This window comes from Boleophthalmus pectinirostris, unplaced genomic scaffold, assembly GCF_026225935.1.
Source record: "Boleophthalmus pectinirostris isolate CB_2022bp ecotype Guang Dong unplaced genomic scaffold, ASM2622593v1 HiC_scaffold_4, whole genome shotgun sequence".
NCBI lineage: Eukaryota > Metazoa > Chordata > Actinopteri > Gobiiformes > Gobiidae > Boleophthalmus > Boleophthalmus pectinirostris.
In genome coordinates this window covers 16653391-16941748 of record NW_026571353.1, presented here as the reverse complement: position 1 = coordinate 16941748, position 288358 = coordinate 16653391, and the positions used below count along the sequence as shown (strand labels likewise).

Here is a 288358-nt window from a genome sequence, read left to right as displayed (position 1 = left end):
GTAATAGAAAAATGTAATATTCATAATTCCGCACATATAACTCAAAATAGATTATCTACATACATGATCTGCTTAGTAATTACTGTACATGAAATCGAGTCTTCAGCGGACACTATCCGGTCCAGCTACAGTATGTGTGTGGTGCTCCCCTATTGGTAAAGCCTCACCCTCCCACTGGGACAATGCAATCAAACGTCACCACAGGACTCTGATATAATGATCGCTGCCGAGTGGGCTAATTAAGACTGAATACTGCTCATAAGCCTGCTCTCTTTGCCAACAAATCACAGACAACTCTGCTTCCTCATCAATGAGCAGAGTGAGTACAGGGTCAGGCTCTACTCCTATTTTAGAGACAGCACACTGGCACCTATAGAGACAAGAGTAGGATATTTCAGGTGCAAACAGCATGACCACGCACAAGGCTTTGAGAGAATCGTGTCCTTATTCAAGCGCCCTTAGGCTGTTGTCACTGCACGCTGCAGTAAACAGTATTATTATTGATATCACCATAATTTATGAAGGCACACAGACGGAGGCGTGCACAGAGGTAACAGTTAGCCACACATTTTCAGAAGCACACCGGTCTCCTTAGAGATGTCAGTGATCTGCTCACGGTTTGGTGGAGCCTTTGTGCAGTGGGCTCATATTCTTTAACAGGGGGCCTTTTGTTGTTGTAAACAGCATGAATTTTTAATCCAGCCCAAGATTCTGGGCTGTAATGAATGTGCGGGTCTCTGGGGAGGGAGGCCCCTGGCTCCTGTTGCTAAGTTTCAGATGTGCCTGACTTCAGCACAGATCCATACTCATGCTGTAGACTACATGATGGCTTATAGGTTATACTATATCTACAATTATGCATTGCTTAAAGGGGGAATATATATGTCACCATCCATCAAAATGCCATTAGATTATCCAGTTTACTCACCCTTGTTTCCATTAGGCCCAAGCTTGAGCTGTGCTGATTTGCTCTATATGGACCCATGCTCTGCTTTTTTCAGCGTGCTTTTTCTTCTCTAACAATCTATATTTTCGATTCTGCACCCAGGGGCTGTCAGTCATTTTATTAGTCCAAAGCCTGCTTGTTCAATAGTGCCAATTCAAAGGCTTTGGACATTGACCAAAAGGTGTTCCTCACAGCATTTTCTCCAATCAACAGCTTTCTATGTGCTTTATTAAGGCAACGATATTTGCACGATGTATTTAGAATTTTTAGTTTTCTCCTGTCTCCACTACAACACTACAACCACATTAACCACGTCTTATCTAGGAATAAAAGAAACAGTAGTAGTGTGATCTTGTGTCTGAAAATAGCTCTCTTCCCATCAGACTTTCCTGTCATAGGAAAATGCTTTAATAAAGCTGAGAGATGTATACTGTGTGTCAAAGGGTTAAATCAAAGTGCTGCTTTTTTAAGTAAAAAAGCGCTGGAATTCTCTCTCGTCCTTTTTTTTCCGTCTTCTCTGCCGAAGCCATTAAATTGCTGATTGATTTTTGTATCTCAGCTCGATGCCTTGCCCCTCGCTCTGCGTCTCTTGCCATTGATCCTCACAAGGCTGCTGACTCCAGAGTCAGAGGAGCCATCCTCTCTGGCCTCCGGAAATGAACTTGTTAGATGGGCTGTGCGATTTATTGCTCTTGAGGCCGTGGTGTCTCCGTGTGAATGTGTGAGCATCTATAGGGACCATCAGAGTGTGCACCAAGGCTGCCTTCACACCACTGCGGATTTATGGCAGGTCCAAGTACATATCCGTGAGAGAGCTGAATTTAACATGATGTGTTGAAAATAATACAAAATCATGTTATTAGCTGTTAATATACTGATGTTTTAAAACCTCAAATTGTAACGTGCACATCTTAAGTACTGTACAGACACCACAGGCCAAACTGTAGAGCCTTTGAAGAATATGTTGGAGTCCAGATTTCTCAGTTTGGTGCACTGCTGTGCAGTGGTGGCTGCAGACACAGGCCTGTCCTCTGCCGCAGCCTCCTCTGACATATTGATTGGGCTCCATTTAAAAGCCCTGTTCTCCCGCCGTTATTTACTCCAATAGTAAATCTTTACAATGCCGTAAAAGACTGTTTTACACACTCAGGTTATGCAATCTCCCACTGCAGCACCCATACAGCGTGTGTCAGGCAGACGGAGGACACCTCATCTCTCCCCAGTAGCAGGCACTGGGACTAGCCTGAGCTTTAGCACCATTTACACTAAAGAGCACTCTAGAGAAATGAGTCTTCTCAACTTTACTAACCCCTTTGTGGTTAAATACATCCATTTTATACTTTAGTGAATAACAAAACACATGTCATTTGATCCACAGTCCTGCTCTAAATAGTTAAAAATGTATTCTCATGGTGGGTAAGAAATTGAGACATAATGTTTTTGGTGTAATTCGGAGAACTTCAGTCATAGAACTCAGACTCAGACTTGAGAGTTCCTCTGAGAAGCAGTGACTCCTGGTTTGAGGTTCTGGACCAGACATCAGTCTTGATTTTAACTGGACTAGACTTTCCTCAGACATTTAATAAATGTAGGACTCAACCCCGGACTGCAAGATTTGGACAGTACTACTAAATCAAATGACTAGTTTTCAGATCATTTATTTCACATTCAGTCAGAGTCTGAACCTAAACTGAGGATCTAGTTAAGGGGTAAATGCTGTATTCATCAAACCAGAATATTAATGAACAAGAACTAGTTATTGTTTCTTTATTGAGTGCTTGTGGTGCTATAGATACCATCCTCATGATTTCACATTAAGTCCAACATTTATCTGAATAAGAATAACAAACAACCAAACGCAACGCAATAAATATTTAGCTTGTTAAAATACATAACATATCGTACACATATGTTGGTGCAGCTTCTGTGGACTGCATGTTAACACCAGAGCTAATAATTAGTAAATTTAGGAGCAGCGAAGCAGCCCATATTTGGTGTTTATTGATATGATGGTAAACAGACTTCAGAAGACCACAGGAGCCTAGAATTGATTTGTCTCAGTGGGTTTGTGTGTTTCAGGAGCAGTGTGGACATCGAGGAGGGTAAATGAGTGTGAGAGAGGAAGAGAGGGCTCCGCTGGTGAGTGCTTAATGCTGCATGGCTGTAGACTTTGGAGCGTTTCATCTTTGAAGTCACTAACATTATCATCAAGTCCTCCCCAGCCCCCTGTATAGTAGTTCACACCACACTCTCCTCATAAACTTATTTAGCTTCAAGTGGGTTATCCAAATCATCAGCCACTGCAGAGCTCACATGGGATACCCAAGCTGAAAGTGTACACTTGAAAAAAGAACATTTGGAATAAACAATAAATAATTAATTGAAGTAGTTAAATAAGTAATAGTGTGATATCTGTTTCTTTGGTGGCACTATTGCCTTACTTTATTTATTCATGGACTTAATAGACACCATGTCTTGCCATGAAGAGCAAAGCCTAAGTAAGTCTAAGAAGTTTTTTTCTTGAAGTGGATCCTTTGGGGTAAAGAAAGTTACCGCTTTTTCTCTGGACATATTTGTGGCAGACAGACACTACAGTCTAGACTTCATGTTGTGGTGGGGGTTTAGAGGTCAGGTCATGGACTGACATGGGCCAGCTGTGCTGTCCTGATACAGAGGCTCCCCCAGTCTCACATCACACACAGATTCTCATTACCAGCCTCCTGTAATTGGCGTGATGCTCCCAAAATACCAGCTCTTGCACTGGGGGGATCCTCTCTTAAAGTGGGGTATAGGATGTCCCACTACATATGTGGCTAGGATGACCACATATCAGAAAAACCTCAGAATCTGAAAGCAAAAGAAGAACTTTTTGTTTCTCAGAATCACAGAAGAATGGAGGTGACTGTGTGCTAATCTGGGTGGCCCTAAGGGCTGTTGTTTGAGTGTTGACACCTTGTAATATGTTGACAAATGTGTGCTTCACTGGCCAGTCAACAACTTGCTAATATACGGCCGCAGCACTTAGCGCTGCTGCAGAGGCTGTAAGCATGGAGGCAGTAGAGGCAGTGTGGAGCAGTAAGTGTTTTAGCAGATAGGTGCACCAGAACACAGTGTCACTCTGAAACACGGCTGTCTGCGGCCAGACGCTGTAAATCTACTAGACCAGGGTTTCAGCACTGCCTCCGTTTGACCAGGCACCTGCTTATTCAGCACTTTCCCACTACTGCAGTGTTGTCAAAGCACCACAGGTTACTATGTGGTGTTGCCTTGTAAATTGTATGAATTAGATTTTTAAACTCATTTTCATAACTATGGAAATGTGGTGTGTGGTGATCTCTCCAATTTTAACAGTACATTAACACTATATGTACATAGTATTTTCGACGTGCATATGGATAAGTATTTCCTTCTGCCCCATGTGCTAATGGTCAGAATGAATGAGCCCACGTGTCCCTGCTGAGGACATAGTGACGGAGTATAAGAAAACAGAATAAATTTTAGCCCTTTGGTCTGTGGCGATTGAGTGGCGCTGATGCCTCTCTGCTCCCATTTCTTTGGTCCACAGGAGGCCCATCTCCGTACAGCCACTGACCCAACTGTCCCGCATGGCTAACTGGACTCCTGTGTATTCACTGCAGTGCAGAAACACACAGGGGTGGGGGATCCACAACATCTGGGAACCATCAAGCCAAAAGAGCCTTAGATCCAGAGATTCCAGCCCCGACCCTCTGTCCCCCTCCCTGCTCACAACCTCCAGCAGCACCTTTCCTCTCCATCTGTCTGCCCCAGTCTTCCTCTCCTCCCCTCAGACTGCCCATCATTTCGATGTCTCTTCGACTGTGGGTCTAATCCAAACAGATTGTCTAACTGTTTCGAAAACATACTCCCTTTCTCAGCCCCTCTGCCCCCTCTGTGCTGTGTTCATTCGAAAGAACAGATCCTCTCTTTCACAGTGGAGGAGGTGTGGTGTCAGTCTGGCCTGGGTTAGCAGGTTACTGCTGCAAAGAACTATTTCACAAGGAATGAGTGAGCGAGGCCCCAAAGCACTTTGGCAGATCCCCCTTTAATGCTCTATCTCCACACATTACACGCCACCATGCCTCTCCCCTCAGCCTCCTCCACCTCACCTCTGCCACATTTCTGCCTCCCTTCTGCCCCCCTCCTGCTTCCTCCTCCCCCTTTGCCCCATCTCTACCTCTCTCTGCCTCCTGCTCCCCTGTGCCTTCCCATCCCCCTTGCCCCATCTCTGCCCCATCTCTGTTTCTCCCCTTCCTCCCCTCTGCCTCAAGGCCTCTCCTCTTCCTCCTCTCTGCCTGTCCTGGCTGCTCTTTCCCTGTGTCTGCTGGGGCACAGCTGTGTGTGTGGCTGAGATCACATTGTCTCATATTGTCCAGCGCTGCCACCCTACTTGGAAGAGCCGTGCTGAGCCAGGCTGGTCTTTGCCGGGGCAGCCCCAGTAGGGGTTGGTGGAGCTGGGTGGTAACCCAGGAGACCAGGGGCCTCCCACAGTGTGGCGGCCTACATCTGAGGAGCCCCCACCAGTGCCAGCTCCCATCCCGCATGTGGGCTTTTGTTTTGAGGGATGCGCTGTCCCTCTTTATCATAATTGAATTAAAAGGATTAACATGGTGCAGTGCTACTCGCATCTGTGTTCTCTATGATTCCACCTCTTCCTTGTGCCTGGATTCCTGAGGGCGGGAGAGTTTCTGAGAACTGCTCTTTCACAAACAAATTCTACATTTAAATGGATGAACCATCTTTTATAAGACATTCTTGGTTTTAACATTCAGCTATTCAGTTTTTACTGCCGTTTTATGAACACACTGAAACTTTTGTCTCAGAACAAAATGTGTAAATTACAATGCAGTATTACAAGTGTGACAATTTAAAAATCTTGACACAAAACACAAACCATAAATGTGGCAATTATGAACCTATTATTTGACTTGAACACAATGAATCAATGTTATGTGCTTAGGCCTGTCTCCTCCTTTAACACAAAACAGGTGCACAATTAATGATTGGTAGCTAATTTTGGCTGATTCGTTCAATAACACTGGTTTTTATAACACTAGCTTAGTAGCTTTTTATTGTAGAATTTTGCTTTAATCTTGTTTTTTATTCAGTACAGAATTAGTATTCCGCTAATAAATGGCAACTCCCTGTTATATGGTGGTATCTAAATGACCATAGGAATCCCACTGCTGAAGCTGCCGTCCCAATTGGTTTGTGACACAGGTCAGAGGAGTGGTGGCCTACAGATCAGAGGCTGGGCTCACTGTTGACACGTCCCCAGTCCAAACAGAAGCCACACTGCCCTATAACTCACACACACTCTCTCCAACACAGAGGTCCTGACAGATGCTTTGATTTATGTCTGGCCACCAACAAAAAAAAAGAACAAAATCAATTGGCTATTACCACACTTAGCACTGGGCTGTCACCACCTGGGAGTAGGGTGTTGAAAATAAAAGACAGAGTCTATACAACGCTTCCATAGCACTTCATAAAGTCTGTGCCACAGGGGAGACACGATCAGGGCTCCATCTCCATATTCACGGCCAACATGGTGTGTGTGTGTCATTCTAAAATTCACTGGCATCCTGCTGTGATTGTTGTTATTAGTTAGTGCAATTTTAATGAATGTAACATCTGTTATGCAAAAATAATGTCATATGACTCATAATTTAGGTGAGTGTCATTTCAAATCAGCTGTTATTAACTGCATGTAATTCATCATATTTTTCACCAGCTCTTTCTCATTTCTGTACAAAAATCTGCATTTCCTATAAAACATGGTTGTTGGGAGGAAGCTATCATATAGTATACATAGTAACACAAAGAACCCCAAAAATATATAGAGCTTGAGAATGAATGTGAAAAAACTATCAGAAAATTGTTTGATGTCTGACATGATCATCTATTTATTGGTTGAAACTTAAACACCATAGCCCCTTCTCATGTGCCTCCTCACCTTCCTCTGACCCCTGTACCCTACTCGAAATCATCCTGCTGTATTTAGATCCCTTTATTCCCTTTGGAAGCTATTCCAAGCATGCATCATGTAAGAAACGGAGAGATATTTTTACTGAGCAGCGCTGGGGGTGGGGCTAGTGCAGGAGTGTTGCTGTGTGAAAAGGGCAGAGACGCTAAAGTTACTAAGACAAACCACTGAAAGGTAATTTTAGATTCTACTAATAACACAAAGTATAAGAAACTAGCAAAAATATCAAAAATCGAATACTATTTTTTTCCTTTTAGGATGGCACTATCTATAATGGGTAACATTGCATCATGGCCACCCAGTCACTCCTGTATCGTGTCCCCATCCCGCAATGGAACCCGGCCTGACCCAACAACTGTGTGTCTGCCAAGTGGAATGCAGGCCAGGGTCAGTGCTGGGGCCCATGGCCTCCTGCACTATTCTGAGAGGATCAGCTCATCCCCGTTCTAACCCTACACTGGCGTCTTGTGACTGGGGTTAAAAATGGACGAGTGTGCGCAATTGAACAACACAATTGCCACGACAGGCACAAGGTCCTATCCACTGGGGACCTGCTAACTAGAAATTAACTTTATGGTAACAGTGTTATCAAAATTGCATTGTTCAGCAGCTTTAATGTTTTGTAATAGACTAACATAGGAGCTTGAACTCAAACTGCATTTTGTTTCCACCCTTGAACAAATGAATATGAATCAGGAAGTATCCGAGGACAAATATACTTAATTTGAATGTATTTTAATCTCCTGTTGCACTCCAAGTGGTTGTTATATTTTGTTAGCATTATTATACATCATCATGACAAGTGATATCCTAAATATAGATTTAGATTGGACTTGATGTAAACTTCAAATTTGAATTAATTGTTATAAATTGTTTAATTCTTTGTTTTTAATTCATTTGTGGAAACGTAAAAATCAGCGTAGTAGTAGTACGGCATGCAATTAACAGTAAGGTGAAGGTTGGAAAAATATATATCACTGTAACCATCCACTGCCACAGTAGAAACTTGGGTTATTCCACTTCAAATGGTTGGCAGTAAATGTTTACATGTGATCTGTAAAATGTTATAACAACACAAATCATAATTTTCACCTGCACTACCTGGAGCGGAGACTGTAATCAGCATTGTGTATTCAGTGTTATCTTTAGATGCTCCTCTGTGAGTCCTCTCCATGACACTGTAAACTTTAACTGCCTGGTCTTAGTGCCTTAATTCTAGCCCCAGCCACCCATGGGACCCCCGAGCTTATACAGGGGGCTTATGGGATTGAATGGGAAAGAGCCAGTGTTGTCCATCTCAGCAGTAGCAGCAACCTGAGCAGCATGGCCCCAAACCAGCTGTTCTGAACCAGGGATAGTCTCACAATGTCATTTATAATATCAAGTTTTACCATAAATAGTTGTGGACTGTGTTCTATGAATTCTTAGACATTATTTTATTGGAAGCTGTGAAAAAGTTGTTGCTGTTAAACCTTGTATTTAGTTACTGGCACTGAAATATCTGAAGCCACTACACTGTCACTATATAGTGGTTGATTTGCACTAAGTCAGAAGAGTGAGGAAGAACTCTAGCACTTACCACTCAACCAATATATTTAGCATAACTTTTGCTATACAAAATTCTGATGCGTTTTAAGAAAGATTCGTGCATTAAATATTCACAACAGAACCTTAAAACTAACAAGTCTTAAAAAGAAAAGATCGATTTGCCCTAATCCAAAGATCTTTTTTAGGAGTAAAATCTCTTATTGCTCCAAAAACAGATAATCTCAAACCTTTTAGGTCAGGAAATAACCCCAAAATAACCATGTGAACTTGTAGACTTGTATATAATAACATTTATTTGAGTTGTTTATTATGCTGTTTGGCCATATTTTACTAATTAAAATACTGATTAAATAAAGGATAGTGATAAATTAAAATGATATGGTGACCACCATCTCACTGCTCGTCAACCCATGACCTATAAGTTAAACTTCCAATGGAAAAAAAAAAAAAACTCTTGTAATTTGTTCTTTTGGTCATATGATACCAAAATGCTACCTAATCCTGCTAAACAGTTCTGAACCTAAGCAGTAATCTAAAACATATGCAGTTTTGTTTTCCGTTGTATATTTCAGTAAACAGCTACCAGGTTACCCAACAGATAGCCTGCCTAATCTGCTGTACTGCTCACATTACTATGGACCTAACATGGAGGTTGGTTGTCGCTCACTTAAGTTCTTGGTGAGGGGTTGGAACAAAGCTTGTGTTGAAATACAAACAGGACTTTTATAGGCATGTTTACAAGCACGTAGTTTGTCAGCCTTGTTTTAGCTGTTGGTGGGGGGGTCAGAGAGGATTGATGCCTAGTCAGGACAGTGTCTGGACGTCTGGGTCACACTGCGCCCTCTGCTCTCTCTGGTTTCAGCTTCAGTGCTGTTTTTATGTGTGCTCCCTGCAGGGGACTCTCGCCACTGTGCACAGGACAGGCCTGAGCACATGTCAGGCTAACTCACTTACGCAGTCAACAAATGCATTTAGTTTTTATTGAAGATTGAAAAGGTCCAAATAAATAAATATTGATCTTTTATTTTAGTTGTATAAAGACATCTACTTTCAGTTTGAGCCCACGTTGGACCATAATATACTCAAAATTGAAGTATATAATTTTAGAGTATGTAGTTTGAATTGAATTGAATTTTAATACTGCATTATTTTTAGCCTTACTAATGACGTTTCTGAACTGCCCAAGTCATTACCTTTTACATCAGTTTTAGTAACAATTAAGTCGTTTTTATGAGTAAATATAGCAGCTTTCACCACGTGTCTATGCTTTAGCCTTCATTTTTGTGCACTGTTACCTCAGTGGTGGTGAGGGCCAGAGGAGGGCTGACCCTATGGGCTGGGGAATCATTATAGGCTCATAAAGGGCCCAGTGCCAAGCTCCCACTCAATAATCCAGGATCCACATAGAGCCAATGCAGCTGATTAATTAGTCAAGCAATCAATGGCTGCACCTTGCATCCACTGATTTCCTCTAGTATTTTGTCGAGCTACTGCAGCAATTACATGAAAACACCTATACAACAATAATATATGCAACCCGTTATAAAGAAACACAGCAACCACACAGAGCATTTGCCTCTTTCATACTTGTCTTCCTAATGGTAATAAGATACAAAAACACTTTGAATTGAGGATAAGAAGCAGCCGAGTAAATATATAGAGGGAATAACTAGGAAAGTTCTCACCTTCAGAGCGGTGGCTGTCAGTCAGAAGAGGGAGGATCAGTCATCCCTGACAGTGCTGTCATATAGAGCCTTAATTAGGCAGGATTACTTCCTCATTTAATGAAGCATGCACTCTCCCTCTCTCAGCCCCACTTCCCCTCTCCTCTCGTCTCTCTCCCACAGGTTCGCTCTGCTGTCTGCTGCTCTCACTGTGGGTTATTTCCCAAGCTGCTTCACTTCATTTTATATTCGACAAATTTAAACTGATATCGACCATCATAGAACTGCTCTGCATTGTAACAAGTCTCTCATTGACTTTGATTCATTGTTATTAAATAGCTGTTTTAAGTTTCTGTTACATAATATATTTGCACAGTGAATTTACATGTATTTTTGTTCATCATTAATTCTAAACTATTTTAAAATAAAATGAAGAAGTAAAGTTACTTCAGTTTTACTTTAGTTGTTCTGAAGGTGAAATTTGGGCTGACTTTAACGAAAAAGTGCCACTGCTTGCAACCACTTGGTTTCTATGACTTTGACTACTACTTTACCACCAAGATTTTTTTTTATTTTCCCTCAAAATTTCACTCATTATAAGTTAAGAATGTTCTGAATTTTGTTTTCCGAAAGTACACTGTATTCCAAAAGTGCACTTAACACTTGAATTACTGTAACTACTTACTTTTTACCAGCATTTTTCTTCCTTTAGCAAAGTTTCAGTATGTGAGAAATTTGACAAAACTGATACTAAGAACTAACTGTAAGCTAAGTCATTATTGATACTCTAGTGTGGTAATGTATTATTCAAATCTAGTAAAAGAAACATAAGTTTGTAGAAGGCAGCTGAAGTTGGAATAGTTGAGCAGGTGTGGAGAGCAGTTTGTTGGGCTGACTAATAAAGTGCTGCAGGATTGGCAGAGTTTGAAGACAAGGAGGTGCAGAAACTCTTGGAGAGCTATGGACTCAAAGGAGCAAGGAGAGCAATTTGCCGCCACAGCGCACACAATGTCCCCTGCATGCCTTTGGGCCATGTGAAGACTGCTCCTTCAATTACACTTGAGCCAGGACCACGGACACAGGCCTGGACAGACAGACACACAGAGAGGGGAGGTGGGGACCAGACCCAGAGAGTGACAGAGGTCTCAATGCACATGTACAGTATCAGTATTATGAGTTAGAGAAAGTTTGAATACTGGCAATTATCTGCACTGAAAATATGGTGAAATATACCCCTAAAATCATGAATTGCACATGCCAAAGTTGAACCAGGCTCCAGACCAGGGCCATGTTGTATATTTTTGTGTGAAGTTGGACGTTGTTATTCTGTGCTAACCACTTTGCCTTTATGCTACAATGTTAGTGAAATGTCTTCAAAAGCATTTTGTAAATTAATTTCTTGTTACATCTCTGTGCATCCTAAACTAAAACGTAGTAGAATGTCATCCAGCACACTTCTGTCAGGCAGGAGGCAGTGATGTTGCGGCCAACAAACACTACGATTTTTGCCTCCTTCACTATTTTCTCCTATAGCGTGCATGCCTGTTCCACAATCAGAACCTGTTGAATAAGGTGCCATGACAGAAAACACGTGAAGGTATTACCTCCTCCCCTACTTTTCTCCATGTCTCTCGCTAAACTTAAACCCACCTTTCCTCTCATTACACAGCCTTGTGCTATGTCTCTCATTTTGTTAGTATCCTGTAGTGAAAACTCTACAATTAGTGTAACTATAACACCAAAGATTTGTTAAAAGTTTTTAAAGAGTCATGACACACATTGTTCAGCGTGTGTTGATGTTTGATGCTTGTTTCATGACTTGCTAAAGCGTCTGTAGGAGCTAATAAGGCTAACATACTGTATTTGAAGTCAGTTTAGTGTCTGAACCAGGCTGACATGAGGCCATATACTGCAGACCACCAGCACTGCACAACATGCCCACCAGGCACAGATATCACAGGGGGTTTGGGATCATAGCTGGAGGTGTGGAGGGGTGTGTCTATCGTTCTCAGTCTGACAGCTGACTCCTGCCCGCTGTGGCCAAGGGCAACTGACCAGAACCACACCAGAGCACCACATCTGCTTTGTGGTTCCACATACACACCTCTGTACTTTTGGCTTTCCATTCTGCTTCGCCAAAGCCTTCTCTCTCCCTCACTGTCTGCCTGGCACATCTTACAAGTCTATCAGTCAGTTTCCAGTTTTGAGTTGGCACGAGATCACTGCGTTTATCCAGAGCACACCTTGCCTGTCATACTCACTGGAGTATTTGTATTTATACTGACCTTCAAAAAAATGGCTTTTGTCTTTGTGTTACCTCAGATATGTGCCACAACATGAGAGCCACCATAGATCCAAATTATGGAGGCTCTGCAAACATAAATGTCTGATATAATCTGCATCAACATCTCTCCAGTGTACCTCTTGGTCTTAGAAAACCTCTTAAAAAATAGTAGATGATGTAAAGCTAGTGCATTTGTTGGCTTGTTTGTGGAGATGTTTTAAGTTTTTTTCTAAAACCATATTCCAGTATTTCATAAATTTGTAATGATATTAACTGCCTGGGCTAACAAACAATGGTGCATGCCATGAACTAATAATACGTGTAGTAATAGAGGTAGTTAGGAACAGTCCACCTTTGAGTCCACCTTTTCAGCGTGTACTATTCCCCCTATCTACACACACACGCACGCACGCGCACACACATACACACACATACTCACACGCTTTTTTGGACCATAAGTACACTGACTTATATTCATTTTCTGGAGGACAACTCTTGCGCTGTACTTGCCTAACCTTAGTGTTAACTCTGACCTTAACCTATTTTAACTCATAACTATAATCAAGTTGTTGATTTCATATTGAAGGATTTACATGATTTTTCTTCCCATAAGGGAAGCAGGTCCCTATATGATGTGAATGTGTATACAGATTTAGTCTTCACAATGTGATGAATACCCGACCAGAAAAAGAGAAAAAGACAGAGGGACCTTGAGTTGTTCAGGTTTGTTTTTTTGGCCTGATTTTTACCCTCCTGTCCCTATTCTTCAGCTCTTGCCCCCCTTCCCCTCCAGCCCCCAGCCCCTGACAGTACCTCAGCAGGAGAGCACAGCCCTGATGGATGCCACAGATGGGCCTTTCCCTTGGAGCCCATAGCCACAGCGCAGTGTGTGCTCACCAGGGTCAGAAGCCAGGCCTCCCCATGAAATGCATGTAGTAACAGAAAACAAAAGGAGGGCCCCTGTCCCACCACAGCACCCCCTCAGCCTGCTCCTCCAGCCCAGAGACACAGGCGAGGGCCAGGGAGAGGGAGCTGGAAGAAGGGGTGCTCAGGGTTAAAAGTCAGAGGGGGAGGGGCAGTGAGGAGCCATACTTCAGATGAAAAAAGCAGGAGGGTGTCAGATGGACTCGCACAAGGCTTTGTCTTTTGCCTTTTGTTACATGTAATTGCATTTCTGCCTCTGTGGGTGCGGCGCTTTCATGCTAATGCACAGTGTGTACATAATTGGGTTGCTCAGAGCATGTTGGTCCCAGCTTGTCGTTTGTTGTATTGTGACATAGAGGCGCTGTTTTGTTTCATGTCCACCCACACTGCACCCAGTTCACAGCAGGCCCACTGAGCATCAGGGTGCTGAATAGATTAACTATTACTATCATGTGAAACCCTTTAAAAATTACTTCTCAGAACATGTCCATATAAAACAGCTTAAATGTGAGCATGAGTATATGGACAAAATTAACTGGCAAATAATGACTATTAGAAATAATCCAGGTGATGGAACAATCTATTGTTAGTGCTCTTGGTGTTATAATTGAATACCCAAAAATACATAATTTATTGTCAAAGTAAACACAATTTTTGGATTTGCTCATCTAAAATACATCATGATCTAATTAAGAGTTCAAACAACCAGTCTTCTTTCAAGAATCCCTGCTGCAATAAAAGCTTCTAGTGTTATTTCTCTCTCTCTCTCTCTCTCTCTCTCTCTCTCTCTCTCTCTCTCTCTCTCTCTCTCTCTCTCTCTCTCTCTCTCTCTCTCTCTCTCTCTCGCTCTCTCTCGCTCTCTCTCTGCACAGTCGTACAGTGCAGCGTGTGGGGCTGCATTAAGTTAAGCTAACCTGATCCTAGTTAGATTCCAGCCTGTTGGAGCTGCGACTCACACCAGGCAGCAGAGGCAGCCTCTGGCTATCCACTAAATTAAAGGCCTAATGCACAATCCTTCGAGCAGGCTGACAAACTAATGAAATGGAGAAGTGGGGGCCCCCGGGAGGATTGGGCAGCAGATGAAGACGCCTGGAATGGGGGATTCGACCCAGGAGCAACCTCCCCACCTCCTCTATGTCTGTCTATCTACAGTACTTTAGTCTAGTCGCTGCTTTTCTGGTAATATCAAGTCTCACTTATTTTGATATAATATATACTATAGTAAAAACAAATTATTGTAGTGAGATTCTTAGGCTTTAGATGTGTTTGTAGATTTTGTGTCACCCCTGACTCCTTTGGTTTCGGTCTGTTTATCACCAATCACACTGGTCCCAGTGAGGAGTGCACAGACTTAACCTACTAACCCTGAATACGCTGCTTTGTCTATAAATAGCTCTTACCAATTAAAACTGTTTTTCTGAGCCCTTCCCACTGAGCTGGCACCTAAGAGTCCCCAACGCCCTGCCTCTGGTGCAGAAGCCACCACCCGGCTAATTAGAGTGGCTATCATTCACCTGCCCCTGCCTCGCAGTCTGGTCCTCTGTGAAACGCACCATCACTTTAGCATCATGTGTCATGTGTAAAGACAAATAAACAAATTCTATTCACAAAATAGTCCTACATTAGCAAACACAAATGCCTTGCAATTTAATGTGTATTGTCAGAAAGCAAATATGGAGGATATGTATTATATGTTTATCAATGGAATTTTTACACTTTTGCTGTTGCTGTATGCTCTCTTGCTTTGTTGTGTCCCTTTTTTGCTCAAGTTTTGGCTTTACAAACCCATGTTTAAAATGTAGATGAAAAAAGCATTTCTCAAATGCCATTCCCATCCAGCCTTTCCGGTTTGTCATTGTCACAGGTGTGAAATTGGTCAGTCAGATACAATGATGAAGTGGGTAAAATATAATGAATTCTATCTCGCCTATAAGTGGTTGACCTGGGGTTGATCATAGGTTAATGCCACTTCACCCCTAAGACAGGTCCCATTAGCAATTATATTGTGCATTAACAAAGTGTGTGGGGGTCAGTGCCATAGTTTGTGCATTGTATTGGCCATGTGTGTGTGTTGTCCTTGTGTGCTTCATCACACCACAGTTATGTCAGAGTTGTGATTGAGCCTAGGCATTGCAAATGGCTTGTGTGTCATTGACTCTTACAGACAGGCCACAGCCGGCAACTGTCAGTCACATTCCATTTGACTATCAGTGTCTCCTAACAAGCCCACAGTCTGATGTAGTGCTAAATGGCATTTTTACACATTAATGCATTAGATTAGGCTCAAGGATGAATGAGAGGCGATGGCAGCTATACACAGAAGATGCTCTTCTCCCATCACCACACCTCCTAAACACACATTCATGCACTAATAACCTGCCGCTGACATTTAAAGTAACATTATTATAGGGCTCATTTGGAGTGCACCACCCCCGGGGAGGAGGCTGTGTGCGTCAGGTATAGGCCAGGGCGGCTGCAGACTGAGGGGTCAGGTGGGGCGGGGGCAGGGTGGGGGCAGGGGGGCCAGGCACGGACTGGAAGGGCAGTGGGTGCCACAGGCTTTGGGCTTGACATTCACAGCACAACAGACAGCAGAGATGGATGCTGGGTAGCACTCATGATGGAACCCCTCCCCTCAGCCAGCCACATCCAATCCCACATATGACCTTTGAAGAAAACTGAGGTCAAGCATGCCTCTTTTTTCTCCTGCCATAGCACTGACTCCAAAGGCTTCACAGTATTATCACAACTGTTGTTGATTCAACCTATTCTTTTTCAAGAGGACTTTTGGCCAGCACATTTCCAAAGTAGCTTGCATGATCTCAGGATTAGAGTCGAACTGCAAGCAATTACGAACATCTTTCACAAGTAGAACCATATGAGTGGTGCAAAGTGCTCTTTTGCTCTCCTTTACATCTCATGTTTTCAGACTAGAGCCACAGCTTGTATAAGACGTATGTGTAGGGAGTCTGCTATGCACATGCAAAAAGGAGAATTGTGTGCAAATTTTCAGAGTTGGATGGCCACAGTTCTTTGTTTTCACCAGAATCAGACTGATTCATTAGCTTGTTTCTATGGTTGTTTTATCTGGTAGCTACATATTTGTAATTGTTGTGTACTGTATTGTGTATTTGTTTATATTTGGATGAAAGGTTAGAGATGACCTTATGTAATGTGTGAACAATTTCATCTAATCACATAGAGCATGATAAACACAATATTCATGGTTTAACAAAGATTAATATGGCAGCTTTTCTGGTCTGAAGGCTGTACTTGACAGGACAGTAGTAGCATAAATAGGGTAGAGAGAGGGGAGAAACATTCGGCAAACAGCCAAACACCCAGAGACAAAGCAGATATCGTTAGCCCCATACCATTGCTTAAGTCATTTTTTTGAGGTTTGCAGTAAAATGCAAAAATATACTGCCTGTGTTCTCATTGGCCCAGGATGGAGCCAATGGCACCTACAATTTGTCACAAAATAGCTGGGAATATGTGATTAAATCCACAACACCACTAGCAAGCACCACCATTTGAATTTAATTTCAGAGTAAGTTGTGGCAATTAATATTAAAATACATTAAAGCCAGGCCTGATATAGTACCTGCCTTTTACCTATATACAGTGTCTATGCAAATATATTTGTGAGTTAGCAGGTGCAGACAGATGCGATGTTTACTCTGCTCTGTGTGTGTGTGTGTGTGTGTGCGCGTGTGTGTGTGTGTGCAGGTGAGATGGGGCCGCAGGGTCAGGAGATGCTGCAGGCCTGTGCTGACGGATGCAGGAAACCAATCAACCTTGTCTGTGTATTCCCCGACCCGCCGTCTTCTTAATGACCCGCCCTGACAGGTCCACTGCAGCAGCCCGGTCAGACCTCACCCCTCTCCAAACACACACACTCACACACACACCCACACCACACACACACACACACACACACACACACACACACCACACACCGCTCAATGGAGGACCGTCCCTCATCAGCAACATGCTAATGACCCAGAGAGAGCAATGGGAGGGAGGTAGAGAGACTGAGAGAAAGTAAAGCAGTGGAACTCCAGCAAAAGTTTCAAAAGTAAACATCTTATTTTTGCTAATGAGACTTTAGTGGATTGAATTTGGATCATCATTACAGTTAAAGCTCTTATCAATTGCAAAAATGTTGAAATGATCATTTTTAGATTTAAAAAAAAAAGATTCTATTGTGATTGACATGGATATTCATACTGTCCCATTCTGTGAAGTCATTCATCACACTTACAATGTCTATAGAAGTACTTGAACTGAGTGAAGTGTGTCACATTTAACATGTGCCCAAACCACAATGCTGGCTTGTGACTGGTCCAGTCACCATCCCACAGGTGGCTCAGGACCAGTCGCAACAGCAGGAGTGGGACAAGATCAATTCTTGTGAGTTTGTGAACTTACAACCATCACAGGAATTCATCTTGCTGTGCAGGGATAGTAATGAGGTGGTTAGTAGTACATTCAATTTGCTGTCCATGTGGTAATAGGATGGATGAGAGTGATTCTTGTGATACTGCGATAGTACTGTGGCTGATTTTGGTTTATGGTGCTGATGGAAAATATCCACTGAAAACAAAGAGTAGACTGGAACGATTCTGATGGTTCTTGGGGTGAGGAGGTGATGCGATGTGGATTTATTACAGGGTGGGTTGACTTTTCTATCTGACAAAATAGCTTTATAATGATTTAAAGAATATGGATAGAATTTCTGACAGACACAGGTTTCTTCATATTAAAGGGCACTGAGGTCATTACTTTGTATAAATTAAATCTTTTCTATAATAACTCTGTCACTTCTCCTATAAATAGTTGTACAAAACAATATTTAACTAATATCTCACTTTAGTCTTTACCACTACAGTGTCAAAAGTGTCCTAAACTCTCTATTTTCTGAAAGATTATTACACATAAAATGAAATGTCAGAGCAGTATTTGTCTCTATAAACATGCATCTTGTTGTTTGTTTCTCCACTTTCCATGCCTGCTCCGAGCGCCTGTCTGGTCATTAAGGGCATTGACCTGAAATCTGATAGCAGTCAATGAGCTAGCCAAATGAGCTACCTAATATCTGAATCGCATTGCAGCCGCAGATCGTTTTAATAATGCTGTGTACATTAACAACAATAACACAGATACAGAAAGAAGAAAGAATTGTTGTGTCCATATAAAACAAAGATATTCTATAATTGTGAACAAAGCCAAACCTATATGTTTTCATTATTAAATTGCAAATCAAAATCTTGTTTTTCCTCTGACAGAACTGAATTTCAATCCCAGTGGTTGTAATTCTGCCAAAATCCCCTGGCAGGCATAAGAAGGTTTAGGACTTTTAAACCATTTGTTTCATCCCAGGTATTAACCCCAATTTTATACCTACGTGGGGAGATAATCACGCTTTCAAGTTGTTGTGTTTGCAGCTCTCACCAAATCTGCCCACTTTTAATCCCCAGAAACTAATTAAGATTTATATAATCGTCACTTCCACCAGTCTTGTCTTGTGTATGTAGTGTATGTGTAGAAGGAGAAGCAATGGCTGGCAGTCTTCTGACAAAGAGCAGTGGACAAGGTGCCTTTTATTACAGGGGCTGCAGTGGTGTGGAGATTTGGGTGGGCACTGACTGAGCACCCTCCAGAACATCTTACACACTTCACAGGTCTGCACACTACTGTCAGAGGCTGCAAATACCTCACATTCCTTCCACTTCACTGGCTGCTTTATCGCCAAGACCAGATAACAAAGGAATGGACCAGCACTGAATACCAGCCTCCAGCCTGCAAGTATTTTTATATAAGAAATCACCAAGCACATATTGGCTAAATTTCAACATCTCTCGCTGTTGTCCAGTGGTGGCAGTGTGGATTATCTTTACTTTGCTTAAAGCAGCACCAAGTCAGATTACTGGTGGCAGGCACGAGAAGACACAAAAAATTCAATTCAGATTTTAGAGCATTCTCAATCGAGATTATGTCATTCGGTGGAATAATCCAGGCAAAGCAAGAACATCAACAGCAGGCATCCAACAGGCCAAGATACAAGTTAGGTCTGTGGAGAAGCAAGCCCTCTCACAGTTAGGACATGTGTTTTTTTAAGTTCATGAAAAGCATAATAAAAAGACCCACAATAAAATAAATGTTTTTTTTTTCTAGTTCATCTGAAATCCTACATGGTGAAGCTTTAACTTAACTGTTGTTTTAGTTATTTAAATCTACTTTCTAGCCAAAACTATAACTGTATGTTACTACAATTAGATGCACCAGCTACTAATAACATTTTTATTGTAATATAAAAAAAAAAACAAGGAAATACTTGGACATATTTGGAAAGTTGGAAAAGCAGGTAGTTGATTTTCTCCAGGTACCTCTTCCTTATCCCATTTCTGCATAATTGTTTTGTCGTTGACAGCTTGTCATTCACTGCCTAAGGCCTAAAGTGGTATAGACTCTTGTCACTCGTGATCCTGTACTGGCAGATAAGATAAATAAATACTTATTTTCCTCGTAAACATTTTTAGAAAGTTGATTCCTCCAAAATAACACAACATCCATTAAGTGAATTTTCTGCTAAACCAGAACAGAATCAGAAAAAGTTTTATTGCTATGGAACAAAATTCTAACTATAGGAACTTGCTTTGACGGTACAGTACAACATAATCATTAATAATAATAATAAAAATATGCCAAATAAATGCATGTTTAAAATAAGGTGTTAAATAAAAAATAAACAAAAGAAAGTTGTTGCTAGGATACCACTAACCTTTGTGTTAATGAGATGGCCTCTACTGTACATGAATGTAGCCGGACTCACCTATTAATTCCATAGAAATGTAACCCTATCTGCAGCCTGTACAGAGCTGCTCCCTGGCCCTCTCCAGTCCACACTCTCCCCTGGGATGAGGGCTTCTCTTTCTCCAGAGCTCCGGTTGCTTTCTCAGGTGTCCCGCATTCCCTGAGTCTGGCAGCTCCGATTTCACCTCCTATAATATGTCTCCTTCCCTTTCGCCATGCTCTGGTCATCCATACTATTCACTGCTGTGTCTTCATGAGTTTGACAAAGAAAGATGGCTAACAGATGCAGACCTACTCATTTAGCAGGCATGTTTTGGTCCGCCGATGCACAATTAAGATCAAAAAGATTATATTGCAGGCATAAGAGGTGGCATTTCAAAGGGCAGTTCATTACAGTTTACTTGTAAGGTGAGCACATCTTGGCCTTGTTCTCTTGCTGTTACTGAGGTGGTAATGGGGGCAGAGGGTGAGGTGCTGATTGGGGCAGAGATGGCTTCTTCTGCTTATGTGGTGATAAAAAAGCTCTAGATGATTTTGCTTGCTGGGTGAAGATAAAAGAAGATAATGGATCAGCTGCTGAAGAAGTAATTAAACAAGTTATGGGTAAATTTTTTTTCAGTTTTTTGCAATGAAGAAAAGAGAACTTGGTTTATAGCTGAAGTGGTTATGGGTTCCTGGGGTGCATTGTTTATAGGACTGATGAACAAAAGGGGTGACTTTATAAAATTAATACAGATTAACCTGTGTAATAGGTTTGTTTAAGACTGGAGTGGCTTGGTCAAGTCACTGCATTGGACAATCTGAAAACAGAAAAAAAAAAGCCTAAATACACCACCTTTTGTTTTTGCTGCACCTCTCAAACTAAAGGAATAGACAACTTTGACATGCTGCCCTCAAAACAAAGCTTTTTATTGGTTTTGCTATAAGTCAGGTTAAACCAGGTCTAAAAAGTAGAAGACAAATAAAAGTTGGAGTAGAAATATTTTGTCAAAAACACTTTTTTTTTTTCTTTTGTGATCTCAGACAGTTTAAGACAGTAGCCTCAGATGAATATGGGGAAATTATAAAGACATATCTTAAAATTGGGAGGGGGTTTAAAGGGGGTCCCAGCAGGCATCATGTCCTTTGGGAGGAAAGAGGAGGGGCATGTACAAGATGGTACACCCCAGGGGCATGACTGAGCCCCATGTGGACCATGTGATGGTAACACTGTCCGGCACCCTGCTCGCCTCCTCTCAGGATTGTGTCCTTGTACAGTGCCTGTCCTTTCGGGAGGGAGGTGGATTTGGTGGGTTTATGGAGGGAGGTTTTGGTGGTGCTAACATGAGCAACTGATAATGCCACTTGGCACGGGCACAGCCTGAGGTGCTATGTGTGGAGCAGTGCAGTGTCAGAGGAGCTGGGTCCAATGTGTCATCTGGGTGTTTCCCCAAAGCCTGCTCCCTGTCCCTGTAGCGGGACAGCCCTCAGCCACCACGGCCACTGAAGATGACATATGCCCACGCTGTACACCCACTCTCTGTGTGCTTGTGTCATTTGTGTAACAGCACAAACTACACACACTGTGTGTGTGTATGTGTGTCTGCTGTCAGCACATGTTTAAGCTACCATGAGTATTAGAGAAGTGTGTACATACGCTGGTGGGGGGCCGTTTTGATGTTGATGGAGTCCAGACATCTTTTTGAAGGCTGATGTGGTTAAAGTAGCCTCTTAAGCTTGTCTCTCCACGCCCTGTGGTCCGAGCCACTATGAAGAGGTGTACTAATCACTCTGCCGTGTCTGCATGCGTGTGGAGGGGGACATCCCTGCGGCCATGCACAGCTGATTAAGAGGTTCACCCCTAAGCCACAGTGTACACAGGTGAGGATCTGGTTATGGCACAGTGTACACAAGAGAAGGCCTAATTATGGCACAGCTACAATTGTGCCTAGAAAGGAGAAATGACTCCAAAATCAAAAATGAACTCCTTTACATGAATGAATTTCACCTAACCCTAACCATATTTAATGATAGATATGAATGTTGTTATCTTCAACTAAGTTAAGATGTTTTGCCCAGTATGTATCTATGTGGTCTTCTTGATTGTAAAAGCAGAAATATAAAGTGATCCCAGTGTACACCATCTGGGAGCGGCCTGCATAGCATAGGCAGAGCACAGAGGGGGGCCCCAGCAGCAGACCCATCCCGGCCCTGTCCCGACAGAGCTGCTGCCCCGGGCCTGTTGTGGCTGCACGCTGCTGTCCGAGTCTGCATGTCAGTGTGAGACAGGCAATCCCTGACCTCTCCAATGCTTGGGCCCCCCAGCCCCACGGAGGGTCCCCCGCTCCATCACATCCCTTCCAATTACTGACATCCTGCCGCCTTTGAACACACAGGAATCATAGTGAAGAATAGCAGAGGTCAGACTGCAGATGGAGAGGGCTGGAAGCAGCACAGTCGCAGTAAGAAGGGAAGAAAGAGAAAAGAAGAGTGAAAAGCTATTTGTGTCATTGATGCTTCCACAGCCCTGTGCAGAGCCGTCATCCTTCTCAAGGTTCTGACTGCAGCCTAATCAGGAGCAACTGTTTCAACAACAAAGAACCGACCTCAGGAAGAATGTCCATGTGATGCTTTCAGCAACCGAGTAACTATAAACTCCTCACCTTTGAAAACACACACAGGCCACTAACTTTTGTAATTGTGATTTTTCGCCATGCCCGCACAATATTCAACAATTCCCAATAAACATATGGTCAAACCAGAATTTCCCCTAAGAGTATAAAATTCCTCTAAGACCCCCCTCTTCAGTAAACGCCACATTGTAGTAGCCTTATCCAGTATTACCCTTTATGTATTTACATTGTAGCTCAAAAAGGACATAAAAAGGACATCATAATCATAACAATGTATCACCTGATTATTATAATTTGTGCTGATGGATACCTAAACTACACTTCCCTCTATTATATATTGTATTCTAATATTTCTGAATATAAAAGAACTTATAGAACCATTAAAATAGACTTCAGCTATATGTATTATTATTATTATTTGATTAATAGATTAACGGCACTGTGGGCCACTTGTTGCCTGTGCTTGTGTGTGTAGCAGAGTTTAACTGGTGTTGAAAAGTATTAGGCAGCTGTGGAGAGGCTCTGTGCAGAGAATGAGTGATGAATTATTGAAGTAGCTCTTTGGTGTGAATGAAGTGTTGAAAATGGCCATTGCCACAGAGCACTCTAGCATTCCTGTACACTATGTCTAAAAGCCTGTAGTTAGTTCCATTGACTAATGTATCTTATTACTGTGAAATAAACGTAAACAATGTAATTTCCCTCTTAAATGAGAGGAAACTCGTGTAATCATTAGTTGTATGAGGTGTTTGAATAAGCTGTTTAAAATGGGATTTTTGTTGAAAAGGTTGTATTATCTGGGTTTTAGCTGCTGGCACACTCCAATAAGGGAAGTAAGAAAGAGTTTCAATTTTACAGATACAGAGACATCCTGTTGTAATTATTAATATGTGCTAGTAAAATGTGTCATAGAGTAAGTATTCAAAAACAGAAATCAAATCCATCCATTTGAAGAGACAGAATAAGAAACAGAAATTCTTACTGTTAATTTTTTGTGAATGGTGGAATTGGAAACACTTGTTCCAGCAAATGGAATGAATAGAATCAGTTTAACAAATCCTAAAATGCTTCAAGTCAGAGTCAAGATAGTCGCTGCCATTTTCATCTCCCCGTCTTTTGCCCATCTAAAAAGGAGACTGTGGATTTCCCCTTGTTACAGCACAGTCAGTGATCAGTCACTGTGATCCGGCTCTTTCAAGTCTTCCTGTTTTCAAAGAGTAGTTGCCGTTGGGGGGAGTGTGAACAGGAATCTGAACCAATGCTTTTCGACAGCGGGGTCGCTCCTGCATGTTCCATGCCAACAGCACCAGCACAGGAGGGGAGAGAGGAGGAGGAGGGGGGCTCTCAAATACACATCAAACATGAAAGTCACCTCACTCCAACCGAGAGAAATAAGCACCACTGACGGAAAGGTAACAGCCGGCTGCGGGCGCTATGGTGAGTTGCTAGGAGACGGGGATGCGGTGTGTGCTGGAGAGGAGGGGATGGAGAGGGATGGGGAAGAGCAGATCGCTGGTGTGTGCTCTCAGATGGAGCTCACTGACACAGAAAGATACTCTGACGACATTCAGCTGCATGTAAACACACTCCCACGTCAGGGGAAAGGAAGCTGGGACATGTATACAGAATATAACAATACTCTGTTACTGTCACTACAACCAAAATGCAGAGAATGTAGAACTAGAAATTAAACATGTATAAAAAACTAAAGAAAGAAAGAAAAAGAAGTTCTGCTATGTAAGTATGTTATTGATTTGTTGCTCAGCGTGGTATTAAACATATAATGAATGATTTATTTCATTTTGGGTGTTGCTGAAAATCTTGAAAATATGTATTCTTGACTATGACCAGGCTTCACAGATCTGACCTATAACTTGGCCTAATGGTGTCACCTACAAGTACATGCATGCCACCAAATAGTGCTTACATTGTGCTTGTTTAACTGCTCTTTACACATTCTTTTTATTATTATTTTGTAAACACGTAAAGTAAGTATAACATATGTGTAAATATAATAACAAAAAGCAATAAGACTCTTGTTTAAAATCACAGCCTAATACAGAGACTACGGCTTTATCATTCTCCAGATGATCATTTAGATGTTTACTGCTTCTAAAAACATTACTATCAACTTACCAGTAATAGCTTTTATAGTTGCAATGACAAAAACCTCAAATCATATGTTGCTGTCGTGCATGTTGAGGCACAGTTAAGTTTGAGCGCTGCCTGGATGCTCACAACAGCCTCTCATCTCTCCACTGAGACTGTGTTTTATAGTTGTGAGTTATAAGAAGGCTGCGAGCCCGTCACCTTGACCTGCTGCTGAACCTGTTATGTTTGACATGAGCACACCAGAGCCAGCACCGGGCTACTTGTTCAGTCAACAAGAAACCTACTCAAGGCTCACTCAAGCTCCTAATTTTTCTACCCAGCGTTCACCATCCAGCAGGCTCACATCAGGATCATCGCGGGGATTGGGCATGACGTTATGTTGGCCGTGATTTACTTCCTGAGGTGTGGAGAGGGGAACAGTCTGGGGAACGATCCAACCTGCCCACTGATAGGCTTTAAATGGAGCAGTCGGGAGGAGGCTAACTTCCTTATCTAAAGTATTCAGTGGGGAGGACACAGACGCCATCTCTCCCATTATATCATTACATAAACATGAAGATATGCCAGGTTAATAGGCGGTATTTCGTAACTCTGACTTTCTAGAATTAAAACCAAAATACACTTGTCTAGATAAGATTATGTGCTGTGTGCTTTACCTATAATTGGTGTGTAATAGCAGAGTTGTTAGCCCAGCTAGATAGCTCAGTCTGCTTGACTGCATGGGGGCAACACCTTTGCTTGAATGAATGGTCCATATCCACCCCTGTGTTAGTTGGGATATCGTTTACCTACTGTCCCACAACATAAGCAGTATTTTTCAGTGAGTAAATGCATCCTGCTTAAGTCATTAGAGGCTGGCATAATCAAAAAGCATAATCATTGGTTTAGCCTGTAGTCTCAGCTCCCAACAATATGCTTAATGCCTCTCACCACTCTTTACTCCCATTTCACATTTATGTCACTCCTGTCAAATAAGCCTTTGTGCCCAAATAATATGCAAACTATGAATAGTACAGAATAAAATTGGATACTGTCATACTATGCTGTAATAGAGTACACTGTGACCTCCATAATGCACTATTAAAATATTTTTGGAGTAGTAACTTGGCCTTTGTAAAATATCCCTTTTTAGCACATCTGTCTCTGCACTGTTTCAGAGTCACATCCACCATTTTAACATTCACAACCAGTCCCAGCGAGCCACAATAACAAGTGGTCTATTCAAATTAAATCAGTAATGCCATTGTCCATATTTCAGGCAGGTCATGCATTTTTATTTATTCAAAGAATGAAGACAGGCCGGTTCCTCTCACAATTATCTCTTTTGGTTTAAAGAATGAATGTGCGTCAGGGCTTCTTTTGGCGTGGCTCTTTCTGCTGGGGGCTCTGGCGGATGCCCCTGCCATCAGCGGCCGACAGTAGAGGTCGTTAGTAGAAGAGGGATGATGCCAAACTTGACTGGAGTCTAGCCTTATCTCTATTCTTTACACTCTCGCTTTTGTTTCAAGGGCTTTGTTTACACACGCCCCATTAATCACCTTCTGCCTTCCCACAATCCCAAGCATTTAAAGTGGGTGCTCGTCCTGTGGGGACAAAGCAGAGCACAGGTGCCAGAGGAAATGTCTCTTCTCCTCCTCTTAGTGAGAGAAACCAGGATTCTGAGACTACTGGCCACCTTCTCCACTCAGGTTTCTCCTTTATCTCCTCTTTCCTCAGCCCTTGGCCTTGATCACTATCTGGACATATCAGTTTGGCTGGCCCCTTGGAGAGTTCTGATTACCAAACATTCACACTCTCCTGGCCACGAGTCTGTTGGCTCTGCTCAGGTATAATGTTGGCCTTGTCTAATCTCGATTTGGATTTAACGCTTCCTGGACAACGAACAACAGACCCAATATATTTGCAGATAGTTGTTTAAATTGTTCTATATCATCTATACCAATTGTCTTGTAGTTGTGTGTGGTCAAGAGCAGATAGTTGAGTATACTTTACAAGTGCAAATGTAAGTGGCTTGCCTCATGTCCAGACAACTCTGCATAAGCATATGCACACAGGATGTTGTTCGGCAAACATTAATCACTCCACAGGAAGGAGAAGATAGAGGAGACGAGGAACTGCCCACCGACCGCTGCAAGGACTCAAGGGGCACCTCTTCAAAGTCACCTCTCCAGAGACTATGGGACAAATCAAATGGACACATTCTACTATCTGCATAGGCTGATAAACTTATCATTTAATATATTTTAACATATATTTATTGCTTGTGGTTATGTAATAGCTGAGGCAGGAGTCATTATATTGTCACAAGCTCAGAGGTTAAAACAACCGCTTTTACTTCACTTATTTTGAAGTCTACTTAGAAAATACAATGTAACTCCCTAAAAGTTACTTCTAGTTACTCAAAAAGAATCAACTCTGTTTTCATGTGTGAGTTATTTTCATGTTCTTATAAAGAGAGATCAGCTATTGTGCACATACAGTGTTCATAAAGCCTCACTAGAGTGAATATCTATCATACAAAATGTGCCATACTCCTACAGTGACACCATAGAACATAGACAATAAAATATGTGGCGAGTTAGCTGATGCAGTGCAATCTTGAGATAATGAGTGAACTTGAGAATGGCTGTGTATTATCCATGCATTGGCTGTATTTGGTCTGGATGTGTAGTAGATATGTGCTTTATGTGGGAGCTCCTTAACACACAACCCCATTTAATTGCAGAGTCAATGCATTTATCATTCTGAATGCAAAGCCGGGCTAAAATGAATTGAATTATCTGGCGAGGAGAACAAAGAGATGTACAGAGGGTTTTGGTGTAATTTATTGTTGCAGAGAGAGCGGAAGATGTAGAGACTTGGAAGGGGGGAGAGACACACAAAATCTAAGAGGGAAGAGAGATAGGGAGGTCTGGGGGAGGAGAGGGCGAGTGAGGGGAGCCAAGAGCAGTGTAGGGGGAGAGAGGAGACAGGGAGGATGAGGAAGGACAGTGATAAAGCTGATGTCCGCAAGAGGAGAAAGACCAGAGACGGGCCAGACACCTCTCCACAGATCCATATAGAGATAAGACACACTGGATGTGCAAGTATCCATTTTCACAAGATGAACTGAGATAAGAGGATGATATCTATCAAACATGTAAAGGCAGGAGGAGCAGTCAACACCTGACCAACTGGACTAGAATTCCTGTTTGTTTATCACTACAAGCCACTTTTTTACAGGAATGCACTAGAAAATGGCTTCAGGATCATATGAAAAGTAACTAGTATTTTATGTTACTTTGAAATGCTCAATACATGTGCCTAACAGTCTTGAAATGAGTGCATAAGTGTTCAGAAGGCAAAAATAAGATTTACAGTAGATTTGTTTTTCTGCAATGACCCAAATTAACTTGACTTGCAATTGTCTCCACCTTATATTGTTGCCCAATTTGTTGTACAAAATGTATCTGTTTTTTTAAATGAAAAATAATTCTGCCTACGTCATCCTAACATGACAATTCTTCATAAATGTACAAATGAATGATACAAAACAGTACATAACAACCTGACAAAACTGTGTGGCAAAGGTGCCCAGTAGTTTCACTACAGGGATGCATGTTGTTTTTGGCAAATATAGTGTTTTCAAAACAAACCACAGTAACACATATGTTATGTGTTAAAATGTCCATATCTTGTTTTAGACTTGGTCATGACTACCTTGCTGTTGTGCATAGGCTGATGAAAGAAACTGGAATAACTCATTTGAGAATGCTGTAATTTTATAGTTTAATGTATGTTTTGTGATACTGTTTGTGATGATGTTATATAAATAAATGTGATTGATTTAATCTAACCCAAGATCTTTTTATTGTGAAGCAAAAAGGCTCTCAAAAAAAAACAAACAGGAAACACATGCCAAAATTCTTGTAGAGGTGCAAATGTAAGGAACAGCAAGACAAAAGTGAAAAAATGCATAGCACACTCAGATGGCCGATGTCCAAAAGTTTTTTGTTTTTTTTAAAATAACATTTCGACAAAAGAAAAAGCCTTGGTCAGATATTTTTTTCTTGCTTTGGACCACAGTACACACAAAAAACGCAAAAAGGCCAACCACTCAGCCACAGTATTTAGATGGCAATTATGACTTCTAACTTATGAGTATTATATCTACATCCATACTTGTAAGCATATTTATTTTTTAAATAAACAAACCAGAGAAATCAAATGCTTTAAAATAATTACACAATTATTGATGGCTGTGTAGCCTTTTGATTTGGGTACATCTCATTATATGTCATGCTTACAGGAACACCATATAGTTGATTCCAATGGTAAATAAATGAGCACAGCAAACAGGAGAAGGACTAATGGACTCCCACAGCATATAGAAGTTGGTTGTTGATTTGGTTAATTTTTAAATGTCATAGGTGCTTACCGCCTTTTAATCCCTCACTCACTGCTCTTTCACAACACACAAACCAGCACACACACTCTTCCCAAGTCTCCATCTCTCTCCGTTGACTGTGAAGTAATTGCGGTGAGTATTGAAGAGAAAGCTTGTGGAGCCGGTGGTGGAGGGAGGGGGGGCAGCGGACAGAAGAAAATCTATTTCCCAATACTATCTAACTGCAGCTTTCCTCCGATGGACTCGCATTCCTGGTAGTGACTGTGTCCCATTGATTCCTTTCCAACATCATCTGAAAATCTATGAGCATAAAGGGCAGCCCCAGCAAGTACAAAGCACATAAGTGTACATCATGTTCCTTACAGCTGCACGGTTGGGAGAAACTCTCACCTTCGCTCACTTTTGGAGATCTGTGCTCTTCCTATTATTTTTGCTGCGGCCTTCAGAACAGTGGGGAGTGAGGGAGATGGATTCAGACATGTGTAAGGAGGAAGAGGAGGAAGAGGAGGGAAAAATCATATGGATTATTGGGCTCAGGTCGGGACATCTCCTGACAGAGCATTACACTGTAGGGAACGGAGCAATGCAAGTCCACATCCTGTTGCTTTGGAATAACTCACTCCTGGAAACCGAATATGTGATTAGGCCAGAATACCTGCGGACAGAGTGCAGACATGCTGTTCTAACTTCCAAACTTGTTGAAATAGGTTGTTTGTTTGTTTTTTTTAAGGTAATTTTAAAGGGTTCATATTACACTATTCTGAGCTATTTTATAATGTTGTTTCCTCATTTAAAATATACCCAGAGTTGTGTTTTGTGTCATTCACACATTTAACACACAAACCTGGCATATTTAGAGTCATCTCAGACAGAAAACCTTTGTGATGTCATGTGGTAATAAAGGAGGTACTTCATTATGTTTTTAAACTCAGTACACCTTCACAAGAATCCTTTGCATAAAATTAGCCCTGGAATTGCCCGTCTCTACTAAGCAAGAGGTGAAAAGTAGCTGTTAACTTGAAAAATACAGCTACATGGCATCACAAGATGAGACAGAGCATTTTGACTTTGGAATAAAAATAAATTAAAGGGATACTCAAACATGTGAATGAAACAAAACACATATCTAGGTATGCTTTTAAGAAGGTAACATTTTAACGTTATTAAAAGCTCACATGAGTCAATTTTGCATAATATAGGACCATTAAGGAAGATGTGTGTTAGTGTTGTAGTTTATTTATAATCTTAATTTTTTATATATAATTTCATTACACTTCTTTTACTGAGTTACTGCAGAGAGCTGAACCAGAAGATTTTTGCATTAGGGTTCAGGGTACAAATGCTACACAGTGCACCAGTTGGTAGAGGTCTGTACTCTCCAAGTACCACAGATGTAGTCTTGCAGAGCCCCGTATTGCAGTGTTGCATTTTTTTCACTTCTTCCTATAAAAGTACTGTGTCTAATTGCTGTTAAAGTCTTGGTCTTGAATTTGGATGGGATTTTGCCTTTGGTACCAGATTCCATAGACTCATCCATATTGTCCTACACATTTCCAAGAGACGACGCGAGACTGTGCCAAGCTGCTCAGTCCTTAGAGTGGGAGTAGACTAGTCTGTTCCTCCCACTGCTAATGCTTGCCAGGGATTTACAAATTACACTGTGAAAAGATACACATTGTACTGTATGCTTAGGAGCCAGAGCAGCACAGCCCCAGATAACACGTTTTTACAGAAATATTTCCTACACATGCTCGAACGGGCAAGAGCGGAAGACGGGAAACGCTCCAAGGGACATTTGAAAACATTGCTATGTCAATCAGAGCTATTGATCAGCTTAGGGGTGAGGCTTCTAATGATGATTATTTCCTGACTGCAGGCTTCCTCAAAGGCGTTATTGAGAAATGTATTGGACATTGATTCATTTGGCCATGTATCTATGGACACCACGCGCACAGCCAGATCAAAACTATTGGTTTATCTGATAGACTTTCTTATATAACCTGATAGACACTTCCTCATGTGACATAACTAAGAATAATGATTCTGCATATTAACTTTCACAAACCAAAACATTATTTATTACTAAACAAGTCATAGCTCATTAGACTTAGACTTTATTTAAACTTTATTGATCCACAAGGGAAATTATTTGAACACAGTAGCTCACACATCATGATATATTATAATAACAAAGAGTAAAAATATACTGTAAATGGTCATAAAAAAATAAAATAATAAAAATAAGTAGCAAAACATAGAAATAGTAGCTCATTATATTAGTTGATAGTTTACCATTGATAATAGTTCTGGGCAGAAATTATCCAATTTTGTCTTGTTTTGTCATTTGTTTCAACATTGATACTTGAAATGAGCAAGTTAGTAAGCAGTAATAAATAAATCTATTTCTTTTACTTTTTTAAAAATGTATGTAACTTTTTAAGGTAAACATACCTTTTTGATTCCTTTGACCAGTAGTTAGTATCAGACTAAAGGGGAAATGAAAACTGCAGCTCGTCAGAGTTGATCAGAGCATGAGTCAGTGGAGCATAGCGTTTCAGGTGAGGTCATAGGAAGCCTATCCCTGTATGAGCCTGGGGTAAATCTGCAAGCCCAACATGTCTAACCATTCCTTTATTGACTTGACTGTATTTGGCTATACACGTGGACACTTGCATTATAGGCCTGGAAGAGATGTATTGTGACAAAGATTATGAAAGATTATGGGATTTCCGGCTGCATTTTTCTAACCAACATTAACATATAATTAATCTATTGTTTCTTCTATGCCAGGCCTATGTGTTTCAACAAAGGGAAAAAGAAATGAATTGTGCTTTTATTATGTCCAGACTACACATAAGCTTGTTAATTACAGAGTATCAATCTCAATTACAGAGTATCAATCTCAATTAAGAATTGCCAAAAATAAAACTTTTATTGTTATGCCCACCATCAAAGAAAGACTTGGGCCTTGTCTCTCTCCTTTTCTTTTCAGATTGACTTAACTAATGTTGACACACCCAGCATGCCCAAAAAATAAGTGCAATGCCCAGCAGAATACTTGCTACCATGCATTCCCATATTACACAGTGCCATAGATAGATAAACACAGTGAGACACGAGCAGATTGCCCCGTGGTGAGTTAACGCATTCGGACCACAGCTGTGGCCCACACATGCGAGCACCACCACAGGCCTTAAAGACATGTCTATATCTAAGAAATGACAAAGCACCACTATATGTGTCTACAAGCTCAAATTTAGGTTGGAGGGCTCATGAGGACTGGTAAAGCTTGATGGAAAAGACAACAAGTGAACCAAATAAAGTGAGAGGGTCATTGAGGGACATGACTACCACTGGCTCTGTCTTAGCTGTTCTTGGCTCCTTGCTAGTGGAACATATAGACACTTCGCTTGCATTTAGCTCAAAGTGTTTTTCAGAGGGGCTTGGATGAGAAGATGAATGGAAGAAAAGGGGGCCGGAGAGGATCTTCAGCCCAGAGGAGGAATGCAGAGAAAGTCCTTTGTAAGAAGATAGGGGGGAGGCCAGCGCCGGGTGCAAAAAGAGGATCCTGTTTGCGTCCCTTGATACAGTATACACTAAATAGTCTTTCTGCTGCAGATTTCAGAGACAGGCCCTCGTCTTTGTGCAGCTAATCGGCAGAGCGTTCTAATGGGCTGTTTTTCAACCCTGTGACACAAAAGCACTGTTTCATGACTGCGCAGGGCCATGGGCTTTCCTGCTCCTCTTCTTCAGATATTGGAACAGAGCGCTCACTGTGCTTCATGTGGCGCTCCCACACAGCTCACTATATTGGCCCACTCATGTCACCAGCCCAAACCTCACAGCACCGAGACCAAAGGCAGGCCAGTCCATCCAGCCTTGTAGACCATAAATATACCCAAAGTGGTCAGTCGTGATGCCCAATGGATGAAATCAAGGTTTTATGGCTGTGCATAAAGTTTTGGCTCATAAAAGTTGAATCGATGGTACAATGCGAAACCCAACGGCAGACTTATAAAGACTTGTCCCGTTTGCAGAAAGCTGCTAGACTAAATCATAACCATGTTCACTCCTGATATACATTTTAACGAGGTATGTTTTTGCCCTTCTCCAGGAGTGTCCAAACTTGTCAACTGCGCTGTATACCCAGGAGTTGTCGTTACTTGACTGCTCAGAAGGCCTGGGGCTGTTTGGCACCTACCGGAGGTGAACTCACTTCATTATCTAATAGCACTTTTACTGCTGGTTGTTAGTCAGTGCTGCATGCAAACAGGAAACTGCTGATAAACAGTAGCACATGAAAACAGGCAAGGGAAAAATGCATTATACAAGTGTGAAATAGAGAGTGCCAGCAGGTAGGCACAGCTCCCATGAAAAAAAGTACTTTTCATTTACAGTTTTATTCGTGCTCTTCTGAGAGTCATTCTTTGTTGATTTTGGTAATAGTTTGGACTGCTCTGCTCTTTTCCTTATAAATATATTTATATATATTTATATATATTTATAATATAATATGTTTAAATATTTATAGTATTAGCACATAATAAAACACTAATAGGCCATTAAAAATTCAGATCAAATTTAATCTTACCTTCAGTGATTGTGCTTTCTAACTTTATATTAGTGACCAGACTGGTTTCTTTAAAGCTACCATTTGTAATTAGATTAGATTTGTTACTGTCTGACAGTGTGTCCGCTTTGTCCTGACAGAAGAAGAGCAGAGAGCACAGGTGAGACTGAACAAAGACCAGGTGAGGGGAGGGGGGAATGGTTCCACCTCTGCCACCTACTGGTAAAAAATAAATAAATTAAATTAACTTACGTATGGTAGAAGTTCAAAAGACCTTAGGTCTGAGAATAGACCCTTTTTTTAATATAAAGTTTACAAAATACAAAGTTTTAGTTTTTACTTTTTTTACTTGGTCCACCTCAAGTTTGGACAATCAAATTTTAGCCTTCATCATTCCTCCCAGTGCCTAAGATATTGGATGCAAAAGTTATTGTTTTCTTAAATACGAATAAATAAAGAGCTTCCATTAAATCATCACTACTCGCACACTCTTCCTCTTTTTATTACATTTTTTCTCACAATGGCCATCATCCTCATCCTCTTTGAAACCATAAGATGCTCTCCCTGATTTTAAATATCTATGAATGCCATGTTATTTGTCCATATGCATCCCACTCTTCCCTGTGTAAATAATTTCCGACAGCGTCATTGTGTTGTTTTCATGAGTTTGGCATCAAATGTCACACAGACTTTGATGGATCCATCTCTCCCCCAGCAGCCATCCCCAGGGCTTTCATGTGCTTATCTCTGACCACTGTCTGTCTGCCTGACCGACCATTCATTCACACTCAGCCTCCAGAGCCCTACAGCCTCAAACCAACCAGCATACCAGAGCCACTGACCACAACCAGCACCACAGTGGACACAGCTCACCCTGTACTGGCCCTTTACCACTGCTGTGTATTTCATGTACAAGTACGTACACATGTGAATGCTTTTAAACCACTTAAGGATCAGGCTGCAAAATGAGAACCATTTTTATTCATCTTGTCTAATTTTTTGTCATTTTCTTTAGATCATGTCTAGATTATGTGAATCTCAGCGGCGAGTGCCCACCTCTTGTACTTCAAGTTTCCCATTTTAAAATAAATTATTGTCTGTATTATGGCTAAACTTTTTGGAACATTTTCAGCCTGGGTTAAGACACATTTAAAATACTTTCAGATTAAAATTATGATGAAAACTGCCTGAATCAAAATATGTAAAAAATAAATATGTAATGTACCATTTAGTCACCATCTTTCAAATTTCAGTAGTCATTGCCAAATGTGTTGCTAAAGATTTACAGTTGTGATCCTAAACTTATATAAATGACTTAACATCAGGAGCAGACAATTCTCTTGCATTCATCCGCATCAACAATTCGTGTCATTAAAGAAAAAAGTGTAAATCATTACAGATACTTGACTTTTCTCCCACTCCTCCAGGGGTCTTCTCAGCTTAAAAGGGGGCTGTGTTTGGTCCCAAGGCTGCTTTGATAGGATTAGAGCGGACCTGGATCATCTCACTGTCTCTCTCTCTCTCTCTCGCTGAAGTTGGTCAACACACTGCCCTGATGAGTCAGTGAGATCAGAGCTATGGTCCTGCATTGTAACAGTACTCTTCAGGTGTGGTCAGTCAGTCAGACGTTTCCCCAAACATTCCCAGGTGCAGTCATTTACAATATATCTACCATTTCTCTATCACGGGAATATTTTTCTAACCCCAGCTTTGATAACCTTTGTAAGTGTGAGTGGGGCGTTGAGGGAGGACAGTTATTTTGACTCCCCCCAAATGGCTGATTTACATCTCCACAGCTCCTCTATCAAAGTGCCCATTGTCAACTTTGTCCTATGAAAATGCAGAGGATCCTGGCTCTTTTCTGTTAAGGGAGGCTGACACATGCACACGCATCTACGCAAGTAAATATAAACATAATCCCACTACATTTGATTTGTATTCCACAGATGCACCGCAAAGAAAAATAACAGCCCTTTCTTGACTTCCCTAACGTCCCGGGACAGAGGAGGGGAGAAGAGGGAGGAGAGGAGAGGGGGTGGGTCATCCTCCAACCATTTGCACACGAATTGTTTTTCTCTCTCCTCAGGCCAGCCCTTCTCCCTCAGAGACCCCCTTTCTGTTCTTGCATCCTCTATGTGAAAACAGCGTGAATGGGGAGCCACATTGAGGACGTATGAATGGGATGGGGTTGGAAAACGGGTAGGGGGTCATTCTGAACAGTGCAAGCCTCCAATGCCCCAGCCACATGTTCGGGATATTACCATATGAAGCGCCGTGACTGCTGTGTGTGTCCACCTCCTAAATGAACTCATTCTCATTCACACAAACACACATATGCAAACATGCAAAGAGCCGACGGGTCAGGTGTGCTGCAGCTTTACCACTCGATGCGGTCGCTAATGGGGACCACAAGGGTTCAACTGGGTAATAGGGACATAAGGCTGTGGCAAAGGTGGAGAAGGTTAGAGCTATTGAACTGCCCTTTCTTTCTAACCGCATTATAAGAAAACTTTGAGGCCTATATAAGTAAATTCATGGAAGCAAGCTCGATGAACTCTTATTTTATTACTATGACTATTAATATATTTGTTCTGTACAGGTATTCAGGGTCTCATTTACTGTGTGCATGTGTACCAACAGACAACATAAAACAGACAATTTAATGGTACGTAAAAGAAGCGAATTAGCGGAAATTTGCATAATGTGTTTTGTCTGTTGCTGCGTAAATTCTACTTTTCATAAGTGAGACCTTTGCTGGTAATTATTGGTTTGTATTCTAAATGTTCAAGTAATTTCCATTATGGGAGTTTTTCTAAGCTTAACTAACATCTGGAATTTGATTTTATTTGTTTCCTTTATCTTTTGGGCTTTTGTACGGAAGCTTGAATAATAAACAAATAAATATAAGTCTAATCATTTGAACCCAGAATAATGTTTCAATTGATTTTAGTTCAGATGCTAAATTATGGCTTGATCTTTAAAGAGAACTATTAGTAAACTCCTATGAAGTATTAATACTCCTCACAAAAGCTTTTTGTAATTGCTTTAGATCGTCCCAGCTGCTAATACTAGTATATGCCCTGCTGTATGCAACTTTTTCTGTTGATATGGTAAGCTGTCAAAATTGGGCTTATGTAGTCGTATCCGTCAGAACAGAACAGACAGTGCAAGTAAAAGTTACATGTGCTTCTTTAAAATGAGGACAGAACCCTTCAGCAATCTGCAAATCTGAAAACCATCGAAGTGTAGTTAAGCAAATTGTAAAAACAAGTGCAAAAAATGTGAGCATGGAGCCAAAGAAAATGTACACGGGCCTGCGCTGCACAGGGACCTTTTTAGGCTGCCTTTCCTGTTAGACTTTCCTTCATCGAGACAGTGCGTCACACAGTCTGAGAGCCCCACGTGTGTTAACCCTGTGAGGGGCGGAGAGTTGCTGCTCCGTGGGGCCTGTGTGCAGTCTTGCAAGGGGCTGTGGGGCTTGGGCCTGGAGGATCACACTGAGTCTCACTGTACATTCTGAAATCTGTAATCTCTTTAGCAGAATATAAGGATAACATTACTGCATGTACAGCTCTGAAAAGATATTGACAAGTGTGAAATTATCCATTTCACAGGTTTTATCATTTGCAGTGAAGATTTTTTTTTTTTTTTTATGCCGTAGGTTTCAAGTAATAGAAAGTTAAAGTCATACTTTGGATCATTCTCCATGGAGATAAGCAGGTGGAAACCTACCTCCAGGGCAATAAGAATCAAAAGCCCAGCTTTTATTTAAAGTATTATTAGACCTAAAAGTCACAAGGACTTTTTTTTCTTTGTTACGCACTACATCCAATCACATTCCTTCTTACTGTTGCATAGTGATATTAAAGAGAAGGTCCTGGGTCCAGCACATGCTAAAGCATCATGAAAGTGTCAGTGGTGTAGCGGGTGTGAGTTATAAATCACTCCACTGAAAGCTGACATCAGGCAGCCTGTAAACGTTAATTAGGACCACCCAATGGCCAGGCCAGTGTCATTAGCTAATTGAGTTTGTTTGTGTGTGTGTGTTGGCGGCAACGATGAAGTGAAAACAAAAAAGAGTGTGAGGTGTGGGAGGAGGAGGCTAGTGGGGAAAGGCTAGGAGGCAAAGGAGGAGGTTAGGAGAGGAGAGAAAGATGAAGACTTGTCCGATCCAGTTGTGGTGACATGTCCTTCAGCTCAGTCCACAGGGGAACACAGTGAAGACGGAGAGTAATCAAGGGGAAGAGAAAGAAGGGAGTTTAAGCAACTGGAGGCCATAGCTCTGGTTGGAGACTTTCTCCAGAGGGAAGCGTAAAACCATGGGAGAAGATAAATCTGAACTATACAAATGCACAATGTACAAAGTTGATAGTCGCAGTGATTGTTGTAAGATTACCACAGTTTCACAGCATATATGATAATAGGATGAAAATTGCATGGTAACTTGCATAAAGAAGTATAAATACATTTTTCAGCCCTGCCTTAAAATGTTTTCTGAGCATTTAAAGTCTCCATATGGGGTTAGCATTACAATTAACCATATTAACATGAAATAAAATAGGGTGAGGTGTATACCACCACCATGCTATTACTGGTGAAGTGATGTCAGTTGCTTTTATTTGAATTCCAATATTGAGTATGTCCTCAAACACTAACCAAAAAGTAAAAGTAAAAAAGAAAAATGCAATGTTTTACAGCAGCTGGTGTTACTGCTGATAGAAAGGCACTACTCATTTACAATAATGTTTAACTCATATAAATAAATGTCAACCATTCTGTCTACAACACTTGTAGACTACACACTAACATACAGTACATACAAAACATGATCCCACAATGACAGTGGCCTCCCTGCAGCAGCCTGGCCCCTCTCCTGGGTACTTGGTCTCATATGGCTGGAGCTGTGGCTGTCTGTGGTTATGCCTGTTGAGTTTGCCTGACCACCACATGATGAATCACATCCCCACTCTGTCCAAACACACTCACTGACCCACCAGTCCTCAGAGCACCACTCAAGCGGAGATACCACTGTCCCGTACTGTACATGCATGGAGATTTATTTTAACAAGCCAACCAGGAGCTCCCATCGCAAGTGTAGGAACTCGCCAAAGAGCCATGGGGAGGAAACAAACACCACTGTTGCTGCTGTCAGGGTCTCTCCTCGTCTCTGGATGGGATTGGTGCCCTTGGCCAGGTCCGATTCATGTCCCAGGGATAGCTCGGCTCATGCCCCACTAGGCTTGTTAGAGCAGCTGAATGAACGCCTACATGTGAGGATTTGGCCCCAAAAGTGTGGACAAAAACAACAACAAGAAGAAAGCAAATCCGGGCGGACACATGACAAAGCGAGACATTGCCCAGTTTGTTCGGGAACTTTGCTGTAGTGTTTTATAGACAACAGAGTACTCGTCAAAAGCATCGTGGGCTGGGTAAACGCTTCCAGTTTCAATTACAGGCCACTGAGGAGAGACAGAAGAGACTGTGATTCACACATATCCACTTATCACTACTTAGTGCTTAAATGTTTTCCCAAGTTGGTGTTACTTCCCAGTTTATCTTATCACAGAAATCTACTATGGCTACTAGAACTTTTTTAACCAAACATTTTTTACCATTTAGAGTCTCCAGTGCCTATCCCAGCAGCCACTGGGCAGTAACTTCCCTAACTTATATCCATTTTCTTACCTATTCACTACGGGCAATTTATGATACATGAATAAAGTCATGAAACATTAGACAGGAACTAACAACTCTGCCACCCGAGTCACTGGTTTTAAGTTCTACAATGTGATAATGACATGGTTTAAGAAATAATACCCAAAAAGAAAATCCACAAATGTTTTAGGTTTTTACAAGTTATTAAAGCAACACAGTGTACGTTTCTTGAGGTGATTCATCACCTGCATGATTACATGGAAATAGAAAGTAAAAAACATACTTCATTTATATTTATGTGCTGTCAAATATTATAGCCAACCACATTTCAATAGAAACAATCAGGTGGATATTGTCCTCCGGACCAAATAAGAATCAGGTTTGTGGAGATGCAAGCCTGCACACAGCAAGGACGCACATTTTTCAGTGCAATGAAAATAACCAGAATGAAAAAAGATTTTCTTATATCTTTTTCCAGAATTTACCAGATCCCTACAAAATGAATTAAACTAGAACTCCTAGGCAGTAGAGAGTTGTGATGCCATCTAAAACCCTGCCATACTAGTTTACAGGATTAACACTTGGAGGGTGAAGTCATCCTTCTACATGCCACATTAACAGTGTTCTTGTGAATCTGTGTGTGCCCCATTTGCACAGATCTGACAGAGACACTGCTGCTGCCGCCTTCATCACATGACTTTCTAACTGCTAATAGACCACCAGGGATCGTCGTTAACCAATCACCTGCGAGCAGCACTCTAGAGCAGTGGTTAGTGAAGAGAGTGACTGGCAGAGGGGGAAAACATAAACAAAGAAAGTAGAAGATAAGATCCTGTTACCATGGCGCCCTGACACGGTTAAAGAGCATTCCTCACCCCACACCTTTTACACTCCGGCAGCCCACCTATCACATCCCCTCGAGGAGTGGTGCATGCAGCCCTCTGTGAAGCATGTCTACCAGGGATGCTCTTCAAGCTAAGCAGGGGTGGAGAGTTACCTCCAGCTGGATGCTATAGGATCCAGGGAAGAAGCTAAAATTAGCCTCAGCATGGGGTACAGGATCCAGGGGGGCAGGGGAGGCACTGGAAAAGTGAAGGATTTGTAAGGAGAAGGAATGCTGGAGGTAAAGAGAAGAGAGAGAGGGAGACACAGAGAGAGAGGGTGGTGACAGCACGTCTACTGAGCCGCCTCTCTGCACACGCACCAGGCTGTGGCAAATTAAATGTCTCAACTTCATAAATATACGGGCACACACTGATACAGCTGCACAATTATATATGCATGCTCAAAATACACAGATCTACTCCTGTGTCATTAACGCCCTCAAGGAAGAGAATGCACCACAAGCCTCATGTATAGAATAATATCCAAGAAACCATTTCAATATGTTTTTCAATGGTTATAATTTAAGAAGTGAACCATGCACAATTTTCAGTTTTTTAGAAAAGATATGTTCTTTTTAGGGCTTTTATTATCAAACTAAAAGACAATGGTTTTACAATTTGTTCAGTGTAAAGGGCAATATTGATCTAAAATTGCTGATCTGACAGGAGCCGCAAATTTGGCTGGTTATTTTTATTGTTAAAAATGCCAATATAACTATATTTCAACCCTACATGAGTTTGGATTGTTTTAATTATTATATTTAAATGCAGAGCACTGGGCTGGAATAGGGGGTAGGTGAAAACTGCAATTTTCTGATCAAGTCTTAAATGCAGGCCAGTCCAGGATTATTCAAACATAGAGGAATTAATTGCAATATGAATCTGAGTTAGTTAAAGATGATGGAACACTGTTAACTGTCAAAAAGTTGATACATAATATATAATGAATAATATGTCTCCTTTAGAAATTGGTGATTTAATGTTAAATGGTTTATTAAATAGGTATATCTCTCACAGAGTCAGATGAGGATAAAGGACAAGAGCAAAAAAAAAAAGAAAATTCGAAGAAAATCATCTATTGTTGCTTTAAATGATTTACTTAGTAGTGAAGTGACTAGGCTGGAGCTTAACCAGGATGAATGGCCAAGTGTCAGTGGGCATCTGTGTCCCTGTGTGTCCCTTTAGTCCCCTGCAGAGGAGCCATCCCGCCTGGTCCTGCCTGCCCGGCCCAGTCCAGTCCTCTCTGGTCCTGCCTGGTCCTGCGTGGTCCTGCCTAGTTCTGCTTGTGTGTGAGTGCACGGGGCAGATGGGCAGAGGTCGATTACAGAGGAGCCTGTTTCCTGTGTCGCTGTGTCTGACTGCGCTGTGCACCAAGGCCAGCACAGACACACTGTTTGTTGTAGGCATTAGCAGCTAAACGGCTTAGCACTCAACCGACATGTCTCAAGAGGGGCTATAGTTCAGGATCAGGGGAACAAATGAATTGGAAAATGCTACGATTAACATGAATAACCTGCAAATTGTCCAAATCATTGCTCATAAACTGCAATAAAAACTCATTTAGAAGTCATGAAATTGCAACATATTCCAATTATCACAGTTATGTCTAAAACTATAACAAAAACTCTACCTGTAACACCCTTCTGTATGTATGATGTATAATTTATATATGTATAAAATTCACAATCTTAGCTTTAATAAAGCTTGAACACAAGTCTTAATTCATAAAGATAGTTTATTAAGAATCATTTGGGTTTAGAAACTACTTAAAGGGTTAGAATTGCATTGTGAGGTTGGGGTATTTACAAAGTTACTGTAATCAGCTATTTGTTCATTAGGTATGAAGGATTTATATACTTCATATTGAAGTATAAAGTGTTACCAGAAGTGTAAAACCATACAGGTTTCATGGATGCTTTACAGATTTGCCTGAAAAAATTAAGAAACTTCACTTAGTGTCCAATGAAACCATCTCTTGTTAAGTGGTCATATGTCACTCATCTTCCTGTTGGCCCTCCACTTCCTGCTCCTTGTGACCTCCCATTACAGAGACAGTTAAAGTCGTCAGGAAGAGGCACATACATGTCAACATTTCCTCCAGCTCAACTATCAGCCATCATGTGTGTATGTGTCTAAGCCTTGTAAAACTACCACCGGGACATGAAAGTGATGTTGTCTGTCATTTTGGGATTGAGGCTCGTGCTACTATTAAGTCTATATGCACAAACCATGACTAACATAAGTAAACAAACACAAAAAGTAAACCTGCGTCAGATTAAGTTGAAGCGCCGCTAACAGACTGTGTCAACTGTGAGATGAAAAGGCCTACAGTAATCCCCTCCAGCCTGTTGATTTCCCTAATCTGGTGCTTTTGTTATAACGGCAGCACACAGGAGGGTGTGGCGGGGTCAAGGGTGAAAGTTAAGAGGCCAGATGGAGAGAGGAGAAGAAGTTTGGAGCTTTGAGAAGATTGTGTGCCTTTGGCTGAAAACTCTATTTCCACACCCCCTGGCCCCCTGCAGCCCCTCCCCCCCACGCTGGGACAGAGATAAGAGCAGAGCAGAAGGAACCTTCTGGAAACACAAACAGGTTTCTGATTCAAGGAGGGCAAAGGTCAACGGAAAACATCCAGCACTGAACACATTTGAACATATATTTGTACTAATGTAAAACTTAATTTCTTTAGTTATATGTGGTGCTGTGAAGATTTACATAGATGAGGTTATTATACCATAGTTTAAAAACACTTTCCTAATGATATCTGCTGAAATTATTTTAACATTAGGTTTATGGATTATCGATATTGACAACATTCTAAAATACATTTTCAAGTAGTACATTTTCTTATAGCTATACTGTGTAACTTTTCACGTTACCTGCTTGTCTTCATAGCGATGTTATGGTATGTTGGTCAGTGGATCTGACCGCTCAGCCAGTGATGTTCGAGAGCGGGATTCAAACCGCCAGCCTTCAGATCAGTTGACCAACACTCTGTTAACTGAGCTACTGTCGCCCTTGATGTTACTGCCTTAACTCCACATCAATTGTCTATACATGTTTTTATTGATCAAAAATACCATGAAAAACATACTGCCTTGCCTCCTCACAGAACTTAACTGTTACTTGGCCTGTTGACAGACCTGTTTGGGTCTATGAGGATCAAGTTTAATGTCATATTGTGGAACATTCTAGGCAAAGCAGTAATATCTCCATGGAGATAACACAGAAAACATATCCCCTACAAGAAAAGTTACATTGTGCACTTTTACTATGATATAACATACTGATATAACAGGATCCAAGCTGTGATTACTGTACATGTTTTCCATTGTATGTTTTTTTTCTTTTTGCTTGAACTAACTGTTGATATGACTAATATCTCAGGGTTACTCACAATATTAGTAACGTCATTGTACTTTGTTTTGACAACCATATAGACTTTTGTTGTCGCAACCAATGGAGGTATCTTCTGAATGTGGCCCAACAAGAAGTACTCAGACAACACAACCCAAAGTCCAACAGACACAGAGGCACATGACGCCTATAGCCTTGCACACCTGCAGGAATGCTTCAGTTTCTCTCTCTCTCCCTCTCTATGTGAAGGTGTGAAGGTCCCTCCCTGCAGCCAAATACCTGTGGGATTATTACCGTGCAGTTTGAAACACGCCTGGCCCAATAGAGCACGCTACGATCTGGGTAAAAACAACATGGGAGCTGGGCTGCTGCAGAATTCCCCAGCCTTTATGCGAGGGGCCATAGGAGCAGATGAGGTTGCAGCAGCAGCACTGTCTCCTCCTCTCTGACCTGGGGGTGATAGGTACAGAACAGTGGCGTGTATTGTTCAACTGTGTGGCCCCGTGCACTCCTCCACCGCCCTACCTCTTCTTCAGCCTGGACCCCACCCAAATGGAGATCGGGTTCACTTTTGCCTGCGGTCACTCCACCTATAGCGGCAACCAAATCCGCTCACAACTGTCCTGCAAGTCATAGAGAGGGTCCCGTATGATGCATCACTGTATAGTGGAGTTTGAAGGGTTTAGTGGGAGGATTACTGCAGGCTCATATCATAAGTGTTTAATGGTTTTATGATCTTTGACCCTTCATGGGGATCTAATGTGGGAATTTACTCCTTCAGGAATTAGATCAGCTTGTGTTAAAACTGTGAAAGATGTGATTGTTACATTTATTTTGTCCTTTGTATTGAATGTTTCTCAAGTACTTTCCCATATAATATGCAAGTCATTTTTATACACACCCTGTGGCAAAGTGAAAGATCTTCCAAACTTGGTTGGGACAATAACTATGTAGTGAATTCTGTGTTATAAAAAGCGTGGCATGCATATTCTGTCTATTTAAAGAGACTTGGATTGCCTGGTCTTGTTTTCTAATTACTTAAATATTGTTTTATTATACCAGTATTATTGCGCTATGCAGCCACATAAAATTCAAGACACATTTTACTCACAGTTTTTGTGTGTAGCATGCATACTTCTAACTACAAAAAAATGAAGGTGTGACAAAATGAATTCATACTAAAGCTAGTATAACATTTATCACATAACATAACTTACAAATCTCTGGTGATTTAGAAACAATTTTTATCTGTAAGTTTCAGAATGATGAAAAATTAGGATTGTTGTCTTAGCAATTAATAATTTAAAACAAAATATAATATCTTTCGAATGGTGAATAGTTCTCAAAATGTCACATATAAAAGGAAACTGAATGACTACTATTACAAAAGTAGTAGTATTACAATTTGTATCCATGTATTTCCATGCACAATATTATGGTTATTTAGAAGATAGAAATCTGATGTTATTCAAACCCACTGCCCTGAGTGTGATGTGTATCTTTCCCACACTGTCTTTGTGATCACGCAGCCATTCGGACGTGCTGTTGTATATGATGTAGTGTGTACAGAACAAGGAGGATTCTTTGTCTTGTCCCTGGTGCTAAGGGCCAGAGCGGAGGAGCGGGGCCGCGCAACACTCTCATAAATCACACCAGGGGATAGAGAGGAACAGCTCAAATTAAGATAAAACCCCCTTAATTATCAGCTAAACAGCCCGGTGTCCCCCCTCTCCCTGGGCTATCTGTCACCCAGCAAGCAGGCCTCATGAGCGGGGGAGAGGCTGCACTATCACACACTATCTCTCTAACCTCTTACATGCCCAGAAAACCATCCAAACAACTACATTTCAGTCGATGAATGAAAGAAATTCTTACAAGAAAATCACGTTTTCCACACTTGTGATCCTCTGATATCTGACCTGATAAAAGTGTTCAAAAATTGTGTCAAACTGAATTACCATATAAGCTTGCATGTGTTTTTGAATCTTGTGTTATTAAAGAGCACAAGTGAAACACAAGGCTTTACACTTGAAATTCAATATTTATTTATTTAAAGGTCCTATATTACGCAAAATTGACTTTTGTGAGCTCTAGGCCATGTTAGAATGTTCTTTTTTCATCAAAAATATACCTGAAGTTGTGTTTTGTTTCTTTGACACATATTTGAGCAGACATTTCTTAAGTCTGTCTACATTGCCAAAGCTCAAAATGCTCTGTTCCACCTTGTGATGTCATGTAGTGGTAGTTTTCAAGTTAACAGCTACTTTTTTCCTTCTGTTCAGTAGAAATGGGCAATTCTGGGGCTGAAATGATCCAAATGATTCTAATAAAGGTGTATGGAGTTTAAAAACACAGTGGAGCATTTCCTGTATCACCACATGACATCTCAAGTTGGAACAGAGTGTTTTCAGTTTGAGAGAAGAACTCAGCCTAAATATGCAGGATTTCATGAGTGAATGAAACAAAACACTACTCCAGGTTTGTTTGTTTGCTGAAGAAAAAACATAATAACATAGATCAGGAAATAGCGTAATATAGGCCCTGTGTTTATTTATTCATTGCCATTTCGAGATCTTTTTACCCATATATTCATTGATTAGCTTTTCATTTCTCTACACCTCCTTGCTCTTGCCCTCCTTATGTTTTGATAGGTACTTTCTTTTTTAGCCATCCAACATGTGTCAGTCAGTCTCAGTGTGCCTGTAATGTGACCCCTCCCACAAAAGCACAGCACATACAAATGCACACCGCCCCCTCCCTCTGCTCTCTCATTGCTTATTCACAGCTCCAATTATCATTACCCTAATGGGTTCTCAATGACCCTCGGTGTGCCCCTCTTCAAAGGCTGGAGCTACCTTTCCCTCCCTCTTTCTCTCTATATTTGCTGCCCACTGACAAGTCCTCGTGACTCTGAGTTGCTGGGAAAATCTGGCATCAGAGTGAGCTTAAAGTTGTGCATTGAGAAAAGAAAAAGAGCAAAAGAAGTCTATTTTGGCATTTGTGGTGTGTCTGACTTTCTCCTACTTCAGTTAGAGGCTGTGTATTGATTTTATATTAGAGCAGAGCCTCCATCTGGCAGCATTTTCATGTTATTTTTAAAAAGCAAAAAAGAGAAAAACAGACAAGGCAAGGAAGGAATGGAAAAATGGCTGGGCACATAATTCATTACGTGCTAAACGCATGAAAAATAATGGAAAAAATGAGTGAAAGAACCAGATCACCTCACATTTGTTTATTTACACTGTGAAACATCTGAATTGCAAAATGTTCTTTCTCTGAACAAATTTTCTGAAGTATTCACATTGTTATTAATTTGTTCGCTTTTTTTTTTTTTTACATTTAAAGAACATTCATGACCATACTGACATGGTCATGAACATTTTCATTATATTGTATGCTTCTGCAAATTAGGGATATGAACAACAGTAAATAACCAGAGCAGTAATAGCAGAAGGAGAAAATAAATAACTATAACTCATTATTTATTAGGATGCAACATCTTCATCATCAGGAAAATACAACATGAAGACTAGATTATATCTTTATAGTCTAGATATAGATACTAGAGTTCTAAATATCCACCATTTCCACTTTTCACCTTCCTGACTCAGTAATGCTAAAATGATGCTAGGATGATCCAATAGAGAGTATTCCCAGTAAACGCTGTATTAGAGATATCAAAAAGATTGCTGCCATATTTCTCTTGGTTTCCCAAAAGAAGATGGCCCCCGTGAGACCCCCTGAGCTTGTGGGAGTCACAAATCTCCCCTCTCTCCCATATGTAACTATATATGTCTTTGCAATGGCCCCAAAGGAGCTCCGTAAGCAGCACGTGCCCCAGCCATTGTCTGCCATCATCCATTGATTTGTTTCATCACAGTGATGGTCTCATGACAAATATTTAACATCCCACCATCTATTGACTGACACAGAGAGGCGAGGGTCAAACCTATATCTGCCCCCATTGACAGACAAATAAAAGTTCACCACAACTTTGGCTATGGTGATCTGAGTAGTCATTAATCATGTGCTTTATACATTTGCGAGTCTCGTAAGGCTTGGAAACTGGCATTTTGACAATCTGTTCTATATCATTTTTTTCTTCTACTGACCTAAAGATCCCATTTTGAATGTTTTTGCCGAAATGTATTCTTTTTCATGACCATTAGTAGTAAATGAGTCCAATCTTGGAGATGAAAATTCATCTGTAGGCCAAAGAGGACAAGCAGCCTTGTTGAACATCCTGTAGCATGTATTTCTCATATTATGAAAGAAATTATATACTACTGAATAGGTTCCCTGCACTTACAGTTTTACCTAATTTTGGGAGCATTTTGGACTGTGCAACAGCAACAAGGATTTTATTGTTCACTAAACTGTAGCAGGAGAAAAGAAGCTTAGAGCTGCAATGGTCCATGGCTCATGTATACCTCTATAGAACACAGTCAGTGATGATAGAGCTGTCAGAGCAGCAGAGGGGTCCTGGGCTGGAGCTGGCCCGGACTGTTCTGTGATTAATGGCTGGGGACGCGCCCCACTAATTGTAGTCCCTGACACAGGCACACGTCCTCTGACAAAGCAGGACAGGCCTGGAGCAGGGTGCCATGCTCAATCACCTTCAGAGGGTCCCTTCACAGGGTCCCTGTGTGCTGCACAGGGCACTTCAGGAGAGAGAGGTCACAGCATAGTCTCCGATGACAGTAGAGGAGAGGGCACCAGCGACATTCAGCCATTTAAGTTTGGAGAAGTCAGGCACATGCCGGGACAGGGCTTTAGGAGGACAAACACAGAAAAGGGGAGTCTAAGGTACCGTCCTAACATGAAGGGGGATTTAAGGGTACTTTATCCTGACTGGATTATCCTCATTGGATTTAAGTCTGCTGCTCGCCCTAACCCAATGCACCTGTTACAGCAGTTTCTGTATTGCTACACACACACTGTATAAAACTATATGGAAAATATCTACCCCAACTCTGAGGTATTATAGTAAACTTTGTACCAAAACACAAAAGACTGAAGAATACCTTAAGTGAGCGTAACAGCTTCAGCATGTAAATGTCCGAGCTGCTCCACCTGCCGCAGAGCTTTGAGATGGACAGATGGGAATCACTACAGACTCCTTCAGATTCACAGATACTCCTTCACTGCTAACCTCAGATGACACTAAAGGTTTTACTTGATAACTCTGAATACATCTGCACTTTGTTGTCAGGGAAACTGTACACTGAGATGCACATTGAAGTGGTCATGTTTTGTAGTGGCACTTTATGTGTGTGAACATTAATTGTACCTTGGTGCCCTGTTGTCTTGGGTCTAAGTCATTCAGACTGAGCCCCCCTGGTCCCTCTGTGGCCCCTCAGGCCCCCCAGGCCCCTGTGAGCTTCCCACAAAACCTCCACAATGCTATTCAAACAATAGGCCAGGGGACAAAGAGCACATTTACACAAGTGGAGCTTTCTTTGAAAGCAAAAAGGCACTGTTTGGAAGATTTCCAAACCTCTCCCCCAGAAACTCCAGTCCCCCCTTTGCACCTCCACTCCGCCTCACAATCCCCTCACTAAAAGTGCACCAGTGATGGAGACGTGGGAGCCAGCTCTACAACAGGCCCGGACCCACCCGCCAGTCCACAAGCACCCCCAATTTAAGCAAACCCCCTCTTTAGGGACAAAGGGCCTTTAGAGGGCAGACTATGTGAGGGCTCTGGTGGATGCCATAGTGGCTTAAAGACCGTGGAGGCCTCTCAGAGACACTTCTTTTAGCCAGGCCTCTCTCTGCTCGGCCTCTTTATCTAACTGTGGCCACTGAAAGGTTCAGAGGGGTAGAGAGAGTCGTCGTGGGGGGAGGAGGTGGACAGAGGTGGGGGTGCTCAGGGTGCTCTTGTGTCAACATTGTGGTATTTTCCCAAAGATGCATATCGCCTCTATACAAATAGGAGATGTATTTATAGGAGTACATAGAAAGCTGCATGAGCAGAGTGTTTGGCCGGCTGCTCTGGCCACAGCCCCCGAGGCTCCATGGATGGTCTTCATGGCTGCAGAAATTGTTATTCTTCAGCTGCGTGTTGGCTGGGAAACACACAAGTTCTCAGGCGACCACACAGTCCTTGCTCTCCCAATATGGCCGACATGCAGAGTAGTCCATTCAAGGAAAAGGTCCAGTACCATACATCTCGACTGGAGCCAATATTCCAGGGCCTCTTTGGCGCCGGTTCCCACACAGCTATGGCGAGACACCAGGCATTTTCTGTGGAAATGTTTTTCACTTTTCACACACTAAATGGTTCAGTCTGTTGCATAGGAATGGTTTCAAAAGGACTGCCACATTCAAAAACAAGTTAATAACAATAAGAACTTCCCATTTATAAGTAGTGTTAAAAATTAATTTGTGTTTTAGTTTTACAACATGATGGCATTATAGTTGGATAGATAGACAACAGATAAGGGTGTGGTTCTATAGGATACACTTGGTATGAGCAAATACAAAGCAGTTTAACTTCAGCTTTTGTTAACAATGGAAAAGCACGTGAACCTCTGCAAATATGCCCTACACACAGGATCAACTGTCAAAAAAACTCTCAAACTATTCTATAAGTGGAACATGTAAGATACCAAGACACTAAGTATAGGGAGTCTGAATAAACATTGCATTCATTTGAGTTTAGCTAGAAGATAACTATTAGAATCATACAACAGTTCCAAAATATTTTAAGTAGGGGTTTTAAATGACAATAATTGACTATGTAAAAATACATGTGTAATTTTGTTCAAATAGTCAGGTTCGCCCTTCTTCATGCTCCCATGTGACAGGCTTTAGTGTATTTATGCTCCTGTCCCGTGTCTCTCTGTGGAAGAAGCTGCTCCTCCATAGTCCTCCACAGGCAGCAACAGCAGCGAGCCCAGCCTGAGGCCCACAGCGGCTCTGGTCTGATCATTGTAGCCCTGTTAGCTAGCATCGACATCTCCACCTCAGAGCTGGCACTCAGGGGACGTATTGATTAGCATTAAGCATCCATGCAGATGGCCAATAAAGAGCAGGTGAGCCAAAGAGGGCCTGGGGAACAGCGCAGCAGAGAGAGAGAGAGAGAGAGAGTGTGTGTGTGTGTGTGTGTGTGTGTGTGTGTGAGGCTAAGTAAAACACAGATAATGAGAACAGGCTAATAATTACCCATGAATAGGCATACTACACAGCAATTCAGCTGAGTGGTAGAAAAATGAAATTAAACACTTGCCATGAGAAATAAACTGAACAGTATGTTTCAGTATTATTAAGTTATTGTAGTAGTTATTAATGCCCTAATTATAAGATTAGCCAGAGTCTAAATTCAAATGCAGTTGTATAGACCACAAATATGAGGTGTAATAATTATAGGTATTAATATTACTATATAATATTTACAATTTAAATAATAATAAGCACATATTGGAAACACACACCATAATGCATGAAACATACATTTGAAGATACAGATAATAGTTGTCTTATTTCTCTTATTGACCACAGCCTTTTATCCTAATCAAACTTCAATGAATTCAAAGGTTTCCCTTGATTTTTTATTACATTACAAAATAGACTTGACCAGCTTTAATCTTATATATAAGTATACATTCTACCTGCATTGGTTCAGTTTGGTTTGTTAATTTACCACATTATTCAAGTGAGCATGTGTGAATCACATAAATGCTTAGGATTTATAAGCTTGTGGGACTTACACCTAGTGGAGTGACTGTTGTGGTGCAAACCGCCCTGTCTCTAATATGGCTGCCCGTTTTGCATGCTTGTCAGGCAGCACGCGTCAGTCCACAACTTCCCTGTCATATCTGTCACTTGGAATAACTGCGGGCCCCTTCATATTTCACTGAGGATCCTAAGGGTGCAACACGAAGTCCTTGAAGAAGTCTATTCTGTTACACATACCGACACATATCCACCTTTAACATCATATTTATTGTTATTTAGTTACTCAATAAAACATATACAGATATATACAATATGCAGGAAAACAGACGACTGCACTTTACATATTATTTAAAAAATGAAAACGAACAGAAAAAAAATCAGTTTGTAAATTGCCGTCACAGTCCTCCATCTATTGTTTTCAGAAATTCAACAGAAGCTTTATTTCAAAGATTACAAGATTGCCTAACACACAGCAAATTTTATTTTATTATACATGTGCAATACCAATAGTCTTTTCACTTCCCTTATGAAACAACGCTAGACCACCACTGTCAGTGCCTATTGGCTGATTTGTATACAAGTGTTTGAGTTTTTCATGAATGATTATTAGCTATACGATTGGCTGGGGAAGTTAAAGCAACATGGATCTACAAAAATTTCATTCAAAAACATTAGCGGGTTAAAAACAATGGATTTTCTTCTTCTTTTGATTTACATTCATGCACCCCACTGTCCCAACTTTCCTTACAGCATTCCAATTTCTCCCTGAAAATTTAAAAAGGGCATTTGCAATTTACTAAGAAGATATTGTACACATTACATGGGGTCAATGCAGACAAGCTGTTAGTGAGCAAACGTAATGGGCCACAAGACTCAACACTCATATACAATCGAAGCCAATAACATCTGAATATTCGTCTTTCTCTTTTGACAATTTTCTTCAAATGAAATCAAAATAATTAAAGGAAAAAAAAATGATTTGAGGTTTTCCATAAGTGGGCGTAGCTGAGGAGAGCCCATATACTGTAGAGTCCAGCAGTGTGTGAGTAACCGAAACCATTTGTGTGTTGCATTGTAAGTGTCAAAATGTCCCTCTTCCCAAATAGGCAAGAGCTGCATGCTTCATCGACATTTCATCATCTCTGAAGCTTTTTCTTAAAATATTTTGTTTTGTTTTTCCTCTTCAAGTGAGCGCAGCCACGAATGTTCCGAAACGGTTGGAGATATCCGAGTGCAGGGACCTCCAGGATGTGACAGGCCCTCCTCGTCCTTTACTGTCCCCTGTTAGCTCATCAGTGCAGTGGACAGACAGGCACTGCAGGTGGGACCCTCCTCCAGTGGTTCCCCCAGCACCTCCCCCCGCTCCTGCAGCTGCCCCGGGACCACCAGAGCCAGGCTTACTCTGGGAAGACAGCTCCGGTTCTGTACAAAAGGGAAGAGAGAAGAAAAAGAGGTTAATTAAGATTTTATGAAATAACTGGAAGCTATTGGGTTTATTTGATACAGATGAGCCATTTAAAATACACACTTTTAATTAAACCAGTGTCATCGTCACATCCCACACAAAATCTGCTCTGTGAAATTAATTCAACACCACCACCCCCCAAAACAAAACAAAAAAAAACAAAAACAAAAAAAAAGGAAAAGGCTCTGCAGGGAAAAGCTTCCTGTTGCCATCCTCCCCCTCCCACCTCCACTGCTTAACACACATATAGAAGTGGAATGGTTACCAAACACATAGAAACAGAGGAAAAAGAGATGGGAAAAAAGAGGGAACAACAAAAACTTAAAATATTAGACTACATTTCAGATTTTTGTTATTTATTATTTATGTCACTGGACACACTCTCAGAATCAGTATGCTCCAACCTAGCCAATGGGGTGAGAGGTTATAGAGAGAACTGTCCTTTGACCCTGCTTGACCCAATTTACTGCTATAATAGCCGTGCCATGGAATCGACCTTATGTCACCCAAGTGTGAAGGCTAATATTAAATGGTCACACCAGGCTTCAAGGAAATCTATACGCAGCGTGACTGTGGGATCAGATAGGATACGCTCTCTGCTGACACCTGAGAAACACCTTAGAAATGTTGTACAGCTCCAGTGGACTAAAAGGATTCAGACAAGAGAGTGTAAACTGCACAAAGACAAAATCTAGGCTGAATCTAAAAAGAATAATGGACAAATGAAATAATGACAATGTTAATGGTATGTCAATATAATTTGTCCTGTTCATTGTGGCATTAAATGTCAGTCCTGTTTTTTATGACGAACTGAGTTACATGTTTCAGAACTTGCCTACATATCACAGAGTGAACATCCAAACAGCACTTTTTAGTCCTTAGAATTTCACCCAATTTCTCTGTGCTCCCTGTGACTGAAACAATTTGTCGTTTTGATTTCCCAGAGCCAGGGGCAGCGGTGTGAGTGAGCGAGTCTAACCTGAGTCGAGCCAGGACAGACAGACGTGAGCAAAGTGCCCCTGGTGTGTCTGGGCTGCAGCCACTGGAATGGAAAAGTGAGGGATTTGGTAAAAGGTCATGTGGGCGGGCAGGCCTCCCCGCTGCTGCCTGCTTCATTTGTGTGCGACGCCTCACTGTAGCTCCTCTGTCTTATGTGAAGAGCAGACACACAGTGGTAGTGATGGGGGGAGGCAGACAAGATCTAACATTAGCCAGAGGGTTTATCCTACACCTCAGCATGGCGGACCCCCACCCTCTGTGTCCCCACGCACACTCCCTCTCTCTCCCCACGCTCCAGCGCTGTGCCCCGCAGCAGCTCATGCCGCCTGGGCACAGCAGGCTCCACACCGGCCTCAATAGGCAGCCAAGCGTTCCCCAGGCTCATTGCTGACACACTGCAAACTGACAACACACAGGGCCAAGGAGCACAGTGCAACTGCCTCATCCACAACAGAGAACACCAGTCCTCGGACGGTGCACAGCACTTTTGAGGAAGAAAATCTCATTTCTTTAAATGCAACATTTTTAGGATATTGAATTCATAAAGTAGTAGAAGCATTAAGCACCCAAAAGCAGTAAAACTCTCTCTATAGAAGTGGCATATGACTTATGAAGTGCAATGAGATTTTTACACACTGACACACTTGTATGTCAGTTGTGTGTATTATGAGCAGAAACAGCAGTGTGAAATTGTACATCACACAAGTCAAAATCCAAAATCACCATGACATTTTACAAGCAGGGTTTTATTCCACTCAGATGATCTTGTTATGGCTGTTTTGTCACTAATATGGAACTCATATCAAGCATAATATCACAATAATAGCCATTTCATCTGAGGGAAACAAGTGCTTAGCATCAACAAGCGAAGGGGAAAATACCCAATAAGAGGCGCAGTTTGAGCACAGCCACTACACTTAGTCACAAAATGTTCCGTAATACCCGTAACCACATTAGAGCCTGCAGAGCTGCCTGCTGCCATGTGTTCAGTAAACACACTCTTTAATGTGACATACTTATACGGATGTATTTCTAACACAAGGCGCAGTAATTGTTATTTAGTGCTAACCTCGAGTAGCACACACGCAAACAGATCATTTACACGGAGGAGTACAGCTTCAGAAGACATCAGGAAGTTCACCTGGCCTGTGTCCCTAACATTTGAGAAATGTGTCATTATTTTAGTCTATCTTTGTATTGCACATAAATTAAATCAACAAGGCACATTTCTTGTCTGTTTCTCAGCAGCAGAGGCAACATTGATTTCCCAAGTCCCAGAATGCCGTGCGGCAGGCCTCTGCTCTTTCTATCCCAAGCTATACTTCCATGACAACACTTCACCTCTGACCTACTGCTCCAGAGGGCATGACCCGATCCTCTCCGCACAAAAACAGCCAATCAGAGAACAGTGCTGGCTGACAAAACCGCCCAAAGGCCTTGGCTCCTGTGACAGTGTGTGACATCAGGTCAGATTCCTTTAGCATAACAACTAGCAGCACAGTCACAGTGAGGAGCAGCTCTTTGTCAGCTAAACAAGTAGCAAGATGCACAAAGAAAATACACTAAATATAAGAGAAGCAGGCAGACCTGTAGATGCAGTGCAAGAGCTCTATGCCAAATAATACGTGCTGATGTTGCTGTGTTGAGTAGATGTGCACAGGTATGTACATTAGGACAGTGTCTGAAGCCTACAGCCCAGCTGCACAGAGCAGAGTGTGACCTTTCCTCAGAGCAGCAGGGTCTCTATGGGAGCAGGGGCCACTCTCCAGGAGAGGGCACTGGGGTTATTTTGGTTTGAATTTCCTTTCTGTTCTATGGCCTGCAGCATAAAGACTCAAAAAAAGGCTAACTTGCCCAGGCAGGCATTGCCCCTAGCATTTGTTACCTTCTCCAGCCAAACACTCTTTCCCAGCGCCTGGTCTAAATGGCCCTCTCACACACACAATCTCAGCCTGAGGCCAGGAGCAGAGCTCAGAAAGCACACACAAATCAGAACATGGGACAGTGTGATTTAGGATCTCCTTCATAACTCACTGCATGTCCCACACTTGTCCGTCATCTCATGCCACTCAGTGACATATTGATCTAGTTCCCTGTCTTTTCTGTTTAAAGTGGCGCTACACACTTCGTAAAACGTTTGCTATGTATGACCTTTGTGAAGAGGTCAACTTATGTGGTAATTTAAAGATTTATGGGCACCTGTGTGACCTCTAATATTTACACAATTGTACTAAACATAGTACAAGGGGGAAATTATGGCCAAAATATCCTGTGAATAGGTAATTGATGATCTAAATTATTTCATTCAGAAACGCTATAAAAGCTAAGGGAAAAACTACATATGTTCCCAGCACCAAATACAATCCTACTACTACTTTGCTTTCACTCCATCAGTCATCGCCTGTGTCTCTGAGGAGGAACAGCTACGGTGTCATAACTCATTTGTCAATTCCTCAATACAAATTAAAGGCGCCTGACGACTACCTGTACGGCAAATAACATAACTGCTGTTGGCAGCATGACAACATCTACACCTCTGAAAACACCCCCACTGCTTCTCAGAGCCCAGTGCCAAAGCAGGATCTTTTAAATGTCTCTTTTGTGGGCCTATCGCAGTGGAAGCTTCTCACTGGGACAGTGCACGGCATGTGCATTAAAGTCAGGACATAATACCTTCTCACATTTCTAGGGCTTTTTGCTATAGCACAATATTAGAAAAACATGTTTAAAAATATCTTAGTTGCTATAAAATTGGTATACATTTGGAAATGAATTTAACTTATAAACTACCAATAATAATCTAACATGTATACCTATAATCTAGGCCTTAACAAACCTAATAGTTTTTAAATGTAGTTTTACAATAAAGCAAAACAAAATATAAACCGCAAAGCACACTTGCTGCAGCGCAAGGAGTGGAGTAAATAGTTCTAACAGAAAGGAATGTGAGAGTGCTCTCGAAAGCAGGACACCTGAGACCAGAGTCTAAATAAATCAAACTTTATGTCTAATGTCTCCTAATCCACACACTATCAAGTTCCACTGTCTACAAAGCTGCTCAACAGTGCACACCACAGCCTCACAGGCACACTTCACACAGTGGGTTAGAATGTGCTTTTCTTCATAGCCCTGATCAACATGCCCAAAACCTTTAAGGGGGCCTGCGGGTAAATTATGACTTTTGGAAATAATATTACTAGGACTAATTGCTATGATTGTCAAAATGATTATCTTCAGAGTAGCAGTGCACAAAAGGAGCGCAGAAGTGTGTTGCAGGAAAAAGTCGATATAATACACCTTGTAATGACAGGTAAAGAACAAGTGCCCAGAGCAGTCATTTTTTCATCTCCAGCATGTGCCAATCACTTTCTTCTTTTTTTAGACAGGGAAATAGAAATTGGGGGTGTGATTTGTAGGGTTATTGTCACAGTGAAATGTCAAAGGAAGGTAGTCTCATAGGATTGTTCGGCGTGCAAGAATATCAATACACACTTTTCTGTGGATTTGAGCGCTTTAGAACAGCTTCAGATAAGAGCAAAGATCTCTTTTATCGAAGCTGTCAAACGCAGACTGACAAGGATTTGATCATTATTTTACACGACTGATTACTGATTATTGTGAAGCATAAAAATATTCCAAAGGGTCAGATCTGAAGTCTTTAAAAACTGTTTGCAGAGAGGAGATGCGTGTGCCAAGAAGAAAGTAAAAATAACTGAATCACTTCCTACATTCGCAGCTCAACTCTTATCAAGACTTTGCACAAGTTTCCAAAAAGAACGGTCTGCTTCTAGTTTGAGGCAACTAGCTATAAGAAGATAGTAAAAATATGTATTTATTTAATGAATAAATTGTTATGAGTAACACAATTTCACACACTTACTAAGAGACTATTGCAACTAACTACAGATAAACAAATGAACAAACTACAAATAACAAAATATAAATTTTTATTTTTATAGAAATAATTCTGATAAAAAATAAATAAATAAAAAACATTTAATAACTTTTTGGTAAAAAAAAAATGTATATTATACCACACCATAATACTCTTCCTTAAACAAATGTCTATGACTAGGCTGTAGGATGTAGGCCCATTCAAATACTATAATGCACAATCCTCCAAACATAGCAGTATGCCAAATTAAACTGAAAATGATTATAACTAATTATTATTTCAATAAATAAATAATGTTTCAAATTAATTATACATTTATGCAAAAATATTTTCATATCTGACAGACACAGCCTAAACAATTATGAAATACTAAAACTACTGGCAAACACCAAACAGGTGAAAATGTAACAGGATAATTGAGCTAGTATAATAATAAATCAAAGAGTGGATTTAAAGCTATACGCTATTTAAAGCTAAAGCTATAATTACAGCCCATTATAACGTATTTATAGTGGACAAAGGAAAAAAAAAAACGCAAAATGCTTTAAAAAAAAAAAGACATAGTATTAGGCCTACATATTAACAGCTGAAGAAATTACAAAGTAAATGGGTGATTTAAACGTTATTTTCTCATTATTGGTATTTTATACGAGGAAAAATAGTAGTCCTAATAATTTTGGAGGAAGAACGGACGCCAGGCGTTGGGGGCGCTTAAGAAATGCCACAATACGGTCTTATCTGAAATTATTATGTTATTTAGCTCCCTTCTGTGTAGCCTAAGCATCAGATTCAATCTTCCAGGGCCCCCTCCCCTTCCCAAATACACCTCCACCCTTTTTCATCTCTGCTGTCTGAAGCACTCAAATGAGAAACTGTCAGGAGCCGTGATTTGTGCTAACTAGCTATCGATCCAGGCTCTACTGCTGCATGGCTTCGTCCATGCAGCAGTAGGAGACGAAGAGGACGACGGCGGAGCAAGGCCAGAACGCACGGCTTTTTACTGTTGTGCGTCTTGCGTGATGTGCGCCAAAACATGCCAAATGCAGGCCGAGTCACTTCTTGGAGTTTGTTTCTACTTTAGACCCACCTGTAAATAGCCTATAATTTTACCGAAATTATCTGTTCAACTCAAACTTAATAAATTACTGGCAGTGGCGTTCCGCGCAAACTTCCCTCAAGTGTCTTTAACACAACCCAAACACACTGACACGACACAGATCTGTTAAAGATGACCATGTGGCACGTACACGCACTAATGGACAGTGGTCAGTGAGTGACGCTTCTTCAGTGTTCGCGCTCAGAAACAAAGCGACTGAAAGCGAGAGTGGAGACGGAGCGCGCGCCCGTTTCTGCAGCCACATGAACAAAGACGGGTCTATGGAAACTACTGATAAACACAACATTCACACTGACTATCTGAAAATCATGTATATTAGCCACAAACAATCGCCAGACCAAATAAAGTAGTGCCAACTAGAAGCCAAAAATATTAATAGTCTATAAGGCTATATTATAATTGTTATTAAATGTGAGCAATTTTGACACACATGAAGGTTTTGAAGTGGCATTCAAATAATACAAATGTGCAGCTATCAAACGGATTTAGGGTATAATTAGATTTTTAAACGCACATGCTGGAGCAGAAAATCAGTAATAACACTGTGAATATCTGACCAACCATCCTCTGATAGTAACAAAAACAAACAGAGGCAGGGAAACCCTTGTGCGTGTGCACATCCTCCAAAAGCTATTAATCTTCTCAATGCAGTTGTTCACCCTGAAAACTGAGATAAAGAACCACGGGAAATGTTTACTTTACTGTAGCTTTCCCTTTGAAATGGCAGCACTGAAGAAACACACTAAAATATAGCTAAGGCATTTACTATGCATCCTGCTAAGTATTACCCAAATGCAGTCTGATACTCCCACATTTATTTATAGTTGTAATGATTGCAATAAACTGAATTCACAAGTAATGTGTAGGCTTGTGGTTTGTTTGATTGTCATAGTTATATTTTGAATAAGTGCACAATGTATGCATAGATTTATTTGGTATATAATTTAAATGCAATGTGTTGATATAGGTGAGATATTAACTAGCATAATGCAGGCCTACATGTCATAATTAAATTTAAACAATGAAATATAAATTGTCTTTACCTTCTTTTGAGTTAATTTGGTTCTTGTTTTTTTCCCAGGGTCCCATGGCCTTGTCGTCCTCTGACCCGTCCATCATGGCTTTGTCGCTGGGCACGTACCAGGTGGCATGCTGCTCTGCCATCAGGGTGTCAAGGTCAATAGTGCCCATTGAGCCCTTCCCAGCATCCGGGCTGCAGCTCGCCAGCTCATTGTCTTCGTTCTGTGAGGAACCGTCTCCGTTCTTTTTGCCGTTTTTTATGGCCAAAGGCTGGTCCTCGGATATACTGAACTGCTGCCGCTGGAGCTGGATCTGGGCCTGGAGGATCTCCAAAGGGTGGATCTCGTCTTGTCCCGAGGTGCTGGAAGGTGTGCGTACCTGCTCCACTCCAGGAGTGCCCGGGTGGCTCACTCCTCCGCCTGTGCCTCCAGTATTTAGTCCATAGCTGTCAGGTGTCGAGGTAGTGTGATTGTTAATGCCCGGGGGCTTCTGTCCGTTTATCAGCCCATGTTCACCTCTCTGCACTTTGGGGGAGCCAGTGAGCATGGGGCTGCGGTTAGACTTGGCGGCAGAGGCCCCCCCAGCGTCTGAACTTGAGGACACCTCATCCTCGTTGCCGAAGTGGGCGCTGACATCGTCAGAAAAGTCCACTCGTGGAGAGCTGCTGTCAGACTTGGCCACACTTTGAATGCCACTGTCCAAAGATGACATCAAATCAGCCTGGTCCCCCAGCATCAGGTCACCTCCTTTACCCCAGGAGGGTGAGTGGAGGTGTTTCTCATTAGGGGTGCCCCCTCCCCTCTCCCCAATGCCAGCTGTGGGGGTTTGCTGGCCTGGACTTACAACAGGGTTACCATTGTCAGAGGAAAAAAAAATTCCAGGGCTTACATGTCCACTGTCTCTTTTTCTCCTCCCTCTCCCTCTCCCACTCCCTGTTGTTGCCTTCCCCTCACTGCACGGGGTAGCGTCCATGTTGTAATTTGGGGAGAGGGCACTGGCTTCCCCCTGCACCGTCTGGCTTTGACTGGCAGGCTTAGAGTTGCTATTCCCGGTGCCAGGCATCTGGCTGTTCTGGGAAGTACTGCTCTGAAAATATTCCGGACCAGCACTGCCAGTGCCATTAGATGTGCTGCTATTAATGTCCTGTTCTGTCTGACTCAGTTTTCGTTTGCCCTCATTTTGGTTCTTCTTGTTGAATGTTACGTTCAGATTAGGTGCTCCTAGGCTAGCAATCATGTTCTGGCAGGCTGTAGAGAGGGCCGCCAGGCAGCTCTGGCCAAAAACACTGTCTTTAGAGCTGGTTTTGCTGAAATTCCCAAGGGACAGTGCTCCCAGCTTACTAACGGACGAGCGCTGACCTGAGGGAAATTCAGACTGGGGTGGGAAGCTCCCAGGTGAAGTGCTCACCCCCTGGGGACCAGAGTGAGCAGGGCCCTGGCGGTTAGCTCCTCCATAGGGGTAGTTTGGCTGAGCCCCCATTGGAGGTCCAGAAAAGTCAGCAGGCCTCCTTTCTGAGGCAGAGTTGGGATGCCCTGCGCCTGCTCCTGGAGACTGCATTTGAGTGAGGTTAGCCATATTGCCACTAAACTGTGAGTGAATGCCCGGTGAGTGGAGAGCCTGGACATCTCCTGGTATCCTCATGGGCTCCTGCATGCCCATGCCGGGCCTAAACATCATCCCAGCACCACTCTGTTGCATACCCATGTCGTGAGGCCCAGACTCATTACCAGCCCCACCCATACGCCGTGACATCATCTCCCCTGGAGGGTGGGACCCCTGGAACCAGGAGTTCTCCTGAGTTATATGAGGATTCTGTCCATCAATATTGGGCACTCTGCCACCATTTTCCCTGTCAAAGTTGGCCTGGGACATGCTCCCGACCGGGCCAGCATGAGTCATGGGACCTGGAGGCATGTCGCCGTGGTGACCCAGCTGCTGTAAACTGGGTTGTCTCATCCGCTGCTGCTGGTTTCGAGATGCCATTTGTTTTATCATCATAGCTGCATTCTGTCTCTGCTGCAGAGACTGTTGCTCCGGGCCTGGGTGCTGAAGTGGCCCTGGAGGGAAGCCCTCATTCACCGGAGGGGTGAACTCACCAGGCAGCCCAGAATAGGCTGAAGGGGAGAGATGGTTGTCCATCCCCCCACACCAGCCTTCACCGCTATGTGCATTTGGAAAGTCAAATCTGGGCCTTTTGGCCATATTCATGTAAGGGGAGTCAAAATGTTGTAGTCGCTGGTTTGGAGGTTGTTGGGAGGGAGGAGCGGGCTGTTGCATATTAAACATGGGGTCCCCATAAGGATGCAGACCCCTGTTTTCTAGTCTATGAATGGGATATTCAAACTGGTTGTGTTGGCCAGGCATCATGACCCCACCGTCTAGAATGTTGGGGTTAGAGTTGGGCTCAGCCTGAGGGGGTCGGGGGAGGCCAGGGGGGCAGGAATTCTGCCTGCCTATCAAGCCAGCCTGTTGTTGCTGCTGCATGAGAGGATGTCTCGCAACTCCAGGCTCTATTCCCACAGGCACCTTTCGACCATTTCCAAAACGCTCAAAAAACTGCTGGGGCTGTGGGGGCTGATGTCCTTTAGATATACTCTGTATACCTGGGGTACGGGGCATGCCAGGGTTAGCAGGAAAATTTCCACTGGGAACAGGCCGTCCAGGGCCAAAATGGGGTAGCTGTGACTCTGAATCAGATGGTGAAAAGACAGGAACATCAAAATGTCCAGATGGAGGTTCACTGGTAAAGTTATATTCTAATCCTTCGACAGCACCCTGGTTAGGCATTCTCCGAGGCTCTAGGCCGTGGGACTCTGACGATGAGGATGAAGGGAGTCCATGGAAAGATGCTGCCCGGTTTGGGGACTGGTCAAGGGGAAGGCAGGGGGCAGGAACAGCACCACTGGGAGGACCATGATGCTGAAAGTCAGGGAGGTTACCAGTCCGCTGCTGCTGAGGAAAACCCTCTCCTGTTTGCCCCTCAGACAGAGGGTCAAATCCCTCTCCAAAACCTTGCTGTGGTCCCATGCCATTGTTGTTATAGCCCATGAGCCTGCCTCCATGCAGACATGAAGAGCCAGACTCTGGGCCAAAAGTTCCGCTGAAGTGAGGGTGGTGCTGTTGGGGATGAGGCTGGTGGCCATGGGGGTGTCCTTGATGAGGTTGCTGGTTGTTGAAGAATCCATGCATGGGTCCCTGCTGCTGCAGTCCGCCAGGGTGCATGTCCGAATGGGGCCGCGGGTGGAAACCCCCGTATTGCTCTCCATTCATGTTCATGTTGAGGCCGAGCATCTGGGGCTCGCTCATGGGGCCCATGCCGGGCTCCACGGCTCCCGGTGGGCCTCCAGCGTGAAAGCCGGGGCTTTTAGTGGGAGCCCATGTTCAGTCTTGGTTGGTTTATGTTTCTCTCAGACTGGCCAGGGTTTCTGCTATTAATCTGGGAACCAAACTGCTCCAGCCCAAACATACTCCCCTGCAATCAATCCCACATGACGGCTGCTTTGCCAGACATCCGCGCGCTGTCTTCTGCTCCGTCTGTACCCAAAAACAAAACAAAAACAGAAAAAGTACAACTAAGTAAACATGTTTGCACGACCATTAACTGAAATATGTGTAAAAAAAAATAGTATCACTCACCGGATCGCTTCTCAATGATGCGGAATAATTGTTAATTCTCCAAAGGTGCGAGTCTATGTCCAAGTACGCACGTAACCGGTATCCTCGCCTTTTCTTTTTTACGTCCGAAAATTGACATAATACGTGTACTTTCTATGCACGCTTGAGAGGTCAAAGTATTTTCCGATACGCATTTCTTCGTGGCACAAAAACATTGTCTAGATAAGTGGAAAAAATAACCAGTTCTGTTTCATTATTCCTGTCCAATGGCAATTGTCCTGGAGCGACTTTTTCTTAAAGATCCCATCCTGGAAAGACCAAAAGTCAAGTGGACTATACCTCCTTGGTCATGTTCTTTATAAGCAAGAACTAGTGTCCTTCAAATGATCAATTGCAGAGGAGGCATGTGACCAAAACTCCGATGTTATTTAAAGTCCGAAGATGCAGGCAGCGCAGGAGTGCACGGTCCCAGTAGTGTCCCGTGCCGTGCCGGGGTTCCAGACCGCACAGCGCCTTTACAGCATCTTTCTGCCACTGGGGCCGGGTATACGCTGTTCACTGAAGCACTCTGTGATTTAAGGTCCTCGGCGCATGCTGTCTTCCATGTGCGTCCCTTTGTCGTATCTGTTTTGGTGTGAGAGCACTGGGAGCGATTCACAAATACACTCTGCTGTGTCGCTGAGCACTGTGTGAGATCAACGCGTCCAGGCGAGCCAGCAACAAGTTTTGCATTTCTGCAGCCACTTCCATCCGTGGGGCTTTAGCCAATCAGAAGCGCACATGGGAAGCTTAAAGGGCGGGACAAATGTTTTTTAAGGTCGTCCACAAAGCCGAATACATTGTAATAAACTGTGCGTAAAAGTGCTCTTTCTTTTTTCTTTTCTTTTCTTTTCTTTTTTTTTTTTTTTTTTTTTACCAAATCTCCAAATCTTTAATCTGTGACTGTTTGTACATTTTTTCTAGTGTTTGGGTAGGAATAATCTTTTCAACCTTGTTTATTTAGGCTATATAAAGCGAGTACAGCATGTGAAGTTTTTACCCAAATGACCATGGACATACTGTGACAATAACTGTGGTTAATTCCACATATAATTATACGGAGAACAAAATTTGTTTTTCTTAGTTTTTATGACTGTGAAGATGCCCAAGGAACACAGAACTGTGAGCACACTAGCCCAACACGGAGCCGCCCTTAAAAGACAATCTAGACTAAATCATGTGGGTGATATTGGACCACACTTCCAATAATCAATGGTATTCTCTCATTATAATAGTCTATAAAATGGAACAATCCTGCAATAGCAAATTAGGATAATGAACAATATGGTTTAATTAGTGATAAGACTTCTGTTAAGCATATCAAATTGCCACAATACTCTTTTTATAGACCTATACACTATACGAAACATTTGATCACGATCATGTAGACCTAGACTTCAAAATTTTAGACTAATTCTTACAAATTTTTAACAATATAAGTTCAACAATACATTTTTTCTCCTTACATGGTTTTGCCAGTTATAGCCTACTTTTAGGCTATTTTTATTTGCTTTAGAAAAATCAGTAGACTGTATCTGATACAAAATCATTATTTTGTCTTTTTTCGCTAACCTCCTCATCCTTCTCAGTCAGCGAGCGGTGGCTACTGGTCTGTTTGACGTGTACCTTTAGGAAATAACCTGGATGACTTTTAGCAAACAAACACAGTGCCATCTAGTGTTCAATGTGAGACAGACAGTACGGTGGGTCTAAAACCTGCTCACTATTACTATTTTGTTAAATAGTAGAAAAAAGTAGTGAAGAATAAAAACAAATATGTAAAATCATATTCAGTAAATAACCATTATTAAAGCCAATTTTAACAGATTTGTATCATGTATGTATTTTTATTGACATACATGCATATAGTTGATAACCAGTGGTGGAAAGAGCACTGAAAATGTGTACTAATGTAAAGGTAGTTAGTTATATGGCAATAATGTACACAGTTACAAGTACTGATAGAGAGAGACAGACAGACAGACAGACAGATATTTTATTGATTCCGAAGAAAGTTCAGGGACAACAGCCTGTCCCCAAAGGTGCTGCTGCCAGAATTGTACTTAAGTGTGCATGAAAAATACTACTAGCACTAGTTCTACTACTACTAATGTCTATTATTTAAAAAGTAATTAATTACAATTACATAGATGGAATAGAAGATAGAATTTTACTCAAGTTCAGAGTTAAAACTCTACTCAAAAAATGAATTACCACAAAAATCTACTTCATTATAGTAAGAAGAGTAAGTAATAAGTTACTTTCCACCCGTTACTAGCCCGTTCTGGAGCCAAATTCTAAAAACGTAGACCTACATGCTTTTATTTATATGAGATCATTCCAAAAAAAATTTAAACTGGACAGAATAAAATCAGAAAGTAAAGTGGCCTAATCCTAATAATTTCTGTATACATTATCACTGTTCCTACATTATATGGACACAAATGACACGAACACTCTTAAATAATGCCATCTTCTACTTTCTCTCCAGAGTCATTCATGGGCAGGCAGCTCACAACTGATGTACTACTGAGAGTGTGAACAGTGTCCAGAGCTTCATGCTGTCACAATACCACTCCTCCTGCACTGATTTACACCTCCATTTGTCTCAATATTTTACTGGACAGGACATGGCAACACAAGTGGGTGTCTCTCTATAGCCCTTAATTCATAGTACTGACTTTTTCCTCAGATAGACATATGAGTGCGGGGCAGTTCCTTCCCATATTGAGGGTCCTGTCCCATGGCTGCAGTGTTCTCTTTGGGCTTGTCACTCACTTGGGCCATCTCCGAGTCCTGGGTCAGTGTGGGTTAAGTAGCATCTGTCATCTAAAGAAGCACTATTGTGTGGATGCTACCCCGTTTTGGACCATTACCTTCCTTCTGCTAGGCTGGCTCCACACCTTCACAACAACAGGAAAGAAATCTTGGAGGCTAAACTTGACCTGGGCACAGAGGATGAGGAAACGCTCTCTGACATCACTGCAGACTTATTATAAGCCAAAAATAACTGTCTAGTACTGAGAAAACCTGCGGCGCCTCAACATATCTGGGCACAGGGGAGATCAGAAACGCAAACATGTACTGGGAACTTCCTCCGAAAACATCAGATCTGGGAAATGTGATTTCAGTGATGTACTTTTCAGATTTTAATGTGAAATTCCAGGTAAAATAGACTCCAATGTGAGATTTCAACCTTACAACTTTGAGTGAACGGTCATTGAGCGACTTAAAAATAAATTATTCATTTTGAAAGGTATTTCAAGGACTTTACTATTTTGAGATGCATCAGTTCTTTTAGTAAAGAGCAAACAAATAGGTACAGCTAATACAGATTTGAGAACAGGTATGGGCACTGTACTTCTAGGTTATACGGAGGGCATCCTCACCAACCATTGTAGTGCAAACATTTTCATTCCCTTTCATTACAGTGCAACTACTGGTATGTTTTTTTTTTCTTTTTTGGCTCTATTTAAGGAGAGCACATTGTAACAAATCAATTTTAAGTTTGGTGTCCATGACAATCTGCAATTTGAGCATTTTTTTGTTTTGTTTTGTTTTTGAAATTCTGGAGTCTTATTTTATACCATATTTAGCCCTAATTTAAGCCTGATCAACTCCAGTCTGGTGGTATTTAGAAAGCCATATTAGGTGGTACTTTGTGTGGAAAAAACACTTTTTATTATATAGGAATAGTGACATTTAAAAGAGAAAATCTCAAAGTCACCTTATTTAGCAGAGGCTGCTTGGACACTTGTCTGCCATAGAGAGCTGAACAGGAGGTGTGTGGGCGAGCCTGTCCATCTCCTCTTTTAGAAACCACATTATTTGCTTGTTCTGGGGCAGATAGAGCTGGTTTCCTCACAGTGGCCACATGTGACTGTTCCGCTGCAAACAATAAATAGGTGCATATCTCAGCCAACAGACTGTGGCTTTTCCTGCTCTTTAGCGACAATTCCGCTGTTATTGTGAGACGGGACCACAGGTCACCAATAGGTCACCAATAACTTGGACTGATAATAAGATGATATCCTGCCTGCTGCACTATACACTATCATTGATTGATATATTTAAATGAAAAATGAAAAGCAATTCTGCACAAATTTAAAGGGTAATTTATTTGATATTTAGATACAATTATTGACTTTATGGCACACGCAAGACCCACAGAAAGAAGAGGCAGAAAATATACATTCATTACCACATCCCCTGAATTTAAAAGGTTGATTTGAAACAAGGACATTCAGGAAAGAAAAACAGAATGTCAATTTTATAAATAAAGGCAACACTGTTTGGGATAAATTGACTCTTAAAATGTTTTACTGTTGATTTTATAGTTTTTGTTTTGTAGACCGCCACATTCTGAAATGCAAATACGAATTCATTTTTACTGCACTTTAGGTCATATTTACAGTAGAAAATAGGTGACTGTAAATGAAGGCAGCTTTCGCATTATAATGAACACAGTGTACAGACACAACTAAAAGGCAACATTACAGTATGATTGTTCACCTGAGAATATCATCCATTTAAAACGTCACTGCAAAATCTCCTGACAAGTGTCTTATAAGTTGGCAGCCTATGAACTGAATACATGTAAACACACATTAGAAAATCATTCACTCTCTTTGGACTAGCCTAGAAGCCACTGACATGAACTGACAGAAATCATGAACAGAAAATCATCTGCACAGTAAACTAAAAATCAAACTAGTTTACAAACCATCAGACACAGATAACCCCCCCAAGAGAGCAGGCTTGTACAGGAAAAACACATGATTGAAGCAAACGTAAAAAGTGGCACCTCCACATGTCCTGGTTTGAGGCACATAGAATCTCTTGTACAGCCACTACTGTGCACTGTTTCAGGTTTTGGCTGCAGCGTGATCATTTTTGCCTGGTTTCACAATTGCACTTGTTTGAAATATACAAGTTGAAAAATAGGACCTAAAAACTTTCATGCCATTATTTAAACAGTTAGCTCTTGTAGCAAACATCTCTGTGAAGCAAAGGAGGTAGCGTTGACTGATAGCAAAGGTCCAGCGTTTTGAACAGACTTGAACAAAGAGGTCTGAGCATTAAGGCAAAAAGGTGCTGGTGCTGAATGGCATCACTATAAGGCTATACTGAATCTGTAAACACACAAAGTGAAGATAGTTGGGCTGTCTGGTCAACTAGCCCACACCGGTAGAGCCAGATGAGTAAGACAAGTCTCTGGGGCGGGCATGGCGTGGTGTGGTTTGCCTTGTCACCACGGCTGTAGGGGTGTAGCACCATCTGTGGCTGTTTTTCTGTGAGGTGTTTTTTCCTCTGGGGACATCTGTTGGGGGGAGTTGAACGCTGCAATGTATGTGTGAACGTCTCTAAAATAAGTAGGAGTGCAGTTAGGGCGTGTGAGAGGCGGGCTTGTGTGATCGCTGTAAACATTTCGGAAGCAACATCCAGAAATGAGCATGCACAGATCTGCCCAGCTCAGTCACCAAGAAAGCATCCACACCTGGGAGACGACTTGTGCATGTGTGTCACGGGCAGTTTGTGTAGATTTCTATTAAGTGGGATACCTGTCCGGGCATGATTGTCAGAGTTAATAAGATGTGGTGCACTGTGGAGGAGTGATGGGGAGTGATGTGTTGTGGTAGGGAGAGGGGAGGTGGGGTTACAATGGGCCAGGGCGCCAAGAGTGTTAGTAATCTCCTAAATGGAGGCTGTGGCAGGAAAGAACATGAGTATGACATACTCATGCCAAGGAATGCAGCTACACTGCACAACATGTGTACAGTGAGGCAGGTCATGGAAAGACATCTTTGTAACGGGAATGTTTCTGAGATGCAGACAAAACTGGTCCAATGCCTGCCACTGTGGAATGGGAAATCTAACATGAAAAGCCCGTTGCTGTTCCTTTGGAGTAGAAGAATCATCTTCTATCATGATGCAGACTCTTGTTTATTTTAGCCACATAAATCAGAATTTAGAGGACTTTAGGGCAGTCTTGTCAGCTAGGATTGTGTGTGTGTGTGTGTGTGTCTTAAGAAAATCAATTCCTCAGTAGATAGAATGTCTAAGATTGGGTGCAGCTCTGGGATCTGCTCTAGTGATTACAGGTGCAGCAGAGCCCCTCCTCCATGGCCAGAATTAGTTAATCAGGTAAAACGTGGCATCAGAGAAGTTGGTTTAAAATTCCATGGGCTTTCATTCATCGGCAGCACTGGTTCCTCGTACACCACCTCTTCTACGAAGCTGTGGGGGGAAAAAAACAGATTGGGTAGATGCAATTAATATAGAAGATAGGCAGAAGAATAAACGTTTGGTTAGTTGTCAAAATTTTAGGTGAATGACATTTGACAAATATGAAAAAGAAACGTATTTCAGATGTTTACTTTAAGGCAAAAGGCAAAAAATTAAGTTAATATGCACCTTTAATTTCACATAACCTACACAGAAAGATGCAAGTTTTCCTGTGGTTTCCCCACAATGAAGAAAGGCATCACTTAAATTTGACTCTACCCTCAGGCTGATGGCTGCAGAAAGTCAATTAATGTTAGAATCGCAGGGCCCAATCTTATAATAGAACAGTTCAAACTAACCCTGGACCTAAACAGAGGATAAGACACATCTGATGAAATTGTAAAAAGATTCTACCTCACCTACCTTCTCCTCAATCACAGTGCAGGCTTCTTCTGAACCACAGAAACCCATTTGTATGTTAATGAGGAAAAAGACCATTTTAAAACCAACCCCATTTCCCATTTTCCTGTGGCATTCATTTTTCCACCAGTCCACAGTAAACATGAGGAGAACCATCAGGGTGCTGAGGTGGCCACTAGTGAGGACACCTCAGAACACCACATTCAGCGTGTGACCTCTCTGACCCCTACACCCAGGTCCAGGCTGCGTTTGGCTGCTCACCACAGCACTTTGATGGTACCCACATGTTTACTTTCTTCAGTAGAAATGGGAAACACATGGTGAATTGGGCGAGATGGAGAGGGGGAGGCCAAATACAAAATGCTGAATGTTGGGAAGAAGCCAGGAATGTCTGGTACATTTTGGCCAGCCCAGGCCAGATTCTTCCTTTCTTTCCTTGTACAGCCAAAACTTCAAGAATGATATTTAAAGTTGTTCCAAGTACAATTGAACCAAGTTTGTTACAAATACTGAAACTAAACCCATGATTCAAACAGGACTTGTTTTGTTCTGCTTGAATGTTCTGGATTCACATTTGTTTGGACAAAACACCTACATAATTTTTGTGGTGCAGTAGAATACTTTCACATGTATATACATATACATGTATGTCAGACATGAGCAGTTAACAGAAAGTAGTGTGATCAAGCAGATAAAGCATGAGAAGTGTGCAGCAGCCCAGAGAGCAAGAGAGGGGAGAGTGGAGGGAGAACTTACAGCCACACTCAACACTACAGGCCAAGCTACTCCTCTGCTGCCTTTGTGCCCCGCAGACTGCCTTTCTTACGCATCTAGGCAAAATTAGAATGAAAGCAATCACAGAAATAATCATGGTTTGTTACAGCTCAGAGATGTAGAGTTATACTGATTATATAGATTTTTTAAAAGCACAAAGAGTATGAAGATGAGCTCTTGATTTGTTCATTAATGAATGAAATTTTAGCATTTGAGCAACAGCACTTTTCTAATTTCTACTCACCTCATCCAGCTCCTTTTGAGTCTCTGCCTCCATTCGTCTGATGTCATCCATAGTCAGCTCCACCCACTTATCGATCCAGCAAAAGAGCTGGCGGTGAAAGTTTGTGAAGATTCTCTTCTCTTGCTGAAAGACAACATAGACAGTTAAACAATATTATATGTACTGAACTGACTCATTTGTCCCATAATGTAGAGCTGTAAGCACAGACCTCATGAATGAAGTTCTCCACTTTGGTCTGCAAGCCCCACCACTTAAACTTCACCGTCACCAGCTTGTAGGCACACATCTTTGGGCAATTCAGTTCTTTCTGAAATGAGAAACAAATTGGCATTTAGCAGATTTATCATGCAAATTAGAAAAATCACTTAGAAATAAATGGGAATAAGTGAAGATGACTGCAGACTAATACTGGACACTTTTAAATCTTCATATGATAATATATAATACTTTTGGGGAAGCAGCATGATGAAATAATTATCACTATGAAAAAATGACACACTTTAAATTGCAATGTGTTTTTGAAAGTGAAAGGCAGCTTGCTCTGAGCACTGCTTAGAAGAGGAGAGGGTTGAGGTGGTGGCAAAGTGTATCTAAACTCTACATGAAGAGCCCATTTGGCAGCCTCCGCCCCAACAGCGACACGCTTCCCAAAAGGAAAGCCTTTGTGGCCGCGGAGGCAGAAGAAACAGCTCCTGTAAAGTGAGAAGGGTGCAGCGCAGCAAAGCTGCTTACATTATTAACAGCGAGGCCCTGCTCGCCCTCCGAGAACACCTGTTTAATTAATCACTTGATTCTGGCTCGGCATTCTCCAGAAATGCCACAGACCCGCCTCAATCACCCTCATCCCACCGCCGTTTGATGCTGCGATCATGGAAGTGCGGCAGAGGAAACGAGACGCAGTTCTAAATTTGCAGTGGGTTTAGAAAAGTTGTCATCGCTAAAGGAGAACTTCACATGAAACGGATTTGACATCAAAACACTTACGGTGACATTTCTTCTCTGCCTCTATGTGCCCCACTCAAAGGAGCACAAGTTTTCAGAAATACAAAGGGTACTGATATGCGAGCATGTGTGCATGCAGAGATAGACAAGAGTTTTATTGCTCTGAGAAGCTGGCAGAAATTGTGCCTCTGTTGTCACATAACTACTTTTTTCACCTTTTCAAAACAGTCTTTTTCCATGTCCACAGCGGACGAGAAAGTGATCTAATTAAAAACACAAAATGCAAAGTTGTGCTTCTTTATTCAGAGTTTTTAAAAGCTGCCTTTGTTCTTTCAAATTCTTTCAATGTTTTGAAGCAGAGGAAACTTTCCTGTGGTGAACTTTGAGGGCTCCACCACAAAAATAAAATGCTCCATGTTTCTAGACGGAGCAGGACCTACTTCTGAAGCTTCAGGTTAAAATTGGTTTACACAGAAAAGTAATACAATTTATGTCCGTGGCTTATTATTGGCATTTTCTTTGTATTACATATGTGAACCACTCCCAGTGTATTCTACATAAAAATAGTTCAAAGTTCAATAGAGGTCTTATGTTTTTTCATTGATAAATCAACACACATGGAATAGACACAAATTAATTTGAGGTTTCATGAGCTCTCAGTCAGTACCTTCCAGTTGGGTCCAAGCGGTCCTCTGCCAGTCTTCACTGACTTGAATATGGCCGGGTCCTCATCAGCTTTATAATCCTACAAGAATAAAACAGGAGTGTGTACAACTGTATTCCAGTGGGATTGTGCCATCGCTAACATTTGGAGTTTAACTCCCCTTAAGATTTAATACATCCTATTATATAGAAGGCTATCATGTAGTCTGCACCTGATTTTTAACAGTTATACCTCGCCATGGTAACTTGTATATTCCACACAAAAGGAGGAAGTATTTGAATATAAAAAAAAAGAGAGGGGAAAAAAAACAGCAATACAAATAAATCAAATGACTTTCAAATTATCAACAGCTCAAGGGCCCAGCAATTTTAAATAAATCATGATGTGCCTGCAGCTAAAAGCTACTTTTCAGGGCTATTGGACAACAGGAGGGGGTCTGGTGCGTAGCTGGAGAGAGAACACCACCTCTACATACAAAGCACACACAATTATTTGCAGTTTTAATGCAGAAAGCTCCATCACTGTAACAATCGGCTGCAGCGCACTAATGAGCTCTGTGAGTGCTGGGAAGACGAAGCGCACCTCTCCTTTGGTAAGATGAGTCTGTGTGTGTGTGTGTGTGTGTGTATGCGTTTGGTTGGTTCCGGCGTAAGCAGCAGTGTGCGCCTTAATTACACTAACAAACTCATGTGTGCTGGCGGTCCGCCCCAGGCCCTGCAGCCATGCCTCAGGCTCAGGGCTGATAGGGCCCTCAGACACAACACACACGTCCGCCTCGTTAGCCCCACCGCAAACAAACACACACACACACACGCATACAGGCACACACACAGTTGCTGCAGCCAAATGAGGCAATGTGATGTCGAATAACAGCAATCATGTGTAAGCCCTTCAAATAAGACTTCAATGATTCAAAGAGGAAAACTTGGAATATTGCAACTTGTATATAAATATATTACAGAGGCAACTTTAGGAATCCAATCAGAGATGGTAAACAAACATTTCAAAGACTTTTTGTGTGTATTGGCTTATACACTGTTACATGTATAACATCAAATGTCAAGCAGTTTTCAATTAAAAATGAATTAACTGCAATCACAATGGGAAAATTACATTTACTCCTCGGAGGACCATGAGCTAGTGCACTCCTTGTGCCAGTGCCACATCAGAATAAATTGTTAGCATAAAATATGTTTAAAAATTAATCAATAAAAATAATTGATCTGGCATAAAATTACACCATATCAAAAGAAAACTGGTATCTTGACAAAAATTAAATAAAAAATCTCAGCCATAATACAAACTTTAAAGCTGTTAAGGTTTGTTCTGAAGGTTTGTTCAGAAGTAAGAATATCTCAAAGTCCACACTGTCCCAATGAAAGGGCACATTATTTTCACATTTCCTTTAAACTTTTAGACAGGTTTGACAGCCATCTGACTTCTTTCTAATATGCACTGATGAATTTAGGTTTTTAGCCTATGACATAATAATATTGAGATCTTTTTGTGTGCAGTCAATACTTACGGCAGTAGACACCTGTGATCTGTCTGCAATGTCAATGGGCACAACCACTCTGGACGCCAGTGTCTCCTTGTCCAGTTTGTGCACCTGCAAGTGAAGAGACCAGTTACACCACGTTCAGTCCTGCTAGTATGGGGACGATGGGAAAAACTGATATATGGAAAAATGCAGATGCTTACATTTTCTTGCACACCAAGGTCTGGTTTGTGCCATGTTACAATTTCTAAGTGGAAATTTTCTTTCATATAGTCATTCTAAAACAAGAAGAAAAACTTTGTAACTTGAACATAGATTTGCAAAATATTACAAAATAGATCAAAAGAATTAAGCTTACTGTAACGACTGGATAAAGGATGGAATGAAAAAACAAATATATTAGTACGTTTGGAAAGCCACATTGTTTTATATGAACACACAATGTTTTGTTACTGTACACTACACAGTAGACACTCACCTGTTCTGCAGTAGGGGTAGGCGTTCCAGGCTTCTTCATGAAAAACAAGGGAGCCTTCAGGAGCTATGAGCCTCACAAAACTGGGGACTTTACTGAGAGGGTAAAACACAAAGATTCAAGTCACAACTTACTACCAATACAACATTACCCTCTAGTGGTAGCATGGAGAAATCACAATTGGAAGAAAATGAATTGCCTTACCTTTGTAAATGATATTTTTTGAGTGTATACTGTCCTTTTTGGCCATCTTTTTCATAAGGCTCATTCTTAAGCACCTCAATCCCTTCTCCTCCACCGGTTTCATTTTTACTTGCTTCAGCCACTGAGAACAACTGGCCAACTTGATACTGAAAGAAAAGTAGCACAAGACACACATTGCTAGAGATAAACCCATGGTAAAGAACATAAAAACTGATCCAGCTTTTTCAGTCCTGATACCAGTTTTGACACTATAGCTTTATGTATCTGAGGTTACCCAATATCCACTAATACAAATGCAGAGACTTAAACTATTTCTTTAAAACATAAATAAAGACAGAACTGATCCAAATGTGTTACGTAGCTGTCATTTATCCCTCAAGTAATGGCAAAACAACTTTGTATAAATAAAAGAAACAGATATACAATTTTCAGAATCAGCACAGATACCGTACAACTATCGGATTGGTGCACCCCTAGAGACCAGTGTCTGTAAAAAATATATATATATTATTGAATTTTTTCTAATCATCACTATCATTTTCTCTAACAAAATCAGTATCATTTTCACGATCAAAATGATAGTAACATTGGATGCACTCAAAGATCCTCCACTTGTGTGATTGGATCAGTATGACGGTGAATGATCAGTTGGATAAGACCAGTACGCAAGAGACCGTGAGAAACTGTCTAACTAATCCATTTATTTTTAAAGAGATGTATGCAATTGCTAATTGACACTGGAGACAGAATTCTAGTGTATTTTATTATTCAGATGAAAAAAAACAAACAAAACAAAACAGTTAAACACACACTGAGGTAACAACTCAAAAGTGAGTTCAATGTGCTTAATAATACAGTACTCAAACAGTACTCACCTCCTCAACACTACAGGGTAAAATGACACGGCTGCAAAAAGAACACGGAGAAGTTGTGAAATTTTAACATGAATATGACAAAGAGTTAAACACACTATTAACTATTACTACCATTATTAATTAACACTTTTATTCTGATACATAGTGAAAGAAATTGTACATTTTCTTTGAGAATAGATAATGCAAATGCTTAGTGAGAATAGGCTTAATGACATAAAATGAGCCCTTTGAGGCTTGGCCATTGCATCATAAACAAACCCTGTGTTCATCACTGACCACTAACCACACAGGGCTTAGGCACCTGCGGCAGAGGAACCTAGAGCTGCATGCATTCGTCACATGCACTTGAGTCTCTTTTTAAGAACATCTCTTTGGATCAAACAGATGGAAAAATGTGACATTTTTTGTGACATTTTACCCAACACTTTATAATATCAGTCTAAATGCCACAGCAGAGTTTGATCTGAATCTTTTGACTAAAGATATAAGAAGGATATGAAAGGAAATAAGCTTCTTTGCTCTCAGTCAAATAATCAAAATAAATCCTTAACAATTGTTAATATAAAACTTTTGCCTTATTCACTGGCTAAAATAAGATAGTACCAAAATCTATTCCATGACATCTCTCTAACAAAACCTTCTTTACTGAAGACTTCTTAGAACATATTACAAATTTAGGGTGATTGTATTATTCTGTGTAGTGTAAACAATTGAAACATCATAAGCCACTCCGTTCAAATAGGATTACATTGCCCGAGGCCATAGAGAACCAAGATCGCCATTCAACAGGTAGTCAAGCCAGGATTAAGTTTAGTTTAAGCGTGCTAACAATGTTTAAATTCTTCATAGCAACTCTGCACATCTGTTTATGTAATCCAAATTAAAGCACTGAGTCACCGAGTTAGCATTTAGCTCTGCCTGCCCATGTAATGTTTCAGCTACAACCAGGAAGGGATTGCTTTTGTGAATGAAAGAAATACTACAACAGCTACATGTTTCTATACAGGAACAATTACTTTATAGTCTAAGTATAACCAACAGATGTTTTGTCTGTTGTAAAGTGTCGCAAAAGGTTAGTAATCGACACACACTATCCTAGGGTCAACGTTAGCTACACAAACTGCTAATATGACTTAGCCGCTATGTGATTTCATAGATCGGGATAACATTTTAAGATGGGGTTAGCTGGAGAAAGCTGAACAACGTCATGAATGTCCCGTATTGAAAATGTTCAGAACCCAAGTACTCATTCTGTTTATTTCAGTAAAATGTGGACAGCTGTCATAATAATGGTGTGAAAAGCGCCGGTAGGCCACAGCAGTTTGAGCAATCCCACCCTTTCCTCCCTCGTGTGTCTAACGGTGCACCCGAGCACCTCTTTGTATTCCGCTTTTTGAGAAAAACACGAAAACCTTTTAACAGCACATCAAACAATATGCCAAATAGATGACAAATGATCGGTTATAAGAAGTAGTGCACTTACTATTCCTTGATGAGGACCATCGTTGCTCAGTGCAGAGTCGACTCCAGTCCACGGCACTTCCCAGAGACCGAGCTGCTTATCGAGGCTCACGTCACTACACCTCCCCTACACCTCCCCTACACCTCCCCTACACCCCCCTGCCACCTCCCTACACCTCCCCTACACCTCCCTACACCTCCCCTACACCTCCCCCTACACCTCCCCTACACCCCCTACACCCCCCTACACCTCCCTACACCCCCCTACACCTCCCCTACACCCCCCTACACCTCCCCTACACCTCCACTACACCCCCCCTACACCTCCCCTAGCGCCGCGGGACCCCACTCACAACAGGCAGTAGCACTACTCAAAAGGAATAATCCGGCCTCTTTAAAATTGACTGCATACAGTCGTCTATATGAGATTATTAGAGGAATGAAAGAAAACAAACTAAACTTTGTATAAAATGTAAACAAATGATTGGGCAAATTTATAGTAATATATCACATTTGGTCAAATTATTTTTTATATTTCATTTCCCCCCAACTAGGCTATTAAAGACAAAGTGAAGTAACATGAATTGACTGACGTCAGAAATGTCCATCCATCCATCCATTTTCGTCCGCTTATCCGGGGCCGGGTCGCGGGGGCAGCCGCCTAAGCAGGGACTCCCAGACTTCCTTCACCCCAGACACGTCCTCCAGCTCCTCCGGGGGGACCCCGAGGCGTTCCCAGGCCAGCCGAGAGACATAGTCCCTCCAGCGTGTCCTGGGTCTTCCCCGGGGCCTCCTCCCGGCGGGACATGCCCGGAACACCTCCCAAGGGAGGTGCCCAGGAGGCATCCGGAACAGATGCCCGAGCCACCTCAACTGGCTCCTCTCGACGTGGAGGAGCAGCGGCTCTACTCCGAGCTCCTCCCGTGTGACTGAGCTCCTCACCCTATCTCTAAGGGAGCGCCCAGCCACCCTGCGGAGGAAACTCATTTCGAGCGCTTGTATCCGCGATCTCGTCCTTTCGGTCACTACCCAGAGCTCATGACCATAGGTCAGAAATGTCATGGTCATAAATTGAGAGGCTATGGTAATTAATGAGAATGGATAGGATTACCAATGAGTAGTCTACATCTGAGGCCCCACATATTTTAAAGAAATTGTCAGGCGAAATGAGATTTGTGTTTGTAAAATTAGGCCTAATGTATATTCAGGATGCCACTTACAGCAGTGAAATGAAAGCTATCAAAACCTGAAAGGCACCACCTAAAGAGTCAACTAAACAAACAAGCAAACATGATTTTTATTGAAACAGTTTACTGGTAAACAACAGATGGTTGTAATGAAACTTCCATTTAACTCTAAAAAAACATGGGCAAAAAACTTATACATTATACTTAACAGTGATTAGCAAGATAATCCATGCTTCAAAGCAGACACGCAATTCACAAAGAAACCAGGCAAAATGCCTGTTTGATTTCAATATAAAATATGAATTATCCCCCCACTATTGAATTTACAGGGTGCAGGTTTGCTTATTTTTTATATTATAAAAACGCTTATTACTGATTGTGAAACACTGTAATTAATTTACAAAACAAAATATTTTTATATTAATAATAATAACAAACAATAATAGCAATTACAATAAAATTTAAAAACAACATAACATAAAGGAAACCAGTCAGAGTTGTTGCATCTTGGCCCACACAAACAGCAAAGATTTTCTGTGAAAATACCAAATGGCATTTACATTTACCTGACACACAGTTATAACACAAACACAGTATCAGGTCATTGAGTATTTCTCATTGCCATTTACAGTGTTACGGGCACAAAGAAAACACACTCTGGAAAGCATTCATGTGCCTATGCAGGGTCATGCTCAATGACCAGCAAATCCTTCATGGACCAAACCAAATCCTCCTGCTCCTGCTTAAGTCATTCATAAAAGCATAGGACCATTTCAAAAGTTCAGCATTTAGAAGAAGGGAAAAATCTTCCAGGTGACAGGAACTTGTATCCATTACCAGCAGGTAGTCGAAATGAGCGAGCCCCAGGGCTACTGCTAGTTGAAATAGTGGGAGAGGGGGATACTTTTCTAGGGTTGGAGCAGTGTCCATTGGAAGAGTTTTTGTTGCTCCCTTCTAAATCTCGCAGCTCCAGGCTGTCGGATGTCTCGCTGGGCGAGCAGTGGCGTGGGGACAGGTTTAGGAGGTTGAGTACATCTCGACTGGCAGATGTCAGGGGTCCAGACGCACTGTGCACAGCTCTGAGAGGACCCAGAGGTTGCTGCTGGCCTGAAGCATTTGTCCAAAAGGTTTTTAGATTGTGTATAGCCTGAACTTTCTCATCAATGACTCCTCTTCTTAGTCGATCCAAGTCTGGGGCATCTGCGGATGTGGAGCATGCCGACCCTGTGGAGGAGTAGGACAGAGCCGGGGACGGAGCACTGCCAGCTGGAGACTGGTGACCAGAACTGGGGGAGATGTTACTAGGGGAACGAGAGATGTGACCACTATAAGGGGAGCTTGGATATTTTAGTTTGAATTGTGCACTACTGTCCAATGTGGGTGATGGATGACTGCCCTCCTTTTGAGAAGACTCAGAGACAGCAGGGCTGTTATAGCCAGAGCTTATCTTTTGTAGGGAGGAGGAACGGGAGGGAGGTTTTGGCCTGGGAGATGAGTGAGCACGACCACTCGCACTACTGTTTGGACGGCTGAAAGCACTAGTTTCAGAAGAGCGGAAGGCGCTGCTGCGTGCTGCAGTTACTCCTGATGTCGCACCCTCTGGCCTGACCCGCTGGAGGCTCCCCACTGCCCTGAGGTGGGTGTGGGTTTCCTCTAAAATCTTCTGGGCCAGTTCCTGAGGATCTAAAGGGACAGCCTTTTCTTCCTGAGACTTGACAGTGCTGTCAGTCTCAGTGCTAGACTGGTCTGACTCCCCTGTATCAGAGGTGTTCGCTTTGCTCACCTTCTGGAAGGGGGAGTTTGGGCTGGGCACGAGGCTGGTCTTTACAGGGGATGTGGGGGTGCTCACACTACCTCTGGATGACACTGACACAGTATAGCCCCGCCCAGCTCCGCTGGAGGCACTTAGCCCACGGCCCCCTCTGTGGCGCTGGCTGTGCCCTGGTGGCAATGGCAGAGAGTCGCAGTGGCTTCCCAGAGGTTCACTGCTAATAATAGAGAAGCCTTCATACTCCTCCTCGTCTCCTCGGGCTCCAGCTACAGAGGCGGCTGCCCCATGAGGAGAGGAGCGACTCCGAGGGATGTGATGCTTGTGGGCAGAATAATATGCTGTGGCACCACCACGCTGCCGATGTGCAAGAAAGTCACAGTCTGATTTGGAAGCAAAGCTCATAGAAGATGCAACAGAGCTGAGGCTATACACAGAAATGGCATCTGAGGCCTGACTGTCCAGGCAACTCGGAGAAAATGGGAGGCTGGAATATCCCAATGGCAAAGGATTGGACACAGACTGAGCTGAGGCCAGAGACTCCAGGGAAGACGAGCTGTCCAAACTCAAGCGCTTAGGTAATTCAGTGGAGTCTACAGCAAGAGACAGAGAAAATATTCAGATTTCATGCACAGTAGTCTAGCACTATATGTAGCATTATGAATAAACACAACCCAAAAACTGCAAGTACACACCAAAGAGAGCCAGCAGAGACTGGAGAGCAAAGTGCAAGGTGCGGCGGTTGGCTAATTTGCCTGTCTTCAAGATGACTTCTTCTTGGCCTACCTCACATAAGTCAAATCCTGAACAACAAGACAAGAGGAGGAACAAGACACTATAATTATTAACAAGTTAAAATTGACTATGTTACAAGTATGGTGACCTACCAAGAGCAGCAAGAAATTCATGACATCCTGGAAGTCTCCATAGCTGCACACTAATGGACACTTGAATGGGTAAGAGGGAGAAATCCTGCTCCTTTTCCCCAGTCTGAAGTTGAACCAGCACTTGGTGGAGCTAAAGAGCAGAAGAGCAGGAAGAATCAGACAAACTGCTCACTGCTTCAAAATGTAAAATTTGTATTATTATAAACAGATACATTTTAATTATCCAGACAAAAATATTTTCTGGACTAGTTGAGTTTGGAAGGAGGTGGGGTTTCAGAGTGGCCTCAGAGCACACTTGATACATTGTGTGGGGATTTTATGACTGGAAACAAAGAAATCTCTGTCACAGTGATGTAACAGCTAAGAATGTAAAAGCAGGTTCTAGTCATTACTAAGTACTGCTCAACAGAGGCTACTTTTACGTCATACTTTCCCTCTAACCTCCAATGAACCCTAGTTTGACTAATCCTAGATATGAGAAAGTAGTAGCAGCAGAAATAAAGACATACAATAATAACCAAAAAAAGAACAGAAGAACAACATGAGCCAGCTAATTTCTAGAATATGATTCATACGTGTTAATGGTACAGCAAGTTAAACATTAGTTAGAGAGAGGTTTGTGAAAGCACACTTACCATTGCCACCATATTTTTAACAGCCTTTAGAGTTCACATTGGGAGCAGGAAATGAGAAAAGGACTTTAATTACATGCATACAGATCATTCCCTACAAATAAATGGTTCAATCCAGACATGATCCAACTAACAATAAAGCATAACGGACATTGTGAAACTCAACACTTGTAAGTCACATGCCATGTGTAGCTGGGGATAAACTTCAGAAGCATTATTTTCATCTAATATCACGAGTTAGTGTTAAAGAGATCAACAGAAACATTGTGGCAAGGATTTACTAAGTGCTTGCAAACAAAACGTGACGACATGAGCATTACAGAGCACATGTTTGTTGGTATAATCTTCTGATGTAAAATACTGTGAGTGAAAGTGTTGTAGATGTATATGTGACATTTAAATTGGGGTTGAAAAGACCTACCCGGTTAATTAGCTGCTCTCCAGCCTCTGATGCTGTTATGAGTTTACACAAAGCTTGCAGAGCTGGGGGTGGTAGCCCTGCAGGCAAAAGTTACAAGAAAAGTAAACAACACTGATTTGTGAAAAGTATGCATAACATGGTAGTGACAAAGTTGGTGTAGAGCAGCTGTCACATGCACTTACCTAGTAGTGACTGTAATGTGTTACTGCACTGCTGAAGCCTGTCTCCTGGGTCAGCGGTGGGGAAGAAGACTGCTGCAGGGAAACCAGTGCCTGCTGAGTCAAGACGGAAGCCTACAGCTGTCAACAGAGACTGCCATCCAGGGACACCCCCCACCTTGTTCTCCACACTCTGCTGTGATGTGTACATCGAGTTACGCTGGCCATTCTGTATCCTCTGAAGAGATTTTTCCACCTATAGTGGCACAGAAAATAATAGTTTCAAGGTGGATGTTACATTTTTGGTGTCTGTATGCACTGGTCACAGCATCTCACCAAATGCAGTAAAACTCTTAGTGCATCTCGTGCTCGATCAGGATACTGCAGAATTTCTGCTAAAGCTTGGCCAATCAGAGAAGATGGGCTGTTGAGCTTCACATCATTTCCAATGAGCATATACCCTAAACAGTTCAAAATATCATCAATAATTGAACAGGCTTCCAGTTTGTGTTTTGTAGTTGCAGTCACACCACATATTGAATAATCTATCATATTTGCAAAGATTTATGTATCTTCTATACAGAGAATATCCATACAGAGTAAGTGTGTCATAAATGTAACTGACCTGCCCAATTAGAGGGGTGTGAATACTGCTTGCTACTTTGGACAGTCTTCATGGCATCTGCCAGAGCAGCACTCGCCTTGGTCCCGTTAAGAAGGGCAGTGTAGAAAGCATGGACAAATACTTTAGAGGCTGCAACAGGCACAGGCCACAGAGAGACAAGCACACACTGAGCTCCAGCTGCCAGGAAGGCCCTGGTCAGTCCAACCACACCATCTGCAGTCACTTTACAGCTAGACTCCTGGTAAGACCTGGAGAACCCCACACAATCACAAACAGTGTACCAGCATTAGTAAGTAGCAATGTTATCTCATGACAGTAAACATGTGTATGCATATTTATTATTAAGTGTTAAAATAGCTAAATTAGGCATATACAAAATTATGTACAACAAACACTTACCCGAGCACCACAAGCTTGACAGGCAGTCTTAGGTTTAAGATGTCAGCTGCAGTGAGCAGGAACTCCTGAAGAGGTGGACTGTCACAAATACTCTCCACGTCACTGCTGTCATCTTGCAGAGTCTCTGGGATGGTGTACCCACTTCCAACAGAGCCTTTTCTACCTCTGCTACTGCTGCCTCTCCTGCCACCTGCTCCTCTTCCAATCGTCCCAACATTCCCACTCGCACCAGATGAAACACTTTCTGGATTTGGGGTTAGTACCAATGCTGCTAATTTCCAAGAGATATGAGTAGCAAAGTGGGCACACTCAGCCTGGGTGAGAGCACTCATGACCCTCTCTTTGGTGGCAGAGGAACCAGCCAGAGGATGGCAGCCAAGCAGCTCTGCTACCATCAGAGCCTCTTCTTCTGCAGAAGGCATGGGTCCCCACAACCAGCGATCCATCACAGGAGAAGGGAGCCTTGGGTTTCCCACTACTGCAGCCATAGATACACCTCCACAAGGAGCTGATCCAAGACGCCGACAGTGAGACTAGACACACAAGACAAGACATGTTAGACAATCACAAATATGCAAAACTACGTACAATGATTTTGTTATGCAATTAATTTTGTTACACAATTACATTTGTTTCTAACCTTTAAGCTTGTTCCAAGGCCATGGATAGAGGGAACAGCTATAAGGCTAAAGCGCTCATATAGGTATTCATTAGAAGAACTTCCTTTGAGCAGAGCAAAAGGAATGAGATAAAGCTCTCCCTCAAGCACCATCACCAACTGCCGATGTCTGCCAACGGGCCCACTTGAGTGCATCAAGCCCTGACCAGCCAAAATAGACCAGATTAGACACTTCATGTATACCTCCAGTAGATGGAAATCTATTTCTTCTAATTGAATTTGTTTTCTCCCATACAGTTGGGTGAACATAGGCAACCAATGACCCATGCACACAGTACTCACCCCCTCCATAGGTGCGATGAGTAAATCATAAAGAGCTCTGAGAGGAGGCTTGCTTAGATTGCTGGCACGACGTGGCAGGGTTGAGCTGCCATCTTTGGTGGGAGACATGGTGTTACTGAACAGGCTGGTCATACTTTGACAACTTCTGTTAAAAAAGAAAAAAAAAACTGTATCAAGATTGTGCATATACATAATTTCTACTTGAGATATTGTAGATGAGTTGACATATACATATAAGAATGCATTTATTTTAAATGACAGAAAAGAACATTTAACAAATAGCCTATTTGTTTTACATTGCTGTCATTATACAAATGATATGAATATACAGGCACCCAAAATTTTTATCTGAAGCAACATATTTATGTGAAAACAGACTGATTTGTCAAAATTGGCACTAAAACTACACTACAGGTAACATAGACACAAGCTATACATAATGTGTTCCACCAGATGGCAGTATTGCATTTTGTAAACTGCAGTAATATTCTCAGCCACTACAACATTCAGGAGCGTTATTAAGAATATAGCAAAGCAAGGGCGACATTTTAATGGCATTCCTTAAAAGATCTACATCTTCCTGCAAATCACAAGCCCCTGAAAAATGACAAATGCTAAATTGGCCTCAGGGGTAAAGCCTATGGTGCTGTGGGGACACAGAGTTCAAGTTTCTGGCTACTATGCTCACAACGCTCCATCTGTTCCAGCAGCCAGAGTGGTCTTCCGGGCTCAAGCCAACAGACATCTATCCTGCCCCTCTGCAAGCCCCAGGCCACTGGCTTCCCTCCAGTCCCCCAACACTCCCAGTCTCTCCCTGGCCTGACATGGGTCGCTTTGGGAAAACAACCATCAATTGTTAAGATGACAGGAAGATGGAGAAAAGAACTGTGTCAAGTGCAAAGGAAACAATCCAAAGAAAGGATGAGAGACACTGGGGCACAAGGTGAAGATTGAATTTAGTGGCTGTCTGTAGTGATTTGTTCGACGTAAATGTTACAATAGTGAAGAGTCTCTACTATGCTAATCTCCAACCTGTGTTTTACCAACTGGAGATAATGATGCCTAATTAACTACAAAATGTAAGTCAGCATAGCATGCTGTGCAAATCCTTAGTGACAAATACATCTCCCTCAATCTGATTATGTTGTCAATATAACAAATATTATTCAATTACCACAGGATTAGAAGATGAGGTAACTTCTATTATCACCTTTTAATCCCTTTAAGAAACAGTTTTGTAGAATATATCACTGCAATTAGAGCATTTGCTTGTAATAACTCTCAATTACAGACCAAGAATTTGACCTCTTTGGTCTCATGTTCTGAAATGTGTGGCAGTTATTAAGTAATTGATTGAAGTCTCGTGAGCACAGTTTATGCTCCTGGTTGTGTTTAGATGTACACTATGGACTGAAGCTTGATTTTTTTCAACTGCACATTACTTATGAATATCAAAAAAAAAAAAATCTAAAAAATATTCATCCCTAGCTTTAGACTGTTTTATTCACTGGTCACCACAGCAAAATATCTATGGGTGTTTAGGCAAGGACACTTTCTATAGGTAGCAACAAGCCACATAGTGAGACTGATTATACACCCAAAAGAGGACTCACAACTACATAGTTCTGCAGCATAACCAGAGCAAAAATATTAATTGCACAAATATAAATATATGTAAATCTGAGAATTGTCTTGAATAGTTATAAAATGCAGAATGCCCCAAAGCCGCCTTAGTCCAAAAAGAGCTCTAATGGGGGACATGCTGAGTGTTGACATAAAAACCCTGAAATATTTTAAAATCTTCTATGTTGCCTTTACATATAGAAAGTCGATACCCTATTAACCACTTACCATGAGAAAAATTTTAAAGTTTTAAATCCCAAAAGAATGAGCGGATTATTACCGGCAGCCCATTAAAGAGGCTTAATGAGCACCAAGACACAATTAAATCTGGAATTACCCTCTCATCAAAGAACAGCTCAACTGTGGACGAGGACAAGGAAATCTGACCCTAGCACATACAGAATAAATGAACGTACATACGCAATCAGAAATATATTAATCATGATCTTCTATAATAACATTTAATATTATTTTGGAATAACTGAAAAATGCCTGACATCTTGCCATAAACACGCACAGTGAATCTGCACAACTATCACAGCACACAGACAAAAGCCCCATTGGAGAAGGCATTTGATAAGGGCTTTAGCAGCTTGGCTCTGTTTAATAAGGGGGATTCGCATGCAGCCTTGGCACTGGCTAAACAAAGGGAAAATCTCCTTGCACAGATGAACCACAACACTATGAATGCCATATTTATGTATATGCATGTATTGGTTTTTAAAATTGTGCTGTGTGTCTCTTGCATGTTTGTCTTTGTGATGTTGGACAATTAAGTCTATATTTACCTGTTGAACAAGTTGTTTCTGGACACCATGCGAAGAAAGCCAGTTGGATCGGTCACAGAATTAAGTTTGTTGTTTAGCTCCTCAAACTGTTGGTCCAATAAATCTCCAGCTTCACTTTCAGTTTCACTACTTGAACACCCTCTAAGGAAAAATACGAGAAAAAAAAAACAAGAAGGGAGTGAGAGACAAGAAATGCTGGCAAGAAAAAAGAAAAGGAAACAGACAATAGACAGACTTACAATGTTTTACAGTGGATAAAATACAGCTTTGCTCATAATGCAAAAAGGCACACTGTTCAACCCACACTCGCTTGGCCTATTTTCCCCAAATTGGTAAGATTACTTTAAAAGTCTATTCAAGGCTGTGATGATATAAGAAGAAAGTCAGCCACCCCCACCAAATAACACAGTCACAGAACCAAACACTCCAAAGCACATTTTGTATTTGAAAATAAAATACTGGCACATTATTATGCAATAAATAAAAAAATATACAACAGTATGACAAAAAAAACAAAACAAGAAGCAATCTGAGAGAAAGACATACTACCAATGTTATTTGAAAATACTGATATGATTTTTCAAATGTCTCATTTATCCACCATTCATAGGTAAAACAATATGCTATAAAATCCTTGTGAGGTTAGTGGCACATTTGGTGTAAGTAGTCTGAAACGGTTATCCACATAAAATGTATCATCTTGAAAAAAAACCCAAATAAACAAAGACAATTTAATACTAGTTTCTGTATTCTTCATGCCTTACTAAACTCACAAGATGCAATCTCTCTGTCACAATTCTTCCTGTGAATAGGCAGAGTACTTGCTTAATGCTAGTCCTTTTTTCTAAACTCCCCTCTCAGTGTAAAATATACATTAAAAAGAATATGCTGCATCTCCTGCTACTTAATTCAGTTGCATCTCCATTCATTTTCCGTCTGCTGAATTCCTGCCTCTCCCCTCACTCTGCAGAATGAATAGACTGGTAAGTGGTGCCATATTGTGCCCATCCAGGCGCAATGGCTTGTGAGCAGTTTCCCATTGGAGTAGTAAATGAGCTGGTAATGGGGCAGGAGGTCCAAGCTGCTCGGGTGGCAGGGACTGGCACTGGGCAGACCAGCTGGGCACCCTGAATCAAACACCAACTAGTGAAAGGAGACCTACAGTAAACATGTAGCCAGAGGGTGCACTTGTACTGATGCGTCTCAGTGTTTCTAATATTATGTATTTTGTGTTGTGCCTCACTACACCAGCCTGGGTTTCTTTGATGGAAAAACACATTTAATATAAAGAGAAACATTGATTTTTGCTCCTATATCAATTTTCTTCACCGTATCGTTTTTGTAAGGCATTTTCATTCGTTTTTCTTTTACTTGTCATGTTTTCTGTTCAACAATTTGACCATTCAAAGAGCCATTATTCCGTATCATTTCTTCTCACCGGGAGCAGAGCTGAATACTTGGTCAGGTAGCGGAGGTCTGTCATCATAAGATGCAATGGGGCAGAATAACACTCTCTTATGCACACACTCAGAATGATAAAATAACAATTTTTGCTTCCCACCTACTGCACACGTGTAACATACCAAGTCTTGCCTCACCAACTCTTGTGTTAAGACTTCATTTTATATTTACAAGTGATGAATTAGGTGCACTCATCAATTACTGTAAAACTCTATTATTTCTAAAGAACTGCTCTATTATATTTAAAGCACTACCGTAGACCATGTAACTTATCCTTATCCACCTTACCTGCTATAATAGGATTCAACTCCAAGAGCTTCGCGAGCACTGGCAATGTGCTGCTCCAGTGAAGACCCACTGACCATACCACTGCCACCTCCATCCTGGAAGTCAGAACCTCCTTCTGATACGCCTTCCCCCAGGTACACCTCATGAAACTTCAGGATGCCTGTGGAGAGTAAGAGGTCCCATCAAATAACCATCAGATTTATAAAGTGAACGCTAAAGAAAATAAAACGATTTGCTGTGGCTCCTTTTCTAATGCATTCCCTGAGCTGACTCACAACAGGGGGGATTATTGGATCATTTCAAGGGAAGGCTATGAGCATGAAACCATGTGTGGTAGTGCATCTGTGGAGTAAAATGAATAAAACAAATAACGTTCAATAAAAGATAAAACTAGACTGTCTGTGCCATCTGCTGCCCGCCAAGAGAGCTTGGTTGTGTGCGAGAACATCAGAAAGGGGAGGGCAATAACGCACCGGGAGATGGAGGACAAGCTGTGTTTGTAGATCCATGCTGAGTACATAGTATGTCTGAGTGCTAAGTATATTTTATATTTCATTCAAAAGCTGTATACGCACCCAAAAAGTTCTTGCATGTGAAAACTAACAACATGCCAAAGTGTAAGTTGGTTTAAATACTTACTTTTTCCTTGCATGGTTTGAATATCAGGTACTCCTGCTCTGACATGAGGTAGTATATGTTTCATTCATTATGTATTCATACATTCATTCATTCATTTAGGTCATTTTAATACAATTACTCCAAAATTAACTCATTGAGAAAATTGGCTTTTTATAGCAATTGCATTTAATGGAACATGATCTTCTTGTCTTATTTAAAATTTTAAAACTGCTTTCCATATAAGTTTCCTAAACATAAATAATAAAACTTTTCTCATCATAAAAAATCATCTCCCTTCTTAATTTTGCTCCAAATCACATGGAGACAGAGCAATCTCTCATTTAAAAGGCCCCAGCATATAGTTGACACTAAATCTTGATTTAGAGGAAAAGAGACTGAAACTTTATGTTGACAGTGTGTTGAAGAATAGTGTTTCCCTGTTGGTAGGTGTGAAGATGTGGTTTGACGATATCACTCTTGACTAGCTTCACTAGGAGATGCCTTGTGGGGTGAGAAGCCAAGCACAGGGCAGCAGGTGAAAATGCTGCTTTCTGTGATACAAACACACTACAGTCTAAATGACAGTTTTTCCAATTCATTTAACTAGAAATTGTTCCATGCATTTTCAGCAAGATAATGTTTAGAATTAGTTAAAGCAGAGACTGTTAACTGAGTAAATTAATTAAATAAACATTTCAAGAGAATCTCAGGATTGCACCAACCTGCTCCTGGAGCTAGCAACCAGCTGTAAAGGTAGCCGGCGGCCATGGAGAAGTAGAGCACCAGGGCCCTCTGGCTGTTCACAGTGTCCAGGATGTGTTCAACTGTCACTGGGGTGTAAGGGTCAGAGTCCTGCTGACCGGTCTGCCTCTCCACCAAGAGATCAGCAAAGGCGCGTGTTCGACCCCGCTCTGCCACGGCCAGTGCCTCGTCATGATGGCCTAAGGAGCACAGTGCTATTGTTAACACTGACTATGTGCCAACCAGCTGTGGCTTTTTTAACACCTTGAGCATATAATGGGCATATTATGTAACAGATCAGTCTCATTAAAATATAAGAAAAGACAAAGTAACAGTAACAACCATCACAGATAATTAACATAATCTTCATACTCATCAAATATTCAGTGAGCCCTTGAGCCCCATAAAAGGAGACATTGTTTTCTGAGATGTGGCCATCTCTGTCAGGTGTGTAATATGTCCCATGGCTTAACTCCAGAAAAATTATAATTGTGTGTGCATACCTAGGCTCACAAGGACCCTCTGGAGTGCTTGGTAACAGGAGGTCTGCAGATCGAACAGAGACAGCTTGTAGTCTGTACTATGCTGAGCTTCATGGCGAATCGTCTCAAAGAGTGCTGATGCCCGGTAAAGCTAAAGGAAAAAAGTGTTTAGACATATGTTATTACATGAAGAACTGTCTGTGTCCTTTAGGCTTAAAATATCTTGATATCAGTGTTGACACAAAATGTTATCACTAAAATTAGTGAAAACAAACGGTCCATTTAAAAAAAAAAACAGATTTTATTGTGACAGACTGAGAAGAGACATTTTTCCACTAGGTGGTGGTAGTAACTACCTGATGAAACAGAGAAGTCAGAATGGCCATTTTTAATCAGGTCTTGGTCTACACTGGAGACACTATAGCAATGAATCGCCTTCCTATATAAGGAGTTCTCACCTCTGCTTTAGTTTGCTTTGACATGGAAATAGGTAGTGGGAAGCTGAGGCATTACCAGAGCACCCAGAGCAGACAGGGTCTGTAGAAATAGGTGCTATTTCAACTCAAAGGTCCTGACTGTACCAATAGTGTCCTGCTTGGAGACACAGATTGGATTGAGAGGAAAAGAGCTGTAAGTGGAGTTGCAGTGTTGCTGTCTGGAGTAGCAATGCAGGTCAGAAGTGCTGATTCATGAGCTCTTATTGATCCCTTCTCCCTGTGCTTAGAGAAGCCCTGTTGACTGAATGGAAGGCTACAGAGTCCCTCTCCAGGAGTTTGGAGCCAGCAGCTTCACCATCTTCACACACAGAATATTTGCATAAACAAAATGAGCTCTATGCATTTGTATGTGAAGTATAGAGAGGACTATGGCATACACGAGCCATGTCGGGTGTGTACCAAGGTCATAGAGGAAAGTGTGTCAGAGAGAGGGAATGGGGAGAGGGGAGCTCAGCGAAGGATGTGGGAGCGGGCTGCATTAGTGCTGTGGAGAGAGAGTTCCTGGTCCCAGCCTGATTCTGCTGATAGGGTGCAGAGCTGATTGCAGCAGAGTTAGTTTAATCTGTAAGGCTTGCAGACACCCCTATAAGAGTGAAACTAATTTCTCCCAATGCCTTTCCTCTGGCCTGACCCTTTGGCTAAGATGAAAGGGAAACCATCATAAATGTGCTGTGTGTGCAGTGACTTGCTTGGCTGTTGTACAGGTAGAATGTGTCATAGTCTGCAGCTGCTCTGCATGCAGTATGGGAGCTCATGTTTTACCAGCTCTGACACTAACAAGGCTTTTATCTGACAGGTTAAGTGAATGTCAGTGTCACACTTGAGGCGGGTGGAACTAGATATACACATAAGTCTAATGATTTTTGTAAAATATCCTTCCTCCATAAGCTTATCCTCTCTGACAGATGATATCAAAGGTAAGCTGCTTTATCTAGACTGTTGATATTTAAGTAACCATTTATTGATTTGTGCTCTGTGGATGTAAGTGCTTTTCAAATAGCTGATTAGAATCACAGCACGTCAGTCTGTGGCTGAGTACTCAGGGATTGTAGCACAATTTGGTTTACAAGAATGAGAAACAGGAAACATGGGGTCAAGCACTCTCATTCCAGACCTATGGATGCTGTATGAATCCTAATTTGGCCCAATACAAATTAGATTTGAAGCATGGCACACCCTTAACCAAGTTTGTCTATAGCAGCAAGTGTCTTATGAATAAACATTATAGGTTTATACACAGCGGACATGTGTGGCCTTTGGCAGCACTGGTTTAACCTAAAGGCTATAAGCTACATGCAGAGAATATATAAAGGAAAACATGGCGATGAAAAAAAAAAAAAATCAAGAATAATCTAAAACTATTACAGGAAAAGTATCTTTGTTCCAAAGATGTGTAACAGAAATTATTAATGACAACAACACAGTAATATCCCTGCAGATACACGTGCAGGTCTGTGTCTGGTTACTTTTCACTCATATTCAGGAATAATGAGTAAATAAATAATTATATAATGTTTATTAATATTATTATAAGAGTCACATGTGCAGGCCCACTAAATAGACCACTACAAACCACTGCAGACACCACTCCCCACTATGGTGCTAAACATTGCAGCAGTGTTATTAAACATATGATGTTGAAGACTAGAATCAGCTTCCTTTTACATCAATCTAAGGAAACAACTGAGTAAAGACTAAATTATTTATTACACATTAATTTGAAGGAATATAGAAGAGTATGATGCAGCAGACCTGATGTTGGGCCTCCTCCAGGTTCCCACTGGCCCACAGTGAGAGCCCGAGACGATGGCGAATCTTGGCCTCATCTTCGCGTCGGGCCAGCTGTTCTGCGAGCCGGAGGCCTGTCAGAGGAGCAGGAATGAGCAGATGAGAGAGAGTCAAAACTACTCCATGCAGGCAGACTGGTAGTATCATTCAGAATAACAGATGTACGCGTAGCATGGCACTCATGTTCTCACAGTGAACAGGTTAGGAGAGTTGGCCTCTGCTGTAGAATTCCACACAGACCAGGTCCAAAGCATACACTTGTGCCATGGAGTGAGGCTGTTTGAGCACTAATCAGATTGCATAGCAATCAATGCTAAGGATTGACTGGCTGTGCAAACAAACACACTCCTACTGCTTACATAAAAGAACTCTCCCAATATAATTAAGAAGCATACAAATATTTGCAAACACAATCATTAAGCAATTAGAGCTTAGACCGGATTCCCAAAGCAAAGCCCGATATAAATGCTGTAGTGAATAAGATAACCTTTATGTTCAGTCAAGCACCACCAGCGCCTCTACATGTTCTCATATTTAGATATACTGTAGAGAGCTCTGAGGCCTGCCACCTGCTGCTGACTGCTTGACTCCAAACAATTACTGACATGAAAATGCCACTTCAGAAAATGATGCAGAAAAGGAAACAACAGCTGCTGGGTCACATATCACCTATAAGGTGCTAACTGCAAGTGACCTGCAGTTTCTTACTAAGTCATGGCTTGCTCATTTGCTGGTCTGCTCTGTTCACTGCTTGTATGAGGAAGGAGTCAGAGCATGGTTTAGGTAAAGGAGGCAGAAAATGGTCTTGTTAACCTGATTCTGCTTTTTCCCCAATGTTCATGGAAAAATATTCTGTGGCTGGGGCAGATAAGCCAAGAACAGAGAACGTGACCCTGGACAGCCTGCAACATACTAGCCAACCTGAGACTTCATGACTCCTCCACGGCCACTGTGTAGCCATGCATCTTTGAAGCCTGCCTCAGCCTCCCCTTGTATCTTATCTGAGCATACACCCTCCCACAGCCTGTGTGTGCTCGCTCCTCTCTCCACATGACTCCTCTCCTCTCTCCATCCTCTCTTACTCCTCTCTCCAGCCACCCCCTTCTGCTCTACCTGTTTCATCTTAACTGTGGTGGCAGCACTTGCGAAGGCTCAGCACTGCTTAGGGCTCATTAGGTGCTGCAGCAAGAGTGAGGAAACAGATCTAAATTATCCTTTTCATTCTTTGACAGTCTCACCCTCTGCATGTCTCAGAATCAGCTCAGTCTTTCATCTACACATACCTCTCCCTCCAAGCTGTGCTCTGATAGTTCCTCATGATCAAGCTGGGTGTCAACTAACTCTATGTTTTCTCTATTCTCCTGATGACAGTGAAATAATACACTTGAATTATGACCTGTGCCAATCCCAACCTACTGCTACCGCCCACCTGCCATTTTCTTCATCTATCCGTCTCTTCCAGACTCTCTCATCCCTTCTGTTCTGGTCCCTGTATCATTCATTGTCTGTCACTGTCATTTGGTCTGCCTTTGGTGCCCCCCGCAGGCACGTAGCAGCAGCTGACACAAGGATATGGCTGTGGCTGGCTGCACCCTGAAGAGCAACTAGAGAACACTTTAAAGGTGCCTGACAGCTGCAGCCCCTCAGGCCCATGCACCCTGTGCTTCAGACACTAGTATTACATACACACACATACACACAGCCACACACAGAAAGTTCACATGTATTTGCACCAGTGACACAGAACAACACAATTCTTTGATCTGACCATCTGAGTAGAATGCTGCCAACCTTTTTCCCAGCCATTTATATTTGGTGCAGGTAAGGGTAAAGTAATACATGATATATTTAATTAATTTGTTTGAATAAACATAACATAACATGAAAGCTGTTATATTTTAACACAGAACACGGTTTGCTGGTTAATTTAATTACAGATGTAGACCGAGATGCAATTTTCCAAGCCACATAGATATAGTGCTGTGTCTTTTGTTCTAAGATGTATTTTTAAAGTGCATAAATACACAACAGTATTCTGACTGCAGAGCATATCATCACAATAATTCCCTTTAGTTTAAGCAATCTATAGAGTAAATTGCATAAATCAATTGCCAAATGTCACCAATTGTTAGATCACTGTGTAATTAGCATAAAAATGGCTTTGTGACCACTACTGCCCCATTACTTGTAGTTCCCTAAAGCACAAAGCATGGAGCACCTTCATTAGCTGCTACAATGATGGCATTGATTTCATGACATTGCGGCGTTAATAGTTGAAAGTACAATGACCTTTGAGTTAAAGTTACAAAATCATTATAATTTAGTACAGTGTAACACAAGCTACACAAATCACACAATATCACACCAAAACAAGAGTCTCACAGGCTACACAATAGCAGCAATATAGGCACTAGTTTTGTAGTTGTCTTTATCTACGCCCCAATTAATCTTTTGGGAAACAAAAATCAGTCAACACTACATGCAAAAGACAACAAATATCTCAAGAGAAATACTAGTAACTAAAATAAAAATAGTGCCTAAGCTTTAGTAGGTTGGCCAAAAATAATTGGCTGTCAAGAACAGTGACAGCCCTATTCTTTTCCAAAGTTGGATCAGACAACAATACAAGGACACTGCATGGGAAAACAGAAGGACAGACAGGACTCTCACCTTTGTTCAGTTAAAGTTCTGCATGCAGGTCTGCAGAGTTTGTATAGGTCACTGCAGGACTAGCTAAATCTCATAAAGCTGGCAATAGGGAGATGCATTATAAGTGACTATAGCACTCCCCCTGTAGGGTGACAGATTCTGCCTCGGTGTCATGCATGCTGTAATTGTCTTGGGTTTCTACAGTGTTTGGGTCTTAACACAGTGGGGGTGCTGGAGAATGGGGTCTGCCTGACATAAAGTAGAGTTACAGAAATTCTACTCACATCCACACCTGATCCTCTGAGCTCATCCTAGAGACAAACACCGCCTTTACCACCACTGACACAATGACTTTTAGTGAGACCAAGCAGCAGCTTTTTATTTCTGCATAATCTGTAGGGGACAATGAGGCATGAGACACTGCAGTTTGACAGCCAGTGTGTAAAAACACACATTTGGAGCTCACAGTAAAGAGCTGAAAAGACAAGATATGTGATGAAGTGATGTAGTAAAATGTTTTGAATGTGTTCTGACACTCTGCACTGACATAAACGCAAATTATCTTGTGGCAATACAGCAACAAGACAACATCACAATCATTATCAAAATCCTCTTGGTACACAAAGGGATATAACTGCACATAAATTCTTGTCCAATAAAATATAAAAAATATCCTGAATTCAAACTCTAAGCCAATCAGTTCATGCAGCAAGGTATTTCAGTGCTGTTTTGAGCTCACTCACCTTCCTGCAGGTACATGACAGCCTGGGAGTAGTTCTGTAGTGCGTGGTGTGTCCTTCCGAGGCTGCCATAGGCCAGGGTTTTGGCTGCCAAATCATTAGTCTGAGCTGCCACACTTAGATGTTGTTCCTGGAACACCACAGCACGCTCGTAGTTTCCTAGAGACTCGTACGTAAGCCCCAAATTGCCATAAGCCCGGGCCTGACGAGTGGGACTCCCTGCTTCCTCTGCTATCTCCAGGTCACTTTGGTGGCACTGTAGAGCTGTTTCATACTCTCCCATTGCCTGGTACACAGCTCCCAAACCACAGCTGGCATCTCCTTCCAGCAGCCGATCCTGGGTATCACGTGCAATAGCAAGTTGCCGCTCAAGACAAGAGATGGCCTGCTCATAATTACCCAGCTGGCTGTGCAATGCCCCCAGTTCACCATAGGCTTGGGCTTTGCCTCCGCACTCTCCAAGCTCATGAGCTACAACTAGTCTTTTCTCAAAGCAAACCAGTGACTGCTGTAGATTTCCCATGGCCCTGAAAATAAAGTTGAGAAAGCAAAATGATCAAATTGAGATCAAACTGAGATTATAGTAACAGAGTAGTAATTTGTGTACTTCATCAAAACAGATGTAATTTTAAGCCATGTATAGTATGTTTATTTTGTGACTTGGTGCTACTAACAAAATAAATACACTCTTAAGAACACAGAGTACTGAGGTAACAATAATACATCATATGTATCATTTGCTAAAGTACATAAAATAAGACTCACCTGTGTCCATTGCCCAGCCCCCTGTAGGCCTTTTCTTGGTCTTGCATTCTATTCAGACTTTGAGCCACTGACAGATATTGGTCATAGTATTTAATGGCTTCCTCAAAGTCTCCCAGTGCTTCATAACAATCCCCTAAATTTCCATAGGCTCTGCCTCGGTCCATGACTGCTTCGTTCCCACTTAACTGTTGTAACGTTGCCAGCTGTTGTTCCAAGTAACCAATGGCCTCTTCCATGACGCCTACATTCATTTTAGTGATACCCATATTCCCATAAACCTGAGCCTCCACAACAGGATCTTTGAGTCTTCGGCCTAGTTCCAGTTGCTCCTCATAGCTCTTGAAAGCCATGGCGTATTTCCCCAGAGCCATGTAGACCGCTGCCAGGTGTCCATGGGCCTTGCATTCGCCTGGCACATCCCCCAGCTCCTGATACACCTCCAGCTCCTGGGTGTGGTAGCCAAGAGCTTTGTCGTACTTCTGCACCAGTCTGTACGTGGCTCCCAGAGCAGCGTACGCACAGGCCTCCATCCTGCGCTCTTTGATCTGAAAGCAGACACAATATCGACACAGTGACTTTGTATTTGCTGCATGCATATGAGGATTTTGCATAAATGAATACCTGGTGGGCTAAAGCAAGCTGCTGCTCATAAAACTGAATAGCTCCAGCGATGTCTTTTTTGCAGACGAATATGTCTCCCAGGTTCCCCAGAGCTCTGAAACGAGCTTGTGCATTGTTAAGGGACTGAGCCAGAGACAGCAGGTATCTCTGACACTCTTCTGCTTTTGCAAAGTCTCCCAGGGCTTTAAATGCCAGCCCCAGGTTACAATAAGCTTTGGCCTGACTCAGTTTGTCATGGAGATCTTTAGCCAGCGCTAGGTCCTGCTCGTAGTATTTGACAGCATCCTGGTAGTTGCCCAAACAATAGTGAGCATAACCGAGATTGTGGCAAACCTTCCCTTCACTTTCCATATCTTGGAGGTCAGGGGACAGACGGAGGTATTGTTCGTAGTATGGCACAGCTTGAGGGAATTCACCTCTGGAGCAGTGAAAGTTTCCTAAGTTCCCAAGAGCTCGAGCTTCACTCTGGACATCTCGGAGCTCGCGGGCGATGTTGAGGTGGTTTTGGTAATGTTGCAGCGCGCGGTCATGAGCTCCCAAGGCCTGGTAGGCTACAGCCAGGTTCCCATGTGTAGATGCTTGTGACGCCCTGTCATTCACCTCCATGGATATCTGCAGCTCCTGTCGGTGGTAGCGAACAGCCTGATCAAACACTCCCAGAGCATTGTAGGCATTTCCCATATTCCCATAGGCTCGGCCCTGAGCGGCATAGTCGTTTAACTCCTGGGCAATGGACAGATGTGTCTTGTGTAGCTTCAGTGCAGTCTCATAGTCCCCCTTCATCTGGTGGATAATGCCTGTGGAGGAAGAAAAAAAAGAGGAGAAGTTTAGAATCTTACACATGAAATTAGTAATTCAGTCAAATTCAAGCCCTTTAGTTTTTAAAACACCCTCTCTGCGCCATCTGTTCTCTGCCTACACAAAATTACAGTCATTAACTTGTAATAGAATACACAGTTAATACAAATGCAAAATAGAAGATTTGCTGTACTAATTGTTTCTTTATATGGGAAAGTGGAAAGAGAGAGGAAAGAATGCTGATGGAAAGCTCAGAAATGAAATAAAGTGAGTATTGGAGACAATAAATAGCATGGAACCTGCAGAAGAAGCATTATATCTGATAAAACGCCTTCCTTTGAAAAATAATAGTTTTGCCTCACCAAGCAGCCATCTGCACAGACACACACACACACACAAACTCTATCAAAATGACAAATATACTATAGATATTTCAGCATATCTCTTCTTTCCCTTGACGATTATGAAAGAATGAATCTATCTTTTGATTTTTCTTTCTTACATACCAAATGACACCTTTCCTGATTTTCATGTGCTAAGATGACATCTTTAAAGTCTGGACATGCTTTTCCCATATTGCATCAGCATGGTAACTTATGGTTAACCAGAATGAAGCAAAGCATCATTCTGCCATCAGCAGCAGCTGATGGCAGCAACTTGGAGCCAAAACTGGGAGGGATGCAGCAATGGAGAGGATCTTGAGACTTGAGGTTAGTTTGTGATGTTGCTGTGAAGATTAGTTACCACTGTGTTTTTCCATTGATTTTGCCCACAGCCCACCACAAGAAGGCCACAACACAACATATGTAAACAGTACCACTGACAATGCAATAACTACACACAGGATTCAAGATGACATGCTGAACATATGCACACATAATAGGATTTACCCAATTAAAAACAGCCCTGTGTCAGAATGAATGGGAAATATCAAGTCAGCAATATGGTGGGTGGACTAGCCGTAGTAACAGTCTTCCCTTTCAGCATTGGGGATAACGGCATACCATGTGTCTAAAAGAGACAGTAAGCAAACTTGAGACCCCCTATGAATGCATAGCACTTAGACTAAAGACAAAATCAAGTAAATATTGGTCTACCAAGAGTAGAGGTGGGAAATATATATAAAGAATTGACAAATGGACACCTTTTTGAACATCTTGACAGGACAGGATCTGACTGACAGTTAACTGATGAGTTAATGAGTATGGAAAGAGGACTGGGTTGTGGGAGTTTTTTTTCTATATTTTTTGGAGATAAAATTATATTGTTAATAAAGGCAATTTGAAGAAGGCAGCAAAAAGATTTCTGCACTTTTGTGTTTATTTTACAGTTCCTTTACATTTTGTATGATACTGTAACACCCTCAGGTTTTGTCACAATTTGGACATACAATCTTATTCTCAATCCATTTGAGTGATAGCAAATTACTCATTAGTGTAATGGCTAGAGCAACAGCATAAATAAAACATAGGAGCAGCAAAAACAAGTAATTCTTTTTGACTTATTAAGATTAAAAAAAAAGGTGGAAGCCAATAGAACACGTTCCTCTAAGTGCTATGACATTTTTAGAATAATCTTTCAAACTTTACTGCTTAGTCAAACAGGAAGCAGGTTAAGATTCTCGGCAGGCAGAGAGCTGCAGGAGAAGCACTGACAACCTCCACCACAAAGACACTCCCAAGGTTATGTTTTTCCCCATGGAGACTGATCTTAGTGAGGATATAATGCCTACTGATGTATTACCAGCAAACATGTTCTGTGCTGCAGGCTAAAAATGGATCTGGGCCTCAGCGATGGATGGAGGGGCAGGGAAGGCGTCTGCACAGGCTGTATAGGACCGTGGTTCGGTCTGGCAGCCAAATTTGCCATAAGCCTTGGGCATTGCCTGAAGCTATATTGGCGGTACAATATTTTCCGCCCTGCATATGGTAAGAGGATTAGGGAACGCTATGCAGCCGGACAGTGACTAAAATCATACACACATACATAAACATAAACACATAAACATCTCCATAAAAAGTTTAGGAGAACAACAATTACAGGCGCTTATAGAGACATTGGGGACTAACTGAGATAATTAGAAATCGTGATACTGAGTAAGAGGAGATATGATTATATGGAACAAATGATTTAGTTTTACTGGAGTGAAAGCATCATCCATCTTAAGGCCTATCAGTCCCCCATAACCACATATATTAAAGGCATGCCAGAGCTCTGTCACTTGTGATTACACAGTGAGTAGTACACACAGACACACAGCAGTCAAGAGCGATGAGGGACTCACAATGCGCATCTCTGTGTCATTAAAACTATGAGCTATGCCCATCCAGGAATCTATCAATCAACATAGAAATGCTAGCAATTACTTTACATGCACAAATGAATCAAACAATCAAATAAAAAGACTTGATTACTATTTACAAGATAACACTGTATAGAACTGATGCTGCTTTGTTGGTCTCTAGTCTAGTGTTGGGATATGGTCATTTCTCTTGAGACGGAAGGGGCCTAGCATGGGGAAGAAGAAGAACTACTGCATTTATAAAGAGCAGTGTGGAGTGGCTGCATAAAAGTCCTATTGACAATAACACAACAATCTGACCTAAAAATATTTCCAGAGCCGTTTACTGTACTTTGACAATCATTAGTGTGTCTCATCAATAGTAACAACATTCTTTATTCAAGTGTAATCATTTTAATTTATTATAATAGTTTTGAAGCAATAGTATTTGTTAAAATTGCATATATATACTGTAACTGTATAAGTGTTCTGTTTTTAAATTACTAAACATATAGTATATAATATAAATATTTTGCCACAGATTCCTACTCTGTCAAGTCATATATTTTCATGAAGCTTGTGCATATCACTAATGTAAAAAACAACAACAATATATTAAAATATGTTAATAATACAATATGAAATCTGTTCATATATGTACAACCTTGCCTATACTCACAGCACATGTATACAGAGACCTTCAACAGTCAAGTAAACTACAGTATAACGCATTCTGACAGGATTTTCTGGAATGTGGACTCAAATGGGAAAAGCAGGAATTGTACCACATAGTTGCATGTACTGTACATTCCTTCGGGGAGTCTTCTGGGTTAGTGGCACTGTTTTTTTTGCAAACATCAGCAAAAACTATTTCCAAAATAGTGTGGTTCCATGGTGTAAAGGGAGGGGGAAAACTTCAATTAGTAGCCCTAAGCATTACTAATTCATGCAATTTAGGGATGGGTTCATTATTCTGAATACTGTAGTACATGGAATCTTGCCCAGTTCTTCCTCAGATTCTGTATTAAATATTGCTGACCAGGGGGTGGGTTAGCCAATTAATGAATAATAAATGTAGCTGCAACACAATATCTTCATGTTTATGGGGGGGGGGTAGCACCGTTGGGCATTATAGTTGGATATTAGAGCTTCAGTGCCTCTATACAACTGTTCCTGAGAGCCAAGTCAGCGTCTTCTGCACTGTGTTACATGCAACATTAACAGCAAGTCGAGAGGGCATAATAAAGGCCCGCCTTTTCACTGTTTCTGCAACTTCTTAGCATCCCACAGTCACACACCCATTGTTTTTTCCCTTTTATCACTTCTCGTTAATCTCGCGCATCCTTCTGGTCTTTGTATATTGCAAGAAAGCGGCATTTTGTGAAGTCTGAAACAACATCCTGTGAATTTGAGCCAGTATCGCATTTTTTGGGCTGGAGGGCACTAACAACGGAGTAAATGAGAAGAATGCAAAACAACAAAACAACAACAACAATGGACCAATTACAGACTGATGCTTCTCAACCACCACTTCATCCTTTTGTTATCTTCATTATTCAGCTCTTCTTGCATCAGCTATTAAAGGTAATTAAGCGATTCATCAAGTCAGTTTCAATTACTGGGAGCTTGACAGCCGCAGATTACAATCAGTAGGGGTGAAAGGAGAGAGAGTGGAAGTGGGAGCGATCAAAAAATAATGAAAAGAAACAAAATAGACAGTGGAGATATGTCACAGTGAGGGGTCAAAACTTCAAAGCTTCACAGTGTTGCGTCAATGATGGTCTGAAATGTTCTCGTATTATGGGTCTCGTGGTAACCACTCATTTCAAGCTTATCCAAGACCAGCTGGTGATTTGTGATACACCATCCTTACTTGAAGAAAGAGGATGGGGAGAATAATAATGTAAAGGACATATGAGGCTGTCGTCATGGTGATCAGACAGGAGACAATAAATATGGTGTCTGTCCACTCCAGCTGAACCTAGCATGGAATATCATAAAGTTTTTCTGGTTCAATTTATGGGTGCTTACATAAGGTGTGGGTACATGTAAAGCAGGCTGACCATTAGCCCAGTCAAAGGATAACTGTAATTTATCTCCAGTATATTAACCCCACTCATGCTCAACCACTTTTACACATTAGGTTAAATAATATTTCATCTGGGAGGAAATACTATGCCACTTAGTTGTCCATTAAAATTGGGTTTACAACAGTCTTGATAGCGCCATAAGTCATTTGGTGCAGGGCTGGATAGTGTGGAAATGGTATTACTATAAATCAAGCAGTGTATTAAATGTATAAAGACACCGTATCCTTATGTTGAGCTGTTTTCATGGTTATATGACTCCACAAGGTTACCTTGATAGCAATTTCATTTCATGCCAGAGGATTTGTCGTAAAAGACTGGGTATTAAAGGCTTCGATTCTTACATTTTTGTTTCTACTCAAAAGATAAAGGTATGAATTTAATTTTCTCAGCTCCCATTTTGCTCCAGTCCAATTTTATTTTTTTAAAGATATGATTAAGTTGGGGAAAATTTAAAAGCAGTAGGAGAGCTGATAACTGGAGAAGACATTTTGCACAATTCTGTGGAGTTTTCTTTTTGGTAGATATAATCAGTGTTCTTTTCTTTCCTTAAACATTTTATTTAGCCATGTCTTCTGATAACCACAATTTGAATACAACTAATATGCAACATTTAAACTAGAACTAGAAACTAGAAAAAGCCAAGTAAAGTTACACTGCCCTTTGTCATTCTATTATAGTTTAACAGATGTAATCTAAAAGCAATAGGCACTGTATAAACCATTTGCATTATGAAATCAAAACATACCCAGATTGGAGGAGGCCCGTCCCTCTGCAGCACGGTCTTTCAAACCCTCTGCAATAGAAAGTTGCTGTTCATGGTACTGTTTGGCTCTCTCCAGATCCTGCATACAGCGAGCGGCGTGGCCCAGTCCTGCATAGGCTCTCATCTCAATGGACTTCTCCTCCAGCTCCTGTGCTAGCTCCAGCACATGTGTGTGGTAGGACATGGCCTTGTCAAAGTTCCTGTGGTAGTGATAGGCACTGCCCAGGTTACTATAGGCCCGAGCTTCCTCGCGTTTATTCTCCAGTGCTTTAGCTATACCCAGATGCTGCTCGTGGCACTGGACGGCATTGTCAAAGTCTCCCATGGCGATGTAGACCGCTCCCATGTTTCCCAGCTCACGGGCCTCCGACAGCTGATCCTTGGACTGCTTGGCCAGCAGCACACACTGTTTATGACTGGCCAGAGCATTTGGATAGTCCCCAATGGCGGTGTATACATGTCCCAAACTGCTCAATGCCATAGAGGCAGCCTGTGGACAAACAAAGTAAAACTTTAGTACAAACTGGCTCAGGGTTTGGATATGTAATTATTTCTGCAAATTATAAAATAAAAATATCTTTAATAATTATACCTCCACTTCAACATTACTGTGTGAGTAATTATAGATATCCCACCCACATTTAAATACCCATGCATACACTAATACTGTACATAGAATGAAAGGAAAGGGATGAAATTTCCCAAATCTCTCCGGAGGCTTAAACCATTCAGAGACCAAACAACAAACAAAAGCAGATTCCATTTTGCCTGTGCAAAGCAGGCAGGGGGGTATGTGTGAATCAGATCAGCACAGCAGCAGGCCTGTTTAAAGCCGTCAGATTGCCCACTGCAATCGCACTGCATGGCATGCCACCACTAACAGAACAAAGACACCGCTAATCAGGACAGAGACGCACAGGGTTTTAACTGCACCACTGAGCTGTGGGGGGGCTGTTCGCTCACTAAATTATCTAAATAAAATCACAAAACACAAGAGCTTTACCTGCTATACATTTACAGTTTAGACTGTAAATAACACAAGTAGACTCTAAGTAAAGTTAAACACTGCACCTCAGAAATGACATTCAGTGCAGGCTTATTAACTGTTTATTCAGGAGGTAAACAGCTGGGAGTGGGGTCAGCCATCTTTTTGCAAACAGATGTTCAATTAATCAAGCAGAACCAACTAATGAAGGGCCTCTTTTACAGGGCTGAGTGTGCACACTCTGGTCAGGGAGGGGGCTGGACAAGGGCCAGTCCAAGAGGACACACACTGACAGCTAAGGCAACTTCCTGCTTTGTCCTAAAGAGATGCTCGTTCAATGAAAAGCCCAGACAATCTATCAGAGCTTAAGTTATACGCACTTATAGAAAAAGTCGATTTCCCCAGAATGCAAGAGTTATTTTTACTCTGCTCTTGTACCAAATAATAGAAATATTGAACCTCTGCTGGAAAGCAAAGTGCATTGTTGAGCAAAATCAATAGAAGAGAAAATAAATGTACTCATACATTCATAACACATTTTATTTGGCTATACCTGTCTGTATTTTTTGGTGAAAACTAAAGCCTGGAACCAATTACTTGCTGACATAAGAACTTCCAAGAGTTTCGCAAAGACTCAACAAGAAATGATAGCAGCCTAGGCAGGCAATTACCTCTGTCACAACTGTTGCTGTTTCATGTGCTCCGATAGGCTATCTAGGACTGCTCACTTACATGCGCCTTTTGAAGTTTGGCTCTATCTCTGACTGAGATTTCTCCTTTTCAGAGACGTAAAAACTAAGCATTCCTCATTTTGGTTTTGTAGAATTCAGAAAGGAGCCACCACGGTATTCCTGGATAGGAGCCGCTCTTGTGATCAGTGTCCCTCTAAAGTCGATCTGCAGTGCTGCATTTTCCTCTCAGATGGAAGTGCAGATATGCAGATAATGAGCAGGCAGACTCAGCACTCACACAGGAGGCACTGTCTTTGGCTAAAAGCCACTGGAACCTGATATCCCTCCTATTTCCCCCTACTTGGTTTATCTCTCATTCCACTAGTTCTCTCTCCAGTTGGTACACTCTGTTTTTACAGAAAGTAACCCTCCAACAGATGTGTGCTGGTTTGATTAATCAAAATGTTGTCTTTTAAAAACTGTTGATAAACCATAGCCTCTTATCAGCGAACACATTTTTCACCAAAGGTCTCATAATGAAAGGTAAACTAGATTGTGTTGAGAGAGGACAGAGAGAAGGCGGGCAGCAGGGGGCATGCTAATCACAAATGCCTGGCTCACACAACATGATTCCATTTCTCTTGACAAGGACACTGGTTAAGAATTCCTCCCTGAGTCTCCTCTGCCACCCTCCTCTACTAATATGTTTATAGTGTGCAGTACATTAGAGAAATGGCTGCCTTTCTAACACATGGTGGAGGTAATGCATTGTTCTTAGCATAATTAGCCCCTTATGTCATGCTGCGGAGGTGCTCTTGTTGGCGAGTCACGATGGAATGTGACTGTTGTGGGCTCAGAGCAGCTTGTGTGTGTTTTATCTCTGGCTAAATGTTTAACTGTGTAGAGATTTGGGCTTACACCTGGCCTAATGTGTCTGTTACAATAACACTGTACAGAGATAGTGCGCCATGATGCTGTTGGGGGAGGAGCAACTGTGTGTGTGTGTGTGTGTGTGTGTGTGTGTGTGTTTGTGTGCATGTCCTGCTCGAGGGCAGCCTTGCTCTGCTACAATAAAGTGCAGCTGATACGATTATTCTGCAGACAGGGCCAACACAACATGTTTAATTCCATTATCGCATGGGTGGCAACAAGCTTCTTTGACCACAGCAATGTAGATGTCTGGCTATTAACGAAAATGCATAAGATCAAAGTGGCTGAGATAAAGCCAAATAAACAAAACACCCATACCCAAAATGTACCCATTTTTTACCATCTTAAAAAAAGAGAAAAAACCAAGCAAGTTCATTGGCAGTGCAGTTAACAAGAGTCCATATTGCTAATCTTTTAACATATTCCTAATTATTATAAGCATGTTTCACTTTCAGGGTTCAAAGTGGATTTTGCATGCCACACAACTATTAAACAGCAGACAGACATCACTTACAAATTAGCAAAATTTAAAAAAAAAAAAATTTTAAATGCTTAATTTTACGCAGTCTCCTTTTGAAGATGTGCTTCAATATATCTGTACTAGGGCATTTTGCTCTGCTACATGCATAAAATTTTTTTAGATTTGACTTTACTAGCACATGCAGTGTACATAGCTTCAGTATGTTCAAGGCATATTTATACACACGCACACGCACACACGCACACACACACACACACACACACACACACAAACAGCTGTCTAATTAAAAGTGGGAGCAGAGGGAAGGTGAGAGGACCATGCACCAGTGTTTCCTTTAACAAGCTGGGCTCTCAGCAACAGGAGCTGGCTGCCACACTCGTGCACATGGAAAGGACTGGGGAGCAGGGAGTTGGGGGCGAGGGGCGGAGGGGGCTAAGATAAAAGGCTACAGGAGAGATTGTGTTTGAAGGATGAGAGAAGAGAACGCTGGAGACATCCCCTGGGCGACGACGTCTTCAGATCTGAATTCACCTGCAGAGATGCATTTTGACAAAAAAAGAAACATCTCAACTGTAATCAACTCCAAAGTAAAGCAGACTGGCTGGAAATCTAAGACCATTTGATTTCTATAGGTGTTTCCTTCAGAAAAGCACATGGATGTTTATGTGTGAATAAACAGTGGCCATGAGAAGGGGGAGGCTGGGGGTTGTTCATATATGATAATGTATTCGGCTAGTTATATGACTGGATGTTTCTTGGTGTTTGCACATAGACATGGATCCTAAGGGAGCGACCATTAGATCAGCCAAATGATTGCATCTCTGCCATATCAAAACCTTCTGCTTTTTTTAAGCAGCCAAATGCTGTGCTCTGCCGAGCGCGGCCAGGTACAGCTGGGCCTGATTGCTCTCTTTACATGTGGACGTGCACACATGAGCTCCAGCACACATCATTAAGCACACTGCAGCTCAGGGGACAAGCAGGTTCAACTCTTTCATACAAATGTGCTGTTATCAGGTACCCTTTATTACCACATTATCAAATACTAATATAATAGTACTATTTATTTTGCCCTGCTCTAATGCACCAAAAGGTTACTTCTATGTTATTGGTCCATGTAATGTACCCAGTGTTAAGACCACCCCTAAAAGTCGCCCAAGTAACATTTTAAAGGATGACTCACTATCTTATGGTCAAATGCCTTGTGGGTTTTACATAACGACCTAGATTTTGGGTAAATGGCTTTATCATATTGGACAGCATAGATGAGATTACTTCACCTAAATCCAAAAGTAAAATAGTGGTTATGGGTAATTTTGTGCTATGTGTTTGCAGCATCAGATATTTAAATCTTTTAACTCATTGTTAATCAATCACCTGGGCTAACCTGATCTATTACCAATGATGAGATACGAGAGGAGCCACTTGTTTGAGCGTGACCTATGTGACCTCCAGCTGTTAGATAAACGACGCCAAAGGGCCTAGAGCCTGATAATTCCTTTAGCCTTCACAGGACATGCTCACAAAGGATTGATTGTCACTAAAGGTCGATCTTCGGGTAAGGACACTCGTGACAGCTCCTCTCCTGTGCGTCAGTCTGTCTGCCACACTCACAAAAACATATACTCAAAGCGTAGCATTTAAAAGACTCAAAAACAAGACATATATGTCAGTTAGTAAACTAATACAGTTTGAGCACAGAAAGGCATTTTTGTTTGAGTTGTGGCCTGTCTGAGCAGTGGAGCCAGCCAAATAATGGACAATTTGTGGTTTGAGCAGACATCCAGTATACATTTACTCACACATCTTTACATACAAATACAGCAAATGTTTTCCAGATCTCTCTGGCTTCAAAAAATGTTCTGTGAGGACATATTTTAGTTGACAGTATATATGTAATCGTGTAAAATTTTTGCTTTGCATTTATTAATTTAAGTCCCATGAGACTGAGAATTTCTCCTCATTAACTGTCTTAACTATAGTATGCTGCAGAAATCAAAAGTTTAAAAAAGCCATGCCGGGTGCCTCTTCTCACACCATCTCCTGCGACAGGATGCCAGCATTGTTTAAATGCAAAAACAAGCATCCTGGCTTTTGATAGAAACACATGAATGTGAAGTCTGCCAGAGAGGACACTGAAGAGGAGGCACACAGGGAGAGGGCACTGCCAATGAATCTTAATGTGGCTGAAATCAGAGAAAAGCCTTGAAGGGCTTCACAGGGCTGCTTATGTCTGTGCTAAAGTCAAATCTCCACAGGCAAAGCTGTGTGATGCCTGGTGCAGGGATCTATTCTACAGAGACCTTGTGGTGACAGACGGGGGAAATCACAGTGTGTTTGAAAGTCATTCCAGGAGGTTTGAGGTAAACATCAAGGTTTGCCACTTTGCATGGCCTCAAGCTACAGATCAGCCAGCAGGGGGCATACCGCAGAAAAGTCTTTCTATTAACGGTGCTAACGTGTAAATGAATATCCTAAAAGCCAGAACACACCTGACTCCAAGATAAAGGCCAGGGGCAGAACAGCACTGTACATAATAGGTAAAAATATCATACAAGTTTAGACAAGGGGATGTAGTTTCTAATGACAACTTTATCATTTAACTCTATCTATTAGAAGCTAATTAGGGAATGTGACTCCCCACCGGTTTATGAACACGGCTCTAAATCTGGCATAGCTTACAGGCCCACTCGCTGAGAGGCTTCAGCAGGAAGCCCGCACTGGTCCAAGGACGCTCAGTCCAGGGTTATCCAAGGACACCAGGACACACCAGAAATGGGAGGCGCTGCTGGTGTCAGAATGCAGCTGGACAAATCAGAGCAGACTTACAGGGGTGCAGGGGATGCAATGTGGGGTAATACTGGAGAGGACAGTGCAGGGGGTAAGGAAAAGAAGGGATAATGCAGGTCAAGCTCAGAAGACCAGATCAATTTGTGTCTGCCATGTTGTGGTCCAAAGCCACCTTAAAATCCAGGAGATAAAGACTGCCATCCACTTGTCTAGACATTTTATTTAAGTCTAAACACACACATTTTTTTTTCTTTATTGCTTCAGAAAAATATAATAAAATAAGGAGCCCTCGGTATGGTGCTTATTCATTCTGGATTGTATACATCATATTAAAGTAAAATGTTTTACAAAAAAGGCTTAAAGCTAAGAGCACCAGGAAGAACCTTTTACCCCAATCCAGCTCACAAGCCATTTAAATCCTTTCCTCCCTGTGTGATTTCATTCCCCAAATGTAATTACAAGCCTGGTGCGGACAGCAGTGGCCCGAGCCTCAACACCACTTGTGTGTGGATCAAAGCCTGTCCCTCTACAGCACCGTGTGCACCTCACTGCTCCATGGGCTCCTGTACACTTCCTAAATGCCTTCAGCACCACTGGCCCCTTTGCCTCAGCCACAGGCAGTCACAACTGGTTTTACTGATAAAAGACTCAAGTGATTCTCACTACTGGGCTGCACTATCACATCCATAAACACATTATTCATGTACAAATTCATACAGTGACTATGTGCATGGACGGCTTCCCGCTGACACAGATTAGGGCAGTAGGATTGTGAGCCACCTCAGAGCAGCCATGATGCAAACTACATCCAGGAACATTCCAGCATTCCTCTGTGTGACCATGCAGGACACGTGTGCCTCCTGGGGAGAACATGCAGGGGGGCTGTGTTCATAATCTGAATATTCAATTCATCTGTGTGGCCTTGTGTTATTTATAATTGACCTCAGGCTTTATGCACACTAAACGCTGCTAATATCAACTGTTGTCTTTCAGTAGCTTCATAATCTAATAAGTCAGCACATGGAGATAGTAAAGATCAGCATTAAACCAAAGTGAAATAATACATGCTCAGTGGAGGAACAATTACATTTTTATCCACAGTTAATGTAGTAATATCAATAGTATAGTGACAGTTGTTACAGGAGTTGGCAAAACTGTGTGTACTTTCTACAACTAACTTTCCACACTAAATACTTTACTCAAGTCATTTGTCACCACCACTCTCCTTTATTAACCTTTGCAGTAATGTCACTTTTACTTGATTTTGGTTTCTTCTTTCCATGCCTCCACAACAACAAAATGTGTCTGGCATGTGTGGTATTTGTGAGAAATCTTAATTATCTCTCTCATGTCACTGAAATTGACAGTTTCCATTTGACTACAGACAGATGACAAGTGTAGAAAGGGCTCAGCTTCAGGATTAACTAGAAAACAGCAGGGTAACAGTTGCTCTTCAGACATCTTTTCAGGTAGATGCAGCTCAGTGCATCCTCCCTGACTGACAGTGACGGTAAATAGTTGCTGCTGGGGGCTTTGATTTTTATCTTTGCTCGTCAGCTGGATAGAAGCCAGTGTGAAAGGGGTGATTGGGCTTTTGTTACAACGCTTCAGCCACAAATTGAGTTGGCATCTAAACCCGAGGCTCCCCGAGATGCATGTTCATTTATTGCTGCTTCCTGCTTTGATAACTGAGCAAAACAAATGCACAAAACAGTTGCATTAGGAAACACAAAACAAAGGTATTTAGTAAAGAGAGAGGGTGGAAAATAAGGATAATGCATTCTTTCATATCCCTTGGGACTTACTGGAATTTAGAGGAGAGAGTTTTTTTTGTTTTGGTTTGTTTCAGGTAATGCAATTTGAGCTTCACAGCGATTTTCTAAACAGTGTAAACAACTGTAGTGGACAATGAAGAGGAAGTTTGTATGCAGTGTAGCCGCCAAGTGCCAGCAGATTGCGAGGAGACACATAAGCACCGATCGAAAAGTACTAGAGCAGTCAACAGTCACAGCAATAGGAAAATCAGCATTGTGGCGGCAAACAAAGTGGCTTTCTGATTGACCTCTTAACACAGGATTGATGGAGCAATCACTGGCCACTTTTGCAGTAGCATGAAGTGACAGGATGCAAGCTTGGTGGCTGTAATGTGGGCATAACAGCGGACTCACAATGAAAAGGGAGGATGCCAACAAGTAAAAAATGAAAGGAGGATACGCCAAACTGAGCCAGTGTCAACAACCATTACGTGACTCATGCACGTCTACTGCCACAGAACCCAGCTTTGAATAATGTAGTGACCAATGGACTGTGCAGCTAATGGTCAATGTCCACCATTTTTACATATGGGACTAGTTGGTCTATGATTTATAACTACTACAGGACCAGAAGCCTTTTACTGGTGCCTTGATGAACTAGATTAGACATGTCTACCGCAGGATCATACTGACCATAACCAATTAACTCCAGTATCCATGACTGGGTTTAACAAGGAATATACCAGACCTAGTATTGTCACATAAATTTCCAGCTCGATTTTATTTTTAGATGAGTTGTGATCACTTTGTCCTAAAGTCTTTTTTTTTCATTATCAAAACTTTTCACCCAATTGAAATGATCATCTAACTTTGATACTAGTTTTGTAGTCAATTCATATCAATTAGTGAATAACCAGAGGAAATTCACATCTTGTACTTCTGGCCCCTGTACCTCAGTTTGAGTAATGGCCAATGCTGTTAAAATAAGTAAATCACAAAGTAAAAATCCTGAAATGTATTCACATTTTTTCAAATCAGTATGTACACTGCTGGTAAACATGTGGCTATAACAAGCACAGTACACACTTGAGACAAGCTACTACAAAAGTCATCCTCCATGAGGCTATGCACACATGTGACAAGAGCTATAAAACATTCTTCATGTGCATGAGCAGCACAAGCACAAACTGCATACACGTACAAATACAACAGTGAAAAGGTCCCTTTTGTCTGCTCAGTGCTGATGAAAAGCTACCCACTGCGAACTTCAATCACGTTGGAAAATGAGTTGGGGACGCGCTGTAACCCCGGCAGTGTCATTAAGCTTGTCAGTCAGTTCCCTGAGGTGTGAGGGGGAAACTGCCACTGGCCCTATGCTGTGTGCTATGTGCCCCCGCCAGGCCCTGAGGTACTAAGAGCTCCTACTGTCCTAGATCCACATTTGAGACCAGAGTAATGAAGTTATACTGATATGAAGTCCTGTTGGTATGGCTATAAACCCCAAATGTCATGCATATTTTAATGATGTGGGGGATAGCTGATTGCAAACACTGTTGAGAGAGGAATGATAGCTAAACCCCCATCACTATATGATCCCACGCATAAGAAAATGTGTGCTGTGGCCATACAACAGACACACAATACACAGAGATAAGCCGGGTACGCTGCAGTATGATTGGCCTCTGTGGAGCTACTGCGTCTCTCATCATTAACTCTTCAGAGGATCACGCTGCTCTAATCACCATAAGCCTCTCTGAATAGCGATGAAGTCCAAATCGTGCCTATGCACATATTCACCCATGCCTAGCTCATTACATACACATACACAAACCTTCTAAATCTGAACAATTATAGACTTTTAAGTCAATAAGATGCAGTGGGATCTATGGCACAATATTGCACCAGAATGTACACAACATTGCTCATCTGCCTATAGAATGTCACTTATGTGATATGTATAGATCTTTTATTTATAAAGTTTACATTTATCATTATTGTTACTTAATCTTCTCAAATTAACAAGGGAAATGGGGGTTTGCAGACCTGTAATTTGATGTTGTGAAAAATCCAAGCTATCTAGGTCTTATGGCTTAGAGCTGTTCCTCCGTTACAACCCAATTAGTCATTGTTTTTTGAAGTCTCATGCCTCTGTACTGTAAGTTAGTAGCACAATTTCCTCATGGTACAGAGAATGACCCAGTTTCTAAATTAGGTAAGACACAGCAGCTAAGTATTTGCACGCCATCTTAAGATCATAAAATTTAGACTTGTGCAATGTTTCCATGGCTATTTAAATCCGCTGACAGCACTAAGTTCTGAAGTCCTGTTTTTGCCCCGGTAATTATTGTACATTGTCTCCACGAAGAACTCTGTGTATAGCTAGGTCTGTCTTGTTTGTTATTTAAAGACTGTACTCTGGTCTTGCAAGGTCAAGTATAAGCAGCACCCCTAGGCCCCCGTCTCTCCCCAAGATGGAGCACTTTCATTTTGTCTGCTTGGGGCTTTGTATTTTGTCTCTATTTTATTGCTTTCTGTGAGTGCTTTCCACAAAGACACATTCCAGTCCACAGACAGGGTTCACATCCAAAAGAATGAAGGGAAGGTCTGGACACTGTGCCAAGGGACAAAAATGCTGATGCTGCAGAGAGTTAGGACAAAAGCCTGAGATGTGACTAGCAAGATACAAAAAGGGAAGAGAAAGAGCAGCTTAGTGTATAGGAGTAGTTAGTGGACTTGAGCTGAGCCAAACCGAGGAGTTATAATCCTCTTCTTTGGCCTCATGTCAGGGACTCAAGAACAAGCACATTTCATCATGCTACAAAAATGCTGCTGCAACAACGCGCAGCTATATATAATGCAAACATCAAATAGCTACACAGTCCCCACAGTGACCTCTCTCTTCCCAGGCAGACCTCTAGTTCTTTTGTAATCCAGAAACCATTCACAAACAAACCTGGCACAACAAGAAAGTACATGTAGGAGTTTTGACTGATAACAAAAATAAAGTAGTTTTTGAAAGTTTCCAACTGGCTTCTTTAATCTGAATTGTGAGTAGTAAATGAACCAAATTCAGAATAGCATTAACTGACAAGGTAAATTGCGTGATCGGAGACAGGAGAGGGGGCATCTGCATATTTCATGTATCTATCTTGCAGTTATTCAATTACAGGTCTTTTTATCGCTTAAAAACACCTTGTATACACACACACCTATATATATATATATATATATATATATATATATATATATATATATATATATATATATATATATATATATACATATATATATATATATATATATATATATATATATATAAGCGTGTGTACATGTGTATGTAACAAATGAAGACAAGATGAGAACACATGATACATATGGGTAAAAAGAGAAATATTGAAAGTGTTTTTTGTTTCTCATTACATAATTGCTTATTAACTATTTAAAAGTAAAGTAGATTCTGCAAAACTTCTAATGTTAAAAATGTATAAGATGCATCAAAGTCACACAGGTCATTCTCAGTGCTGATGCCAGCAGAATGAGTTTTTGTTGAGGACAGCTGTGGAGGGAGTATACTTGGCTTCGCAGCTCTCCCTTGTCACAACAATATCTTTTAAGCACAGATATGCTGACATGATTCATGACCAAGAGCTCTTGATGTGGCATTGGCGCATGGGCCAGATGAAGTCCCCTCTGTCCACTAATGTAGGTTTCTGTGCCTTTACAAGTTATTGTGTCCAAGGCACCATTTCACACAACGAGCTAGAAATAGGTTTACAGTAGCTAAATCAAACCCAGGACACCGCTCTAAAAATACTTGTAATCGAATACATCCAAACTCTCTCTTTTCCATAATTTGCTGCACCACTCCCCATTGTGGTTGCTTCTACCCCTGCCCCCTTTTCCCAAGTACCTCTCATTCCCCTGCTCCTTCTCCTTCATTAAAATGGACTTCCTAAAGCCTCCATTCGTCTTGCTGACAGCCTGCGTATCGATCGGCCAGTGCAATGGGATGCAGCTCCCGGGCTTTAAATGGCTCTCTGGCCAGAGGGATGAGGCCTGGACTGCACAGAGGCGAGAGGGAAGTGATGCACACATGGAGCTGCTGGTTCTTCATTTGGGAGGTCTGACCAAAGTCTAGACTGGAATGCATTTTTGGTCAGGTGAGAGCAGCACCAGCAATAAGGACTATGATGACTGGATTTGAACTAGGCATTATCCATCAGACACAACAGCAAACCTTAAGAAGAGTAAAACAACTACAATAATTCAAGAAATTCTTCACTTTAGATCTAACTGACATTGCAATATTGGGTGGCAACAGCTCAGTGGATAGAGTGTTCACTCTCATTTTTGTATATACATACATGCAAACATGCATATACATACACATATTTGTGTGTCATTGTGAAATGGACTACAGGAAACTAGTTGTGTCTTCCAGTACAAGAACTGGCATAAACAAACTTAAAAGTTCCTTGTAGCCTTATAGCTTTACTCTGCTCACCGTGTTAGATTTCATGCTTATTGTAAGTCTTTATAGAATAATTTATTTTGATCTTAATTTTGTTTGCATGTTCTTATTTTCCTGCTGTTCTTTGACCTTAGCATTTCAACACTGTCATTTCCCCATTGTAGGACAAATAAAGACATCTATTCCTTATCATAAACTACTAAAAATGACAAATTCTGCAAATCTAGTGACTACTGTAGAGACAGAATATTTTAAACAAATTTGCATTGCAGATAATATAAGCCTTTATTGCATTTTCAGTTAGTTAATGTTAGATTGTTGTTTTAACATGTTGTCTATTACATACTGTCTTTCCAATGAGTTTCCTATACATCAATTTCACAAGACAGAATGGCACTACGAACTTTAAAGCATTACAGGTTTAAAGTCATCACATGGGTACTACATGAGTAAAGTTCAAGACTTGCATCTGCTAAGAATTTAACATCAAGGGCATGTCAATACTGCTGATAATTGGGTTCAGTTATCCTAGCATAAACTCAAACAGCACGTCTTCATCCTTATTACTGTGTGACGTAAAACTCCTCTGCCAAGATTGATGAGCCTGGGTCTATTTCACAATGATTAAAATCTTCATGAAGCTTGATGCAGTGTAGTTCAGTGTTAGACACTCCTCCCTCCGATAAGCTCTATCTAAATGTCTATTGGTTGTCATCTGTTATTACACCCAACATGGCACTCCCTGTATTAAAACGTGACAGTGTTTGCTATGACCATGTCACTGTTTATTTGGTACCCCATACATTCCTCCTGTATTGCCATCGACTGCTGCAGAGAGAATGAGAGACAAAGTGTAATATTCTAGACTAATTATTCAACTTCCCCAATAGTGAGAAGCTCGATCTTTACAACGCATTACGGGCCTAGATTAAGGTCTTGTTAGAGTAGTTAGCAGCAAGGCCATTGTATTGACGTTTTGATCAAATGTTAGAATCTGAACACTGCTTTGTAGCATCAAATTAAAAAGCCCTGCTCCTGAGATGGTAAAGAATCATTTAACAGGGGTCTGCTCTTTGTTAAATGTCACTCTGACAGATAACACATACATGGTCCTGGGGTCTTGATCAAATGTATTGGTGAAATATAGATAGTAGCAAGGCTGCTTTGATGCATGACGGGAAAGAGCGGAAGAGGGGTTAGGGAGAGAGGAGAAATGGAGCATGGACCGCTGAAGGAGGAAGAGGAGGAGGAGAGGAGGGAGGAGAGGAGGGAGCAGAGTAGTAGTCGATATAACGGCAGTCATTCATCTCTCTGACAGTCTTCCAAACGCTCCACTGGGAAAGACACAACGCTGTGTCACGTCGAATGCTACAAAATCCACAGAGCACATCCATATTTGCATATACACATACATAAAAATGAAAACACTGGCCAAATTTTGGTATCTATGGTTCTTCAAAGTGCAAGAGTTGTTATGGGTGTTACTGTTATGGGTCAGTGGGACGTTAAGGGACATTGCGATTCCATGCATAGTCCATTACACTCAACATATACAAGCATGAAGCAGTGACAGGCATCAGTAAGAGGCACATATGCTCTGGCCTCAAGTGGCATAAAATATACACATGCACACATCTGCTGATTATGTGAAAGTGCAGACCAACAATCCAATCAGAATACGTTCATCTCAAGGGTGTTACAAAACAGAGTTTAGGAAGCCAGGAAGTGGGATCAAATAAAAAGTGTAGTACTTCTCAAGAAAAAGTACTTGCTGTGTTTCCGTTTCAATTATTGAGTTTGCACAGTATACTGTTTTTCCAGTACCTCCTGTTGCATCATGTTTTCATCCGTTTTCATATTGTGCCAGCCTGGCTTTTATCAATATAAAACCACAGTGACCATGATGGTAAATATACAGAGGATACAGTGTCTATGAAAGACAGTAGTATCAAAGAATACAGTAAATATATGTCCATATTGTCCACACACATAACACACAAATGGGTCTCTCCTTGTTCTGGTCACGGCCCATTGGCTGAAGCCTGACGTCCATATCTCATGATTGGTGGCAGAGCGAGCTGCTGTGGAGCGGTTCTACACCACTGAGCTGAGTCGAGCCTCTGTGTCATTAAGGCACAGCGGGCTGGACGTGCTGTTAGGCTAGAGCCCAGAGTTTCAGTATGACGTGACAGGAGGGAACACACAGCTATTTCACTGTGCTACACCAAGTCTGCTCCAAGGATTCACACTGCATCTTCAGTGTAAACTGGAGTTTAAGTACAATAAGTACAACTGAATCTAAGGAAAATTAATTTCCAGTAGACATAGGTATTTACAGCCTACATCTCAGTTTATTGGCTATTTCACACCACATTCCAGTATAGTGTTAAAGTGATAAAATGTGATAGTGATAAAATGCCTTACAAATCCCTAAACTGTTCTATTGTTCAGTTTGGAATAACATCATGATGAGTCAGATGAGGCATTTTAATGTGCCTAATGCAGCTACATACAGCATTTCTATTTGTGAGTGTACAGTAACTGTGCAGTTCCAGTACTACTAAAGTCAGTGTTTGTGCTAACTTAAGTTAGCACTTTAAATCAAGAAACAGCCTATTAATGGACAGGTATTGTACAGTAAATTACTATCACAGCAAAATTTAGCTACTTGTTAGGGATGTTGCATTTTCTGTTCAAATACCATGTGTAAAACAATATAATGAAACCCCAGATACACAGTAGCGTACTCCAATGAAGGCATAGTAGTGGACAGTAATAAAATAACTTGTGATTAAACAGTTTCACAGATGATTCCCCAGCCCCTTTTATCAGCACTGCAGTGGCCACTAAAGGAAAAAGAGCCATGTGCTAAGCTCCACCTCTGCCATCGTTTATTAGCGGGGACAGAGTAACAGCAGCACAGGCACATGTCCATACCCTAATGAGTCCTTAATAGCCTCTTTTCTTTTTCTGGGTTGGTGACAAGCATCGACAAAGCATAATCCTGACAGGAGGAACACCCACAAAGCCCCTATTCTCACCCCTGATTTAGAAGCTCATTTCTCATCCCTTTGCTTCATTATACAAACCAGGATCCAAAAGCTGCAGTGCACCCTAAACTAAGTATAAACACCAATGATGAAATAGTCCCGAAATGATTTGAAAGCATGGGGGTAAAGTTTCAGTAAGTTCTTTTCCGAGTTAAGAACAGAATAGATAAACAAACAGCAGAATGTGCAAAAAGAACTACAAAGCCAATGGGCAAATAAACATTGGATCTTACGCGATTTCCATTTGGGCATAGGGTTGGGGGAGTCGGCGGTAGACTCTTTTTAACATCGCACAAGACATAATTACAGGCTATAGCACCGCTAGCCCGCCTCAGTTTCTCCTAAATACTCACACCCCAAATTAGGGGTTACCTCCTTCAAGTTTAACCCAGCACTTAAGACCAAAACATCACATGCAAACAGAGGGATGGGAAGGAGCACTTTAGAAAGAGATAGTTTAACAGCTTTTGGATCTCAGTAAAAAAGGTCTTTGTTGGAAATGGCTACTGGCAGGGTTTGGATCGAGTGTGAAAAACTGGGACAAAAACTAAAGTTGGAAATGATACAGAGGACTCAAAGATGGAGGAGTGTGTGTTGTGTGCTATCTGCTGAACATATGACAGCTGAAAGTCTGCTAAGGATATTTCCAAATGGCACGCAGTGAAAGAAAAACACTAACTTGACGCTAGCACATGACCTCACTGGATTGGACCGCAGCTAAAAGTTTCAGTGGTGGATGACAGAGCACTCACTCCTCTGGGCTTTTCCCAGCTCTCTGCTCTTTCCCGCTAAGATAGCCTTTTCCTTCTCTTTATTTATGAATGTAGCTTTTGGTTTGAACGTCCTGTGGTTTAATGGGCAGCAGTCAAAGTGGTACAGGGTAGCAGATGAGAAATCCCATTCCTCAATCTTTTCTGATATTGCCACAGCAGGTACTGCATTACTTCTTGATTTATTGTCAACACTCATCTGGGATCTGCTTTTTGTCTTTCGCGACTGCGTTTTCCCACCCAGCGGCACTGTGAACAAAAAAATCAGGCAGCCAAAATATTATGGTTAGCCTCTGTAAAATGTTGCACTATTTGATGTTGCCTAACCCACTCCTGAGAGACTGGTTCTTGTATATCTAGCCCCATTTGACCTCAATAGTGTGATGTCAACTGAGCCAGATGTCAGCAATTATTTGTGAGTTTCCAACTGATAGCCGTGATGTCAGAAACTACCAGGAAAAAATCCAAGCTCCAGTAAAAGATAGCCAAAAGTGGCAATGTTGCAAACATAAAATAAGGCCGCAAAAATGTTCCAGTTACTCACAGAAAACTGGAAGAACTTCACTTAACTCTTGTAAGTCTATCAATCATAAGATGAATAATAATGCATTGTTCCAGGTTTTCACCATAAAATGAGATTATGTACAGTACATGACTCACCAGTTTGGGTCAAATACAGTATGTTGCTTTTTCTCTCAGGATTACCGCCACTTTGTCTGTTTAAACTTGCTTCCTCTCTAGACTTTACACACAGTGGAAATCCAGTCAGAAGCAACATCCTGTCCCCGGCCTCTAGGAAGTGACCTCAGCTTCAGAAAGGCCAGATAAAGAGTCCACATCAGAAAGGAAAACAGCGGCCAGGGTAATGAGCTCTCCGCCAGGCTCCGCCATGTTCTGAGGCGGACCAGGTGGTGTGACACACATATGACTCTGATTAGGGGCCAGAAGAGGAGCAGAGGAGGCTGGGGGCAGCAGGGAGGACTTTCAACAGCCAATCAGCACCATCTCTGTTTGAAGCAACGGTATAGTGAACTCCACGGGGGCCCTGAGACAATCTGAGAGCACGAGAGGTCAATCATTTATTTATGTGTCAACAATGGCACATCTGCAGCATGGAGTTTTAACATCACTGCAAGCACTACTACAAACGGCATTTCTGAGTGGGAAACACATGTAGTTACTGGTAGTGCTGACAGTACAGTCACTATATTTACATGCACAGAGAAGTCCAAGTGCGCTAAACAATAGAATTCAAATCATGTTGCTATGAATGGGGGCTAAAAGATGCTCATGTGCGTCAATCAGTTTAGCATTAGCACTAAAACTTTACAGCTATAATTGCTAATGAAAACGGCTACCATACATATAACCTCACTTTTGGCAAACAGATAATCAACAAACACAGTATTTGATGTTCTGAAAAGCTAGAAACTGCATTACCTACATGTTTATTTGTAGGGCTGTAGTCCTTTAGTTTCTAGGGAAGTAATCACTTTATTTAGATTATAAGGATTTATATGAGACAACAGCAGAAAGGAGAAGTAAGAAGATTTGGTATTTCTTGCTATTTATAAAGAATGATTCACAATTTGACTTTATATTTTGCTTCTCAGTATTTTTTTCAGCAGGCAAATAGTTGTTTTTGTATATAATCCTTTGCAATGCCCCCTTTATAGTCAACTACTCGAGCAGCAGGACATGTCTTCAGTTGACCAAGAATGTCTTTAGTCGACTACAAACCTAGTCATTTACTCTCCATAGAAGATTTTAATTTAGTTTAATTTCATTTTAGTGTAGAAGACGAAAACAATGAAACAACAATGCAAGAGGCCGTATTTTGTCATTGCTCCTGATCTAAAACAAGTGAGAATGCAAACATGTTGAATATTTGCCTTGAATAGTTCTTACCTCGTGCAGCTGAATGCTTCTCCTTATCTGCCCCTAGCATAATCGGACTGCGTTCTAACATATGGGGCCCAATCTTACCCTCAGTCTTAGCACTTAGCCCACGTGTGGGGCGTGGAGCTCTAAACAAGAGGTGTGCCGTGCCTGAATATCAGGTGGAGTGGAGCAGACTGACGGTGTGGTGTGGTACGTTTAGTGAATTACCAGAATCGTAAAAATAAATATCAAACAAATCCGTTGAAAAACAACATGTAACATGGTCAAGGCTTCTTTACTTGGAAATATATTAGGATGATAAATGCTTAACATTCATAACATATTCGTGTGCTGTGCGGTAGCCGTCCGGATGCCCTCCCACAGCAGAGCACAGCCCCTTGCCCACTCCCTGTATCAGCTCAGCTCTACTCTATAGTTTGGTTTGATTTGAATCTGTACAAAAGCTGCTCGTTCACATGAGGCCATTTACAGTGATGTCCTAAACAGTGATTTCTTACTCTGTCTGCGGTCCTAATGCTGCGATGTCGATTTCCTCACATTCTCGAGGCCGGACTCTGCGCGCACATTCACTAACAGCTCAGGGCTGTGACAGCAGAGCAGGCGCACGTATCATATCTGTGCGCAAAGCGGTAACATCAGAAACATTTATATGACAATAAACGTATTCCATAATACGTGAGACATCCACCTGTGTGGGACCAAATGTACTGGACACCAGAGAGACAAGAATGTGAGAGGTCAGCAGAAGCAGCGGTGGACACTCGTACCTCAGGTGAGTCCATGGGAGTGGACTGCTGGGACAGGTAGGAGCGGGTGCGAGAAAGCAGCGGGTCTGCTGTGGGATGGGCACGCATGAGACAGACACTGGTCTTAAACAAACACAGAGAAAACTATAAAACATTGATGTGTGCGCGTACATGGGCTTACAGCAGTGTGTGCATGAAAGGTGTGTGACGTGTGTGCGGACTGTTCAGAACACAAACCCAGTCAGTTCTATCATGGCTCACACAAAATTCTATTTTCGTGATGCCTCTATTGGTGTGTACTTGCATTGTGGGGCTCCGGAGCTGTTTTATTGTACACTTATATAAAGTTTCCTCACACTCTGCTTTGCTGCCTGTGATGAGGCAAAGATTACAGACATTACTCAAACTGGCAGTGCTTTAAATGCTACAGTGGTCACAGATTGGTTCAGATGCTGTCACCATATATGTACTTGTACTGTCCCACTCCAGCCTCCTCCAGCAAATTACAGCCCGACCTGGACACGCCCCCTCCTTAACACTTGCGCTTAGTGCTAAGACTGGGGGCAAGATCGGGCCCATGGACTTGGGCATGAACTCCAGATGTTTTAATGGGATCTGAGAGATTCAAACCATGACACCTCAGAAGTACTTCCCAGGCTTACATGCATTTTGATAAAGTTTAAATTAGACTAGACCAGTTATCCAGTTTTTCTGGCGTGCATGTAAACATAGTGAATGTTACACTAAACATTAGGAAAAGGACATGTCAAAGGTTCCCTCCGCCTCATTCTTCAGCACAGAGTTTGATCCTGGCACAGCGCAGCACGTTTGACTGGACTGTTTAAATGTCCCTCCATATCAGAGAACACAAACAAGCAGCTCTGGCGGCCTGGCCCAGAGGATAAGGAAAGAAGAGGAAACGCAAGCCATTCTTCTCTGCAACTGTGACGGGAATTGTGTTGGAACAAGCACCTGTCAGCCACAACAATGACCACAGAGGTCATCCAGAACAAGAGAGCCCGAGAAATGGAAAACAGTGTGTGAAGGAGCAAGAGGGCGCGCAGTAAACACTAAAACACAATACAAGTTTTTTAACGCTTGTGTTTTCTTATGCTTATACAAAGTCACAGTATAACTGTAACTATACAGTGACACTGATCGGGAGCCTAGTATGGTAACTTGTGACATAAACCAGGGCACACACAGGAGAGTGACTATAGAAGCAGTACTTTGAGGTAAACATACAGACAATCATATGAGCAAGTATCAATATTTTAAAAAAAAATTAACAGGAAAAAAAAAACTTTTCCTGAATAGTTTTAGAATGAGATCATGTGGTAGAGAAAGTACTATATATTATAAATGTATTTATAGCATTTTAATGATCATGATTGAAAATTATTAAATTATGAAACCTCTTAGTATAAAAATGTACTTAAAAGATTTAGTATCTTAACAGGAGTTTCCATAATACCTAACACCTGCTTTTCAATGGAGTCTTTACCAGAGTACCCAGATTACATTCAATGTAACTGGAAGTTCACTGCGATAATGTTTATAACTCAAACCACACATTATATTCTAGTACTTGAGAAAACAGCTGCAGCCTCTTGTGTTTAAGACTACTCCCTCATTGACCCCATAAACACACAGTACAACGTAGTTAGATAAAAGAGCTAGAAGAACTGTCTAACCTAGGTTTATAGAGCTCTGCGATGACAGTTAGGCAGCTCTCTCCTTTTCACAGATGTGGTCTGAACTCCCCACCACATGCGCGCTGCTTACCTCTCTGTCCTTGAGCTTCATGGCCAGGACCAGCTGGTTGCGGTGGTTGGTAAGTGCTTCTCTGTAGTTTCCTTTGGAGAAGAATGCCGATCCCAGATTTCCGTGAGCACGGCATTCCCCCGTTTGGTCACCTGAAGATGAAAACCAACTAGTTATGAAGTTCTGGATTTATACACAACAGCATGATTTGTTTATTTCCCATGATTTCAGTAGCAATTGCAAAGCTATGCAATAAACCTCAGATGCCACTATAGCCTTAAATGGGAAAGTGGCTGTTATAAGTTCTCCACAGTAGAGTAGTTTTCCTGACAGCTGCTACTGTTGATCGCAATGCTCCGGAGGGTGAGAGGGGAAAGTCTTATTATTTCTGCCTGACAGAGAGGCCCCACAGACAGGGCCAAAGTAACACTCGACTCTTTGAGCTTCACCTGAGATCCACAGCTCCTTATCTCCAGCTGAGAGAGCCAGTCATGTGTCAAACTGCGTGGAGTCAAGGGGAGTGCAGCTTGGCCGTACTCTTATTTACTATTTTGACTTGTGTCACTGAGAGTACAGCTATTGTATATCTCAAAACTCCTTCTTCAAACTAGTTGCATATTCATAAACTGCATTGTTTGTTTGCAAAATACAGTGAATAATGATTTGATGTCAAAAATAGAAATGGGGAAACATTGTTACAGATGTTCAGTTCAAAAAGTGAAACTCATTTATTATTTAGTTTTGTGCACCTAAATATATGCTCTAAATATTAAATATGTGCTCTAAATATCTAAATATTAAAGCTTTCTCGTGTATTCCTTTCATTGTAATTATAACTATAGCTATTGTAAACTGGCAGAAAAAGTACTTTACATATAAGTTATCCTATAAGTCCTCTTTTCCTCAGAACTCTTTGGTAAGATGATGTAGCCTTTTCTCAAGCCTTGAAATGAATACTATCTTCCCATTTATATATCTCATTAACATTGTATATGACTACCCACGTTGAATTTTTGATTTCATGCATTCATTTATTTTGTTCAAAAAAGGCTTCTGAACTATTTCCTCTATTTCTTATTTCAATTTGACAGTGCTCAAAACTAATGATTACTGACTCAACTTGGACAGTTTATGAAACATTATTCTAATGTGTTTGCATGTGGCTGGTCACCTAAAGTCTTGGCCACTTCCAGGTCTTGCTGCATGTAGCCAGTGCTCTTCTCGGTGTTGCCCAGGGACCAGTGGGCACTGCTGAGGGCTGAGAAGACAGACCCCCGGAGTTTGAGGCTGCATGTGCCAATCTTCAGAGCAGCTTCCAGCACCACAACAGAGGCAGTGTGGTGGCCCGCTGTCAGCAGCTCCTGGCCGATCACTGACACCACCACAAAGGGACTCTTGTCCAGCTTCATCTTTTGCAGCTGCTGATAGGTGGGCTCCAGGGACTCTGCAGGAAAAGGACAAAACATATGCAGATCTGAGACAGGCCACAGGACCTTGAGCAGACAACAATAACAGTGCTTCATTGTACGGGCTCATGTTTACGGGCATGGGCAAAACTTCAGCTGTTCTCTGTAATGGCTGTTGTGTCTGTCTGGATAAGAACAGCTCTAGGCCTCCTGAGTGACACGTCTCACTGACAATTTGACACCAGTTCAACATATTTACCATTTCTCTATTCTTCAGACTAGAGAAATCTAAGGCAATTTAAAATGTAGTGCATTAGGCAAAGAGCAGATGAAGTTAACACCTCTTTGTTGTCATTTTGGATATTCTTGGATGGAAGTCAATGTGTTTCTAAGCATTTATCCCACAGTGTGAGGTGTGTATTTATAACAAGGAAGAATCTCGATTTCTTATCACCTTTTCCTTTCCGAGGTTGCTGTAGCAAATCATCTGGTTCCTCCTAGTGTGAAGTTATTTGAATAATGCTTCAGAATGGGTGAACAGCATGTTAGAAAGCCCTTCTTAACACAATTCTACTTTAATATGGGTTTGAGAATAAAATTTTTTGGCTCAAATGTACCTAAAAACAAGCATAAAACACCAGCAATGCATAGGAGACACATGATAACCTGTGAAAAAATGTGTAATGACAGAAATCACTGGTTAGTTTTATGTGATTTTAGGATTTGTGTCCTTGCATTATAAAGTTAAGAATGTGTTAAAGATGCTTACTTTCTATGCCATTGTTTTTCTACTATAAGCACATAATGAAGAACAGGCTAACAATATAAACATGCGTGTGAAAACAATGATTATTGTATAGCCTACACACACATCTAAACAGGCTCCATACTTCTTAAACACATAGATATTTTAAATTCACTTAAGCCACACAAACCTAAGCACTTACGCTGCACAATAAAGAATGCTCTGCACAGAAGTACTCGGAAGCGTAACTGATGATACTCTTTCAAGAGCATCGCTTCTCTTGCAGCATTTGGCGGGGTGCCAGGCTCACAGACAGTGCCTGCATATAATAACCATTCATAGCTTGTAATTGCCTTCAGAGTGACACCACGAGCTGTGTCATAAATCAAGCGCACCTCGTTTTAAAGGTGTTGTGGCTAGAGGATTCATAAACAGGTAGTTATGACAACGATCGAGAGTGCAGAATCCATAAACATACAATGTCAGCTATTACTGCAGAGGAGTTTAGTGAGGCTAAAAGCCATTATTTTAACATGCTTTATATTTTGTCAAATTACAGAAATTTACCATGTCAAATAAGCACAATGTAATATCAATATTTGAATTTACATGGATTGTAATGTTAACATTTAATGAACTTTCCAAAGAATAACCTTTTTTAGTGCATATGATGAGGGTCAATCAAATCCACAATGAGCCCATGTCCTCTATGGTATAGCTGAATAGAGTCTTAAATGAGGAAACCTTTTGTTGCCATCTCATAATTAACAGCTAATTGGGCCTTTGCTCATCTCTAGGGGTGACTGAATGACAGAACTGCTCCTCAATGATTGGTATGAGTATTACCCATGTGACTCCATACGGCTGTATGACAATATAGGCTGATTTCCCAGTAGTTGTAGTGGAAAACCCACAGATAATAATTAAATAGTAAAACTATTAAAATGTAATTATTTACAAAATCACTAAAATTAGAAACGTCCTATGAAAATGTGTGAGGATTCATACTAATGCAGAATGATCACACAACAGCAGCTGTTTGGCACCCAAATGATAACAAGAAGCTTAATCTGAGTGTTATGAGAGCTAGGATTAATTTGTACATAATTTGAAAATAATACAGTAACTACAATACAAAGAAATACACTGTTCTCTAATGTGTATGGCTCCTGAAGATACAGTATCAACCTCACTCTACTGGACCAAAACAGCAAAATCACCTAGTAACCTACAATAGAGGAAGAAAAGCTCCTGTTCGTGACAATCTTGTATTATTCTCCATTTAGGTGAATAATGGTTTATTTTATTATTACGGGGCAAATGTTCACAATGACGACAATGCCATTAAGTTACACTCCTTAACAGGACTGACAAATAGCTATGTTAATCTGACATCTAACAACAGCACTTTTCTAACAAATGGGTCACAATTACAGAATCAAGGTCAACATGTGGAATTGGATCAAACCAGTCGGGATTCATGCTGTCAAATATAAAAAATGGGAGGATAAAGTTTCGGGGCATCTAAGGCTTGGTGTTAGACATACACTATAAGCCTGCCTGCTGGTAAATCTGTAGTATACTTGCATTGTGCATTATCCTGGTACCTATGAGCGGGAGAGAGCCTAGTCGAATAACACCGATTATCCTCCCCGTTTTCCAGCGTAACATTGATTACCATCCCAAGTGCCAGGAACCCTTCTGAGAGGATCATTGCTCTTAATCCTTTGACCTAGCTACCTCTCCTCAACACACCTTGGATTAGGTCCTCCACTGCGTCCCTGGCACTGAGTGAAATGGGGTAAACAATTAGGAGATTAAATGGCTTTGACTTACATGTTGGTCTTCCCCTACTGCGAGGAACCACTCTGGTCCAAATATCCCAGTTTTGGGATTAGACCAAATCTGTTTTCTTGTGGTTCCAGTTAGGCTTATGCATGCAATACTTCTCACATGCTCCGCATCCACTTGGCGGTATATTGTGTAAGGAGCTTTTTTTGTTTAATTCCTTATACTGCCACCATTCATAAAGGATATAAGTATTGTATATTCAGTTAGCATACAAATTATGGAAAGGAAAAGCAGGGAAAATTGCAGACAGATTTAGTATAATATATAGTATATTAAATCGACATGACAAAGTTAACCTACAGCAGGGGACATACACAAAAACAAAGGAAGATCATTTTAAACATGTTATCTCCTTGAAGCAACTTTTTTTTGTTTGGTTGTTTTTTTTTAAAGCTAAATGCAACAACTGATCTGAAATCAGAAAAGGTTGATTATCCATTGTCAATGAAAAAATTAATATGCTGAAATTGGTCTAGATTTTTTTTGTGAATAAAATTAAAGGAGCAGTAATATTCTCTTGGTGTTGTATTTGCTAAGATTGAGTTTGTAATTTATCTCAAATTACACAGAGTTTTGGAAACAAAGCAGCGCTCAGGGGCAGACAATGGCATTAATGTTGGATGCTCATTTAGATAACCTGTATCAGTGTGTGGGATCAGCTCCACTGACAGAGAGATATGGCAATGCTTTAGGCAGCAGCTTCAGGTATAAAACGAAGCACTTGACACAAGGAGTCAGTGTCACAAAAGCAGGACAGATAGAAAGAATGAGTGTTTGCAGGAGCGCTCTAAAAGTGACAGCTAAAGTCACCCCATCCAGCGTATTGACTGACAGTGCCCGGATTACCTTAGAGACAGGCTTTTAGGCAGCTGTAGAACAAAACATGTGGACACTGAGAAGACAGCATGCACTGACACCTCAGCCGTCAACATCTGCTCAACCGTCCATCTCCCTAATTCTTTACCTCGTAGTGGAGACTTCATGGCGGCTTCCACCATGCCGACCAGCAGCTGCAGGCTCTTGGGGTCCTGAGCCAGTCCAGAGGCGAAAGCAGCCAGAGCGTCGGCATGGCGACCAAGGTACTGAAGGGCAACACCCTGTCGGAAGTATGCCTGAGGGGAGAGAGAGGAGGCAAAGTCAGTAAAATGGCAGTAGAACAAGACAATTTAATCAATTGCTCAATATGTGGTTGTGACATTAGTATTGCAGCCAGAAAGTAATGGACTTATATAGACATGAAAGTGTATAAAAGAGTATGCCCTTATAACAATGTGTGACCAAGTTACCGATACAATATATACATAAAATATACATTTATTACTGTAAACATAGAATCAGTGCTTCTGCGTATAGACCTGGATGCAAACATAATAGCAGCCACACTGTCTTTACACCATTTCCATTTTTTTCACTAGAGCACTTTATTGAGCATGTTGCCTCTATGTGCTGCCTTCTCATAGTAGATTTATGGTCTGGTGTATTGTACTTGTTAATTGGATTATAAGTTAACATAAATGCATGCAACACTCCAGCTGCTATAGTGTTGAGTTCAGCATTTTGTTGTGCATTTAGTGTGAATGTATGGCACATAAGTAGAGCGACAGGAGATTTTAGTTCTTATTTGCTGAGTCCGAGAAACAAAGAGAAAATGGATAGAATAGGAGCACTATTCAGAAAGAGACAGTTTGTACAGACTTGAAAGTTTCTGCGTTGTTTCAGACAGACCAGAAGAAAGAGTAACCCAGTTGGACAATGCCTCTGTATTCAGCATAGACACCCACTCCACGTTGGAGATAGGAGAAGCGCTAGAGTGAGTTACATAAAAACAGCCAGTCCTTTAATCTATAATCCGAAAAAACATATTGTATGGTCTAATAACTCAAAACAAATGTTGAAGATGACTGCTGTTCTTTGAATGTCTCAAATGTTTTGGAGCACCATTGACTAAAGCAGACAGTGTCTCTGAGATCCAAAGACTTCATCAATAACAGTGCAATTCCTCAACATGTTAGCTTGGATGCAATAAAGAGGCGTTTTGTTTTCCAAGTTTGTGACTTAGAGAGTGTCTCAGACTGAATCAGACACTAATCCTGGAGAGTTGTAAAGTCTGACTCCAGTCCAGTTTGACAACAAAACAAAATAGATGGAACAAGATTCAACTCATTATTCGTCAATCTGAGCCACTAATTCCCCTCCAGAGTTGGCAAAATGGCTTCTTTTGGACTAGCTCTCACACTCAAAGCTACTGAAGTCAATGTATTCACGATAACAAACACACAAAACACAATCTTCTTTTTCTATTTTAAACATTTTATTAATCAAGACAAAGTAGCATTAGACCACTAAAGGATTAATGCATCACAGTTGCAGAAGCACATTCGAAATGTATTTAAATCAGGAGAAATTGGCAAATGTTGGAAATTAGACTTTGAGTAGGGAAACATTGTGATAATTGGCATGCATAGAACTAAGCAGCTACAAAAACAGCACATTCACTTGGCGAGGTTCAGTGTTTAAACAGAACTGAACAGGGGGTGTCTCATAGGTGTCAAATACACCGTATTATTGCATATAGCACAGCAGGCTGATGGTCAGAAAGTTAAGCCTGTTTCATAGATATTTAGGTTAGAATAAGTTGGGTTACACAGTTTGGTCTCTGCCTATGCAGTTGGCAGTCACTATACTTGCAGTCTCAGTGTCACCAGGGCTAATTTGCCATTAGCATCCAAGAGGCCTTTTCATTAGTCTACCCAAGCCTGTCTTGTAGAGCTGCTCTGAAGTGGGAAAGGCAAAGGGGATTAAGGAAAATGAGACATGACATCAAATTTATAGAGAGCAGTAATTAATTTAGCTTGTGTCCGAGCTCACTGACTACCAATGTCCTCTTCTAGATCCTTCACATTTTACCTCTTGTATCACAATGCCACAAAAACACAGCAGGACAGAGATTAGATCCAAGGCATTAACCTTTGTTCCAACACTCATATTATATGATGTGAGCACAGGCCAGTGTATTCGCTCAATATTAATTGCATCTGGAAGCACTGGACACACTGGCCCGAGTTGAGAGGCACACAAACGTTTTGCCCAGGGGAACAAAAGACATTTAAAAGCACTTCTCCCTTTGATTAGATTTAGCCTACAATATAACTGTGCTCAGAGATCTCTCTCATTCTGTTAAGCAATATGCCTGCCTGAACCATCCAAGCAGAGCAGCATGAGAAAATAAAAGGGAATATAATAGAAGAGCTTCAAACGAAAATTGGCATATACTTTAATCTTTTTTATTTTACCATAGCCTGGCCTACATGCTTCTGAAAGAACAGACTCTTCAGAGAGTACATTAAAATATTGCAAACACAAGCATAAGAATAAATGCATAAAGAAGACTACCATGGTCAAAATGACAGAATCAATGTGGCATACAGCTTTATAGGATTTTTTTCAACCATTAATCTCGAACTGACTTCAAAACACATCATATGTTCTGCACAATGACACACACAGACGATGTAACCTCAGCCATGCCATAATCCAATGCGCCAATTCATGCAGGGTGCCAATAAAACACAGGGATCTTTTTACATTTGCATAGCTGAAGCTGCATACTAATTCAGCCCCATACTGACACTGATACTGGTGACACGGTGATGAGGAGATCAGGAATAAGTGAAAGTGATAGACAAGTGCATAGAAGTGTTAAGGAGGCTGTCTGAAAAATAATATGAACCTTTATAAAGCAACATTCACCCATACACTGGCTGCCATAGAATTTCTAATCTCTACTGAACAAATGTAAAATGCAGCTTCAAAAAGATGGAACAGAGCATTCTGAGTTTTGGAAATATAGATGAACTAATAATAATCCAGCAATTTATGGAGGACGCATTGCTGCGCTTTATGTAGCCTTTATTATTGTCAATTGACATTTTGATGATTCTGCCTCTTATCTTTGTTGTTCACCATTCTGTGTGAATATTACACTTCAAGAATGAAATGTAGAATCGGTTTGACAAAGCAGTGTTATGTTATATCTTTAAATGAACTACCACCTTTATGAAATAATGACTTTGTTCTGAAAACCCATGTAAATGTATTGAACCTTTGTGCGCCTTTAGCTCAGGGCGCAGTGATGTGCTGATCTCACACAAGACTGGATTATGTGGGCAGGTTTGTCAGTCAAACACGTGGGGGTAATCTGCGTGTGTATGTATGTGTGTGCGAATGGCAAAAAGAGGTTAGTGTACACATGTGAAATAGCAAGGGGATAAAAGCTTTTCTTTTTTCTCAAGTTTCTAAATATTTAATGAATATCTGTTTGAAGTACATTTGAATATGCATGTTTCTTATGCTTATAGAAGGAACAAAGCACAAAAGGTCTTCACTTATAGAACTCAACTGTATAAAGATGATAAAGATCATAATTATTATTTACCAAAGCCAAAGTTCACTTTATCTACCCCATGCTTGGCCCAAATAAATGCAAAAGGCACTGTGAGTTGTAAAAGGGCAGACAGAGATGCCCACATGACAGTTGCACCGAAGACAAAAAGGTGGATCTGCCACACTGCAGCCTCCATCACTGAACAGACTGTTCCAGCTGTGCTTGAATAGCCCAGGGCTGGTGGAGCTTTGTGGAGCCCGATCAGTGATCAGCAATAATAGAGACGCTTTCAAATGTGGAAATCAATTGACGCTGTGTAAGCTCCATCAAACCAGGCCACGCCCTCAGCTGCTGTAAAGAGGACCCCCTACAGAACCCTGGTGCCAACGTGGCTATTCTGAACTAAACCCCCGCCAGCTTCATAATAGAACCAGACCAGAGCATCAGATAGGGACAGCAGGCTGCAGATTCAGCATATAATCATGCAACAACATAAAAAGACCGACAGACATCAGCAGCCCTGAAATCACTAATCTCCCTCACAGTAGCAGCTTTAGAAGTCATCTTTCCCTCCCTGAGCTCTGATGCTTAGATCAGATCCACTCTGGCGCTGTAACAGGTACAACGAGGCCAGTGTTTTCTTCATTATAACTCTTGTTGTTGCACCAGACTGACCCAGAATTGTCATGTGTCCTGCTCTGTTCAAAACATGTGCCACACTTTCAAGGTGACACCAGAGACTCACAGGGTACACAACATCAATTGCATAATTTAATATCCAGGGATAACTGTCGGCCATGACAAATTAGCTGGAGTAAAGCAAAAGAAAAAGTAAAATAGAATGACTGGCTCTGTGTGCTTCCTGCCCTTCAGCGTGACAAACAGCACCACAAAACTGCGCAGCTTCCACTTAATTAATTACATTTCTTTTTGTTGCCCCTCTGTGTTTGTTCTATGCTCTGCAGGTGGGGCTATGTTCCTATCAGGACTAAATAGGTTAAAGGGCAGCTGAATTTGGGGTATTATGCCCTTAGCCCGAGGCCAAGTATACACCTTTGGCCTCAGGGTCCCAGGAAGAGCTTCATGACACAGCTGTTTGTCTGTTACCATCACAGCAATCTAATAACACACACACCCTCATAATATTGACTTAATTGATCAAATGGGTTTCCTCAATGTCTTTATAAGACAGAAGTCTATATGGTCTATAGAGATTTGCATTAATTTATCTAATTAGAATGTTGCTTCAAATTGTGGGTATGTTTTCATATCTTAAACATTAGAAATGGCAATTATATATACAATAAATGTCAGTGAAGAGGTGCACTTATACTAATGCATCTTACAATCCACATGAAGGTATACGTAGTAAAATATTTATGATGCTCTGATGTACTACCCTATGGGCATTGTCTCTTCCAGTGTCTCCTGGTAAAGTCTAAGCTCTTAATTAGCCCATTAGACGGGATGGCTTTAATGAAAGCAAATTAAACAGATCATTCTTTGTGGGCCTGATGATTGGAGGCTAAATGTTTCATTATACAGAGCGTGATAACAACAAGTAGAAAAGGCCATGTGGTCTCAATGTGAAAGCTGCAGTAGAAGTCGTCCCAGCTGTGAACCATCGATTCTCCAGCTCTCATCAGACTGGTAACCATCGCAGGACTTCAAATTGGAAAAGGTCATATTCAGGTATTTGCGATCAATGCTGAGCACTCAGTATTCTGTGAGTCTCACGTTATTGGACTGCAGGAGGCCTTCAAAACAATGACTCAAAGACAAAGAACAGCTTCAATAAAGAAGGTCAGGGCTTGTGATGGGGAGGTGTCGCGCGGCGCACATCCATTCTGACAGTTAAAGTACAACAGTGGGACAAAAGTAATATTGCTCATTTGTGACAAACACAGAGATGAAACGACACAAAAGAGCCTCGCTGTGAGGTACTGGGAGGAACATGCTGTCACGCCACACTGTCTGACGAGGGAATTCAATTTTCTTTCCACTATGAGCGTGTCCACCATTACTGACAGTTCTCACAAAGGAAATAGAGCAACGCAATGTAATAAAGCAGACAGAAGCAGCAATATGCCTGCTTGTGTAGCTCACTATTGTTTAGATTAGATTCTCGTAAACATCTTGCATACTAACATAGCTTATTATTATGCTTGGAGTTTGCTGAGTGGGGCAGGGGTCAGGGTGCTTAACAGATTTGGGTGCCCTCTTTTACCAGGTCCTTGGCTGCAGACTAGCTGAATACTGTGCTGGAGCCACAGGGAGTGACTCTCAATTAAAGTGGGCATTAATTACTAGAGGAGTGTTAATCAATCAAGGACAGATGGTGAGCATAGCCTGCAGATCATTTCACACCTTGGCTAGAGGTTATGGGAAAATATTGAGCATGCTTTTTGCAAATGTAAAAAAAATGATAAATGTCTTGAAAATAATACCTACTCATAAGCAATTTATAAATCTAATTTTAAGTTTTAGGTTGGTCACCACATTACAAAAATCTTTAAACGTGTATAAATTTGGCATACAAAAATATATTAGCAATCATTTCTGTAGTCCTGTTTGGTTTGACCTACGGCAGGCTACTTGGCCGAAGTGCAGCTCTCCTCTGGCCTGAGGCACACATGCTCCATCTTCATTTGTACTCCCTTAATTAGCTTTGACAGTGAACTCAAGCATGGCTGAAAAATACCCTCCTTTTGTAAACACTGACTGAGAGACACATGTTCTCAACAATAGAAACCTATTAGCCATTTAGGAGCCATTTGACACAGCAGACCTTTTGGGCACAATATGTCGAAGTGTTAATGTCATTTTAACTCAAGCAGGGCAATTTCAGTAAATGGAAACTGAGCAAGCATGTTATGAATGCTGCATTTAACAAATAAAGAACAGAAAAAACACAAACAAATCGACAAGCATTAGCGTGCATTAGAATATTAAGAAGAGCAAACCTATGTGATGGATGAGATTGCAAATGTTGGGAACCACGATATGGGTTTTTTTTTTTTTTTTTATAGAATATTGCCTTGGCAAACACTGGGAACAAGGCAGGATTAAGTGTGCCCAATTACACATAGGCAGGAGCGAGGACTGAACTGCCAACCTTGGGGTCAAAAATGTTGAAGATTATGCCTGGAGTGCACGGTACTTCGTCTACAATTTGCTCTCCTCACAGCAGCAGCAAAACCAGCATTATTTGTGTGGTTCAAACACTTTACACACATGTCGGAATTGCTGGCCTATTCCAGAAAGTCCAGCGTGTGATTAGAGCCCCTCACAGTTACACAGCGGGCCATGCTTGTCAGTGCGGGTTTATTAGTTTGCTCTGGCCATAGACTGGAGCTGCTTCATCAAACAGGACTCAGCAGCAAAGGGTGCTTGACAGTGGCTTCTCCAGAGCCTGAACTGCAACACTTCAAAAGAGCGAGTCAGCCTTTATCGGAGACTCTAACCAAAAGCATGGCATGAGCTCCAGTGCTTTTGATTCTACTGTTAGAGTCATACATGATTGAGTAACGCCTAAGAGAGAAATGGAGAGAGAGGGCAAGGGAAAAGACAATGGCAATTCAGTCCAAAGTGTTAGGCAGGCATTAAAGCCCCTGTACCAAATTTTTTCCATGTATTTGAGCAAAATGTGTCTTGCCCCAGTATAGATATATTAAATAAGCAGCTCTTGAGAACAAAATAAGTCCACTAGGTACTGTCAGCATCTGATTATAAAACATTTTATTGTCCAAAATGCATATTTAGCATGCTATTTGCTGATGGAGTCCAATCCGATCTTTTACAAAGTCATCACAGTAAATGATTAGGATGCTAAGAATGCATAAGATAAGGTAAGGTGAGGTAAGTGAGGAATATCTAAATCAGGTAGAGTGCCTTTTGGACTAAGGCAGGTGAGTGATATAGGTTGGACAAGACACAGATGCCTCTTGTTATTCTTGCTTCGTCCGCTCATGCCCACTCAGCTGTCCAGCCTTTCAGAGCTCTTTATTGTCTATGACCTGTCTCTCTTCTCCATCGCTCAATACAGATACAACCTTATAGTACTGGGCTACTGTGGGCATGATGCATTGCTTTGATGTACCAGAATTCACAAAGATCTCCCTAGATACGCACCTAAATTCAAAACATGCTTATATATAGATGGTTAATTCCCCATTGGCTGCAGCCTCCGATGCTTTTCTTGTTGCACCAATTTAAAGGTAAGGCCTGTCTACTTATCATATATATGACATGCTCCAGTGCACTACATGGGTTGGGGGAAATGCTGATTTAAAAGAAAAACACGATTATGGCTGGACTTTTCATTATTAATGAGGAGAGTGGTCCAGCCATATGGCCCTATTGAGAATTGTCACTCAAGCTCTAATGAAGTTGGATAGTTGTAGTAGCTTCTCACGGGAGGTATGTCACGCCTACATAAGAGAACAATCTTAGTGTGTACAATTTAACAAGCGCACAGGACATTAAGTAGATGTGCCTATATTGTAAAGAAGAATCATGACTGGCAAATCTAATAGGAAAAGTAATTGGATTGGGGAGGAGCCTTCTTTTATTCACTTAGTCATACATAAATCTTCATTCTCCCCAGGAATGCAGGGGGACTGGACCACATCCCAGAAACTATTGACCTGAGGTGGGACATACTGGCCAATTAAAGACAAATGTTACACAATCACATCCATTTACAATGCATAAATGTTCTTCCAAGTTCTAGAATGACTAGAATGGGGTGCCAGGCTTTCTGTCATGATGTGTTATCTCAAAGGTAAATTAAGAAATTAAGAACCTGATCATTAATGGGTCCTTGATCTCAGTATCCATGGGTCTCAGAAAAATAAACACTTGTTTTTCAGGGTCACTGCTGATACTGATCATTTAGAACCCAGAACAACAGATGGACAGTAAGTTCTGATAATATTTTTTGGCCAATATATAGAGATGATTTTGATCATTTTCCTCAAATTATGTCATTTTAATTTTAATTTACTCCAAACTCACCCACAGCCCTTTTTATCACCAATCTTTCAGAGAGCAGTGTAATACATTTAGTGCAGTTATCTCGTCATATTAAACTGTTAAAATAAAACTTTGTGTGTATATTATCGGCAGTAAGTCAATCAAAACAAAATATCGGCATGTGTGGGAGATTTAAGGCCAATAGCCAATATGCTAAAAGTCCAAATATTGGACTACCTCTACTTAGGACTGTTGACATAGCGAGTAACATTTTAATGGCAAAACATTCTTAAAATGTAACAGGATGACCTCACCAAAAACACAAGATTAACAATAATTTGCCACCCATGTTGATTTCATACTATAATTCATCATTTGAAGCTCAGCAACCAATTTTCAACAATATTCCAACAATAAAGTCAAATGTTTATTTTCAGGCTCTGTGTTAATTACAAAACTCTTTCTTTGGCCATCACTACCACACACCTTTAATTGTATCTGGCTGCTAATCATATACTGTTCATATGCAGTTCATATACTATTGTAGCTGAATATTTGTGGCTCTAATTCACATCTCTCACATGCTGTGTGGGTTCAGCTTACCACCTGCAGACTGTTTATGTACAGAGAGGAAACTGCTATAAGCACTATGGAAATCCTTTGCTAGAATATGTATCTATTCAAAAAGCATAAGTACACAGAGGGTTTAAAAAAACTATGGCTCTGAGCGATGAGTCATTTTGTATATGCCAAAACATGAATGGTTTACTGCACACAGCTGGCGGAAAAACAAAATGTATTAATTTTATCATTTATAAATAAATATATACCACAAATAGATTAATGTTGTTTGATGAGCTTGGCAAGAACATACCAATTAGTTTGCATAGACAGTAAAGCGTCCCTGTTTTGGTTTGATCTCTTTTTAGAACATATGGCAACACTTTCAAGAGATGCCATTTCAGAGAATATTTGATAGTAGTGAAGGAAAAGGACAGTGAAGTTAGCAAAGCGTAGAAACAATTTAGACTATGGTTAGCGCAGGACTAAGGCATACTCAAAGTCATTTCATACAACACAAGCTTCAGCAATTTACTGGAACAAGCAGCCACCCCACGATGGGGAAAAGATTGATCAGAACAAGGCCGACTGTGTTTTCTTTGTTAAAAGTAATTAATCATTGTGACCACCAAGGAATAGGCTCTCAAAGGCAGAGCAGTGGCTTTGCCTGTGTGTTATTCGCACCCAGGAAGGTGCATAAGTAGGGAGGATGGAGAGGGGTGCCAGGAAAAGACAGTAAAAAAAATGAAATGAAGAAAAGTGGGAGAGACAGAGGAAGCATATGCACACGGCACTATTTATTTTTATTCACATGCATGTGCTCAGGGGGAGCATAGGGCAATCCATCATAGGGCCTTATCCACACCCAGCTCACAGCTACAGTGCGAGGGGAGCAACTGAGTAAAGGGCATTAAACAACTTCTCTATGCAAAATGCACACTGCTAAAGTTTCAATGTGGTTTAAAATAGTACAAAACACCAATTAGATTTCATTTTTATATTTCTCCACAATATTAAAACTGAATTAAAAGTCCTCTACTTTGTATCAAGAAAGTGCATGCTTGTCTAAGCATTAAAATGTAAAGTTCCAAAACGTAAATTTCCACTACCTTCTTGTCTCCAAGGAGATGGTGGCATGATACTAAAAATATCTATGCTGCAGGTGCTGTTCTATTGCTAAAAATAATTTTAAACACAGGCATTCATGTTAGCAGTGTCTCCTCTCCACAGATCTGACCAGTAACTTAGATTGATGGCGTGACTTGTAATTATAATGCTATACAGTGTAACATTCCAGGCAAAGCAATAAATCTCCATGGAGCCAAACAGGTGTGGGCCTCCATATGTTATATGGTACATTTTTAACCATGAGGCATTGGAAGAGAAATACGATATAATAAAGGCTGTTTTATCTTGTCACATTTGTGATGCTAAAAATATGCTGCATTTTATACCTATCAGTATATCTTCATCATTGTTTCATAAATGGCCTAGTTTGTTGGCTGGTCAGTCGCTAAGTGTGTACATGCCTTCTATACTGTAAATCCCATTAGTTCACACACGAGCTGTCCTTGAGCTCACAATGCTCCGCTCCCCACCCACTAACACTGCAGTGATAACAGCAGCAGAAGCCCACCACCACAGAGACACAGCACTGATCAATAACATGGTTTCATCCACACACACTCTCACACTGGGGGAGGCCAGCGCTGCGGCACGAGCTTGGGGGGGTCTTAAGGGAATGGGCGTCACCGGCGGCTGGGAAAATTGGATGTGAAATGGTGAGGGGAACTTGGGTAGAAAGGGCAAGAGGTATAGTATCGCCATGACAATACTATGGCTGTTTGCTTGAGTCATATTTCGCTCCCTAAGCCACAGAGTGAGAAGGGCAGCAGCTGCGGCAGAGACAGCATTGAGAAAGCACTCATTGAATGGTTGGTTGTGCAGCCCTAGGCCAGGACACTAATAGAAGCAGAAACCAGGGACCCTTCTGTGTGTCAGTGTGTCTGGTGAGGAGAATACTAAAATCCTCCCGCTTGTGCTAATGATTACCCCAAGCAAAGTGCAGGTCCGCAACACCACTTTACAAATGAACATTAGCTAAATGTGCACATTCAAATTAGTCCACTGTCCGGACATCTCACTGGCTCAATACCTGGAGGACACTGGTGGCTAATAGGGGTAAGGATATGGCTACACACTTTCAGCTTAGTGTATTTGCTAGCAATACAAGCAACGCATTACTGATACCATCTTTTTATATATAAATGGTTGCAGCATGATAAATGGCAAAAAGGCACCGACCCCTCCCATATTGTAGGGGTGTATATGAATTACCTATCTGGCAACCCAGGGAGTGATGACCCCAGTCAATGGAGCCAACCCCAGCACCATCATTTACTGAGCTACCGGCCCGTTGGAGACCCCCACCGTAACTCACACACACGTACACAGGCTATGTTTTACTATACCCGCGAGGATGCTGCTCCCTCACCCCCAGCCATTTCAACTGAATGACCCAGACCCAAATCTAATTCTAAACCTCCATAAGCGGGATCTACCCTAGAGAACTTCTATTTTTCGCAGTTATATGTCAGTGTGCATTTTGGTTCACACCTTTATAGGAGACACACACATACAGAGGCACACAAGCACAGCCTCTTAAGCAGGACTCATAAGTTATCATTAAATGGCCCTGGTGTGAGTGATGGTCGATTAAATAATACAGAATGCAGACGCTGGAACACGTTACATCATGCTCAGTAAGGTAATTATGAAGGATGAGAAGAGGCCACAACCGCCAGCTCTTGGTTTAATCTTATCTGGACAGTGGAGACTTGGAAAAGCTCCTTATTGCCATTAAGTGGGACTATTTTCACCTACATCCTCTACTTTTAACCATATTGCCTTTCCCACTGTAGCAGGATGCAACAAAAAGGGCTATCTGTTATTTTAAAAACAGCCAGAACATTTGATTGGCCACTGCTTTGCTTCACTAGATTTGTTTTAGTTGATTCAATACGGTTCGATACAGTTTACAAAGACAATTTATACTTGGACATTGCGTTTAAGTCCTGTTATTTTTTATAATTACGAGCACATTTGTAGGAGTCTGTTAAAAAGAAAAGAAAATCAACAGTTTTAATAATTTTATCTGGACAGTGGAAAATAAGGTATATAGCTCTTTCATGTCAGCACATACTGTAAGAGTGCAGTTTCATATTCCGCTTACATCCACTGCTTTCTGCACTGAAAAATCTGTTGCAACATTTTTCCTAACTATTTCCCAACACCACCCATACCGCATCATTTATCATGTTGGAGCATTAAGATAACATCCCGCACTAAGCCATCTTCTGCTGCGAGTCTATGAATAAAGTTCCTAATATCCACCAGTGATGGCTCATTATGCTGGCCTATCATGCTGGGGTTCTTTTAAAGGGTTTTCTCTCCTGGGTAAAAAATAAAAATTACCCTACATAGTACTGCTACTCTGGCATATAGTGCAACCGGATTAAGCATTCCTGTTTGAAACATTTTTCTGGCGGTCCTCCCCAGAGTCTAAGCAGATGAAGAGAGTGCTGAAGTGTTCACACTGAATTACACTGAACCTGCAGTGCTCCTCATTGGCCCATGGGAATGTCCCTTCTTCTTCTGGGGTCTGAAAGCTAAACAATCCCAAGGAGAAGACCAGGAAGGCTCTCATCTGCTGTACAAACATGGTCCGCACAGATATGGTGGAGGAGCAGCAAGCTGTTTACAAGGCTAAGCTGCAAAAAAACATCACATCAGTGAGTGCAAATAAAAAAGCATGGTCAAATATTAATCGCTTTTTATCAGTATTTTTGTTCTCATAAAAGCAAAGTAATAATAATAATTAAAACTGTAACAATTACTCTAACAGCCAAATATGAATAAACTTTTTCCTATGTTGTTTTTTATGAACAGCTATCAAAACTTAATAACAAAAATAACAAAATATAATATTATTAATAAATAAATAATAAATAACAAAACATAATATAAAATAATAATCCATTAATAATTCAAGCAAGCATTGCGTCAACCTCTGAAACACAATACAAAAAGCACAGTATTCCTGGAACAAATAAATAAAACTATGTCATCTTGTCAGTCATGGCTCAATGTCTTTGGTGAATGTGTCTCAATTGCTTGTTAGCAATTTGGGCACTTAACAGCTTGGATATTTATGTCCATTTTCCAGTTAACCTTTGAATATAAAACCAATTAAATCTGGACTCTGAGTAATAAAGACAATTCACCCTGATCATGTGCTACTCAGATGAAAAGTAAAAGCGATGACAGTCCCAGGGCGTGGCCCAGGCATGGATCCCCTCTCCGTCTGAGCGCTCTTATTACAGCCGTTGCCGAGGGAGACTGCAGTAATTACTCAGCGCCTCACAACACCTTTTGGACTCTGGGCCAGATTCGATGTGCTGCTCCAAATGTCACACACCTTAGCTGGCAATTAAACAGTGCTCTCCCTTCAGTGACGCTTCTAATGGGCTTCCTCTGCTCCAGAAAAGCTGGGAGGGGTTGTCATAGGACAGAATTGTATTGTGCCTGAAACGAGGAAAATTATTTTATTATAGTATCACTGCTAATGAGAATGACATGGCTTTGTAATACATCACTTGAAGATATGATTGAGGAGGGTTTTTGTTCAATGAGGAATGTAGGCACCTTGCTGAAGAATTCCATAAAACTCACAAAATCATTATAAACCTAGTTTCATATGATATTAGAACAAGTCGAAATATGCTATGTAATATGCTGGGATTAAGCAGGACATAATCAGGGGTAAACTGAGGACACAACAGCATTTTGTGAAGCCCTTTCAGTTAACTACTGTTGTGATATTGGGGAGCTTTTCAAAATATATTGAACTGAATTGTAGTTCTTTCAAACCATTTAAGATAGCAATGTAAACTCTCTCTTTTCACAGGCATAATAATTTTATTTCACCATATGTAGCCTATATTCATTTACTGTAATTTGCATTTTATTGTAAAGTGCTTTTAAAGGGCATTTTCCAACAAGACGGGAAATATTGTTCACTAATTGCCTTCAAATAGTCAAAACACAAGGTTCAAAGGTCACACCACACTTAATGCTTACACCAGCCTGAGCAAAGCCGGACACTGGTCTCCTGTCAGAGCTCATTCAGCCACAGTCTGCTCAGTAAGAGTCATGCTGCAAACTAAGTGTATAGTCCAATTAATAGGGCACTATCTGCATGCATGTCACTATGGCAGCTGCCTGGCCCCTCCCTTCTTCTCTGGCGCAGCTACAACTGGTGCTCAGTGTTTATGTCACCTCTTAATTGCATTTTTCCCCCTCGACGGTAGAGGTATGGCATTGTGCAGACGCCCTGAGGAAGAAAAAGAAGGTCAGGCTGCCAATTTAGAGCTGGCAGGTCGAGAGTAGCAGCGGCACTTAGTTTCGCTTGAGAAGAGAATGGAGGGCTGCTGCTGCTCGTCTATGGAAACCAGGACAAACAAAAGAGATAAGTGAAGGGGAAAGGAAGACAAATCCCCGTCCTCCCTGCGCTGTCTGCAGACTCAGGAGAATGACATGGGCTTATACAGAGGAGCCCACACGGCACTGCCTACCTGTGATTGAACAGGGACGCTCCAGAGCAGAGGACCCCATTCTGCAAAGGACAATTTAATGTCCTGAACCTCAGAGAATTCCCAGCAAATATATATCACAGATATACACACGCATGGTCTGGGCTGGAAAACCATCTGCCAACTGCTCGATAAATCCTAAAAAAAAAATCAATAAAGTAAAATATCAAAACTTTTCCAGTGCTTCAGAATGAAGTATAAAAGACTGCATTATATTTGCAATAATCTCTTCACCAGGTTAAAGGTCACATGTGTAGAGTGACTGCCACCAGAATAGTAAAACAGTTCAACTTTATATCAAATCTATATTAATGTATGTACTAATAAAGGCTCCATCCTCTTTTTGTATGATGATTTTCTCAGTTATTTCAATATATTCAACATAGTTCTGACACTTTTTTTTCCTTATATTATAAAAGTAAAACAGCATGCTGTGGCACAGTTATACGCTTTGTTCAAGCTGCACAAAAACTTCACAAAGGAAATACAATTCAGGACTTTTAAGCAAAGTTCTGCGTCCCAGTTGTGTCTGGCCTGAATAGATATGGTTACACATTCAATGGCTTTCCATTTTCTATGTATTTCCATTAAAGCTTCTCAATAGTACAATGGTCAAAGGAAAGGCGAGCAAAGGAAGAATCAAAAGAGCACAGAGATATAATTCAAATACATTTGAGCACCACTCACAAAAAATCAACCCAATAAAATCTGGCAATGAGTAAAACTGAGAATTCTGCAGTATAAAAAAGCATCTGACCAGGCAGTCCAAGCGCTCTGGGACACCAAAAGAGCAGGGCTACTTGAGAAGCAGTGGGTATAATCTCTATAGATCCCTGTATTTGCATTCCAGTGTGTCTGGCCCGGGCTGTCAGTCTGTCTCTCCCGTTTGTCCCGGTCACAATCCAAAATGTCAAAGCTGCGAGAGGGAAGGACATGGCAGCTCTGGTCAGGGGTCCATCATGGGTCAAGAACTGGGTCCCGCCCAGGAGGATGTTTATGGAGAAGGATGTTTTCAGAATGCACTGAGCCATGAAGGTCTAGTCTAGTCTTTAATGCAAATATGACTGTGCTACACACCAGAGAGCTCACAGGCTAATTGCTAACTGATGCTAACTGAAAATATTGTGTCACCTCATCATTTCGCTTCAGCAGAGCAGGAGCACAGTGGACATAGATCATAGATCATAGAGAGAGTAAAGCAGAGCATAGCTGCCGGTGAGGAGGTGAGAAAGTCAGGTCAACCTTCAAAGGCCTGACCATCACTGCAGTCTGACCTGTCTGACCTGCACAGAACCCACTGTTACACAACTGCAAATGTTGCCACATGACTCCTGCAGCTGCGTCTGCCCTTCACTCATAACCAACTTTTACTGAAGCCAGACAAACAATGGCTGTAATTGACACTTTGGTTAATTTCAGAGTTATATTTACCACAGCATCCAGACAATACACACATAAAAGCAGGGGAAAAGTAACTGGAAAACAATATATATTACAAACTTCTAGACAAAAACCCCAAACACACCCAATTCGATTCTCAATTCCCAACACAGTAAAGGACATAACCACTGCTGGGAATCACCAACACTCGGCTTTCAACTGGGCAAAAAGCCGCAGGGCTCTTTGAACACTGCGCTCTGAGCTGAGAGTGCCCCAGTATAGACCCCGAGGGAGGCCACAGCCACACAACAACAGCTTATGTTTTTTAAAACACAAACACAAAGAGATGCACATTTAAAAATAAAATAACATTTGAAAAGACACTGCTGTGAGGGATGAAGGTGTTCACAAGGCTGGGGATTCAATGCCCAAGAGAAGCTGAGGCAGACATCAGAGGTAATTTCTGCATAGATATAAATGCTATTAACACAAAATGAATAAATGCTGTTTCCAAGCTTGCCCTCTTAAGGTCCTCTGTATATCCTTCAGCAATAGACCTGTCTATAGGGATCAGTGCCTTTTAGAAGTGCCCATTTTGATGATTCTGGATCTTCACGGTCTCTGAGGAGCAATTACGGGTGCGCTGTCAAATACCAGGATGCTCAAAAGGACCTGTTCACCGCCTGGGGGGCCCTTTCACACCCTTTGAAACCCCAATTTGAACCCCTGTGGAAGTTGGCACACGCTGGCTCTTGAACTCTAATGAACAGAGCACCAGACAAACCGGGACAATAATGAAAACAGCATCTGAGTCAACACTGGGACTCACCTATAGCTCAACCTATCAACCTCCAGCATCACCCCAGGCCCCTGCAACTACACCTTTCAAAGACGGCCCCCATCCATTTCTACTCCCCTGTGCACTATCCCTTATTAGTGCAGGGAATTCTGTGTCCAAGCATAGACACCAGTACCCCACCCACATCTGAAGAAGCCACCATCAGTGACGACTCTATTCAATCAGTTTTTTTCCTTTTTTGCCAGAAGGTTAGAGAGCTCAGCGGGACCAGTCTAAATGCTCCTCATCACCAGCTCAGCATGCGTTTCATAGGTGTGGTAGCAGTGTTAGCCCACCGCCCTAATTAACTGTCTCCTGGGGTCACCATGGCACGATAGCAAAGGATCCATTCACAGCTCCCAGTCCCTAAAGGAGGAAGTATATGTAAAACAGTACAGGACAGGAACTGATGAAAATGCAAGCAGGTGGCATTCAGACCAATTAAACCGAGACAGGATTGCACTGGAGTAATCGTAGCATGAATATCACATCAGCGGTGAGTTGTTAGGTGTGATTGGTGAGTGTCCCGTCACCTGGGTTCTAACAGTCTAAGTGACACCCGGTCAGATAATACGTAGCATCCTCCCAGAGCTGACATTGTGAGACTTTTTCACACCACGGCAACCGCACAGCTAATTATCATGGCTGAACATAGCACAGCGGCTAATGTAAATGTCAGTATATAAAAGAGAGACTGAGCCCTCATCAGAATAGCTTTGACTCGTGCGCCAGTGATCAAAGACATGTCGTGTGGGAAGCACAGAGTTGAGCCCGGGTAAATGAAAACTATATTCTTTCATACATGAGATGTGCTAAATTATTTATACTCATATTATCTACAATAATGGCATTTGTCCAATTGCACATTCTTTCAAAACCCCACCCACACCCCAGGCCACTTTTTCATATGTGTCAAGACTCAAATAAAGAATTTATCAAGGCAAATACAAGAGAGGTTAATGTGATTCAGCCTATCCCATTCACATAGAGAATAACCTATCACAAATCACCACAGGCAGGATAAAAAAGATCCCAATGATACAGTTTATATGATTTAAAAAACTGAAAAGAGTCAATATTACTTTGGTTAAAGATTGTGATGTTTTAATAGATATTGTAACATAATTTACCATACAAAGGCATTACTAAACATTTAAAATTAAAATTAATACTCTGACAAATTTCTGTGTCTTTGTTCTATATTAATTTCCAAATTAATATACAGTTTTAATTAGAATCTAATAGGCCAAGAGTATGGTAATGGCAACATAATGTATTTTTAATTGCACTCACTGCACCTTCTCCATCATATTACAATGGTAATGTCTGTGGCCTTGGTGAACAGAGCCATGCAGCAGCATAGAGCTTCATACAGTGGTGCAGTAGGTTTTCCCTCATGATGGAGAACCATGTGTCTGATCTGTGTTTTTCAGTTTTGGGAATAATCCGAGAGAATATCCAAGGCATGAGGAGATTTATAAAGTGTGCTTGTGGGGGGTGAGTAAACGTAGGCCCAGTGCTGTGTGTTTCAATCAGATTGAGCGGGTGCAAGCACAGCACATTATTCTCCCCTGCTCTGCATAGCGCTGCGCTAGGCTATGTCCTCCTGCTGTATTAGCGTGATGTATGACCCGGGCACTATACTACGCCACACCACGACGCACACACTCCACACACAGCTCTGAGCTGCCTCTGCATGCGCCTTTTTCATTCCACCTGTCAAACAGTTATTCATCTCCCATTCCCCATGTGCCGGTCCCTCCAATGCTACAACTAGCTCTATCTCCACACCCACCTCCATCTTTCTGCCCCATTGTATCCATCACTCTTGTGTCAATGGAAGTTTTCAAAAGAAGCTTTTTTTTTCTTCAAAAGTGTTGCACTACTATGAATGTTCACCTTGAAACACTTTGTCATATTCACTTTGCTTGTAAAGTATTATGCCTGACTATACCATTGAAGAAGAAAGTGCAACCAACAAGATCAGAGGGGCTTGACACGTGTGCCCACCATGTGAGGTGGTGGTGACAAAGAGTGATGGCTCTTTCTAGGAGTGGCACTGCAGTCTATGACAGGCAGTCACAGGAATGGGAGAAAAACTACCTTTTCAGATCTACAAAGTAATTCTGCATAACACACGCTGTCAGTTCAGAGACAGTGTGCTGAAGAGGAGCAGGCCCGGTGAGGGGAGGGGGAGGAGGCAAAGGTTAGAAATGTAATCTGAGAAAGACAATTACAGTCACTTATGGATGGCTTTGAGTGGCAGGTCTGTTTTTATCACAAACGCTAATTTGATTCAATAGTGTTTATGGAGAACCAATAAGACAAGGGACAAGAAAGAGAAGACTGTCACAGCAATCCACAGCACTCTCAATGCTTCCATTAGCTTTGGCTGTTGGCCACAGAAATACTTAATGAGATAGCTGTGTGTAGGCCCTAGCTTTGTCATGTTCTTTCATGTTTAGTGTATACGTCTTATCATTAAACACCGCTAGATCATAGTTGATGGCTGCTTTAATGATGTGTGAATAAAAAGTGTATAACGTCACTGACATCTATGTAAAATATACATGTGGAATGTGTAATAAAATATGTATGTTTTATATGATAACTGTCATCATAATGGAATCTTTAAAAATACTCTGGTTATAAAATCCTCTTTTTCTCAAGCAACTCAAAAGGAGAAGTACATCATTTTCAAACTATTTCTATGGTCAAGATAATTCATTTGGATACATCCAAGGCCAAAGCAAAAGTGAGGCACTAGACGGGCAGGGCTCGCTCCACTCTCTTAATCACACTGTGGAACTGATTCAATTCATTTGGCCTGGGAGCAGATATAGAGCCATTATGTCCTTATTAACCGAGTACGGAGGTGGGGCCACACCTGAGTGCTCTGGAAATGGGCAAACTGTGCCGCTTCAATGAGGAGGGAGGAGAGGGGCATCTATTTAAAATGTGGGGGCTAAATTTGATTAATCCATAAACTGATTTACAACATCTGATAATGTGCTGGTAACACTTCCACATGGGACTGCTGTGATTATATCAGCTATGGTTCATGGCTGTCTCAGATGAGGTGACGCTGTGGGCTCACACACAGAAGTGGTCTAATTTAATTACCTTTAATACAATGTTACGATTTCTACGAGCCTATATATAATGACATATGATGTGGGACATATTTCCATTATGGAGCTGAAAGCACTCAGAACATAATGTACAGACAATATGTTCAGTAAATAAAGACATTTTCATATAAATATTTCTTCATCAAACACAGAAAGGTCAAATACAGTACAGGTGAGCAGGCTGATGTTAGGGGGAACATGCTTCTCTGGACCTCTGGAGCTGGAGAAACAGGAGGAGCTCTCAACTTGGACGGATCTCCGGGATGGTATTTCCGGAATGTTTAACCAAAGCCTCGGAAAACTCTTGGGATGCTAAAATTATACTCCCCCGTTCGAGGCTTCAAGCAAATCTGTGAACAGTTACTTGCCACTCAGAAGAATGCAATTTATGTGTCTGTTTACCAACACAAGCACTTTGTTCTGAACCCCAGGAGGGTCAAGTTCCTTCAGCTAGTCAGTTTCTATTCACTATCAAGGTATGCGAACAAGCTCCCACACATGGGCTGAGTTTGATAGAAGACTTTTTTAGACTGATCAAAGAGAAGCTTTCAAAGTGAAGCCAGTTCTGATCCTGCACTCACATGATCGAGGGGCTACATGGTTCACAGAGCACTGACGTCACACAGGATCACCACAAAAGCAGCCATCTGGAAAAACAGCACAACTATTACCTCGAATGATAAAGACATGACACGTGTACCCTAACCTTTTTTACACAGAACAATGGGTGAGAGGTTCAAACTCCCCCATATTTCTCGGTACAGCCTTGCCTTCATCGCTTATAGAGTTATTAATTACGTGTTGTTGAAGACAAAACTGCAGAACAAAGAGAGGAGAAAGATGGCACTCACTGTCATCATAGCGGCAGAATTAGCAGCTCCCACCCTCCGGGCAGGCCTCTCACACACACGTGTCATTAGCTATCTATTCTCACCGCTTTGATTGATGCTCCCGCCCTAAAACAGCCAAGCGTCACTAATCATTTTATATGAGACTACATGCAAAATTGAGAAAATTGACTAACCATTAACAACCCGTTTATTTTCAAAGGAGGGTGTTAAGTGCCTGGCACCTACTTTCATTGAATGCTCACCCATTGGCTACAGAGCAGAATTACATATTTTTGTTAATTGATTTTTTTAAAATAATTGATTTACTAAACTGTGCCAGTGTAAAATGCGGTGTGTAATTGCAAGAGTGGAAAAATCTATGATCTCTAACTAGTGTAATGTTTTGTGTAAATTAGTGTTTATACACATTTCATACTAAGCATGCACAAATCCTATACTATTGTTGTTTTCATTCAAACCTACTCAGAGTCTATAGAAAATGCATGGTCAATTTTCAGACCAGTGTTGTCTGTCAGTAAGACAGTGGCCTCACTTAACAGTTGCTGAATGTGTGTGAGAATGATAAGATGAGACTGTGGGAATCCTGGGAAAGCTGTGAGGCGTTTGTGCGTAATCTGACCCAGAGGGCAGGCTTAGGCTGAGCCATGTACTAGAGGACAATGAGCCAGAGCAGTGCACAAACTTACACTCTAGCAGTTCCCTTAAATGACTTTAGACATGCTTTTGTCCGCAGAAAGAGATTATGCCAGTTCATCCCATTTTTATTCTGAATATTTACATGTGTGAATTTGAGTCTATATGGTCTGATAATGGCAGTTTGCTACACCTCCTTCCTACTATCAGGCACACAGCTGCTCAAATGTGAACTCTTTAAAAGAAATCATTTTCTACAGCTATGAGATGAGAGTGTAATGCAAAATGAATTTGCATTTCCCTTTTTAATCTGCTCCCTCAACATGTTTGAGAAATTGTGCTGCTGCTGCCAAGTGTAATATATTGGCCCCTTCTCTCCACAAATGGGCAAAGATAAACACATAAACAAGGCCAACAGGCAGCACACCTCCAGCCGGACTGTGGCTGTGAGAGATGAGGATTGACAATGTGGTGAGTGGTAATCGCAGGCAGGAGAGGATCAAATATGTATGAAGAAAAGGCATCTTCCTCTTGGTCCCAGGAGGACAGTCCACACGTGTAATCTGTATGCTGTCACTTCTCACACTCTTCTTGTCGTTCTTCAAACTCATTCACCCAGGCACAGTTTATTTGTGCCTTTGAATTGAAAGATAACAACTGCCCACAATACATTCAAGCTCTTTCCGCAAGTCTCATGTCATGGTTAGGACCTGTCTACTACTTGTACCACATGCTCTGTCCCTATCGCCTTCCTTTCACATGACTGTACTTCCCCTCCAATACTACCTCTCGGGGTAATTTATGCAGTGATTTATCCCAGCACATCTCGTGACCACCTGTCATGTGGAGATAGCATTCGTGGTATTGAACCAACGCAATTACCAAGCAGGGGGTCTGAGGTTTAAGCCACATCCTAAGGCAGAGCTGGATTCCCACCTTATTACAGTAAAAGCACGGTGGATAAAATCTGTGTGTAAAATGAAGTAGACATGACGTAGGCAGAATCATGCCAAATACAACAATGGCACAGGAATGACACATAGAACTCTGGTATCATTAAAGTGTGTGTGATAGCTGATTGGTGCCACAGATGGCCACTGATCTGTAAAATGTTGCCATCTTCCTAATGGCAGCCAGTTTAATTGAAAATCCACTTCTCTGTTTGAGAGCAAACAATCCACTGCAGAAGAGCTGTAGGGCACTAGTCTGTGGCTACACAGTTAGCGGTGAAAAACCAAATGAGGACAGAGCCGGGGAATGGCTGGAAGACAAAGACATAACATAATGTAAAGACAAGCACAGAATAAAATAGGTCAGTGATACAGATGGAGGATGGGGAGTCACAGATCGGACGGAGATAAACTGGTGAATGAACAGAAGCTTGAGGAAATAAAGGAGACGGAGAGTGTTGTGAATAGAGGGCGAGGGGGGCGGCCAAACTCCAAGCTCAGCACTCTTCTTCAGACTCACTGTCCAGCACATGATTACTTTGGAGTGATGATGACATATAATGGTGAAAAGAAAACCCACTTCCACTTTTATTAAAACTCTCCCACACAGACGTATGCAAAAACAGCATTTATGCAAACAAACTCTTGGGATTTATAATACACACTTGCAGCTCAAAACAGAATACTTAATGTGTGCCGTTTTGTCACACAGCAGCTCATAAATTAATTTCTCATTGATAGTCTCATCTCACAAATATCCACTGATTGCAAAATTGTAATCTTCATTAAAAAGATCCTGCTTTTGTTAAAATTAGAAAATTTAAAACACTTAAGATAAGTTTATGACAGAATTGTTTCATATTTAACAAGTGAAAATTATGTTGTCTGGTAAGCAAGTGGCATCTTTTTTCACAGGCAGAATGCATATAGGAATGAATTAATATGAAAAGCATTGAATAAATGGGAAGATTTGTCCATTTCTGCCAAGAACGTGACGGCTGCTTGACACAAACACAAGCCACGCTTCACTGCAAAACACTGCAACCAGCCCCCTGCAGGGCACTCGGTCTGCTCCAACCATACACTAGAGCGGAGAACAAAGAGAAGGGGAAAAGCATGAATACATCAGGAAGAAAGCTAATTGACTCCAAAACACTTGTGGGGGGTTTAGGGTGTGTGAGCCTGTACGTGCCCTTGCTACTCTCATTACGCTCTCGCCTTTTTTCAACTTACAACCTCATTCTCTTTCACACTTTCTTGTAAACTAAACTCTATTTGTCATCTCTGCAGGGTTATGCCAAGGTCCATTTTTGTAGCTATAAACTTTTTGGAGTTTACTTGAAGCCAAGTAAAAAGTGCATAGTTTAGTTTATGCTTGCATTCATCTTCCCTTACCCTTGTTGCAGACAGATCGGGTGCAGAGTGGCCACTCCCTGACCTCCTGCTGAGGTGCTTAGTCCCAGACAGTGTCCTGGCCTGGCTCTACCCCAGAGAGCCACAACCTGCTCCCAGCCCCGCACCAGATTGAGTCGGTCTGTGTTAGCACTGCTGTAGCTAATGCAAATACAATCCATCTGCTAATTCTAATCCATTCACCTCCAGTGATGTGCACGCACAGGCACAAAACATGAGCTAGAGGGGCCACTTCAAACATGATTAATTGATAGCATCAGTATTATTAGAGAGCCACTGTACTCCATCACACCAGATCATCAATAATGATAAAATACAAGAGCTATGCCCTGAATGGCAGTACTTGAGAAGTAAAGCTGTGCTGCACAACCACACCAATGCCTCCACACTGTACTTGAGCCTGAAGAAAAATGTCAAGTAAGAAGTGAGTAAACATGGAGGGAAGGAAAGCAGCAGTTTGGGGGTGCTATCAGATTAGCTGTGGTTAAACAGAGCAGATACATGTACTAAATGTGCTGCTGATAATCACTCTATTCCAGAGGATTAGCCCATATTCTTCATACAGCTCACATAGTAACATTATTGTCCTAAAACTGACTTATAAACACTGAATGCTTTGCCATTGCTACTTTTTGTCAAAATTCACCAGAAGGGTATGAGCTCTGACCCAGTGTGGCTTAGAGATATCAACCAAAAGCACATTTGCAATTTGCATAGCCAAGTGTGCTATGCTTCCACACATCTTTTGTGTTTTAGCTTACGTGAATGCAAAAGGCTCACAGAGCATAATAAATTAGCTGGTACATGTGTGCATATGTGGATATGGGGTGCAGCACAGGCTGAGGGAGCCCATCCCCTGACTTCACACATCACATGCATGCTGCATGAGTTCTTTCCCATAATCTAGTTTAAAGCCCCTTCACACACCATAATTCAATTCTCTTTTCTAGACAATGACCATGTCATCTTAATCTGGCAGGTAGATTATACAGCATCCCACACAGGACTGCTAATGCCCAGGAAAACGCTGGGCCTATTGTGCACTTCTTCAAGGTTGGATAGGCAGCTGTAGATTGCTTTAAAGGATTGCTTCTGCTTCTCAGTTTTTCACCTCTGTTTTGCCTTCAAAATTATAAATTCTTGCTCTTTTCACCATTTCAGTTTAGTCTCGCTATGGCATTTAGTCATTACCCTTTTGAAATTCTACTTGTTGCTGTCAAAGTAAAATGTGTGCTTTTTCATGTATTTATCCCCAATGTTAAACTGACAGAGTATGTTTGCAAAATTAACCAGGTGTACTGACCAGACAGCAGGTGTGAGGGCATAAAATTACATTGCAGTGGGATGGCTAAGATTGTATTTAGTTTATCTGTAGCTCCCAAGTGGCAAAACAGGGAAAAACTAATGAAGATAATAATTGGTACTTATGCAAACCGTCCTTGATGTTCAGTCAGATTTTAGACATTTTAATTACGTCAGTATTCAGCTCCAATACTGAAATGCATTGGAGTGGCAGGTGTGTACAAACGGCCTGTCTTACTGTGTGGACCTGATGCTGCCTCTCCGGCTAGCTCAATCGGATTATGGCTAAACCATTGAGCCATAACAGGGCCTATAGGGCCTCTTTCATACCTTAACCACTTATCCCACTTTGATCCACCCAGCAAGGTTCCCCAAACTACACACAACACATCCTCTGTTTGTGTGAGTACATCTGAATGATAGCTCAGGGATATAAAGTTAATTGGGTGGTCTCTGTGAAATCAAACTGCACAAATGAAAAGATAAATGTGTGTGAACAACAAGTCCCCTCTGAGTGATCCTGTTCCAGCTCCATGGTCCGACATGCTCTGGTCCTCGGAATCAAAGCCAGAGCTCGGCTTTGCCCCTCCCGTTTCTCAAACAGAAATTCTTTTGTGCTGTCCTGCTAATCAAAAGCAGAGACATTCCTAACAATTGGACACATAACAAACAGATACAAGCACAAACAAATAACCACATTGAGAAAACAGCTCACAATACAGTAAAGAATAGAGACAGGCAATGAGAATGACATCCCAGCAGGACGTCAACAACGTTCACAACTCTTATTTTCCACAGAAACATCTTCACTTTTATCAGTACATAATAGGTCAAGTCCAAGAACTTTGAACACTGTATACATCTTCTGTATGAGACAAAGACAAGCCAGCATGTACAGTACCACTTCATGTGGTGTTGCTAAACTCAATGAAAGATTGCATCAATAGCCTCTTCTCTTTCATCCTTTAGAAACACATTAGAGAGTAGAGCAGAAGGTTCCTTGTGCCTGCAGGCTCTTCCAGAGGAGGTCTTCTTCTCCTCTGATCAATCCCCTGTGTCCGTTTGTAGGTCAGCCAATAGGCCAATGGAGCAGACAGGCCCAGTCAGACCGGCTTTTCACTGTCTTTGGTCTTCCTCCACTGACCAGAGCGGGGCTGACTCCAGCTGGACAGACTTCGCCTTGTTTCTCTTTATCTCCCCTGTTGCAGACTGCAGTTGTTTTGGTGTGACATGATGCTGTATTGTCTTTGCTATACAAGAATGACTAAGGATGTGCAAACTCCAAGGGTGGAGCAGAACTCTGCCTTTAAGACAGCCTTAAAACAAGAAAGAAACAAGAAATACTAAATTACAAAAACGAGACACACATAAAGACTCCATTTAGAAATGTCTAGATATCACATTTTTGTGCATGATGAATGTGAGAAGAAGTATCATGATCTGATGACTATTCATGATAATTGATAAGACAGAACAGTTACTATAGATTCCACTTTCTTTGTGCCTATAGATCAAATTTTTTCTAGTATGAATGTTAGGTGTATGTTAAAAGGCTAGAATGCACTAAAATAACCTATACTTCTAAAACTGATGTGATTTTAAGTTTTTAAGATTATACTGTGACCTAAATAGTCAAAAAAATACAGACCTAAACTCTAAGTCACAGGCTCAAAATGGTACAAAACATTGGGAGATGTGAGTACTAACCAGTTGCTATAATTTTATCCTGGACTTTTAAAGGTGCACTCCGTCACATTTTTAGTGGAGGGTCCGCCACCTGATCTTTACAGAAAGAATTACGGAATTTTTTAGCAATAGAAACACCCGTAATAAATAAATCCTAGATGGATATGTTTAATGTCATGCCATGGAACATTCCAGGTAAAGCAATAACATCTTTAATGTAAGGTATAAGTAAAATCTAAATCTTCAAGCGCTTCAAGTTGACTGCATTTTCTCACAGCTGTGTTAAACCTTAGCTCTGGTAGGGTATAAGGAAAGTTCCAGTATATTCACTTCATGCTAACCTCAGGAGGACTGCAGAGGAAGAGGAGAGTGGAAGTCTATTGTAGCTTCACAGAACAATAGAGAGTGTGCGAGCCAGCGGTGTAAAACTGTCTGTGGTTGGACCAGGTGTCTACTGAGGGAGTCCCACGGGCCCCTTTTTAAAGACATGCTTCAGCTATCACAACGCACTCCCTGCTTCTGAAGAGGGACTGCATCATGAGAGGAAGACAGCACGGCAACTACCGCTATTGATCGGGTGCAGCAATAGAAGCACGTCAGAGGATAATGGAGGCACAGGCACACACATACTGCAAAATAAAAGCAAATATAATAAACAGATCATAACTACAAATGGAAGCAAGCCATATAAAAGACTTCACAAAAATATGTTTTGCCAAATCAATATGCCATTTAATGAACACCAAGAGGCAGATGATTCGCTGCAGGGAATAAGCCTAAAGGAAGAAATAGCATACTAAATGTTTCACTACAACAGATCCAAACAAAGGAATAATACACAACATTCCCATTATTATCTGACTGTAATGTGTAAAAAGCATCCCCAACCTTCAAAGGGGAAAATGACCTCAATTAGGGATGTAAGGGTTTGTGAACAGGAAGGACAAGGCTAAATATAACCTAACACTAGATTGAGTCCACCACCAGTTGTAGTCCCAGTCACTATTAAAAAGACAGCTGGCACTCACTCATGTTCCCACACTGTGAACCAACTCCCGCAGCACCTAGCAATGTCAAATGCCCCATTCAGGCAAGCCTAAATATTTAAACAGTACATGTAGAAGGCAATCTCCTACAACCACTTGCATAAAAGATTTAATACCCCACTGACATGATATCTAGTCAGCAGAGAGTTAGTCAGGAGACGAGGAACTGCAGTTAGACTTGCGCATTGGCGGCTAAATGCTACAAGGACAACTGTGGAGACAAAGATACACAGAGCAGCCAAGCGTAGGTCAAAGTCAAGAGCAAGGCTGAAATGCACAGGACAAGGTAAATATCTATACAAACATTTATCATGGCCCAGAAGTGGAACAGGGAGGAAGAGGTTTGTGAATCCCATCAGTCATGGCTTTGGAAACTAAGGTTAAAACCGGTGCATTCTCTGCTGGAGCGAGCAAACAAACCAAGGACAGGGGGCTTTGCTAAGGAAAATAACAGCTCTTATTGTACACACATAACTTACAGTGCTTAAGTGGACTTGGGCATGGGAGAATAACAAGGATTTCTGATAAGTTCTATACTGTGCAGTGTTTTGTGATTCTACAGTTATAGTGACACAGCAGTGAGGCTATTGGGTTTGTAGTTAATGGGAGTGTGCAGTGGACACAAATGGGGGCAACATGTATACAGTCCATTCTATAGAAGGAGTGTGATACAGATGCGGATACAGGAGGTGACCCGCACAGTGACAGGGTGGGACGTGACTTGATTAAGAATGCTGTAAGAGTGATAAAGTACCACCTAAATCCACCCACATCCCGTGACCCTGCAATAAGTCAAACACCAACGACAAGCACATGAACCATAAATAATCCTGTCTAACTTAGATTGGAGGAGCCCTTTCTTGGCCCAAGTTTAGATTTATTTTTCTCAGGGGTAAAAGTAGAAAACAGGTTTTCTGGACCAAGCACAACAAAGTGAGTTTAAGCACAACCAGTGTTGACAAAATACACAGGTGCTCATTTGGATGACATGCAGTCAAATCAGAACCCCTTATTACAATCTCCTCCTTGCCGCAACTAGTGTAATCAACCAATACAACAAATCATGTGAGGTTACCAGAGCAGGTGCCCACTGCAGAGCCCCTGTAGCCCCTTTGGTTTCGAAGCCAATATTCTTCACTAATTTGAATAAAAAAATCTGCAAACATTTGCTGGACCATTCAGGCTAATGTCCAATCTGTTGCTCTCTGACACAGTGCCACCATGCATCTCATTTCCATTCCTGAGGCGTTACTACCAACCTGCCAACACTTTAGTGTCGTGTGGAGCCACTACAGAGAGGGGAAGGCAAAGAGAGGCAAGCAAGCAAGGAAAATATGTTTTTTTATGTGTTCATGATGTGTAACCATTTCAACAAACTATAAAACTCCTACTGCAGATGTTCTGTGTTATGATGAAGAGGATATAAGGAGGAGTTAGTGTAGAAGTCTTGATGAAGATTCTTAATGTCTTAAACACAACTGTTTACATCTGGCATGTCTGGTGAATTTGCAATATGTAAAATGACTTGGTTATTAAAAACAGTATTTACATATATTCTCAAGTGTCCTTGATATATTTACGATGGAGCATTACAATTTAACATTTGATTTCAAAACTGTAGAAGGAAATCCCTTACCACAGCACTCTCAAAGTTCATTATTTAACTCTGGTGTATTTGAAAAGTCTGCACTTAATTTTCACTTGCACCACTGGTAGATAAGACATGAAACACAGTGAGCTGACAGCAGGATAAACTCATCGGAAAGAGGCATAAATGGAAAACGCGGATGGAAGAACATGGCCCCATGACGATTTACCACTTTTCTTTCATGTAAAGCAAGATTTTCCTCTCAATTTCCTCCTCTTATTTCACCACCGTCCTGGAGATAAGATCTGTCTCTTTCTCTGCACCAATGCCATGATGAGGGTTGCATAAAATTAGCTTTTTGATAGAGGGAAGCGTATCCGGGGGCAACACAGAAGCCCCTGTTCTTCTTGGCACGCGTGGCTCATCCCCCACACCCCCCAGTCACAACACCAGATCAGATAGAAATGCGACGAGCTTGTTTAAAATAGGACCCCATAGACATTCTTCTGAAGATCTGAACAAGCAGCAAGGAAAAAATACAAGGCAAAAACTTCAAACATGCCACTGCTTCAACTGCAGCAGACAGTCTCAAACACTGGTCCAGTGGTATTCAGGAGTGAATGGAATATTTGTACATAAACTATTAAAAACACAGAATTACTGATATACTGGTTAAATACTAATAGAATTGAGTATGAATGCTTGTGTGAACGTGGGTGTGTAAAATACTTTCACTTTCATGAAGAGTTATAATAAATGTAGGATACTGACTTAACATTGGAGAACGTATGAATACTGAAATAACATACTAGGAGTTGAATCTTTCCTACATAGTTTTAAAATTATTCAAATCTTCATAGAAACAAGTTACAAGAGGACATGGTAATATTTAAGATCACTGCAGTATTGAAATCAGTTTTGAGCAAGCCCTTTCCCTAGTATTGACATTCAATTTGATCTTTTAGCATCATGACAACAGTAATACAACATTACAACTTATACTGCAAATGTACATAACCAGTTCAATATAAAGTGAAAAAAAAAGTTGAAAGGTAAAGCTGTCATCTTTTGCCCATCGTGCGGTGAAATCAGACAGGTCCAAGCCTTGAATGCTTCATCTACTTTCTGCTTTCCCAGTCCAATTACAAGTGGCCCCTCCAACGAGAGCCCTCCTCTCTCCACACTCTCACGGCCTGTCAGACTCTGATATGGTGGGGTGGTGCAATATTGAAGGTCGGTCAGTCAGCACACTTAACCTCATTTCCCCAACACTCGGGCGCGCTCTCTGAAGAGCTTTTGATTGGTGTCCATTTGAAAAGCAGGGTTTGGCTTTGACAGCAGAGTAGTACGCTTGGGTCGGAAAGATCAGAGCTTTTTTTTATGCACTCCTGGTTGCAGCCACTTATAATGGGTTTCAATTAAGCAATGGGGGTAAAATGTGAGAAGTAATCTGGGTTGGAGCACGAGAATGAGTCATGCAATATTCATGTACACAAACTAATGAAAGCCTAGATTAGCCTACATATTTACAAGGGGTCATGTGGTGTCGCCCACATATTAAAAAGGCTAGCAGTTAGTGCTTGGAGAATGAGGTCTGTATGATATATTAGGAAACATATAATATGCACTCTGCAAATCTTATGCTTCCACGTGTGCAGTGATTTGCATATGGAGGTGGTATATAGGTTTTACACAAGATGCCCTACCTCAAATCCATATTTTCATTTAGGCTACTGATTTAGGACTAGCACAAAGAGGACCCCCTCGGACAGTATATTGTATTGTCTAGTTGTTTGTAGATCACAATTATTTTTGGTTACTGTATTTAGTCGACAAATATACAGTACAGCCATTCATGAAATTAAATTTGCACATGAGGTTTATCTAGTTTGCTCTGTCTTTGTCCATAGCTCTTATTATTTGTATTTTTTTGTATAGGAAACCATACCATTCAAAGTAGAGATGGATAAAAATACCCATCTCTACTTTCAGTCCTGCTACTAACTGGTCAAGTCAATTAATTAGCTACTGTTCAGATAGCAAGTATATTGGGTTATAGAATAAGAAACCAGGGCAATGATGAAGTGAGCAAGAATCAAGGAAGAAAAATGGAGAGGTCAATGGGACATCTCAAAGACCTTGAGCACAGAGGAAATGGGATCGAAAGATAAAGAAAGGCGAGTGGAGGTAGCACTTCTCCAAAGAGATTAGGGATCATCTGCATTTTGGCTTTTCATTCATCTTGCCATAATCATTTCTCACTAAAGGCCCTAGACAGCGCCCCCGCCCAAATGGCAGCAATCTGAATGAGTGATCTTGACAAATTGGGCTGCTCAGGAGGAGAGGGCCTCCTTTGACTGAGTAGATGGCTGCAGACGCTGGGATGTCTCGTGCAGGACAGAGATATAACTGTAATTGGCTTCTTTCCCTAATCTTCCTCTGCCAAAACTGGAGGGGAAATGGGATGGGCCATTTTGAACTGCTGCAGCAGCAAAAATGGTCAGCTCAAAAATGTATCTACTGTACTATCCGTGGGTTTCAGAGTGATTAAAACAGCACGGTTGCCATAGCAATTAACAATTTAAAACAGCAATGTGAATGGTCAAGAGGCCTCCAAATGTCATCTACAACAGGAAGTTCAAGCAGAGGCTTCGTCTAGGCTATAAATCATACCAACTTCAGATTACCACATTTTAATGTTTTAATAAACAATAAACAATAAACAAATAAATAAATTAAAAAGTAGTGTAAGGCAATAACCTCAACTGTGTCAAAATAATTCTTAGGTATTCTTCCATATGAAATATAAGCCTAACAGTTGTTAGGCTTAGGAAGTGGTTTATTAATCAATTTCAACCTGACAGTTTTTGTGAACAGAACCTTTTCTGCCTTGATGATGAAGCAACAGAATTATAAATGAAAAGTACAAACTGTTATTAGTGCCCATAATAAGTTATCCTGTTATTGTGCAGTCTTATTTTTGAACAGTGCAGTATTGTAAAACCCTGATGATTCCTGAGTAATTTTTAGTAGGTCACAAAAGACTTTAGACTTCAAAGCTGGATTAAAGTGTGACTGGACATAGCAATTCCACACTGGCTAACTTCTTTCCAAGCATTACCATTATATGTTAAACAAGAGGCTAATCGTGGGTTTAGTTTGAAAATATCCTTTGACCTTTCTGAAGGGTCTCAGAATTAATTTTATGCTCCATGGATATCAAATTTTCTGCTTTTATGGATTTACACATTCACACTATAATCGGAATATTTCTCTAGGCTCAGAAATGTCTGACACAGTTAAATGTTAACTGCTGGTTTTATTTAATTTTCTGACAAGTCCATGTAAGGTGCTTGTACATACACTGATGAATTTATTGACTACAATATTATTTTGCTCCAAGAGGGAGTTGGGCTATTCTTATCAAAGTGCTGGACTTGAAAGTCCCTCTGTTTTCTTCTCTATACCTGCTTCAACTTTCCCAAATGAAAGATGAGAAATGGGCCAATTCATTGCCAAGGGCTGTTTCCTGCTATGAGATGCACACACAAAAGATGGATACAGTGGATATGCAGAGCTAGATAGGGGCTGAATTCACACTGAGAGAAAAGATGTGAGATAGAATAGAGGAGGCGCTAATATGAGCGTCATCTTGGAGGATAGACAGAAGTGCTAGATTTGCAGTTTTGGCCCTTAAGTTCTCATGCACAAAGAGACTGGAGTTTGAAACGCAGCTCTTGATCTTTCCAATCAGCTGCCACGACAAGAGCTACTCAGATATTCAACAAGCAGAAACAAAAGCTGCTGTCAGCCCCAAGAAGTTCTCCAGAGTCTGAGAACTTTGAGAGAAGTTAGAAAACACAGAATGCACAATAGAGACTGGGACAAGAGGCACAGATAGAAATGGTCCTCAGTATTACTGCCAAATAATGAGGCTGTCATTTCCTAGAGTGTTCCTTGTATATTTGCATATTAACAAATAAAAAATTGCATTAAAAAATGCCTTTTTTAAAATAACAGCTTCATGAAAAAATAATTTTATTTGATCTTTTTCGGTTTACGTCTCTTTCTAAACATCCATATTACCTTTAGGAACCTTGTCTTTTGTTTTGAACTGTCTAAATCTATATCAAAGCCTTCATTACTTAAAATTTAAGAGACAGCACATCTGTTGGCAGGTTCAAAGTGCAGCTCTAAGGGGATCACAGTAAAAGAAGGTGGGGCGAGTGAATGGGAGGAGTATCATTTAGGACTAAATATCTTCACCCTACCACTGGGGACTAGTTACATTTTCATTTGAAAGGAACTAGAAAACGCCATCTGTAATGAGATTACACAGGACCAGTTAGAAACAGAAAAAAACATCTGACTTAATTACCTCAAGCCATATTCTAATCAGGATTCTTACTTCCCTTTTCTAAAATTCAGATGTAGATCCTCTCAAATCCACAGGGATTCTCCATCGCACACAGCCTCTCAAACAAGATCATCTGATGCTAATTTTCCAAACAGGAAACCACTTAAAGATGCATGCTGATTGAGTCAACAGTGTGGGTATCAATGGCTAATGAGAAAATGGCTCCAAATTCATATTGAATGAAAGGTAGAGACTGAGGACCCATTGTTTCACATACATTTCCGGAGATGAGCAGTTCCTGCTTGAGGGAGACAGTTTCCGTCATAGACAAGGACAGGGAATTAAATGAGGCTCTTATATATGAGGGGGGTGAGAGGGTGCCATAGCAGTCAAAGGGTGTCAGAGTCACACTTGCATCTCCATTATCTGTCAGCCTGCCAGTCCATCTGTTTGTCTGCTAGAGCACTCACACCACGATAAACTCCACTCAAAGGGAACATGTGTCAGATGTACAGGAAAAGATAAGAATAACACACTAGTGAACACTTTCAATGTGACCAGTTATTCACCAGTCCCATTTCAATTAGCACTCACACATGAAAGCCAAGTATTCTCAAAGGCTCTTTCAGTCAGACATCAGATGACTGACAGCTCAGCCATAGCCTTTGCGTTTGTCTCTCATTCTCATCGGAAACTGGTTTCATAGACAGAACATTTCTCTTCTTGCACAAAATAATAATAATACTAATAATACTAATAATTCTGATAAAACATTTGATTGTGAAAGTGAAATTCTTACTTGACCTTATTATTGCTCTCAAAAGCTGTCATAATATAATACAGAATCATAAATAGGGATACACTGATATGATATTGGTATCGGTGGTGAAACTGAAACATTTGGTGGATCAGCTATCAGCTTCCAAGATATCTATTCAGCCAATAACCCATTTTAGGCTATAGATTGGTGTAATAAGAAGATTTACTGGCCATTGTAGGCCTAAAATGTCTCATAATATTAAACTTGAATTTTTAGAAAGATGTTCTGCAGTTACAAAACAAATTTAAATAATTTTTTCCTCAAATTGTTTGTGTTTAAAGGAAATAAATTATATTTTCAGTCTCCCCCCCAAATACTGGTCAATATTGGGTATTGGTACTTAAAGCCAAAGTATCGACATCAGTATCAGAACAAAACAAAACAAAATCTTGGTACATCCCAATTCATAACAGAGTATATACAAATAAGAACATTTTAAAATCAATATTTACCAGATCAAATCACCACTTAGGCAAAAGAAAACATACTGTGTACCCACTCCCATAAGATATTCAGCATTATTTTGTGCAGTGGCATTATTAAGAAAGTGCTGCAGCCAGCCTCTCCTCGAGGTGTGTCCGTGTGTGTGCGTCACAGACCCACCATCACAGCAGCTGCACCTGCTCTGCCTCAGGCCTCAGCAGCATCCACACTACAAGGCCCAGGATACAACCACACCATACAGCACCACCTCTCATAGGAATGGAGCTATTCTCTTAGGTAAGGGTTTACAGTTAATTGAATGTGACCAGAGCTTGAGATTCAGTCATTTCTAATCGTCAATGATATACAAGGTTGTTTTTTTTGTTTTGTTTTTTGTTTTTTTATCTGGTGGTCTACTGCCAATCCACTGTCAATAAAATGTGAAGCCTGGATTTGGGGGAAAGAATATGGATTATTATTGTGATAAATGCTGTTTATGTCCATATTTTTCATTTAGTTTTGACAATAATAATAATAATAATAATAATAATAATAATAATAATAATAATAATAATAATAATAATAATAATAAAAACTGACAAAACATTTAGATTGTTCAATGTGGAGGAAAACATTTTTGTGATTTATTTATTGCTATATCACCAAGCTCCTCTCTCTTGGAATGCATGACAACAGCTTCTAACAAACTATCTGAATAATCTCCCACATTCTGAATTTACATGGGCTGCATGAGTATCCACAAACTGCAGCATAAATAAAAGTGCCAGATGTTGAGCAGACAATACAACCTAGACCCTCCAGGTAAGTCATTTTGTGAGCATCCATCGTAATTCTTTCTTAAAGCCTGTTAAAGGCTGCACATGGGAGGCTGCATAGAGCTGATGGACATATGCTACTATGTACAATGACATTCACAGTGAAGAAGATTACCTGTTAAAATGCCAGACTACATAGTTATATTACAACAATGTCCCATAGGCAATGTAGAAAAACAGCGATTGGCCAGCATCACCAAACAAGAAGCAGTCAGTCTCGGAAAAGTAAAAGGATCATTCATTATGACACAAGCCAGTGCAGAGTTAGACTGGACCTAATGGGCTACTACTGCAGGAGCCAACACAGTTAGGTAGTGTTACACCAGGCACTGAGGCTGGCCATAGACATAAACAGGACAGATGACATACATGAGGTTGGATAATAGGAAAACATAAGCCTGATAATAGATCTGTACAATGTATCACAATTAAATCAAGATAACAATTTGAGTTGGCACAGGTATAAAATTACAAAGGCAGTATTATTTAGATAATAGAATGTCCTCCGCAAACAAAATGTCCTGTATTTTTAGGAAACAAACTTGTACTTGTCGTAGTTTAGACTACTACAAACCTGTCCTGAAATTCATGAGATTCTTATATGAGTTTATCAAAGGAATGCACCAATACTGAATAATTGACAGGTTGCAAATATCGTTTCAGATGATATCCTGACATATATAAATTGATGTAACTGAAGACTTTACTGGTTGTAGATGTCTCAGAAAGTATCATAATATTAGTATTTTTATTTATATTCTGTACTTGATTGTTTGTACTCTGTACTTGGGAGCTAAATAATAGCTACATAACACATTAGGATCAATTCTGTCTTATTTTATTTTCGTGTAAAATAATTAAATGCTGTTTTCAATCTTGGTTGATATCAGGTATTAGCAGAAACTTACAGGTGTTGTACTGGAATCAGTTTCAGAACTGCAAAGGCTGAATTGGTGCATCCCTAGTTTATCAGTCCATATTTCAGTCTCCTCTAAAATGCCAGTGCTCCTAGAGTTGTTTACACTGTGCACTCTGAACATAATTCTACTTTTTAAACAATTAATGTAATCTAATCTGATCACAAAACTTGTCAGAAAAAACACAATTAGATTAGTTTTTTCCCTATGTGATACACTAGATATTAGGTAATTTCACACCTCAGGGATTACACAAGTAAGGTCTTTGCTTTCAATAATTAATTATCTATTTATTTTACACTCCTCATCCAAACAGCTGGGCAATGTCCCGATCACTTTTATTGCCGTAAACAAAGTAGCAAACACTGCATTAAAGCATTTCACCAAGCATAATTTCATGATGCAGAACATGCAAACAGGTGGTGAGGGGACAAAAGGCATTTAAACAGCTATAAAAGCAGGCACTTGCAGAAATAATGGCATATCACATGTGTAGACATTGTGCAGTGCCTGGTAAAGCTGTGCTCAGCGTTACGGGGCTTATTTAAACAGCTTAGGGGCTGCTGATGCTTGTAATTTCACAGTGTAACAGAGCACTCTTCAGGTGCTCAACAGTATGCTCTCTAATATGACCTTTGACCCCAGTGTGAATATAAATCAAGACAGAGACAAGAGGAGGAGATACGAACTCAGAACCTCGAGGCACAATCATCACACGGACAGGATGATGCGCAGTTATATTTTTGTATTTTTAGGAAGTTATATTTTTTCTGGTATTTAGTTAAAACCTAGTATGAAATCGATGCATCAGATTCCCATATATCACAGTTTTCTGAAAATAGAAAATAAAATAAAAATAAGCGCTATGTAAGCACAGATCAGTTGGTATATATAGGGGATAGGTAAAAAGAGGAAATTTCAGAACAATGGTGACTGAAATGCATGACGACAATGATCACTCAGCACACAACTTAAGAGTGAGATGATGATGAAAGGAAATTATTATATATTATATATTATAGCATGGATTAAAGCTCTCACTTTTGCATAACAGGTCTTGTTTAAGGTTAGAGTTAGCAATTTTACCAAGCATTAAACATAGACAATATAGCTATCAAATTAACACAACAGTGTGCTAACTTCATTAGCCACAACATCCCTGTTTAAATATATAAATCTAATGATCATTTGAGGGAGCGAACATTGGGGGGTGGGCCACAGTTCTTCATTACAGAATCTATCTGTGACTGCCTGTCACTCACCACCTGTCTGCATGCCGCATTAACGAAGCCAAATCAGAATCCTCCCACAGGACACGAGCCCCCAGAGGAGCTAGAGTCTTTCTGGCCCACATTTTTGTAAACACAGGCATGACATAAGTACCCCAGTACAGGCTCATATAAATAAATCTTAACTTACAAGAAGCAAACACAGATAAACAAACCTCGACACGGGGGAAAGGCACTGCAGCTTGTGCTTCCTTCCTGCTCAATTTTCCAGCCAACAGTAAAGGTTTTGGAGTTTCTCTCTACATACAGCATTGCAAGGAAAACATGGTGAAATAGGGCCACAGGGGTCATAGGGGAACTAAAACAATGTGCTCTGGGCTTGCACACTGCTGTGACCCCAGCACAATCTACGTTACGGTCAGTTCTGTTATTTTCATCAAGAAAACAACAATGAAACACACTGAAATAACATTATAGCCCAGGGGTGGGAGACATAACAAAAAGATTTTAATTGTAATTTTCCTGGAGCCTTAAATAGATAGATAGTCATAATTCTCCTGAATCTTTACACTTCACTGTAATTGATTAAACTCCCTGTCACTCACTCAGAGCCTGGACAATAAGAGAAACAGTGAATATGACTACAATAACAGATAGTCACAACTGATTGTCATGGGATCACAATGCATCTTTTGCCTAGCCCTGTAGCCTCACAATTGTATCCACATTGCTTTAAAAGTCCTATATTACACAAAATTGACTCTTTTAGAGTCAGCTTTTAGTCATGCACCTCCAAGAACTGTGTTTTGTTTCATTCACACATGTTTGAGAAACCCTTTTTTATTTGTTTGTCTACATCTCTAAAGCTTAGAATGCTTTGTTCTACCTTGTGATGTCATGAAGCAGTAGTTATCAAGTTTTCAAGTCAACACCTACCTCTAAAACTCAGCTAAAAAAACTCATCCTAAATATGAAGTGTTTGTGTGTTAAACAAGTGTGAATGAAAGAAAAGACAAATCCAGGTATATTTGTGATGAGAAAACAGATACAAAAACCTTTTATTGTAGGTTAATTGTCTGACTTTTTAATATCAGTAATTATCAATAATCTTCTCAAGTGCTGGATGATGACCACTTGTAGGAGCCAAAACCCTCAATCCAAGAAATGGAATATGTGGCCCTGGCTTCATGAAGGCTGCAGCTAAGCCCCGGACACACTCCTGGAAAATTGAGCCTTCAAAGACAGGCTTATGAATCCCATCTCTGACAAAAGACGCAATGGAATTAGTGGGATTTAGGGGCATCACTACGAGGCAGCCTGGTATTAGTGCTGCTCTTCACACGTCCATAGCCACACTGGATCGCAAGCCTTCTTTAGAGCACAAAATGTCACAACAAGCACTGTATAGGAGACAGCTGCAGAGCCTGGAGACAGCACTGCTTCTATGTCTGGCCTATTGGAAGAAGTCCAATGGGGAGTTATGAAGGAATGCTGGAATCTGAGCTTTGGCAGCCTAACACTGATAAATGTTGTAAAACAGAACAAATATGCATGTTTGGAGCAGTTATGTCTAGTGGCACTGACAAACACGATTGGAAACCTCTTTAACCTAAATCTTTGACTTCAGTCTTTCTTTACTTGCATGAATGAGAACATAATATAACAGCTTAGTAGTTGAAAAGAATGAAAAGAAAGAAAGGGGTTTAACTCCTACACAAGTTGGTTCCACCTCGCAGCACAAGGAAATGTCTTTCTATTGATGTGGTCTATCAAGTCCGGTTTCCTTTATCCCCAGCGGAGGTCTCCACAGCCAGGCACCTACTCTGTCCAGGGAGCTGCTGACCACACCCCTGGAACAATGGCCCCAATAAACCTAATCACACGACCATAATGCCAACAGACGAGGTAGCTGGAAAGGGAAAACTGAACCAAACCAGACGTAAGTGCCCAGAGAATTGGAGGAAAAGATTACAAATGGACTATTGCACGCGTGAATCAATCTCTGCATTTCCCACTTGTCACCCAAAAATCTATCTGGCTTCTCACAGCACCATGAGCAGGTCCCAGACTGTGGGATTAATGTGGAGGATGGCCCATGGACTATTGTTTCTGCTGTTGTATTTTGATATGGACTCCCAGGAGGACCAGAGCGTGTGCCCCTGTGACACAGTAAGAGCAGGGAAGGCCTATAGCATTCTTGGAGCTCCTTTTCTCTCCTCCATCTCTGTCCAGACTTCCCCAGTGGATGGCAATGGACTGGGTTAACACTGCATATAAAGCACATAAATTCCACATGTATTGCTGACTTGTGGTTCCCTGCTATAATGTCCCTCGCTCCCATCTCATCAGCCCCAGGAGGATGGTCCGGTGGACGGTGGAGCGGACACATCCTGTTCCCCTCAGAACATTGCGCCGTAAATACAGCGCAGCACCAGGAACAGCAGGTGCTATCAGCCCCCATCATTAATTATCCTCACCGCATCACTCTGGGGCCTCTCACTCCAAAACTCCACATCTCTATCTCTGCACCATCTTCTCCCTCTGTAGCCAGACTCCCCCACTGTCTCCTGCATTCCAGCCATTTATTTTATATTTGCAGACACCATTATTGAAATTCCAATACTGCTCTTTCCACTCATTTTTCTTTCCTGGAAATTACAACACATGAACCAATAATTATAAGAAGAAATTATTACAAGAAAAGGATTTTTTGTACCACCAACATACTATATTTAGTTTATTGCACACACAATTGTGGTATAAACCATTGAACCATAAATTTTTAGTATTGTGATTGGATTCTTTATTTTCACTTGGCAAACATGAAAAAATAAACTAAGATGAAAATTCCAGGCATTTCAGTTTGTTTTGAGAGGTTATGCATGTAAACTAAACAATGAAGTTACATTATCTAAATGCTGTGTTAGCAATTTGCTAACTTTGACCATTCAAACTGCAATTCAATTTTATTTTATCACAATTAATCTAGCTACTCTTCCATCAACCACTCCTTTTTTCAGTTTGTAGTTCAAATCTTGTGCCAGTTTGCAGACGTCATAGAGACTGTCCATGCTCTGGGGGCAGAGATAGCCCCTTACTCTTCCAAAGAGCTTATAAGTAGCACTAAATCAAAAAGGCACGAGAAAGTCCCGGAGGTAAAAGCCAATGGAAATCATCAGAGATATAAAATGTGCCTGCTGAAAGTGAAGTCGGATCTCTTAAGGTGGTCACTGAAAGAACAGAGTAAAGCAGTTATTTAAGAAGGCTTTATATTAACTATAGGCATTAAATAAAAGGCAGGTGGTCCAAATATTATCTGCAAAAATCTTGTTGCCACTAGTCCTAGGCTGCCACTTTAATAATTCATAGACTGGTCCAACTCAAACACAGTATCTGCACAGTTCACTCATAAGCACAATGGATCTTTAATAATTCATTCAACCCTGTACATGGGCTTACTCTGGCCACATGAACATAACAGACTAACAGAAAGATTGAAAGTCAATAAATACAGCCCCTCAGAGCATCATGATCTACATTTGACAGAGAATGCCTCTTCTTGTAACTTCACCTAGAGCCTACACTCTTTTATGTTAACTCTACATTGAGAAAACCAATATGGTGTTTACTCAAATACATTTGTCTAGCTTATTTGCTTGCGCACACCATTCAGAAAAGTGGCATTTATGTTTACACTTTGTAAAACAGCTAATTTTGTGACATATTAAAAAGGTGAACGCCACAAGAAATCAATACAGATTCCACTAAATGTCCTATTGATTTGCATCTACAAGTGGAGTAAAGAGCTGGTTTGAAGAGGAGATAATGAAGAACAGGAAGTGTTCAAGCACCCTGCATGGATGTGCGCGCACACACAGCATCAGACACACACAAAAATACAACATAAACCGGTAATTGCTAATCAACATCACACAAAATAAACAGCATTTTGTTCAATGGTGATGTCCAGTGTGTTGTCGGGCTAGATAAGATGCTTCAGGAACTCATTTACACGTGGGGGCAGAGCTTTTTCATGCTGTTTTCTGCTTGAGCAAATATGACCACAATCATACAATCAATGCTGCAGTGAAGAAGGCTTTTGAGTCCTCAAAAGGGCTTTGCAAAGCTGCTTCTCACAGACACACACACTGTTGCATCAAACATCAAAGTAAGATGTTATTTTTCTTCAGATCAGTGAACATTAAACATTTTTATCAGGCACTTAAATTTGAAATTCACACATAGCTGCATTACTCCTACATGGATTGTAAGAGTAATGTTGTAAGAGAATAGCACACTATTTATACCACAAACCAGGAGCAAGTGACATTAAGACATTTGGCATTAACTTCAAAATGTATGTCATAAGTTATCACATCTAATTTAACACACAAAACATATGAGATCTTGGTAAAAACGGAAAAAGTTGTGCAGTTTTACAGTCATACTGACACTACTTCACAGAGCAAGATCAGACCAGCTGTCTTCTTGTTGGACAAGTGCCCCCTGCTGGTAGAAATCCTGAACATGGTTATATTCATGCTACTAGTTTTTATGGAGCCCAGATGAGTTTCAGACATTTTCCATGTTGTAATACTCAAAAGGACCGAGGTACAGCATAATATGAAAAGAATCAAACTAACAATAGAACAGTCTGTACAATATCCACTGACGTAAATCCAAAGACTTCGCTATCAACTTAGAAAGCCTATTAAAGTCTGACTTTTCACCGTATTATTTAATAGGCTATGTATTACAAACTCCAACTGAGGACAGCGCATGCAATTATACACGAGCCTCAGTTTCATTGCCCTGTAGGATAAAAAGATAAAAACTGCAACCTCTAGCTGCTATTAATGTCACGATCCAAACTTGTACATCGCGACAGACAGCATCTGCTTTGGTTACGTTTAGGTAAAATATGGGCTCCTGGCCGCTAAAACGTTTTTCATCTATGGTCTAACCACACGAGAAGGAAGGAGACTGTGACTGTGACCCACTCCCCTGTCTCCAACTTGTCAGCTGCTACAAACCGTTATTTTTCTAATTCTCCACATCGTTTGGACGTACCTTCTTCCGGGGCTGCCATTTCATCATATTTGTAAACCAAAATGGAACAGCATTAAGATATTAGATGAGAAGGGAATGTAGATTCAAAGATATCCAGAGCGCAAGTCATGCTCCCTCTCGACTTCTCTCGATTTTGCAGCAGATTTTCTCCAAGAAGAGATGCATGATGATGTGCGAGGCGAGGCTTTGCAGCAGTTTTTTTTCTCAATACAGTACACTCCTCAGGAAAAATTAAAACGGTTTAATCCACAGTTTGGTCCGAAGAATCCATCAAAGACACATGGTGTCAACTGACAGTAACTGGAAGAAAATGTTTCCAGTGCGTAAAGGCAAAGTATGCGTCCTCCGGGAGCCCGCTCCTTCCACGGTCCTGATCAAGCGTGAAAATATGTTTTCCCAAACTTTTGTGCGGACGCCGTGACCCTTGTAAATAGGTTGTGTGCAATCTTTAGAGCGGCGCCAAGGAAAAAAACGCAGAGACCCCAGAGGTTGGGTTTACCAGTGGCTGAGATATAGTTTAGAAAGTAAAAAAGAGCACGACAAAGACAGCGCGAGGAAAAGATTAGTTCTCGAAGGAGGAGGGGTACACCAAAAGAAAAAAAAATCCCCGGAATTCAGCGAAGAGCTGGAAGGATATCCTGATTCCTACAAGAGTAACAAACTGGACTACAGCGCTCAGATGACTTCCTTCAGCGCTCTTCCAGGCTCCCAGCACTGTTCGGGAAAAGCGATGGAGTCTGAGGCTGCAGGGTCATAGTGCCGCCCGCCACACTCTCCAAATGTGCGTTTTACTATTACGCTCTGCTGACGCTGTCATCTAGGCAGGGAAGAGAGAGAGCTTCGTTTCTTTGGGCTTTCAAGGTCACTTTTCTCCATCCGCCCTTACAACCACATTATACTGAAATGGCCACATTGGCATTTTCAGAACTCTTACATTTTATCATCTTTTTCTTTGGCTTGAAAAACTACATAATTTTTTACTGACACTGGTGCAGTCAAGGCAAACTATGTAGAAAAATACAAGGATCCAGTGTTATTGTTGGCAAAGCATGTTTTTACAACCTTAAAGTCCAAGCGATTTCTTTTCCTGATGATTGGAGTAGCTTGAAGGACAAGGTTGGTCTTTCTGTAACTGCAGTGGCCACTGTCTATTAAAATTCTTTCAATTGAGGATGTTTGCGGCCATAGAAAAAAGCAAAAACACACATTAATACACGGACAGGATTAGTACTAATGCTGCCTAAGGACTAGTTTAAGAGAACCAAATTAATTAGTCGATTGTGAAGTGTGCCGCAATGAATTTTGACAATAAGCCGGTGAATTAAACTGGTTTATGTGATGGAGTCAGTGGAGCTGTGACATGGTCAATAAGACAGTGTGTCTTCAGGGTCACAGGGTCATTAGGTGCAGCCCAGGGTCAGTCCGATAACAAAAGACACACAGGAGGATGGGACAGGGGGACATATGGCCCTATGATGAACCCCTGCTGGGCACACTTGGTTTTACACATGGGTGAACAGGGACAAAATGCTCAACTGACACAGCTGTCCTATAGTATGAATGGCATGTTGGGAGGCAATGCATTTTCAGTCACATTTGAGTAAGTAAGGGTAAACTATGTTACATTACTGTATCTATCTATCTATCTATATCACATTTGATATAACAAAATGCATGACACAATCTTGAACCATAGGATCAGAAATAAAAATGTATTTTCTTGAAGTCAGATCACAGTTTAGATTTGATCAATAATGATTCATGTAGGCTAAACCAGAAAATGTTTTATTACCATTGTCAGTGAACAAAATTCACAAACTTGGAACTGCTTCAGTATTATCTTGCAATATAGTACAAAGAATATAAAAATATAAACTATGATCAAATTAAAATAATAGCATGTAATAAAATACATATATCAGAATAGATATTTCACTGTGATTGGTTAAATACATCTATTGCTCACCATACGGCCACACAGACACTGACCAACGGAAAGAGCTGGTCAGGAAAAAGTGTCTGTGTTTGACTGTAAGGCTCCATTAAACAGAAAAGTAGAGTGGATCATGCATGGCAATATCAGCTAAATGACACTGTCACAGGGAACAGATCACAATTTGATTTATTTTGCCATATCATATAGTCCTGCATGTCCATTTTGTCACTGCTATCATCCAGTATTTTAAGTGGTGAACTACATGTTGAATAATGTAATATGAACGCAACTAACTAGCCATAGAGCATATTATTATCGCTGGGATGGTACAGACTTCAGTCATTCAAAAATCGTTGCATGGAAAATTATGGATGGACTCATTAAACAGACATTGACAGCTACAATACAGCACATGCATACCACCCTCTAGTGTAAATGACGCTAGGTACTTAAAACGATTAAACAGACTCACAGTTTTACTTTCTAAAGCACCATTGCAGACAACACTTCCTCAAAGGCTTGTTTGATGATCAATAAAGCCACTCAAACAGTGCTGAGCCCACAGTTGTTCATGGAGAAGCCTGTCATCTGGCATCTCCATACAGGAGCCTGCTCCCTGTGCGTGCCTCTGCTTTCCCAATCACAGCCGCACAGGAAATCAGACCCCAGTCTTTAGAGAGAAACAAAAACCTCCCTCTTTCATTTTCCACAACTTGGAGACGTTTAAAAGTTTGTGCTTCCTTTTCTTGTTCTTGCCAATCATGCCCTCAAAAATGTCCCAATGTATGTTTATATCAGGGCTGGTTTCAAAGGGAACAGTCAGGCTGGTTCACAGACGTTTTGGAAAGTGTATATGAGTTTCACAGCTGTCCATCAACTGTATGGCACAAAACATCTAGAGACAAAAGACCGGGAACTACAACAGATACAAGTCCACTGTAAACAAACACAATATCCCCCAAAATAAAAGTTGAAAACTATGAGTATTCAAAAAATGTAAGTAATGTTTGTTGCTCCTGGAACCTGCCCTGTTTTTACAGGGTTATTTTGTCTGCTCTCTGTAGGTTTGCCGCAGTGAATCATCTCAGAGTTTTATTTAGTCTGAAGGTTACTATGCCAGCAGCCCTCCCTGGCACAACCTATCTGGGAATGTTTGGATATGTTACTGTTTGGTAGCATACCTAAAGCAATAAGCATTGATTATTTAACCCTTTGTTGAAGGTCAATGGCAGTAAAAACTCAAATGATTAAAAACATCTTTTGCACAGAATACATAAAATAAAGCATACTGTCAGCCTGGTATTTAATTTTTAATAAGACAGTTACTGCATAAAAGGACAATATTAATTTTGTTTCATTCATATCCAATGTGAAGGGGTTATAGGTCACTGTGCATTTAGGTCACCTAAAAACAAGAATTCTTATCAATTAAAAACACTAAGACATTTTTATAATTGAAATATTTCTTGATCAAAAAACATAGAAAACAGATCAAAAATAAATAAAAAAACAACTTAAGAGCAAAAAACCTAACAAGCACCTTCTCGCAGACCACATTCTCAATACTTATTCATGCCCAATCCTAAACAGTAGAAAAAATATAAAGTCTAAAAGAGTACAGCAATTAAAAATACCATACCATATATAAACTTTAACGCAATATTGCTAATTGCTAACATTGAATATTACAGTCTCGGCTTTCAGACAAGTCGAGTCAAAGATCCATATAGGCAGGCAGAGGAAAATTTATAACCACAAGAATTTAATTTGGAGTATTTGACAGATTGCCTCCATGGAGAGACATGGCAGATGGATGAATCTGTTTTGCAATGCTTTACAATGTATAATAATAAAAGTGTTAGGTGGCAACGGCACCCGCCCCCTCGCACTATGCTGAACATCACTGGAAACAAATAGACCTCATCAACATTCATTCGTTCATTCACTCCTTTGAGCGAGCCCCATTCTGAGATGATGTCGTGTCAGGATCTGGGCGTGTGCCTCGTGTGTGTGGGGGGATTGTGTATGGGTGAGTCCATGCATGCTTGTGTCTTAGTTGAAGCTGGCTGTTGATTAAGTGTCTGTAGCCTGAGGGGGGATAATGAGAGCCTCTAATTAATGAGCCTGTGCATATCTCCGAGTCACAGGGTCCTATCGGCGCACAACAACTCCACGTTTCTGCACTAAAATCACACACCTCTATTTCTCAGCAGGGATGTTACTCTGCACTGCACAGCATTTTCTCCAGGGATGCCCAGCTGGGAGGGTGTCTGTTGGGCTGCAGCTCCTGATAAGTGTCCTCTAATAGGGATGGATGGGGTGAGGACGGCCTGCTAAGAGAAGGTCACATGGACTGACCACCCAACATGCCCCAAGCAATGGCTGATGGTGTGGTACCTGAGAACAGCTCAAATCGTGTTTATCGGTTTGGTTCTAGCCACAGGGAATAAAATGTTTCCATGTCGACTTTTAGTACGGTTAAGGAGTGAAAATAAGATCTTAAAAGCATCACAGGTATCTTTAATTTTTTTAAAAAGTGTTATAAAACAATAATCAATGAAGAAACCACAAAATGATTGACTATTATTGATTTTCTACATCAATTTCTACTGTATATCTAAACTATGTTCTACTGCAGCTATCCATTTTAGACAAGGGATATGCATTGCCACTGAGAGAAAAGGAAAGATTGGACGCTTAGTATCAGTTTAAATTAAAAAATATACAATAGAAGGTCATTTTCAACACAAAACAATAGAATTTTCTTTAAGTAGCCACATGGTCTTATACAAGTTCTGGTATAGATCAAGACCTTTCTAAAACTATTCAGTAGAGGTGCAACTTTGCTATAGTTATCACATTTGTTGAGCATCAATTAGAAAACCCTAACTGACTACTGTATGCCTGTAGTATACATGTTATCTTTGTAACTGTAGCACTAAATGTGACTGTCAAACTGCTCCGTTCCGCGCTGCCTGGGCTGCAGTGATGTGGTCTTGGACATGGATGAAACAGGCCCTGGCATATTGTTTAAATCAGAGCAGCAGTTACATTGACAACGTGCTCTGACGTTTGTGGTGGGATCAATAATAATCATGCGCACTTCAGAACAAGACCAGTCCCTATGTGGTCCCTATACATTCAATACAGAGATGAAAAAACACATTGTATTCCAGTGTTCTTGTGTCTGTCTGCTTGCACAAACATAAATACACCAAGACTCACATAAGAAAACATGCTGTGGTCAGACCCACCCTTCTGCACTCCCTCATTTCTAAACCCCAAAACCAAACTCAGGGTGCTTTGTTTCAATTACCTTTCTTCCCACCATTTGCCCCACACCACATACGTCTCCATTCTCCCAGAGTTTTTCTCTCATATCAAATGTGCCCATGTGTTTCCATGATAAAATACAGGCTAACATCACAATCTGGTAATCATATAAACAGATTAAGGCATTAACCCAACATTTTGATGATTTATGATGTCCTTAGCAGATGTCAATTAACTGTAAATAAATCCTATTATAACTAGTGCAGTTTAATATTCTGCAGATTTCCTTGTGGTTACGGTGATCGCTCAAATGAGAGTCTATTTAAAACTAATATGTAGCCAGAGGATATATCTCAGTTATTCAAAAAGTGAATTACAACACACTCACACCTCTAATAATCTGATGTTGTAAATATACGCATTAGATTAAAGGCAACAAGAAGATAGCTACTGTTTTAAGTGTTCTTTTTTCATGGGTGTCAGTTTCTTTTTCTATGCAACATGTTGAGGACTTTTCCCTTTCAAAAGATATAATATGTTGCTGTAAATTTTTCATTGATATAGCAATGATCCTAATTTCTCACTATTGTGAAACCCATGGAAAGAGTTTCTCAATACTCTAATAAAGACAGCATAAAGACACCGAGCCTACATAGCTCTAGTTCTCCACCCAAAAATATATTTTCTATCCATGCCATACCACTGACCTTTACTAGAAAGATACACACGATGAAGTAAATATAATTGTACGAATTATATGGGCAGTCGTTCTTCAGTATTAAACCTGAAACAAAGGCACTAATTTAAAGTGGATAACATATAAATAACAAAAAGTTAACTTATAGTGGGAAGTTAACAGTACTCTACATACTTAATTGTTTTCAAATAATCTTGATTTCAATATTACATATTTATGACTTGTAGCCCTGGTCACAATTTACTAAAAGAGTTCTTTCTAAAGTTTTCTTTGATCAGCATTGAATCTGTAAGTATTTCTGGTGACAAGCTCTTTTGGTGGCAAACATATTATTGTACTGACTCTCTGTAGTTTGTGGCTACTGCTGTGAAGGGATTAGGTCCTTCCACTTAAATGACTGTGACTTTACATCAAAGGGTTAAAGCAGGATTAGGATTAATGTGCCTTGGTAGAACAGGTGTTAATCCCCGAAATTAGCCATGTAGCTCTGGCAGGCCCCTCTTTCATCTCAACACCTGACTTAAGGGTCACAATACTGTTGCAGTGTTGTTGTATTAGGTGTCCTCTCTTTAGCCTGACCACTCTGATAACTAAGGCTGGTCCAATGCATCAGCAGGATGACTTCATTTACATGCAGTCGAGGCAGCACAAGAGGCTGACTCAAACAGCTGTGCTCCTGCTCTCTTTGAAACCCATGTTACACCAAGCAGACTTCTTCATTTATAAGCCTTTATTAACAGATGGTGTGAGAGAATCGCCCGCACGTGCAACAAACACTTGGCGAGGAATAATCCAAGCCCACTGTATTGATCGGACTTAGTGACAGTTGTAGCAGGAGAAGGCAGAGGTAGGGGGTTTGACGCCGCTCCAAGGACACAAACACTCCAGTCCTATCCCATCATGCACTCTCCAGTACACATACTGGCTCTGGCCCCCACCAGCTTGCTCCCCGCTGTCAAACCTCCTTGTCATCGGTTTCACTTTTCAGCTCAAATCATCTTCATACCTCTCCAGCTCTGCCTGTGTCAGCTAAGCGACTGTAGGAAAACTGTTTTAGAGCAGGTAAAAGGCCATGTAATGGCAATGATATAACAATAAAAACAAGCTGCTAATACTGGCTAAAACTCGGCATTAGAGAAGATGAACCGGTGCATGCTCTGTTATTTGACTTTATTGTATTATTTATTCATATTCCTTTTGGACAAAAATCAATACAGAAATTATCATCTATTACTAGTAAACTGGTGTAGTTTCTTTCATTTTTACTAAATTTTATTTTCATGAAACATCTGATCAGAGAACAGACCTATGAATGAACTATGTCACATTTTCTGGTTGAGGGTCCACCACCTGCATGTCCCCATGGAGATGTTATGGTTTTCCCTGGAATGACCCCAAGTATGGCATTAAACCTCTAAATAAATGCAAGTTTGATATGTTTAACACTGTCAAACATTCCAGGCAAAGTAATAATATCTCTATGGAGACAGATGACAGATGATGGACCCATCACCATAAAGATTACACTTCACAGCTACTTTACTGGTTTGTGGTTTGTGCTTCTTGAGAAACAAACCAAGCACGAAAATATTTGCATTTTGCATCTGATATCAAATCTAAAATGATTGGTTACACTTCAGTCTTCTCTAAACATAAATCTAAAAGTGACATAAAAGTCCAAACTGAAGAGTAAAGATCTTGTATGAGCCATGTGGCATTGCAGTGGTGCAGACAGTATCACACAGCGCTCCTATCTGCTGCCACATTGACCCGTCTGGACACTGAGTCTTCCTGAGTCCAGAGCCTAGCCCCAAACTGGAGTTGCCATCTGTCCGAACTGGTGACAGCCGGGCCCTGTCCCCTGCAGACTGGCCGCAGACAGGAAGACTACCCCAGGAAGGTCAACTCTCAGTGGGTCAGTCAGCTTGAGGAACGGGCCTACAGTCAATGGACCTATTACATGGGAGCTGGGATGTGACAGATAAACTAATGGATGCGAGAAAATAAGAGCGACTATAAGGGACAAAAAGGACAGCGCCTCCTTTAAGCTGCCACCCTCTGAGTGTGTGATGTATCTCTCTATCTCTGCTTTACTGTGTGTGAATGAGCATGTGTGCACGCATGAACACAACGCTGCCTTACTCAAACACGTCATGACAGCTCACAGCCGGAACGAAAGCTTCATTTACCCACAATTCAGCTGTAATTTGCAGAAACACAGCGGGACATTGGGTATAGATGGCCATTTGGAAGGTCATTATAACGCCCACAGCACTAAGGGGATTTTTATTTGTCATAGAGACAATAAAATGAGTAAATTTATGTTTCAATAAATTTGCAGCCTTTTATTGAATCATTGAAAACAAGGTAGACATAAATCAGCAAAAGAGGTCACAGTCACAACTATGAACTGGCATAATGGAAAATCTAGCACTGACAAAACACTAATAGAGATATGATGGTACTCTGTAAGGTTACATCATGCTCAGTATAGTACAGTTTGATAAGATAAATTGGCAAAGCACCTCTGTTATACCAAATTATGTAATATTCAAGAAAAGCTTTTTAAAATATATCTCAATAGGTGAGAGTTTAAAGGTCCCATATTACACTAAATTTACTCTTGTGAGCTTTAAGCCATCTTATAATGCCGTTGCCCACTAAAAAACATACATGGAGTTGTGTTTTGTTTTATTCACACATATTTGAGTAATCCTGCATTATTAGACTGTACATTTCCAAACCTCAAAATGGTCTGTTCCACCTTATGATGTGATCTAGCGGTAGTTTTTTCAGCTGACAGCTACCTTCCACCTTTTATTTGAGTAGAGATTGGAAATTCCAAGGTTGAAATCGGGCGAAGACGTAAACACAATTTAAAAAGACAATGGAGCACTTCCTGTATTATCACTACACAAGGTGGAACAGAGTGTTTTCTGTTTGAGAGAAGAACTCAGCCTAAATATGCAGGGTTAGTGTGTTAAAAGTGTGTGTGAATGAAACAAAACACAGCTTTTATTTTCCTCAACCTTTTGATGAGGAAACAATTATAACAGAAACCAGAAAATAATGTAAACAGTACAGGTCTATGATCTATCTATGGTAGAACAGAACTGTTGAAATGCTGTTGTTTGACATGCTTTATGATTAACATATCTGTAATTACTGGGCCTATCCACATGAAACCAAAACTGGCACAATGTCCAACATCTTCTCTGTGAATTTATGAATAGAAATGATCCTTTCACATTTCAAGTTTCAGAAATGTGAATGTTGTCAGTTGTTGAGGGTTTTAAGACATAAAATAAATATGGAAAGTTTGTGGATAATAAGGTTAGATATTTTAGATAAGGTTAGATATTTTGTTCAAAAACAGTGGATTTACCATCGCGTCACAAAGACCCCTGCCATGTTGCTAAAGCTATACAGCAACAGCAGCCAAAGAACACACATCAGCGATTTTGGGAGTGAGTTTGTGTCTCCCTGACCCTCACTGTTGCACCACTCACATCTTTGTAATGTAGTGTCAGCTCCCCCCTCCCCTACCTGTCCCGCCCACACACACCCTGCACCCCACTGTCCACCCGGGACTGTCCTTCATCCTCATTCTATTTCATGCCTCGTCCTTCTCTGGCTGCGTCCTCATCCATCACCACTCACACCCGGCTGCACCCCCCTCCCCACCCCACCCCTCCAGTACTCGGCCAAATACAGAAATACTTCCTTCGCTACTTCTCAGCACTGACTCATCACTTTGTCAGAGTGTATGTATCTGGGTGCAACGTTTTCATCATTCACTGTGGCGTACTTAAAGGTGCACTGCGTAACTTTTCTGGTGGAGGGTTAGTTAAATACTTTTCTCCATGATAATGTTAGCTTTATCTGGAATGTTTCACACTATGGTATTAAACCTTTCTATTGTCACGGAGACCAGACCAGGTTACAGGTCAGATCTTTGGACAAGCGACCCCGCTCACAGAATGCATGTTTTTCTAGGTACTTTGAGTAGTAAAATCACCTGTAATTGAATAAATGTAAGTGTGTAAGTAAGAGCTGTTTAATGTCATACTGTGGAAATTCCAGGTAGTGCAATGACATGCATTCTGGCCATAAAACTCGGTCTATTGAGCATTTAAAGACAGGTGGTAATTGTATGACACGTTTTTGATTTTTATATAATTTTAAATTTATCTAGGTGCAGGTGGGATCCTCAACTACAGTGAGCTGTTCTTGTGTTATTACCTATGTTCAAATTGCAAAAGGAGGTAGTAAGTACTTAAATCTAGTTCTCACAAATATTTTGGTACATTGCTGGTGTTCACAGCCTCATAGGTATGAATTCTTCTGCATGAACAGAACAGAACAGAGCAGCTTTTTACAGAAGAAGTGAAGAACAAACACTTATCCAATCCTAGCAATGCTACACTGCAATCAATCAATAAAATAAAAACGTTATTTTTAGATGTAAATAGTGAGCAGCGATCAGATTTTTTCACAAAGACCTGCAACTAGCATATACTGGAGGAAAAAACTAAATGTTGTCCTTTACAAAAATAAAGCCAGGAAACACAAATAAACAGCCTAAACAGCACTGTAATAAAAGGCATTTGGACTGCTAATATGTTTGGGAAAAGATTTGGGTGCCCTAGTTTAAAAATATCTGCAGTGTATATATTTACGCAGCTTGTTTTTCTCATGTAAACTGTGAAATGTGAATGTGCCGAATTCAGCAGAAAAGCCTGATACATGCAGCCATCCCAGTGCAGTCCTGCTTGATGTGGTGGGAGACAGGAGCCTGGGGATGATGTAATGCTGATAGAAGCACTATATTTTAAGAATTTGGGAGTTTTACCCCATCCAAACGCACACTTCCACACCCTCACACTTCTCCAAAAGGGCCGGGCATCCTTGATTCTTTCCCAGAGGAGCACAACAGATGTGTTACATGGATTGAGTGCATCAATCATCCATTGTCTTTCATCATTCTCACTATGCGCAGTGTGTGGTCTGTGGCAACAGGGAAATGACATCATGCACCCGCTACAATAGGCTATAATATACAAATAAACATGCTCATCTAGAAGTCATAAAAGTGAAACAAAGCTCTGTACATCATTTAAATCAAATAAGGCGCCAAAGTAGTGCTCAAACATTCAAGAACATTATTTACAGTCAGGTGAGGAATATTCGTCTTGTCTTCTAAGTAGACTATCTCTTTAAAATGATAATTATAAAACAGTGTTACTACTAACTACGTAGCCATATAGTATAGTCTAGTTTTGATTAATCAACATCTGTATTTTTGACGTTCCTTCACTGGCCTACTCTTCCAAGTTAGAATTAATAACTGGTATGTATGAAGTGTAAAATGAGACTTAATCCTTTAGCTTGTCATATTAAGTAGAGTGCATTAAGAGTGGATTACACCCTCATTAGCACTAACACTAAAAGTATTAACACCTTGAGATGAAATCAGAAGGTATGATAACATGCACACCAGCCTCAGACAGCATGGCACTGCTCATTTTCACCTTCCACTTAGGCAGAGTGCTCAACAACAGGCAGAGCACAAGTGCTGCTTGAGGTGCAATTACTATGGCAAATGGCATCCGAACAAGGAGTGGATTTAGGGATAAAAAAGAAGGATTTTCTCATCAACTGTATTCACTGTTCAAGCATTTCTGTTCAGTGGGTTTAATCAGGGGTCCCGTGGAGAGAGGTCTGAATTGTCTGAGGCAAAGCAGAAGCTAATGAATTTATGCCAATCTTTGAACTGCGTCTTAACATTAAACACAGGGAGCTCTTTCAGGATTTACGTGTCACTTTTGAGAGGGAAAATTCCACAAAGCATATTGTGTTTGCCGTGATGCACACGGTTTGGCAACTTGCAGGAGGCACTGAAATATATTATGCATGCCATCAGCTGAAGAAGACATTATATGCAGATCCATCCATTTTCTGAAGAACATAAATGGCTTTGTGGCACTATCGGCCCATGCAGACTGTATACAGGGCAGCTCTGACAGTCCAAGAGAAGATCCCAGCTGCCATGTCACCCCAAATCTCCATGACCTGAATCTGCTCATTCACAACACAGAAGAGTGACAAAAGAAAGGGACACCTACTTGTACATGTGAAATGGCATATAGTATATCCAGTTAAATGTTTCAGATGTACCACTTTGGTTGCCAGTCCCCTACATTCAGTTTGAATCCAGAAGGGTCTGGAATTGGACCAAAGAGTGTGACAAGTCTCCATTGAATGGTCCAAGCACAGCTGCTAATTTGTAGTACGTGTTTCTCAAATGCAAAGGAAAATTCTGGTATCATTCACAACAAAATAAATAACTTATTACCTGAGCTAAATAAGAGTTAATTGTTGATTCAAATGTTTCTCTGTCCTCTATGTTGGTTGCCATGTTTGTTTTTAACAGAACGAAGCATATCTCTGATTGGTTGATCCATCTGTCAATCACATCCTCTGGAATCAAGGAGACAGGATACGGTCCAGATCAACTCATCTTACTAAAGTTTTGTGGTTGGTTTGGCCAGGTAACCACTTTGACGCATACACACAAAAAAGGATACTGCCACTCTTTAAAAACACTTTTTATTTTACTTCTACACAAATCCAATCAAAATCCAAAACAGAATGAAGGTCTTCTCACATTTGATGCTGAATAAAAATAATTACTTTGGTTAAAACTGAGACGAGTAAACCCTGAGATAGTTTTTGTAAAAACTTTCATGAATGACTTCTGAATCACGCATTGTCCTTGCTATTCAAATTCAGATTTAGTCATTTAGGCCGAAGTGCAGAGGGACACCTCAAGGATGCAGCTTTGTTCATGGATGTGGCGTTTCCATGTTATTGCATTACTGAACACACCCCTATTCCCAGTGGTGCAGGAGCACTAAATTTGTGCATCCTAATTTTGTAGATAATGAATGTTAATACAAATTACAATGCAACAAGGACTGGCATAATCAAAAGCACCCAGTCAAGGAGAATACACAGTGAGCGTGTCGGGATATATTAGAAGCTTACGTCTTACCAACACTGCCATCTGACAAACACAGGTTTGGCATAAAGCCCAGAGATGACAGTGACAACAGATGCCATCCCCAGACCACACCTCCACTGTGAGTCCTACTGGATTTAACACTCAAATAAACAACAATCTTAAACTTAACTTCAATGAGTGCTAGGCCAACTAGCATGCCTCCATTTTTTCATTAATGTCACCTGTCCCCTGAGTTTGAACAAGGTTTCTGAGAGCATTATTAAAACCAAGAAAACATCAAAGCCAACTTTGTGCACAGTTTGGTGGGAGGAGGCTGTGTCAGCCTTATGTTGTTATCAGGTCAAGGCACCAAGTTCAAAAGGTAAATCCTATTTTTACAGCCCAACCTTCTGTATTAGTAATGCAATTTTGTGCCAGATGGATCAAAGGGGAGAGTACACTCATCCAAATTTAACTCTGACACATAAATTTCACTGGATGAGGGGCATATGGTCAGCTCTGACAACTCCAAATAAGGCTGAACAATTCATCAAATTTGAATTGAATGTGGATCTGATCACAAATGGGAGCTTGAGGCTTTTGAATCGGCAGGTTTACAGCATAAGCACATTTTTAGGAACAAAGTTTAAAACTTTGGAGCAGTGGTAGGCAATTATTTTTTCCATTGGGCCACATGAGAAACAGAAAATATTGTGGAGGGCCAGGCCAAAATGCTTAACTCAATGTTGCATGATATTAACTGTATTTCTTTCTATAAAGCAGTAAATTGCATTGTTTTGACAAGCTGGTAATACTGGTAAGAATTTATGTTAAGTCTAAGAAATGAAAAAGTGAGGTTGCCTTACAAAAAATGTCATTTAAAAAAACTTCTCTAAAATAAAAGCAATGCAGCTTTAGTCCATGCATGAGGTAAAATTATACAATTATATAATTATACAATTTTGTAATTCCAAATTATCTTAAAGCTGTACAATGCCCAGGTCTGCTTTAGAGAGATTATTTGGATTTTAGTTTGTGTAAAGTGGAAATAAATAATTTGTTGTTTCAGATTTGTGCCTATGTTGCAAGAATATAAGTAAAGCCAGAATTTTCCCAATCCTTTGAGTGGAACTGCTTCTTCCAGATGTTTTGTATCCGTCTTTGAAGTGGAAGTGGCAGAGGAGACGAGTTCTGAAGGTCGGAAGTGTCTGGACACTGTCTCCACCACAGACACCTGAGCAGCTGTGGGAACTTCTGTCTAAGTGAACTGTCAAAATATTCTCATTATCTTGAATAAATGATCCAAAACAGATATATTAAACTATAGGATATATTGGATAAAATATAGGATATATATATCATGAAATGTATTTGTTGAAAAATGTACTTGATTAGCTGGAAACTGCCTCTAGATTCTATATTAGATTACATTCAATAGGACATTAATTTTTTGTTTTTAACAAGGACAACTGATAAAAATAGAAAAGATGTTTTTAGAACAGAATGGAAAAATAGTAAAATAATCATACACAAATAGAGAAAGAGGTCAGGTCAGTCAATGATATAATTTATATACATTTAAGTAAAGTCGGACTATTAAAAAGGGTTAGTAGTTAAAAAGAATATCTGGGGGGAAAAAAAATCTAATTTACACTCTTAACAGGCCACATATCTCTGGGAATACAAACTATAATGGAAAACATATTTAAAAAAATAAGTCACAATAAATATATAGTTATAAAGCTGACATTAGAAACATGAAAACTAGCAATTAAATATTTGTGAGAGACACTTTATTGTGCTGCAGCAGCTCAAATTGATAGAACTGGCACGCAATTACCTCCAAATAGCCAGTTCAATAGCAACAATTACAGACTCCTGCCTGTCATGTTGCAACAAGAGTTGCCTATAGAGGTCCACATTTGCAAAGACAAGATAGACGAAGCAGAGTGGTGATTTGAAAGGCGCTGTGAGCTGACATAAGGCACTTAATACAGAGAGAGGGGGATAAAACCACCTTTGGAGAAACTCTATTGATGTGTTTGACGGTGGCATCTGGACTTATATTGATCAGCTATTGACTGTAGCCTCTGTCCCATTCACATGTTTGTTATAATTGCACATGCACAGGGAAAAATACAAAGCATCTGACAACTCCAAAGCTCCTGCTCTTCATAGATACACCACTCTCCACATAAATATTGACAATAAAAGAGATGAGATGTAAGAGTCAAGCCAGAAAATGAGTATTAAAATGGCAGTACTGGTCTTTATTTTATTTGTGTTTGCTGATAAGCACATGAACAGTAGTAATGCAGCTGCAGGTGCTGGCCTACATATCTCCTCTGTCTCCCAGGCTCGTCATGGACACACTCTGCTACATGTCCTCTGTTGTTGTGCACTCACTGCTCACCTCTCAGACACAGAGGGAGCAAAGCTCAGCAAATGGTGCATGAAATAAAATAGTGACATACGCCCCAATGAAACCTAATAAGACATCACATTACAGAGATGAGAAACTATATCATTACCATGGCAACAGTGAGGTGCACAGCGAGAGGCTGGCTGGGTGACAAGAAAAAAGGGTGGAGGAGAGCGGGATGGGGAAGAGGCATATATGGAGGAAAACTGCAAAAATACCTTAAAGAAAAACAGCATCCAAGCAGGAGTGGGGATATTGGCAGAGATTAGCCAGTGAGTGATGAGGGCGTTAAAGAGCGTGTTATCAGGCAGTCTGCTCCGTCCTCCCTGTCACACCAACGCCATGGTTCACTCTTCTCCTTCACACTGTCGATGCTAACCACTAATTAGCAGTGAGAATAATGCTACTATAAGCTACTGTCATTCTGCCTGGCTTTTAATGAGTGGCAGGATTAAATGGAGTACTAAGCCCAAATGACCCTTTTGGTTTAGCTTCTAATAGCAAGAAAGATTGACTAATGAAACCGTAGTCGTCAGACCATGGTGTCTTCAGAATTATTTCTTTATATGTTATCAAAATGGTGTAAGTGACATCATAAAATCATTTGAGATGTGCAGTGTACAACTGTAACTGAATTGGAAAGGTGTAAGTAACAAAAATTATTTAAATAGTGAAATTGTAAAATGTTTATTCAAATATTAATCTGAATCTGTTAATTTCTCTCGTCTTTAGGGTTTTGTAGTTCTCTGAATGCATTTTTGTTATGCATTAGTAAAAATGTAGAGTTGTCTTTGGTATAATTTTGTGCATATTGCAAGTGTCATAATCACTTCTGAAATCCCAAACTTTCAGTAGCAGCTGTGGAGTGTCCAGCGGAGCGAAGGGAGCAGCCGTTTGGACGACATAATCTTGAGCATCTGGACTCAGCGCCCGCCCCGATCCCACCCACAACCCGTCAGATCAGGGTGGCACTGTGTCGCACACACCTTACACACAGCTTAGTTTGAAGGCAGCTGTGAGAGGCAGAGAGGAAGCCAAATCAGTTAGCTGCATCATTCACGAGATGTTGGTACAGACGTTAAAAGCACAATCTATGATAACGTCAAAATAGTGGACCCGTGTTAAATGGCTGCAAGACTGGAGAGCAGAAGACAGTTTTGCTCCCTGAAAAAGCGGCAAAGCAATAAAAACATGGGATGACAGACAGATGAATGTGGAGCAGTTGGCAGGCGTTTGAGGGTCTATGTGTGTGCACTGCCTTACTCCACGTCAACAGGATCTCAGGCTAAAACAAATATGAGCCTCATGCAAATGAAGCAACATGCTGAAGAGGCCTGAGGTGTGCTGTGTGCAAAACAGTGTAATATGTATGCAAAAATGTTTACTGCACATATAATGAATTTCAGATGAGGTCACAACTTGCTGCTGTAAAAGGCATCGTTGGCAATGTGATAATGAAATTCAATCAGGAAATAGAAATTGTACAATTGAAAACAGTTCTTAAGTGGGTTTATTAGAATCACTCATATCCAAAGCATACTCAAAAGGAGGAAAAATGCCTATATTAAATGCTAATACAAATAAAAACTCAAGTAATTATATGTTTGTCCAAATAATAAAGAAATGAAAAAGTACTTACAATACTATGCATATGTGTGTACTGTACATGATGCACTTGACAGAAGAGCTCATATATATCATATATGTGCCATCCGCAGTTTTTCGTCACTACAATATCTTGAGTTTGTTATATACTGTATGTATGTACTGATGCAGCACTTCACACACCCAAGGTCATTTAAAGCACAGACTAAGTGAGGCTAACTCTAACTTAAATGATCTCACGGCTTTTGTGTGACTGCCAAAGCAAAAAAGACATTCTGAAATAATTGCAAATCACTGAGTTTACTGTCAAGTGAAATAGTTGTAAAGCAGTTTTTTGTTCGTGAAAACAACAGACAATAGAGGTGCATTTAATAATCACCTGCTTTTTAAAACGCTAATTGCCTCTTTGTGTTAACATCCCCCCATCGAAGTCTATGAACATAGTGTAATGGAGATTTACCAAATCAAAATAAATGAATCAAATAGTTAGATTTTCATATCAGATTTTCAAATTAGATGGCTTTGGTGTCCTAGTCCTCACTATTAGTAATGCATACAAAGCAACCAGGGTCATTTTAACAATGAAAATCACAAAGGGGTTAAGCTCCTTTCAATAATTCATATATCTTGTTATTTACTTTTGAGGGATTGTAAACCCTGATAATCAGCATAATAAGTATGTATTATGAGAGACACCATACAGCAGAAACGTACTTTACCTTTGGCTCATTTGGTGCTTGATATGCATGAATTCCTTCACTGTAGGCAAGCTAGAGATAATAAGCATTGTTTCTTCAAGAGACATTTCTGTTCTGTGAATTTTCTACTCTGTAGTCTGAATCACTATTAGAGCATTAGACACCAACCTTTATTTAAAGCTCATTGAAAAGAATTAGTATTCAGCTCCATTAGCAAAAGGCTAAACTACTCTGCATTGTCTCTCTAGACTTGTTGCCATCTCCCATTACTGGCTACTCTTACCTTTGTGCATATGTTCTATTTAATGATATAATACGAATACATGTCATTTGCTGCCATGTTCTAAAACCGCATTTTTACTGAGAAAGCTTTAATACTACACATGAAAGTAAACCTGTCTTTCCATCTCAGCGAGTTGGTCTCTGCAGTAATGTCATAACGTAAACAAACATCAGATGAAATAATGGACACAGCATGACAGATGTGAGCTGTGGGGCTGCTGACAGACAATATATTGCCATGGTAGAAAAGGAGAGAGGTGAGTCATTGCCCAGCAGGCTCAGATGAAGTAGAAAAAGCAGTTTTTAAACACTTGACTGGAGCTGAGTGCGCTGTGCCATGTTTAAGGGTCATCTGATGCGGACCTCTTCTTTGTGCTGGTGTCATCACTCTCCATTTCACACTGCTGTCACTGTTTGCGCAGCTCACCCAGAAGACACTGTATCACTCTGCAGGGAAGCAGCCGGCTATAGTAACAACATCAGATGTATGAATGACATAAACTGGTTTCAATAAGACTACCATCAACAACTAGCAAAAGAAATTACATTAACTATGTAGTATATTGTTGTATATTTAGTAAGTTAAAATTATGGATGGGACGAGATACAATTTCTATGAGACGAGACAGGTCATGTGAATGAATGAGAGCAAGATGATATTTTGATGTCATTTTAATAACACAAGTTCCATTCAGTTCAGTATTTATTGTTTGTATTTATTTAATTATATATTATATAGTTTTGCTGTCACTGTAGCACTGTTTTTTGGTATTATAGCTTCTAAAGACAAGTTACTCAGGAAAGTTAAACTTTTTATCCAAGGCAAATGTAAAAACATGAGGAAAACAATCTCACAAGATAATTTTAATCATGTGTGCAAAGTATTGTGGCAATTTTGCTTTGTGAAATCTTGTGGCACAAGATCTTGTCCATCCCCACTTAATATTCGTAATCATTTTAACCTGTTGTGCAATCATATGGCTAAGAAATAAATCATAATTAAATTCCAGTGGTCACAGATGACCACAGTTGTACATTTTTTGAGCAAAGACTTCGATTTCGATGTTCATTTAAAACCTAAAACATTCCTATTACTACTTTGAGGTTTGAGTGCTTAGAACATTTCTGTTTGCCACTATGTTTGCAGGGTCTGTCAGTGCTGTAGTAAGAGTAAGTCAATGGACCTAACAATTATTGTGCTGTTTTAGATAAATTTTGAGGTTTACAATGAAAAAATACTAATATATCTTCTTACAGAGGGGGTATTGAGTAAAATCGATCGAATTTAGCAATCTCTTCCAGGCCCTATTCGAACCCTCCCCATGATTAGCTGTAAGATTCTGCACAATGCTCAGCCCACAAACCTATATGATCCATGCTCCCAGATAGCAAATTTCCATGAACATACAAAAGCATGATACAAAAAGATGCTCTACAACTTCACAAATCTGATGCAATGTGCAGTAATTTCATTAGTGAAATGCACACCAACTGTAATCTGCTATCGCTTTGAAGAGGGAGTGATTTGGCACAGAGAGCATGAGGAAGGAGCATGAAAATGAAAGTGAAACTTATTAAACATGTTAATATGTTGTTTTCAGCAAATATAGCATTTTCAAAACTATAAGAGGAAGAACATGGTGATCTAGATGTTTTTTTGGAATAAAGTTACCCTGGCAGTTTAATTTGGACCGCACCATTTGGGAATACAGTCAACTGTCTCATTTTGAAGTTTTAGCCCCAACATTCAATTTACAAATCAGTCAGATCCTATTCCAAAATCACCCATAAGAAGAAGTAGCCATTAATGAATAGGACAGCAGATGCAGGGCTGTTTATGTTTAGTTTTAGTAAGCGCTTCATATTGGGCTTTTTTGAGGTGACGTTGATGCAGCGATAATTGCCAGATTTCCTTTGAAAGTGTGACAGATGGATCCATAAAGGCTCGCAGCGTGACTGAAGCTGGAGAGATGGAGGTATATGAATTGAAAGTCGTTTTCTTTTTATTAGCGGATATCTGTCCTTCTCTGTCAAAGCAAAGTGCTGTGTTGTTGTTTTTTGAAAGCCTGAACACACACATAAAGAGAATGAGGACTATCAGTGGGCACCTTGTATTCATGCGTTGCTTTAAGTGCGTTTGACCTAATGCATCTGATAAGAGCCATTCCTCCATTGTTAGGAACTTCATTATAACTGCAAACAATTAGCGAGACCAACCTATGTAATGGGCTCTCAGCTTCCAACAGCACAGTCAATGGCTTGGAAATAGAAACTCTGCCCTAATCACTAATGAGAAAATTGTGGAGGGCTAAATGAGGAGAAAGTCACCAGGGAGAGGGGATCACAGGTAAAAGTGGGTAGATAGCACCACAATAACCTGCTAAATAATAAAGCTACACACTGATAGGAATAATATTCATGCATGATCTATGTGACGGGTACTTTTATTAAACAAGGCTATCACCAGACTTATTAGTCTTAATCTGATCATGCTTGCCCCATGGATAACTGTTAGCGGTTTTGTAATTGACCCAAGCCTGGGGAACCAGCATTACACCTGCAATCTGTGCATTAATAAATTAAGTCTGTATCCATAGCAGGCACACGCTTCTGGCAGCAAAGATGAGGAGCCAAAAACACAAGTGGGAATGCTTCAAAGAGCCAACTCAGCACCTGCGCTATAGCAGCTACAAAAGCACTGGCTAATGTGTGCAATGTGTCCTGACAGGCTAAACTCTATTTCTCTTACTTCCATTCCAAAAGAAATCAATGCTGAGGAAACACTCACATTTCCAGAGCAGAGGTAATTTTTGCCCAGACGACTACACAGCAAAGAGGTGTTTTATGGTGGTAATGCCAGTGCACCACAGGCAATGATTGAAAATTTAATAAGAAATCCTGGGGAAAAGCCCTTTGCTCTTTTGGGCCTCATATACTATTCTCTTCATGGTATAGCTACAGGGTTTATAAAATCAGAGGGCTCAATACACCAGTAAATTAAACTCTCTGCATGAGAGGCGCGAGCTAAAAAAAAACAGCTTCTTTGAAATCAATGCAATCATTAAGCATTTTTATGAGCCCGATACTGTTATAAGGCTGGGAATTGCTACAAAAATATATGTTGGAGGCTAAGCCTGGCTCATTTGCAAAGCGCTTGGAGAGATGTGTTATTCGTATTGGTCTAACTCCTATACCTTCACATCCTGTTTCCCTAGCAATACCGCTGTGAATTATTGATGTTCCCACTATGTCCCCCGCCCTCCTCCCTCCTCGTTCAGTCCCCCAGACAAACCCACTGTAAGGATCTCCAAGCTTGGCTGAGTCTCACAGGAACACTCACTGCACACAATCCCAGTGACAATATCCAATAAAAGCTGAACGGGGGAGGGGACGATGCACCCTGACATTTAAATCAATTGCTTACTTACAACATCTCTATGATTTTAAACCCATCTTTATTGCCTCTTCATGCAGCTTAAAACAATATATCTGTTTCTTAACAGATGAAGCTCCAATGTCTGAAAGTACCGGAGGCCTCAGCTGTGATGTTTCAGTCCTTATGGCAGAAGTGGTTGAGAGGACGTGCAGTGGCGATGCAACTCTAGGTGTTTGTAAAAGCTTATGACAGAGCTCTATGTGCAAACACAGTGTTTAACAGAAGAAATGGCACAGATGTGCCACAATTCCCAAGGTCTCTGAATGCGTGTTTTATCACTCAGAGGTTGTGTCAGGAGCCCTGTGGGCACAAATACCACCACAGTTACTTTTGCATGCTTTAGGAATAAAGTAACAGATTGCTATTGCAGGCACATTTGAGTTGTAAAAGTGCAGTGTTCAGTGCATTTATCTAGCCCCTGAATGTAAACAGTGCACGCTTTGTGTCAAGACCCACAATAAGACTTTGCCACATCCTAGTGAAGGCGTTTGCTAATGGTAATGACAGGTGATTTATGTTGACAACTCCTGTCCGGTTTCTGTTTGGGACCAATTCCCTGGTGGGCCCAGCTCTATAACCTCTTCAGCATCTAATCACTTAAACCTAATTGGTTAGGTAAATATCCTTCAATAAATATTGATCATGACAGACAAATGTAAAAAATCAAAAATGTAGCCCAATAAAGCTCACCCCATCAAAAAGACCATAAGAATCAATATTGGTGGCTTAAAAGCTAATGGTTTCAAACATGGTTATCTGATTGTAGAAAGGGAATACTTTATGCCTCACAGAAACATACTTAGTCACTAATTAAAAATCCATGCGAGGGAGTTGTGTGCAGTGACAGTGTGGAAACAGGAGGAACATGGAGGAGAGCTGAGATAAAAGAACACCAGTCAGGCTCCAAAATCACTGCAGCACATTAATTGTTCATGAGAAGGTGCTCACAGGCAAACAAAGCTTTGATGAATGGTCTCATTTGTGCAATAAGAAAAGCTCCGCCCAGATGGTCTGCTGCAGCTCCTCTACTGAGGTCTATGCAAATACAGACCTCCATTTACTGGGTTAACACAGATCTGCTCAGAGGTGACCCCTAGTGACCAGACTGCCACCGCCCTGTGATGAATAGCGCACCAAAGTGAATGGTGTCACTCACAACAGAGGGAGGAGACTCAGACCATTATTATAATAGATGAAGATCTCAAACTACACAACTACTGCAATTTATCTTCTTTCAGTCAGGCATGTTACAATGTCTCTGTAACAACTCCTGACCACTAACTCTAACAATAACATAGTATTTAGCCCTTTACCAAAGAAGTTCATGTGATCATGGCTATACTAGTATTATTTAATGTATCTGAGTATCCAATTATAAGAAACAAGGAATGACAGACTTTAAAACAATACCGTAAAATAGCAAATTAAATAATGTTTTGTTGTTTGTTTGTTTTTTTCATTTAAACTTGAGGCAATGTGCCACCAATATAATCAGTGTAATCTCTGTACCAGTTCCAAGTCCCAATTTTGTAAGAGTATGACAATTTTCTGTGGTAACTAAGGGAAAAGTGGGCAGCGAAAATGCACCATCTCAGTAGAGCATGTAAATTGCCTAAATTGGAGCGGGATGCACCGAGGTTTGTGCACTGCAGACATACAAACATGCAGTGGCTAATGTATAATTGTGTGTGTAATTTAAGAAGTACTCCCAGTGACCAGAATAAAATGCCACAGATGCCAAGGAATGATACCAATTAGAGTAACCTGTTATATTCTCATTGCTGTCAAAACACCCCCATGCAAAATATAATAAAAGAGGCTATATTATTGCTTGTGCGGCTCTGAGGTATTCTATCGGATCAAGTAATTGTGTGCTTCATAACAGTGGAGCATATCGAATGCATCTAATCAAGTTCGATCATCTATAAAATGTTTAGCTCCATCATACAGCAGATAGTTTATGCAACTGCAGATTCACTCAATAAATAGCCTTTGTGAATTTTTGAATATTGTTTCATCTGCACATTATGAGATGACCTTTACTGAGCATGTACAACTCTTTGACTTTTTCAGGTGGTGTTCAGTCTTTCTTTTTCCAAGGCTCTGCTTCCCTTGAGGCTTTGTGGATATGAGACAGGTGTTAAAAGCCACATACACAACGTTTCTCTCTCTCCTCTCAATGATGCCCTTATCACCAACCCTGACCTCTCACCTCTGCTCCAGAGTGAGAATCTTTATTAGTCTGCCATATCCAATAAAACCACTTTATATAGAAAACCGAAAGACTGTCGCCAAATGATGGATCAAAACACTGCTCAAGAAAGGTGTATTAGGCTGTGTGCAGTAACTTAATGGTCTATCATTGTGTCAAATGGGGTAAAGTATAACTACAGAGAAGGAACAAAAGGCAGCCAGCACTGGTGCAGACAAAACAAGAAATAAATTAAGATCCATATCGCACTCTTGATATACAATTATTAATTAAATAGCTAATACAACGAAGTCCAAAATTTGAATAGCATTAACAAGTGCAATTAAAATATCTAATTAACCAATTCATTGACCTGATGTTAACCAGAAAATGACTACCAAATTTATTTATTTTCTCTAGGGCTGTCACAATAACAAATTTTGAAGTATGATATATTGCTGAACTAAATATAGACGATAAACTATACTATTTAAACCAAACCATAAACCAGAATTATCCCCCAAAAATTATTCTAAACACACAATAGTGTTAAAAAATGTGAGCTGCAATAAATTCAGAATACAGCACGTAAGTTTTTAATTTGCAATGAGTGATATAATTTCATAATTCAACCTTCTACAGAAAAATTTCCAAAATCTTCCCAATCGTGCAAAGAAAAATCATCACAATAGATACTGAGCGAACAAATATTGACTGAAAATTATTGTTACATCTCTCGATGAACGATAAGTCAATATAGTAATTATTGTGACAAGTTTAGTTTTCGCAGAATGCAACCATGTATTGCTTTGGGAGTAATGTCGCAGCTGGACAAACCATGGATAAAAACATAAGAAAGAACATAAGCATCTCAGCAGAAACTGTAAAAGGTCAAACAAGCCTGTGTAAAGAATAACCTCACACAGGTGTTGCAGGCTACATACACAAAACAAGAGCAGTGATTTTGAGCCATAATGGTTCACATATTGACCATTACACAGCAGTGGAAATGAGGTAAGCAGCTGCAGTGCACTCAAACTGGTGCTATGGATTTTAGCCAATAACAGAGTATGATCTATGAGACTATAAACAATTGTCTCTATCTCGTAAGAAAGTATATCACTGACAACTGGTAAGGGTTCATATTTATCCATGACTAAGTTGCATTTGTGTCAGCATTTGCTTTGTACTACACTATACACGTTCGTAACATTTTCCAAACAATAAGAATCAGAAAAGAAGCCAAAATAAAACATGTTTTATTACAGAAAACACTGTAGGCAATTTGTGCTTCTTTAAATATTTATGATCAAAGATCTTAATGCCGTTGCTGCAAAAACAGAATGCTCCTATTATACTATATGTGTTTGGATTTAGGCCACAGAAGCTCTCACGAGTCACAGGGGATGGCACAGCATTATATATTCATTATACTAAAACAAAAGACAACAAAACAGCTCATACAGTCAGACTGACTTCAAAACATACGATGCACCACTGACCAGGAGGGTTTTAATAAATATGTCAAAGCAAAAGATTGCAATTCCCTCTTTAATTATGTATGGATATGATGAATAAAACAATTCCATTCCTGGATATGAGAAAAAACTGCTGTTCATGATTTAATGCAAACCTTTGTAAAATACATAACCATATACAAGACTGAGGACAAATTTGGACTGAAAGATAAACAACATTTAGTATATATACAGTAAACAGGTCCTGTTTTGATATGAGTGATGCTTTGGGAAAGTATAAAGCTCTAGGGTGCCAGCAAACCTGCTGCATGAAGAACAAAGACAAAACTGAGAGGTGATGGCATTATAAATAAACAGGGCAATACTGTGTGTAATCTATTCAATGTATTAGACAATTATGTGATTGTAATTAGAAACTTATTCTCAGTACATACATAATTCATAACAGTATACACAAAGCAGTTTGTTAACAAAACTGGCCAAGCTTGGGCACACAACACAGCTTGCCAAGACTATACAGATAACTGATGATAGTTAAGCATCCAAAACAACATATTTTTCATGTGTTCAAACTGCATGGGCTGCCAATGCTACTCCTAGTTTAATGATTGGGGAAGAAACAAACTCCAGAAAAGACCTGTACTTTAAAAGCTGAGTTCATCAATAGCTCGATATCACCCTAACCAGCATACATGTTTTTTGAGCCAAGTAGGCTTTGAGAGGCTGTAAGAAGAAAGTATAATAATCAGCTATTGTTTCTCCTCAGCCTGTTTCCTCCCATCAGCTTTCAGAAACTTGCATCATTTACAGTTCAGCTCCTTGCACTAATTAGACAGCATCAGCAAAGGGTAAATTAGAATAAGTGAAATGATGCAAACACATTATTCAATATGGTGGTGCATAATATTCAAAGCTTAATGAAAAGAATATTTCATGAACTACAAACAATTATCCATGAAAGATAAGCCCAAAAGTTGAGAAAAGGATGCAACTGTATATTAAAATGTGTTTAATCTGATTCTGAATCTGAACAGTAGTGCCAGTCTTGCATTTTTGTATGATTACAACATTAGCAACAACAAAGAAAAGTTTGAAAGCATAAACACATGCACTATAAATAGATTCAGCCAAAACATATTGAAACCAATGCATTTTAAAATACAAATCTAGTATTTAATAGGGACATATCAATGCAGTTTTTTCATTCATCAAGTATTTGTCGATACCCAATATCAACTGATAGCAGTGCAGAGGGTGAAAACCTTATTTATTTCCTTTAGTATAAAATAAAATACAACAAAACTGATTCAAATGTGTTATGTAGCTGTTATTTACCCCTCATGTAACTACTTTGTATAAATACTAATTCAAACATTATGACACTTATACCAGTAAATTGTCTTATTACACTATTTATATGAACAATAAGGATATCGACTGAACCGATATTTGGAAGCAGATATTCAATTAGATAATTTTTCAGTGTCTGTAACGATATTCAGTACCAGTGTCAGATCGGTGCATCCCTAATATTTAGTAGTATAGTTTTTGACTGGTAGAGCAAAGCCAAAGTTTATTTTTGATCATCTCTGTCAATTTCTTGTTTGAGGCCTGCTCAGCTCAAGTTGTGTTTGTGAATATGAGTGTTCGATTTAACACGCACGAGAGGAGCAGCTCAGCCTCCAGTCAAGTACCAGTGATATCCATAAGCAGGGATGGCATTTGTCAGCTACACGTCCATAAATAAACCACCTGCGCTGTGCACTCAGGTTTTTTCAGCTAATACATCTCCCTAGGCATTCTCATTTCACTGCCACTGCTGCTGTTGCCAGTGTTTCTCTCTGTAAAACTCATTATGGGGAGAAAGAATTCAGGAGAAGTATCCAGGTAAGACACAACAACATCGACATTCAAACAGCTAATTGTAATAACCTGACACAAGTGAGTAATTTAGCTCCCCAAAAACAAGCCCTGAGATCTGGAAGGAGCACTTCACAAGAATGAATTAGGCTGGAGGCCATTACACTCCAACACATTTACTCTGAAAAAACATGATCCATCTTTCTTTGAGCTAGAGCAGAATATTAAGTGGGACTTCCTGCTATCGAGAGACAAAATCCAAGATTATTACAGCCATAATATTGTAAATTTTTGGCTCATTCCACTGTGATAGCCAAACATTCATTATTTATTAGGAATAATCTATCATTAATCATAAATGACATGTCAGTTAAAGCTGTAATTATGAGGAAACTACACTGTGAAGCTCTCCACACACATAAAAGTAGGTCAGACTTAAACTAAATCTTGATTACATTCTGGTTCCCAGTGAGCAACAGTGTAGAAAAATCAGCTGATTGCTAATGAATCTGACACAAACACACTTATGTAAACTATTATTGGAGAAATGTTTTCATGTAATTGACCTTGACATTTACATTAACCTTTGTAAAAATGCACAACATTTGAACATGCAAACATTACAGTTAGAATTGATTATTGATGTTGCTTAGCTTTATAGACATGTTCCTTTTTTATTTTAAATACACTTTATTAGCAATACACATATTAAGCAATAACTATGCTATAGTAAAGATCAAATCGCTCACTATTATTAGACACTACAGGACTACCCAGAGACATTAGTGGCCTATTTACGAACTTATTTCTGGGAAGAACCAGGGCATATGACTCATATGAAGAAACAGGTTACATCATAAATAGTTGAAGTGAAATGGCTTCCAGCAGGGAGGTGTAGGGCTCACCTCGCACCTCTGTCAAAAGAGCAGTCACTGGTTTGGTTGAGCACACTGGAGTTACTGAGCAGTAAATGCACCTTTCTGGACATGGCTGGGGAGGCTGACCACAGTGAAAAATGAGAGTGTGCTTTTCACCTGAAGTTCAGGGGTGAAGATGAAAGGACAGGACAGAAGATAAGAGCTAAATAAACCCACAGTGCTACTATTCATCTTGCCATGTTTATGCAGCGTATACTAATGGGCTTCTGCAGCCTGCTCTCTGCTCTACCCTGTTTCCCCACTGGGACGGCTCTCCCTCTCAGAGCCAGGCTGTGCTAATTCTGGAGACATCCAGGTCTTAGGCCCTGAGCTGTGCTCAGTCCCATGTGGGAGGAGCCTGCAGTGTATAAAGCTGACAGGGAGAAGAGTCCAAAAGAAAGAAGTCATGTAGAACCAGCAGCGTTTGTGCTGGGAGCAGGGAGCAATTGTTTCCCTCATTTGGACAAGCTTGCAAAGCTGATCCACTATCAGCTGCAGACGCTTATACCACAGGCATGCCAATGAGTGGAGCTTTCTCTGAGCCTTTTGACATTTCTCCCGATGTAATAGCAAGCAAAAAGCTATTAAGCCGGTAATCAATGATGTATCCAGAGGGAAAACCTATTCTAAGAGCACAGCATTCTTTACCATGATTGAAAGTTTCTTGTTGTGATGTTTACCTAGGCTTTGACAAGCTTTATTTCTGCAGGGACAGAGAACGGCTGCATTTAATTTCTGAATTACTTATCTGCAAAGTGGCATAACAAGTGTTGGGATTTTTACCGAACAATGCTTGGACCCAATTTGGCAAACAGAGCTTGATTTTCCCTTTTTACTTTCATGTGTAATTTGGAGACTATCAGCATGATGATCACTGCGTTCGCTGTATGTAGACAAATTAAAACCTGGGTGACATCAGCTGCAGTCTGACTCATCCTGTCTCCAGATAGTGAGACAAACCTCCGTCAGTGACCAGGGGGTCATGCACATTACATCACCATGCAGGAACAAAAGCATTTACGGCCACTGCAGAATGATGGATTGGTTTTGTTCATTTCTATGTTTACGTCCGTTTTGTGGAAACCGATTAAATTTTACCAGAGACTGTAATTTGGTGGGGCGCCTGGGTGGCAGAGAGGGAAAACCACTTGGCCACCATCACAGCAACCTGGGTGAGCTTTTGGAATCGGTCATGTTAAATTATAAGGAATTAAAGGTAGAGGAAGGAACATAGAGTTTAGTTGGTGCCTGACATCATCTCAGTATTTCACTAAGCAATACAGCAGGCACAGGGCCACACTCTGGTTTCAGACAGTAACATGTCATGTTAGTTATTTTCGACAGTTTTGTTTGAATTGCTGTGTTTTGCATTTTTCAAGCTTCATCTGAACATCATGCATCCTAACTGAGGTTAGTCACTGTCTCTTCAACATGGTCTGTATGTATGTGCTTAATGAAAAGAACCAGAACATCACAGCTTCTGCTCTCTCCACAAATTTTCCAGACAAATAATGTCACGTCTGTGCCCACTAGCGCCAACCCTCTGTCCGTCCCGCGCTCTGCGGCCTATAATTACATGGCGTTCATTTGATTTGTTCATTAGTTTAAGCCTCAGCTGGGTCGCAGCACATCGGAACCCTCTTATTAGTGGTTCATGACTCTGTTCTCTCCATGGTGAGCTCTGCAGTGACGGAAAACAACTGTGGAGGGCAACCAGAGGGAAACTGGTGAAAAGACCTTATTTTAACCCAAAGCGCACGTCACACAAACTAACAAATGCTCCTCTGTTAATGTGCAAACACAACTGTTTATCTAGTGTACCAAAGGACAGATCACTGTTTTGCATTGTGACTCATTTTGTGGATACAAGTAGCCTGTAGACAACAAAAACAAAGGCATGTCAAAATAAACAATGCCACAGTAGACACACATTATATCTACATTACGTTCATCATTACATCCATGTATAATGAATGGTGCATAAGAGTGATTAAAGGGTGCATGTTTCCTATTTAAAGCACATCATTTGTACTTTCTGTTAAACTAGACCAAACCCCAATGTTATATACAACCTGGAAATAGCTAGCACCATCAGTAAAGAAAATAGAAAGAAAAAAAAACATATGCTACACATGACTGTCTGTATGCAGACCTTATGCAGACCTTATAGACAATTAGAGGATCCACTGTCACTGTAATGAACATCCCTTTGCAGAGCTCCACACACACTGACCTTTCCACAGCAAACATTCATTCTCGCAGTTAAACCAAGGCCATCACAGAGGGACATAAATGCCTCGTTTTGTGCCACTAAAATGAAAATAACATGAATGTACATACTCTGAGGAAATTACTTAAGGTACAATCAGTTTTTAGAGTAGATGCAGCATCATGTAGAAGGGTAGTGGAGGAGCGAGAATCCCCTAAATAGAACCCATCATTACATATAATCAGAGAATATGCAAATGATAGAAGCTCGTCCCTGTGGTAAAGCAGAGCCACTTGTCTTTCGGTTCCTTGAGTGCTCCCCTGACAGCACTCACGCAAGAGGCTGGGGCTGATAGCAGGAAAAGCTGTTTGTTTAACATGCCACTATAGCACACAACTATACAGAGAGGGACAGATGGAGCGCAGATAGGCACACGAGCCATAGGTGGATGTGGTGCTCACTGCCTTGAACTGTGATAAAACTGCAGATATCTTGAATTAAAATATATTCAGGCAGATTTGTAAAGTAAAGCTCCTTTTGCTGCAACATTTATTACGGGGAAACTCAATATATCATATTTTGGCTCTATCCGTTTTGACTTTTGTATCATATATTGAAACCAAACTGATACACAGCATGTTCCCCACTACATGGCTCCTAAATGACACCCTATTTTGTCCTTGTTTAAGCTTTTTATATTCAATCACAGGTGAGGTACAAAGAGCCTAAAGCTGTCCAGGGTTATTATACTGCAGGATTCTTTTCTTTTTACAGAATGTGTTTTTGGCACATGCAGCGAGCAAAGCTGACAGATGAGACAAGGGGCTCCTGTACGGTGTGGCTGCTGGACTTTAGAGGGTGGGCTGCTCGCTGGTGCTTGGGGCAGCAAAACCATGGCTGTCACCATCTGACAGGCCAATCCAGAAGTGTGGTCAGAGGACATATGATTGATGATATTATGGACTCGCACAGGATCTAAATGCCAGCACACTTCTCTGATTTAATCCCTGTTCCCTTCATCCAACATCCAGTCACAGCAAATGGGCTTCTAGCTTCCCTCAAGCCAGTGATATAAGTTATTAATCGATTCTCCCAAGCAGTCTGAATGCAATGACACAATAATTCATAGCATTCTTCACACTACAGGCTTATATAAAGCAATAATTATCTTGCATGAGGCCTTAGTTGAAATCTCTTTCTTATTGATTAATCAAGTTTGGCAAGTGAAGGTTCTGTGGTCTTCAATGATATAGTACATATATGAAAAAAATGTGTATTACCCTGTATTAACAGCCATAAAATATCAAACAATGTACAGTTATCCCTGAAACCAGGAAATTACTTCAGTGGACATTTTTTAGTGCTAGTCCTTGTTCAATAATCTCTTTGACAAAACTGACCCCTAGTGGCAACTGAAAATAATCAACATCAAATAGGACAAGTTGATAGAATAGAGGGTTGACTAAAGTGACTAATATTGTATAACTAGAATGTTTGACAAATTCCCATTTGGCACATTTTGGTTGTTTTAAATACACATAAATACATACAATGGGTAACAATATCCTTCACACATTTTCATACACAATGATGTTCTATGTACTATTTATAATAAATTTTGTTAATGTATGCACAAATATTTACATACATTCATATATCTATGCTAAACAAGAGTTAGGTAAAGGGAACACACCATCAGTCTCACTCTACCACATTATCATCACTCTTTCTCTGAGACAAAAGTATCTCTCCATACTAAATCATAAAATCAATATATTTCTATCACAAGAGAAATTGGTCCTCTACTGATCTATGAGGCTGAGTAATGTGAAATTTATTACAGGTTAGTCCACACAGTCCCAGCAAGATCAAAGACAAGACCCCAGAAACAGGTATTGATCATTGACCACAAAAACAGCAACGGTGACGTTAAAATCACACAATTGCACAATATTATATAATTAAACTTTAATGCTAAATAATGCCAAATCAGCAGTACATTGTTTGGTATGTTTTGGGCTGCAACAATTAATAATTATGGCTAGTCGACTACTGAAATAATCACAGCTGTATTTTGATCATTATAATTGTTAACTGGATTATAAAGACTCATAATAAAAACCAGTGTTTTATCACGAAGTCAGCAGCATTATAAAATCAAAATGTAAAAAAATTAACTTTTTTAGAATACATACACAGTACTGATAATCATTATCTATCAGTCAGCTTATGAAACCTTTTATTTGGTTAAAAAGGTATCTTAAGCATTTGATTAATCGATTAATCAAAAAACTTCTTTCTGGTTAACTGCTAAAATAATCATACACTTGCAGCCCTAATTATGCTTAGTTAATGTGAATTATTTAGTAGACTAATACTGTCACATACCTTTGGCCATTTAGGGTTGAGCTGCCCTGCCTTCAGAGCATCGTCCAGCGCTGCCTGGTGCTGGCCCAGTTTGAGTCTGGCGGCTGAGCGGTTGCTGTACAAGATGCAGTTCTGGGGGTCGGCTCTCAAAGCATCACTGTATAGATCCAGCGCCGTCTGGAAGTCCCCGCGCAGACAGGCCTCACTGCTCTGCTGGATCCTCTCCATAAACTCACTTTTACTCAGACCACATCTGATCGCTTCATCTCGAGGCACACACCCAGCTGGCATTCCTGTTGTCTGATGAAAAAGTTAAAAAATTAAAAAAGAAAAGAAGTCAATAATTGGTTTAGGCGTTTAATTGACTGTTGGTGACATCAAATATTATGAATTTATTTCAAACTAATCTAGTTCAACACAGTACTGACACAATAGTGATTTTTTATTTTATTTTTTTTGTAAATAGTATAATGTAGGCCTGTGTGAGTGGTAGTATCATTAATTATTGGATGAATATCACTGAATTTTCAAATCCATAAAACTGTGTGACTTTTGGAGAGTTTCCAGGTCACCTCTTTCTCACCACACCTACTTTCTGGGATCGGGCAGGATCTGTAATTACTTCCAGAGGCACAAGGAGCACAGCAGCCATGAGGGTTTTGGGCATCAACCACAGTTTAGACCAAGACAATAAACAAGCACACAAACCAGATAACAATGAATAAGTAATGTTTTTATTATTACTACTATTAGGCCTATTATTATTATTTAGAAGGTCGTGTTTTAAAAATTGTTGCTACCTTTATGTTGTAGCTACTAAAAAAGCTGTAAAGTTTCAGATGTGATAAATGATAGACTAGCAAGCCTAGATATTAGCTTTTAACCCTGTAAATTCATATTTTCTTATTTTAGAATATCAACTAAAACATAGCCTAATTGCACTGCTTTGTGGACACAGAAGGTGAAGAAACATGAGCTTGAAATTTGGGTGGTGCACTTAAAGTCCATGGAACTAACTAATCTATTTGTCTTGTTCAGTGTCAATAACAGAAAGATACAGATCTCAACAACGTTATAGGATCTGAGTCCACTCTGTTAGCCTGTCATGTGCACATAGCTTATGACTGAGAAAAAGTTGTGCTTGCTACATGCAGCAAAAACTTTATTTCATTTCTCACAGTTGATATGCGGTGGTACTTTTTTGTTTAGCATTCCCAAGCGGAGGTAGGCTGCGTTTGAAAATGCTTGTCTTGATCTAGAGCGATTAGACTATTTACCTTTTCTTTGAGAGTCGGTTTCTTCTCCATCCTGGGAAACTGCTTTGCTTAGCTCCAATGGTTGTCGCTCTCATCCCAACCCACACCGATTGACTTATTATCGCCAGCTTAAGTTTCCGTATCTTTTCTTGGGGTCACTGTTCGGTCACGGCATCTACGATGCAGATGTTAATAACCTCGTAACACTGCCTGCAGACTGCCTAGAGGAAAGTTTTCTCAACAAAAGTGCGCCATGTTGTCAAATCTTTTCCTTTTTTTCATGTAGTTTTCCCCCTCTTTGCCGTGGCTGATGTTGGCCGGAGCGCTGTGGCAGAGACATGGAGGCTACAACTACAGGTATTTATTTTAACTTATTTTCTCTCCTGGATTAAAAAATATATATCCCAAAACCGCAAGTTTAATTTATACTAATCCTTCAACACATCTAAGAGATAAACGTAGTAACTTCCTTGGGTAAAACTTGGCATAGAACAATAGGCTATAAATAACAAAACGGGTTTTTCTCAAAGACAATGCAATGTGTGAATTAAAGCCACAGTGAGTAACTTTTAGCCAAAACAAACACGCACGCATACACACATATATAGAACATAAAGTGAGAGTGCATGTATATACATGCCTACAAGTCTTCTATGACGTCAGTACGGCCTGTATACAACCCTTAGCCTATAGATGGTGCTATGATTCTAATTATAGGAAATAGGTTTGGTTTTCACTTGTCAATTACTTGTCAAGCGTCTGAGATAGGCCTACTGAAATCATGATATTGATTATGGTGTTGGCTAAGTCAGTGAGCTATTTCATTTATTGTGGAAGAAATCCTATTGTCCTGTTCTGACAATAATTGTGGGCCTACATTAGGCATAAAGCCTGGGGCCGTAAGACTTGCACCTATAGTGTTGTCTTTATTTTAGTTTTATTTTAAGCCTTTTTTTATTCTTAGCCTAATAGATTTGATCCACATTTAAAGTGATGTGGGAGTTGTGCTGGAGGCACCGGATCATTCAGGTTTGAACCGTCCGTACGCAGTGTGACTTCTCGACTCCTTCTTTTGGTAGCGGTAGAAATAGTAGCGACTGTTTTGGTAACACCGGGAGTGTGTCCTCTTCCTTTAGCGGGAGCGATTATGGGACGTCGGGTCAAAAAGTGACAGGTGCCAATGTTCTACACCATATGGCAGTAAAATTAATGAACGGGCTTATTAAAATGAATAAAGCTATTATGAATTTTGGATAGTTCATATTATTATACACTGCAATTTATTAGACTATTAATAATAGTTCAAGGTAACATTAACGCACATAGGGTTGTTATTAAGCTCTGAAGAACCAGATGCAGTTTCTTGCAGGGCTGCTGTACACAACACAACAGCACAAATGATGACAGTTCACTCTGGGGCTGTGTCATCCTCGAAGTCACTGGGAGGGGCCACAGGGTTTATGCCTGTTGCTGATTGGTCTGCAAATGCATCATAGTACCAAGCCCACCAGACATGTGCATATAAATGCTATTTACATGGGAATGAGAAATAAAGCTGGACAACATCTACCTCAAACTGGAAGCTTAAGTCAGGGTAAATGTCCTTTTTGTGTGTTTCCATGTGAATTAAACAGGATGTTGCCAATATATATTAAAACTGTGTTCTTCATACTACAGTAACATGAAGACTCACACCCAACTCCACGTGTCCACTCCTGTCAGACAGAGCTTGGCACTTACCAAGGTGGCAGGGACATCTATTTACCTCAAACTGGACTCAGCTCAGCCCACAGGCTCATTCAAAATAAGGGGCATCGGTCATCTATGCAAGACAGTGAGTATTATTGTTTCACAACGTCGTTCACTTATTACAGTTAACCATCCATTTATTATTTTTATACCTGTTCATGTGTGTGATTATTGCAGTGGGCAGAAAAAGGATGTCAGCAGTTTGTGTGCTGCTCTGGTAAGTCCTTTCACATTCACATTCACTGTGTCCCAGTGCTACACTGTGCAGTATTTAATGTTTTTGTCCAATAGGAGGTAATGCTGGTATGGCAGCAGCTTATTCTGCACGTCAGCTCGGGATCCCTGCCACTATTGTAGTTCCCAGTGTCACCCCAAATGCGACAGTCGAGCGGCTAAAGGACGAAGGGGCCAATGTTATCATTCATGGAAAAGTGAGTTATTCAGTCTTCATTTTTCATTAAATCTCTCTCTTGTCCAAAGATACAAATATACAACATATACAACATACAAATTTTACAGGCTCTAAATGAAAGCATTGATTATGGGCAGCAGCTAGTCACCAATAACCCTGGATGGATTTTCATCTCTCCTTTTGATGATCCACTCATTTGGTAAGTGAACTGAATGCCTGTTTCTACTTTGCACTATTTGCTAAACATTTTTGAAAGTATAGCATTTTATTTCTTTGTTCATATTCATGTTTTCTGTTAGAGACTAAATATGACGGAAAATTCTATATTCCTATATTCTCACATTTAATATCCACAGTACATTACCATTGGCTCTGCTTACAGGGAAGGCCACACGTCTCTGGTTAAAGAACTGGAGCAGGACCTGAGAGAGAAGCCTGGGGCGGTGGTCCTGTCGGTGGGTGGGGGAGGCCTGCTGAACGGGGTGGTGGAGGGACTGCGGAGAGCCGGTTGGGACGATGTGCCTATCGTTGCCATGGAAACCATCGGAGCCCACAGCCTCAATGCAGCCATGAAGGCAGGAGAGCTTGTGACTTTACCTGAAATAACCAGGTATGTTAACACAACAAGATGATTTTTTTTTTATCTGAATTTATTAATCTCAAGTTTTTTTTCAGTGTGGCTACAACACTGGGCTTGACCAGAGTTTCCAAACAAACTATGAAATTAGTAAAGGAGCACACAGTGGTTTCACAAATAGTCACAGACCATGAGGCTGTCAAAGCTGTTGAGCGCTTTCTGGGTAAGTCCATTTTATGATTGTAAAGATGGCCACATCTACTGTAAATGTGAGAGTAACAGTATCTGTTTTCGTACAGATGATGAGAAGATCTTGGTAGAGCCAGCCTGCGGTGCTGCTCTGGCAGCTGTGTACAGTGACATAATTAAAAAGCTGCAGGATGAGGACAAGCTGGCAAAGCAGTTAGGTCCTGTGGTCATTGTGGTGTGTGGGGGCAACAACATCAGCATGGAGCAGCTCTGGGGGCTCAAAAAGCAGCTGGGCATGGTTTAGCACCTTAGACAGGCCCCACTGGTCTCACTGTGGTGCCTTTAGCCAATTGCCTATTTTTTGGTCACCTTAATCATTCCAGAGTTAAACTCTTCAGACAGAGTGTGTAGGTGATAAGCTGTGGAATATATTTATTCTAACTAAATATATTGGAAAAACCTGCACTGACACGTTTGCATCATGCAATAACATATATTGTTCTGTTGAACGTGTGTATATTAGTGTTTTTGTATTGTAGCTCACTGAATTAATAAAAAATAATGACATGTCAAAGGGTTTTATTTTCTCTCATTTCATATATATATATAATTTTATTTTATTTTTTTAATTTACATTTATAGGGATGTGTCTCATTTTCTTACAGTTCGTTTGCCCAGAGGTTTTTAAAATGTTGCTGGGTCTTCATGTTAGAATAATACAGCTTTAGGTGATGACTCCTGTACATCCACTTTTAGTGTTACTCAAGATTCCTGGAACTACACAATGAACAACACTGTAAATAACTTCACTTCATCAGTTCTGTCAAAAAATAAAGAGTTCACATGTCAAATTATGTGCTGCCCTACTTTTATAACATTATGGTACAAATGATTCACCACACTCATAAATCAGCTGAAGAAAGTGAGTGAGTCTTTAAGGAGCACGGCATGAATCCAGCTTGAACTGGCCAGGCCCAGCACTTACTGGTGTCTGGTTTACATGCAGTGTGATGTAACAGCAGTCTTGTCACAAGGCCCCCAGTGGGAGGCAGGAGGACAAAACATGCTTAATGGCTCTATACATTTTATCCAAACACATCCATTTAAGCATAGCCTTTTGATTGTGTAAATCTATTCAAACACAGTAAAATGAAAAAATGCATAATGAATGACAACACAGATCCAAAAGTGTTTAACGTGGACATTTCTTTATTGTGACACAGAAATCTCAAATGCCATCTCATTGTTTACATTTGTATAATCCATTTTAGATATGTTAAGCTTCTGTGCAGAGGTAAGACAGTAAAAGTTAAGTTAATGCAACCATAAATAATTGTAATAAATATCACATAAATGTACAGCACACAATTTATCGCAACATCTTTGAATGGATATGTCCTTTAGTGTAACCACTTCTGCCCAGAACAAAAAAGCAGAAGAGTAAGAACGTATCTGCTAGCAGCGACCTACACCCTTCAAAAGAAGAGAACTAAATCCGCAGGCAACACATCAAATCATAATAAATCAAATGATCGATGTTTTCAGCAAAATTTAAAAAGTGACTTCACAAGAAAATCTTTTTTCACCATAAGCAAAAAAATGAAAGTAGAAGACACGAGGTAATAATTAAATGACTCAATATCCCAAAATAATAAAAACAAACTAGATGCCCACCACGTAGTTTGTTAATTTTTTTCTTGGAAGGGTAGTGCAAACAAAAGTAGACGAAGGTGAAGTAATAGCAATTAATAAAAACCGCCATCAAACATGACCTTAGTCAATATACATAAATGTACTAATAAATTTGTACACAGCTAAACATTTGGTTATGGTGAGAACAAACAAAATATATGAATACTTTTTTCCTATTTTTAGAAAAAGGCAGAACCAAAAATCATCCACTGCTCCAATCAGATGTATGTAGATTAGGGAGCAGAGCAGGTACATTTTTCACATTCAGTAGCAGAAGCACAAAACAGTAATTTAAAGTAGCTGAAAAGATGCTTTCCTCACATCAAAATGCAGCACTGGGGTTTGAAACCGGTAATGCAAATAGAACACCTATTGTATACCCTTTCAGTCATACTCACTATGCTGCCTAAATGTCTGGATATTAAAAGAGCAATTTACTATATAATAATAATTGAGTATTTGTTGAGATTTGGATAAAATGTTTTAGTTTAGGCATACATTTAGCAATAGATACTGTATTTAAAACAGGCAACAACAGTGTAATAGAATGTACAGCATTAGAGCTGATCAGAGTAGGCAGCACCACAGTCCCTTTTTCACTCTTACCTCAGTTTCACATATTCCACTGAGTTTCTTTATGTTCACAGAGGCTCCAACAGCAAAGGCAAATCACTGAACATCAGCCCTAAAAGGGGGCCAAAGGGAGGCAGCTAGATTAAGCTTTGAGAGTAACAGAGTTAGTGACTGCATTCACAGCGACATCTAAATAGTACAGACCAGTCACAGTTTAATGTTCTTCTTGTGTTTGTGACATTTGCAGCAGAAGAACAACTGGTCTCATTTCATCACATTTCAATTCATAGAAATCGAATGAAATAAAAAGTAATACTTGTATTCTCATACTCAGTGCAACCAGAACAATCACATCTGCAGCGCCAATGTTAGCTCAGATAGTCTTCCCTGAATTTTATACAAAAACATAACTGTTTTAAGCTTTGAATAAAATTGCAAAATAGGCAAAAGAAAAAAAAAAAGCCAAAAGCAGCATAAAAATAAAAAGATGAAAATTGTCGACAAAAAATGAAGTACAGTGGAAAATGACTCCATCATCAAGTTCTCTTAGCCGCTGAGTGGATCCTCGCGATAGTGAATGGCATATCGCAGTTTCTCCAGCATCACATCCAAAGACGTGTACTGAGGCAGTTTGACCATGAACATACAGGTCTCCACTCGGATGTAGCGAGAGTCAGGCTGACCTGAAAACACAAAATCACTTTTCATTTAATAACTATATTGGCTGCTTAAAGATTAAATATAGGCAACAATATTTATTCATCAACTGTATTTATTAAATTTATTTGATAAATGTATTAAAATTGTTAATTATTTGTGTCACCAGTCTCTCCATAATCTATGGGAAACACTACAGTAATTATAATTAACAGGTCATCAGAAGACTAGAAGACTACAAATATATAAGAATAAAAATACTTGCCTTGCTAGACGTTTACCTGCAGACCATTTGTCACACAAGTATAAGAGGCCACTGAGTGCTTTGAGGCAACTGTTAGCCATGATAAGGAGCCTACATGATAATAGCACACCTTATCTAGTAGTGTATGTCAGTAAACTGGTTGTCATTGTTTGTCAATGTTTCAAAAGACTTAATCTTTCCAGTGAATCTTTATCAAACATATGCATGTATGCTCTACTGCACAATGTAGTTTAAATTGCATTAAAACACAAAAAAGAACAGAAGGCTAGCTTATCAAATGGAAGGTACACATACCTGCTGCTCCATCAGGGGGCGCAATCTTCATGGGATAAGGAGGAACATGAGCTGTGTCTGGGCCTCCGTCTTTGCAGGGGCAGGTGAAGGGGATTCGTTCTTGGTTGCAGGCAAACTTGATGAATTTGCAAAGCTCCTCCTGTGTAAACATCTCAAGTGCTGTCCAGAAGAACTCAATGTGCTGATCAGTTTCCATCAGACCCACCTGGTACATAGTGTGAGCCTACAGATAACAACAACAGGAGAAATAATAGTCACTCAATCCCATATGGGCTCTGCGATTGTTTTTTTTTTGTTTTTTTTTATTTGATCACACAAACCTTCAGAAACTCTAGGTTGATGTAAGGTAGGCCACAGGTGCGTAGCTCCACCTCAAATGGACTGAGCATAGTGAGGAGCTGAAGAGGAATGATAGAGGCCAGTCCTGCACGCACAGCTGTCATACACTCAAGATTCTGCAGCTCTCTCAGACGAAGATTCCTCAGAGCACGAGCATACATATCCTTATTTTCCCAACTACACAAGAGATGCAAGTGCATGTTTTATTTTGGATTGAAACTGTATATATACAATATCAAAAACTGGTTAAATAAAACACACACATGACTAAGCCATATTAAGTACAATCTACAGTATGGTACCTGACAGTGAGGCTGCGCCCGCCCTGGCACAGCTCCACCTCTTCACCACTCATCGTGAAATATGTAAAAGTGCAGCACGGTCGGCTCGGGGAATCCGGACTTTCACCAGAATGGTGCTGAGAAGAGATCTCTGCGCAGAGCGCTTCCAACTCTGCCTCATCATTAACCTGTACAAACACCCCAAAATAAATCACATAATAGGCCAAAAATAGGTTACAAGCAATTAACACTGATAGTTACATTTTCAATTTTTTGAACCAAATTGTATGTGAGAACATCTGCTTCCTGTAAGTCATGCTCTGAGTCTAGGCTCTCGCCCACCAAACCCTTCCAGAATGAGCCCAGTAAGTCCAATGGGAGTGGGATATCTGCTCGTATGGCAATGCCAAGTAGCTGACCGAAGAAGTGGAGCAACTGCTCTTCTGAATAACTGATGGGGCAGGGAGTCAAGATGTACTTCCCCTGAAAAATGACATTCTTTTATATCAGTGTGAAATGAAGGTATGTCAGTGAAATAGAAGGTTAATTACACATGTTCACTGAATTTACCTTGTTCCGGTTGGCTGCAGCACTTGGACACAGAAGTAAAAGGGAAAGAGCAGAACTCTGCAGTTCCTTACACACCTGCCATAGGAAGTGTCTAAAGGAGCCACCTAAAGAAGAAGGAGGGCTTTTATAACAGATGAGAGGAAAACAGATCATTTAAAATGTCCAAACACACACTTGTGCCATGAACTTCCTCTCCAGTGAAGCGGATGTTGAAGGCATATGTTGGGTCTCCTCCACTGGCCAGTTTCACACAGAGCTGAGAGGATGGGACACAGGCTAGCTGTCTCGCAGCCTGGCAGAAATATGTGTTCTCTGATGATCTGATCTCGCCTAAAACGTTAAACAAAACTATACCAACTATGCTCAGGTCTGAAGACTATGGTAAAGTCACAAATTTTTACCTCCAACAATCTCCAGAGGGTCCAGAGATATTTCAGGAGCTGCATGGTCAGCTGTCCGCTGTACAGTAGCATTTAGTACTCTGTTCATAACTGTGACTTTAGTGTCATAAAATATTAAGCCTGTAAAATGCACATAGAATACACAAACATGTATACATTATCCCAATCACATTTAGCTGTATGCCTCAAAAAATAAATTCATTCTTTTGTCCTTTTCTACTCACCTTTGGCATCACATAGCAATGCAGCAATGTTGTTTTGATAGGTATGAGTTTGTCGCAACTCCACAAGAGGTAGAAAGAAGCTCTCCAGGGTGTTGTTCAGAGACTGCAGCAGAGCAAATCGCAAACGTAGGCTTTCCACTGGTACATCTTAAATGAAACACACACATCAAATACACAATTAAACATTGTATGAGCCAAACTACCATGCACAACAAAAGAGTAAACCAGATACCCAAATATTTTTCATACTTAACAGACAGGCCACACGTGGATCAGCAGTATCACTGGAGTCCAGGTAAACTTCATGTGGATGCAGCCTGGCCGGTGTGATAGCCAAGTGACGACAGAGTCTGTTAATGTACTGGACCAAAGCAACATCCATCTCCAAAGTCCACTTTCGAGAGGCCTTTTGGGCATGCCGTGTGTCCATGCATGTGCACCTACAGTGAGAAAGAATAGCAAGTATAGCAAGTTCAGGCACTTTCATAAAAAAATATTGTTGTACACATTATTATTGAGCAATTTCTATAAAGTTTTCAAGCAACAAGGGATGAATTTCTTGAGTACAGTAGTATAGAGTGACTAAATACTAGATGAAATTGTAAACCATTTGGAAAAGCGCTATACAAGGATACTATAGAATACATCTTTACTGTTCTTCTTATTTATCATCATTATCATTATTATTATTATGTTTACAGCTGTCACCTTTCAAAGTGAAGGTCATATCCACAAGCCAAAATTGCCCTCCATACGCTGCGAATGTCCTGTTTGGCCCGGTCAACAGCAAATTTATGGAAGCCTTCCAATGTCAAGAATTTTTCTTCAGAAACTAAAACAAAAACATGAAATAGTTGAGATTTCAGGCTTAATACATACCTGCCAATTACTTGAAAGGTTAATACTTTGTTTTCCAGTGTATTTTTATGCTGACCTTCAGGTTTTTTGGCAGGAGATTTGTCCAAGTCTTTTTCATCAGGTTTGCATTTCTCTGGAGATTTAGGCTTTAAAACCGCCTTCTTTTCACTTAGTGCGGTTCTAAAAATAAGCCACCAATAAATAACTGCATTGAAAATAATACTTATGCTATTGAGTTTGACGTATTGACTTACCTCACACTGTTAAGTACAGACTTCTCTTTGGTGGGTGGCTTGGTGATTGGCCTCTTTGTGCTAACTACCTTGCCTTGATGCTGCTCTTTTCCGGCTTTGTTATACTTATTTTTATTTGGTTTGAGAGTACCATATTTTCGCAAAATCTAAAAAACACAAATATAGTGGATTGAAATACAACACATGTTTTCACTGCAAAAATCAAGAGGCAAACCTGTGTTAGCTGGTCTTCAAGGACTTTTTTAGGAGAACGAACATTGGTGAAGAATGTGTGGAGCAGGTTGCCAGGGGTCTGAGAGTTGATTTGCTCTTTGCTGAGATAAATATCTGACACTTTGATTGGTTTGGTCGGTGTGAGGCTTAGCATCTGCTCTGAATGTACACAACTTTTAAAAATGTCTGTAAGAACATCTCTGGCTCCAGGTACAAGCTTGTCCCCTTAAAATAAAACATACATTATATTCACATGCAACATGTTTTGTTGGGTCATGGTTGCAGTTGTGTAGTTACATTGACCAACCTCTAATTGATTTGTCTAAAAAATAGTCCTCAAGAGCAGAGCTTCCTTGCGTATCAAACAAGCTTTGGTTAACACTGGAAGCAGTTAGGATCTCCTCATTCGTCAATTCCATGAGCTCCTCCTCCCCTTCAAGACTTGACAAGCCTATTAAGTCACTGCTGTTAAAAAGACTTGCACGTATTTTTTCCACTTTGGCTCGAGAGCGTACCTAAATTTAACCCCAAAAAGTAAAGAAAGTGCATCAGAGCATAATATGTGAATGCAATGAACAAAAAAAACAAAACAAAAAAAAAAACAAAAAAACTCTACCTCAATGACAGCATATCCTTTTATGGGCCTGGACAAGACAGTATTGCTTTCAATTGAGGCCACTGTTTGCATAGAGCCCCCATCTGACAATGATGGCGTTTCTGCAGTGTCAACAGGCTCCCCTAAACTGCCAAGACTTCCCAGACTTCCAGTACTTGTGAGCGAAATATCAAGACTCTCCTGACTAGACACAGTCTGGGGGTCCTGTGGTCCTTGCTGGGGATATGGAACAGCAGAGGCAGCTGCTGCTGGAATAGGAGCAGGAGCTGCTGACATGTCCTGGTCCACAGAAAGCTCACTGGTGGTACGGGATACTCCCTGAGAAGAGCTGCAGATGGAGGTCTGGCTCGTTGAGGCAGAGGCACTCACACTCATGGCAGGAGTGACACTGCTGGAGCTGTCTGGGCTCTCAGGACCTCCTGTGTTTGGAAAACTGCGTTCTGGTTCAGAAACTGCTTTACCATCTGATGGGCTTAAAACTGCAGGGACAGTTTTTGGTTTACTCAGATCCTCCTCTTGCAGCGGGATAAAGATTTCATCTTTAAATAGCCCGCCATGTCCATTGCAAGCCCTGCGAATGGCATTACGGACTACTGCCTCTTCTAGGTGAGTTGGAATACCAGAAAGAACTAAGAGGCGAGTGTGGGCAGTGGGTCCCACCAAAGCCTGGCAGGCATCTGTGACTGCATCACTGGTCACACTCAGGCCCTGAGGGTCTTTGTTGACCAGATGTCGTAGAATCATTAAAAGAGTGAGGCAGCGATGAAACCAGAGCAAATCCTCAGGTTTGCTTCCTGCCATGTTTAACAGGGCACTGTCACTTTCAGAGAGACGGGCACCTCCATTTCCACGTTTCCCACAGACCGCTGCCACTGCTGCAGCAGCTCTCTCACGCTTCAACTTCACCTTCTTCCGTTTGGACAAAAGGCTTGGGCTCTGAGGTGTTTGGCCAGGGGATGATGATGATGAAGAAGAGGAGTCACTGAGGTTGGGTGCACTAGTGGAGGACAAAGGTCCAACAGATGAACCACCAACACTGAGGGGTAGTGTCACTTCTGCTACAGCCAGACAAACCTCCATCAGTGCATGAAAGTAGGTGGAGAAGCGGCTCAGCTCTGCACCCAGAGCCAATGGAATTCCTGCTGAGGAGGAAGCCCCAGGGCCAGCGCCTCCAGTTGTCCACCCCTGAGTCTCTCTGTCATACAGCTTCCTCAGTTCTGTCTGCAGAGCCATTAGTACAGCAAGGCAAGGATTAAGCAACAAAGCAATAGAGCTGGAAAGTCCAGCAGGACTCTTGCGCTGCTCCAAATGGTGGATCTTCCTCAAAAGCTCAGCCAGTAAGTGAAATACTAGTTCTTTGATAGAAGGAGCCAGATCCGTAGTCCACAATAACCCACCTGGAGAAAGGCATGAGAGTAAGCATGCTGTCATGTTGTGATGCGTAAATAAAGTAAAAAGTACACAGTGACATACCTAAAAGCTCTACAACTTGTAGCAAGACAGAAGAAGGTACTGTGTCTAACTCTTCCTCTGACCGCTCACTGCCTTCCACAAGTTTCCATGTTAACAGCTGCTCTGCAAATGCCATGGCCAAAGGAAACTCAAGAGGTAGGGAATGCAAAACTAAAACAGCACCAGGAGGAGGAGACACACCTGAGAAAAACAAAAAACATTATCAAACAGAATGCATTCCTTCATAAAGGCAAGCTGTAATACCAACCTAATTTGACGTGTACTTTATCAGTGGGGATGATAACAGAGGGGAACTGATTTGTAGTTGGAGGAGGAGTGAGGCCTGTGTTAGTTGGCGATGCATCCAGAGGATAACACACTGCCTCCATCAAATTTAGCTGACCATTCCGGCGTACTTTGTGACCTTGGCCATACACCATGACCCGTGCCCAAGGAGCCTTGTATAGACTAGAGCTACAGAGAACAATAAAATCTTTAAATTTAAAAGACAAATCTGAGATGAATAAAATTATCATTAACTTGAAAACCTACTCTTTGCGGCATCCAAGATGGCTTTCCTTACAAGAGACAATTACAAAGGCTGCCCCAGGAAAACTGACATCCATGCTAACTTTTGACTCAGTCACAGGAAACTCTTCCGATGTGAACTGCTCTGGTGCATTCTGAGAGAGACAGAATAAAAATTTAATGGTAAAGGTAAAAAAAAATAAAAAATAGACACTTCAAATACTCAACCATAAAATCAGCTGACCTGTAGAAAGCAGCATATTTGCTTGGTGAGCTCCAGGAGGCTTTCTTCCCCTTGATGTAAGGCACGGGTGATGGCCACAGTCAACCACTCACAAATAGGCTGAGCATTGCCCTGATAAAATAAGTCAGTGGGAGAGCAGCTCTGGCTCTGGAGGTTATGAAGCAATGACTGGGCCAGCAGGATTGAATTAGAACTAATAGTGCCATCTGTAGGAATAATAAGGATTAAAAACTATAAAGAAATGTTACTGTTAGTCATCTTAGGCATTTGCAGAATAGACTGACCAGGCAAAGGTGGTGCCAGCAGCTGATTAGACAGAAGTTGCAAATGTTCCAGAGTAATGTCACGAATAGCGGGAATATGAAAAAGACGTGTAAAGGTGTGGGGATTCTTGGGAGCAAAAATATTGAGCAAGGCCATTCTACAGTACAGGCGAGCCAGGGCACTTTCACATCGCAGTAGCTCCCTGTGGAATCATTGTAATAGGTATAAACAATTTACAATTTGAGAGGGGTCATGAATAAATAATATAAAGAACTACAATGGTAATAGGACCTGTGAATCTGTATGTTGCTCGAGTCAAGTGAGACTAAGCCATTGGAGGCAGTTCTTCGAGATCCTGCAGGTGGGCGTTCAAGCATCTCAATGGGATACCAATATCTGACCAAAACACCCTCACTGCGGAGGTACGTTTCAACTTGTACCAGCTCATTTACCTGCATGGAAGATTGGTCATTGTAGAATATGACACATTGCTTCAGTCCTTCTCTAAATATAACTTACAGAATCTACATCTAGCACTGCTCCATGTAGTCCAAATGTCTTCAGCATTCCTCGGATGGCAAATTTTGGCAATGCGGTTCCTCCAATAGTACTGCTGGTATTGTTGCTGTCTGGGCAACGGATGACGACAGTCAAGCCTGGATGGAGAAATGAAATGTTATCATTGTTATTGATTATAGTGGATTATTCTCCATCAATATCAATAATCAAAGCATAGCAGATGCTACCTTTGCGAACTTTATCAATGGTAAACTTGTTGGCCTCATCTTTAATGTCCTCAATAGTAGGGAGATAAAGATCTCGAGGAATGCCTCCGTTCTCCTCATAGAGAAATTCCACAGTCTGTCTTGCTATGTCAACCATACCTGGAACAATTTAGAACAGATACAAAACAGATATACAGGATAAACTAAAATTAAGAAAATAATTTCTTTAACATACAATAAATACTAGTAGAGGTATTTGATTAAATAATTGTATTAAGTTTATCAAATGAAATACCAAGCTGTAGAGCTCCTTTGATCTGGTCGAGTCCAGATTTTCTTTCAGCTTCGTTGCGGAACCGCCTACGAATAGTTGGAAATACTTTTGTCTCCCAGGCTTTAACCAACAAGGCATAGTGATCTTCCTGAATTCCAAAAACACAGAAACACCACAATAAAAATACAGCACTATGAATATAACCACAATATTTTGTATCCACTTACTCTAGGAACATCATCATCATCGTCATCATCACTTTCATCATCAGCAATAGGGGGAGGATGTGGGTCTGGCCCTGACGTGACCAAATTCTCATAACTCAGTTCTACTTTGTAATGACATGACAGGTCACTGTTGTACTCTACCCACAAAAAAGAACAATATATACACATAACTATACAATCCATGCAGGCATTTTGAGGGGTTCAAGTGGTACACTTACGTTGCTGAGTAACTGCAACAGCTGCAATCCGGCACGGTGGTCCATGAGACCCAGAGTCTGACGTAACACTAGCCCCTGCATCATTATCACTGTCTGAAGCCATTGCAAATGGAAGTGCTTCAAAATTAGCACTTATTTCCTCAGCTAGGTCCACACACAAATCTGCAGCATTTCTATGTGCTTGGCCTTCTGCATAAGCAAATGGCCGGCTTCCAAAGTTGGCACGAATCTTTGCATTCTACAAATAAGGAAGGTTCATAAACCCATTTGAAATGAATGGGGTCATCAAAAATAAATGAGATAAAAAGTACCTTCTTCTGGATGTGCACCAAGGGCCACATGCCACCAGCAACATCATCAAGCATTGGGCCCAGTCGTTGGCCACAGTAAGTGAAGTAGACCCTTCCTTTAGGGGCCTGTCCGGGAGGTGGAGGAGTTCCTTCAGACCTCTCCCAGCCTATTCCTGCCACATCACCTGTGCCAATATAAGCAACACAGCACTTTATCAAATACTCATAATGACTGATATATTATATATCTAATATTTAGAGTGTATAAGATATAAAGACATAAGATAATTTGTGCCACTTTCTTACATACCAGGAAGTAATGCAACATCCAATCTGACACTTTTCCACTGAAGTAGGCTGGAGCCATTATAATGCACTGCTCGGCCATTACTAAAACAGACAATATCTAATGAAAAAAAAGTCATAATATTGCAGAAATAAACGCAACATCCACGAAATCATACTTGTGAAACAGGCATGTGCCAACTGGATTGGTCCATGCACCGTCTCTTTTCTCTGCCTCTGTGGCGAAACCGAATGACACAATAGGGCCACTGTCTTCCTCAGAGTCTCCATAGGAGACAATCTCAATTTCCCAGTAAAATGATGGAGCCTGTACAAAATCATGTGATTTACTTCAGCATAAATGCTACATTTCAGTAACACTAAAATAGGGCATGTTTCTATTGAACTTCCAACCTGAACAGGAACAGGTGAAGTAGCATAAATGAATGTTCCCCTGGGCAGCCCTCCGCCAGCACTCGGATCAGCCAGGAAGGTCACAGAGGTCAGACGAGAGGAAAACATACAGGCTCGCACTGGAGGAAACACTCGGGATGGACTCCAAGTTACTTCTTTTGGCTGAGAAGGTAAGGCCCATACAGGGCACAGTTTTAATGAGTTTACAACAATAAAACATTTGATTAAAACGTTGGTTTTGTCTACCTGACGTCTGTCAGTTTGCAGTGGAGGAGGAGGAGGTCTTGCACAATCTCTATACAGCATTCTTACTCTTTCACACTGGGCTTCAACCATACAAAGTCTCTCTCCTAATGGAAAAATTACAAAATATACATTACTAGCTCAGAACATAAAAGAAAGTGCTCCCATCAATAACTCACCAGGGCTACACTCCTGTGCAACTAGATTAAGGACTTCAACAGCAGCAGGGCACTGCTGGATAAACTCTTCACAGAAAGAGCTGTCTTCAAGAAGCTGTGCCATGACAAGACATGCCCTAAAATACAAATTTTGATCATTTTGACTGTAAATACAATTGTTCATAATTAAAACCTCTTCATCAAGTCAAAATTGCTTCACAAACCTAGTTCTAATTTCAGCTAATAAGCGCACTGCAGCCATGACTGGACTGGATCCATCCCCTGTAGCTGGCAGTGAAGTGTGTATAGAGAGACTGCCCTCTTGTGGCAATAACATTGATTGGACTGCTTGGACCACTTTCTCTGTGATTGATAACTTGTGAAGTGGAAGAGCCTGAATGATTTGAAATGTCAAAACATTATACACAAAAATGCATACCCTTTATTAAAATAAAAATTCTGTCTGACTGACCTCTGATCGGGGAGTACACAGGCGTGATATTGGTACTGTTAGGATGTCAGTGGATTTGCAAACTTTTCTGTATTCAGATGAAGGAAACCTCACAGTTGCAATACCCTCTTGTTCATTAATAGACATAACGATACCAACACTGCCCATCACACCTTTACCAACCACCTGGAGGATAGAGAATTTTAAGCTGTCATCTTAAAAAATAAAAAAAGACATGCGCCTTGCGCCTGAGCATTATTAAGCCAATACTAACCTGGACTTCAGAGCCAATCTTAATAGTTTCTTTGAAGCCACCTAGGGCACAGAGTGCAGCAACAGCCTGTCTGCCAATGGCTTGAAGCTTAGCCAGTTTCCTGGCACTGCTACTACCATTTTCCAAAATACTCTCAGCATACTTCCCAAGCTGGGGGATAAACATCAGTGCCCTAGAAAGCACCTACAAAGCATTCCAAAGAGCACAAGCAGAATACAAAGAGAAAGAAACATGTTTAAAGCATTTATCTGGTAAAAATTGGAAAATATCAAAATCGCTTTTATTTTTCCTACTTTTTCAGCTGTGCTTGTCCAGATCTGAGCAGTGTTGGACTCAGGAGCAGTAAGCAGACTATGAAGCAAAGCAATGACCTCAGCTGCCATACTGTTGGCAACATGCCCACTTATGAAAGGTCTCACAGGGTCAGATCTTTAAGAGAATGGGAAACATTGTTTTAATCAAGAGTGCAATCATACTGTAGTAGCAGGACATCCTAGTACTTGTGTATAGTGTACCTAGCTAGATCAGCGTTGCGGTCCCTACACACAGCTGTTTGTGCAGTTTTCTTCTTGTCCCCAGAGGTGATGCCTCCAGCTGTCTCCTGGGCCAAAGCTTCCACAGGTGGCCCCACACTAACAATGAGACCAGACTGGGCCCATTTGTTGGCCTTCCTCAAGGCAGCAGACGCCTCCTCAGTGATTACCTCACAACAGCCATTCTGGACAAAAAAACAAGACAGCCAGAGCAATGAGAAATAAATTTTAAAGAACAAAAATGGATTGGTTTTGATTAGTTAACTACATACCTTTGTCATGTCTCTATCCATTTTTACCACCTTTTCCATATTTGCTCCAGTACCTAGCCGAAATGGACGTCCCTCTGAACTGCTGTATTGTAAAGCAATGTTTTAGGTTATATAATATATACATTTATATTTATATAAATTTAAATATATTTAAATTTAACAGCTTTAAATTCTGCATTAATTGGGCCTGATCATCAGTTAATCATTACCTTAGAAGTGGCTGTAAGACTTCATGAGATGATTGGTCTTCCCTCTTGTGAATAAATATTGATAGCTTGCCATCAACAGCTTCACCCTCCTCTCCAGCATCTTCAGACTTCAAAGCACCTTTGGAACTGGCTCGAGTTAAACTTGTGTCAGGTTCTGAAGAGCTGGGAGAGAGCAGGGTCAGCCTAAACAGAATGGATTTTTATGTTCCCAAAACGTAATTCAGACTATGAATGGATAAGAATAAGATACAACAACAAACCTGGCACTACATAATCAGCCAGTTTAGCCAATAGCAAGGCAGCAATCCGTGAAGCTGGGTCATTTGCATCTTGTTGCTCTGCATCTAGAGTGTTAATAGAGTAGCTCCATGTTGGCAGGGCCACGTTTCCACAGTCCTCCACACTCATGAGAGGCAGTGCAGCTCTGCATAGTTGTAGAATGATAAGAACTAGCTTTGGAGAAGGTCTCTGGTCAAGCAGCAGAGACAACAGCTTTGACACACACGCTGGCTGGCTCAAAATAGCTTTTCCAATGTGGCTCCTGGAAGAGAAAGAAAAAGTTATGATTTAAACCTCTATTGTAGATGCTAGAGAAAATTTACATATATGAAAGAAAAATGCACATTTATTTAGACAAAACTGGAAATTAATAATGTGTGCATAATACCTAGAGAGGTCATTTAGTAGACTCAGAACATCCTGTAAGGCATCATTACCAGCTGCTTGGTTGCCACAGCACTCTGTGGCTCTGGCCAGGTGATTTGTTAGCAAGCTGGACACCTGTCGCGCTAAACCAGAGTGCACTGCATCTGTAGAGCCACCTTTAATCAAAGTAAATGCATGGCAATAAAACTTTTAAAAGGAAATACAAAAGTTGCTGTAGACACAAGTCTCTGTAACATAACATACCTTCAACCTTCTCCCACTCAATGCAACGGTTGGCCAGAACCTGAAAGGCAGCCCAGGCCATTGTGGCTACTTTCTGCTTTTTGGTTTGCTTCTCATTGGAGCTGCATTCTCTCTGACCACTGAGGCTGCAAAGTCTATCCATGAGCTGAACAAGACCACTGCGAACTAAGCACTGCTCTTCACTCCTGGAGTAAGCACCAGAAGAACATGAGAAAAACATGAGAAAAAACATTCAAAAAACATAAAAAAAAAACCATACATGTTAAATCATTACCTTGTATAAGGAATTGTACACAGTAATCCAATGCTATTGGCACAAGCAATGGGGTAGCGAGCACACAGTGAAACTACAGATGTCATGGTCTCACCAAAGGCGTCCTGTACCTGCTCCACCATTCCTCCACAGGTCAACTCTTCAATCCTTTATAGACAAAATGATAATCTTAGACACTGCACATGTATACCCATGTTGTGTAAAGTGGACCATTTCTCACCGTGGACCCCCCTGCAGAACCATAGTGACCGGCCCCACCAGGTGTGTAACTCCTCCAACCCTGACAGCAGCCGTCAGCAGCTCTCTCATATGAACAAGAGCTTGCTTGCGGGTGCTGCCTCGTTTCCACCGTGTCTGGGCAGCAGATAGGAAAATACTGCTTGACACCTATGAAAAGAGAGTGTCTTTGACTTCTCCAAACCGTTGTCAAAACCATATGTCTTTAACTAGGGAGGCTTACAGCTTGATCTGGAGTAGTCCCAATAAACGCAAACAACTGTCCTAGCAACACTATAGGTTGGTTTGTCACGGCTATCTTCTACAGCAAGGGACTGTAGGAGGGTAAAGGAGCTGCTGCGGTGACTTGTTGGATGGTGTCTTCTTCTAAAAATATTTTTTTTTAAATGTTATGTGTGAGCAATGACTATTTACAATTTATGCCTGGCTAAAATTAATACCTTTGTGGTGGATGAGTAAACTCAAGATCTTGATTAGCAATCATCTCTAGGTCAGAGGGTGCAGACATGCTGCGCAGGAAGACTGGTTGCTTTGCCACAGGAATGACAGTTTTGGCATCAGATACAGATTTAGAGGCTAAAGAAACAGTGAAATCAAATATTTACGCAGTTGTAATATAATTTACCCAAGTGCAAAATAAAAATACTTTAATATATAATACATTAATACCTGGTCCAGGTGTACCAGCAGGTGTGGTTGTTACGCTTCGACAATGTGGGGCAATTGTAACATGAAGCAAAAGTTCAGTTCGGTTCATTACACTTTTTACAAGCGCCTTTGTTTTAGCCAGAGGAGTGATATTTCTAAGGTGCAGACTGTTGACCTCTTGAAAGAATTTCTCTCTGCAAAAAGACATAAACCTTACAGAACATGTTTTCTCTTTTTACCATGTATGAATTGTTTTACTTATTTGCTACATAAAACATGCCTTAGTGCAAGGACAACATTTTCTAAATCGCTAAAATCAAGAGGAATCTCCTTCAGGGAGCACAGAAGCTCAAGTTCTTTAATTTTGTTCTAGTAAAAAAGACAAGAAAATATACATCAATAAAAAGTACAACAGGAAACATGAGTTACAGATTAAACTAAAGCCTCAAAAGTACCTCAAAAAAATGATAGTCATGGAAGAAAGGTGTGTTGTTTTCCAGCTTGCCCTGCTGGGCCTCTTCTACCTCATTCTGCCACTTTTGTTCCAGTTCTGCAACACTCTGAAAATAATGTAATTATTAGCTACTTTGGTGTGCACAGGTTTCCCAGCCTGCTTTACTGAGATGGTTTAGATTCAATAATTATGAAAGTTACCTGCAGTTGCCGTTCCATTGCATTAATCTTCTTAAAGGTTTCAGCCATGATCTTGCACACTAGGTCATACTCTTCAGCATGATCTTCACGGTACTGATAGTTGACTAGTGACTGAAGAGCATCCACCAGGCTCAGATGTTTTATTACACATGATACAATAACTTCCTCCATAACATCTGGTCTAATCACCTCTCTGGAGAATTAACAGTGAGGAAACATTATAACAAAAATATAACTATGTCACCATAACAAGCAGAGTATAGTGAGAATGATACAGCTTAAAGGCCAACATACTTGATACTAGGCCGGAATTGTGGGCGAGCTCTTCCTGACACTTCTCGGAGTCTCGTCATGATGCCTGGAGGCAGGCGAATACGAGGCAAATCAAAATAGGATCCTGGCATAAGACCCGGAGGTGGGATGAGCACATCTGATGGGTAAGTAAACTCCTGATCCTCTTCAATGGTGGGAGGTAGAGGAGAAGGACTGGGCGTAAGGGCTGGAGAAATGGCACCATTGGCCTCAACTTGCCATTGACACCTGAAATAAACAATATAACATAGTATAGATTATGATGTAACCCGATTTTGTTACATTTCTCTCAGTCTTACCTTTGCAGTAGTTTTGAGCAAAGCAAATCATGGCAGGTCTCTTCCTCTCGTGTCACTTCTGGTCCATTATATAAAATTCGGAGCATTGAGCAAGCTAGCACTGACAATCCCAGTGCCAGGTCTGCCAAGAATGGAAGACCGCCAGAGACATCCTCTGATGACTCCTATAATATAATTAAGTTTAGTGGCAAAAGTGCGTCATCATAGATGATGGCTTTGAAAACAGCATGTTAATTCATTTCAAATTTTTCAGAATGTTTAAAATATGACCTGGGCTCTGACAGTGCAGGAGAATCCCCACATGGCTTTATCAGGAGTGTTGTGCTCACGTCCACTCCTCATTTCAAAGGAAAAGGTTACAGTGTCACCTTCAACCTTAAAACGCACAAAAAAAAGTTATTCTAAATGTTATGTCTTGGCTCAGACTGTATTATTATGTTAAGCTATCATACATTTACCTTGACAAGATCTTTGGGCCAGCCTGTACCCAATACACTGCGACTGCCATAACCCAGAGTGTTTCCTCCATATTCTGCAACTTTACGACTGTTAGTGTTGGGCCCTGCATAAATGACCAGCTAAAAAAATGGAGAGCATGCATTACCAAAATGTTAACAAAATCATAAGTGCCTGCTGATTAAAAGCTTTGGACCCTTATTACCTTGTCATAGTCATATTGTGAGGAACAACGAGAGTCAAACCGCAGGTACAGACAGCGTGCTCCAGGGATGTGTACAGTCTCCTTAAACTTATAATTGTCTCGCACTGGATGTACAGTTTCAACAGTCTTCCCGGCAGCCCAAGGGGCAGGAATCTTTAACCCAGTTAGGAATCCAGGCTCCTCACGCTCATCAAGAATCCTGATATATACAAAAATAATTCCAACATGTTGCTGTTTAATAAAGCAATTAGTAAAATTATTTTGGCTTAATATTTTACATACTTGTCATCAGCTACACCAGCCTTGGCCCCTGGGCAACTAACCGTAGGTGATGTTTCCTCAGAGAATAATGGCGCCTGAGTTTTCAGTAAAAGAGCCGTCTATCAAAAAAAAAAAAGAAAGAAAAACATTAATTTTTATTTTTATATATAATATATATATATATAATATATAATGCAATTTACACTTAATATTATAAAACCAACCTGACTGGTATAGAGAACAAGCTGGACTAACTGAGGCATCAGGGCATCGGCAAGAGTGAGGGTCTGTAGGTTAGGATGCATCAAAGAGGTCAGTAAAACAGGGAGTAGGTGCCCCAGCATGGTCGCCTTTGTCACCTGCTCTAGGCCTTTTAACCTTTTAAAGTAAAAGAAAAACATCTTTGATTGAAATTTCAGTTTTAAGAGAAACTTCTTACAATAAAGTTGAGAAATAAATGCATTTTATGAAAAGTAACTCTCACCTGCTTTCTCTGTCAGTGATTTCACTGTTGATAAGAGCAGTAGTGACTTGTTGTAGAGTTTCCAAAACCTGATCACAACTGACAAGGATTTTGGTGGCAAGAGCGAGTATACTACTTTGCAGCTCCTGAAGATGGCAAAGGAAATAGTCCACTTACGTAACACTTCAAAATAATCAGCCTTCCATGTTATTTTGAACATTATGAAATGTCAAAAAAACAGGACCACAAGGACACCATTAAAATAGGGGACTTAAAGGGGATGTTTACCTGTACCTTCATTGTTTCCCCTTGGAGGGAACTGTCACTGTCATCATTATCATCAGGACGAATGAGAATAGTGTTACTGAGGAGGTGGTTTTGAACTGCCATGAGGTAGCGGAGACAAGGTGAAACCACCTACATAAATATAAAGAAGAGGCTTTTATACTGAAAATAGAGACATGAGTGTAGAACAAGAAATAGGAACCATACAGGAACAGTAGAAAGCAGCTTCTGAAAGTCATCTCTGGCAACAGTCTGACATTTGGTTATGAGAAGGCAAGATTCACGAACAACAGTCTTGAGGATACAATGCAGCAGCTCATCACTTAGTCTGTGCAAAATGGATTCAAGGATTTATTAGGTTCAAATATACTATACATTGTCTATATTTAAAAATAAAGATACAATAAAATAGTTAAGTACCTGTAATGCTCATCTTCTTCACTACCAAATCGATTCTTCTGCAGCTGATCTGCTAAATTTGTAAGAATGACATCACGAAGCTGGGAGAGACCGCTGTTTCTTTCTCCTTTATATTAGATAATAACATGTTGTTAGTTCACCTCAAGCTTTAAGAAAAAAAAACAAGTTTAAGCTTCACAAACCTTCAGTAAGAACCAATTTAAGAAGTTTATTAAGTTCGGCCTCTCCCTGATACAGGGTATTCAGGCCAGAGCTGTGGTTGAAAAGATAATTTGCAGTTACAATAATTCAAGTCATTTATTATTAGAATTTAAATGAATAGGGAATATGATGTTTACCTGATAGCTAGGCACACCTCTTTCTGGATCTCTGCCCCAATCTGATCCACAGGAGCCATAAGTAGCTGCCACAAAAGTAGGCTTGACCGACGTACACTTTCTCTATTCTGCTCCGATTGTGGATTGTAAAACCTGAATACCACCTATGGAAAAAGAGCCAAAGATTAGAAAACCACAAAAAATAAATCAAGTAAAAATGCTGAGAACACATTTTTAAAACAACAAACCTGAAATACCACTAAGATGCAGCGAATTATGCAAGTATCTCCATTCACCATGGCCCTCTCCATGATGTCACAAATGCTGCTGAAGTGACGGGCCTCAATGGGATGCTGTTTGCCCAGTAAAGCACCTAGGGGCAGACTGTTGCTACTGGCTGCAAGCAGGTTCAGCTGGTGTATGCACATGGCACCTATGTGATGAAGTAGCTGGTTGATCACTTCACCAGTTGTCACCATCTCATCTATGAAACCAGACAGATCTGTTGAATGTCTCACTCTCATAAGCACTCAAACAACAAACCAGATCCAGAGGGAGTCTACCTTTGGGTTCTTTGATGATGTGACTGACCCCAAGCCTGTGGCACACATGATGAAAGGCTTGGTTTCCAGGGTTGTACCACTGATCTATGTAATCACTGGAGCAGGTCCAAATCAAATTGTTCAGTGCATCGTAGCAAGCTCCTGGAGTGACAAAAATGTCATGGCCACATATGATCTAATAGAGAAACTTCTGTATTTTAGTTGCATTATAAAAAGCATAACCTACCAAGCCCAGTTACTTGAGCACCCCTTCCGAGCGAACTGCCAGGAGCATCAATCAAGTCTGCACGGCTGCTGAACTGACCATCAGCCAAATTAAAAATTAGGCTTGAGGCTAGTACTGGACATGAGATAATGTTTATCAGTATGAGAAAAACAACAAATCAAAATAGAATATAAATTTAGATACATAATTGAGTTTAAATTATATACAGTACATACTTTTGAGAGAGGATAGGCTGCTGGTGCCTCCGAACAGAGACCGTGTGGCTGAGCTTCCAGACACACCAGGAGGTGAAACCAGCATGACAAGATACGTCCCACACACATACATGGGTGTCCTCCTCAGAGTCTTAAGAGGAAGTCCGCAGCTAGTGTTGACAGCTTTAATAAAGTAAATCAAATTAGATGTTTGCTTCTATCTGCTTTTTGTTTTTTTGGTGGTTAGAAATTACCAGACTGTTCCTCTTTGACTGTGTTGGTGATGGCTGAGCCTGTGAGGGCAGCCAAAGTGGCAGAGTGAGAGGCCCGAAAGCGTGACATTCGACTCAGGAGTAGTTCATTCAAGCACTTTGAAGACTCGCCTTCCTTGCGAGTAAGAATTACCCTCTCCTGCAGGACATCTGCAACACACAGTCCTGTCTGTGTCTGCAAAGAAAAAACAAACATTAAAACTGCAGCATAAAAATTATGCCAAATATACACCATAAATAAAGAGAACTTACAGAGAGGTGAAAGACATCCATAAAAACAGAGTGTCCTTTTGGAGTTTTTTCATTGAGACTGGCTGGTGACCAAACCCAGTACAGGTAGGTCCCATCTGAACAGAGGTGCAGAGTGGTTAAACTGCTACCAACTGGGAAGTGATGGGTTGGCATGGGCACAATCTGGCACACCTAGTGATGGTACAGAGAGCGTGGCATAATACATCTGCACTGACTGTCTCATTAGTTTTAATACATACTAAATAGTACCTGTAGTGTGTAGGGGTCAATGACTTGGCAAAGCTGATGAGGCTTGGCATCAAAGGACAAAGGTCGGTGGAGGAGACGACCACTGCAGAACACCACCCAGCCTGGCTCAAGCTCTTCATTTCGACAATACACAAAACCCCTAGGGAGACAAAAAATTACTTTTTATTGAAAAAAGCATCAATACAAAAGATTACAGACTATATAGAAATTTTGTTTGATTATACATTGCATTCAAACTGTGCCACAAGCTTTTTCATTCACCAGCATATTATTTATTATTATTACTATTATCATACCTCAGATTAGTCAGGTTGACAGAAAGGGGAGTCATATTACCTCAGTGTCCCATGTAAACCAGAGCCAAGCTTGCTGAGTCCTCTCCCTGAGGAGTTGGTTGTGTACAGATATAGGCCGTCTGTGGCTAGACAACGGCCCAGGTCAGTGTCTGAAAGGCATAAGGACAAAGCAATAGCAGGTTAACCTGAACTGCACTGGTGGGGACTGATAACAGCTAGACAATATCTACAAGAAAATATAGAGTACTGGTCTACTTCAGAATTATGAATATCCATGATACAATGAACAATTTCTGATCAGGTGAATGTAGGAATTGCTTAATTTATTTTATTTTATGGTAGTTTGGTATGAAAATTGCTGATACAAGGGGAATTTTAAATAGAACTCACCTTTATTCTCTCCACCACCTGCAGAGTTATCGGGGGTAGGCAACATGTCTTCAAAACCCCATGAAACAGCGTGCTTCCCACCCAAAAGGCAGGATGGGGAGCCTGGGCCACCTTCCAGAAGCAAAAGTCTGGCAAAACAAGTAAGCAAGATGTTTAACGTTTTTTGAATTGGGAAACATTCCAATGTAGAAATATAGAAGAAGGGTTCGTTTTGACTAACTGCCTCACCTATACAAGACATCAGACACAGGCAGCTGTCCTAGATCAGTTTGTTTCTGCAGCAAATGAACTGTGTGGATGAATGTCTTCAGAGAACCTCTAGAAAACAGTAATTACAAACATTATCTTATTTAGGACATTTGTAACTATTTATATTTAACTGAATTTATAAATAACAGGCAACACTTGTGGCATTTGAGGGGGAGGGCTCCCTTTGACAATCAATTAAACAGGGGCCCTTTTAACCCTTCTTGGCCCAAGCCGGGCCCGTTTACGTATTGTATACAATAAAATAAAAAGCAAAAATGTAAAAATGAAGAAACAGCAGCTATTATTGACACCAAATGATAGCTGAGAGTAAGGTTGTCTGTAGCACTTATTTAGCCTGCTATATGGAGGGACTGGGTTGTTTTTCTTACTACAAAGAGACCTCTGCTAGAACAGAGACTGAACAATGAGGGGAGAGTTCTGGCTTTGACAAGTCAAGATCCAATGTCAGAAGCAGAAGTTAGTGTCCATTTAACACAGAAACATCAATTTCCGGGCTGTGTCATAAAACTTGTTCACAAAAGTGCAGTTTATGAAGGTGAGGCCAAAATGCATGGCCTGCACTGAGATGTGAGGGGACTAGAGAGCAGGATTAAGGAGTGAAGGGCCTTTATAACTCTACCACTCTGCTCAGAATTATGATTCTACAACCACACAGGGCACATGAAAAAGATCAACTCTCACCAAGATATTAATGTGTTACTCATGTAAGGTAGACTCATGATGATAACAGTGGATTTTGGGTTTGAAGTTCCAGCTTCATATAAGGACTAAGGTCCCTACATCCCTTTTTTGTGGTGTATTAGGTCATTTGTATCAGAAATTCCATTAAGTAACAAAGAAACATGTCTTATTTTTCCACACATTTTGTACTGAATATTACCTGGCACAAGCCAGTGCCACTAAAGCAGCTGCAGCATTCTCCCTTTGTCTGGGTGAGTGAAGAATCTGTGGCTGCGATTGTTCCAACTCTTGAAAGCCATCTTCCAACCACGAGCAGAGGAGTCCCTCCAGGCCATTGAGACAGTCTGTGGGCTCTTTACTCAGGCTGAGAGGCTGGCAGTCCCTCAAACAGGTCAGCAGCACTTCTGCAGTGACACCGCACAGAGCAGGGTCACTACGAGTCTGAGACTGCAGGAGGGGGAAGACGAGGAGCAGGCCCACACGGGAGGTGAAAGGGGCCTGCTCAGGTTGCTGGAGCAGACCTTGTCTCTTTAACAAGGCCAAGGTCTCCTCATCAGCACCACCTGTACCCTCACGCTCCTGTTGCTCCTCCAGGGCCAGCTGCCTCTGTGCCCCCCACAGGCCACGCAGGGCATTGAGGCGGTACTCCAACAGACGTGCGTATGCATTACTCTGGTTTCCACACACAGCTCGGAGGCGTTCTGCCAGCTCTATGGGATTTTTAGTCTCAAACGTTAATATCTAAAAACAAAACAAACAGGAAAAAATATCACTCTTCGCATCAAACAATCAACATGTCCCAAAGTTCAAATGTCAGTTGAACACAAGTAACTCTGCATTTCACTTGTATGAAATTATATCTACAGAGCTCTGCATTGAACTAAACAATGTTCTGTGATAAGAGAGCAGATGTGGGATAGCCTATGAACAGTGAAACAATGTGCTTTATGTGCACTTAGCCAGCATTACAGATATTGATCACACTCTGTGGTTTGAGAATCATGGACTGGAAGGAAATCCATTATACCATTTAGCAGTGACTATTTGTATTGATTCAATTTCAGAAATGCTACTAATATTACAGCTAAACCAGTTACTGGATTGTTTCCACCTGGCTTTGCAAAGAATAGCTAAAAGTGTTTTTAGGGTCAGACTCTGCATTAACAGTTGCTGAAACTGTTGAAAATGCTATAAAACCAGACACTGGACAAGAGTTGAGAAATTTTTTGAAAAATAGCATAATTTTTAAAGTTAATGTGATAAAAATGCCACAATCCATGCTATATTTCTTCTTCTCAGTTGTAAATAACTACTATATCAATCTGTGATTACTTCAACAATATAAATATAAAGATAAAGATTTCAGAGCATATTTGTAGAGTTTACTCTTACTCTTACCAACCCAACGGAGACAGAACATTTGATTATGTAGAGAGGGCATATTCAATAATTGGAGCTCTTAGAATCTGCTAATTGCGGTCATGACTAAAGGTCTTCTTTAAAGGGTTGTTGAGAGGTCATCTGTAGCTGGCGGGTCAAAAGAGTGTATGCAGTAGGTCTAGTTGTTAAAACATAATTGTTTAAATGTACAATAATGCACAGATATATACTAAAATTAAATGTTTACATGAACACATTTTCTCCACTATTATATGTTATAGATATGCAAATAAAGGGGAATTAATTTACTTAATTAAAATCCTTAACACGTTTCCTCATCATATAGGATTAAGATTGCCTAATAAGCATCTGATAATAAACCCGATGAAGTGGACAGATGTTCAGCAATGAATGAATATTTTCTTTATCAGATAAAAGGTTTTAGAATAGGAGTGTCCTACTGAATCAATTAGATGGTAGGTTATTTGAGGTTATGAGTGAATGACGCATTAGTGCAGTCCACAGTCTACCACTGAAAATAGTAATACTCTGGGCTGGTTTGAGAAACTACCTATTTGTGCTGAAGCCTTTCTACAGTGAGATTGATCTTTCCACAAATAAACACAGTTGGTTCCAAGTTTCTACAATCATCACAGCAAAGAGAACTAGATTTGACATAAATCTTTCTGGATTTCAATTTAAGTGTAGAGTCATAAGTCATTCATGTCACATGAATGGCAATGCATTTTTCACAAAACATTTCTTTAATAAGAATTGATATACTGGTGTAAAACTGAATTCATGCATAATTTAAATAATGGTTAAATAAAGGTTACTGGTTATGCAAACATAAAGAGGGGTTAGTTATTAATCTATTGTTCATTTTAGTATGCAGCTTTAGAAGAAAAATTAAAGAAGAGAGACATTCATTCCTAATTCATGAACCCAAATAAACTCTGAAGGATGCTTTTATTTTGATGACCAAACAGGAACTGTGCGTGGAAGGTTGAAGTCAATAACAAGCAGGACAGGAAACTTGCAAACCAACACCAATCTCTTGGAGGTATTGAGCTTGTGATGACCACAGTTGTCGATGACAGTGAAAACAAATCATACCTTATATAAAAATAGATCGTCATTAATGCAAAATGGACCCAATTTCAAGCCTGTATTGACACGATTGTACTCACCTCTTGCTCGGTGTCCCCCTGCTCCGACACTCCAATTTCACTGGGCAGTTCGGCCAGATCTGTGACCCGAATGAGTCCATCGTGGAGAAAAATGGTCTCCTCCTTCACAGACAGCCACTGGGACGAATCCACGGCCCCGGAGCTCATCACTCTCTCCTCCGACAGCGATGCCAAAGGGGTCGCACATTAAAAATTCAGTGCCAGGATGACAGAAACGCCCTAGCTAGCCAATTACTGGGCTACAAAAACATGTTTATTATAGTTCCGTCTGACAACAATGTATTCATACATTAAGCCGAATCGCGACAAAAATACAGAACACACAAACTGACGGCCGATAATTTTCGCATAACTCGTGCTCGGTGTTGCTTTTGCTAGCGGATTGCTAGCCAGTGTCTGGCTGTTAGCTGCAGCGAGCCCTGCTAACTCACCGTGCAGGATCGCTATAACATTACTGGGCAGGGTGGGCGTGACACTTGCGTTAATACCGCTATTTTGACTCTCCAAAACAAGACGGTTTTTTCAGGACAAGAGCTGCACCTGGAACAATCCAATTTCTCAATAAAAACCGAAACGCAAAGAATTCTGCAGATGGCCCAGCCACTGTGTCGGTGACGGGGAGAGCGAGTGAAGTGTTCCAGCTGTCAGCGCGACGCCATGTTTCCAAGGCGAACAAGCCTCTCCCAGCATGCACCGCGGACACGACAAAAGCTGTCAAATACTCATGAAGCTCCACCGAGCACTACATCATAGGCCCATTAGTACTAACTTTCATTACATATTATTTGCTTATTTTTGCAAGGGTGGTAATTGGATGGTAATATTTAGGCTGGTAGAAGAAACAATTGCATAAAGCAACGTAAATTAAGAAATTTTAGCAAACAATTTGAGTAATTTTAAAGAAGTACATATATTAACCTCCAAAATAATTATTCAGTCTAACTTTTAGGTTGCGTAACACTGTGCACAAGTAAAAACAAATCTTACCACTTTTTGTGTAAAATAGTTGTTTAATATCAATATAATATATAGGCAGGAACAATGTAATGTTCCTTCAGTAACAAGAAAAAGTAGAGCTCCTGCAAAAATGGCAAGCTTTCTTAGTAGATGTGCAAAGTGGCTTATAATTATGTCATATGTTATGTGCGCGATGCCATAGCTTCTTTTATCAGCCTTAGGCATCGCTTGTAAAGCCGTACAGAAATCCTTCCTTTTCTGTGTTTGCCTGAATTTTGCACCACAGCAATGTCGTTTTTCTCTATCTTCTTAAGTGCTTGAAATAGGTCAGAGGCTTTAGTGAAGCCTCCAGAGCAGCTGAAAAAGAACAGGAAACACACAAAACACAATTCAATATTTTTTGTAAAGCTAAATATGTTAATACTGTATACAATATTTTGGCAACATCTGTCTGTAACTATGTTCATCAGATATTAAAGCAAGTAGATTGTATTAGTGTAACAAACCTCGTTCTCTGATGACATTTTTTCCTCTTTGGTAGTTTGAAACAATTTTCTGAAACTGAATCCTCCAAGAGAGAAAGGACCCTTGATTGCTTTAACTTTTGTATCTCTCGAGTCAGACTATGGATAATATATAAGAAAAAATATAATAGCACCCAAATAGCAAACAACTATAGATGTACATTTAAGTATTGCCTTAGAGGTCTAGCATTTTAGTTGTAAAAACACTCTTAAAATGAACCTTAAAACCTTTCAACAGCCAACCGATGCTATGATTTTGTAAAACTACATGGATTACAGACATTAACTCAGTTCCACCTGCACCCTCTAGTTGTGACTTGTTCTGCCTGCAGTATGCATAGGCAGGTATTTTTTGTGAGAAGCAGTAAAAATATAGCCATGTGTAACATAATACATATTTAAAATAGTGCATTGGGGGAGGGTTTGTAGACAGTGTATGAATGTTTTACATTGTTACATGATTATGATTGATGATCATGATGATTATAGTTATTGCAATCCAAAATCTGGTTAGATATTGACTTGCTTTGTTATCTGTGTTATTACCGTCTGGTGCAGGCACAGTGATAAGCGGGCTTTGTGTCCAAGTTCTTCAGGCCAAACCTTTTCTTCAGAGGAGGTATTTTATATCTACATTCATCCAGATGTTTGAGACTTTCACAAAAATCTGCGATTGACAATATTAAAATGGTATAACATGTAATACTTAACAATATGTTTTAGTTACTAATGCATTTTACTGTATCTTTACTAGTCTCTGTGTCTGATCATGTCTTGTCCAACAAAAGGAGATTATTAAGACTAAAACTATGGAGGTCTCAAAGTCTGCAGATGTTACAGAATTAAATTTCCCATTCCTTTTTAGTTTTTTATATAATAAAAATATTAAGAATGTAAAAGACACAACAGAGATATGAGAGAGATGGATATAATTACCACATAGGTGGTTAGCAATGTGGTAATTATATCCATAATATGATTGTTTTTAGTCTAAAAAATACATAAAACTTCAGTGTGAACTTTCAATAACATATTAGCATAGTCATTTTTTAGTCTGTGGAGCTCCACTGGGCCCATATGTCCTATATAAGATACTCAGTTTGCTGTATATATGAATTAATGGAAAATGTGCACTCTTACCTGTTTTATCATGTAATAATTTATTTTCATTGAGGTCCATGTTTCCAGAGCTGATTATCTGATTTGCTTTGAGTCCCCCAAAAGGAGAAACCACTTGACTTTGTTTTTTGCTTTCCGAGTAATGAGTTAAGGGTTTAGTTGTAATATTGTCATAGTGAGGAGCAGATATGGTCGAGCCTGTCTGTCTTTTGGGCAGGTTTGTTGTAAACATCCATTTTGCTGTAGCTGAGCCCTTTGTAGATGTTACAGCGCTGACAGTTGAGGTCAGAGGTGCTTTGTTTGGGGACAGAAACGCTTTCTCCAGTATGTGCCCTATCACACTTTTGGTTGTTGATGCTTTGGCTTTCGAGAGCTTTAGTGTGGCTGGTCTTTGTGATGATGTAGTGGTTGCAGTGGTGGATGGTGCTTTCAGATAAGGAGTTGTGAGATCACCCACTCCACTATGAAGAGACCAAGTCTTCAGTCCCTTTGTTTTAGAGATGTCTGTGTTAAAAGTGGTGTGGAGGTATGGAGCCACTGTAGGAAGCTTTCTATTTTTCCGTCTGCACACATTTGTTTTCTTGTGAAAGAAAGTGTCTCCTCTGGGTGGGTCCTTAGAAACACATTTTTCCTCTTGTCTTGTTTTTTTTCTGGATGGCTCAGTTTCATGGACTTGAGTCAGTTGATTCCCCTCAGTAACAGCTGACTTGCTGCTATCACTCTTTTTGTATTTGCTTGTAAAATAGGTGTTATAATAAACAGGTCTTTTAAAGATGGCATATGGTGCATCTTGTGTCACTTTGCACCTGTCAAACACAAAACGTATATTTTCATTATATTCACTAATTTATTTAAATAGTTTACTCAGTAGCTTCACCTGAAAAATGCCTTGACAAATTCCATACACTGCAATAATTATAGGTGCAGAGGGAATGAACTAGATTATTGTCATTATGTAATTATTCTAAACATGTTTTCGCTAATTCTAGAAAGCCTCCATATGATTCCTTTGTAGGTAATTAAAATAACCTATAAGAGAAAAAGTTAAATATATGACATGGTGTAGAGGTATGCAGGCTTTCACAAGCAAAAGAAAGTAATTTCAGCTGTTTAAATGTCACTACGCCGTTGTACATTATCATCCATCTCACCATGAAGTCTTGACTTGTAAAGCCTATGAGGCAAAGACTAGAGGCCAAATGACCTAACATAAATCACTCACCACTCTAAAATGATGCCCTCCATCAAAGGTTAACGTTTTATATCACAGTATGTTTTGTAAGATGTTTGTAGAAGTATTGAATTAGTTCCTCACATTCCCCACCAGTGCATCTCAGTGCATCCCTTTTGTAGTTTGAGCTCAATGCATGGAACTTTCAGAATTTTGAAAAAGCTGTAGAGCACCATACTAGATATGGTATCATTCACATCCAAGAGACACTGTCGAAACCTGGAGAAGGATAGACAAACAGACATAAATAAAATAAGTAATAGGCTATACACTATTTCAGTAATAAATGTCAGTTCGAGTAGATGCATCCAACTTTCAAGTTTCAACCACATCTAAAAATGCAATCTCATTAATCTATCAGGGATAGATGCCTGCAGGCAGTTTTTTTTTTTTTTTTTTTTTTTTTTTTGGACTGCCAAGGCATTGGCACCCACCTCTGGTCGCAGTCACAGTGAGAAACCGTGAAAAAGTTTGGATTGAAGACTCCGTAATTCACTGTGAAAGCAGGAATGATGTGTCGGCAGTGGTCATGCTCACGGCAGCACCTGTCTGCACTCTCAAACATGCCTGTAACGAGCAGAGGACACGTCACTGCAGTAACCGTCCCTTACTGTCAGCTGTGTTACTAATTTTGATTGTGTTGCAAGACACATTTGTGGAATAAAAATCACCACTCTGAAACGAGTTTGGAATGAGTTAAAAAAATGACACAGTTCAAAGGTAATTCTAGGACGGGGACTATACACTACACCTGCAAGTTGCTTGGTTTGGCTTTTTATTTTAAAATGATAAAGCTAAAAATATGACTCACCAAGTTCATCATATCCATGAGCTTTGCTTCCAGTTCCACACCATAGAGTTCCCGGGAAAATCCAAGAGCGTTTTCTTCTCCCCTTTGCCTCCCCTCCTTCACGTCTGTGCTCATCTTTGGACGCATCAATCTTGACGCACGGTGCATTGGGAGACAGTATAACGCTTAAGTTAAATCTTTGATAGAGCGGCTCATTCTCACCACTGCTCCTGCTGTAAGACGTCCTGTAGCTTTCTATAACTAGTGGGTTGCTTATTACGTCGCATGCCTGTAGACGCATATCTTCGGACCACAGTGTGACGTACAGAAGCAAGCCTCTTTCCACGCGAAGAAACGTGACCTGCGTATGGCCTTGCCCAAGATAACTTTCTGTGAGAGAAGAGATGGTCCCAGGGTCCATCACATTTTGTAATTTACATTTAACGAGCGTTTGTAGCGCAATAATATTGTGAATGAAAGCCACCCATCTAACTTGCATTTCAGTGCGCCTGTCTTGCACAATAGATAAAATAAAGTAGTCTTTGGCATAAGAACCATGCGAGTTATCCTGTGCTCCGGCCAGGTAAAATGCACCAGGTCAAATGTGTACCAGGTAAAATGTGTAGTGAGAGACAGGCATGTGTGCCCTTAAGGTACCGGTCTACAAGGAGCTGTGATTGGTCTGTCAGGTGAACTGATGACACTCCCTAACGTGAGGGTACGTAAAGTCTGGGGTTTACACATGCCTAGAGCTAAAGAAAGAAAAAAAAAAAAAAAAGTGAATTAAAAAAAAAAACAGACCCCATGGATTTGACCTCTAGTCATGCTCTAAGTAGAAAGCTGTTTCAATGAACTTGTGTTTCATGTCGTTTCCTTTCAGTTCATTATAGATCTCACAATTCCTATAGAAAGCTGTTAGTTTTTAATCATTATCCTAAAAATGTTGTTGCAGTTATCCACACCAGGTGGCAGCAGTGAGAGTTGACAATAAGAATCTATTTGCGATACATTTTATTGATCTGTGTAAACGTTGCAAAATGTTTACATGCACAGTTATCTGCAAACGTACAATCTTTCAGTGCATGCACAATTTATTTACAATGACGGATTTAACAAACATTCCATTAAAACTGGCAGAATAAACTCAGGGGAGCAAAGTAAAAAATAATTATATTTTAAGGTAATTACTTAGATGTGAGACAACTCAAGACATTGATGGATATAATTTGTATAGGAAGATAAATCTGCTACTGTACAGTTTGTGCACTGTTATTTATGATCTCTGTGATATTATACCAGATTTAGACAATACTGTATCATTGTAGTCATGCTAGAATACTGAGGGAATGTGGCAGCAAGTGTAAACATATATAGACTTACTATAGCATTTATTTCTTACAAAGGCTAGATATCTTGAACCACAAGACATTCATGCATAGGGTTTGCAAACAGTTGTATAAATTGAGGTCATTCCACTTTGTAAGTGTGCTTTCCTTGGTTTTTCTGTGATTAAAGAACACACACTGAAGCCTCAAATGATTGGGGCGTGGCAGAGGAGAAATAGCCCTGCTTTGTGCAAAGTATTGGGATAGGAGCAGCCCACAACTGCCCTAGGCACACGAAAAACATGAACACAGTGCATGCAGGTAAAGCTGCACACTAATGACAGCCTATCCCCGCTCGACCTTTTGAGCAGAGCAGTCATGTTTAAGGAAATATTATGAGAAACCTGACCACAGGTATTGTATATTTAGCAGTAGACCTCAGAGCCAAGCTAGCAGAAAGAATTATCTTTTGCAGCTAATTGTCTTTGAAATAACATTAAACTATGTTTTCTTATGAAACAAGGAATACTTTTCACAAACAAAACATCCCAATTACTTATACATATAAAGCTTACTTTGTGTGCTATAACCTTAATTTAATAGTAAATGGTAAAAGGTTTATCTAGCTCATGGTCCACATTTTGATGCATCACCTGAAAATCAGATGATTTTATAATATCTATTCTAACCTGAGCAATGTAACTTTATGTAAACATTTCTTTATGGAAATATACAGCATGTTATGGGCAGTGTGTGGTGACTTGGCATGCTTAAGTTAAACTACAGTGAGCTGAATACATACAACATTTGAAATTATACTCTGATACTCTGAGTCTAGGAAATACAGGCATGAACTCAGCCAAGGCCTCTTATGAAAGGGTCAAATCTCTACACTTCAGTATATTGCTTTCTTTGTTCCAGTATAAACAGACCCCGTATTTCTTTATCAAAGAGCACATCAAGTTCAGTACAATAAGTAACATTGATGACAGGCATAGCGGTCATTGTGCAGCTATTGACTGATGTGTTTCTTTGTGGTCTTGGTTACATTAATAAAACTTAGATTTTGTTTATAAATGATTTGTCCCAGAGGCAGTTTGGAAAAAGCACAGGCAGAGATTGGTTTCAATGAGATGATGATTACATCTGAACTTGAACAATGTCTATATGAGGCAGTGGAAATATGTAAGAAAGAAGCATGTAAAAAGTGCGTCAGGATATGATAATAAACTAAGTTAGCAAGCATATGACAACCCCACTCATGCAGAATGACGGGTTAATCACTAGAGATGTGATTTTCATTTAACAAGGTGTGCCAACGCTCAATCTTCTTGTCTTTATTCTTCAGACATTCATACCAGTGTTTGAGTCGTTCCCCTTTGGCAGTAATACCCAGCTGACATCCACCTGAAAACATGCCGTTTCCCTTGGTTACTCAGGTTATCAGTATTTATACGAGACAGCTAAAAGTTGTGGTGCCATATTTACCTATGTAATCATTGGCCTTTCCAATGTCATAATCCCACACAGATATGTCTAGGGTCTTCTTAGCAAGTTCACTGTGTTTGATGTCATAGCTGAACTCCTAAATTTAAGCATACAACAAATTAAATATTACATACTATGTCAATTATCATCATTTCACATTATTCTGTGGTTGTTAGACACAAACTTTCATCGCTTACTTCGTTAAACTCTGGGTTGAGAGTTCTCTTCTTGATTTGTGTTTTAGACTTGCCCTTTTTTCCCATGTCAGGTTTAAGACAACTGTAACATGTATAAAGTAGAATTAATCTTGGATCATTTGCTGCCTCATTTATAATGGCATCATTCTCCTTATAGGACCTACATTTTGACATAAGGATCAGAGTACCCATTGGCATCCATAGCAGCGAGATGAACACAGCGTACAACACCTACTATGAGGCGGTTCAGTTGAGTGCTGTACATGAGAGAAATGAGGATTCGACCACGCTCCTCTGACTCGCTCCCATCTTTCCCTGTCTGTAAAAGACATTTCATGATAAAAAAGGTATTTGTAATAAGAACAGTATTAAATCCTGTTGAAACAGGCAAGATTTAAAGCATTGCCTCATCTTCGTAAAGAGCTATGCCCCTGGCTACTCCAGCTGTCGCAGTCCTCTTGGTCTGCACAGAAAACAAGATTACCGCAGGTCAATAAGAGACTAAACTAGCCAGAGCAGATCATTGTTTTACACTAACTTTATTACACTCACTGGGACAACTCTCTCGAGACACACATTGAAGTTCTTCTTCTGGTTCATCTTCAGTTTCTTCAGCGCGACTCTAGTTTCACCAATAAACTCATTATGCCCAAACTTGTCTTCATCACAGACAGACAGCCTACAAAATGAAATGTCAATTAACAGCTTTCAGGGTGTGCAACCCTTGAAAACATGAAAACAAATCTGTTAATTCTGACTGATTTAAGTGTAATTCCTTTAGGATGCTACATCTACCTAAGAGTCTTGCGTTGCATGTCGTCATCTGTCAGTCCGTGATATGTGAGCGTCTCATTCCACACAGGGTTCCGGGTATTTCTAAGTGTTTTTGTGCGCAGCTTTGTTGACTGACAAAAAAGAGCAAACATTAAACTGAGGCATGTTGGATCTCACCAGACATATTTGTGGTCTGTAAATTCTTATCATTCTTGTATCTACATTTTGATACATGAATTGTGATGAACCTTAAGATATTATCAACAATAGGATTTTATGTATAACACCTTTACCTGAACTACAGAAGCACATTTTCCATAGAATACTATTATTGTGTATTGTATAGTTAACTCCATCCAGCAGATGGCAGACTTGAGTTGGCAAAAAGACCCCCTTTACAAACCACGGGGTTCTTATCACTGCCCTCCCATTTTGGCAGTAGATGTCAGACACAAAAGCAGGTGGTCTCTTTTACCTTACTTGCTCCTGGTAAAAGATGAAGCTTGACATAAGGATCTGCCAAACCATTGGAATCCATTGGTTTAAGTCCCTTTAACAAGAAGAAAACAGCACCATTATGAACCACAAACATTACTTAGCCATAAGTGTCATTCAGGAGCATTTTAAAACAAAAGCTCTTCATTGTAATTGCCCCTATGTGCATGTACAAAGAGTGTAATAGTACCTTTGCTTTGAGGATGCTACAATGGAGGCTGTTGCTTTCCTGATCATAGAGAAGACTGAATTCCAGAGAGCCCAGAGTTGCTGAAAGAGACCCAGACCAATCATTACATTTGACTAAACCAGAAACAGTAAATGCAACTGATGGATAATTTAGCTAGTGATTAAATGTTAGGCAGTTTACTGTATGTGTTTTGATTGATGCATCAGATTTTCATTTCTAGTTGCGACAGAAATACAATCAGCATAAAAGAATGGTATTTAAGTTGACAACTCTACAAGGAATACAATATAGGAATTAGGTTAAACAATATGCTGTCGGCAAATTTTTGCAAACTCAGCACCTTGGGGAGCATTTGAATGAAACATTTATATATTGCAACAGCCGGACTCTAGCATAATCATTGCTGAAACCAAAAGCTGGTGTCTTAACTCTAGAAATACGGACATGATGCCACAACTATTTTTAGTGCAATGAACACAGGGGACTAAATCAATCACAAGGGGAATCTATATCCTGTTAGCTCGAATTATAACGTTATTTGCACAGTCTCATATTCTTGGATGGGGGACCTCAATAAAATAAATTAACACATAAATCCCAGGAGAGTGAATAAAAGGTGTTTGAGCCTGTAGGCATTTGACAGACATGGCACCACTTTTATTATAAAACTGGATTTTTAGGCATTATAACATACTGTCCACAGCTAGTTAGGTTTTTTATTATTTAGTTTAATGAACTCCAATTACTAATAAATCTGCACAATCCTTTCTTCTTCCTTCAAGTGGAAACTGCACTAAATACACAGAAGACTACACCAACTACTGAATCTATAAAGATGTTCATTGTAAATTAATTATTAAGACTCAAATAGGCAAACATAGCCTAGTATTTGAAGGGATCCGGCAGTGGAAAACACAGCTAAGTATAAACATATACTGAATAAAAGCATCTCATGTTGTTTTTATAAATAATGTATTCTTTTTCTCAAATCAATACAATCAATAGTGTTAGATTTGAGGTAAGACAAAGTGAGCACACATGCATTTACCACCCACAGACGGATAGATCTCTCAAGACTTCTTTTAGAGTGAAGAGAGCAGATGGTGTACTCACTGGCTTCATCAGAGTCGTAGTCGTTGGCCTCCTCCTCCTCCTCTGGGGGAGGCTGCTGTCGGACTGGAGGAGCACTGTAGGCAGCAGGCTGCCTCCTGTCTGCAGCAGGGGGAGCTCTTTGCTCAGAGGAGTAGAGTCCTGTTTCTCCAACCACTGATCCTACAAAGGCATCCAATCATGTGACTAAGTGCAACTAAACAACTGGTGATGTGATATTTCATGAATGGCTTGATCCTATGATGAGGACATGCGTAGGTGTGTGGATTTCTAGTGATTTCTTACCCTGCTGAGCTATAGTAGCTGAGGCACCAGGCCTGGAGCTATGAACAGGGATCATCTTTTTCATCACCACTGGGCTAGACTGCCCCGCCTCATCAGCACCTGCACCGCCTGTGGCCATGCGTGCCACTGCAGGCTTTGGCGCCACCGGTGGGTATCCAGCACGGGTGTGTGGCGCTTGACCTTAAAATCAGAATCATCATATAGCAAATAAAATACACAAACAGGCAATACAAATCAGAGGCATGCAATACCAGATAGCTACAGCGGCAGACCTCCCTGAAAACTTTTGATCTGGTACTTTTTATAACAAAGGCATTGACCTACATATTCTCCAACAGGCTGAAGCAATACACTACACTGTGCATGCAGAAACAGTTCTTTTCTAGGTGCCTCTTTATCAAGATATCATGCTGCATCAGAAATGATCTCCAAAATGTTAAATGATATGTTCATGCCATCAACCTCTCGAGGCTCATCTTAAGTCACAGCATGCACCTTCCGGCAGTTTAATTTGCTGCTCTCATCCCTGTCTGCAATAGCTGTGGGAGGTGCTGCAAAAATCTGGGAGGGACAAAGGTGTGGGATAGTATGAGTGGCAGATTTGGGAGGATAAAGGTCAGTAAAGGTCTACTGCAGATATAATGACACAGAGGTTTGAAACAAGTGAGGCAGGGGTATACTGAGAACTGTACATCGCACAAGCATTTTCAAGTTTCAGATAGGGCTGCATTATGCTGTTGACTTGCCTGGACCTTCCTGCTCAGAGACAGAAGTTTGACTTTCATCTGAATGAAAAAAATATTGTGACAATATCACTCATTACTGCAAAGCAAAAAATAGGCCACAGTAATAGGGTGCATAATGACCATGTATGTATAGGCTCAGTCAGTGTAAGTAGTTACTTATTTTTCTTATTCTTATTCTTATTCTTATTCTTATTCTTTACCAGCATACTATTACTATTAATTATTTAAAGTCGTCAATACAAAACCCTATTAATTCAAACCTGGTGGTCGCTGTGTTTGAGGTATGGCCTCTTTTGACTCCGAAGCAGGTGGTCCTTTGCTCTTTGCTGTGGCTGGAGCAGGCTCATCTTTAGGTTTGGACAAAGGCATTGGAGCAGGGAGAAAATGTTTCGGGAAACCTTTAAAGAACCATGCACCGGACCTCTTCCATACCTGAGGACATCGACACAGTGGTTGTCTGTAATCTGTCTTTTCCCTTTGTGATCTTCCAAATTCAGCAGCAGTGTACCTCTCTCTGTTCCCTGCAGATCTTGCATAGCCACACAGCACGTGGCCGGCTGCTACACTGCGTACCACACTTAGTACACATGCTCTACATGACAGGAAGAAAAACAGGCAGATTTGCAGCTGTACACCATTTGCAGAAAAATATACAAACCAATATGCAAACCAAAGATGAAACAGAAAAATGTAACAAACTGAGTACCTTTTTACAGTCTTCACACACCACTGAGCTGACCCCAGGTGAGCCCAGCTGCTCTCCACACACCAAACAGCGGGACACTCCATCCCCACACACGGTCTTCTTCATATCATCCAGGTTATTTATCAAGCGCCTGCAAAGAGCACCCAGAATTCGAACAAAAGTCTTTATGGTTATGTTTATCAGCTGACCTTTAGTACATACTGTATATCAGCCATAACTACCAGTTATCTGCAATAACTATCAAAAATAAATATAACAGGAATTGGTGAAAGAATTAACTGATATACTGCTTGGCACAGAGGCAGCACCAGACATTTTTTGGTTGGAGGAGCTTTCGGGGTGCTATGTTCGTCAATTGGGGTGTACACTTATCATGGTAATTAGAACCTTTTATGGATGTGAGCACACCTCCACCCCCTACTCTATTTGCTTTGCTGTTTTAAACAAGTTTAAAACAAGTTTAGCACCCTGTAGTGATTACAACACCTAATATTCAGTTCTTTCTGTATGGTGCAGTAGTCACATTTTAGACAATCCATTTCAACATATTTTGGGGGAGCTCTGGGGGAGCAGTGGCCATTCTAGAGGAGGCTAGGGCTTGGCACACTCCATAGTAAACCAAAAAAGTACTATACAAGTGCAATATTTTACCCAATTCTTTCTTGTTCCATGGCCTCCATTTTCTCAGCGCGGGCAATTACACTGTTGATAATCTCCTTCTCTTCATCCGTTAGGTCTGGACCTGCACCAGGACCTTGCTGCATGGTCCAGTTCTCCCTATTAGCCAAACAGCCTCCAGTTTAGTTACAACAGCTTTGCAATATTTATTTATAGGCACAATTTGCATGCAGTACTGAGCACAAAACAAAGAAGGTTCTAGGCTGGAAGAGATTGTACAATAGATAGATAGATTTTTACATGAATATACTTACTGTTCTTTATCACTGTAATCATTGTGATGCAAGTTAAGGGAAAAATAAGTCACAGTTTAACGAGGGATTCACTGTCAAAACAAAAAACTTAAAATTCTTACCTTGAATGCATTCCCCTTTGTCTATTGTTTGATACCCAGCGATCAGAACCACCACTCATCACAGTGTCTGTCATGGCTGCTCTGTCACAGCCTGTAATAGATTCAAAGAAATGCAGCAATACATAAGGTACACAAAATATATAAAAAACACAATTGATGAATCATGTCTCATTTTTCTGTTAACGCTGCATTGATAAAACTGCTAGTTCCTGAATAAGGAAAGGGAATTGGCACCACATGTGTGAGTCTAGACAATACAGAAACCCAGCTGGCATTTCTTCAGTATAACTTAAATAATCTCTCTCCATTGATGAAGAGTTAAGCAATTACCCATAAACCTTTGCCACAAACCCAGAGCCAAGATGTGTATTTGGGTGATATATGAAATAATTCCTACCATATATCATTTCTCTTCCTCATCTTTTTGCATCATTTAATTGAACGTTTTATATGCCAATATTCTGTACCAAGAGCTGCCTAAGCAGATGCTATTGCCAATTTGGAAAACTAAACAGCAGGAGATTCACTTTCCAAGCTTGCTTTGACAAAATTCTCCCCCTCCTCATTTTCACGAAATAGCTCTAGTGCTTCACAGAAAGACAGCATAGGTGCAGAAAGGACTTTTCTTCTAAAATGTTTATTGAAAATATTCTTGTGCATTAAAAATATTGTCCCTTAACCAGAAGGAAAGTGGGTGGCCTTGGCTCTTTTGGTTTCAGTGGCAGCGCTTTGAGGAGAAGGTCAGACAAAATGGGGGAGGAGAGGCCTATTATTTTGCCAAATAAAATTTTAATGAAACTGCTACCCTAAACACATTTGACGAGGACAAAAAATGGAAGGGGAAGGTGCTTGTTTTCTCATTATTATATTCTCTGGGTGGCACAGTAACTACAAGAAGATGTATTACATGTAGTAATGACATGATTAATAAGCTGTTTATTTCTACTGCATTGACACACATGTTTACTGTTATACAATAAAGATGCATGTAGCAATAAAAACAGCTGCGAACACAATACAACAATGATTTACATAAAACAGCACAATGAATGTGGATGATCATAAACCCCAGAAATACCCCACAAAGTATTTCACATGTGGAATAGTGGAAGATTCTGCAGTATATGAAAACAGTCTGGGAACACAGCCTAGGCCTAATAATCATTGTAAAGAGTCAAAGGAGATCCATTTGGGATGTACGTCTATAAAAGTTATGATTTCAGAGACCTTGTAAAAATCATTTGAATTTAATAATACGTCAGCTCCAAATAGTGCCACACATTGCCTGCTTCATGTTCTCAAACCTAAACCTGGAATATACCAGCCAGTGATACTCCAGACCAAGATGCAGCCTTGGATCCAGGTCCCATTGCACCTGATATAGAGCCCCAGTGGAATCGCAAGATCTCTGAAAAAAAGTCCCTATATGGCTACAATAAAGAGAACAGAAATCAGTACCAGCCACAAGCAAGTCTAAGACTGTTTCTCTACATTGGGCAATTGAATTATGGTGGTTTCAAGTCTCTATATCAGTCTGACAATGCAAAGAGTTGTACTGCAGCATTGGCCCGAGGATACGCTGTATGTCCTAAGGGGAAGTGCCAACACTCAGTGAAGACCTGCCGTCTCCTTTAAGGAAGAACGTCATCCACTTAAAGCCGCTCAAAGCCTCTGGGAGTCGCTCAAATACTGCAAGTGAGGCAACCGTGAAGGCTGAAGTATTATATAGAACAGGAAGAGAAAGTGATGGTGATAAAGATGCATAATGATAAAAGGAAAATCAATAAGCTCTATTCAGAACAGTCGAAGTGGTCGTGAGTATGGAGAAGACAGAATAAAAGAGGGTGCACTGCTTAACATACCTGCAGCTCTTATCTGGTGCACTGCCTGAGGTCCTATAGAATAATGATAACTTTGCTGTGCTATCAATAGACACAATGGTGTACCCCCACTCCCCTTAATACTAGTGTAACCATACGACGGATGGTCCTATGGGAATATACGTCTCTACCCAATTTTCAGCAGTGCCCTGACAGTTAAGGCATGCCTAGAGTTATCTTATACACAAAGGGAATGAACTGTAGACCTCTTTGTCTCAGGATCATCCTGGATGTTGACACTCCGAGCATAATGAAGGAGGAGGATATTCAGTGCAGGGGCTGTGTAAACTAGATCTGTCAGTGCTAGTTCTGTGCATAAAAGCTACTACATCAGGGACATTGACTTTATGGGCCTAACACTACAGTCCACATATATTTAGAATTCACATCAAAATAGCACTATGCGTGCAATGACAAGACTAATTAGCTTGTAATGATATAGTTAAAGTATTTTACCAAACCAAATAACTACACCAGTATTTTATCAAGCTCCCAAGTCCCAAGCCTGCTGTCAAATTTGCTAATTAAGAGTCAACATTTTTTTAAACCTATCACATAACCATGATTTATGGTCTTCACATCAAATGATAAAACACAAAATGTCAAATTAAATAAATAAGAATAAATTCTATACTGTGTAAGTGGAGAAAAGCTGACATTTTTGAGTAGTGATAATGAATGACTTGAGATTGATGAACGATTAACAAAGAACAGTGTTCAGTGTTTTGGATGTAAAATGAAGTGCACAATAGAGTAAAACTTAAACAGACTACTATTTAACTGTTGCATAGAGACAGATAACCATTCACACTTAGATAAGAGATTAATGTTTATAGAAACATCCTGCATCCCATGTAGGATGTAATAATTTAGAACACCATCTATAGCCTCTTGCACTAGTAGACATTCCATCTAGTCATATAGTCTATTAAGCAATGCATATTAAGTAACATAAAGACTGCTTGAAAAAGGAGTGGAGGCCAATTATATTAAACTGTCTGTGGGGCCAAATGTCAGGATAAGTCTTGTTATTACCAAAAGTTATGACGTCTGTACCAGCCTTATCCATTTTTTAAGTTTTACAATAGACTCATGTGCGTCATCTGTGACTGTCCCATGGTGCCACTGCCATCTCCTTCATGTTTTCCTCCAACAGAAGATGACTCAGTCCGGTGGCGACTTTTCCTCCTCTGAAGAGCTGCTAGTATTCTGAATGTCACAGAGCATGACGATTTTTAATGTATGATTTTACAAATGGGAACTGAGACATTTGGTCTGTAGACAAACTAAAAAAAAAAAACATAAAATATTTCTTTTGTTTTACCATTGCAGTTTTTATTAATTATCTACCTCAATTATTGTAATAAGACAAAAAGAAAAAAGATTTACTCACGTAACAGAGAATATGTGACTCAATGCTACAACTGCAATCCACTACCACACTACACTGCTGAGGAAGGCACTGAGCATGAATAGTAACAGATCCATTGTGATATGACAACAAAACAGACCAGAGAAGCATCACTTACATAGTCATCTACAGGATTATCGTAAGTCATCTTCTTTAAGATTTCTTATGAGGGTGGAAAAGCCCGATTTAGAAACCTCCTTTTTCTGGCCGGAGGTAAAATCAATACAAATCTACATACATGCTTTAAGGTAAGATATGTATCAGTCCGAAGCTTATGGCATTCATTTTCCATATCCATTTTTAGAAGCAAGGCCATGCATTTTCCCAGGGCACTTGAACTCAACGTTCAGCATGAGTAACCAGCCTAATGTCTTTTCAGTCACTCTCACCAGTGATTGCTGCTGCTGTCAGTTACAGCAGCAGGTATATGAGTCATTACTGCAGAACATACGACAGGGAGTTTGTTTCATGGGCTCCTCCCTTTTTGAATTAATATTTTGTTGTTATCTTTAAGAGAATGAGGATGTGAGAAAAGTAGAGTGACACCTAGCCAGTAAGGTTGACGTATTGATTGCTCATTATGTAAACATGGCAGAGAGTTAAAGGGGGATGGGTGAAGGGAGAGGTATCTTTTTATACTTGGCTCAGCAAAATGTTAAAATTACCAAGAACTGTGAATTTATTCATTTTCTTAAAACACTCCAGAGATGTAGTCCACACTAGCACGCAGCATGTGGTAAAATGAGAACAGCTTCAGTATCCTGGGTTTGAGTATGCTTATCCTCCTTATCCATCTGTTTCAGAGATGAAAAATTGGGACTGTCACCATAACAACAAACAATTCAAAACAAAATATTCAATCTCTCGAATGACCAAAAGTCTTGGTGCCAATAACTGGAAGCTGAATACATATCCCATTTAAGTACTTGTGTCCTATTTGATTACGATGACACTGAATTTGATGTAGTTCTCTTAAATTACATGACACAAATTCCCTTGTCAATTTCCAAAGAGGCCATTTCTAAAGTGGGTTAATGAGAGAGAGAGATCAATTCAAAATACCACAGTGGGGTCTACTGCAATATATCTTCCATCATGCCTTGAGCTTTGGTGCTGTAAAATACAGAATTTGCCTTGAAGCACTCTTGCACCTGCCACATACCCTCCATCGCAGGCTCCTAGGCTCAAATCAACATTTTCCTCCTGAAACCATTGGTGAGGTGCTTGTGTGAAATACATGTAAAAATGTATATTCACATCAGTACAGGCATATACACACTAGCAATAATCTAACACACGCACACTTTTGTAGTTGCCATTATTGTTTCATCAGTTGTAGCTCATATGCTTTTTCATTTTAGACTCAGTCAACCTAATGTTATATAGGAATAACAACTTAGCTATGTTCTTTTCAGTTTAGCTTCACTGTATTCAAGACAGGGTGTTATATACATTGTAAGGATGGCATTTGAAGTTGCTTTACTGGAGCAACGACGGCTATTTTTCACATGCTCAGCAATATTGTTGCAAGTCAAATGTCAACAGGCATGAAGCATAAAAAGCATGTTCTGCTAAAGATAAAATGTCACTGGTTTGTAAGATATGTAGGACAGAGTGTGAAGTGTCAGTATTTTCAAAATCAACATTCTGTCTGTTGTAATTATTATTCAATTAAATGCTAGGAACTCAAATGCATTCATATTTTTATTGTGATAAGGTGTTGTAAAGGTGAATGACACTGACAATATGAGTTTGTCATTAAAATATGTGAATGCCTGCTATAATGAAAAGTAGAGCTGGGTTATTTTGTTAATAAAAAAGTGTACTAAAAAGCAATTTATGTGGTATTTCTTTGACAAGTGGAAAAACAACGCTACAATTGCAGTTTGTGCTATCATTTAAGGTCATTCATTTTTGTACACTATAAGTTGCCATAATAATATAACTGTATGGTGCATCTACCCTCCACAAAAGCTTCAGAGTGCCAATATATTCACACATAGGAGAAGACTGTTAAGCTCTGCACCAACAAGACCTCTGCAGGAAGAAAACATCACTCAGCATTTTTTAATTATTTACATATCCTACCCCCGTTGCCTTTTCACTCTATCTGTGCCCGGTATAAAAGCCTTGCTGCAGCCACTCATATCTCCACACACTCAATATAAACATACACCACCTATTTCTGTTATGAGGGGAGCAGCCATGTTTAAGATATCAGTAGTTTTGCTGGTGGCATTTACAAATTATCCATGTTTTCAGGGAGACAATCGAGTTGACAAGAACCATCTGCGTGGCCATCTGGGAGAAAGGCTTACCTCTAAAATGTGAGAGAAATGTGAGGGCTGCAGCTTTTCAAGTGTGTTCTCCAGGCAGGCACCACTCCAAGTCTCACACTGGCTGACAATAAACAGGAAAGACCATCTAGTGACCAACAAGCTGCCATGCTGTTGTGTTGCAATTGCCACGCCAATAGACACAATACAATATGCTTGGCCATTTATTCATGCCTAAATCAACACAACCAATGCAATGTAACTTAAGTTCTGTATTCTATTTACTATATAGCTGGGTTACAGATGAAATCAAAGCATTCTATAGGCCAATATTAATTAATAAATTAGATTACATTAGACAAATACTTTATTATCCCAAAAGAAATACATTTTTCAGGCAGAACACAATATATAATACAATGCATATTATAATACATCAATTGATACCAATGTATCAAGTAATACAGTAATATAGTAATACAGTATGTAACACAGATAGGGGGCAGCTAAAATTAATACTGTTAAAATGCTAAATGATTTTGCAGTGATTTCCCCCAATATGGGAACATGGCATCATCAAATTCTATAATCTGAAAACCACCAAATATAGCAGTCACAATAAAGTGATAATCATTATGCAAAATATCCAAATCGCATCAGCAAAGGAGGTAAATTCTGTGACTGACCAAGAAATGCCAAGCTCCAAAAGAGGTATGGCTCTTTTCCAGTAGTAATCTGATCTCAATTTAAAATTGGATTTTAGGACAATATTATAAATCAACGTGGGGTGTGCATAAATAAAATAATAGGTGTATTACAGTGGGAAAAAAGCAATATTGGATCAGAAATGAGTTTCAGTGTGACAAGGATGAAGAAGAGGATAGAGTGAGCTAGTTGAAATTGAAGACAAGGGGAGAAAGTAATCAAGAATACAACATAATCAGACAGGAGCATTTAATTATATTCAGTTCAACAAGGGCGTGAAGTGAGTCTAGAATTTGTTTGGACGATGGTGATTCATCTCCCATCCGTGCCCTTGAGCTAAGAGGTGGGACGTGGACAACTAGCTGCTGATGTATTGAAGAGTCATGCTGCTTCATTTACCTTTGTCTTATCTCAGTAAAAGAAGTACTACCAGACAGGGGCATTAAATTACCCCAATAAACACTGGTCCTAAAGGCACTGAGTATTTCTTCCTTTAATGTCATCAGCTAACCAATGGTCAGTGAGGGGCAAAAACTTGTATAGTGAGCTTCAGCCTTTAGGTTTCTGGTTTTATTCATATTGGACAAGGATCATTGGGACAAACAAAGATATTCGACTAAACAATTTTATAATAGTCAATTCACCAAAATATCAAGTGAATTAAGGATGGGAGGAAGCAATAGATTCCATGTAGCCCAAAAGAGAAAGGTGAAAGGTTAGTGCCGTAGACTTCAAGACAAGCTATAGAATAGGTTGATGGTGCAAGTATCATTGTTAGTTGGGCCTGCCCCCACCCCTCCCCTTTCTTGTCCTGAGCAGCACATGCCCCATGGGTGTGTTTAAATGATCTGTTTGCAAGAAAGACAGCTAAACAGGTCAGGTCTAAAAATAATCTTTAGGCTAATGTTAAAGACAAATTCCCAGTTGGATGTTTTGGCATGAGTCTATGGGAGAAGGATGGCGTATTTACAACTTGTGGCAAAAAATCAGGAAGTATCTCATCAGGGTCAGAGTAATTAGTTGCCATAGTGAGATTTTGAACAATAAAGCTTTTGTGTGTACAATCTACAATCATTTTTTGAAGAAACTTTAATAGGATGCCTTTTCTTGTCTTTTGTAAAGTCAATGCAGATGTAATTACTTGTTTGCTCTAGACCAGCATTCCCAATTCCAACCTTTTTCTGTTGGTTATTTCCCAATTGGATACTGACAACTCCAACACCCTTTGACTAGCTGAAAAAAATCATTTATATTTAAGGAAAAAAAAAGATTTGGGGAAAATTTGAATGTTAGTAACATCATTATATTTTTACTGTATAAATATATGAATTGGCTGTGAAATTAACCAACCAATTGTGGACATCTTTTTAATACTGGATCCTAATTAAAGTAGACTTAGATTACACATTTGCATTAGATAGAGTAAAATTCATTCACAAGCCATAAAAATAGGTAAGTAAATTGTAAGTAAGTATTTTATCATGTGTTGAAGTCTTTTTTAATATTCAATCTGGCATGTCCCATATATCTTTTATGAACCTGTAAAACATACCAGATAAATGCCGTTCCATATGTGACTCAGAAAGCCTTACTGGCAGTGAAATCAAGTTAATTATGATATAGTAAGTTTAGTGGTTTGTCTTTAGCTGTGTGTTTGCATTATGAGAAGCACACTGGAACACTGAACATAGAGTCATGCACCTTTACCAGCTGTGACCATGGAAACGGCAAGATCAGAAGAATCAGGATGATTAAATGCTGCGTGCACGAGTGTATGAGATGCCCTGTCAGTTCATAGTAGCTTTTACCTGTGCCAGATTTGAAAGCATATGCAAAACAGCTTTTATTACGTCATTAAAAAGCATGGCTGGCTATGAATCTGTAATGGTGCATACAGTAAGATGGTGAGACCAGCTGGAGACATGGGAGTACAGTTGGCTTGCGTCTTTTGCATCGTTAAATAATGCAAAAATCTCCATCCTTTTTTAACCTTTTCCCTTAACGCTAGTTTCACAGTCCCCAGGTTCTTGCCTCATCTACATCTTGCCCAAACCAAGGGAGACATCTTGCTATTGTGTACTCACATCAATTTCAACAGGGGAATGAGAATGTCACCCTGCCTGCCACTACTGTATTTGTTGGAGAAAGCAGCTGCAGAAATATAAAATTGCATTCATTCAGTCTTTCTCTACCCCTCCCCCATTTAATCCCCATCCTTCATCTTTGGAGGAGGAGTTGGAAGAATTGGGAAGAAGGCACATTCCCAGTTAGATTTTCCAGGAGAAAACCTATTTTAAGTTGTATTCACCTAATGACTCACAGTATAAACCTAAAGGACAACTTTACAGCATACAGGCATCCAAAACCTGTGCATGTGTCAGTGTTGGAATTGACAGCCCTACCCATATCATCACATCACTGGAAAATGCACGGCCACTACTAAAAGCTCTCCAAGTGTCTGCAGGCAAAGAGCCCCAGCATGCGCTCCGAAAAATCCTGCAGCAACGCCCTGGGACTGACTGTAAGCAATCTCCCACAAGATCCAGCTTTTTTTTTAAATCAGTTATGTCAAAAGGAAGCAGCCATCAGCTACTAGACACCCTCCGTAATCTGTTGAGAAGTGATTTAGGACATGGCCTTTCAAGTCAGACACAGTCACATTTATCACGGCCATTCATGAATACACCACATGTAATAGCAGCATAACACTATGAGACATGGTGTAGTAAATCAATGCAACAAATCCTGAGGGTAATAGGCTCTATCATCACTTTATGAGGGACACAGTATTACATTGTTCAGCAGACTGATCTTTTCAGCAAAACATGTCTTAACAAAGGAATCAATGAACTACTCATTTACATATCTGTTTTCTTAACCTGGTGTAGATTTGTAAGAGGCAGCTCCACACATATTGAAAAATGTGCACGTATCTTATTTGAAGGATTAAGTATTATGTTATCATTACGGAGATAAGTGCCATCATTTTAGCAACTAGTGAGTAAAATCCGATCCCCAATTCTCACTTTTTTCTCTTGTGAATGAAATGCTGCATTCATTCAACTTGTTATTAAATTATTTCATTTATTTTCCATGATTAAATGCAGTGGCTATCCAGAAATAGTCCATAAGACACAGGTTGTATTTTGGGAAAAGAATCGTAAAGACATACCTGAAAATCCAGCCCAGCCTCTGTGCCTGGTGTTTGTCTGTGGGAGCTGTCAGAGAATGATGCGGTCTCAATGCAAAGTCTGTGCAGCCTGAGGATTCGACCACGGAGCCAGTCTTTGCGCACGGTGCCCGTCACCAAAAAAAAAAAAAAAAAAAAAAAAAAAAAAAAAGCCGTGAGTGTTTTTCTACGTGAGGGGTGAATGAGTGGTCTCCGTTTCTAGAGGGACATCGGGTCTCCTCTCCACAATGCGTGGGAACTGGCTCTCACTCCTGCGTGGAGGATGGAAAGCCCTTGGTAGACTGGGAAGGAAACCCCTGGATCTGAAGTGAGAATGGTTAAGAGGTCACTCATCACCTGATTAAATTGTTTTGGAGTGGATCATGTCAAAAATGCTTACAATTCCCCTACAGTAAGATGTCAAATCACAGTAGGTTCATATTTAATTATGATCACACAAGTCTGTTTAATTTAATAAACTGACACCATTACTTTAATGTATTATTATATATAATATTTTAAACTAAAATATTCCACATTTGATTTCAAAACCTGGGAAGTCTTCAAAAACCCTTTGTTGTGTCTTCAAAGCGAATTGTCCCAATTGCGATACTTATTTAGATAACATAGCATTTATAATTGATTGTGTTGGCCCTGTTCTATTTAGGTTAGCTTTATTAATTGAGATTTCAAAACTGCAAAAAGGTTGTTTCTTCAGACTACAATGACCGGTGTCTTTTTGTGAACTTAAGTCGCCATCTTTAGGAGAAAATATGTATTGCATCACAAATGGTTAGCAAAAAAACTGCCGTTACCACATTTGAGATGTTGGCATGAAGATACACAATATGGTCCTCTGCAGATGCAAAACACGAAAGCGATTCAGTAATTAATTAATGTTAGTTTGAAGGAGCATTTATTTCAGTATGAAGAGCCTTATAAATTATTGTTATGGCAACGCCTTAGTCACGTGATTTCGTGGACCATCCGCGTTGTCACCTGACTCTTGTTTCTGTGAAGGGAGAAATGGCTGCCCACTTGTCTTACGGACGAGTTAATTTAAACATTTTAAGAGAAGCAGCACGAAAGGAGCTTCGTGAGTTTTTGGACAAATGTGCAGGAAGCAAGGTATATTCATAATATTACACCGAAGCCCGTGTTATTGTTAGCTGAGCTAGTTAGCTGAATGAACTCGCTAGCCTGGTATGTAGCCATTCCAGACAGTAAAGGGGACATATTCTAGCTTAACTTCTTTCCTCCACAGTTCATGTTCATGGTCATAGCACCATGCAGTTTGAGTTGCAGAACTCTTAATACTGTTTTACAGAGTATTTTATTTGTTTACTTTACCCTGCGTTATCTTACAACTAATTTTAAAAGGAACATGGACTTTTTTTGTTTTGTTTTTAACCACTATGTTGTTGCGCTTTAGGCTATAGTATGGGACGAATATCTCACTGGGCCATTTGGACTAATAGCACAGTATTCGTTACTCAAAGTAAGTGATTAAGTAAGCCACAAATGTTTCAACATTACAAAGTATAACTAAGCCATGTTCACAATTTTTTTCAGGAGCATGAAGTGGATAAGATGTTCACCTTAAAGCGTGGGCGATTGCCCTCAGCTGAGGTTAAAAACATCATATTTTTTGTTCGGCCCAGACTGGAGCTCATGGAGATTATAGCCGACAACATATTCAGGTGTGTCCATTTATTTTGAAATATTTACACGTTATTCCCTTGTAATTTTCAATTTAATTATTTACTGCCACAAGCTTATTTTGTGTTTGTTTGTTCCATATCTTAGTGAGGATAAACTGCATCCCTCCCGAGACTTCCACATTCTGTTTGTGCCTCGGCGTAGCATGCTGTGTGAGCAGAGATTGAAGGAGTTGGGCGTGTTAGGCTCTTTCAGTAACATAGATGAGTACATACTAGACCTAATACCTTATGATGGAGATCTTCTTTCTATGGAGTATGAAAGTGCCTTCAGGGTATGGTCAAATCCACACTCCTCACTGCCTGAACGTACTCACTCAAGTTTGGTACCTAAATGATGATTTTAGGTTTCAAAAATATCCTTATGTGTTGTACAGGAGTGCTATCTGGAGAATGATCAGACAAGTCTTTATCACACAGCCAAAGGCCTTATGACACTACAGGCCCTATATGGAACTATACCACAGATTTATGGTAAAGGAGAATGTGCACGGGTGAGTCCTTGAAACAGGAAAAGAGATCACACTAAAACAAAATCCTGTAAATGAATTTACTGTTTGTCTGCAGCATGTGGCCAACATGATGCTGCGAATGAAGAGAGAGTTTGCTGGGAGTCAAAACCAAATCTTGCCAGTGTTTGATACACTTCTTCTCTTGGACCGAAATGTTGACCTGCTTACCCCACTAGCTACCCAACTGACTTACGAGGGGCTAATTGATGAAATCTATGGAATTAATAATGGTCAGGCGGTATAATGCTATTTATTTGAAATCAGAACTAGCCGCTAATTGAAACATTTATATTCCACAGGTTATGTGAAACTGCCTCCAGAAAAGTTTGCACAGAAAAAGCAAGGTGAAACAAGTAAAGATTTACCAACAGAGCACAAGAAATTGCAACTAAACTCAGCAGAGGAGTTGTATGCTGAAATTAGAGACAAAAATTTTAACGCTGTTGGATCTGCTCTCAGCAAGAAGGCCAAAATAATTTCAGCTGCTTTTGAGGTTAGTTACATTTGTACTGTATTTTAATTTATCCTGTTGATACAAACTTCATTAGAATGGTGGTCTGATTATGGCCATGACATTTCCACACTGATAATGCATTAGACAACTCTATTAGGTTAGAAAAGTGATCTGCTGAGATAAGCTAGAGATATGAGCTGATTTGGTGTGTGTGTGTGCGTGTGCGTGTGTGCGTGCGCGCATGTGCGTGTGCGCGTGCGTGTGTGCAAGCAGAAAACAAAACCTCATAGCAATACAAACAGGAATGGATAACACTGTGATGATTAAGTTACAGTCTGTTTTATTCTGTTATAACAGTGTTAATTAGTATATTGTGTAATTATTACTCCCTTATAATTCAAGTCAACATAAAGATATATACATTGGTTAATGTGTGTCTTTCTCATAGGAACGCCACAATGCTAAAACTGTGGGAGAAATAAAGCAGTTTGTATCACAGCTACCACATATGCAGGCAGCACGAATCTCCCTAGCAAATCATACATCAATAGCAGAGCTGATTAAAGATATAACAAGTGTGTAAACCCATTCTGTTTTTTAAATTTATTTAACCACTTGGTGCGACATGTAGATGTGACATGGGACTTATTTTTCAGCGTCTGAGGCCTTTTTCGACAAACTGACAGTGGAACAGGAATTTATGACTGGGGTTGACACCGACAAGGTACTTCTTCTTCAGCACCAAAAATGGTGGCCAGAGTACGGATCTAATTGCTTTATACTTTTCTAGCCTAACACCTATATAGAAGACCGGATTGCTCAAAAGGACCCCCTGATAAAGATACTGCGTCTAATGTGTATGCAGTCTGTATGTAACAATGGTCTCAAGCAAAAAGTGTTGGATTTCTACAAAAGGGAGATTCTGCAGGTAAGAGTTTAAATGACAGTTTGTTTTTTATGCAGACATACATTGCAATTGATGAAATATAATTTGAGTAAATTTACCAAAAATTATTTATTGTTTCTCTTTCAAGACCTATGGTTATGAACACATACTAACATTAAACAACCTTGAGAAAGCTGGACTCCTAAAGCTGCAAACCAGCTCTAGAAACAACTACCCCACTATCAGAAAAACCCTAAAACTGTGGATGGAGGATGCTAATGAACAGGTATAATAAAACATGACTAGCTCTGTTGGACTTTTATTGTTGTTTACCCAGTAATGCATGTGATTTTTTTCCCCCTACAGAATCCAAATGACATCTCCTATGTATATAGTGGATATGCCCCTCTAAGCATTCGACTAACTCAGGTTTTGGCAAGGCCTGGCTGGCGAAGTATTGAAGAAGTGCTAAAGATGCTTCCTGGTCCACATTTTGAGGAGAGGCAACAACTGCCTGCTGGGCTTCACAAGAAACGTAGGGATTTGTCTACAGTTTGCCCTGTTTCCCAGAAACAGCAAAACCTCCAATCTGGCCCATGTAGATAAGAAACAAGCATTGTTACTGCTATAAATTCTTAGCAACAGCCGCAAATTACTGTGCCACTATCTAGGTTTGTTTAGCCATATGTTACAACAATGCACAGAGAAGAGCATTCCCTCCATCATTCTCTGCTTGAAAAGGATGCTAACGGTTGTGTGGATATTCTAATGATAAATTTAATTATATTCTCAATTTGCAATGCTCTCATGAGACAGCAGTTTGTGGCATTAGCAGTTGATTTGTCTGGACATGTTTGCTTTATTGGGAATTGAAAGGTGATAATAGAGACTCTCAACCTGGTGATTGCAGAGCTAAACTAGTGTTTTCATATTTCTTCTACAGTGATGTTACCTAGTTCTCTTGCATTACAGTGTTTAACTTAGATAGAATTTTACTATTTTTTAGTGAAATGTTTTCTTTCTTTTTGTGTGTTTAACAGGTCAGCAAGGGGAAAACCGTACAACTCTGGTCTTCTTTCTTGGTGGAGTAACTTATGCAGAAATAGCTGCCCTTCGTTTCCTCTCTCAAATGGAGGACAGTGGCATGGAGTATGTTATAGCCACTACCAAACTTATCAATGGCACTACCTGGATTAAATCGCTCATGGACAAGCCTGAATCTCAGACCTTCTAAATTATTCTTCCATACTTCACTGGACAATTAAGTAAAAGCACCCATTTCACATCCATAATAGTTGAGTTGTTTGTTTTTTGCAACTGATACTAACAGAAATGACAGTTAACTTCCATTTAAGCAGTTATTACAAATTACAATCTTGTTACGTTTTCGATTCCAGCTGTATATAAAATCTGCTTTGGCAGTTGTTTATAAAATGTCTGACTTTGTAGTCACTATTACTTTTGTTGTTGAACGTTTTCTCAACCATACCAAATTTTTAATAAATCAGTAACTGAGTGATAGCTAGGTAATTCTTGACTTAATTCAGTGGCATGACATTGGCCTTCTTGTTGCATGTTTTCTCTGACATGAGACATGATAATCACGATTACTAAAGAGATGATGAAAGGCAGGGATACGGGAGTGTATCCTTCAGCAGGGGTCCAGCTCTCTGAAGGAGCAATTAGCGCAGTAACAGGCCTGATCAGCCGATAATGGGCCAGTGCTGTCTGGAGAGCCCAGCCCACAGCAGCCCATGATTTGGCAGTGCAGGACACTGATTGAATTAGGAGGCCATTTGCTCCGTGTTCCGGTAGAGGATAGCAGCGCTGCATGCAGGGTGTTTGATCTCTCTTCAGAGTCAATACTTTCACCAAGATCCACACAATGGACAAAAAGAGGGCGGCTGGGTGCACTCAGATATTCTTGTTAACTTTATAGACTGGTAAGGCATGTTCCCATCATATTTGTTTTTAAAGTATCTATCTATAGTATCAAATTGATGTTAACTTTTATAACCTGGGATTTTTTTCAATCCGTGTACTCAAGTTTGTTTTTTGTTCACCATTTTGTATTAACCACAGGAGGAGGAGCCAAACCAGTCAGGAAAGAACTCAAAACTCCTAGATTTTAGAGCTGGCAGGAGAGTCCACCCTCTGAAGATTCTTTTCTCACTTGCAACAGTAAAGGTAGGCCAAAACAAAAGCTTTTACAGCATTTGGCTACTTTTCATTAGTAGGGTATTCAATATGTTCTTTTTTTGTCTCTACGCTGTATTGTATCCATAGCCTATATTTTGATTTTATTTGAGTTTATTTTAAACATTAGTTTAACGATAAAATATAGATGCTTAAAAACGTTTTACTCTAACAATAACCACCATAAAAAATGATGAACAAGTAAGTCGATCAATACAGAACCCATTTTGTGCAATTTACAAATGAATTATTAATGCTTCTGAGAAACTACTTTTACCGTCACTGTGTGGAAATAATTAAGCCTGTGTATGCAGTTCTACCAAGCTGGCTCATTGAAAATGGTATGATTGCTTTGTATTGTCTATAGTAGTAAGACTGAGCAAAATGTGTTACAGGATGGGTCGAGGTGAGAACATGGGACCACTCTCCAATCCTAAATTTGGGAACATAAGAACAAAATTCACTTTCGATGAGGAGCCTCTGATAATTCGTTTTCTACGGACATTTAGAGAAGTCTTGAAGTTCATCCTCTTCAGCTACACTGTGCTGTTTGGTGCCCTGCTTCTTGCACGATGGACAACTTATTTTATCGTGGGGAAGTTAAGACGATGAACCAAATGATCTGCTACACTATCCTGAGCGCAATGATCACCACAATAGATGTGTGTGATCCATACCTTTCCTGAGTATGTGTCCTGACAACAGCAATTACCTATCTTGATTTTCACTTATAATGTAAGGTGAAGTAATTTTTTCAATTAGATTCAACTACTAAACTTTTTTATTGCTTTTAGTAGCAGATTTAGCTGCATTATAGTAGCTGTGTATTTTTGAGAGGCATTAAAAATAGGCCTACAGTTTTGACGTTGTGTAATAAACAATTTCATTACAATAGACCTATTGTGTTTTTCCTTTTTCAGTGTCCAAAGCGTTGTTTCGCTGTATTAAAGGACAGCGGAGAAATGCGCACTTCAAAATGGACATCTGTGCAAGCCTAAAATAATTGTGCAACCACTGGCTCCCTGCTATTGTTGCTGCCAGTTACTTCGTATGGCATGGAGCTATTAAAATATATGGCACTGCACACACATTTCTTTATGTGACACGTACTCCGTTGTACAAACGTTATGTATTCATGGGTTAGTTTCATTTCACACATTCAGGGGTTAGTTTCACTTCACAAGTTCTGGCGTTAATTCATTTTTTTTTCCCCAACGGGAGGTTGGGAGCTTACTACTTGCAGACAATAAAAACACTTAGTTAAAGTATAGCGTCGGTGCACAGACAGTGGTCAATGCGCATCCCACCTGCTCCTCGCCGGAGACATGTGGACACTGCCCGCGTCGCGCCATTTTGAAATAAATTCTTTTTTTTTTTTTTTTTTTAATAAATTCTGGGAGAGTCCGTGTGCAAAGTGTGCTGTCAAAGTGGAGTGCGAAGTCTAAAACAATAATGCAGATATGATATGAACTGAATTGAATTGCGTGCAAAGCAGTTCGTGTTATCCGGGGACTTTTTCTAAATATGCGAAATCTTACCCGGTGTTATGAGATATATATGTACTCCTATGTGCAATGTTTAGAGTGGTGAGTGGCGTGAGCGTGAGTGAGGGACTGCGTGCGCGCCCCCGGAGGCACGCGCTTTTGAATGGGCCCGCGGAGTGTATGGGTGTCTGTCTGTTTTTAGTTTTGCAATGTGTGAAATGAATGGTGAGGAGGCGACCGGAGCGAGTGCCATGTTATTTAGTGCAGTACGGCAAATAAAACCACGAGTCTTGAGCGAAGACCTGACTTGTTTATTGAGCCCACGCACTCACTGGAGGTTCCGAACACGGGAGTTAAACCCCGAGGGACGAGCGGCTGCTGCGCCCCTTTGGCCCTGGAGACGAAGACGCTTCTCCCCTGTGTCCTCTGACCACGGTCCGAGGACCGAGACAGGAACGGTTTAACACCGGGTATTCTATCCACACGCCTTGCTTGGTTTCTGTTCTGCCTTTTGGTCCGAAGCGCCCAGCCATGAGCACACCGCGGGTCACGTACTGTTCTAGTCTGACGAGGGCTGAACCAAACTACCTCACTATGGCAGGTAAATTTGAGTCAAACCGTCTACACCAAAGATCATATTCAGGTTTAATTTTGGGCAGATGCTATTTTTAACTTAGCAAATGCAAGTTAGCAGGTTAATAACTAACAAGCAGCTAGTGGCACTTGTCTTGTAGATAAGCATGAGCAACAAAAGTTCAACAATACGTACAGTTTTCTGTATTCGTGGAAAGAGACCTTTTAAAGTTTAACTCGGTACCATCTTCAGTAGAAATTGTTATTGATTATATGTACTTTAAAGTGTTGTATATTTTTTATTTTTGTATTTCTGTAGAAGCTGGTGAAGAGAGTAGTGACATGGAGTGGTGCTTTTCTCAAGTAAAAGGGCCAATAGATGATGAGGTTGCTGAAGGTAAATGTAGTCCTTGACTGCCTTCTAAATTATTGTCTGGAAGACTTTCTGTACACACTTGCTCATTCCTCATTATGAAATGAAGGAAATTGTTTACATTGCCATTTGTGGCTACGAAATAAAACCTGCCTACAAAAAGGTAGTAAAGTTACATTAGATACATTATTGTGTGCCTTGTGCCTATGCAAATCATACATGTTTCACTGTAGCCCACTATCTTGTTAATTTACAGTGTAGTTTACAATAATAGTTAGTGATTGGTTAAGTTATAGATATTTTAGTGTAATATATACACTATACTAAAATATTTATAACTATAGTTATATGAAGTTGGGGTAGGTTATGACAATTATTAATGTAAAAAATTCAGATTTAGTGTTTTAGTGTCTATAGAATATCATTACATGTGTTTTCACTAAAAAGGCAACATGACCATTGGTTTAAGCGGTTAATTCACATTCGTATTCTGATGACCAAAAAATAATATTAAATAAATTATAGAAATGTATTTGTTTTTATTTGTAGCTGACAATGAATATCAGAATTATACCTTTATGGGGTAAAGATTTAGTTCTCATTACATAATTTTGCATCTGAAATTGTCACAGTAATTATTTGTTAGGGTTTACCTGCCTTTATTGTGACCTGAATTAATCATTAATCATGACATCCCTACAGCTGACATAATTTCTACTGTTGAATTCAACTACACCGGAGAGCTACTAGCCACAGGAGACAGAGGGGGCCGTATTGTTATCTTTGAGCAAGATAAAGTATATTTATATAAAATAATAAACAATGTAGTAAATTACCAAAAAGATTGTGCAAACTCATCTACTTTGACTGTTTTTAGAGCCAGAATCAGCCACAATGTCGTGCACAGTACAATGTTTACAGTACCTTCCAGAGTCATAAGCCCGAGTTTGACAGCCTGAAAAGCCTTGAGATCGAAGAGAAAATAAACAACGATTCGATGGTTGCCTCAAAAAAATGCTGCACATTTTGTTTTATCTACCAATGGTGAGTTTGCATTTTGCATTCACATTAGTGTATTAGTTTAATGGTTAGCAATATGACAACACAGAATCATATCACTATTTTTTACAGCTGATACATTTTTATCACAGTCCATGTAACTTTTCTGGGGTAGGGGCTTCCACCGGCCCCGGCATCTCAATGAAGATATAAAGATGTTATTGCTTTTGCCCACATCTACATGGAGATGAAAAGGTGGCAGACCCTTCACCAGAAAAGTTACATAGTCCTTTAATATCTTTATATTGCCTTTAGGAGATTGATAAAGCCATCAGTGGATTCTGAAAGTTGATTTGGTTATTTATCTTTTGTTCACTCAGAAGGTGGGTGGGGAAGAAAGTGTCTCTGTTTGAGCATAGAGCTGACTTAAGAATTACTGTATCACAATGATTTTGCTGTAGGAATCAGATTACTGTTGAATTTTTTTCATTATAACAACCTGCCCTACATTGATATATAACTGAGAATATAGACACTTATACTATTATACTTTTTTTTTTTTTTAGACAAAACAATAAAGCTTTGGAAAATAAGTGAACGTAACAAAAGACCAGAGGGCTACAATTTGAGAGATGGGCAATATAAAGATTTCACCAACATCGCATCACTACAGGTATTTTAAAAAAAGTTTTTTGTAGTAATTGTAGTAAATACCACTTCACTAACAAGGATCATACCAAAAGAACAGTATATGTTAAAGACGTTTATGAGAGCAGACACAGATGGTGTTGTATAAATAGGGCTTCTGGGTAATAAGAGGTGTGGTTTGCTGGAGAGAAGCAGTAGGAGGCTGAGGTGTCATTCTCCTGAATCTCAGTTAATAAATTTAATTCCATATTTTATGAAACTGGTGACTTGGTTGGAATTCCAATTTACTATACATACTACAAAATCCAGTTCTTTGTGTTTCAGTGCAGACTTTTCTGAACCAGTGCAGTAAATAAAATTTTGTGCTCAGGTGCCATTTTTCAAACCCATGGACTTGATGGTGGAGGCCAATCTAAGACGAGTGTTTGCCAATCCTCATACATACCATATTAACTCGATCTCAGTCAATAGCGACAATGAGACCTACTTGTCTGCAGATGATCTACGGATTAACTTGTGGCATCTAGAGATCACAGATCAGTGCTTTAGTATCCTTTGTGGTTTTTGTTTGTTTCTTGTACATTTTGACAATGTAGTACAATTTGTATGTACTAATTCTTTCCTTTCAGACACATTGCTACCAGTGCAACCAGTATATCTTCATTTTATTTTATTCATTTTTATTCTTGATATCAACAGTAGATGGCAGCATATCTTCTAGCATTGGGCTTTTCTTCTGATGTTTTAATTTACCTTAAAGGTAAATATTACACTGCTTTCTGATCTGTTCTATAATGTCGTTTCCTCATCACAAACATACCTGGAGTAGTGTCTTGTTTCATTCACACGTTAAACACACAAACCCTGCATATTTAGGCACAGGATATTTAAGAGTTCTTCCCTCAAACAGAAAACACTCTGTTTCACCTTGTGATGTCATGTGGTGATACAGGAAGTGCTCCACTGTGTTTTTAAACTCCATACATCTTCAACAAAAAGGTTTATATGAAAACTACCACTACATGGCATCACAAGGTGGAACCGAGCATTGTATGTAAATGAAACAAAACACAACTCCAGGTATAGATAACATTATAAAATGTCTTGACAAGTTCACAAGAGTCAATTTTTTGCCTATTACAGGACCTTTAACTTTAAATAAAGATATTGTTGACATAAAGCCAGCTAATATGGAGGACTTGACAGAGGTTATAACTGCAGCAGAGTTTCACCCCAGCCAGTGTCACACTTTAGTGTACAGCTGCAGTAAAGGCACAATTCGTTTATGTGACCTGAGAGCAGCAGCACTGTGCGCTAAACATGCCAAATGTAAGTTATTAATTGCATATCTTGGCATTTATTGGGAAAATTAGGATTGCATCTTTCTATATCATCTCTTATTGTGCATTTTGATTTGAAGTATTTAAAGAGCCAGAGGATCCAAACAGACGCTCATTTTTTTCTGAAATAATATCATCCATTTCTGATGTCAAGTTTAGTCACAGTGGACGCTACGTGATGACACGAGATTATTTGTCTGTCAAAATCTGGGATATCAACATGGACACAAAGCCAATTGAAACATATCAGGTATGTCAGTCAATACCCTTCATATAAATTTCCCATACCTACATTGCATCCTTTTGATAGGTGAACGCATATCTCAGGAGTAGGCTGTGTTCGCTCTATGAGAATGATTGCATCTTTGACAAGTTTGAATGCTGTTGGAGTGACAATGATCGGTAAAGCTATTTTTATTTTACTTCAGTTCAACATTTAGGCAGTTTTAGTTATGTTAAATAAAGCACACAAGTCTATGAGATGTTTCTATATCAATAAATGCATGGATGTTTTGTTATGACTGCTAAAATATATATATTTTATGTAAAGGTCTTATATTACACATAATAGATTCTTGTGAGCTTTTAGCCGTATTATAATGTTCTTGCCTCCCCTAAAACATCCACAGATGAGTTTGGTTTCATTCACACATTTTAGTAACCCTTTGTTAATAGTCTGTCTGTCCACCTGGTGATGTCAAGTAGTGGTAGTTTTCAAGTTAACAGCTACCGTTTAAGTTTTCTTCAGAGATTTGCAATTCTAGAGCTGAAATCATCCAAATGATTCTAGGGAAGCTGTTTAAAAACACAGTGAAGCAGATCCTATATTACCACATGACACCACAAAGTGGAACAGAGTGATTTCCATTTGAGAGAGGAACTAAATATGCATTGTTTATGCATTAAACGTGTGAATGAAACAACACAATTCCACAACTGATGAGAATACAACAGAAAATAGTGCAATATTGTCATTTCAGTGTGGTGATGACAGGCTCCTACAACAACTACTTCAGGATGTTTGATAGAGGCTTTAGACGAAACATGACTCTTGAGGCTTCCAGAGAAAATTGTAAACCCCAGACAGTCCTGAAAACTTGCACAGGTGGGAAACATAACACAGAGGAGAGCTGCATAAACAGTTTGGATTTTTCCAAGAAAATCCTACACACAGCCTGGCATCCGCTGGATAACATTATTGCTGTGGCCACAACCAATAATTTGTTTATTTTTCAGGACTTAAACTAGTTCCCACACACAGATTTACCTTTTACATCATACACGTACATACTTTTACGTTGTTGTTTATATCCGAACAAAACAAATATTCTAACTATATTTCTTATTTTACCTATTTTGTTAAACTCTACTCCAAAGATTTATTAGAGATAAAACAATAATTACTTAAAAGTCTTCACAGATCTTTTGTAAATTCAACATTACTAGTAGAACATATGGTAATTAGTTACAATGAAAACTGGATTCTGTTCAGTAGTGCCCCTAGACCGGCTCCCAATTGTGCAATCTTCGTAAACAACATCTCAGGACAAAAGTATACCTTTCAATGTGTGCAATGACAATTTGGCTAACTTATGAAGCCCTGCTACGCCTACACATCCGGCTGATTATATTTATTGTGTTTGTTGAATGATTTTTGGCTGTGCCAGATCAAATTAATTATTTTTGTTTTTATCACTGTACTATTTTTAACTGTCTGTCAGGAGGCCTTTGGGTAGTTTTTAACTTCTAATGATTTAGTGACTTTTGAAGTCTCTTTCACTGCTAGATATCTAAAGAAAAATAATTGTGGATGTTATGGTCTAGCTATTCTTGATCTCATTGGTTTTGAGTTAAGAATCTTTAAAAAAAAAAAAAACATTTAATCCTTTGTAATGAATCCTAATTATGTCGTAGTAATGTGGGTAAAAAGAAGGAAAGAAAAGATAATCATGTTTCATGTTCTTAATTCACCAGTGACAAATCACGAGTGATAAATGATGGTTTTGGGGACTAGGGCTTCTATGTAGATGGAAATTATGGAAAGTAATAAACACTTGATTGGTTAACGTGTGTTTTGTGATATTTTTTTTCTTCCTTATATATCCAATAATGTACACTCTCAAATGTAGACAGTGTTGCACATTTAACAGCAGGTGTATAATTAAGTAATGCATTTTTGTATTTTACCATGTTGGTGAGCTGTAAAATTGCGTAATCTTTTGTCCTGTCTGTCCTGCCTTGGTCCCGTCTGGACCTAGGACAGACTTGGCGCATGCGCCCTTTGCAGCTTGTCTGCGTGTCATGTTGATGAATGCAAGAACTGGGTAGTCAACATGTCCACTGCTGCTGCTCAGCAAAACAATAACGAAGAGCCCGGCCTTCACGGTACGTAATGCTCTTGTATTACAGTGTTTCATTCTGCTCCGAATAGACCTGTCGGTATTAGCACTCAAGATCTATGTCGATTTTTGTTTTGTTTGTGTTTTTATTGTAAAAGTTGGGGTTTGGAATTTCCTCGTCGACTGCTAGGGGACATGCTGCCGTTACTGACGTAAATGCATTTCAGCCAATGGAATATGGCGAAATGTTTGATTGATGGGACATTGGCAAATCAAAAAACTGGAGCAGGCACTGGGTGGACCTTAAGCAAAATGAAAACAAGTTTGGGACAAAAGCGAATATCTTGCAATTGCTTGTATTTTCTTCTGGCTTTCATCGATAACCAATAATATACACTCTCAAATGTAGACAGTGTTACTTAACATGCTATATTAACCAACAGAAGTTAAAACACGTGTTTGCTACGATGCTAGACTTTGAATCCTAATAAGGTTCTCGTAAGCCTTTGTATTTTGTTCTCAGATATCGATGTTCATAGTCTTGTTGGTCTTGGAATAGTAAGATATTAAACGGGCTACGCGCTGTAGCAGCGACGTGCTTGGGTTTTTGTCTTTACATGGGTTATGCAAGACCCACCGTGTGGCTGCAGCCTTGAAATGGGCTCCTGTGCAATTTCGCTCATCCTTGCCATGAAATACCCACCTGACATTTAGAACAATATGTTTGTTTTTTGTTGTTGTTGTTGCTTTTCTTTGTTCTAGGGTGACAAAGTATCATTGTTTATAAATAAGTATGGCATGCTTTGCTTGTTGGGCTCAGCTAACCTTTTATTACATAGAAATTACATAATCCATTCATCTTGGGAAAGCTGTTTGTAGGGCAGTGGCACAAAGACGCGTGCTCTCATATGGATCTATCCCACAGTCGATTCAGTTTCAAAAAGCTAGATTAAATGTAGGTCAACTGTTTTGGGGACTGAAAAACATGCATTTTTATGTTAACGGCAGTGATTTAATTCTGAATAATTTTTCATTTCTGTGGACATTTGTGCAAAGGCTCTTGGGTAGAGTTGGAGCTGAATGGGAACACTGGAACACGGAGTCCTCAAAGTAACCTTCTCATGCCACCCGCTGCAGACCAAATAAATGCAAATGCTGGTTTGGGAGATGTGCTAGAGAACGAGTCTCTTATAGGAGGGTTAGAGCATGTGCCATCATCCTCGTCTATCCACAATGGAGATATGGAAAAGATACTTCTTGATGCACAGCATGAATCAAGTCCAAGTAACTCCTCCTGTCAAAGGTAACATAACATTATAGTATAGTTATTCATAAATCTACACATTTTATGTATTAATATATTTAATATTTATTTCTAAATTGCACAGTCCTCACCGGCCACCAAGTCCAGAACAAGATGAAGGTCAAATTATGTTTGATGTTGAGATGTCAAGTCCAGCAGATTGTCAGGTAAAATTGCAGTTATTAACTAATGATAATGGTGTTAGTTTTCCAAGATTACAAAAGCAATTCTAGGCGCTGTTTGAAGCTTGGACTGAACTTTGGGGTTTGTAGGTGAATGCTATTGAGCCACTGCCATCCTAATCTATACTCTAACTTTATTCTGTTCTGTTAATTGTTCTGATAAAATGTAACATTTGCCTTATTGTGCTAATTTTTAAAATCTATTTAAAAAATAGTCTGAAGAAGATGCTCAAGAGAAGGATGAAAATGAAGACATTCAGCCTACAAAAGAAGCTGACTGGGTTGCTGATTGGTCTAGCAGACCAGAAAACATACCTCCAAAGTAAGTTATTTTTACTATTCATTCATTTACTATTCACTAACAAATCATCTCCTTGTAATTTTTGTTTTGTTCTTTTAGAGAGTTTCACTTTAGACACCCCAGACGCTCAGTATCTCTCAGTATGAGAAAAAGTGGTGTCATGAAGAAAGGTGGTGTTTTCTCCGCTGAGTTCCTCAAAGTTGTCATTCCCTCTTTGCTCCTCTCACATATTCTTGCTCTTGGCATTGGGTGAGTTAAATCATATTTTGAAATTTGTAGTTTTTAGTGATTATTTGGTTAATATTTTCCAGCTGTAAATTACATTATTTTATGATACTAAACAAACACATCTTTCTTGACAGGCCAAATGTCCAGCAATACACAATTTGCTACGCAAACCTGTTTGAAATTATTTACCATGTGAATGTATGTTTTTTATAGGGTGTACATTGGGAAAAGAATTGCCACTGCCCCCACCAGCACATACTGAGTAGATCCCTAAGTAGTGCCTGGATGTCCTGCTTCAAGTTTGTCCATTACTCTTCTATAGTGAAGCTGTGTCTCTGTTTTATTGTGTCATCATTGTGTCTCTGGTTGGACTTCACAATGCATCACATCATGTACTAGTTATGTGTATTTCCTATCATAGTTGCACTCCTCTATACTTGCACACCCAGTACTGTAATTCCAACCAAATTTAATCTTGCAGGTCATTTTAGCCAGAAAATATTAAATTAAGTATCTAACTCTGAATGAAAATAACCAAAAAGCTGTACAAAAACAAACTTATTTCCAGAATTTTTAGTTGCCTTAAGACATTAGATACATGAGTTTTATTTTGTATTTTGTAAATTTTTGTGTAGAGATTAGACTTCATTTGTGGGTTTAAAATACTGTACATAGTCTGGTGCCAAATTTAATAAGAGCCTTCTTTATATTTCTTTTTTCCTACATATCTTCTCGTGGGCACCAACACCTACTCTTTACTACACATTGGTGGTCTTTTATTAGTTGTTTGAAATCTTTATTATATAATTTAACTACACTACCTAGATGTGACAATAATAAGCTGTGATCTGCCCCTTGTCATGACCACATTTGCAACACTGCTATGACATGTGCTAATGTTTGAGGCTTACAAGGAGTTTTTGTTATGCAATAATTTAAAACCATGCAGTAAAATATATTTTACAGATAGTTATAAGTTACTGCAAGGCATCAAGTGTGCATCAAGTGTGCATGTGCTGAACTGGATTCTGAATGATGCTTTTTAATGAATGTGTATGAAAAGACAGTGACCATGCAATTTGAGCTCACTGTATTTGAGGCATTAATTGGAAAGCAATGTGTAAAATGTATAACAAAGTAGTTTAAATAAGCTTTAGTTGTCTATTGTGTGAACAGTGCAATATATTTGTAAATAGAAAGCTTGTTGTAACTGTGTCTCAATTAATAAATGCCAAAATAACCTTTATCTGTTTGAATATATGTTAATAAATGGATATGTGGATTAATTTATGTTGTGTCAACCCCAGACATCAACCTATTACAATTTTGTACACATTAAAAAAGTCCTGTCAAAATCACTTCACATCAAAAGGCTTGGGTCTTACTGAAAAGGGTGGGGTACTGCGCATGCGTGGTGTCTCTTTGTGGCCCGGCTCCTTTTGGGTACCTGTCTGGTTTATCTTGGGTCTTGGGGTCATTTTCCCTTATAATTTTTGCACGTCCACTTTCATCTATACAGCCACGGCTCTTGTGCTACTCCGTACACTTTTTTCATCTCAATATTATCTGAAAGCGCTCAGGGCGTCGACAGCCACCAAGCAGAGCATCCATTCATCCTTTCATTGGCTTCTGAGGTTTCCCTGGCTTGCTAGCTCGTATTAGCCAAGAAGACAGCTGTGTAGAGGGATCCTTAAACATGTCGGGTTACCAAGGAAAAAAGAACATCCCTAAAATCACAGTGAGTACTTGAAGATCCGCTGTTTTGTTAGTATATTTTGACATGCAAAATCTCTTACGATTAAACTAAAAGCTAGCATGGGCTGCCATCCATTCTTCGAGCTGCTGTCACCAGCTCTGATTCAGTCACACACTAAGAGGCAGATGCGGTCCGAGGGCTCCCGTTACTTCCTATTTTTATGTGCTGAAACTTGTTTAGAAATCAGTACATTTTTGCTTTTTTTTTCTCCTATATGCGCCTAGCATAAATGCAGTCAGCATCCTTGCCTTTTTGTAAGATATCGCAAATAGCCTACCAAAATTAAATAATTTACTCCCATATTGTGACTATAATACAAATCTTAGTTTAACCTTTAAAAAAAAAGTGTTGTGTAGTAATGTAGTACCCACCATAAAGTAGGTCACAGTGGGCAGGTCCTACCAAAATATTTCCAAGAGAAAACCCATAGCAAAAGTGAATGCTTTTTGAATCTTTTTTTTCCCCTTATTGTCTTTAAAGTGCTAAACAAATGCCACTTATTTTACAGTCACAAATTCAACACAAATCATTACAATGGCACTAGTCTGTGTGATTCTCTCTTGGTACAATTGTTTGTTGATTACTGAATGGCATGTATAATTCAGCTTTAATAAAGTATGAAAGGGTCAGAGGAAGTCTTTGTCCTTTCACATAGTAGTTTGTTCTATAAAACTGTGGTCAGAGCAGCCATTTGTATCTAGACAACTGTACACAGTACTCAATACACATACTGCAATTTAATAGTTTTCTGTTATAGGTCGACTCATTCTCAGATATTCATGTTGTGAAAACTCTTAATAGTCTGTTGATCTTGCTTATTAAACTGTAACATGGGTGGTGTGACATTATTTTTATGGTATAGTAAGTGTATTCTGTATTGTCTTTGAAGTGTTGTGGTGTTATTGTTAAACTATATTCATTTCAGAGTGATCGTCTCCTCATCAAAGGAGCAAAGATAGTAAATGATGATCAGTCTTTTTTGGCTGATATTTATATGGAAGATGGAGTTATCAAGTAAGTTCTGTCCTTTTTATGGTAATATTACTTAACATTATTGCATTAATCATGATTGTCAATGATTTCTTATTTTTCAAGACAAATTGGTGACAACCTCATTGTCCCTGGAGGTGTCAAGACAGTTGAGGCTCATGGGAGGATGGTGATGCCTGGAGGTATAGATGTGCACACCCGGTTTCAGATGCCTGATCGAGGCATGGTTTCAGCAGATGACTTTTATCAGGGCACTCGTGCTGCTTTAGCTGGAGGAACCACCATGATCAGTATGTCAAATACAATACACGCTCTCAGTAGCAATCTTATATCTCCATGGTGCGTGCAGTGTCAGTGTGGTAATTTTTTACGTTCTCTAGTTGACCATGTGGTACCAGAGCCTGGCACTAGTTTGCTGTCAGCTTTTAACCAATGGAGGGAATGGGCTGACAGCAAGTCCTGCTGTGACTACTCTCTGCACGTGAATCTCACTGACTGGAACAAGGGGACCCAGGAGGAGATGGAGACCTTAGTGAAGGATCATGGTACCACCACAGTAATCCTGTTCCTCTGAATTCAGATGTTGCCTTTCCCTTAAATCTGTCTGAAATCCTTCTCACAGCTTTTGCCCCTCTGCACAGTTTTCTCTGTATCTAAACAGGGTCTGCCTTGCCATAATGCCCATGACCTTTGTTTTCGCTTGCCCCTTTTCTTGTTTTATTCCACCTTTGGCTGTTATATATTTAGGTGTCAACTCTTTCCTCGTCTATTTGGCTTATAAGGATGTTTTCCAACTTTCTGATTCCCAGGTAATTTGTTTGGGCTTAACACCATTTCATGTTGTTCAGGCTTTTAAAACTTTATTCTTACTGACTGCTTTTACATTACTAAAATGCTTTTCTTCTCCTTAGATATATGAAGTGTTCAGTGTCATCAGAGACTTAGGAGCCATTGCACAGGTGCACGCTGAGAATGGAGACATTATTGCAGAGGTAACATAAAACCTTAATATTTGTTAAATCATTCTCATGTATTTTACTACAAATGTTTATTTTTTATTTAGGAGCAAAAACGTATTTTGGAACTTGGTATCACTGGTCCTGAAGGTCATGTGCTTAGCCGCCCTGAGGAGGTACAAATATCCTTATGTTTTCAATTTATCAAAATTGCCTTAACATTACAGTTGTATCCACCACCCAATAAACAAAAGAACACCCAAAACAGAAGTCAAAACTTCCATTGAACATGACTTACCTTTTTCCAAACCTAAGTCTCTTAAAATGATTTGTTGTCAGAAGTGAGAAGGACTGACAGTGTGACCTCTGGCTCTTGTTATCTGCAGGTGGAGGCTGAGGCAGTCAACCGCTCTGTCACTATCGCCAATCAGACCAACTGTCCTCTCTATATCACCAAGGTGATGAGTAAGAGTGCTGCTGATGTCATTGCCCTGGCGAGAAAAAAGGGTCTGCTTCTTGTTTACAACTATCTATTTTTTGTCTTTCTATTGTCTGGGTTTGGTCTGATGTTGTACACCTGCCCCTGCCCCATAGGTGCTGTGGTTTATGGGGAGCCGATATCTGCCAGCTTGGCTACAGATGGTACCCATTACTGGAGCAAGAACTGGGCAAAGGCAGCTGCCTTTGTCACTTCTCCTCCACTGAGCCCAGATCCCACCACCCCTGATTATCTCAACTCTCTCCTCTCATGGTAGGTGCTTGAGGTAATAATCTTAACATGGATGGAATATGTGTGACGTCTTCAGCATGTATAATATTCTTTGATCTAGTGGGGACCTGCAAGTGACTGGCAGTGCTCATTGTACCTTCCATACCTCTCAGCGGGCCATAGGAAAAGATAACTTTACTCTCATCCCTGAAGGCACCAACGGCACAGAGGAGAGGATGTCCCTGATCTGGGACAAATGTGTGGTATGAAAATTAAGATATAAATTTGAAGTCTTGTAATGGCCATAATGACCTACCTCCTTGTCTCATTAGGCAACTGGAAAAATGGATGAGAACCAGTTTGTGGCAGTGACCAGCACAAACGCAGCAAAGATATTTAACCTTTATCCACGTAAGGGTCGTATTGCTGTCGGATCTGATGCAGACCTTGTGCTCTGGGATCCAGATGTCACTAAAATAATTTCAGCCAAGACTCACAACCTGGTAAGAACTGTAAAAATTATTATTTATTTGCGTTTTATCATTTTACAAATAAGTCTTTTTTACTCTCTCTCTGCCTGACAGGCAGTGGAGTATAACATCTTTGAAGGTGCAGAGGTGCGTGGAGCTCCTTTGGTTGTTATCAGCCAAGGCAAAATAGTTCTGGAGGATGGAACGCTTCACACAACTGAGGGCTGTGGCCGCTACATTAGCCGAAAACCCTTCCCTGATCAGGTGTACAAGAGGATAAAAGCCCGCAGCAGGGTAAAGAGTTTCTGTAGGGGTGTAAACTGCCTCTTTCCTTTGACCATTAATAATTGTGTGATCTTATGGTTACTATTAATCTTTAGTTGACAGAGTTGCGGGGCGTTCCCAGGGGCCAGTATGATGGCCCTGTGTGTGAGGTCACTGTAACTCCCAAAATATCTGCTGTTTCATCTGTGAAGATGTCACCCACAAAACAGGAACAGCAGCCACAGTTCACCCACCAGCCTGTACGCAACCTCCACCAATCTGGCTTCAGTTTGTCCGGTGAGTCCAATGGCTATATAATGTCGTATCTCCCATAAACTTAATCTCTTAATAAAATTTCTCCCTAATCATCCAGGCGCCCAAATTGATGACAATGTACCCCGTCGTAACACCCAGCGCATTGTAGCACCCCCTGGTGGAAAGGCCAACATCACTAGTCTTGGTTAAGATTGTGCTAGGCTGGCTATTCTGGCCCAGAGGCCACTTGGCAGATGTCATGCCATATTCATTATTTTGCTACAACTTCTGACCCTCCCTGCACCCTACTAATTTGTATCAACTACCTTTTCACATAGATTTATACTTTGGTGTCACATCTGAAATTATGTTCCTTTTAAAATTTGTATACGTTTACATGTCACTGTGCAGTTTTAACAGCATCACATTTGTGGCAGATTTTTCATGTCCTTAATTTTATTAGAATGAGCGGGTGGTCTAAAAGCTCCCTCAGTTGATTAGAACATTGCATTCTGTTACGTTACATATGATCTGTGCAGCTAGACAATTCATCTGGGTCTTCCCTTTGTGTCTTGGTGGCACTTCCTCACTTTATTTTTGTTATTATTTCTTTGTGATTATTTAGTTTTATCTATTGTTCCTGTGAACTGCAATGTACATTCTGCACTCAAAGGAAAAGAAAGGGTTTTTAAAATGCTATGCCTTGTTATGTGAAAAAATTCATAGTTTTGAAAATGTTCGAAAGTGAATTTAATATTTTTCTCTTTTGTTGTTTGTCAAGAGCCTCCATTCTAAACTCACTTTACAGATTATACGAAAACAACAAAAGCATGATCCAATGTTATCTTGTACCCACTTTGCTCTTGGTGCTAAACCACACTGAATAAGAACCACTTTAGTACATAGTCCTGCCATGCCATTCCACATTGTATAATTATGAGCTAGCAACTTTCACTTGTACTAGTTATAATTGTATTTTAAGGTTTTCATTGACCTGCCTGCCGGATTTGCTGTATAAGATATTGATAGCACACTGTATGTATGAAGGCTCTGATAAGAAGTGTTACCTCTATAATGGAGACCTGAAGAAGCTTTGGTGTGTATGTCCACAGTGTGCTGATGATGTGTCCATTGTTCTGTGTTTGTGTTGTGAATGAATTTTATCTTTTCTCTATCTCATAATACATTTCCTCTCTACTAGCTACATACACCAAACCACAAATTGTGATCAAAGTGTTCACAGAAGCACCATATTATTATGTAAAAAAAAATATTTTATCTGTCATTGCTTGTCAAGTGTAGGGTTTGTATATGAAGCTATAATGTGAAGTGAACAATGACAATGGTTATAGCCTATATTGACATGCACTGTTGTTACTTTCCTCCAGATGGTGTGATACTGTTGGATATTGTTTTGTAGGGGAACAGGGATGTTTAAGGGAAACTAACCGCTATGTCCACAAACCAGCCCCATCTATGTGAACTTCAGTGGAATAAAACACTTAAACCAACCATATTCATCTCACATATATTTTATATATATATATATATAAACATTTTCTAGTTAAGTTGGTGTTTTTTCCCCCTTCTTCCCCTCACAATCATGTTAAAACAAACAACTTAATATTGTAAAGAGATATAACCAAATAATGACATAGTATAGACTAACTGAAGTGACTTACTTTAGGCAGCCAGTAGGGGGGGACACAGAGTCGTTATTCATCAAAACGCCATCAAGTTTCTCCCACAGGAACCCCAGCGGTAAAACAAACTGAGCTACAGTTTCATGGAGCGTGCACAAGTCCTCTGAAGTCTGTGATGAGTTGGAGCGACGCCTTTGGCACCGAGACAGTTGTCCAATTAGGAGTTTGTATGATGAGCCGAGCGCACTGATTAAACAAGGGGGGGAAAGGGGGTCCTGCTATTCATGAGAGCACTGAGGGTGAAAAGTAACATCATATGCGAGGCTTTCGGTCATGTGGAGCAGACGCACAGATCTAGGTCTATTATAGCACACCCTTTTCTTAATATAGAGCATTTTAGGAAGCAAAGGCGTGAAGGAAGTGATTAAGGTATCCCCCAACAATGAACATGTATTGTGTTCATTAGACAGGCATAGTGTATAGTAGCTTATAGCCCAAATCACAGAAAGCAAGCTCTAACATTGTTAACTTCTGGGTAAAAGTTTAAAAATATCTGAATGCATAATAAAAATACACTTACATTTTTATTTTAACCCATACACATTTTAACTCCTCTCAGCACACTGAAGACTGAAGAACACTGTAGAGGGGACCTACATTAATCCAATAACTTCTTTGTCAAGGCCATTCTCACACTGCAGTGGGCTAAAGCTGACTGATTCTGCAAGGTTACTGATCTAATTATAATATAAAAGTATTTGAAACATGAGCTTTCTTTATAGAGCATGACACTACTGTTTGTCAGTGGGGGCTTGTGTGTGAATAATCCCATGCACCACTTTTTCCATACAGAGGTAGGAAAAATGAATTGTCCCTTTTCATGTAGAAGCAGATTGTACTATTTATTGTATTTCTGGAGTCTACCTCATTTTTTATATCAATACTATTTTTTCTTCTTGCCTGAATTAAACTGGCCTAAAATATACCATATTTTGAACAGATCAGAGTAATTTACCTTTTTTCACTTTCTCTCAATGACATTTACATAGTGATTTAGGTGCTTTCAATTCAGGTTCCACCATCCTCTTGAAACTGACTCTTGTGAGTTTTTAGCCATGTTATAATGTTTTACCTCCTCAAAAACATTCCTGGAGTTGTGCTTTGTTTCATTCACACATGTTTGAGTAAACTTTTATTATTAGTCTGTCTACATCTCCAAAGCTCATATTGTGTTCCATCTTGTGATATCATGTAGTGGTAGTTTTCATGGTGAAGGTGCATGCCGTTAAAAATACAGTGGAGCACACATGACATCACAAAGTGCAACAGAGTGTTTTCAGTCTGATAGAAGAACTCATCTTAAATATGCAGGGTTTGTGTGTTAAACATGAGTCAACAAAACAAAACACAACTATAGGTATGTTTGTGATGAGGAAACAACATTATAACATAGATCAGAAAATAGTGTAATATGGGCCCTTTAATGATACTGTCTTGCCTCCCCCTCACCACCACTGTGGGAGTACATGCCAGTAGGACAGAAGAAGTAGAGCTCCAGAAACCAAACCAATAGTGTTGGCAGACTGACCCTGTCCTCTTGGCCTTTTAATGTTTGCAAGAACAGAAGGCTCTCCTTTGACTGGATCTCACAGCAGAGAAAACCCTGAAAAGAAAATGACATTTATGGCCAATCTCTAGTGTGGTTACAGAATGATAAAACAAAGGAGCATTATACTTTTTATGCCATAACATGTAACCTAACAACTAAAACAAAAGATGCTAAAAAGCCCAAATTAATCTTTGTCTTTCAAAATGGGTATTTTACATAATTTGACTGTGCTTAGCTTTTGTAATGAGACATCTCTAAATCTGGGGGATTTTAAGAGGCTTGGGACTGATCAGGATTGAGGTCAAAAACCACAAGATCACGTAAACCTTATATTAGTAAATTAAAGGCAGCCAGCTGGCACTAACACAAGGTACAAGAATATGACGTAATACTGCTCTCATTTGGGGAAAAATATAAATAAAAGCAAGAGTTAAAAAAAAAAAAATTATTTGTTTTGTGATTGAATTGATTTACTGAATGATTATTGTAGTGGTAGAAACAATGGCCAGCACTTCTCATACACTTTACGTCATGCAAAACATAATAACTAATAATTCCCACATTTTATACATCTTAAAAGTGCATAATATTAATATAAAAGAGTCAAGTCTTTTTTTTTTAACAGTTACAATGCACTGAATAAATTTTGAACCTAGAAAGTTAATTTAAAGTTACAAGTTTCTAAAATACCATTTGTTATGTAAACAAAATATTCAGTGTGGCATATTCCACAGTACAACTTCATGGAATGGGGTTACAGCAGAGAAAACAGACACACCAATAGCTCACACCTTGGAGAATGTAAACTGTTTTGTATAAGAAATAAATAGAGAAATATTTATTTGTATTACAAATAAATAATTGAACTATGCATGAACCTCTAAACTACTCCATAATGTAGTTAATGTATTCAGACTGATGTAGTTTTGCAGCATTCAAGGGCCATAAATCATGAACATGGTATTTTTCCCTTTTTAAATAGAAAGTGTGAGGTTTCCGGTCACAGTTCAAAGCATTCACATACACAATGATCACAACTATCCTTAGTCTTAAGCCAAGACAAATCTACCTTGAAAATAAAGTAATGACTAATAGATAAAAGATTATATTTGTTATACTGGGTCCCCTTTCTCAGACAAAGAGAGTTGATGGATTTTGATGGTGGGAAGATTTGTGACCACAGGGTTTTTAGTACAGTTTGTCTCTTTTTGGACCGTCTGACCATTAAAGAAACAGCAGCATGTTTGGTGAAAGCTTTTACTACATAATTTGGCCACTTTTGTCCTTTTTTTTTCAGTCTGGCCTGTTCCACTTGTTGGACTTCCAGAAAACACTTTCCAGTCTCTGCTGTCCCTGGAGGACGGTGTTCTGGAGAGGCCTAGAGAGGACGAAGGGCTGAGGCGGGATGGGGTGCGGTTATTATCCAATCCCAGTGAGTTTGGACGACACTGAGGACCCTGGCACTGGGTTAGATGATGCAGCCTTGGGGTCTCCTTTAAACAGCCGAGTAAGCTCTGGAAAGCTTTTTTGAACTCCTGGTTGGAGCAAGGGTAGATGATAGGGTTAATGCAGCTGTTGAAGTAGCCCAGCCAAAAGGTGATCTTAAAAACAGTGTCTGAGGGTCTATAGGCAGGGAACATGGAGCCTGTATTAACAAGAAACACAGGATGTCAGTGGTCAAACCAGTTTATCTGCACAGTGTTTTCAAATTGAGATTTGGCAAACCCCCCTGAAGCCATTGCATGATTAATCATCACAACCATTCAATCAAAACATTTTAATTAAAATATAATAATGTATAATAAATGTATAGATCAAATTAATTGTGAATAAAGTAAAATTACTATTAAACCAGCAAAAATTGGTTCCATAAAGGGCTTTTCAGTGTTCCACTAACATCATTATGGACTCTTCATAATGAGCAATGATAATGTTGGCCGAGACAGTAAGCATCCACCCTCAGATCAGAGGGTCTTTGGTTCAAATTATGATCAAAGGAGTATGTTTTGAATCCTGGGTAAAAAGCACACCAATTGGCCACTCTATTCCTGGCATGAACATCTCACAAATCAACATGCAGCCACAAAAGAACCAAAAAGGCAATGTTACACCGCATGTACACTTTGGCCATTTATCCAGGTGATACTAAATTGACCCAAAATGTCTTCCACACAGACAGCCCCTTGACAGTTTCTAATTAGAACCTCATCATTACTGTGCAGATTAATTGAGGAGTTGTGAATGGGTTTCTAAATGAAGATGCAGACAATCGACTTCATGACGACATTATATGCACAGCCGTTTGTCACTTGGGGGAGATTCTTACATTAAAATAATTTAACAAGTTACCCTTGTGTGGCTGAAATATACACCATCTATTTTAAACCAAGGAGAAAATGTTATTGAGCTCTTACAAACAATTCAGTTTATGTTGCTATGCACTAGACAAATATTCGATACGGCAGAATACGGGACCAGTTCATTTTAAACAAAAGAGCCAAAAAGAAGATGAATTTAATGAAGATGAAGTTGATGAATTTGTGAGAAATTACTTATTTGTGTTGGCAATTTGATAAACAGGTAGCATATGCTAGAATGTAAACAGGACATGGGAACAATATTATTGTTTTGTCAACACATATCAGTAGACAATAATTTAAATAATGTTCAATGTTTCAGACATGGCCACACAGGAAACTGCATATCCAAAACAATGTTTTACAGTTTTCATCTAAAAATATCATTGCCTACATGCACGGGTGCCAGTATTAGTAATGGAGAAATGGTAAGCTTCTTTCCTAGTCAGTACTGACCTCCACAAACTGGTATCAGCTATATTTAAGAACATGAGAGTGTGCTCTCAAACAGAAGCCCAAAGGGCTTTATAAATAATCATGCATGAACTTGGTTTTGGATTTCCTCACCTCGCATACCAACCCCATTAACACTAGCTTATGTTAAGTTACAGTACAGTTCATGCAATTACCTGGATACAAACTGATATAGTTCTGTAAATGCCCTTTCAGTGGAAAAACATAAAGAAACTCCACTGATCTGTATAGAGGTGCATAGTAATCAACTACCATTAAACTTAAGATTGGCTGTACTTTTGCGTAGTTTTCAAACACCACAGTTTTACTCGTTTTACAGCGTAACAATACTGTTTTGGTTACCATTATAAGTCTCCAAGAAATAGAAGTTTTATATTGATAGTATTAAATAATTAGAAAATTACTTTCTTGCATTGCTTCTTCACTTATGATTTTTCACAGTTTGGTTGTCTGTCCTTTGACCTGATTGTATGCAATATTTAATGTTTTGTTCCTCCAGTTACATTAACTTCCAATTATAAATAAGATGTTACATATAGCACTAACCTTTAATTAAATAGTAATTTCTAAAAATACTTTTTTTTTTTTGCGCTATTACATGGTACTTCTACAGCAGTAATCCTACTTTACTACAATGACTACTCACCTACTCACCTCTGTATATAGTGTATAGTGCAATGGTAATGAACCATGTCACTTGGCTAGAAGCCTTGTTTCAATCAAACTCTATGTTCCTCAAAATGCAAAGAAACTGGATCAGGTCTGACAGCTGTGTGATGGCTCCATTAGTCTTTCCTAGACTGCCATTGCAACAATGTAAATCTTAGACAAAAGGGGGTGTAAGATCAACACTTCAATCCAAAGCTTTTGTACGTAATACGTGAAATTGTGTTCTTTTGTTTGGACACAACAGAGCCAATGGAAACCAGAAAGATTTATAACAGCTATTATTAGAGACCGCCACTAATGGATATTTCTACCTGTCTGACTCAGAGCTGTTATTACGGCGCACACCAGGTCACACAAAAGCTGGAGTAAAGAGTCACTGAGGACATTTAATTACCACAGTATGAAATGATTTAACTCAGCTCCACTTAAAGATAGTCAATTAATGGATGCATCTGCAAAATGAATTAAGTGAAATGGTTTTGATTAATAAACCTGACTCACGAGGATTGTGATTGTGATGTGCTCTGAGAAAAAATAAATAAATAAATTAAGCCACAATTGATTACTACTACAACTACTACTACAACAACTACTATGACTACAGCTATTACTACAACTGCAACAACAACTACTACAACTACAACTACTAGTGTTACTTTTAACCCAACCTTTATTATTGTGGTACAATAGTGCTATGATTACTAAAGTACAGTTAATAGAGTGGACAGACAAATAGCCTCCCAAAATTTACAGTCAATAACTTTTACTATTTAAAAAATGTTAAAAACTATTTAAAAAGAGTTTTTAGTGTGCAAATTGTTCTTGTATTGCCATGCTTTTTTATCATAATTGTACATGCAATGGTCATCAGTCAATTGTCAATTGTCTATTTAATTATAATTATAAATAATAATAAGTAAATAAGTAAATAAGTAATATATGTAACCTATTTTCATGAATGCGTGTACTGTATACCCACCAATTGGCAGCACCAGGAAGAAGGGGAGCCAGCAGAGCACAAAGCAACCCACCACGATGCCCAGGGTTTTTGCCGCTTTCTTCTCTCTGGAAAACTTCAATAGGCGAAGGGCAAAGTGCTTACTGCTTCTGAGCGCTTCATCTTCAGACACTGTGGCGTTGCCTCGATGTATCCGGAGTATAACATGCTCTGAGTGAGACTTCTCTGTCTTTTGACCCTCTCTTAGACCCTGACTCTCCCTATGGGCGACCACATACACTCGACAGTACATGGCCAGAATGATTGCCAATGGGAGGTAGAAGGAGCCCACAGCTGAGAAGATGGCATACCCCGGCTCTTCTGTGATCTTGCAGATAGTTTCATCCTCTGGGGCAGGCTCTTTCCATCCAAATAAAGGTCCGATGGATATTATGACAGACAGCACCCAAAGGAGCAACACAGCCAGCAGTGCCCGGCGCTTTGTCATCATTGCTGGGTATCTCAAAGGGTAACTCACTCCAATGTAACGATCCACTGAGATGACACATAGACTCATGATGGAGGCAGTGCAGCAGAGCACATCCACAGCTGCCCAAATATTGCAAAAGACTCGGCCAAATACCCAGCGGTCCAAAATCTCCAAAATAGCAGAGAAAGGTAGCACGATGGAGCTGATGAGCAGGTCCGCCACAGCCAGGTTGGCTATAAAGTAATGCGTAACTGTTCTGAGGTTTTTATGGCACACCACTGACAGGATCACCAAGATGTTTCCCACAACTGCAAACAAGATCAGACCTCCAAGTACGAAGCCCAAAACCACAGCCTTTACCACATTAAACTCAGGGACAAGAAGATGGCTGTTATTGCTGCTGCTGCTGAAGGAGTGAGAAGAAGTGAGAGGCGCTGGGGTCATATTGTCCAGCAGAGGGGACTTTGTGTTCCCATAAAGCACACTCTCCACTAAGTTAAACAGGCCTATTTGTTTTCAAGACTACAAGGAGAAATACAGGAACAATGGGACATTGACAAACCCGCCATTAAAGTAATGATCACATTAAGTCGCTCTTGTCAAAACATAATTTGAATGATGTTGCTGCTGCAGCTAAATGAACCATTGTGCGGGCGATGCATAAAGAAAAAAAAACAACAACTCTTGGATGCAGGGCTTTCATATTTGACAAAAAAAGATTTAGTGACACAACCAGGTAATCCATCTTTCAAATGTTACCTGGTGTTTGCTAGAGATGCAGATGGAGCAATGACACATTATCAAACCAAAGGCAGATGAGGCCACACATCCAGTAGCAGCTTTGCACAGCTTTGGATTGACAAAATATAGTGTGCCAGTCCATTTTTCAATGAAAAAAAAAAAAAAAAAAGAAGAAGAAGGAGAAGGAGAAAAATCACTTGATGGCAGGAGAGCAGCAGTCCGTGGTATACTCCAGATGAAAGTAAGGCCAATTTGTGGAGGAGGAAGTATCTGCAAAAATAACACATAAAGAAGAGCTCAGAATGATTGCACCAAGGCTAAAACATAAAACGTCAATTCTTGTTTTTTCTTTTTGTTGTGTAGGCTTACTTTGAACAGCATTGTGTTATTATTAAAGATTGTGGGTGACTAACTGCAGTTGTGAAGATCAATGTGACCACCGCCTCACCGTGGGTTTATCGACTGAGCGCCGAGGAGAGGGGAAGCAGAAAGCACTATTAGCGCTGGCCAACTGGATATTAAGTCCTGTGGTAATTGTTTAAAAGTGACTTATAAGTTTGCTTTGAATTTAGTGAGGGTCTGGTATAGAGCATGACACTGAATGACACAACATATTTTTCTTTTTAGGACAGGTTACAAGGCATGCACCAATATGATACTGGTATTAGTGCCAATCCAGGAAAATTTGCAGGATCAAGTATCAGTCCCATATCGGTTCAGCTGATATCCTACTTGAGTCTTTAACTGACATAATAGAAGGATTGTTTACTGGTTTATGTAGGTTTACGGTGTCTCATAATGTTTAAATCTTTATTCATTCAAAGCTGTTCAGAAGACTTAGACAAACTTTATTGATCCACATGGGAAATTATTTGGACAATAGCTACTTGAAAGATAAATAAGAATTATATGCCACAATTGGATCCATTTTGTACCAAGTTAACCAGGTTTTTTGGGGGAAAAAAGGACTTTTTCAGTTGCTAAAGTTGTATCAGTTCATATCGAATATCGGCAGATAGTACTGATATTGGTATCGGAGCTGAAAAAGTTGTTTGAGTAAGTTTGACATATGCCTGGCTATCCTAGATTACAGTCTTTTCCTGTACAAAGGCATGTAGTCTGAGCCCTGTATCTCCCACAGTTCAGACATGTGTGATTGGGGACATTAGCTCATAAATATTGTAAAATTTGTGTCAAAACAACATGGCTGCTTCTGTTGTATCTAATCTGTTCAAAAAGGTATAGATATTCCTCGCACCTGATTATCTCTTTTCTGGTTGTTTAAAGCCCAGAGGCTGACTGATGGCACCCTGTTCTTGACATTCTTGTCCTTCTCTGCATCAGTTATATCAATACCCACTCACTCGTATAGGTGACTTCAGTGATAAACATATGTTTTACTTCCAAACTGTGATTCCTGTTATCTTTGTACAAAGAGTCTGGTTACTGTATGAGCTGTAGGCAATTGTTTCTTAGCCTGAAAAGCCCTCTGTTGCAAATGATTAATTTCATTGTGTATGTTCTTGTGTCCTTTGACTTGGAAAATGTCCAAAAGAAAAGCCCTACACATCGCCCCATTTGAATTTAATCATGTCTGTACTGAGGCATAGCTATTCCTTGAAAAGAATGTTGATTGAAATTTACTATATACTTATGTACTTTTTAAAACTGTATTCAAGCCTGAATCTTGTCAAATTTGTCTACAGCATTTGACCCATCAAATGGGTAATCTGTCAGGAACAGTGGGTTCAGCACCTGAGGACCCACCTCCAGATGT

At 40.4% G+C, this 288358-nt stretch overlaps 12 protein-coding genes across 16 annotated transcripts in view; 6 read left to right on the top strand and 6 right to left on the bottom strand.

Moving 5' to 3' along the window:
* Positions 1-51685: 51685 nt before the first annotated feature.
* mn1b (meningioma 1b) lies at positions 51686-64229 on the bottom strand. The gene is given in 4 exon segments (XM_055162040.1): positions 51686-52859; positions 59957-63300; positions 63302-63467; positions 63570-64229. Coding segments are annotated over 3 exon segments (3681 nt in total). The 5' UTR covers positions 63400-63467; positions 63570-64229; the 3' UTR covers positions 51686-52620.
* A 3457-nt stretch (positions 64230-67686) lies between these two features.
* On the bottom strand, positions 67687-77507 carry LOC110169773 (phosphatidylinositol transfer protein beta isoform-like). 2 transcript variants are annotated; one of them, XM_020935348.2, is made up of 12 exons: positions 77392-77507; positions 75909-75939; positions 75034-75179; positions 74833-74924; positions 74713-74720; positions 74558-74632; positions 74382-74465; positions 72860-72937; positions 71459-71557; positions 71251-71373; positions 70989-71062; positions 67687-69824 (listed from the first exon to the last, which is right to left on the bottom strand). In XM_020935348.2, the coding sequence occupies exons 1-11, from the start codon at positions 77409-77411 to the stop codon at positions 71015-71017; spliced, it is 804 nt and encodes a 267-aa protein (XP_020791007.1). In that variant the 5' UTR covers positions 77412-77507; the 3' UTR covers positions 67687-69824; positions 70989-71014. The 2 variants fall into 2 exon arrangements, with proteins under 2 accessions (XP_020791007.1, XP_020791006.1); XM_020935347.2 differs by lacking the exon at positions 70989-71062.
* Positions 77508-78663: 1156 nt separating this feature from the next.
* Positions 78664-205921, bottom strand: LOC110169789 (tetratricopeptide repeat protein 28). 3 transcript variants are annotated; one of them, XM_055161652.1, is made up of 25 exons: positions 205408-205921; positions 204152-204430; positions 128681-128828; positions 124886-125158; positions 123736-123866; positions 103383-103890; positions 97469-98265; positions 96848-97392; positions 96086-96609; positions 92658-92767; positions 90430-90559; positions 89908-90126; positions 88568-88727; positions 86819-86959; positions 84408-84552; positions 84087-84266; positions 83447-83979; positions 83048-83295; positions 82759-82883; positions 82447-82678; positions 82265-82341; positions 81847-81870; positions 81212-81341; positions 81020-81127; positions 78664-80917 (listed from the first exon to the last, which is right to left on the bottom strand). In XM_055161652.1, the coding sequence occupies exons 1-25, from the start codon at positions 205435-205437 to the stop codon at positions 79338-79340; spliced, it is 7377 nt and encodes a 2458-aa protein (XP_055017627.1). In that variant the 5' UTR covers positions 205438-205921; the 3' UTR covers positions 78664-79337. The 3 variants fall into 3 exon arrangements, with proteins under 3 accessions (XP_055017627.1, XP_055017628.1, XP_055017629.1); XM_055161653.1 differs by lacking the exon at positions 81847-81870; XM_055161654.1 differs by lacking the exons at positions 204152-204430; positions 205408-205921 and adding an exon at positions 171757-172462.
* On the top strand, positions 205233-208887 carry LOC110169946 (L-serine dehydratase/L-threonine deaminase). Of its 2 annotated transcripts, XM_055161655.1 has the most exons (9): positions 205233-205354; positions 205673-205743; positions 207064-207220; positions 207313-207352; positions 207427-207566; positions 207655-207746; positions 207930-208157; positions 208223-208347; positions 208424-208887. In XM_055161655.1, the coding sequence occupies exons 2-9, from the start codon at positions 205697-205699 to the stop codon at positions 208615-208617; spliced, it is 1023 nt and encodes a 340-aa protein (XP_055017630.1). In that variant the 5' UTR covers positions 205233-205354; positions 205673-205696; the 3' UTR covers positions 208618-208887. The 2 variants fall into 2 exon arrangements, with proteins under 2 accessions (XP_055017630.1, XP_055017631.1); XM_055161656.1 differs by lacking the exons at positions 205233-205354; positions 205673-205743 and adding an exon at positions 206926-206980.
* Positions 208888-209504: 617 nt separating this feature from the next.
* On the bottom strand, positions 209505-234987 carry LOC110169790 (probable E3 ubiquitin-protein ligase HECTD4). Its single transcript, XM_055161392.1, is given in 77 exon segments — positions 209505-211261; positions 211795-212017; positions 212115-212310; positions 212436-212602; positions 212676-212897; positions 212985-213088; positions 213159-213314; positions 213386-213505; positions 213610-213756; positions 213859-214049; positions 214318-214441; positions 214544-214647; positions 214722-214867; positions 214936-215159; positions 215242-215449; positions 215551-216947; positions 217024-217203; positions 217271-217476; positions 217555-217685; positions 217775-217980; positions 218059-218240; positions 218330-218490; positions 218558-218694; positions 218785-218922; positions 219059-219185; positions 219265-219401; positions 219483-219720; positions 219794-219957; positions 220083-220162; positions 220237-220385; positions 220472-220633; positions 220718-220821; positions 220894-221009; positions 221097-221266; positions 221345-221509; positions 221598-221780; positions 221891-222026; positions 222113-222315; positions 222403-222484; positions 222612-222794; positions 222868-223152; positions 223279-223432; positions 223521-223705; positions 223795-223941; positions 224015-224181; positions 224255-224306; positions 224308-224397; positions 224472-224607; positions 224701-224873; positions 224960-225048; positions 225135-225239; positions 225334-225526; positions 225628-225873; positions 225945-226108; positions 226215-226319; positions 226403-226522; positions 226606-226804; positions 226888-226985; positions 227091-227244; positions 227351-227475; positions 227618-227746; positions 227822-227942; positions 228035-228140; positions 228217-228287; positions 228373-228515; positions 228600-228835; positions 228915-229055; positions 229141-229254; positions 229356-229517; positions 229589-229781; positions 229859-230029; positions 230108-230246; positions 230444-230552; positions 230794-230921; positions 231022-231111; positions 231944-232485; positions 234315-234987. Coding segments are annotated over 77 exon segments (13335 nt in total). The 5' UTR covers positions 234462-234987; the 3' UTR covers positions 209505-211124.
* Positions 234988-241453: 6466 nt separating this feature from the next.
* On the bottom strand, positions 241454-256777 carry rph3ab (rabphilin 3A homolog (mouse), b). The gene is given in 19 exon segments (XM_055161690.1): positions 241454-241667; positions 241749-241845; positions 241946-242027; positions 242110-242264; positions 242352-242408; positions 242498-242624; positions 242741-242850; positions 243195-243269; positions 243405-243484; positions 244518-244676; positions 244800-244979; positions 245546-245584; positions 245791-245977; positions 246054-246137; positions 246252-246381; positions 246903-247028; positions 247184-247195; positions 247285-247375; positions 256729-256777. Coding segments are annotated over 18 exon segments (1905 nt in total). The 5' UTR covers positions 247359-247375; positions 256729-256777; the 3' UTR covers positions 241454-241536.
* A 926-nt stretch (positions 256778-257703) lies between these two features.
* Positions 257704-261816, top strand: vps33a (VPS33A core subunit of CORVET and HOPS complexes). The gene is made up of 13 exons (XM_020935420.2): positions 257704-257853; positions 258158-258223; positions 258298-258425; positions 258532-258718; positions 258821-258937; positions 259011-259185; positions 259255-259448; positions 259858-259984; positions 260066-260133; positions 260200-260337; positions 260444-260581; positions 260662-260830; positions 261336-261816. Exons 1-13 carry the CDS (start codon positions 257752-257754, stop codon positions 261527-261529), a joined length of 1803 nt encoding a protein of 600 aa, XP_020791079.1. The 5' UTR covers positions 257704-257751; the 3' UTR covers positions 261530-261816.
* A 2083-nt stretch (positions 261817-263899) lies between these two features.
* On the top strand, positions 263900-269974 carry ppp2r2aa (protein phosphatase 2, regulatory subunit B, alpha a). Its single transcript, XM_055161311.1, is given in 11 exon segments — positions 263900-264576; positions 264868-264945; positions 265624-265718; positions 265799-265912; positions 265914-265965; positions 266487-266593; positions 266939-267116; positions 267733-267897; positions 267989-268158; positions 268219-268310; positions 268889-269974. Coding segments are annotated over 11 exon segments (1389 nt in total). The 5' UTR covers positions 263900-264506; the 3' UTR covers positions 269157-269974.
* bnip3la (BCL2 interacting protein 3 like a) lies at positions 268898-273551 on the top strand. Its single transcript, XM_020935478.2, has 7 exons — positions 268898-269013; positions 270196-270293; positions 271304-271550; positions 271636-271717; positions 271948-272054; positions 272133-272282; positions 272475-273551. Exons 2-7 carry the CDS (start codon positions 270242-270244, stop codon positions 272521-272523), a joined length of 687 nt encoding a protein of 228 aa, XP_020791137.1. The 5' UTR covers positions 268898-269013; positions 270196-270241; the 3' UTR covers positions 272524-273551.
* A 100-nt stretch (positions 273552-273651) lies between these two features.
* dpysl2a (dihydropyrimidinase like 2a) lies at positions 273652-279125 on the top strand. Its single transcript, XM_020935424.2, has 14 exons — positions 273652-273999; positions 274943-275031; positions 275113-275297; positions 275388-275552; positions 275755-275816; positions 275919-275999; positions 276071-276139; positions 276350-276470; positions 276558-276714; positions 276794-276935; positions 277005-277175; positions 277257-277436; positions 277523-277703; positions 277780-279125. The coding sequence occupies exons 1-14, from the start codon at positions 273958-273960 to the stop codon at positions 277869-277871; spliced, it is 1737 nt and encodes a 578-aa protein (XP_020791083.1). The 5' UTR covers positions 273652-273957; the 3' UTR covers positions 277872-279125.
* Positions 279126-282025: 2900 nt separating this feature from the next.
* On the bottom strand, positions 282026-286409 carry adra1aa (adrenoceptor alpha 1Aa). The gene is made up of 3 exons (XM_020935557.2): positions 286403-286409; positions 285393-286346; positions 282026-282558 (listed from the first exon to the last, which is right to left on the bottom strand). Exons 1-3 carry the CDS (start codon positions 286407-286409, stop codon positions 282026-282028), a joined length of 1494 nt encoding a protein of 497 aa, XP_020791216.2.
* A 1893-nt stretch (positions 286410-288302) lies between these two features.
* The window catches only part of snrnp200 (small nuclear ribonucleoprotein 200 (U5)), a 15006-nt gene continuing 14950 nt past the window's right edge, over positions 288303-288358 (top strand). Inside the window, exon 1 of the mRNA XM_055161519.1 lies at positions 288303-288358. This exon is cut by the window's right edge and continues 126 nt beyond it. Within this exon, the coding sequence (XP_055017494.1) occupies positions 288303-288358 (56 nt within the window).

Bases quoted from the DNA above. Each gene is read 5' to 3' on its own strand.
- dpysl2a (XM_020935424.2), top strand. From the start codon at position 273,958: ATGTCGGGTTACCAAGGAAAAAAGAACATCCCTAAAATCACA. The intron at 275,032-275,112 runs GTAAGTTCTGTC...TTATTTTTCAAG, and splicing joins ATGGAAGATGGAGTTATCAA to ACAAATTGGTGACAACCTCA. The intron at 276,715-276,793 runs GTAGGTGCTTGA...TCTTTGATCTAG, and splicing joins CTCAACTCTCTCCTCTCATG to TGGGGACCTGCAAGTGACTG.
- LOC110169789 (XM_055161652.1), bottom strand. From the start codon at position 205,437: ATGGAGAAGAAACCGACTCTCAAAGAAAAG. The intron at 123,867-124,885 runs GTGACCAGCCAC...TTTCATCTTCAG, and splicing joins GGAAGTGGCCAAGACTTTAG to GTGACCAAACGGGGGAATGC. The intron at 82,342-82,446 runs GTAAGTGCATGT...TTTTGCCTGCAG, and splicing joins CACATTACAGTCACTACTAG to GGCTACCACCCCCAGCTCTG.
- LOC110169946 (XM_055161655.1), top strand. From the start codon at position 205,697: ATGTTGGCCGGAGCGCTGTGGCAGAGACATGGAGGCTACAACTACAG. The intron at 207,353-207,426 runs GTAAGTCCTTTC...TTTGTCCAATAG, and splicing joins GCAGTTTGTGTGCTGCTCTG to GAGGTAATGCTGGTATGGCA. The intron at 207,567-207,654 runs GTGAGTTATTCA...CAAATTTTACAG, and splicing joins ATGTTATCATTCATGGAAAA to GCTCTAAATGAAAGCATTGA.
- adra1aa (XM_020935557.2), bottom strand. The intron at 282,559-285,392 runs GTGGGTATACAG...TTGTTAATACAG, and splicing joins CTTCCTGGTGCTGCCAATTG to GCTCCATGTTCCCTGCCTAT.
- LOC110169773 (XM_020935348.2), bottom strand. From the start codon at position 77,411: ATGGTCCTCATCAAGGAATA. The intron at 74,925-75,033 runs GTAAGGCAATTC...TTACCCTCTCAG, and splicing joins AAAAAATATCATTTACAAAG to TAAAGTCCCCAGTTTTGTGA. The intron at 71,558-72,859 runs GTACTGACTGAG...TTCTCATTTCAG, and splicing joins CGCTTGGACCCAACTGGAAG to AAAGAACTGAATTGCCCAAA.
- bnip3la (XM_020935478.2), top strand. From the start codon at position 270,242: ATGTCCACTGCTGCTGCTCAGCAAAACAATAACGAAGAGCCCGGCCTT. The intron at 272,055-272,132 runs GTAAGTTATTTT...TTGTTCTTTTAG, and splicing joins CCAGAAAACATACCTCCAAA to AGAGTTTCACTTTAGACACC. The intron at 272,283-272,474 runs GTGAGTTAAATC...TGTTTTTTATAG, and splicing joins ATTCTTGCTCTTGGCATTGG to GGTGTACATTGGGAAAAGAA.
- vps33a (XM_020935420.2), top strand. From the start codon at position 257,752: ATGGCTGCCCACTTGTCTTACGGACGAGTTAATTTAAACATTTTAAGA. The intron at 259,186-259,254 runs GTCAGGCGGTAT...TATATTCCACAG, and splicing joins AATCTATGGAATTAATAATG to GTTATGTGAAACTGCCTCCA. The intron at 260,338-260,443 runs GTAAGAGTTTAA...TTCTCTTTCAAG, and splicing joins ACAAAAGGGAGATTCTGCAG to ACCTATGGTTATGAACACAT.